Below are 288,358 nucleotides of genomic sequence, written 5' to 3'. Positions count from 1 at the left end.
ACTACAAGATCATACAGACCAAATCTGGTCTCACTTTCAGTAATAAGCCTACTGAAAGCAAATAACTCCTTTAAACCAAGAAGTCCTTTCCTTTTACAGAAAAATGAAATAAGTAACTTACAATCAACCTACGAGTCCTTCTTATGAATGCAAATTAAATGCAATTGGCTTTTGAGATTGTTGAAATACTCAACTCACGAAATCACTGTCTCTCAAAAAAATTTGAGTGAAAAAATGGAGTGAAAATATCAAGTGAGTGAGAAAATAAATACTTGAATGAATAGGAGTGAAAAGCAAAGAATAATTCAATGTAATTCGATTGGATTCTATTCAATTCGATGTTTTTGAGTATGGAATGCACTCATATTTATAGTTGAAAGATTTTATACGTTGAGGGTATGAAAGGGTGTCAAAACAGTCCATTTTGAATGATCAAAATGTTTAAAAAATGAAAAGACACGCCTTTTAAAAGTTACAGAAAAATGGCAAAATTAGTCGACTGGAACAGTAGTTAGTCGACTGAAATCAAATATTAGCAGACTGACAGTTATCGTCGATCGACTAATGTGTTTATCGTAGCCGTTTAAAAATCTGAAGTTTTGAAACTTAGTCGACTAAAGAAAATGTTAGTCGATTGATAATATCATCAGTAGACTGAAAAATCTTTCAGTCGACTGCTGCTAAATTTTCTGAAAATACATGTTCTGTCCGGTCGACTGATAAAATCGTTAGTCGACTACTGCTAAAGTTTTCAGAAAACAGACATTCTGTCTGGTCGACTGATAAAACCTTCGGTCGGCTAATTTTATAAAAATGACATTTTTGCTTAGAAATTTTGGCACGAAAAGATTGGTCGACTAATAAACATGAAAAATTAAGTAAAGAGTTTTCTAAAATGATTTTCATGAAGGGTTCTTTTAGAAAAGTATTTCTAAAGACTTTTTAGGTGAAATGCAATCGAAATATGCACTCTAAGTAAGGCTCTTACAAGAATCTAAGACTTTTAATGAATTTTACATTTGCACACTAGTCTTTATAGATTCTTCATTGAATTCTTCAATTCTTGTCATCTTTCTTCATTGCCTTATCTAAAATGCAGTTGATTCACTTGTTCATCATCAAAACCTTGTACTTGAATTATCGTGTACGACTTCATTGTTGTAACACACTTTTGTTACTCACTTCACTCTATAGTGAATTTCTCAACATTTCACTGAGAATTGTGTCTGTTTTCAATCACATGGCCTAGGAGTCTAGTTGAGATAGTATCTTTTTAGTTCATCTGAGTTCAGAAATCTTATAACCTAGTTCAATCCAGTTCAAACATTACCTTCCAAGTGTCACTCTTTGCCCAACAGGGCAAAATCATTTCTGATCTTGGTCATTTTTAATCAGAGTGGCAATTTAGTCAATTTCTAGTTTGGACTTGGATCAATTCTTTTCCAGAAATTATATCTATATCCAAGATCCAATTCATGTTCTATTGGATATTAGATTCAATGTTGGATCTGATATCCGATATCCATTTTCTATCCTAGACCTGGATCTTTTATTCAATTCATTCTATTATCTAAATCTAGAGTCTAATCAGTTTTCTTAACCCGAATTATTTCATCAGATATTCAGGGTCCATTTATCAATCATTTGTTTTTTAGGATCCGCTCTTCAATTCTCATCTAATATCCAAGATCCATTTCTACCATATCACCTTAATCTAGACCCGCTTCTGCAAGTTCATCATTGTAGGATCCATTTTAAATGTCTTATCTTTGATCCAGAATCCGCCCACCATTTCAAGTATGGATCATGACTCATTGTCTGCGATCCAGATCCATTTGTTATTTGAAACTTTGGATCCAGAATTGAATTCAAAACTTTATTTCAATTTTAAACCTGGGTTCAAAATTGATTCTTACATTTTAATCTAAACCTAGTGTTTTACATTTGATGTTTTGAAATATCTTTTTCAAAAAAATAATGTGTGTCAGATCTGGATTCAGATTGGATTTTGATTTGGATTTTCATTAGGCTCGAATTTCAAAATAGATCTTAGATCCAATCCAAATCCAAAAGACCCACCTAGGTGGCATCACCTTTTGATCGTTTCTTTCTTTTGATTTTTCTTATTCTTATTATTTCAAAAAATTAGTTAGTTTAGGACTTTGTTTTTCAGTTTTTATCTTTTATTTTTGACATTTTAAAATATTTATTTTAATTGTTTTAAAATCAAATGTGGACCCCACTTAGGTGGCACCACATTTGGATTCTTTGTTTAGAGTTTTAATTAGGCTGAAAAAGGAAAAAGTCAAAAAAATAAATTCAAATAGGACTCTGTTATCATCGCAAAATTTTACTTTTACGAGTCAAACTGACATTTTGAAAAAGTTTTAAAAATTACTCATCTCCATTTTATAATATAGGAAAATTCTGAGGAATAGGACTCGTCTGTCGATACGAGGTTCAATCGTTCCTAGCGCTATAATCAAGGGCAATCAAACCAAGGATCAATCATGCGCTTTGCTTTGCTCAGCCATCTAAATCGTTATTCTATTCTTAAATGCACGAAGAATCAAGCATGTGCTATGACTTAAAAATGAAGATTGAAAACATGATGTATGCATCGAAGATTTGAAAACACTTGGAAAAAGGAGACACTTTGAAAATCGTGAGTGAGACTTGAAAAAACATTTTTGAAGAAAAAGGAAAATCGATTTTTGAAAAAAACTTGATGTTTTGAGCAAATCGATTTTTGAAGAAAACTTGAGTAATGTTGAGAAGATTGATTTCTCTGATTTTAAACTCTGAAATTAAGAAATATTGAAGCTTGGAAAATCATGAATCTAGACTTAGAAAATACTTTTGAAAAGGAAAACTATTCTGAGAAAATTGATTTCTGAAGAAAAGGAAATCTTGATGCTTTGGAAAAATCAATTTCTGAAAGAAATCCAAGTGACTTTAAGAAAATCGATTTTGAGCTCTTAAATTAATCAAAAGGATGAGTGTGTGGCTCTATGAAAACTATTCATGATGCAATCTAAACTTAGATGGTGCATGGATGCAATTTGAGAAAATATTTTTTGAGGAATTTTAATAGAAATCAATGATAAAAAGGTTTTTGTGCCTTACAGAATTTAGATGAAATATATTTATCACATATCCCTGACTATGGCCACGAATATGTATTGAATGTGTTTCATTTGATTCTAAAAGAGGAAAAATACTTAGAAAAGTTTTGAAACATACAATGATATCTGAAGATAGCCTAAGAGTGTAGGTCGTTTGTGGCTTAAAAGAAGATGATGAATTTGGGTATTGCTCATATTCTGACTATAGCCACAAATATGAACTCTACCGAGTTTATTAACTTTTAACAAATAAGTGCACGTGACATTTGTGTAGACCATTGTGAATTTGAATATGCATGAATCATTATCCATCACACGATTAATATTATTGAAAATAAACTATATGCAATGCAACCCTAATCTAAGCAGAAAGGTAAATTCTTATTTCAATATTTATATTTATATTTTACATCAATAATTAAAATATAATAAGGAAAATAAAATAAACCCTTAAGCTTTCCTGCAAAATTAGCAAACATGTTAGAAGCAAAAATGTTGGCTTTTCTAGATTTGTCCAATAATATCTGAAATTAAGGGATTTATTCAGATATAAGTCTTTTTCCATGCTTCCTTCAAATAAACACAATAAAAGATGATGAAAAACTAAATAAATAATTAAAATAAACAATTTTGAAATTCAGAATTTGGGAAGAAATGGCTAAAATACTCTTGAAAATTGATATTTATTACAAAATAGGGTTTTTTCAGAAAAGAATTTTGTAAAACGCTTAATCTAGGGATCAAACAGATTCAAAACGAAACCAAATCGGGTGGAGAGCACCCTGATATGATTATAAACATGTTCAAATCCTAAAAATATGAGACTTTTCATGAAAAAATTGAAATAATAGAAAAATATTGATTTTTTCCCGTGTTTCAATTGAATCAGGACTCTACAAACATCATGTTTTTATGAAATAACTAAATAATGTATCAAATGAACTCCAAAATTCATAACAATTGACAGAGACACTTCTAATAACCCTAAAATTAAAATTCAATCGAAAATATATATTTTTGGGATTATTTTAAATATAAAAAGTAAATAAAAAAGATAAAAATATGTGTTTTTACCTGCAGTCACATATCTGTCATAGTGTCAGATCCAAATTGGATATCAAACAACTATAGAAATTTATAAAATTTGACAGAGAAAAACTATACAAATTAATGAAGACAACCCTTTTACATATCTGGAATATGATCTCTGGTTAGGGAGATACGCCTCCGGCAATACATACCTAATTCCAGTCTATGCATAATGATGCAATAATGTCAGATCCAGTTTTAGGCTCAGAGGAATAATATATCAAACGACCATTAAAATTTATAAAAATTTACAGAAACAAACTAGAAATCATAAAGGGAAGAACCCCTTTTACGGATCAGAAATACAATCTTTGATGAGGGAGAAATCGTTCTGGCAAGTTGAACCAAGGTTCGAATCAAGATTGTCACTCAAGAAATATAGGTTTTGATTGCGAGCTTCAAGAAAATAGAAATCAATAGTAAAAATTTATAAAAATCACACCATAAAAAGTAGACATGCAGAAAAATTAGTGGCTTTTTACGGATTGTCAATACAATCTTTGATTAGGGAGAAATCATTCTGACAAGTTGACCCTAGCCCTGAATCGTACCTGTCGATTCAAGAAACACATGTATTGTTGTTGGGTCAAAGAAACAGAAAAATATATCATAGAAATTCATAAAAATGTCACAAATTGAAGTAGACATCATGACAAATATGCTGCTTTTTACGGATCATCGATACAATCTTTGACGAGGGATATATGACCTTGGAAAGATGCTCCTAGATTTCCAGAGCATTTTCCTGACTTAGAAAATAGGTTCCGACTTTGATTTTTGACAACAAGGTTACAAACCTCTAAAATTCAGTTTTTTTTATTGGAAAACGTAGGCATATGCACGATTTCATCATAAAAAATCAGATTTTATTAACTCATGTATACTGGTAAAATAATTACATTAACAAACAACAAAAATTGTAAATATGGATTCTAAAACCCTAGAATGAAACAAAATTTATTAATCATGCTAAAAACATAAAAAAAATATGTAAACAATACATGGATCATGATTTAATGCATGGGTAACTAAAATAAGCATGAGTATGATGAAATAAACAAAAAAAAATCAAGGAAGCATGACTGAGATTTCGATTTAGCCATTAAAAGAGGGATTCAACCTATAGAAAGGTCGAATCTCGATCTTTTTCGAACATTTAACATAATAAATGAATTGCCAATGATTCTTATGGATCAAAAATGTGTATAAACATCATGGATGATCAGTAGATCATCATCTTGGATCGTGAGTCTTGGCCTTGAACAAAAAAAAAAAAAAAAATATGCAACACATAGGAGGTGGCAATGGTGGAAATACGTAAATAAAATAAAATAAAATAAAAAAAGAAAGGAGAAGAGGGAACTCGCCTTGGCTGCACCAATGGAGGAGGAAGGAGGGTTGAGGAAATCAATTCACAATGAGAGAGCGGATGGGCTGGTCGACCCCCCATATGGGGTATTTAAAGATTTTTTTTGGTTAGGTGTTGAAAGTTCGGATCTAGTCGAAACTCTCTTAATTAAAACTAATTAAGAGGGGGTGATTTTTCATGGAAGGATCCTAATTGAAATCAACTTTTTTTACTCTTCGTAATTGAAGTTCTAACCTAAATAAAATTCTAATAAATCAATCCAAATGTGGGGCCACCTAGGTGGGCCCACATTTGGTTTTTAAAACTCTAATTACAAGATTTAAAAACAAAGTTTTAAAATACCAAAATAAAGGTTGAGTTTTAAAATCAACTTTGACTTTTTTAAACTTCTAATTTAAGTAGAACACTAACTAAACCTAAACTAACCTAAACATTTTCAAATGTGGCACCACCTAGTGTGGGTCCCATTTGATTTTTCAAAAAATTGATTTTTAAATAAAAGGGAAAATAAAGGGGTTAATTTTTTTTTTTTTAAACTTCAAAAGACAACTAGACCCACTAATATTTTTGTATTTTTGAAACATGTAAGACATGAAATAAAATGAATTTGAATACAAAATGGAAAAATTAGGGTTTGGTGCCCCTGCAGGGTGGACCCTACTTGAAGAAAGTTGTAAAAATTAGAAATTGAATTGAAAATCAAGTTTAAAACGAATCCAGATCCTTTTTCTAAAGAAAATGCTTTAAAATAAATGAATGTAAAGCCCTGGGGGTTGACCAAATGACAAATATTGATTTAAAACCCAAGCTTTTGAAAATGATTTTGAAATAAGGTTTTAAAATCAAATCTGGACTTGAGATTTTGAAAAACCAGAGTGATGGACCTCGAGAATGACATGTAATGATATGCAATACGATAAAATGATATGAAATAGTATGAAATTGTATAAAATGATATGAAAATGCAAGCTCTGGATGAGGGATTTGAAGTCCTAGACCCCTGGCAAAGACAAAGAATTGAACATTCCTGTTCGAAGGCAAAAATTGATGATTGATCATAAGATCCGATATTGGATCCGATTCAAATGTAAATTGGGTCTCAGATATAACTAAACTTTTCATAAAAAGCATTAATTCAAGCTCAGAATGATATTTGTATCAGCTTAAGAAATGACAAAATGTTGTTTCGAGCAAAATGATTCAAGAAATAATTTTGCCCCTGCAGGGTATAGAGTGACACTGAAAACAATGTTTGAACTGGTCTCGACTTGTTTACACTGAATCCTAAGGTTTCTAAACTCAAAAAAACTAAAATAACACTGATTCAACCAAACTCCTAGACTGAATGATTGAGGAATGACACAATTCTCAAAGAAATGGTAAGAAATGACCACTGGAGTGAAGTGGGTAACAAGATTGCACTGTGTTTGAACTAGAATGAAGATCAGTAATATTGAAATAAACTAAATTTGGAGCTTAAATACAAGCTAGACTGACTAAACTTAGCTTAATTTAAGCTGAAATGAGCTAAAATGGGCTAAAGTAAACTCCTAGGCTGCGGGAAATGGATTTGAATTGGAACTGAGCCAATTAAACTCCTGGTGAGCTCAAGTTAGACTCAGAGAAATAGGATTAATTGGGATTGACAAACTCAGTAATAATTGATTGAGATTCAAGCTAGAAATGAGCTCATTTCTCAAGAAATAAACCAATTTTAGCTGAAATGGTCAGAAATGAATAGAATTTGCTTATTGTGAGCCTAGGTGAGCTAGAAATGACTGACATTCTAACTGTTATGAACTTAAAAATGAGTTTGGTTGACTCTGACTGATAGAGATCTAAAGTTAACAAGGGGTGAAATGGATTTTTTTTGACAAAAGTGGCGAGATGACACCTAAACTAGGACAAACCTAGGGTTAGACTCCTAAGGGGATTGGCATCTGCTGAAAAGAGATGTTTGAGGATGAATGAAAAAAAAACTGGGGTGTTTACAGACTTCTTTGAGAAGATCACCCCTCCCCAATTTTCCCGATTGTGTGTTAATGAAGCTCTCTAGAACCCTTATCCTTTCCAAAATTTTACTATAAATAAAGGCCCTATGGGGGACGTCCAACCCATGCCATCCAACATGCTCTCTTCTTCTTCTTGAATTCTTTCTTTCTTTCATCCTCTTCCCTAGTTGTTGCCCCTCTAGCCCTTATTCATCCTTTTTGTTTTTTTCTTTTTCGCTGCAGCAAGGGAAAAAAGACCAGGTAATCTCTTTTCTTTTTCTCTTTATTTTCTCTTTTTTTATTTCATTTGTTGTGTTTCTTTTGTTTTTACAGCCACAAGAAAGACTTGAACTCGGTTTTTCATAAACCGAGTTCCTCCTTTCAATCGGCAAAGCAAATCCCATGCCTTGCTTTCATTTCTTTGTTTTTTAGTTTATTCATGAGCATCATAGATTTAGGTTTACACTGTTGTTTGCATTCATACAAAATAAAAAAATATTGCATGTCTTTTCTTTTCTTTATGCATGTTAGATTAGGGTTTTTAATCTTGTTTATTAGTTATGCTTAAATCTTGATTCTAGCCTCGTGTTAGCATTATTATTTTATATATTTATTTTTATCGTTTCAAATTATTTTTTTTATGAGAGATATATTCATATGCTTATATGAATCTGGCAAAATTTCATGATTTTTGAGCATATGTTGACCCATTTTTAAAATCAAGAACCGAAACCTATTTTCTGCACTGTCAAAACGTTATGCATGACATGGGTCAACTTGCCAGAATCATATCTCCCCAACCAGATATCGGTTTTTAGATTCGTAAAAAGTGCCTTCTTCATTTGTATGTCTACTTTATTTTGTTTAAATTTAATGGTTTTTGACAGTCATTTATTATTTTATTTTAGCCCAAAATTAGAACCTATTTTTCTGTAATCGTCACACTGTGTTCATAATTTGAGTTAACTTGTTAGAGTCATATCTTCCTAACCGGAGATGATTTTTTAAATCCGTAAAAAGTGACTTATTCGTTTGCATATCTAGTTTATTTATGATAATTTTGGAGATTCTTGGTGACAATCTACTATTTTATTTTAACCTAAAACCAGAACCTACTTTTTCTTACAGCGTTAAGCGTTGTCTAAAATTAAGATTATCTTGTCAGAGTCATATCTTCTTAACCGGAGATGCTTTTTTAAACCGTAAAAAGAAATCTCTTCATTATCATGTCTAGTTTATTTCTGAAAAAAATTATAAATTTTCATGACAGGTTGCTATTCTATTTCAACCCGAAACCGTGATAGGTACCAAATAGTTTGTTATAAAGCTTATTTTCATTTTTTAATTCGATATCTTTTTTCAACTTATTTATTAAATTTATTTTTTGATTGCACGCATTTTTAGACCCCTTCTTGTATAATGCAGAATAGTTGACTCAGTTTTTCTTTTTGTTGGATGATCGGTTAATAGTTAGTTTCAAGTACTCTGTTTCTGAAAGAAAGAGGAAGCCACTGAGATTGACCGGTAGGGTTTGGTGCATAGATTTCGAAAAAAAGGAAGCTGCAGCAAGAAGGTTGTGAACCGTAACTTGCTGAATAGTAATCATGGACTGTGCTAACCGTCCGAGCAAGCAGGTTGAGGTGAGCGGGGTTCTATTATGCACGAGGCGCACCGGCGAGGGGCTTAGTAGATTAGGTGATCTCTCAAATCACTTTAAGTGATTTGGCATCTTCACCGTCATCTCAAAGGACGTTATGGGTTTTTTTGCGTATTGTAGACGGTGCGGATGCCAAATCACTTTACTAAAAGTCATTTGTGAGATCACCTGATATGCTCTAGAGTCAAGGGGAGGCAGTGCACGCACGAGGCTCGCTGGCGCTCCGGTTTGAGATTTACTATTACCAGGTGGTAGCGGTATACCACCCGTGTGCGTGAAAACTCAAGCACGAACAAAAACCAAACCAAACCAAACCAAGAAGCAGGCAGAGGCACAGGGGCCACAGTAGAGGAGGGTGCAAATAGGGAAACACATTACAAGGCCGCAGGCCGCGGTTGGCGTACGATGGACATGGGAAGCAGGTGAAGCACAAATCCTCCAAATTTCCGATCTCTCTCTCTCCGATCGGTCGGATCGGTTAATGGAGGGTTCAGGTGGGAACGATGTGGAGCTGTTGTCTAAGACCCTTCAGGTGGAGCACAAGCTCTTCTACTTCGATCTCAAGGAGAACCCTCGGGGTCGCTACCTTAAAATCTCCGAGAAGACCTCCGCCACCAGGTCTACCATCATCGTCCCCGTCAACGGCATCGTCTACTTTCTAGATCTCTTCAATTACTACGTTAATACCGATGACCAGGACACCTTCAGCAAGGAATTACAACTGGAAACAAAGGTCATCAACCTCCCTTTCTCTCTCTCTCTCACTCTCCCCCAAAGGATCTTCTTCCTTCCTTATTTAGAACCTCCGTCCTTCCTCCTCCTCTTCCAGTTTAATAATTTTTGGGTGGAAGGTGTCAACTTGGATTTGCTAAGGAGAAATGGTGCTGACCTTTCATTGATTTCTTTTAGGTATTCTACTTCGACACGGGGGAGAATAAAAGAGGTCGTTTCCTAAAGGTAAATTACATCTTATTCGGGCGCTTTCCCTCTCTCCGTTCATTTGATTTTTCTGTTTTTGGACATGTTTGGTAGTCCTTGGTGGTCGTATTCCCTTGAATCTCCAGGGGTTTTCTATTCATATTGTTGGCAGTCGGCACCGATCCGCAAGTTGTCCCCTGCTATTTAGTTTGTTCTCGATGTGGACATTGAATATGGGCTATCTTGTGCTCAGATTAGTGATTTTATCTCCTACATTTTTATTTTAAGTGCAACTCTGTGTGATTTCATATGACACACATGATTTTGGCAAAGTTAAGTTTGGCTGTCTTAAGCTAGTTCTAAGAAAAAAAAAAACAGGCACTTGAAAAACTATGGAATCGATCGGACTACTATTCATTTAAGGAATCATTTGAGCTCTGAAAATCCGAATCTTGAAGATAATCTTTTGAATTGTTATCATCAGGTGATGTTTGGGTGCACCCATTGGTCTGAAAAAGTGGGATAAGTTGGGATACTGCATCGTGGATGCAGTGGCAATAACTGTCAGGGTATATATGTTGGCTATTTATGTATTTATGTTTTTTGCTTGCACCCCTCCCTCTGTAATTTCATCATGCGTTTATTTGTTCTTTATTATCTGCTCAGATTAAAAGGCTAAAAAAGGTAAAAGAATCATTTTGAGATTATGAGGATTTCATTATGTGCTATTTTGAAATATATTTGGTTTTATGCCTGGAAGATCAACTATGGAAGCTATACATCTTAGACAACTTATTGAGAGATATAGAGAGGGGAACAAAGATTTGCATATGGTTTTTATTGATTTGGAGAAGGCATACGATAGAGTACCTAGGGATGTTCTCTGGTGGACAATGATGAAGAAGGGTATCTCTCTCAAGTACATTAGTATAATTAAAGATATGTACGAAGGAGTAGTAACCAATGTCCGCACTTGTGGAAGAGTGACAACCAACTTTCCTAGAACGGTTGGGTTACATCAAGGATTTGCATTAAGCTCTTTCATTTTTGCTATAGTGATAAATGAACTTACGAGATCAATTCAAGAAAATGTGCCGTGGTGTATGTTGTTTGCTGATGATATTGTTTTGATTGATGAGTCTAGAGCTGGGGTTAATGCTAAGTTAGAATTATGGAGACAAACTTTGGAAGCAAAAGGTTTTACGTTGAGTAAGAGTAAGACAAAATATATGGAATGTGGTTTAGTAAGCAACGAAGTAGTGGTGAGAGTGTAGTGAAGCTTGGTGAGCAACAAATAGCGGTGGATGACTGTTTCAAATATTTGGGATCTATCATTCAAAAGAATGAAGAAATTGATGGTGATGTAAATCATAGGATTAAGGTTGGGTGGATGAAATGAAAAAGTGCAATTGGAGTGTTGTGCGATCATAGAATGCCATTGCGGTTGAAGGAAAAGTTTTATAGGACGACAATTAGACCCGCTTTACTATATGGTACAGAATGTTGGGCTGCCAAGAGACATCATTTGCAAAAAATGAGTGTAATTGAGATGCGTATGCTTCGATGGATGTGTGGAAATACACTAAAAGATAAGATTCAGAACGAGGAAATACGTAAGAAGGTAGGCGTTGCATCCATTGAAAATAAGCTGAGTGAGAATCGTTTACGATGGTTTGGGCATATTCGGCGAAGGCCTAATGATGCTCCGGTTAGAAGGATGGAGAAATGGGAAAATCTATTAGCTAAAAGAGGTTGGGGTAGGCCTAAGAAGACTTGGATGGAGATGATAAGAAAGGATATGAATGCTTTGAACCTCACCGAGGACATGACATTGGATAGAAATGATTGGAGGAGAAGGATTCATGTGGAGGACCCAAAATGATTTTCTTTTTGGTTCATATCGCCGACCCCAATTGTTTGGGATGAAGGCGTTGTTGTTGTATGTTTTGGCTGTTTACTGTAGTCGGGGGTGCTCGTCACATTGTGTCCCAACTTGCTAGTTTGGCATCAAAGTTTTTTACAAGGTTTTTAGAACACCTCAAAAAGCAGACCAGATTGCAGGTGTGTAGTCCTTTCTGCATCATATATGATATTTGATGTATCACATATTTGGCTTTGGAAAAGCAAAATGACACATTTTTCTGGTATTTTCTTCTGGTCTTACCCTCAAGTTGAAGATGGTACTTGGAGCTTGTGAAGCTTGTGTGTGTTTCAGTACAAAATGAAGGTAGAAGGATATCTGGGGACAGATCCTGTTAGGTATTCTGTTCCATATATTGTAGTATGTTAGAGAGGATTTTAGTGCAAAAGGTTGTAGAAGATATAGATTGATTATTTGGAAGTCTCTGATTGTGCAATATGGACTTATCTGCTAAGTGTGTATGTGTATTCTAGAGGAAGTCCTGCATGCCACTAGATATGGTTTTTGTTTCTATTGGTCTAGGGAACAAGCAGCCAGGTCTCAAAGAACACATCTTAAACTGTCTCCATATATGTTAGAAAGTTTTAGAAGCCGCAATTTTGGGTTGAGAATTGAGATAATGGTGCATAATCTGGAGAACATTTTGCCATTGATGAGCGTCTCATTGGAAGAGGAATGAGGGCTAAGGCAGACCTCTTTAAAGGTTTGGAGGAACTCTAAGCCACCAAACTAATTGGAAAAAAGAAAGGTGTAAATTGGAGGCTGATGCAAATCCTTATCCAGATCATGGTGGAATAAAGAACCAGTATATTACCTTAAATAGGAGCATGCCGAAAATATCTGCTATTGTCATGCCGTGAGACCTAAAGAGGATGAATAATGGCTTGTCTGTTAGCTGACGGAGCCATGCATGAATTGAACAAATACATACTGGATGCTGCTAAAATTTCTTGAAGCAAAATTCAAGCCATGGGTTGCAAGAGGTACCTCCCCTAGAATTTGTTTGAACATAGCACTGGACTTGAAACCACTTTTTACAAGAATAAATTGGTTATATGCTATGTAGAAATTTTGCAATTTGCTGTGGCTCATGGCCTATGTAACATGGGTACTTGAACCAGAACCTTGTACTGGTGGTGTTGTATGAACCCCTACTGGTAATGGGTACTTCTAGGTACAGTTCGATTGGGGTTTGAACTTAAACCAGATCCTGGGGATCCATTTTATTTAACTTAAAATCAAATCAATATGTATTTTACGCTTGACATCAAAAGTGTTCTGTTAACTACATATTCTTGATCATTACTTGTTAGTTAACTATATTTTTGACATGCTTTTAAATTTTTAATTCATAATCGGCAGCCTATAACTTCATATCTATAGCATTTTGTAAAATGTGGCAAAGTTCTCTTTTATGCATGTGTTTGACAGTTTCTGTATGCTTTATATCATAGTTACCAGGAAGTGAAATGGATACGGGATGCAATGCGTGAAGCGGAAATGGCGATGCGAGTGCTAAAAAGTAGTGTGAAGTGGGAAGCGGAATTCATTTTGTAAGCATGCGAGAAGTGAAAAGGGAAAGGTGAAGGAAACAAGGGAGAAACAAGTGGGAAGAGAGGGGGAAGCAAGAAGAATAAATATTAACATGAAAAACACAAAACAAGGGGGAAACATGGGGGAAGTGAAAAAAAAAATAAATATTAACATGAAAAACACAAAAAACAAGGGGGGGGGGGGGGGGGGGGGGGCGAAAGGGAAGCGATTTGAGAAGCGAGTGGGAAGCGTGTTTCCAACAAATGGGAAGCATGCTTCATGTAAATGGAAAGTGAGTTTCAGGAAAGCGTGGTGCTTCCCGCTTCGGAAGTGCTTTCCCCCCTATTATATAACATAGTTACCAGAAGCGCCCCTACAGGAGGGGGAGAGCACTTTCGAAGCGGGAAGTGCCATGCTTTCCTGAAACTCATTTCCCATCTATGTCACAGGGATTCAGCTAGCCGGGTACCACATTCGCATCGACGTCACGCGATGCGGGTGCTGTGCGGCACCCGGTGAGGTCAAACCGACCCTGGGTGCGGTCAACACACCCAGAGTCATAAATGTCCAATTTTTGGACTTAAAAAAAGTGCCCGATGAAATGGGCTGGGAGGGGGATTAGGGCAAAAACTTTTTGCCCTCTCCTCCCGACCCCAATGCTGCGATGCTCTTCTCCGTCTCCCGAACCTGACGTTGTGCCTCTTCGTCTCCAACCCAGATTTCGACAGGTATGTCTCCATTCTTTCTCTCTCTCTCAATCTCTCTCCCCTTGTCTCTCTCTCTCTCTCCCCTCGTCTCTCTCTCTCTCTCTCTCATTCTGGCAGTTCGTGGATGGGTCACACTTTTTTTTCCAGGGCCGTTGATGCCTTAGATGCACGACATCTATGGCTTCCAAAATGAACCACTGAAACACTGAGAGTCTTTTAGAGTTTTCAATATTTGGTTTTAAACCTTCTTTTTCAGTTTTTTTTTTAATTAGATGGGAAATTCATGATGCAACAAGAAGCAAAATCATTAGTGTTACTGTTGTTAACTGTTAAAAACTTAAAAGTTATATATATACCCTCCCGTACCCCTGCACCCAAGTTTTTTTAAATTGCCGCATCCCCGCACCTGCATCCGCATCCGCATCCGCATCCGCATCCGCATCCGCATCCGCATCCGCACCCGCACCCGCACCTGCACCCGCACCCGCACCTGCACCTATGTGACATAGCTTCCCATTTACAGGAAGCATGCTTCCCATTTGTTGGAAACACGCTTTCCACTCGCTTCTCAAATCGCTTCCCTTTTGTTTCCCCCTTGTTTTTTGTGTTTTTCATGTTAATATTTTTTTTTCACTTCCCCCATGCTTCCCCCTTGTTTTTTGTGTTTTTCATGTTAATAGGGTTTCGGGGAAGCGTGGCGCTTCCTGCTTCAGAAGCACTCTTCCCACCCTATAGGGAGTGCTTCTGGTAACTATGCTATATGTATGCACTATGATTGGGAGTAGATACAAACTAGTTATGGACCAATCTGAGTCATTGATTAGAAAAAGAATTGAAATACACCAGTCTTTAGCAGCGGGCAAACTGTTAAAGGCTGTTTTTCTTTTTTCATGTTTTTTGTGTCTGCTCCCAGTTTGTACGTACTCTCTCTCTCTCTCTATATATATACATGTCTGTGAAAATTTATTTTAGTTTTGAATCTCGATCTCATACAATCTATGTCACAAGGTATAGATGCAAGTCTGGGTCGTATGGTATGACAATAGAAGTGTACAGGGTGCGACTATATATATATATATAACACCACACATAGACAGGAATGAAGAAACAAGACTTCCTAAAGCCAACCCCCTATGTCACCTGGGTACAGGTATGGGTGCGGGTACGGAGGTTACAACATTGCAATTTAAAAAAATGTGGGTATGGGGACACATCTATATATATATATTAAGTATCACATAAATTCAAAATAAACTGAATATAATCTAAATATATATGCTATATCTAAAATCTATGTCACATGGGTGCGGGGGTGCGGCACTTTAAAAAAACTTGGGTTATAAACTGAAAATATAATTATAAATTATAAATTGAATACAAACTTGTATGTAGAGAGGGTAAAATGGCGTGTCCGGGTGTCGACGCATGTCGACATGGGGATACACATATCAACACAGATACGGAGGGCAAAACAGAGTGTCCGGGTACCATAGCCGACCCCATCTAGTTGGGATATGGCTTGATGATGATGATACATAACACCACACAGAGAATGAATGAAAAACACCTTTTATGCACCTTAAAAATGGATGAAAATGATCCCACATAATAGGTAAGATCAGTTGTGGACTGTGGCCAGATCCGGAATCATTATACCCATGAAGTACCAGTATGAGTACTCTTGTCGTACCATGTGGGCATGGGTACTGCATACATTTGAAAGTACACATGTTGCATAGCCTATGGTGGTACACACTTATTTTCATGGATCTAGCCACTAAATATCGGATCTAACCATATAGATTTGTTTAGCATTGTGGAAACTTCAATGAGGTGCACAGGAACAGAGAGAGAGAGAGAGAGAGAGAGAGAGAGAGAGAGAGAGAGAGAGAGAGAGAGAGAGAGAGAGACTTATTAGGGCTAATCTCCTCTAAGTTAAATAGAGAGAAGCCTAAATGAAAAATTACATACAAGTCCCTCCTTATATATGAAATATCAAATAACCCTCTTTTAAGAAAAATAAAGCTTAAAACCTCTAAAGGTTAACTAATCTTAACACTCCCCCTCAAGCTGGAGTATAGATATCAATCATGCACAGCTTGCCACAACATTTTGAGAAACTGGGTCTAGCAAGAGGCTTTGTAAAAATATTTGCAACTTGGTCCTCTGACTTTAGATAGTTGGTAGCGATATGACCAGCTTGAACCATATCTCTTACGTAGTGGCAATCAACCTCAATATGTTTTGTCCTCTTAGGAAAAACAGGATTATTCGCTATATATGTAGCTGCCTTGTTATCACACATCATTATCATAGGAGATGAAACTTTCACCTGAAGATCATTTAGTACGGTTCGAACCCACATTAATTCAACAACTGTCTGGGCCATAGCCCTATATTCTGATTCAACACTCGACCTAGCAACCACATTTTGCTTCTTACTTCTCCATGAAATTAGGTTATCTCCCATAAACACACAGAATCCTGTGGTAGATTTTCTATCCATTACAGATCCCGCATAGTCAGCATCAGAGTAAGCCACTATTTCCAGGGTTCCACCTTTCTTGAATAATAACCCTTTTTCAGGAGAAGATTTTAAGTACCTGAGTATCATTATTGCAACATTCCAGTGTACTTCAGTTGGTTTGTCCATAAATTGGCTAACCTTGCTTACTGCTAAAGCAATATCAGGTCTTGTCAGAGTTACATATAGTAGCTTCCCTACCCGTGAGCGATAACTTTTGCTATCAACAGGTTTTGACCCCTGCTGGTTTAGCTCCCAACATTCCAGTCTCTTTTAATAAGTCAAGAACGTACTTTCGTTGAGACAAAACCACCCCTTCACGACTCTTGACAACTTCTATACCCAGAAAATATCCAAGTGAACCAAGGTCTTTTGTAACAAAATGTTTTTGAAGATGAGCCTTTGTTGCTTCAATATCTTTTATATCATCTCCTGTAAGCATGATGTCATCCACATATACCACCATAACAACTAGACCCGAGTTAGTTTTCTTAATAAATAATGTATGGTCTGTCGCCGACCTATTAAAGCCAAAACTTGACATCACTTCAAACAACTTTTGAAACCATGCACGAGGACTTTGTTTCAAACCATATATCGCCTTTCTTAATCTGCACACCTTCTGACACTCTCCCTCAACCTCGAACCCAGGAGGTTGTTGCATGTATACTGTCTCAGACAGATCTCCATATAGAAATGCATTTTTCACATTTAGTTGACACAAACTCCATCCATGGTGAACAACTACGGAGAGAACAAGACGAATGCTACCCATCCGTACGACAGGAGAAAAAGTTTTAAAGAAATCAATACCATATGTCTGAGTATACCCTTTTGCTACTAATTTGGCTTTGTATCTTTCAATTGAACCATCTGATTTGTACTTTATGGTATATACCCATTTGCATCCAACAATGTCAGCATCCACTGGGGAATAAACTAGATCCCATGTATGTTGAGACAATAAGGCATCCATTTCTTCTTGCATAGCCTGCTTCCACCTGTTATCAAGTTCTGCCTGTTGATAGTTCAGAGGAATAGTTTCAGCAGATAAAGCTGAAATAAATGCTTTCATGTCCCTTTCCGTAGAGCGATTGGCCTGTTATCATCAACATAAAGGTCACTGTTGTCAGTAGCACTTACCTTAGGAGAAGAAGAAGATAAAGGCACGGGAGGAGGTGGAGCTCTACGCACATATACCAATGGAGGATTATGAAACCGTGAGGAAGATAGAGTTTGGTCCGATAATTGGGGCACAAATTCCAAAGGAAAAGGAGGTACAGGAAGTAGAAAAGAATCATCTGGATCAACTTGCATCTGAGTACCAGTACTAAAATAATATGGAATGGACTCCAAGAAAGATACATCCGCACTGACATACTCTCGCCGAGAAATCAGATTATAACATCGATACCCCTTTTGATTTTTTGGATAACCTATAAACATACATTTTGTTGCTTGAGCAGTGGTCAGGTCCAAGTTTTTGCACAAAGCAAACACGTGAGAAAAAAAAGTGGAGCATTAGGATTTAGGATATGTAGCAGAATTCGATCTCCTACGGAAGATGAAGGCATGCGGTCGATCAGATAACAAGTAGCGATAACCGCATCACCCCAATATAAAGCAGGAACATTGGATTGAATCATAAGGGTACGTGCTACATCAAGGAGGTGCCTGTGTTTTCGCTGAGCCACACCATTTTGTTGAGAAGAATAGGCACAAGTGGTTTGGGGTTGAATGCCATGGTCTTGATAAAATTGCAACAAGGCTTTGGTTTTGAACTCAAGAGCATTATCAGTGCGAACAATCTTGACAACAGATTGAAACCGAGTTTTTATTTCAAGAATTAATGATTTGATAATACTGGGAACTTCAGATCTTTCTTTTATTAAAAACACCCAAGACAACTTAGAAAAATCATCAACAATAATAAGATAATATCGACACTGAGTCCTGGTAGGAATCTTACTAGGACCCCATACATCTGCATGAAGAAGTTCAAAGACCTTATGATTGGACTGACTCTGACTAGAAGGGAACAAACTTCGATGATGCTTGCCCAACTGACATGCTTCACACTGAAATGACGTAGTAGACGGAATTTGAGGAAAGACATAACGAAGCTTTGACAATGAAGGATGACCAAGACGACAATGCCACTAAACAGGACTGGATGAGTGATCTACTGCAGCATAAACATTGCCCACTGGATGATGTAGGTAGTAGACTCCATTTTCTTCATAGCCTCCACCAATCTTCTTCCCCATCAGCAAATCCTGAAAATGATAACCCACCGGGTAAAATATCACTCTACAGTTTAGTTCTTTGGTAAGACAACTCACAAAGTGTAAACTTTGAGGAAATGAGGGAGCATGAAGAACATTTTTCAACTGCAAGGAAGAAGATATAGAAATATTTTCCTGACCAACAACTGGTGAAGAACTCCCGTCTGCTAATGAGACTCCTCGATGAACAGTAATATCCTTTAGATCTGAAAAGAAAAGTGAATTTTCACACAGATGTCTGGATGCACCAGAGTCAATAATCCACTTACTATCATTTAGAAGAAGATGATCCCCTGTTGAGTAGGCCACACCAGCTACATGAGAAAAGGAGCTTGAAGGACGACGAGCTATCAACTCATCATATTCTGCTCGACTAAGAGTGATACTGTCACTTGCAGAAGAATTATCATTTGCATTTGCTACCTCTAGTGTTGTAACATTAGCTTTTGGAACATTAGGCTTTGATGCAGAAGAGGTTGACCATCCATGCTTATCCCAACAACGATCTTCTAAATGTCTAGAATTTCCACAGAAAGTACATTGAAGTTTGCCTCTGCCTCCCATACCTCTTCCACGACCTCGTCCTCTAATATTCTGAATATTTTCACGTCCATAACCAGATGGGACAGCTAGAGCAGATGAGTGGGACATAGGATGAGATTGTGGAAGAGAAATCACAAGTCTACTCAAACGATTGTATGCATCAACAAGAGTAGGTACATCGGATCCAGTCAACATTTGGACTTTTGCAATAGAGAATTCTAAAGATAAACCTGTGAGAAACCGAGCAATCATAGTCTCTTCTTGATGATTCTTTTGCTTCGAACAACAAAGAGGCCTATGAGCATTGAGTCTTTCAAACACTGCTTTGACGAAGGCATAGTACTGGGCCAAGGTCTGATCTCCCTGCTGCAAATTATATATCTCCTGTTCGACTTGCAGGATACGACTCACATTAGTCTCTTGTGAGTACGTATATCAAAGATTATCCCATATCTGTTTGGCTGTATTATAGTAAATTAGACCATCTGCAATATGAGGTTCGACACTATTCATGATCCATGATATAACAATGTCATTATCTTCGTCCCAAGTAATATATTTTCCCACTTTTTCATTTGGTTCAGCTTCCAACAAAATATGTTTTCTACGATGTCCGGATACCGACATCATAAATGTTCTGGACCACCTGACATAGTTTGTTTCATTCAATCTCACAGAACCATACGAGCAGGGATTTGCAAATGCCTTATATTCCTCAATAGTCTCATTTTTGGAATCAAATTTCGGAGCTTCACCCATAATGAATAATACTAACAAGGTATGAGAGATATTTGATGCTAATACTGCTGCAATAAACCAGAAAAAAAATCAGATTCACTCTCTTAATCACTCAGAATTAGAATCTGGGATGTTCATCAACCACACGCCAGCTGACACAGGAGCAGCGTATTTCATGATCACGCGTCAGCCAATTTCACGACCACACAAGGCTGTTCAACCCACATAAGAAACAAATTCACGTCCACACAAGGCTGTTCAACCCACATCAGAGATAAAATCATGCCAGCAGAGACAAAAATCAGCGTATTTCACGATCACACAACAACCTATTTCACGACTACACAAGGTTATTCAACCCACACCAGAAACAATGATAGATCATATCAGAAAAATAGATCTGAGAAAACCAGAACCGCGTCAAACACGACATCCAAGTTCACCACCAAAGATAAGATCATTTTGTTTATGATCTGATACGAGCACAAAAAAAAAATCCCACGAAACAGAAATCACGACAACTTCATATATAAAAAAAACCAACTGCTCCCCACGACACAGGATTTACGGCAAGACAACAAATTTCGACATCCAGATCTAGATCTGCTACTGATCAATATAGGTTTTCTTCACTTCCACAAAAAAATCCTTTTTTTTTTTGCATCACCCAACTCTGTCGTAGCCCGATCCTGTTGACAAGCTGTCACCGTGACCTTTAGATCTGATTACATATCTGTGTCATGACATTAGTCAGACATCAAATCTATTATCAGATCTATGCAATTAGAAAAAGAACAGAATAAGCACACCTGTTTCTAATTTTTTTCGAGCCTTTTGGTGTAGATCGATCATGTGATCATGCTCCCGAGATCTACTGCTCTGATACCACGTGGAAACTTCAATGAGGTGCACAGGAACCGAGAGAGAGAGAGAGAGAGAGAGAGAGAGAGAGAGAGAGAGAGAGAGAGAGAGAGAGAAACTCGTTAACTAACTTATTAGGGCTAATCTCCTCTAAGTTAAATAGAGAGAAGCCTAAATGAAAAATTACATACAAGTCCCTCCTTATATATGAAATATCAAATAACCCTCTTTTAAGAAAAATAAAGCTTAAAACCTCTAAAGGTCAACTAATCTTAACAAGCATGATTATTTACTATGTTAATAGTTTAATCATCAACATGTCATAATATTCTATTCAAAATGGTGAAAAATCAATGGTTCATAATTCATGAAGATGAGGATGTTTAAAAAACAACCCAAAAACATCATGTTGAAACTAACTTTAACACATAAAAATAGTAAATAGAGCATGCTAAACATGATCCAAAGGTTAGTTTTTGCTTTTGCAGGTTAGATCTATCTAGATCAAGAGTATACCATGGCAAATTATGGTGGTTTGATACCACAATAGAAGCTCTCTCTCTCTCTCTACATACATATATATATATATATATGTTTATATATATATATATTTACCCACTTTATAGAAATTTCTATCATACTCTTCCTACCTTTGCCATACTCCATGCTCAGATCTGTACCAATCTGACAGCTCATGGCTTTGATAGGATTGTGTGCTGAGGCTTTTGGGACGTGCATTTGCAAGAACATTTAAATATATCACAAGTTCCATCTATCCACGTGTCTATGCAAGGATCTGAACAAGATATGTTGAGGCTAATCTCTGAGGATCCTTAACCACTTCATAACAAACAGATCAGGTTGGTATCCCTCTTAGGTGTACAAGAAAATGAGAGAGGGCTTAACTGAATGTTTGAATACCAGAACTCTTAGCTCTCTCTTAAACCAGAGTGCATCACATCATAAAACATGAAGTAGTTGATTGCATTCCGTATTTGGATTGTCAAGTTTGATCTTGAAAAGCACGTGGCTTCTTGGATGGGGCTGAAAAGAAGTGTTTTCCCTTGTTACGGGTCATGGATCTGGAGATCCAGACCCGTGACATTAACTTCTCATTAATGGCATTGTGTAATTTACTTTATTGTAATGAGGGTACTTTAGTACCCTAATCTTTGTAATAGCATGTTAATATAAATGAGTTTACACAGCAGCCGACCCTAAGACAATAGGGTATCGGTTTTTCTCCAGCTTCTCTCTCCCTTTCTCTCTCTCTCTCTGTTTCTCAGCTCTCACGCGTGGAACGACCTGAATATTGAAAAACTAACATGGTATCAGAGCCACGCTTCAGCTGAAACTGGAATCGATCTCAAAGGTACGTCTGAAAGATCTATCTCTTCTCGATTTTCTCTTCTAAGTCCCAATCTCGTCTGATTTTTTTCCCTGTTTATGTCTGACCCAGTCCCTTCTTTTCTTTTCGATCAGATCTGACATTACTCAGATCTGACGATAATCAGATTTGTCTATTTTTTTTCTGTCCCTTGAACTTGATCAGATCTGACGTTAACTCAGAGATGACTGAGTGACTCAGCCAGATTTTCGACCCCAAACCCTTTGTTGAATATACCTTTTCCTTTCATTCTTCATTCTGTCATCAATATACCTTGTTTATCGTTTTGATCACAGCGTGATCTAATCACGCAATCGGGGCCCTATTTTGATCCAGCTGCACCTTTGATCAGATCTGATCAAGCCGATCCAGCTACACCCTCATTTCTACCATTTTATCTCCTTTAGCTTGAAAGCATTGCGTCAATACCGAGTGGGAATTCATATTCACAATTTTTTTTGTGATTTTCATATCCAATATTCAATTTCTTATATAAATCAGAAATCTGATAGATATTCAATTTCTGTTTCAAATCAGAAATCTGATAGCCATTGATCTGAATTAGTTTCTGCAAAAAAAAAAAAAAAGGAAGTAGGTTACAGAACTTGTAGGCAGATTGTGCTGAACACACTCTTAATACTGTGAAACATGGATTCACTTCCTAGCCAGTCGGTTCTTTCTTCAAGTTTCCTCAGTCAACTCGTGTCTGAAAAATTAAACAATGGTAACTTCTTGACTTGGAAGAGGCAAATCATACCTTTCATTAGGAGTCAGGATCTTTCTGGACATCTGGATGGATCTATTCCAGTTCCTTCTGAGTTCATATCATGAGAAGAAAGGGACAACAAAGGGAAATCTACTACAGTATATGTTAGAAATCCTGAATTTGTGGCTTGGATGAAAAGAGACCAAGCGCTAGTTGCTTATATTACATCTACACTGTCACAAGAGGTACTTGTGGCCATTCCAGATGACTGCACTACGATGCAACTTTGGAACAGACTTGTTCAAACATACTCACAGGTTTCTCAGGCCAGGATTATGTTTTTTAAAAGAGAATTTCAAATGTTAAGAAAGGATTCCATGACCATCATGGAATAATTGAACAAAATGAAGGTTATCACAGATCAGCTAGCAGTTGTTGGAAGTACAGTAACTGATAAAGATTTGGTACAGCAAACCCTCAGTGGATTGGGACACGACTATCATATGATTGTTACTTCCCTGTTATGTTTACCTGAGCTGCCCAACTTTGAAGATCTGTGTGCAAAATTGTTACAATATGAGATGAACCTAAAGGGATTTTTTGAAGAATCATCTGTGCATACTGGGGCACAAGAAGTTCTTGCTACATGGGTTACTTATGCACGAGGACGAGGAAGCTATGATATCAAGGGAAAAGGAGCACAAGGGAGAAGTGGTCAAGGAGACCGTGGATTATTGCCTACACCCAACACATATACCAATCCACAAAGACAAAGGCCAATTCCTATATGCTTTCTGTGTAATAAAAAGGGGCATATCAAAGCTAACTGCTGGTTCAATCTCCTAAATAAAGAAAAATCAACACAAACTGAAGCAAAAAGAGGCACATACAGTACAAGGACCAACGGAGAAGTAAAGGAGTTATTGCTGTCAGCTTTAGCAGAATTAAATCTGAAACAAAATGAGCAAGGTACTTGGTATGTGGACTCTGGCGCAGCGACTCACGTTACTGGTGATGCAGGTAAGCTCCTAAAACTTGTTCCTTACATTGGTAGAAGTAGTATAGTTACTGGAGATGGATCACACCACTCTGTCTCTCATATTGGAAACTCCATTATACCCTTGCCCGAATCTTCCATCAACCTTTCAAAAGTTCTTTTTGCTCCTAATATCAAGAAAAACATCGTTTCAGTTTCTAAACTTGTTGATGATATCAAAGCCTCAGTTGATTTTACTCCCTCTTCTGTTCTTGTCAAGGATCTCTGCACGAAGGAGACGTTCGCTAGAGGAAAACGACAAGGCAATATGTATGTCTTTCAAGAAGATTCTTCAGCACATATTCGCTCTGCAGACCCAAACTTGAAGCTCCAATCATCGCTACCTTCTGAAAATCCTACCTGTGTTTTCAGTGTCTCTGAAATCAATAAGCCAAATCTTTGGCATGATCGTCTAGGTCACTGCAGTAGTAGTTTCATTGAAAAGCTTGTTTCAAATAACCTCATTCCCAAGTCAAGTTTATGAATAAATGTCAATGACAACAAATGTTCTAGTTGTCTCTTATGTAAGAGTCATGTCTTACCATTTCATTCTATCAATAAAAGAGCTTCAAGACCTTTTGAGACTATCTGTTCTGATGTTTGGAGGCCTGCTCCAGTTGCTTCCATATCTGGAACTAGATATTATCTTTTATTTATCGACAGTTATTCTCGCTATTCTTGGATATTTTTCATGAAACACAAATCTGAGACTTTCAAGTTGTTCCGAAACTTCCATTCCTTTGTCAAAAACCAATTTTCTGAAAACATCCTAAGTTTCCAATGTGATGGAGGAGGTGAATTTTCTTCCATTGACTTTACTAACTTTCTTCAAAGTAACGGGATAAGGAAAAAGGTGTCTTGCCCACACACACTTCAGCAGAATGAGATTGCTGAAAGGAAGCATCGCCATATTGTTGAGAGTGCGATGAGCATGATGCATGACAGTAGTCTTCCGATCACTTTATGGACAAAGGCTTTTCATTCTGCAGTTCATGTGATAAATCGATTGCCCATGACTATTTTGGAAAACAAGTCTCCTTACTTGTCCCTTTTTGGTGTACATCCCAACTACTATGATTTGCATGTGTTTGGTTGTTTATGCTATGTTCATGTTGACAGTTCAATGAGACATAAGTTTCAGGACAAGGCCCTGAAGTGCAGGTTTGTGGGTTATGCTGATGACTATAAAGGGTACAGGTGCTATGATCCGGTGAGCAAGCACATCAAATTATCAAGAAATGTCATCTTCGATGAATTGAATTTTGATTGTCGATGTACTAGTTCTTCAGAATCAAAACCTAAAGTTGAGGCTTATTATCCTTGGTTGAATTATGAACTTCTCTCAGGAGCTAGTGATGTTTGCTCAAATTGCACTCAAAAGGATAAGAAACCTTTGTCTACTGATGAAATGATTGCCCATGAAAATACAGACCCAACTTTGAATCCAGAAAGGTATAAAGGCCTTGTCTACACTCGATGAGAAAGAGAGCCGCCCACCATAGTTAATTCAGACATGGACGCATCTTCTACATCCAACATCGTTGATACTAGAAGATCTACACGTTCTCGCCATCCAATTGAAAGGTGGGTCAGTTATGAAAATTTCTCATTAGATTTTCAACTCTTTCTAACAGCCTTGAATAAAGAAGATGGACCCACAACGTTCTCTCAAGCATCAAATTCCAGAAGATGGATTGAAGTAATGAATGAGGAGATGAAAGCTCTACATGAATGTGGTACGTGGGATGTCGTATCAAGACCACCTGACAAAAACGTTGTTGGTTCGAAATGGGTGTACAAAATAAAGTATAAACCAGATGGGACTATAGAGCGATACAAGGCGAGACTTGTAGCCAAAGGTTTTACACAAGAGCAAGGATAAGATTATGATGAAACCTTTAGTCCAGTGGTGAGGATGGGGACAATCAGAGTCATACTTTCTTTAGCTATTGAATATCAATGGACTATTAGCCAACTTGATGTGAAGAATGCTTTTCTTCATGGAGATTTGAGAGAAGAAGTATACATGGAACAACCCACTGGTTACGCAGAAGGCAATCCTACAAAATATGTCTGCAGACTAAAAAGGGCGATATATGAATTGAAGCAGGCATCTCGATCTTGGTTCGACAACTTTTCTTTTGAAATACAAAAATATGGTTTTAAGAAATCTCTTCTTGACCACTCCTTATTTATATTTAAGAACCAAGACACAATTACTTGTTGTTGATATATGTAGATGATATCATCATCACTGGTAATTCCAATGAGCACATTGAAGAAGTCAAACATCTCTTGAATCAGAGGTTCAAAATGAAGGACCTTGGCAAACTACGATACTTTCTTGGAGTTGAAGTCGACAGTACTTCTGAAGAGATGACTCTCACTCAACATAAGTATACCATTGATGTTCTCAATAAAGCGGGTATGAAAGACTGCAAGCCCTTGAGCACTTCTAGCGTTCTTCATCAAAATCTTAGCTCTCAAGATGAAGATCCATTTGATAATCCCACACAGTACCGTAGCATAGTGGTTATGTTACAATACCTCACTTTTACTTGCCCTGATATAGTCTACTCGGTGAATCAAGTTTCTCAGTTTATGCATGCACCATGTGAAGGGCACATGGAAGCAGTTAAACAGATACTTCGATATCTGAAGGGAACGGTTGGGGATGGCCTCATATATAAGCGAAAGACAAATGGGCAAAATGCACATGAGATCATGTGATCATCGCAAAAATTTTCCTCTCTCGTTGGTTTCTCTCTCTTCCTTCTCTTTTCTTTTTCTAACCTCTATTTTCCTCCTTTTTGAAGGGAGAAGAATAAAAAGATAGAAAATAGAAAGAGAAGAGAAAAAGAAAGAAAGAGAATAGAGAAGAAGAACTATTTTGCGCGGTCTCACTTGGCCTTGATTTGAAAAGATTTAAAAGATTACTCGCCTCCGTTTTTGAAATATTTGCGGGAAAACTGGGAGACGGGATTCGCTCGTCGGTACGAGGTTCGACCGTTCCTGGCGCCTTTACCAGGGGTAATCAAACCAAGGATCGAATCTATGCCTTTTGCTTTGCCTAAATATAATCTAAGAATTTATTCTAACTCTGAATGCACAAAGAATCATACTTGTGCAGTGCAAAGATATATGCTCTTTTTGAAATTTGATTTAGAAATTTCCAAGTATTCTGAGACGAACTTGGTAAAGGGATGAAGAAATGATTAAATCTAACTTAGAACTTAAAATAGATCAGAGAAGTTCTAAGTTTTTGAAGTAAATCAGAGTTGGAAAAATAAATCTTGGCTTTGAGGAAGAATAATTTGGAGCTTTTGAAATAAAAGAAAAATGAAGTTTCAAAGTCAGAAATGGACCTTGAATTTGATCTTGAATTTAGGAAAGGAAATGAATGCTTGAGATGGAATTGAGTTTAGACTTTGAAGTTTGAAATTGGAATGGATGTGAGAGAATCAAATGGTATTTAAAAATAGAAATGGATTTAAGAGATTCAGATTAGATCCGAAGATGGAATTGAAATCTAGAATTGGAGCTGAATTCCGGATCCTATACAGAATGGGATCCGAGATTTGGAATCTGAGATGGACTTTGGGTTCTGGATCCTGAAATAGAATGGATTTGAAGTCTGAGATCCAAATGTAGAGTTGGACTCTGGATCCTAAGATGGATTTAGATCTGAAGTCTAAGATCCAATGTGGAGTTGGACTCTGGATCCTAAGATGAAACATTGGATCTGAAGTCTAAGATCCGAAGTAAAATTGGTTCTGGATCCTATAAGGAAATTGGATCTGAAGTCTGAGATCCAAAAGTGGAATTGGATCCTGGACCCTAAAATGGAAAATTGGATCTGAAGCCTAAGATCCAAAGTGAAATTGGTTCTGGATCCTATAAGGAAATTGGATCTGAAGTCTGAGATCCAAAAGTGGAATTGGAGTTTGGATCCTAAAGAGGAATTGGATCTGAAGTCTGAGATCCAATATGAGTGTTGAATCCTGGATCCTAAGATGGATTTGGAGTTAAATTCAGAAGATGAATCAAGAACTTCCAAGTTTAATTTAAACTTGGAAAATGAATTTTAGAAATTGAATCTTGAATATACAAACGAATTTCAAAGTTAAATTGGATTTTAAATTTAAGATAGAATTTAGAATTTGAAATACAAGATGATTCTGAAGTTTCAAAGTCAAATGGGACTTTGAAATTGAATTCTTGAATCTTTTTGAGGAATTTGAATTTATGAATAGGTTTTGACCAGAGAAATGAAGGAAAGAATTACTTGGATTTTATGAAAAAGAAACTTTTTTTAAAAAATATGATGCAATTCTATCTTAAATGATGAATGAATTTAATTTTTTTGAAATTGGATTTTTGAAAAGCTATTTCATTCTTTAAATGAATTAAAATAAGATTGAAGATATAATACATCCTTGACTATGGTCATTGAATGTATTATATAATAATCTATATTTAAATTCAAGAGAAGAATAAAATACATTTGGTGCTTTTATAAAATTTAAAATGAAATTAACTCTCAATATACCCTGACTATGGCCATTGGTATATATTTTGAATTAATTTTAAGTTAAATTCTGATAAAAGAAGAAAATATTTAAGGAAAATATGATGAATTTTGAAAACGGATCCAGTGTGGATCCAGTGTTATTTCGTAAAAGATAAAAATCCTAAGTCTTGTTTACATCTCGACTATGGCCGTTGATGTAAATCATCGACTTAGGATCAATTACCTCTTACGAAATGGTGCACGTGCCATTCGTGTTTCACCATTTGTGCAGTTTTGAAAGTAAAAGAGAAAAAAAAATGTCTTGAATCAAGTAATTCTAGAAGATATATACATGCTCATGCATTCTATTCTAAGACAAAGAATGTAAATTTTTCATTGTATCCAGCTATTACAATCATTGAATTTTATTTCAAGATTTACAAAAAGCCTCTAATTTTAGAAAAATGGCAATGTCCATATATCCCTGCAAAACAGAGTTAGTACCGAGCAAAATTGCAAGAATACATAAAGGGGAAAACAAAATCTAAATGCTCTCTTCTCATAAAATGGAAACACCTATGACAATACACTCATTCAAATGGAAACATGATGTTTATCTCAAAACGCACAAATGGTATGCTATAGGTATTGCAAATACACTACATGATATACAAGAGGGTGCTGTGAACTCTTATGATAATATCCCTCTCTGTCATACAAAAAAAAAATGACCATGCATATCCTTTCAAACCATATAACATCCCTATAATAATAATCTTTTTATAAGAGACCTTTCACTTTATGACTGGGCACTATGATAAAGAGCAGCCCCTGGTTGGGTCCGGTTGCTAAGCTAGAGCATGAGTGACTGTCAAACAAATGTACAACTGTTTCTGCAGAATTTATATGCAATATGCCAGCGTATATGTAGCAGCTTGGTGGAGTGCACCAAAATATTTTGGATAAAGCTGTTGGTTATTGTGAGCAGGTGCCAGGTGAAATGAATGAAGTGGAGACATAGCTGAGAGGTGATGTCAGCCATATGTGCCATGGCTGTAGGTGTGAAAAGAAGTATGGTAGTGTTTTTATACTGCTGTAGGCTCAAAGAAGCTACAGGGGTGTTTTTGCATGGTTATAAGTGCAAGGAAAAGCACTTGTTGTAAGTGCAAAGAGTGTAACAATTGTGGCAACAGCTGACACATAGTATGCTGCTGGAAATGAATGCAAACATATGATGACGAACAGTGTGATTTGCAGAAAAGTCTTAACAGCAAATTGTGTTGTGTGATGGTGGAAATAACTATGGAATGAACCATCCCTTTTGCAGGTGGTGCAAAAGAGGGTGAGATGGGCAGTGGAAGAGATGTGTACATTATGGAAAGGAGAGAACCATCATGAAAATTTAATGAAACAGAAGGTAGCTAAATGAAGGAAATACAATAAATCACGAAGTGCAATTAGGGAAGGGATAATCAAATGTGAACATAAAACAATAAATAAAATGTGAGTTAGAAACTTCAATGGTTCACGATACATATATGGGATGATCAAACTGCAGAAACTAAAAGAGTCTAAAATAAGCTATGGACAGAGAAATACAGGGATTAATGAGCATCGATTTGGTCCCTATGATCACCAAAACCAAATTCATTCTCCAAATCATCAACATCATCTTCCTCTTCATCACCTCCCACTCTAGGGCTACCTTTATGTCGTTTGTATCTGGTTCTGCACTGTGGATATGCCTGGGTATCCTCTCTCCTTTCATACTCATAGCAAATTCTACACACTGGGAAAGCACCTTCATTACAAGCCACAAAAAGCCTCTCCATCCACTATTCTCTCAATCCTATCTGAACAAATCTGACATATTTGACCACTCAAAATTTTTTTTTGTCTTCCTTAGGCTGCAAAAAGAACCGATAAAAAAGATAAAAAAAAACTATAGAAATAATACCCTCACCATTCAATGGAAGCTCCAATTTATTATGATATAGAACAAATTGAGTGTTTAGCCCACCAAATTTAAATTTTCAAAGGGGGAAAGTTCACAAAGGAGTTTAGTTTAGTTAAGTTTACGAAAGAAGCAAACAGTACAGATGAAACCATCAATATCTAACAACAAGAATCAGCATGTCTATCTAAGATATCAAGGGGCAAAAAGGAATAGTAGATGAAAAATAAGGTGAATAGATGATCAAGCACCACGGCAAAAAATAAAATAATGGAAATAGAAAAACCTTGATTAATAAGAGAAGAAAATTGAGACAAAGTGTAATAGAGGGAAAAGGGGGGAGAATATAAAAGCAGATTCAAGAACAAAATCGTGGAAAATATCAGAGGAACAGAATACACTAATCAGGAGGGGAAAAAAAAATGAGCTTGGTACCGATTAGAAATCAGAAAACCACGAAAGAAGCTGGAACAGGACGAGCATTCTGACAAGTAATAGATGATTATCAAAGAAAAGATCAGTAAAACGCAAAAAAAAAAAAAACAACTCCAGATCAATTCTAGAGAATGAGCACCAGGAAATACCCAATGGGTATCGATTAGATGACGGGAAGAAACACAAAAAAAAACTTGATTATTATGGAAAATAAGGAAGAAAAACGCAAACAAACCTACAAAACATGCATTATAAGGGGGGCAAAGTCATCAGAACACAAAAAAAAAACAAAAAAAACAAAGGGGGTAACGACTGAAGCTGCAGAAACACAATCAAACCAAGCAAAAAGAGCACATCATAGATCAGAGAGAGAAAGATGGGGATTTCGATGGGCACACCTTGTTTAGCTCCTCGGCATTGATCAAGATGAACTCGTTCCTGTTGTGAGAGCCAGCAATAAGCCGGCCATTGGTAGCCATAAACCCTAGAGAAGAACGGGAATAAGAGAGGCAGAGAGAGGTTCTCTCTTCACCAACACGGCCGGACCCTCTCTCTCTCTCTATGTTGGAATTCCAACACCCTACTTAAAAATGATTGTCTAGAAACCTTAATCCTGAGAGATAATCAACGACCCCAAAAAGATGAACCATTAAAAAATACAGAACTAAATAATAATAAAAAAAATAAAAATAACATAAATTAAAATTTTTTTTTTTGCAATCCTCTCCCATGATATTACACAAGCGTAGGTGTTAACAGGGGAACTCACAATCAATGAAAAACTCTTTCGGCAAATTGGGGTACATCTCAGCCATTATGAGTGAAATCATTCTCAGCAATTGAGGTTTATTGATTTCTCTTTTTTTTTTTTGACTGCTTATGAAGATTTGAGCAAGATCAAATGTAAATTGGCGCAGAGCCATTTGTTCAACAAACCCAGATCACTAACTGCTACCATAGATCACTGGTATTAAATTTCACATTTGAACACGAAGTGGTCTCTTGACGAAAATCAGTGAACCAGGATCAGCAAAAAGGATAATGATAATTGAATACCAAATGGAAGTTGCAATAAGTGCAGCAAGAAAAAAAAATCAACCATAAACCAGAATATAAAGGGGAACGAGTTTGATAGATAAATAAGGGGAGGAACTTATGATAAATCCGAGTGGATCTGGGTGATTGCCCTTTGACTAAAAAAAAAGAAACAAGAAGAAGCTCACCATGGAAAATGAGTATAAAAAAAAACCAAGTAACATCTAGATAAGCCGGATGAAGAGGAGAGATTCCAATGTAAACACGGAACAACAACTAAAAATCAGAGGTGAATCGACTACAAATCGGAATAAAACAACAAAATAAAAAAAAAGAAAAATAAAAAAATATGTTGGAATGTAGAATTCCATTTATTGTGGCACAAAGATGTATTGGGATTACTATAGGTAACCCGATGCCATTCATGGTGCGTCAATGGGTACAAAACAAAAAAAAAAAATCAAAAGAAAAGATCAAAATCAAGGGGAGAAGAAATTCTCACCTGGTTTTGCTTGTATTGCCTGAGCTGAAGACTCTTCGGTTGATCAAAAGATAAATTTGTGGTCTCCCTGCAGGGATGGTCTCCTTGCTTTGGCTAATTCTCAAGAATCAAGAGGGAGGCGGTTGAGAGTCCTGATGTGGGATTTTACGAAGAAGAGGGAGACTGGGCAAAAGAAGCGATCCGATGTAAGAAGGGTGGAGTAACTCAGGGAAAAAAATGTCAGGGAAGAAGAAGAAGGATAGGAGAGGAAGGAAGAAAGCGTGAAGAATGAGATACATGGAGGGGTGAAGGCGATGGGTTGAGGAGAGACCTGCGTGATCTTTTTAAAGGGAGGGAAGGAAGGATCGAGAGGTCCGTTTGTTGAAGATGAGCGGCTGGAGGAGGAGGGTGCCGTTAGGCATCGATGGCGGAGGAAGGGGGGTTCGGAGATGGAGGGCGATGGCGGATGGTCGCACATGGAGGGTTTTGCCATCGAGCCTTTAGGCGAGAGAGGGAGATGAAGGAATGGAGAGAGAGAGAGCCGATGCGAGAAGGAGAGAAGGCCTCCGTAACCCTAAAAACGAATTTTCCATTTAAGGAGGTTCTTTTATCGAAAATTTCGAAGGCCGGTTCTCTTAAAAAGTTTTTTTTTTGCAAAAAACTGGTTTTTGTCAAAAGGCTTATTTTTCAAAAAGAAGTTTTCAAAAACCGATTTTTGTTTCTATATATATTTTTATTTTTTTATTATTTTTTTGCTCTTTTCTTGAAATTTTCTAAAAATTTTTTGTATAAAACTCTAGAACTAGGGAAAATGAGAGATTTTTGAACTTTTTGATAAATATTTACAAAAAAAGAGTTTTCTGAGAGTTCGGATTTTTATTTTTGAAATTTTTCTCAAGAAGGGGTTTGGATCCGATTCGGATTAAAACTGGGTCATAGATGAGACTTTGAGTCTGAATTCTAACGAATTCAAGGAAAGAATAGAATTTTTGGTTAAAAATTGACCCGATTACTCAGAAGACAGAGGTCACGGGTAAAGAAAGAATTTTTGTTTTTTTTTTGTTTTTTGGAAAATTTGGGGTGTTCACAGATCATTGTTTATTCTGATGCGGACTGGGCAGGAGACCCAGATGAACGCAGATCAGTATCCGACTATTGTGTGTTTATTGGGATGAATTTGGTTTCTTGGAGTAGTAAGAAACAAAAGGCTGTTGCCAGATCCAGTACAGAGTCTGAATACAGGTCAATGGCAGCCGCCACTGCTGAGGCTACTTGGATTAGACATTTACTGACAGAAGTAGGAGAATCGATCTCTCGATCACTTCTTTTGTGTGACAACCAGAGTGCCATTAGTATGTCCTTTAATCCAATCCATCACAGTCGTGCCTAACATATTGAAATAGACCAGCATTTTGTGAGACAAAAGGTAGAAGAGAAAAAGATTGAGCCTGAATTTGTACGAACTACAGATCAAGTGGCGGATATATTTAAAAAAGGATTGACAAAAGACAAATTTTGGATGTTAAAAGGCAAGTTGTTCATGGTTCAAGATCATGCACAACTTGAGGGAGGGTGAAAAGAAGTGTTTTCCCTTGTTACGGGTCATGGATCTGGAGATCCAGACCCGTGACATTAACTTCTCATTAATGGCATTGTTTTATTTACTTTATTGTAACGAGGGTATTTTAGTACCCTAATCTTTGTAATAGCATGTTAATATAAATGAGTTTACACAGCAGCCGACCCTAAGACAATAGGGTATCGGTTTTTCTCCAGCTTCTCTCTCTCTCTCTCTCTGTTTCTCAGCTCTCACGCGTGGAACGACCTGAATATTGAAAAACTAACAGGGGCCTCTGAATGTTCACATTGGAAGAGAATGTTTGGGAATTTATTGATGTTTTGAATATAGTACTGCCTATTGATGCCTCAATCTCCATTGCCATGAACGAAGCACAAGATAGGCCCTTCATAATGCAGTAATCTTTGGATCAAGGAATCTAGTTTGTTACTCTTATTTCTTGTTGACATGGATCCCTACCCTTCATTGTTTAGAAGGATTGAGCTAAGATACCTTGATGGGGATGCTATTCTTCAGTTTAGTTCTTCCCTCTTCTATCTAAAGAATGTTTTGGTTTTTGAAAAGGAATCGTCTATTCTAGCTGCGGACAGACACACGGGATACAACATGATAGGTAGTATGAGATAAGTTTTACAAAGCTTCGCCATGGGGACATGGCTATGTGTGTGTGTTTAAAGTTCACTGTCTAAGGTAATGAAAGCTTGAATATCATCTTAAATAGTGCAAATTCGTGAACAGCAGTTCTAGTTAATGAATATGGAATAATGAAGCCAAGTTGAAAATTGAAACAATACATATCCGTTGACATTTTGAAAAGAAAAATAGTAACTACAATTGAAGGAATAAAGTTGGATATAGACACAAATGAAGTTAGGCACATGGCGTTTACCATGTCAATCTCAAGTTTGACTGTCCATGAAATCTCATGGCGTGTCTAGTTTCCCCATCAGGTCATGTGGTGTTGATAGGTGGCCTAGTCATGTGACAAAGCTTCTATTAGCTTTTTGAGATTGGTGCAGTGTGTATGCTCCAGTTTCCAACCAAACACAAGAATGTGTGATAATGATCTTTGCTTGTTCACTATCGAGGAATTGTTGATTGATGAGAGGGCAAGGTTGTTCTCAGTGCATTTCACATGCTTTCACAAAGGACTCCTATAGAGGTGCATTATACAGTTGTAGAGGCTGAAGTATCAATTTCCCAAGAAGAATGTTATCAAGGCATTCCTTGGTTCTCATATATCAACTGCAGCAATTGTATTCCAAAAGCAGTTTGCTGATTTCTGAATATATATAATGTTGCTATTTAGAAAATTAATTTGAAGCTAATAGTGTTTCAATTTATGTTCTTGTCTATTATCTAAATGTTGAGAAGGGCATTAAAGTTTCATATTGAGCATGAGAATATGGGACGGAGAGATGGGAGAAGTATCAACACATCATGGTTTTGCTTTAGTAAGGTGTATACTGTGCAGGAATGCTATATATTGTGTCATCTTTGTGTGTGTTACCCCTCCATATACATTTTATTATTCATATGGGTATTTTGTACTTTTCAACTTTCTGTTGTCAAGTCAAAGTTAGGAAACTATTTTAATCCCTTTTCAGATTGTTTGTTAGTGAGAGGGGTCATTGTCATGTATTGTTGTAACCTCTTCTTTGCATGGTGTCCTTTCTCACCCTCTTTGGTGTATCTTCTTCCTCTTTGCTTGATATATACATGGATTCATATTAAATGGATATATATTTGCTACAGTAGACTGTATGTACAATCAAGTTGGAAATCATAGGTGTGAGTTGTATCCACTCAATCTCACTTCATTGATGTGTTCAACATGATTCTTTTGCTAGTGGTTGCACCTTGGAACATGTTCTTTGACATAAAAATATGATTTTTTTTCACAAAATTTGGCACATTGTGGGTCATTGATTTTTGAAGCCTTAGAAAGACCTGCTTACACATTGCAAACACATGATCCAGAGCCTATTTTCTACTGAACATACCACGTAGATCACATCTGTATAGTTAGGTCCAAAAAGTTTCGAAAAAATGTGAATAAAGTGGCATTTTCTGCTAGATTATATATTTGTATGTACAGTCAACTATAGCAAATATATAAATATCTATTGAGATCAAAAAATACCTTTAGTGCGATAGCTAATGAACAAGAATATGGAAGAAAAAATAATTTAGGAATTTCTTTTTGAGTCCATTGGGAATTGCCCAACTTGAATTATGAGGACAAATGATATTTTTTTCCTTAGGAAGAATGAAAAAGGATGACTCCAATCATAATTTAATTGATGATTTCACGGATCCGTTTGTTATCAATTTATATCCATAAATGTACAAGATTGAAGTGATATTGTGCAAAATTGTAAAACACCAACTCCTATCTTCCTCTTTCACGCTTTCTCCCAAGCGCTCAAATCAGTTGCCACTTCTAGCATTCACCATTATGACTAAATTTGACTTTTTCCTATGAAGCCACACCATGAAGTAGTTGTTTTCAATGAAGATTCAGTGATTAGTAACCGACCCTGGTAGTTCAGTTTCTTGGCCCACTTGCATAAAAAAGGGCAAGAATAAGGAATCAACAAATTTTCTTTGGATTATTTCTTTTGCATGTGATGAAGATGGAGATCTATATGTTATAAGGTTCAAATAGCTCTGGATAAATCTTTTGTGGATTAGTCTTTTGTAGTTTAGGAACAGTTCTCATTCCCCACTAGCTCTGATTCTCTTGTTTCTTGTTCTCTTGTAACTTGTTATTTGAATTGGCTTTAATCTTGTCTGGGCACTCTGTTTTCTTCATTTTCATTAATAAGGTTTGCTTCCAGACTTGGGGAAAAAAATTCTTTTATGAACTAGACCATGGTCAGAATTTCCTTTTCTATGGCAAGGGATGTTTGCAGGGATGATTTATAAAAAGAAAGAAAGAAAAACTGTGTGGGCAAGTTATTCTTAAATTGGTTTGACTCACCGTACTTAAAAAATCTAGCTCTGGGATTCATCTTATAGGAATGCTAATGTTATTATACTTTTGATGTAATGATATTCATGCCCATGACAAAATGTTGAATGCAGCGGAAATTGAAATTTGCCAAAAATTGGTGAAATTCTTTCAAGACCAATTGACTTGCCATTTTGTTGGTTCCTCCCACCCAAGGGTGTGAGGAGGTACGACTTATCTCCTCCTGTTCTTCATGCCTGGGATTTACTAGCTCAAGAGCTGGCCTGCCAGACAAACATTTAGTTTGCCTCCTATTAGTGCTGATTGTATTGGGAGATCAGGTTGGTTCTTTCTGGCTTCCTCAATAAAATGAGCATGATACAGAAGATGTGTGTCCCTTCCAATGTTCTCATTATAGGGAAGTTTCTCTAAACCCGAGTACTGGCTTTTTTTTCCTTTTCTCGATGGAACTGAGTACTGACTTACCTCATGGTTTAACTGTAGCATGCTGCTTTCAAGTATAAGGTACTCTTTGTATGACACCTAAAACTCGATTTAAAACCAGGTTTTGTGCACTTAACCAGGTTTTAGCGCCATTTGGACGATGCCAAAAGCTTGCCAAGTGAAAAAACACCCCTTCCCCACGTTTTCAACTAGGTTTATTGGGGGTGGGGGGTTCTCTAAATTCCAAACCTTCAGAACGTCCCCCCTGACCCCACCTCCCTACCTACCCAACCTGAGTTCGGTCACCAGTTGGGAAGTGGCCAGATTGGTAATGCCTGGCCAGGGCATTACCGTCCGGAAATGGCCGGAACATATCTATTTTTTTTAAAGCCCGCCAGACTTTTTTTTTTAAAATTTTCAACATTCCGGCCATTTTCCAGCCAGCCACCGGCCCAAAAATTGTTGGGATGTTTCACGTGTCCAACCTGAAGCCATTCCATGAAGACGAAGAGGATCCACGGTGGAGCATACCACAACATGCTCCCATTCCACAATGCACCCCTTCAGCAACCAGCACAACGAGCAGAGAACCAAAAGAGATCCTCAATACATTGGCGAATTAAAGAAGTATTTGGTGCAGTGGAAAGGACTACCGGAGAGTAAGGCAACTTGGGAGAAGTCATCCAGCATGTGCTGCCCTTGCCGGGCAACCCCATCTGGCATATGGCTGGCCGGAAAATTGCCAGCCTGATTTTTTTTTTTAGTTTTTAATGCCCAAAATCTAGTTTGGTCATCCAAACAGGTTAAAAACTTGGTTTTCTCATAACCAGGGTTTGCCCCGTCATCCAAACGGGGCCTAAATGAATGCAGCTTTGCAAAGATTATTTTTCTGGTGGCTTGCCAGGATGAGCTTTGAATCACTACTTTAAAGTGCATCTTGTTGCTTAGTATTATCATCCTTCAAAAGGTCTGATACCTCATTTTCCTGATGCTTATGTTCATGGTCACTAGTTAATAAATCGACAACTAATAGTTTGCCATCCATATCACATATCAGCTATATATAACCTATATATCGTGAATTTATAGACTGCCTAGTTATTATTAAAATATACACAAAAATCTGTAAATGTGAGGCACTAAATCAAATTTTTTTAAGGAAGCACTAAATCAATTTCATTAGCTGCAACCATCTGCTAATCTTAAGAAAAAAAATGTAAATGAAGAATGTGCATATATAAACTCATGTGCACTTAAATGAAGACAAGAAACTACAAAAAATATACTTTGTATAAGGCAATTGTCACTGCAGCAAATGTTCAAGTGAAGCAGAAATGAAAAATAAAAACCTCCAAAATATTGGATGCACAAAGGAAAACATAGATTATACCATGAATTGAAGGAATCTTAGCTTAAAGACTTAAACAAAATGGAATTGCATGAGAATTTTTGTTTGAAAAAAAGGTAAATAGACTGCAACCTACAAAGATTTGCACAGAATTAAGAAAACTAGACCCTCCAACCATGTCAAACCCACAAAGTGAAAGGAAAAATAAAAAAGAACAAAAAAAATAAAGATAATTGAGGGGAAATAAAAAATAATTACCTTCTGTAAGAAAGGGTGACAAAATATCAATAGATTGAGGAATTAAAGACTAACCCAAAATGAATACCTTAAAATTTTGCTTTTTCCTAAATCCACATCATTTTGGAAGATAAAATCTGGGAAAAAACAAAAGAAAGAAAAATATCATGGTTTTTTTCAAACTTATTACGCTATATCATAATATGGCTGTTTTTAGGAAAATTTATAGGTTTTAAAGCAAAAGGTGATATATCGCTATATATCGGCTATATATAGCTTATATTGTTACCGTGCTTATGTTACAATTGTAATGAAACAATGGGAAATACAATAATGAAACCACTAAGGGCATACAAGAACAAAGAACAATGTACACAATAACAAGTTCACTAAGGGACAATACACAAGCCAATCAATGTCAAATACAAAAGCTCAAAAGAGCATACAATAGCCATTAAGAGCAATCACAAGAGAACCCAACACAAAAAACAAGTTCTTTATTCACTATTGAATGCTTAAGCAAAGCGTAATACAAGAGGAGATTTAACCCCCTTTATATAGACTTTACAAGACTCCAAAGAGTTGTGATGCTCCCAATGGCAATAATTATAGATGTTGGGGAGGTCCCGACAACTATATTGGATAAAGTTCAATATGCCCTCGTACAAGAGGGAAAAGACAATAAAAAATAAAAGGAAAAAATATACACAAAGACAAATCTGCCCCTAATGGCCAGTACCTATTACCAGGGGTGGAGCTAAGAATTTAAGCTAGGGTGGGCACAAATGCACAGTCAGAACTAAGGTTGTCAGTATCGTGATGTATCATACGATACATATCGTTACTTTTGGGGTTTACGATATGATCTCATATTGCGATATGAGTGTGTATCATACTCGTATCAGGTGTATTGTACGATACACTCGTGTATCAACCCTTATTGCACGATACACCCCATATTGTACGATACGGGTTTGGTGCACTTAAAAAGACCCGAAAGTCTATTTTTTTTAATTTGGGTTTAAGAGGCCTCATGAGGGCCGAGTTCTCCATATGTCTAGAGGTTGTTAGAAGGGAACCCATGCACCCTAGCTTTCGTGAGATCGATTTGGAGGCTGATTCATGTGCAAGGGAGAGGTTTTTTGTGATTTTCTCAAGGGTGCATTTCCACCAATTTTTTCACTCAAGTGAGTTAAGGTAAAAAATCTCTATTCTTTGCTTGTTATTGAGTGTTGTGGTATATAATATGAAAGTATAAGTACTGTGGTATGTTCTTAATTGAAGATATTTAATATTAGATGATGTTTGATGATGTTTTATGGAGCTCATAGAGACATAAATGCTTCATATGTGATTTTATGGTTGTATTATGTGCAATTCATCATTATTTCATGTGATATAGTTTTTTTAGAATTCTTACTGATTTTTCTTTATTTTTTTGGATTTTTTATTAAAAATTTACGATATGGTGTTACTATTGTGCTAACCGATACGGGTAACGCTACACTACTTACAACCTTGGTCGGAACTTCACATGCTAATTGAAAAAAAGAAAACTTAAAATTCTCATTTATACTAATTGAAACAAAAAAAGCCTAAATTTATAAATTCTAACCAAAATCAAGTATTAAATACATAACACCATAAAAGCATAATCCAAAATTCTTGTCATTTAAATAAATACAAAATTGAAACCTTAATTCTTACATCATCAATTATACATTTATGCTATTCAAGCATGTAGAATTATGTTTAATGTTAATTAAAAAACACAAAAATAAATGCTCATGCTATTTAAAAAAAAACTAAATGAAAACTTCAATCCTAGCAAACATAATTCATAGTTTTCATACATAAGTTAATTGAAACAAAAGATAAAAACCCTTAAATTTTTAACTAAAATCAAGCATGTATATAATGTTGACTAAAAAACACAGAAATAGCTAATTAATATTCATCTCATTAAAGACGTAAATGCAAATTAGGAAAAAGCACAAAAAGTTGTAAACCTAATTGTTAATCGAAACCTTAATTCTTACTTTATCAATTATGCATTTATGTTATTCAAGCATCTAGAATGATGTTTAATGTTAATTAAAAAACACAAAAATACCTAAGTTAAATATTAATATTATTTAAAAATAAAATAAAAATCTAAATATTATTTAGAAAAAACATAAAAAATTCTAAAATCTAATTAATTATTCATGCTATTAAAAAGAACTAAATGAAAACCTCAATCCTAACAAACATATAGTTTTCATACATAAGTTAATTGAAACAAAAAATAACAAAACCCCCAAATTTCTAACTAAAATCAAGCATGTAGATCTTTTATAATGTTGATTAAAAAAATACAAAAATAACTAATTAATATTCATCTCATTAAAAACCTAAATGCTAATTAGGGAAAACAACACAAATGACCCTAAACCTAAATACTAATCGAAACCCCAATTCTTAGATCATCAATTATGCATTTATGCCCTAAACACAAGAGAGAGAAAGAGATTGGACCTCATCCTGCGCAGGCAGTGGCAACGTCGTGCATGGTGCATCGGATGATCGGAGGCTACCTTAGTAACTTCGGACGGTGGGCCGATGGCGATGGGCCTGTGGTTGTGGTGATGTGGGGTTCAACCATCAGGGGGAGGCACCATAGAAAGTAGAGAGAGAGGCCAAGACCCAGGAGGGAATTGATGTATATATATATATATATATATATATATATATATATATATATATATATATATATATAGAGAGAGAGAGAGAGAGAGAGAGAGAGAGAGAGAGAGAGAGAGAGAGAGAGGCTGGCTTGCCGATGTGGCCTGTGGGGTTGCGGGTGGGGGCGAAGCCGCAGAGAGGGCGAGAGAGGGGAGGCACAAGTGGGGTCGCGGGGAGGGAAGAGGTAAGGAGGGAATCATGAAAAAATGAGAGAGAGAGAGAGTGGGGCCAGGCTTGCCGACCACTATGGTTTGTGGGGTCGTTGGGGTTAAAAATAAGTGTGTGTGTATATATATATATATATATATATATATATATATATATATATATATATATATATATATATATATATATATATATATATATATATATATATATATATATATATATATATATAGTCATATGTAATATACCTAGATAGTAACTAGGATTAGTTTTTTTTGTTTTTGTCTTTTGGTTTTGAACTAGTCAACATAAGTTGACTAGTCAACATAAGTTAACTAGTCAACATAGGGAGTCATTAGGCTCCCAACGACTCTATTCAAAGACTCTCTATGAGCCTCTTCCTCGTGTATAAATATGGGGCAAAACCCCACTACAATGTATGCTTTTTTGCATAGTGTTGATTCGTAAAATATTATTTTTTATTCTTTGTATTTGCCACTTTAGTGGGTGTTTGTGTGTGAGCCCATTCTATGGCTTGTGTATGCTCTTTTGGTGGAACTCTTTGAGTGTCCACCTTGTTATTTTGGTGAATATATTCGGAGGATCTTGTTTTCTTTCATGGTATCAGAGCTTGGAGATCAAGCCAATTTTTTTGGTGCATTGGGAAACATGCCACTCAAGATTTTGAAGAGATAAAATCTCTTTTGCAAAATTCATTTAAGTGCTTGTGAGATTCATGTGCCCTCTTGGTGGTGGAGTGTGTGTTCGTGTTCTTCCTTGGAGGTGCTCTCTTGGTGGTGGAGTGCTCATGATTCTTTTGATTATCTCTTTTCTTTTTTTTCTCCTCTTTATCTTGAATTCTTTCTTTTAGCCCTTGTAAACATGGATGACAATGATAATGATAATGTCACCCTAAAACCCATCAAGCTCAATGACACAAACTTTGTAACATAGGTTTCAATCATGAAGCATTTCATATAGGGGAAAGGGTTGTGGGGATTAGTGGATGGGTCGTATTTGGAACCCAAACCAACTATTACTAAGATATAAGGATAAAAAAAAGTACCTTATACCAAGGCTATGACCATGAGAAAAAATGAAAAGAATGGAGAATGAGACATGCCAAGATCATGTCATGGCTCATTAGTAGTGTTGATATCAAGAAGTGCTCGAGTTTAAATAAGTTTGAACATGCAAATAAAGCATGAGACTAAAGAGAATGTATTCTCTTAAAGATATTGCGCATATTTGCAACTTGTAAGACAAAGTACACACTATGATTTAAGGAGAAAAAATATTAGAGAATACTTTAGTGAGTTGTCCGACCTTTGGAATGAGTTGGCTCTTCTTGAGCCACAATGGCATTGTCCTGAAGACATTGAACTCCGTCAAAGACAAATTGATGCAGAGCATTTCTATCAATTCATTAATGGTCTAAGACTGAAGTTTGAGTCTACTAAATTGACTCTTCTTCATAGAAGAAAAGCCCTCTATTGAAGATACTATTAAAGAGCTAAGTATGAAAGAAAATAGACTAAAAAAGAAGACATCTAAAGATGATGATGATGATGATGATGATGATGATTCGGTCCTAGCCGTGTATAGGCCGGGAATCCATGTCCATGCTTACAAACCATCATATTATGGGAGACCAAACAATGATAACCATGGAAAACAAGACAATGAGTTTGAAAAGAAAAAAATTATTTGCTATTATTGTCATGATTTGGGGCATGTCAAGACATATATATTGTCCTAAATAAAAAAGACCCTATGAAAACAAGGGACCCTATGAGAATAAGGTAGCCTTTGTTGCTCAAGAGTCAAAAAGCTACACAAGAATCAACCATTGGGAGCATGTGTTTGAATAAACTTGTAGAATCTCTTCAACCTCTACTCAAAGGAGCTTAATCAACCGGAGCCGCAGTCTCTTCTATTGGCATCTCTGATCATGGTATATTTCTTTGGCTTCTTGACTCAGGTGCCTTATTTCATATAACACCAAATGGTGATATTTTATTCGAGTGTCGTAACTCAAGTGGGTCAAACATATTTACTGTTGATGGAACATCCCTTGAGATAAAGGGAATAGGAAATTTCGAAAATATTTCAAAATCGTTTTTTATTCCAAAAATTAGATATATTTTCAAGTTAAATTTAAATATCTTATTTGTTTCTCAATTATCTGATAATGAGTATAATGTTTCCTTCTCTTCTATTGGTTGTCGAATGTAGGATCACCAGTCATGGAAGCTGATTGGGGAAGGCCATAGAGAATGGGGCTTATACTACATGAATTTTTTTGAAATACCTAAAAATACTTTTTGTTATAATGTTCATAAACTGGACTTGGATCTATGGCATAAAAGACTTGGCTATCCTAATGTATCCAAAATCCAACACTTTTCAAATATGAAAAAGTTTTGTAATCTTGAAAATTTTACATGTGAAGACTATATTCTTGGCAAAATAAAACGATTGTCATTCCAAGAAAGAACTTTTGTCTCTACACGATCACTTGAGTTAGTACATTCGGATGTTTGGGGCCCAACACCTGTTATATCTAAAGGTGAGTTTGCATATTATGTAATATTTGTTGATGATTTCACTAGGTACACGTGAATTTATTTTTTTAAACACAAATCTGAAGTTTTTTATACTTTCAAATATTTTGCAATTTGGTCAAAAATAAATTTCAAAAAGATGTTTCTATCTTTCGCACTGGTTCAAGGGAGAGAATTTTTATCAAAATAATTTAAAAACCGCCTAGAATCTAATGGTATTACACATAAAAAATCATGTCCCTACACTCAACAACGAAATGACTTGGCCAAAAGAAAACATAGGCATATCATAGAAACCATAATAACTAGGGGTGACAATCGGGTCGGGTCGGCGAGTCAGAATACCTCAATACGAACATGACCCATTTATTAAACGGGTCGAATATGGCAAACACAAACATGACCCATTTATTAAACGAGTAACTCGACACGACACGGTTAACCCGTTTAATAAACGGGTTGGGTCGACACAACACGATTAAACGGGTCGACCCGATAACATAGACACGATAACCGCACAGGCGCACACCACCACTGGAGAGGAGAGGTCTCGGGCTCTCGGTTGCGGCTGGGTAGGAAGGAGTTAGGTGGGTGACTAAAGTGTAAAGTTAGGAGTTAGGGTTATATATATATATATATATATATATATATATATATAAACGGGTTGACGGGTTCGTGTAAACGGGTTGACCCGCCCGCCTAACCCGTTTATTAAATGGGTCAAATGGGTTGGCGGGTTGGCATACCCCTAACACGAACACGACCCATTTAATAAATGGGTTAGGCGGGTCAACCCGTTTATGACACGAACCCGTTTAAGCCAAACCCTAACCCGCCTAAGAAGCGGGTTGGTGGGTCGGATCAGATTTTGCCACCCCTGATAATAACTTTGCTTATTTCAAATCAAGTACCTACAGAATTTTGGACCGAAGCAACATTAACTATAGTTTATCTTATTAACAGAATGTCATCTGTCTCTTTGAAAAATATATCACCAGTTGAAAAGCTTTTTAAACTTACCCCTGATTATTCTAGATTAAGAGTTTTTGGGTGCAAATGTTTTGTTTTCACTGATAAAAATGATATGCTTTCTCATCGTGTTATTCCTTATGTTTTTTAAGGATATGCAAATAACCAAAAAGGGTATAGATGATTTGACTTTAAAAATAAAAAATTATATGTTTCAAGAAATGTCTTTCTTAGAAAAAGATTTTTTTTTTAATTTGAAAATTCTGAAGGAGTAACTGAGTATTCTTTTCTGTTGGATCTAATTTCAAAGTTTGATGATTATGATGTTGATCTTGATAAGGAAATAAAAAATGATATAGTGAGTTAAGAAGAATCTCATGATATTGAGATGAGTAAAGAACAATCTCGAGATCAAAACTTTATCCAATATTCCAACCGTAGTAATTTTTAACATCCATGTGCCCTTGAAAAATATACTAATAATGAAGATCATGCAAAGATAAAAACTAGAAGGTCATCCAAGCAAGAAAATATCCTGAATGGGTAGAGGCCATGAGAGTAAAATTAGATGTTTTAGAAAAGGCAAATATCTAGATTCTCTAAGATACACTCCTAGGAAAGAAACCCATATGTTGTCAATGTGAATACAAGATAAAAACCAAAAGTGATGGAACTCTTGAAATGTACAAAGCTAGATTAGTTGGCAAGAGATATTCCCAAGAGTATGAAATAGACTATGAGAAAACTTTTGCCCCAGTTGCTAGGATGATCACAGTTAGAACCGTAGTAGTCCTTGCTTCTGTGAATAAATGACTTATATATCAAATGGATGTTAAGAATGTGTTTCTCAATGAAAAATTAGTTGAATAAGTCTATATGGAAGCACTGGCCGATATAGTTATTTCTAAGGAAAAGTTTCTTCGTTTAGATAAGGCCTTGTTTGGCCTTAAACAAGTGCCAATGGCTTTGTATGACAGGTAAGTTATACTTGATGTTGGATTTCTAAGGAAAACTTTGTTTGTTAAGATTTCTGATGTAGGTGTTATTCTTCTCCTTTATGTGGAAGACATGATCATCACGTAAGGTGACAAACATGAAGTTGAAAACGTTAAAGGATTTCTCAAAACACATTTTAAAATGACTGATTTGAGTTTTTTAATATATTTTCTTGATATAGAAGTTACTTATTCCTTTAGAGATTATTTATTGACTCAATCTAAATTTGCTTTAGATATTGTTGCAGGTCAGGTATTTCAGATGATAAGAAGGTTGACACTCCCAAAGTTATAAATGTTAAAATGAATATTGATGATGGAGAATCATTTGAAAATCCAACACCATACAAACAACTTATCAGGGCTTTGTCATATCTCTCAATTACCAAACCTAACATTACGCATGCAGTTCACACACCAAGCCAGTTTCAGCATGCTTCCACCACCAGTTTTGCGTATTATTAGATATATCAAAACTTTTATTTTTTAGGACTTTTCTTATCTGCTTCTTCCTCAGATTTAATTGCTTATGAAATGTGAAACTATCATTTCAGAGTTATCCAGTAGTAGAATTTGGATTGGCACTGGTTGTTGGTCAACTTGTTAAATTTCACAAGTTGTGGGGTGCATGTGTGTGAGTTTTTGTTCTTTCCACCTATTTGATCTTGTCTTTATGGACACCGTTAGCTTGAATTTTAAAATCACAATGTATAATGCTGGATCTCTGCACATACTTCTCTTAGATGAAGTTTAATTTGTCTGTGGTAATTGCTATGCAAGCCTCTTTTATCCAGTCGACCAGTCTAAACCTCAGTCCATAGCATTGGGCTTCAGTGATTGTTATTTTTGGACATTTTAAGGATCATTTGGTAACCTTGCTCTTGGAGTAGGTGCTCTGTTTTTTCTCTTTTATTGTCCTTTTTCTTTTCTTTTTCTAAACAGTTTAACTGGGGGGAATAGCACCCCAATCGCTCTTTCATTCAACCTGAGAGGATTCGCTAAAAGCTGATGCAAAACATGTGCTGACAATCGGTTAATTGGTTTCATTAAATATTATCCCTCTGTTGGACATCATTCACGAGAAAATGAGACTAGTATGTGTTTTCTGCTAGTAACTACAGTATAGCGTCATAGGTTATCATTAAATAAATATTAGTTGTAGGTTGCTGATGGAGTTGAAACGTGAATGATTGCAGGTTTCTGAAGCATCTGTGAGCAGAAACCGTAGCACGATAATTGTTCCTGCTGGAAGCGCTCGTGATGAAGGCTGGGCAGCATTCAGGAACATCTTGGCAGAAATATACGATGCTTCTAGACTTTTTATTCTACCAAACCAGGTGCTTTATTGATGTTTTCCCTTTTTCTGGCCGTTTATCTTTTCTCCATATTTTTCCTGTTCCTAACTGGGTATCTTGTCATTGAAACAGCAAACATGTGAATCATCAGAAAGACTTACAGGGCTTTCAGATGACGTGGGTGCAGGGTTCATACCGGGCCACTGTACTCAGGCAACTTCTGCATCCGAGCTGAATGTTGATAGGTCAGTTGAATTGCCGCCACCAGATGAAATGGGAAGCATGGGACTCTCTAAGGTGATTAGAGCTGACCAAAAGCGTTTCTTCTTTGACCTTGGTAGCAACAACCGTGGCCATTTCCTGAGGATATCTGAGGTATCTCATCTTCTATCATCTCAAGAAGAACAAAGTAAAAAAAAACGAAAAAAAAAGAATGCCGATCTCTTTCATCCCTAGGGCCATACCCTTCACTTTTTTTTGAAGAAAAGCCATTTAACTGTTGAATGTGGGTCTTTGGACGCCCAGATACAGTTACACGGATAATCTAAAGCCACCACGTACATCCATTTCCTTTGGCTTCTCTCGGTTGCACATGCTGTTTTCCTATATATCTCATGCACAAATCTTCCTTCGACAGGTGGCAGGAGCGGATCGATCTTCAATCATTCTTCCTTTATCTGGACTCAAACAATTCCATGACATTGTGGGTCATTTTGTTGAGATCACCAAGGATCAGATTGAATCATTGACGGGTGCAAACATTCGGACTGTGGAGCCTGCTCAGAGATGAATCGGGAGACACTGTTTCTCCTAGTTTGCTTGGAAAAATTAAATTTGTTCTTTAGGTGAGGGTGCGATTTGTGCAGGGTGTGCTCTTTCTTTTCTTTTATGGGGCAGAAAATAATGCTATTTCTCACCAGAGAATTCAGAATTGTTTGCCAAGTATAACCAGCCGTGTGTAGAAATAAATGGGAAACGGACTTTTATATAGTCTTGTAATGCTTGCCAATTGGTGGTATGAAGAGTTTGACCCTTTTCTCGTGATGGTCTTTCAATCGATTTTGGTTTCACTTTGTCTGCCTAGTCTGTTTTTTCCATGCATTACACGGGAAAACACTTGATTCAGAACCATAGTTTAGAAACTTGAGGGCTTTACCCCTACTTACGTGCTGGGCCTAATGGTAAAGGACCGACTCTTCCAAGTCCATGGTCTTTGATTTGCAATTTGTGCTTTGATATGTCATAAAACTTGAGGAAGGTATGGCAAATTTACAATGCCCCCATCTATAAAAAAAAACTGCAATGCACTTGTCTTGGATCGAGCCTTCGGAATGAGGTATGTGTAGTATTGAGTGAAAAAATGCATTGAGTATAGGAGCGTGTGGTATACGTTGGCTTGATCGGTGACATACGATAGACAATGATATCATTGTTGTTGCGATAGTGTGTGGCAGCATAGACGTGGAAGGTTGTTTGGTTAAGCTGTGTCAGCAGATCAGAGGATGTTGCCTTTGAGGATGTGGTTAAAGACTTATCGACTTTTGAACGCATGAGGTGCGTATGAGTTAGGGCTATTTCTTTCAGGAATCACCTTAGGTGGTTTCAACCGAGTATGATGACTCTAGGCTAGGCGAGTGATGACTAGGTGTCAGTGAGCAATCTGGGTAGTGTTGCTTGCTATGATGTAACAACTATCAATTCGCCGAAAGACTGGGCAATCTTGGGATTAATCTTTTCCTGTTCGTTACAGAAGGTCGCATTGCAGCCTTAAAGGTACGACGTTGCCATTTGGATTGGTTGGTTGTTCAGTTGGGTGTGAGCGTCACTCCTTCCTTGAAACTTGGACAATGACCCCTTTGGTTATTCATCGAGCATGATGGCAATGCGCTAAGAAATGATGCGCAAAGTCAGTGGCATGGACTAGATAGAATATACATTTGATCAGCTTCCGCTAGGCAGCAGTGCACGGGGTGATGCGTAGGGCCAATGAAATGATTCGACACACAAAAAAGTGTTGGTGTGCGGTCTTTAGCCGTTAGGCTGGCCAGACTGGGTAGTCGAGTATCGCACTTTTGCAAAAAATTCTATGCTCGTGACAAATTGATAGTAGAGCAGAAAGATTCATGGAGACCTTGTTGTTCGATGAGTGCGACATTGAAGAAGGCAATGATCGTTTGTTCAAGTTGAAAACCTATAAGATATGATTTGTCATGTTTATGCGAATTTGTGCAGCTGAAGTGTGGTTGACTGAGCGCAGAAACAAGTTGTTGGCAGGGTGGTATGGGTCATCTTGTCGATGGTAAGCAGAAGTGTACGATTGTTGTTCAGTTGGCTAAGGAAACATGGATAAACCAAAGATTCTGAATAGTTGTGCATTAGGGTCGCAAGTAGAGCGTGACATTTGTCTTGTGCATACATATAATGCATATTAGATTCAACTGAATGGATTTGCACATTTGAGTTTGAGAGACTCAATTGAACTTCTATGTTCTCTCTAGAGATTGTGGGTTAGCCGAGTGCTCATCTTGAGTAGAATGCTCATTGTTTTGATCTCTTGAGTTTGAGAGTTCCTTTATGGATTGTATATGCGAAAAAAGTCGTTGTTCGTGACTCATCAATTTGATTTCTACGGAACCGTGTTTGCTGGCTTCGGATGAGAGTTCCAGCGTGTTGGCTTTGAATATGAGTTATAATATCGGGCTGTGAGTTACCCCTTTGTGTGGATGTGAACACTCCAATTTTTTCAAAAGTTTGTAAATATTCCCTTTTTGCCCTTTATCTTCATTTTCTGGGTAATTGAGTCACTTTTAAATATAAATCCCATTTTATTTCTCAAAGTTTTCTGAAATTAAATTCATTTTGTATATCTGACTCAATTTTGGATCCGGATCCAGATAAAAGACCCAAACCCATTCTTCTGAAGAAATTTCCCCGAAATGGTCTGAAATTCTCAGAAAAATACAAAAAATAAATGTTTAATCTTTGTTTTTCTCGTAAAATCTTAGGTCTTTATCCCAAAAATACAAAAAAATGAAAAATAACACAAAAACCAAAAAAATGGAAAAAATTATGAGAAAAACAAATGAGTTTGAGTTTTTTTTTTAAAAAAAATCAATGTTTGCTAAAAACCTCATTTTGAAAAACCCTTTTATGAAAATTCTTTTTTTAAAGAGCCCCCGTTATGAGTATTTTTTTTTAGGTTTTCTTTCGCAAAGGGTCGGGTGGCAGACTCTCATCACCTCTTTTCTCTCCAAACCCTCCCTCTCTCCCCTTTTCGACTTCCATTCACAGGCCATCGCACACCCCTTCTCCATTAACCACCCATCCTCCTTCTGCTTCATCGCGACCCTTGATCGCCAACGGCATCGCTAACCACTCTTCTTCCTGAACCTTCCCTTTTCCTCCTTAAAAAGGCACGCAGGATGCCCCATGCCTTCATCCGTTATCACCCTTCCCCATCGCATCTGACCTTCTCCTTCCCCTTTTCCTTTATTTCCCTCTCTCTTTGGTTCTCGTGGGGATCGACTGAAGAACCTCTGCAAGACCGCTTCTCCACCCCCGCATCCCCTTCTTCATACATCTGATCCGTTTCCTACCTCTCCATTGCCATCCATCGCTGGCTCTTCTCAGCCCTTATTCTTCTTTTTCTTTTATTCCCTCTGGGGTCACCTCTTTAAGTGGCTGAAGGTCAACTGCAAATCAAAAAGCTACGTTCGTCATTCACCTTCCAATCGTTTTCCTCCTTCCTTCTTCAGAATTTCCACAAGATTCAGGAACCAGCATATAGAAATCAAGCTATTATCAATTTGCCACATCTGCAAAACAGTTACCAAAATATGGAAATGACTCAGGCAAACATTAGCTACAACAGACGGTTTGAAAAGCAGGAATGTCTTGATATCACTGATCTGTCACTATATAATTTTGATAAAACTAACATGTTTAAATATGATTGAAGGTAATATTGAATTAATTAGCATGCCTTCAGAGGATCGGCCTGAACAAAGCAACATGGTAAGCCTAGTATCCACCATTGATAATCTGAAGGTAGGGTCTCTTCGCCAGCAAGTAATAAATACGTGATAGTGGGTCCTTTGCTTCTTTTTTTAATTTTTTTTCATATTGCACTGTAGGTAACCAATATTGATTCATCAAATCATTCATCTATTACATCTGATTCATGATAGTGTTTTATTCAATGCATTCCTACCATTAGCATACAGGTAATATAGTCCTATCAGTGGCATTACATTTTCAAGATTCGTTGGTTATAGCATTAATGCCTTCCCGATTCAGGTTAGTTTACTTGCATACAATCATTGGGTAGTTGTATGTTTAAATGCACATTCTTTTTTTTCCTTTCCTATTATATGTCTGTTTCTACCATGATTCATTTATATATAACTATGATTCAGCTGAAGATTGCCATAAGTTTGCTTTAATGACCTTTAGCAGGTAATTGTGCACATGCACACAAATGCCTCCTCTCTGCCAAATATTAATTAAATAGTCCTATAAGTAACCCTGGAGCATCATCGATATATTCAGCAGGTCGTGAACATGATAAAGTTGAATCCCAAGATAGCAAATCAACCTGCTAAAATCAGACGTCAGAGCCTGCTCATGTATATATACAAAAGAAGTTTCATTAAAAATTCACATGTATCTTTATTGTAATATGTACTTTACCTTCTGTACAAACTCTGCTTTCCTTCATTCGACAACCCTCACTAAATGACGCTGCCACTGTTTACAACAAGTTCTTGTTTGCCCTTTACCTGTAGTAGCTTACAACCCCTCTTTCCACCACTCACATTCATAACATATCCATTTCACAGCACAACATCATCTACAACATCATCTGTTGTGCATTCACCCAACACTCTTACCCACTCACAGCATGCATCATCTACCATCCTTGTATACCCCCCCTCTACCTCATTGACACCAGGTAGCCTGAGCCCCATATTTGGGGCTTGTTGTGGTGTACTAGTTAAGTACACAGAAGCCCACTGTGTAGAGCCAGACAAAGTATCATCACCAGAGGAATCTTGAGACATTAAAAATTCATATGCATAATTTCAGTCCTGTGCTCCATCAGTACTTCTTCATTATCCTCAATGGCAAACATTCTTATCAAGAAACACATTACCATCATTTGTCTGCTGTACAGGTCCTACATTAGCTCCACCACCTTCATATCACCCACCATATGTATATCTATAAATGGCACTGTTCATTGCCATAGAACCCTCCACAGCATTATCCATTTTTAAAAATATATCTTCATCATCATAGTATGTCACCAAGCCTCTTGTAATAGTCCATCACCTTCCACCTCACCTGATATATTCCCAACATCCGTCTCCCTTGCAGTATCCCTTCATTAACTCCTTTATCACCATATATATATATATATATATGTATATGCATCCATATATGTATATGAGTATATGTATACACATATATATGTATATAAGTACATATCCATTTCATCTTATTCACAATTTAGACATCAAATATCTTTGACATTGAGCATTTTTGCCATTGACATCTATATAATATATGCATTTTTTCTTTCTCATATTAACCCAAGTATTTTGCAGGGAATATGTGGAAAAGGTCATCTTTTTGGAGTTGTAAATTCCATCTCATGTATTTTAATAGTTAGATCTCAAATAGAATTTACATTTCATGTCTTAGATAGAATGAATGAGCATTATAAATATCATGAATTACTTGTTCTCATATTTTCTCATTTATTTTCAAAAATTCACAAATGGGAACACGAATGACACGTGCACCATTTCGTAAGAGGTAATTAAATCCTAAGTTGATAATTTACATCAATGGCCATAGTCAGGATGTAAACAAAACTTAAGATTTTTATCTTTTATAAAATAACACTGGATCCACACTGGATCCTCTTCAAAAATCATCATATTTTCAAATGTTTCCTTCTTTTATTAGAGTTTAACTTAAAATTGGCTCAAAATATATACCAATGGCCATAGTCAGGGTATATTGAGAGTTAATTTCATTTTAAACTCTATAAAAGCACAAAAATATGTTTTATTCTTCACCTGAATTTAAATATAGATCATTATATAATACATTCAATGACCATAGTCAAAGATGTATTATATTTTCAATCTTATTTTAATTCATGTAAAGAATGAAATATGATTTTCAAAATCCAATTTCAAAATTCTTTAAATTCATTCATCACTTAGGATAAAACTGCATCATATTTTCCAAATTCCTTTTTCAAAACTCCAAGTGATGTAAATATCTTCTTCAAATCAATCTTCAATTCTTGTAAAATCCAATTTCAATTCTATTCCATTTTCAATCTCAAAGTCCAATTTAAACTTTGAGATTTCAAGTTTATTTTATATTAAAAAAAAATTCCAATTTAAATAAAAATCAAAATCCAATTTGACTTTGAAATTCATTTATTCTCAAATCAAGCCTGGAATTCCAACTCCAAAGTTAGATCCAAATTACATCTCGGATTCCAGATTTTGGATCCAATTCCCATTTAGGATTCTAGATCCAGAATCCAACTTCACATTAGATCTTAGACTTCAGATCCAAATTCCATTTTAGGATCCAGAACTCAACTTCCATCTTGGATCTCAGACTTCAGATCCAAATCCATTTTAGGATCCAGAATCCAATTTCATCTTGGATCTCAGACTTCAAATTCACTCCATTTTAGGATCCAGAATCCAATTCTACATTGGATCTCAGACTTCAGATCCAAAACCCATCTTAGGATACAAAGTCCAACTCTACATTGGATCTCAGTCTTCAAATTCAAATCCATCTTAGGATTCAGAATCCAATTTCATCTTGGATCTCAGACTTCAGATCCACTTCATTTTATGATCCGGAATTCAACTCTATCTCAGACTTCAGATCCAAATCCATCTTAGGATCCAGAATCCAATTACATTCCCAAGTCTAGATTTCGAATCTAATCCTATCTTCGGACCTCATCTGAATCTCCTAAATCCATTTCTATTTTTAAATGCCATTTGATTTTCTCAGATCCATTCTAAGATTCGAATTCAATATCACTTCAAAATTTCATCTTCTTCTCCTAAATCTATGATTAAATTCAAAGTCCATTTCTGACTTTGAAACTTCATTTCCTTTCATTTCAAAGCTTCAAATCATACTTTCTCAAAATCAAGATTTATGCTGCCAACTCTGATTTACTTCAAAGACTTAGAACTTCTCTAATCTATCTCAAGTTCTAAAGTTAGATTCAATCATTTCTTCACTCCCTTATCAAGTTCATCTCAGAACACTTGAGAATTTTTCAAAACATCTTTCAAAAAGAACATACATCCTTGCGTTGCACAAACATGATTCTTTGTGCATTTAGATCTTTAGGATAAATTCTTAGATGATATTTAGGCAAAGCAAATGACATAAATTCGATCTTTGGTTCAATTACCCCTGGTAAAGGCGTCAGGAACGGTCGAACCTCGTACCGACGAGCGAATCCCGTCTCTCCATTTTCCCGCAAATATTTCAAAACGAAGGCGAGTTAAATTTCTAAATATTTTTCAAATTAAGGTCAAGTGAAACCCCGCAAAAGAGTTCCTCTTCTCTCTTTCTTTCTTTCTTTTCTCTTCTTTTTTTGTCTTTTATTTTTCTCCCTTCAAAAAAGAGAAAAATAGGGGTTAGAAAAGGAAAAAAGAAGGAAGAGAGAGAAACCACAAGAGAGGAAAATTTTTGCGATGATCATAGTGGACGAGTGACTAGGAAGACACTTTGAAGGACTGCTTTGAGGTGATACGCAAGTAGGCGTCTCTCACTTGAAGACTAGTTTAGACCATTGAAAAACTGCATGTTTGTGCATTAAGAGAGTTGATATCCCTACGACACGCGTTGGTGGTCGCTTTTCTTTGTAAGGACCACGAATGAATTGAAATTGTCCTTGCTGGGATCGAAAGGTGCACCAGCCATGAGTGTGAAGATGACAAGTTTGCCGTGCAGGCGAGGATGACCCGTTTATGTATGAGACTACACTACGGTCCTATGAGCAAAGAATGTTGAACGTTGATGGAGTAGAAGATTATTGTCTAAGTGATTTGAGTTGCGTTGCGTTGAGGAATGAGACTTGGCGTGCTAAAGGTTACAACAATGGCGGATGAAAACCAGAACAAGTTGAGTAGGGTAAAGAAAAGAAGACCAAAGATAAGTGTAAAGGGGAAACTCACATATTAGTAAAGGCAGTGTTCTTACCTGCATTGACATTGTCGAGAACAATAATGGTTTGGGTGGAGGAGAATATCCCGGATTGAGCCTTTAGAATGGGGCATGTGCAGTGCAGAGCTCTACTAAGTGAAAAATACATCAAGTGTAAGAACGTGTAGTATGCATTGGCTTGATCGATGATGTGCGGTGGTAGCATGACATGTGATAGGCAACAATATTGTCATTGGTGTGACGGTGTATGACAGCACAGGCGTGAAACATTGTTTGGTTAGGCAGTGCCAGCGGATCACAAGATGTTGGCTATGAGAATTTGGTTAAGGACCTCTTGACTTGAATGAGTTTTCCACGCGTAGCGTTTGGATGCACGAGGGTGTGTGTGGGTTAGGGCTAATTCCTCCAATGATCACCTTAAGTGGTTCCAACTAAGTATGGTGACTCAAGGCTAGGCGAGTGAATGCATAGGCATTGGTGAGCAATCTGGGTAGTGTTGCTTGCTATGACGTAACAACTATCAACTGGTTGAAAGGTTGGGCGATCTTGAGATTAATATTTCTCCATTCATTACAGACCCGCAAGGCCCTCTTGAGTGATGCCATCAGGAGGTCACGTTGTAGCCTTAGAGGTGCGATATTATTGTTTGGATTGGTTGGTTGTTCGATTGGGTGTGAGCATCATCCCATGAAACTTTAATGATGACTCCTTTGGTTATTCATCGAGCACGATGGCGATGCGCGGAGCCAGTGGCATGAACCAGTGGCATGAACCAGGCAAAATACACATTTGGAGATGCGCTTGATTAGCTTCGATTAGGCAGTTGAGTATGGGGTGGTGCACAAGGTCAATAAAATGATTAAACATACGAAAAAGTGTTGGTGCGTAGCCTTTAGCTGTTAGGTTGGCCAGACTGGGCAGTCTGGCACGTCGCAGGTTTGCAAAATTTTTTATGCCCATGACAAATTGACATTAGTGCAAAAAAAATTCACAAAGACTTTGTTGTTCGACAAGTGTGACACTAAGAAGGATATGCTCATTTGTTCAAGTTGAAAACCAATAAGAGATGGTTTGTCCTATTTACGTAAATTTGCGTAGTTGAAGTGTGGTTGACCGAGCGCAAAAACAAGTTATTGGTAGGGTGGTATGGGTCATCTTGTCGATGGTAAGCAGAAATGTACAATTATTGTTCAGTTGGCTAAGGGAACATGGATAAGCCAAAGATTCCTATGTGCATAAAGTTTGCAGGTAGAGCATGATGTTTGTCTTGTGCATGCAGAGAATACACGTTGGATTCAATTGGATGGATTTGTACCTTTGAATACGGGAAACTCAATTGAACTTCTATGTTTTTTCTAGAGAATATGGGCTAGCAAAGTATCAATCTTGAGCAGAATGATCATTGATTTGGTCTCTTGAGTTTGGTAGTTCTTCTGGGGATTGTTGTAAACACCCCAAATTTGCTACCTTCACTCACAAACCCTTTCCTCTTGCCACTGAGACCCACTTTCTAAATCCTTCAGGAAACCAGTGGGTCGACATCTGAGCCAGGGCTATTAAGAGCCCGAATGTTGCCCCAAATTCAAATATTTCAAAATTCAATCTCTATTTTGGCTCAATTTCAATCATCATTTTTTGCCTTCGAACATAAATGTTCAATTCTCTGTCTCTGCCAGGGGTCCGGGACTTCAAATCCCTCATCCATGGTTTGCCTTTTGCATCTCATTTCATATCATCTCATATCATTTCGCATAATTTCGTGTTATTTCATGTTATCTCATCATATTGCATGTCTGTGAACACCCCAAATTTTTCAAAATTTTGTAAATATTCATTTTTTTCCCTGGCCCTCATTTTCTGAGTAAATTGAGACTATTTTGAGCAAAATTCCAGTTTATTCCTCAGATTTTACTGGAATCAAATCCATTTTTCTATATCTGACTCAATTTTGGATCCAGATCCAGTGTCAAAACCCAAATATGAGCCTTATTATCCAATTTTTAACCAGATTTACAAAAATACCAAAAATAATTTCTGAAAGGCTCAGACAGTCCATCCGGTATCCAATTGGATCCACGGTTCTGTATTTCTCGATTCAAGGTTAAAAACTCAAATATTTCCTCAAAACCCGAATCCAAACCCATTTTATGAAGAAACTTTCAAAATTCAAACCTGAATCCTCAGAAAACTCCTCTTTTGTAAATATTTCTAAAAAATACAAAATAGTTTTTAAATCCCTTATTTTTCCTTAGATTTTAGAGTTTTATTTCAAAAACACCCAAAAAAATAGAAAATATAAAAAAAAACAAAAAAATAAAAATAGAAAAGAAAATACGAAAGAATGGGTTTTAAAAACCCTTCTTTTTGAAAATTGTCTTTGTTAAAACCCCTTTCAAAAAGAACCTATTGAGAGGATCCCTATTTTTAAAAAATTGTCGAACTTCAAAGGACCCCTGTTGCAAAATGTGCAACGGCTTCCTCCCGAGAAACGATCATAGGGGGAAAAAGGGTGGCTCAACCTTCGATTCCCAACCGCCACCTTCCCAATTCTTCTTCTCCCTCTATAAAAAACAGGCATCGAGTAGAGGGGAAGACATCGATCTTTTGCACCATTTTCCACTTCATCGAGGCTGCTCTCACTTCAACCATCCAATCCCTAGCCTTCTTCTTCCCTTAAGGTCTCCCTAGAAGAAGGAAAGCCCCTTTTCCACCTTGCAGCACAAAGTAATCCACAGAAAGGTCGGCCATCCCTGCAGAGCTTCGGTAAGTCCCCCGCCCCTCCCCCCGATCCTAATTTTTCTTCTTGATTTCTCGTTTTGTCCCAATAAACACACACCCTGTAAATTCGATTTGTATATAACAAATCGATTGAACAATGCCATAGTAATGGAATATGTATTCCAACATTTCGATCTTCCTTTCCTTTGGTTTTCTGTTTATAATTTCCGTTTTTCCTGTTTTATTTATCTTTTGATTCTGATTTTCTGTTTGACGTTTTCATTTCCTTTTCCTCCCTTTGATGAATAGCTTCTGAATCTCATTTGGTTTTTCACCATTTTGTTGTTTTAGTTTAGCCTCCTTTACTTCTCACCAGTATTTCTGTTATTTGACTAAGCTCCTGTCACTTCGATTGGGGAGCTCTATTTCATTTTATCACATGCGACTCTCGTTTTGCATTAAGTTGCTATTCGGCCATTTCTACTAGGATTTACCACATACAAATTCTCTTACTAAGTTTCATCGGCTAGTCCCATTCATCGGCTCTGATTTCCCTCATCATCATCATCTATCCCATAGATCAGGATGGTTTGGTCGGATGGACCTACATCCTTGGCGTGGGGTCTGAGTGAATTTATTTTCATTTTATCATATGTTAGTGGTACCAGAAATGTTCCGTCTTCATCCTACATATGTCCTCATCATTCGTGCATGATTTGGCATCATAACATCAATCCTGCATCCATTGTGATACACTGGTCATCCCAGATTGAAAGAAGATCTAGATTCGCCAAGGGCGAATAATATCCTAATTCAATTTCCCTGAGATAGGGCGTTGGTTATTCAGTACTTGACTTTGTTGTAAAATCTCAGCATCATTTCTGTCATTGCATAAGGGTGATGCTAAGTCTCAAATTTGAGGATCGTAGTCATATTCATATATTCATTATGCACCATGGCGCCACACTGTGCATTTACACTGTGCACCTCACCACTCTATTCTGCATCCTGTCTAGGTCTCGATCTTAAACTTTGTCTTCATAACAAATTTTTCTTGCACCATCATGGGCTTTAAGGATATTGGTTATATTACAGGGTTCGGCGTCTATGCATTTTCTCAGTTAAATGACATTTTCCCATTATACTCTCCTAAGCAATCCCATGTATCTGCATATCACTAAGCATCAACATCATCTGCTTATCGGTTATGTATATACCTGCCAAATATCGATCGCTGATACATGTGATTGGGGTGTTCATATTTCATTTTTCTGCTGTAATGATTTAACCATGAATCAACTCAGATTCATAAGGAAATTTGTCGTGAACCCCGGAATTTCCCAAAACTTACTGGGTTATTAGATGAATGGAAGTCATTGCCAATGCCCCTTGGAAATATCAAAGGTGGGTATGTCTTGGCGTATGACTGAAAGACTCAGTAAATTTAGATTTAACAGAGAATGATTTTGCAGAGATCCCTACAGTTTTCTAAAGCTTTTAAAGGGTTGAGATCCCTAACTCCAGGCTTTGATTCTTTGAGGGGTCAAGTCCTCCAAGGTTACTCTGCTAGAATCCCAGGATGGATGTCAAGTTGGTCGGTTGAGATCGACCTGTGGTGAGAATGTGAGCTTGGAACCCCAACTTCATTGGGGATTGACTCATAGCAGGGGTTGTTTTGTGTGATTTAACATGGTAAAACTATGCTGTCTATGCATTTTTGTGATTTTGTATGTTTATTAGAGCATTAATTTCTTTTCTTGTATTATAGGTTTGATTCATTCTACTTCACTCTCCCGTCATCTGCAACTACGAAATCCTTCATTCTGTATGTTTTTCCTTACTAATTTGTGACTGTTGATTGGCATCACTGTTTAATTCCCCTGGTTCCTAATATGTACTATCATGCATCCTACCGCGAAAGACCAGCAAGGGCCATAAAAGTGACTTTTTCATAATTTAGAGAGTTATGACACAAAATTTGCTTTCTTCACCCGCAACAGGGTCTATTCTTGATGATTCAAGAATTTCCAACCTGGTCAATGTCATCCAGCAACATATTTCTCAGAATCCTAATTGAGCTGATGACAATGGGTTCAGAAAAAAATCTAGCCTGAGCTTAGGTTATGTAGGAGGATAGCTATATGTGTTCTAAAAAATCTGAATGCAACGAAGAATCTACTATAGAACACCATGTGACCAAGTGTCTATATACTTCCTGCTCTGAAGCAAAGTTCATATGCCCTGCAAACTTATGGATCGGTTGGTAGGTTTAGAAATATTCAAGTTCCCCTCATCACCTTCATTGAAAATTTCTGTTAGATTCAATATCAGGGAATGTGCATGAGTGAAATATTTTCAGAGTGCCAACATCGAAAATTCTTCATGAATATCAATTTGTTTTCACTGTTACATATAGATTGAGGGTGGCCATGATATAGTGTATTGATCATGGTGATAATGTGATTTGGATTTCATAAGGTGGAACCACCCCGTGTTATGTGCTAAACATGGTTTCTGTTTTGATTTTTTTTTTTAAGTTGAAGGGCTTATCTCCAAATCGTGAGGGAGTTTCATTGATCATTGTATATAATAAGTGGTCATGATAGCGTTGCCATACCTGGCCATTAATTGAAATTTGTTTGGATTATATGCTAAACATCCGACCTGTTTTAAAAACATTGCTATTTCCTCTTTATATTGTCGGGTCCAGAAATGGATTTCAGGATTTCTGAATCGGAACAAGTGCCATCATCTTGAGATTGATTTTGCTATTGGCCTTCTAAACATGTATGAAGATTTGTCTTATGGTCCATTCAAACAGACGCTAGTAGGGCCACACTAGCCCTGTGGAATTTAGCATGTAATTGGATGATAGCTGCTACACTTAGTTCCAGGGAAACCCCCCCCCCTCCCTCCATGCACCTATGGCATTCACCCCACTTACCTGCCACATCATAGGCATGCACGACTGGTATGTTAGCAGCCCATACTCACCTGCCCTCCCTATGCATAACATTACCTTGCAGCATCTATACATTCTGTATTCATGGATTTGCGCCTGTGCATAAGTACAACCAACACCTGCACTTCAGTTTCACAATTGGATCCAACCAGGTATTGTCTTCATCAGCTTGCTGTTAAGGGAAGGTCTACTTCTTCCCTATGGTCTTGATTTGCCTTCCCAGTTAGGATATAACTTGAGCATCACCGATAACACGAGATTACACTTTGGTGTTTTGTATGTTAGCATTTGCATGAAGTATGATCACCATCTCTGCACCCATAAACCAGCCCACTTGTACCTTCCATGTAGTGTTTACAGGTTACCTTCACATGTTAGCACATGTTATATTTCACTCACTGCACCCTTGCCATGGGCACACTCCATGTGTTTAGCACCTTTGCAACTCGCTTCAGCAGCACCTTCATCTGTTATAGATCACACACTGCACCTTGCTTGCTTTACGTATATTTTAGCTTACAATGTCTGTGTATCTGCATATCATTCAATATATGTTACCTCATTGCATTAGCAGCATACGTAAATCACTTAAGCATATGCATCTCACCTTTCGCATAAATATTGTATCTTTACATTACAGGTGCATCATTTACTTAGAATAGGTACAATCATGTGCGTTTCAGTGCCAATTTCCCTTCATATGTTGTATTCTTGTGCTAATTCAAATTTTTTTGCAGGAAAATGTTGATTCCTTTTCTTAAATTAGAAATTTCTCATCTTTTCGAATTTCATTCAATGATATAATAGCTAGACTATAATGAAAAGTTTACATTTCAAGCACTAGATTAGAATGTGTGAGCATGCATATCCTCTAGAAGTGCTTGTTTCATGTTATTTTTCCATTTTATTTCAAAAATTTACGAATGGAAACACGAATGACACGTGCACCATTTTAATAAAAGGTGATTAAATCCTAAGTTGACGATTCACATCAATGACCATAGTCAACGTGTGAACAAAACTTATGGTTTTCATCTTTTATAAAATAACATTGGATCCACACCGGATCTCTTTCAAAAATCATCATATTTTTCTAAATATTTTCTTCTTTTATAAGAGTTATAAATTAACTCAAAATATATATCAATGACCATAGTCAGGATATATTGAGAGTTAATTTCATTTTAAACTCTGTAAAGACACCAAAATGTATTTTATTCTTCACTTGAATTTAAATATGATTATTATATAATATACTTTGTGACCACAGTCAGAAATGTATTATATCTTCAATCTTATTTCAATTCACTTAAAGAATGAAATATGTTTTTTCAAAAACCAAATTTCAAATTCTTTTAATTCATTCATCATTTAAGATAAAATTACATCATATTTTCAAAATTCTTTTCATATTATTTAAAAATCCAAGTGATCTTGAGATAATTCTTCAAACACCTTCTTCATTTCTCAAATTAATTCTTATTTATAAATTCAAACTCATCTTCTTAATTCTATCTCATTTCAAAATTCAAAATTCAATTTCAAAATCCAATTTGACTTTGAAATTTCGAATTCACTTCAATTTCCAAATTCAAAGTTCAATTCAAATTTAAAAATTCAAATTCATTTTCATTTTCAGGATTCAATTTTCAATATCCAAAGTTCAATTTAAAACTTTGGAAATTTCCAGATTCATCTCCTGGTTTTGAAATTCAAGTTTAAAATCAAATTTATTCTTCATTTTCCAAAATCTCCAAAGTTCTATCTAAAGATTGAGTCTTGATTCTCAATTCAAATTCAAGGTTTGAGATTGATTCTGAATCTCAAAATCTGATTTTTTCTAAGTTTAAGCCCACTTTTAAATTCAATTTGAATTTCCAAAATCCAGATCCATCTTCAAAAGTCCCATTTGGATTTTCAAAATCCAATTCCATCTTGGATTCTAGATTTAAAACCCAATTCCACCTTGGATTCAAATTTTCAAATCCAATCTCATCTTAGATTCCAGATTGCAAAATCCAATTCATATTGGATTTCAGATTTAAAATCTAATTCCGTCTTGGATTCCAGATTTCAGGATCCAATTCCATCTAGGGCTCTAGATTTCGGATCTGATTCCATCTAGGATTCCAGATTTCAAAACCAATTCCATTTAGGATTCCAGATTTCAGATTCAAATCCATCTTGGATCCCAGACTTCAGATCAAATTCCAGCTAGGATTTCAGATTTCAGATCAAAATTTCATCTAGGATTCTAGATTTCAAATCGAGTTCCATTTCCATTTCCAATTACTATTTTCAAAACCATTTTCAAATCTATTTCTTAAGTCTAAATCCAAATTAAATTCCTCTTTCAAGTTCTGAAAATAAGATTTCCTTTTTCAGAATCGATCCATTCAAATTCAAAGTCCATTTCGACTTTGAAACTCCATTTTTCTCAAAATTCTATCTCAAGTTTCAAAAATCTCCTTTTCTCCTTATTTCTTCAAATCAAAATCCATTTTTTTTAAACTCTGATTATTCCAAAACTTGAAATTTCAAGTCTCTTTTTCCAGATATATTTCAAGTTCTAAGTTAGATTTAAAATCTAACTTTTTCAAATCAATTTCAACTCTTTTGAATCATTTCTTCACTACATTATCAAATTTATTTTAGAATCACTTGGAAAATCTCAAAATTCTTAAACTATCTTCTCAAAAGCATACATCTTTGCATTGCACAAGCATGATTCTTTGTGCATTTTAGACTTAGAATAAATTCTTAGACAATATTTAGGCAAAGCAAAATGCATAAGTTCGATCCTTGGTTCGATTACCCCTGGTAAATGCGCCAGGAACGATCAAACCTTGTACCGAAGAGCAAATCCCGTCTCTCTATTTTTCCATAAAATTTCAAAACGGAGGCGAGCAATTTCAAAACATTTTAAAAATTAAAGTAAAGTGAGACCTTTGCAAAAGAGTTCCTCTCTTCTTTATTTTTTTTTCTCTCTTCGTTTCTATCTTTTATTCCCCTTCAAAAGGAGAATAGAGGCTAGAAAGGCAAAGAGAAGGAAAAGAGAAGGAAAAGAGGAAACAAAATTTTTTTTTGCAATGATCACAATGTTATTGCATATCATTTTCGAGATCCAGCACTCTGGTTTTTCAAAATCTTTCAATCCAGATTCGAATTTTAAAACTTTTCTTTCGAAATCAATTTAAAAAACCTAGGTTTTAGATTGATATTTGCCATTTACCAACCCCCTGGATCTTATATTCCTTTACTTCAAAATATTTTCTTTAAAAAGCGATCTGGATTCGTTTTAAACTCAAATTTTAACTGACCTCAACTCTTAGATGAGACCCATCTAGGTGGTGTCGCTTCTAGATCCCTTCTTTTTATCCAAATTTCTCAAATTTCAGAGTTTTAGTTGATTTATGACTGTCTTTTCACCTTTTTGAACCTTTTTAAAATTCTATTTTGGTTTTGAACCAGAAGAAGCCTTATCACTTGTCCATTTCCTCCATTTTGGCCAAAATCTTAGAGTTTCAGTTGGACTATGACTCTATCACAAAGTTTCAGTCGGATTAAGACTCTAACTTTCACTTCTATTTTTACCCGTTTTTAAGAAAATCTTTCAAAATCTTTCAAAAAAACCCAAAATCTTAGAGTTTCAGTCGGACTAGGACTTTACCACAGATTTTTAATCGGATTAGGACTTTATCTTTCGTTTCTATTTTTACCTGTTTTAAAAAAAATCTTCAAAATCTTTTGAAATAAGTCAAAATTTTAGAGTTTTAGTTAGATGAGGACTCTGTTCCAGAGTTTCAGTTGGATTAGGACTCTAACCCTGACTTCATCTTTGAGAAAATCTTTCAAAAACTTCTTCATTTATCTTTCAAAAAATCAAATTTCAAAATTTCAGGACTTTATTGTAGAGTTTCAAAATTTTAGGACTTTGCCCCAGAGTTTCAGTCGGTCCAGAACTCTACTATGATTTCATCTTTTTACTTTTATTTCACTTGTTTTTTTAAAATAGACGCAATTCTCAGAGTTTTAAAATTTTGAGACTCTATTCCAGAGTCCCAATCGATTAGGACTCTGACCCTGATTTTGTCATTTTGTTCACTTTTATTAATCTCTGAGAAAATCTTTCAAAATCACTTTGTTTGTCCTTAAAAAACCAATTTAAGAGTTTTAAAATTTTAGGACTCTAGTCAAAAGTTTCAGTTGGTTTAGGACTCTAATTTTCTTGAATTTATTCTCTGCTTTTATTCCTATTTGTTTTAACCTTTATTTTAACCTGTTCAAAAACTCAAATGCGGGGCCCACATACCTGGCACTACATTCGAGAGTTTTTTAATTCATCTAAGACTCGAGTTGATTTAGAATTTTGTTTTTTTACCTTTTATTTTAAACCCTTTTTGAAAATCTTGTTTTTAACACCTTTATTTTCAAACTTTAAAAATCATTTTCTGAAAACTCAAATAGGGCCCACAGTAGGTGGCGCCACATTTGAAAGAGGTTAGTTCAAGTTTGGTTAGTATCCTAATTGAATTAGAATTTCAAAAAGATCAAAATTGATTTTAAAACCTAACATTTATTTTCACTTTTTAAAACCTTATTTTTAAATCTTGAAATTAGGGCTTTTAAAATCAAATGTGGGCCCACAGTAGGTGGCTCCACATTTCCAATTTACAGATCTAAAAAATGATCTCTCATTAGGGAGATTCCATCCGATCAAGTTGATCAAAAATCTGTAAAAGCCTGTGAAAGAAAATTCAACAAATTTCTGATTTTTTATCCAAATGACAAATGAAAACTTAATGAAATTTTCTGAAAATTGATATGCATAAACTAGACATTCTAAGAAGAAAACTCTTTCTAACATATCTAAAAAATAATCTCCCATGAGGGAGATATGAATGCAACAAGTTAGTTTTAAATCAGAATAATGCCTGTAATTGCAAATAGACAAGGTTCTGGCTTCAAATGCAAAAAAAATAAAAATATTCTATAGAAATAAATAAAAAATTACATAAAAAAACTAAACATGCAGATAAAGATCCTTTTTACAAATATAAAAAATGATCTCCCATTAGGGAGATATGACTCTAACAAAATGAGTTAAAAACAAACCCCAAAAAGTGACACAATATAACAAGGTTGTGATTTTTTGCCAAAAATAGATATGAAAACACCATAGAAAGTGATAAAAAATCACATGAAAAAACTAGACTCAATGCTAGAGATTCCTCTTTTTACAGATTTGAAAGATCATCTCTGGTTAGAGAGAAATCACTCCAACAAGTTGGTCTAATTTAAGGAAAAATTCGGACGAGGCAAACAGCAGGGTCTGAATCCCGATTTTTTTGAGGAATCAAACCAACTCAGAATGATCTGATTTTTGTTATAGATCCCCAAAACATACTAATAAAGCTGTGGTAAAAAAATCAGATCAAAATAAAACTTAATTACATGCGAAATGATGAAGGAAAAATGGACCAAAATTGAAAAGATCATCTCAACACAATTGAATGGAATAAAATCTCAAAATTGAATTGATCCAATGATCAAAACGTGAGATCTATCATTCTAGATCATTGATGATAATGAAAATGATATAAAAACATAAATAAAAGCATATAAAATGAAATCAAAGCATTAGGGCATAAATTAAAATTGATTTGACCCATAGAATGTAGAATTTGATCTATTGAAGATCAAATCCTAATTCTAAATGGCTAAAATGAAAATACACAATGTAAATAGCAATTTGAATGGATCAAAACATAGGAAATGAAAATTTACATGAAATTAAACTAGATCTGCATTGTTATTACACGAAATTGAAAGGAAATGCAAGAAAGAAGGGAAGAAAGAGGGGGGGGGAGGATTTTTGAGAAATTAAAGAAAATAGAAAGAAAAAAAAATAAGAAAGAAAGGGAGAGAGATGGCCTACCTTGGGCTTCTTCTTCTTCTTTGCTCCAGCCACCAATGAAAAGGAGGAGAGTTTTCTTCTTTAGAAAACTCGTTCACTCCTAAGTGAAAAAAGGAAGAGAGAGACGAGAAGGGAAGAGAAAAATAACTTTTTTTTGTTCTCTCAATTTCTCAAACTCCAACTTGATGAGAAGAGAGACCCCCAAAGAGTCCATTTATAGTTTGAGAATGGGGTTGGATTTTGCAAAACTTTAGATATGTGACTAAAAATCTCAAGAAGGAGAAGCCAAGCCCATGTGGGCATTTTTCTTTTTTGTAAATGGGCATAAATGCCTTTTTCGAAAAGCTTGGACACATGACACCCATCTTGCACATGGGTGCCCATGTGGCAAAGGGGGGCTCACATGGGGTTGGCGCCAACCCCATGTGGGTCTTTTCCAACTTTGTAAATGGGAAAAATAGCCCTTTGTGAAATCAATTGACACATGACACCCTCTTGCAAGGGGGTGCCTATGTGTGTCTTTTTTTAATTTAATAGATAGGCAAAATGGGATTTTCTTAAAAAATTTGACACATGGCATCACCTTGTAGGTGATGCTCATGTGGGTTTTTAAAGACAAGAGGGGTTTTAAAGTTTTGCAAAAAACTATTTTTATCTTGAATTTAAAAAATGCCAAGTGGTGTCCCTCTTTGAAGGTAATTTTCTTGTTTTTTGAAAATAAAGGAAAAGAGGGATGAAATATGCAAGTGAAAAGATGAATTTTTGGAAATAATTGAACTTTAAAATTCAATTTTTGATTTATAAAATCCGAATTGGGCAAAACCGGATCCAGATTGAAATTTTGCAAAACATTGATTTTGGTTTCTGAAATTTCAAGGATTATTTTGAAATTGGGGGAAATTGGGGATACAAATTGGATTTTGATTTCGAATTTGAAATCCCTAAATTGATTTTGAATAAAAAATGGATTTTGAAATTGGATCTGAATCCATTTTAACATTTTGAAATCCAAACTGAATTTTGAACTACATCCAAGGTATTTTTCGAAGGAATTTTGAAATTCAAAGGTTTGTTTTTGGATTTTGAAGTTAATATTCTTGAAGATATTTTCACACCACCGTCATGCTAATGCCATATTTAATAAGCATTCTGATCTAAAATTGATGAATGTTTCCAAAACACATTTTACACCCATTACTGTGATGGTGAAAAGAATCAAGGAAGTCAAGAATGTTTTGACTAACATGGTGACTGATGATAATTGGGCATTCTATCGTGTTGATGATGTTGCCAAGGCCTAAGAAATTAAGAAATGTATTATTGATGATGAATTTTGGGATAGAGTCATGTACTTTCTTGAGTTTACGTAACCTATTTGAGAAATGCTGAGAGAAGTTGACAAGGATTAGCTCATGCTTTACAAAGTTTATGAAATGTGGGATAATATGATTGAAAAAATTCAAGTTGCAGTTTTCAAGTATGAGGAAAAAGATCTTGCACTGGATTATTATGAATTTTTTAATTATATACATTTAATTTTAGTTAAAAGATGGGATAAAGAAACATTCATTTGTATTACATGGCATATTCTCTCAAAATATTATGCAAAGAAGTGGCAGGAAGGTGGTGTTGATTGTGTCCCTCCAAATTTAGACCCAAAGTTATAAGGCATAGAAATATTTGTATGACAAGACTTTATAGAGAACCACATATTATAAAGCAAGCCACATAAGAGTTTGAAACATTTTCCTCTGAAAGGTTATATGAACAAGCATTAATAACAAGAGAGAATGAAGATATAGATCCTATCACATGGTGGTCAACATATGAATCGAAAACACTTCTTCTCTAACATCTTGCATTGAGATTGTTATCTCAGCCTGCTAGATCATCATGTTGTGAAAGAAATTGGAGCACATATGCCCAAATCCACAACATCAAGAGAAACAAACTCACCAACAAGCATGCAAAGGATTTAGTCTTCGTTCATTAAAACCTTTGATAACTTTCACAAACCAATGACAAATATATGCATTATTATTTAATTTTTATTTTAGTTATTTAACTATTTTGTAGTTCCTTCATCTAAATATGTATGTATTTAATATTTTTAAAATTTAATTGTAATACAGACAAAGATTATCCAAATTTTGAGATGTAAACCCAGATGAGTGTGACTTGGAGGGGGAGCATGATTTCAACACCGCAAACATAGACTTAATTGAGTTTCTTCTTCATCCTTATGCTGAAATTGATAAAGAAGAAAATTATTAGGATCATTACCTTATCATCATATACATTGTGTATGATATATTTTTGGCATGCAATTATGCATTGTTTGTTTCTTTTGTTAGTATAATTTATTTTTTTTTACTTGACTCGTTTGATTGGTATGCAATTTGCTTGACTTGACTTATACTTCCTTATTCATAGTTAATTTGATTTATTGCATGTATTTATTCACGATGAATTGATGATATGATAATTGTTTTATGATATGATAATTATTTTTATTTCATTAGTAATGGTAACTTAAAACTGTTACAATATATATATATATACCATCCCTGCACCCCTACACCCAAGTTTTTTTTAAAGTGCTGCATCATCACACCATCATTTGCACCCACACCTATGTGACATAGTTTGCTACCCTACTTTCATTTATAGATCTACTTGGATTTATCAGGTTTGAGTTTATTGTTGATGATATCTCTTGCTGATGTCACTGTTGACATGGGCCTTCAAAATTGATTTGTTCATGGAAACCAAAAGATCGCAGGCTTATTTTGTTTTGTCTAAGTCCACTTTGTTGTTAAATGTGCAAATAGTATTTGGTGAAAGTATTTTCCAATTAAAGGAAACCACCAACTATTTACAACACGGCGGCACACCAATATGAGCTGCGTCACCTTGTTAGCTGAGGATTAATTGCAATGTGTCAACTCTTGGGTTTTTCAAAAATATTCCACTTAATAATGTATCATCTAACCAACTGATGCTAAGTTGTTAGTAAGTTTGTTGAAGCTTTGAGAAAGATTGGCAACTATTACTAGAAGAGTTTGACCAATGCCCACACAAATCCTCAGCTCCACTCCTAACCAAAGCTAAAATGGATGGACCCATACCCTCTCAAGCAAAAAAGTAAGAGTTACGGGATATGAGAGTCAGCCTTCTTTTGGAATGTTGCTTGCATTTGATAATCATAATATAATGGCCTACGGACAATGTTGTTAAAATTGGTTCAATAGGTGAATCGGTTTCTTAAAAAACCCTTTGAATCTAATCAAACCAAATAGTTTGTGAATCGGTATTTTTTCGCCATAAGATGAGTCATTAGAAATAAAAAAATATTTAAGAAAATATTAAAAATTTCTAACCCTCTTAAAAATATTAAGTAAATATTAAAAAATACTAGTTGAATCAACCCTGAATCGGCCACTTATGAATTGACTTTGGACCAATTCAATCTGAATCGACGGATGCGGGTTGATTCTGACAACATTGCCTACTGCTGCTTGTGGACTTGGACACCTAGTTTGATTTGACAATAGGGTTTAAATAGATGTTTGGTCAATTTAATCTTTTTAAAATTTTTGAATTTAGATTGGGAATTGTAAGTAGCGTATTGGTTGGTCCAGTTATCTCCAAGTATGCTCATGATTAAGATTAACGTGCTCAGGCAAGGTTGTAAGTATATTGTTACCCTTATCAATTGGGCCAATAGTAATATTGTATCCTATCTTAAATTTTTAATAAAAAGTTTTAAACAATTCAAAAAAATCAAGAAAATTCAGAATTTTAGTACAAATTCTAAAAAAATCATATCACATAAAATAATGATGAATTGCACAAAATACAACCATAAAATCACATATGAAGCATTTATGTCTCTATGAGCTGCATAAAACATCATCAAACATCAACTATCTCACAAGAACAATGCAAATTGTTAAATATCTTTCAATTAAGAACATGCCATAAGACTCATACTTCCATACTATATAAACAAAAATATTATGGCAATAGTTGCACTCAATTTTTAATCGGTTTTCACTCCTTAATTGAGTGCCCCATTGACATGCCGGATCATCTTAGGAGTGTGGAGCCTGATTTTTACCTTGTTATAAATCTTTAATTTTCGTTTTTTGAAGAGTAGCTTTGTAATTTTACTTGTAATAAAGATTTTGATACCTTAACCCTGTTTTTTAGTGAAAAAAAATAGTGAAAATGCATTTTTTTAATCTTAACCCACTTCTTTGGGTGAAAAAACAGTGGAAATGCACTTCTAATGGCCTCTAGACAAATGAAGAAGTTGGTCCTCAAAAGGTATTTAAAACCCAAAATAAAAAAAATGGCCTTTTTAAAGTGCGCCAAAGGTGTATTGTACGATACAACACGATACATTGTATCGCGATACAAGTGTGTACCGTATCGTATCGTACCGTAAGATACGACACAATACAGACAACCTTGTGCTCAGGTGTTTGACATCTATCCAGAAGATCATAATTAAACTGAGTTTATAGACCAAAATGGTGTTTCAATTAGGTGTCAAGCACATCGATGCACCAAGCAATTTTTTTAGAAAGATGTATCAAGCAATTTATAACATGGTCAGAACCAGCACCCTATGAGTTTTTTATCACCTTGCATACACACTTTAAAAACTTTAAGTTTTATTGGAAAAAATGTTAAATTGTTCTACTGATTATGATCATGAGAATGTCAACAATTACTACTGAGATTATCAGTAGCACAAAACACAACATATAGAGATCTCTAAAAAAGTTGAGGGCTAATCTGAGCTCAAAACTAAGAGCCAGAAGTGAGCCGGTAATTGTTGTTCATGCAATATAATAGCAAACCAAACCACCAGTGTTTAAATGCCAGAGATCTCCGCTTATCGATATATAACATTCTGGATATTAGCTCTGCTGGGTTGGTTGAGACCTCAATCAGCATACCACTTTCCAATGCACCTATTCTCTAAAGGGGCATTTGTTTCATTCCACCAATCAGAAAAGACTCCATGGGAAAGGCAGCCCATGATGAAAAGGTCATTCCATCTGTTAAAAAATGCATACGTAAATCCATTCACAGGGGGTTGGTGTGTATGGATGTACATAGTAAATGCATGGTCAACGTGGAAAGCAACTCATGATGACTGTGGGTCCAACAGGAAAATGGAGTTGGCATGTTTGTTTCACCTGCATACGTAAATGGAGGGTTTCATATGTAAAGCCCCATTTTCATGTGTAAATTGGGTGAAACAAACGACCTCTAACTATGAGTGGACAACACTGTTAAAGTGACTGGAGTTTGGTGAAATCGCCTCCATGCTGACTAGGAATATATGCTAGCACCAGTGATGTCAATCATCTATGGCAGTAAACAGGGTTCTTTGTTGTTGTGTGACTAAAAATAGTTGTATGCATCTCTGATTATGGGCCCATTCAGTACCACCTCCTTGCCTCCTTCCTGGTTAGGAAATACCAAACACCCATGGTCAATAATCAATAATATTTATACTTGTGTTATTGACCATGATGCTATCTATAATCTTGTATGCTTTTACTTGTTCATGCAAAAGCTTAGGATGCATGATTATTGTGATTGGGCTGAGTCACCAAATTTTGAAGTTTTTTTTTCTCTGAACTTTTCTGTCAATTAGAGGTTCCACTAGTGTAAGTGAATCTCTTTTCTTCTTATTTATTATAGGGATATAGTTTCAATGGAAGCAAACAAACACTTTTTGCCTTTATATAGGTTAGTCTGCCCTTTTGAAAGTTGTGGCTTTAGATTAACCAAATACACGTTTTTAAACTTTTGGAATCTACAGATCTCATGCGAGATGTTTGAATTGATTGAATATTATTGACTCTTCGTGGTGTTATATGCACGTTTGCAGACTACCATTAGAAATGTGTTGTATGTGTCTGGTTAGAGGGCATTTGCAGAAATGACACAGTTGGGACTCCTGTGGCAGTGGAGAGGAAAAGGGAGGATAAGCACTGTTTGGAGAGGGGGAGAGAGTCAATGACGAGGGAAGAAGAAAGAGAGACTGAGACAAGGAAAGGAGCACGTGAGGGCTAGGTGTTTCTGTAGGGGCAGCATACCAAGACCTAACATTCACTCTCATACAATGTTGTGAATAGTGTTAAGGCGTAGTGAGGCATAAGACCCGCTCATGAAGCGAGGCGTAAGGCGTAAGCTTCACAAAAAAGCAACAAATCAATGAATTACTAAATCAATATATAATTAATTAATTAATTAATAAGAACAAAGTAATTTCTGATTAACAGGCCTGATTGTTCAAGAGGAACAGGGGAAGAAGAAAAACGAGGAGGGAAGAAGGGGGAAGAAGAAGGAGAAGAAAAGGAAGTAGGAGGGAAGACAATGTATGTTCACCTATACACACCACACATAATTACATATAAAAAATACAATTACACAATACACACAGCCTGCCACTCACAGGCATAAACACTGTATGTTCACCTACACACACATATATATACAACAACACACAGACTCAACTACATTTATATATACACTACGGTAATACACACACAGTCACTCATCCACATACAAATGCACAGACAATGCTAACAAACAAAGCACATATACACACACAGCATGTTCACCTACATACACATCATATGCACTCATCATAAAGCACACATACACATATATGCATGGCATTCATCAGACACAACACAACTACAGAAAAAAAAAGGAAGAAGAAAGATAGAAAAGAAGAAGAAAGAAAGAAAAGAAACAAAAAGAAAAGAAAAAGAAGGGGAAAAAAGAAAAAAAGAAGAAAGAAAGAAAAAGGAAAAGATGGGAAAAAACAGAAGAAGAAGAAGAAGAATGAAATAACATCCTAAAGATAATAAATTCAAACTTCACCCTATATAATCAGGGGCTTTGGGAGGGTCGTGATCACCAAGTATGGAAAGTATTCAACATCCACCAGCTACGGGCAGAGTCTCAGAAGCTTAGTATCCTTAATGAGGCACAACCCAAAGCGGAATTCTCACAAATCATACCATTAGAACTCATATTCCAACAGAAGAAATCCCCAACAGGCTGGTGGAACTAAAGGGTGGTCAAAACAGGTTGAGAATAACGGATAGGAGCTCGTACTTCCAACTAAATCCTTTCAAAATGACAATAAATAAAACATCAAAATGCTACAATAATTCAAAGTAGCCATCCTATCCGGTAAAAATAACCAAAACGCCCGCATCAACACATGAGAAAATTGCTGCCTTAACAAAATCAACGTAAAATATGAAGCTTAAAGATATCATTGTCTCAAGGAGATCCAAGGGTTGTATGTCTTTGCAATGATGAGTAGAAGTCATATTGTTCTATTTTAGTCTTCATATTCTACTATTGGTGGTATGTTGTTGGAGACAATCCAAACTATACTTTTTTTTTCTTATGATGCAATAAGTCCTAATGTTTTGAAACTTGACCTAGACTCCAAACGATGCATCGCAAAGAGTCATATCATGGTACCACAGGTGCTGGTATACAAAATTATAAGATGCATGGCTGGAGGGCTAAAACAAATTTCACATGAATGAATAATGCAAAGCCTACAAATCATGTTCTGAAAAGGGCACAAAAATTACTTACCCCAGGTCAAAGATCAGCATTTGGAAAAGGATGCATAATTAGCGACAAGCAACTCCACTACAAAAACTGCTAACACCTTCGACCATCGCCATGAAATTCCATTCTGTAAATTGTGATGCATCATATAAAGAAACAAATGTTGTCAGAAACTATATATACAATCAGGAGAAGGAGCATCATGCATGAATTGTAAAAGAGAAAAGCAACCTGAAATTTCTGTTTGGCTACAATGACTGTCATCTAGCTTTCTGGTTTCTAGATTGATTAACATATTCACTGATCAGAGACATATAAGCAGCATAATCCGAAACCAATCCCTTTTCGCAACGGAGTTTCATAAAATCATGCGACCGTCCATTCTTGCAGTGCCCTTCCAAAAGAATGTTGTATGTTACGTCATCCGGTACAACACCCAAGTTAAGCATAGCATTCAGCAGCATGTTTGCATTTTCCATCTGTCCCTGCTTGCAAAGTCCATTCATAAGGACATTATACGTCACAACACCTGGCACAAGCCCTTCGTTCTGCATCTCTTTCAGCAGCTTGAAACCTGCCTTCACGTCACCCTTTTTACAATAGCCGTCAATAACCATTGTATAAGTTGCTTCATCTGGAGTCCGTCCAGACCTTAGCATATCAGCCAAAACCGATCGAGCATCAGACATCCACCCTTGCCTACTAAGCCCACAAATAAGAGTCGTATAAGCCACGTTATCCAATTCAATCCCTTCCCGTGTCATTTCCTTCTTAACTTCAATTGCTTGGTGCAAATTTCCTTGTTTACAGCAACCATCGATCAGAGTTGTATATGTTATCTTATCAGGCTTCAATCCCTTCACACGAATTTGGTCCACCAGGAGCCTTGCCTCTATCAGTTCACCGACCAAACACAGTCCATAGATGAGCGAATTATATGTTACGGTATCTGGTTTTATTCCCATGAGTAACATTTCCTGGAAGATCTCCATAGCCACTCGAATCTTCCCTTCTTTGCAATATCCATCAATCAAGGTAGTGAAAGCAATATGATTCAGGACCAACCCCCTTGCAACCATATCAAGGAACAATTTATGAGCTTCCTCCAACCGACTTTGCTTACAGAGGCCGTTGATTAGGACGCTGTAGGTGACAACATCAGGACAAATCCTAACCTCCAACATGGCACTCATCAGCTCAAAACCTGCCTGCAAATCACCCTTCTTGCAGCAGCCATTGATCAGAGTGTTGAAGGAGACCACCGTTGGGATAAGCCCTCGGCGCCGGACCTCCTCAAGCATGGCCCGTGCCTCTTTGATGCTACCCGCCTTGCACAGAGAATGCATCAACACGTTAAAGGTATTTATAGTAGGGGGAAAGCCGCTATCCAGCATCTCCGAGTAAAAGGCCCAGGAAGCAGTGGGAGAGTTAGACTCGACGATAAGTTTGAGGAGACGATTGCAGGGCTGGAGAGGAAGCGGAAACCCGTACATTTTCATCGATCTCATGCACTGAATCGAATCAGGAAAAAAACCCATATCTATGTAAACATCCATCAAAATGTTGAAGATCGCAGGATGCGGTGGCATGCCTGGAAGGCGTGTATCCATGACGGCCTTGAAGACGGAGGAAGCAGAGTCCTTGCCCTTGCGGGAGACGGCGAACCCAAGGAGAGAGAGAGCTTCTTGGTCCATTCTGTGTAGGCAGAGGAAGTGGACCATGGAGCAATAGGACTGAAGGGTATGCCTGAAGCATTTCTCCTGGCCCAGCCATTTGAAGAAGGACAAGAGATAACCGGGGTGAATGAATGGAGCTTTGGTGTGAATGAGCTGGATTATGTGATCGGGCGTGAGGCAAAGAAGGAGCTTCTTTATAGATGATGAGGCATGGAAGGTGTGGGGATTCTTGTTGTGAAGGAGAGCTGTGATGGAGGTAAGGATGTCATCATCCCGTTGTCCCCGTTGCTGTTGTTGTCGTTGTCGACGCCGTCGTATCTCCTCCTTCTGTGGTGAAGAAGAAACGAACGGAGAGACCAAAGCAGATGGGAAGCGGTGGATTGAGAAACAGATGCTCCGGCAGGGATTAAAAAGCATAATGGCCTTCCAGGAAATTTTCATTTGCTACTTTTTTCAGTCTGCTCCCCACACACTCATGCATCCTGCGATGGGAGGAGAGGAAAAAAAAAAGTTCTTTTATACTCCGTTTGGGAACCCGAGATGAGAGGAAAGGGATGATGTCAATGGGTCGGGTTTGACCCGGATCTGACCGTACCAAACCCTATAGGGTTAAGGTTTGGTGATAAATAAGAAGGCGGACCAGAAAAGTCCGATTGATATATGGAGCCGGGTATGGTTTGTAAAATTTTATACCAAATTTGGGCTTGACCCAAGTTCGAATTAAGATCTGCAATTTTCAATGTAAATATGATAAAAAATATTATTTTAGTAGGTATGGTTCATGTAATCTTTACAGAATTTGGGTATGAGTATGGTTTTACCTGACTTTGAACCAAACTCAATCCATTGACACCCTGGAGTGGAGATTATATTTAACAGGATGTACTTAATACTACTTACCCTGCAGGTGTTTCAGAACACTGTTTTCAGATATAAGAATGGTGTTGAAAGTGGAGATAACATCCTGTGATCACGCAAATTTTTTTCCTTTTATTCATTTTTAGGGGAAGAAAGAAAAAAACTCTCGCAAGGTCTCACTTGACCTTTTATAAAGATATTTTGAAATTACTTGTCTCCCTTTTGAAATTTACGAGAAAATGCGGAGACGAGATTCGCTCATTGGTACGAGGTTCAACCGTTCCTGGCGCCTTTACCAGGGATAATTGAACCAAGGATCAAATTTATGCCTTTGACTTGCCTAAATTTGTCTAAAAAATCATTCTAAGTCCTAAATGTACATAGAATCATGCTTGTGCTATGATTTTGAACTTGAAAATATATATGCCTTTAGAAATGCTTTGAAGATGAAAACTTTTTCAAGAGATTTTGAAATGGATTTGAAAATATCCTTTTAGAAATGACTTTGAAGTTCAGAAATCGATTTTGCCTTGAGAAATTGAAATTTGAAATAAATTTAAAAGTTTGAAATTGAAGGTTTTGAAATTGAATTCAAAGTTAAGAAATTTGAAATATGAATTGATGGAAAATCAAATTTGGAGTTGATTTTTGAATTTAGAATTGAATTCAAAATCAAACTTGGAATTTTGAAATTGCTTTCTTAGAATTGAAATTAAAGATCAGAATTAGATTTGAAGTCTAAAATTGAACTTTGAATTTAAAATCGAAGAGTTGAAATCTGAAATTAAAAATGTAATTGAATTTGAAAATTAAGTCGAGAATAAGAAATTGAAATTGAAAAATTGGAATTTAGAATTGGAAATTCAAAATGAATTTTGAATTTTAATTTGACATAAAACTCGAGAATTGAAATGAAATTAAGAATTGAAATTTGAAAAATAGAAAATTTTGAAATTGACATTTGAATTTGAAAATGAAATTCGAATTTTAGGATTTGAAAATAGAAGATTGAAATTGAATTTGAAAATGGAATTCGAAATTTAGAATTGAAAATTTGAAAGAAAATAGAAAATTGAAATTGAAATTCGAAATTTGGGATTTGAAAAATAGAATATTAGAAATAAAAATAAAAAATTGGAAATTAAAGATGAATATTTGAAATAGGATTTGAAATTGAATAAAATAGAAAATAAGAATTGAAAAATAGATTTGAATTTATGAAAATGGAAATAAAAGATGACTTTAAAATTTTAAATGAAAATTATTTTTGAAAATAATTTCGAAAATCACTTAGAATTTGAAAATAACTTAAAATAATTAAAAAAATGACGCAATTCTATCTTAAATGATGAATGTATTTAAAAGAATTCATTTGAAATTGAAATTAAAATCAAACTTCATTCTTTAATAGAATTAAAATAAGATTAAAACTTTAATATATTCATGACTATGGTCACAAACATATTCTAATTTTAATCTTTATCTAAATTTCAATAAAAAATAAAATCAATTTTTGTGCATTTATAGAATTAAAACAAGATTAAATTTTCGTATATTTATGACTATGGCCACGAATATACTTTGATTTAATATTTATTTTAGATTCTAATAGAGGAAGAAAATGTATTTTGAAATATGATGATCTTTTAAAATGAATTGTATTTTATCAAGGAATAAAATTTTTAAGTATTATTCATATCCCGACTATGGCCGTGAATGCGAACTTTACTTAACATTATTTATCCTTTATTAAATGGTACATGTGACATTCGTATTTCCATAGTGTTTTTAAGAAAAAAAAATATGCAACAAACTAAAATGAAGAAAATTAAACTAAGATCCTCATTCATTTTAAACTAAGCATAAAGTAAATTTTCTCATTAATGCATTATTACAACACTTGAATGAATTACATTAATTGAAAAGAAAAGAAAAGAAAATTCTATAAAATGAACAAACATGTTAGAAAGAAATGTAGGCATTTATGAATTTTCTTCAATTATTGAAAAATTGAAGAAAAATCCAAGATTTGCCTATTTATGCCCCCAAAAATAAAAAAAATCCGTAAACATGTCAAAAAAATATGAAATTTATGTGGATAAACTAAAACTAAAATGAAAAAAAACTCTTTTTATGGATTTTGAAAATAATTTTTTATTAAAGGGGACATATCAAAACAAGTTGAAATGAAGCTTGAGAAATGCTTAAAAGGGAAAAATGATAGTGTTTTGACTTTTGATCAGAATCGAATATGAAAACTTTTTAATTTTTTTTTAAAATTTGGAGAGATAAATTATACATATAAAGGAGAAATATTCAATTTACAGATTTAAAAAATGATCTTCCATAAGGGAGATCTCATCTAATCAAGTTGATCAAAAATCTGTAAAAGCCTGTGAAAGAAATTTCAACAGGTTTTTTATTTTTGATCCGAATGACAAATGAAAAGTTAATAAAAAATTATAAAATTTGATATGCATAAACTAAACATTATAAAAAAAAACTCCTTTTTACAGATCTAAAAAATGATCTTTCATTAGGGAGATATGAATGCAACAAGTTGGTTTTAAGTCAAAATAATGCTTGTAATTGCAAACAGGCAAGATTTTGACTTAAAATGTAAAATAAATAAAAATATTTTATAGAAATGGATAACTATTTACATGACAAAACTAGACATACAGATGGAGATGATCCTTTTTACAGATCTGAAAAATGATCTCCCATTAGAGAGATATCATTGAAACAAAATGGGTTAAAAATTAGACCCTAAAAGTGACACAATAATACATAGTTGCGGTTTTTGGCCAAAAACAAATATCACAATACCATAAAAATTGATGAAAATTTACATTAAGAAACTATACTTAATGATGGAGATTTTCCTTTTTACGTATTTGAAAGATCATCTCTAGTTAGGGATAAATCACTCAAACAAGTTGGTCTAATTTCAGAGAAAATCCGAACGAGGCTAAACAACAGGGTCTAAATCTCAATTCTTTTGAGGCATCAAAACACATCATAATGATCTGATTTTTGGTGTGGATCCCGAAAGCATATTTATGATGAAGTGGTAAAAAACGCAGATCAAAATAAAACTTAATTATATGTGAAATGATGAAGGCAAAAATGGACCAAAATTAAAAATATCATCTAAACATCATTGAATGGAATAAAATCTCAAAATGGATTGATCCAATGATCAAAACGTAAGATCTATCATTCTAGATCATTGATGATAATAAAGTGATATAAAAATATAAAAGAAAGTATATAAAATGAAATTAAAAGCATTGAGGCATACATTGAAATTGATTTTGCCCATAGAATATAGAAATTGATTTATTGAAGTTCAAATCCTAACTCTAAATGGCTAAAATGAAAATGCATAAAGTAAATAGCATTTTGAATGAATCAAAGCATAGAAAATATAAAATGTAGGTGGGGGAAATGGGCAGCATATGAGGGATATATCATAAAATAAGGTGTTGTGGAACCAACGGGTGAAGCATATGCCTGGTGGGTGTTAGATGGTGAGTATTGTGAGATACAGTGAAATAAGTATGGATGACAGTGGTAGCATAGGGTGCAGTGTTAATGAGTGGAGATGCAATGGTGAGTGTAAGTAGAATGTTGTGTGCAATAAAATGTTCAAAGATACAGAATGTGCACATACTACTAAACACAAGTGTTGAATGAATAGGTATATTAAAAATGCAATGGTTGATCAATGCAGGGAGGTGATTAGTGAGGTTGCTAACACATAACAGATAATATCATGAACAACCTTATCATGATTTTACTATGATGTTAAATCTGAAACATAGATACAACAGTAAATCATTAACACAGTGGATCCTTAAAACCATGAGGTTATCAAAATAGTGGATAGCAAGAAGTTTAGACAACATTCATCCGTGACATGTTTGTCATATACCTGACGATTTTGCTGCAAAACATATGACAGGTAGTAATACTCCATTGAATGGCCTCAGATGGTGGAGTAATGTGCAAAAGTGTTAATGAAATAAAAACGAAAAGATGCAAAAAGCACAGGAAAATGACGAATGGAATAAGTGTTGGGCATAAACTAAATGCAATGGATGCATGATGTAGTGAGGGCGACATCTGTAGACACTGATGAGGTAAGGTACTATAACACAGATGATGAGGGCTCAATTTATTATTTTTTTTGTGGTGATTTTAGAGACACGACCAGAGGCTTGTTTTTAACACAACTTTTCCCTATATCTGACCAACCATCTGGCTCTCTTCTTGATCTTCAGAAACTTTACCAGGGTCTCAACCCTCCTTGATTCAGCGGAAACTTCTTGAGCACACCTGAAATTATGATCATTAGTTTTCCATTGACATATCGATGCCATTGACTTCATCATTCTGAACTTCTTGGAGCCAACTATCCAATGATTTCACACTACTTAATCGAACAAAACATCTCAGGCAATCGATGTTCTGTGTAACAGATAGAGTGTATGCAACAATGGATTACTATGGTTTGAATGATGAAGTGGTGATGAGAATTGATAGGATTCACGGCTTGATCTTCAGTTCCTCTCCTCCCATGCCTGTCTCCAGGCCAAATATAGCCATAAAAAATTATACAGATCTCCATGTCTTTCCATTTTAAGCCACTCAGTCAAGACAAGATTAATAAGTTATTTACTTGACTGAGATACAAGTGACTTGGTTTGTTACCAGTCCAACCACAATCCTGTCCATGCCATGTACAAGCTGGGTATTTGATCACTAGTTTCTTCATTTTGTTTTTGTAATAAATTATTCATTTATTTATTATAAAATGATGATTTAAGAGACTATCATGGAGGCAACAATACATGCATCAACTCCTACTAATAGAATATAGCTAACATATGAACATATATATAACTTGTTGGTTGATTAGTCCTACTATGGAAGAGGAGTGTCATGTGAATAGAAAGAGAACCTACTCTGTGACAACTTGTATCAGTATCCAACATATACCACAATAAATGCAACATCAATAAGTGGAAGCCCAAAAAATTGTGCTTAAATAAGATGCAACCAACACCTTCAGTGGCAGCAAAAACAACTGTTGAAGCAAAAAAAAATATTGAGAAGCACGTGACCAAAATCATGTCTCACATCACAGAAGCATTTAAGAAGGGAGATTCATGTGTGCAGTTAGTGGTGAAGAAGTTGAAGGAGCTATCAACTGAGTCTTAGGTTGTTTCTAACATCAATACCCGATTAGAGGAAGCAAAAGATGTGGCCATTTACAGTGGCAGTGGTGAGATAGAGAGGGAGAGTTTGGACACTGTGAGCATCGAAAGGGCGAAGGAGATACCTCAACAAGGAGAGGATACCAAGGTTGAGGTGGAGATTTATGTTGATGGTTCTCACGCAAAGGAGGAGAGTGAGGGTCCTTTTGCAGATGAGAATCTTTAGCAAAATGAGGAGGCTAGGATGGACAATGCGCCTGAGGATCCTCAAGGGGCTGATATAGAGAGACCAAAGAAGGATCCTTAGGAATCTAAGGAGGAGAGTTTGGACACTGTGAGTGTGGGAAGGGCGGAGGAGATACCTCAACAAGGAGAGGATGCCAAGGTTGAGGTGGAGATTTATGTTGATGGTTCTCACCCAAAGGAGGAGAGTGAGAGTCCTTTTGCAGATGAGGATCTTTAGCAAAATGAGGAGGCTAGGATGGATGGTGCACAGAAGGATCCTCAAGGAGCTGATGTAGAGAAACCAAAGAAGGATCCTCAGGAGTCTAAGGAGGTGAAAGATCATCCTTTAGAGGAGCAAGTGCATGCTCTGAGGAAGATGTCACAACAACCAACAATGTCCAATGCTTGTGGACATGTACTTTCTTTATTTGTTATTATGTGCAATATGTTTGTAAGATGTTTGCAATTAATTTCATTGTTACATTCAATCATTGATTAAATTGTCATATATATATATATTTGTTTTGATTCTTGCAATTCAATCTTTAAAATATTATATGTGTGTGTGAAGCATGTATGTAAGATAACTATTTTGAATATTATAATTCTTTAATTAATTTGTCAAATATGTGTGAAACATATTTTTAGAATAACTAATTTGAATATAGATATATTTCATTAAATTTTAAAACTAAGTTTGAATTTCAAATTAATTTTTTTGCTTAGATTATAATTTTAATATAAATTTGAATTGTAAGTTTGGATTTGAATTTTAAATTTGCATTTAAAATTGAATTGTGACTTTAAATTTGAATTTTCATTTAGCTTTTAAATTAAGAATTTGAGTTTAAACTTGAGTTTGCATTGATATTATAAGTTTGGATTTAAATTTTAATTGTGAGTTTGGATTTCAAATGAATTTTACACTATGAATTTTAAATTTTAAACAAAATTTGAATTATGAGTTTAGATTTGAATTGTAATTATGAGCATGGTTCAACACTTAAATGATAAATATGAATTTAAAATAATTTTTAAATTTATATTTGTTTTTTAGTTTTTAATTGAATTAATATATTCAATAATTAAATTATGATATTTGATTGATTCAATTCAATTTCTATTGTGATTTTAGGATCCATAACCTAAAAAAAATGATCCAACAAGCCTTATGGATCAATTTTGCTGGTTTCAAGGAAGCAACTATTAGATCATGTATTTTTTGCCAAAAAAACATGATGTTTAAATGTTTGAATATTTATAAAAAATTTGTGTCATTGATTTTCAAGCCTTGAAATTTTTTGCTTATGCATCACTATCAAATGATTCAAGATTCAATCCTTCTAAAACCAAGCATGTAGATCACATCCTTACAGTTAGATTCAAGGAAAAAAGACAGAAAAACAAACTATGAAAATCTTGGTTCACAATCTAGTTCTCATATTTTAGTGATGATATATATATATATATATATGTGTGTGTGTGTGTGTGTGTGTGTGTGTGTGTGTTGATTGGTAAACATGCACCGGTTAAAGTGTGCACTCATCTTGACCAAATCTTTGACAATTTGACCTAATAGATGTGTTCAACATAGCTCGTTTACTATGTTTGCTAAGGATCACACATTGAATAGTGTCCGTTTTGAAATAAAATCAAGATTTTGGGAGAGAGAGAGTGGACCATTAATGTTTTAGGCCCTTAAAAATCCTTAGAAATTTCAATCACATGACATAGAACCCATTTGTTACTAAATACATCATATAGATCATATATGTAGTTTTTTTTGTTTACCGTCTAATCATCTGATTAAACTAGAGTTATCGAAAGCTTATTAGATATGTGGAAAGTGCGCTCTCCAAACTGCTTCAAAAGCGTGATACTCCTCATGTCCGAAACTTGATGAAATTTTTTATTTTCTTACGCTTCTCCTATGCTTGCCACACACTTCACCCATGGTTCTTATATGTTCTATCACACTTGTTTTCATATTTTTTGTGGTTCCTGTCACGCTCGCCACTCACTTTCCATGTGCTTTCTTTAAATGAAAAATGAATGTATTGCACGACAAAAGATGATATGTTTCTCAAAATGACCAATTTTTGAATTCGCTTAATGTTCAAATTCACAAATTTTTGGTTGTAAAAGAACCTTTTTATCCTTTGCACAAGCAAATTTCCTTCAAATATGCAAACTTCCTTCAAATATGCAAACTTCCTCTCAAATATCTAAATATGCAAATTTCCTCTCAAGAATGAAAATTTTCTCCTAAATATGTGTTTTTTCTCACATTTGAGAATGTCCTCCTACCTGTGCCCCTCTTCGATTTTATTAAAAGGAGGCTTGCATACTTTGGGGACATTCACAAACAAGAGTTGCAAAAGTCCTCAAAATGTACACACCTTTTTTTAACTAAGTACTCACACATTTGCAGATGTCCTAACCTTCGCATATGAATGCTCTCTCACATTTGCGAATGTCCTCAGGCTTGTGCCCCTTACGTGATTTTAGTAAAAAAAGTTAATATATTTTGGAGACCTTTGAAACTCATGGTTACAAATGTCATATTGTATTTGCGAATGTCAGGCAAAGGGCCTCGTGCCTGGTATTTGCAAAAGTGTTGCTAAAGGCAAAAACTTTTAGCAGCACTTCAAAAGCACCACTAAATCCTTTAGCGATGCTTCAAAAGTAGGGGTGTCAATGGGCAGGGTTTGGTTCGGACCCAAGTGGAACGAGACATGGCCCCAATTTTCAGGTATGGTATCGGGTCCGAACCTAGGTCTAATCGAACCCACCTTAAAAGAAACATACCCAGACCCGATAAGAACTACATGAACCAGATCCGAGCTATACCCAGTAAAATAATATATATTTTTATCATTTTTACATTGAAAAATTGCAGGTCTTAATCAAAACTTGGGTCAGGCTCGGGTATGGTATAAAATTTCACAAACTATACCCGACTCTATGTATTAATTAGACCTTTGGGTTTGGACCCGGGTCTTCTTATTTATCACCATACCTGAACCAAGGTTTGGTACAGATCGGGTCCTGGTAAATCTAATCCCTCGACACCCCATTCAAAAGTGCCGCTAAAACCTTTAGGAGAAAATTCACATATTTTGAAGGAAAAACACATATTTAGGAGAAAAACCATCTGTTTGGAAAGAAATTCACATATTTGAGAGGAAATGCACATATTTAGGAGGAAATTCTTACAATTAGAAAAAAATCATATACTTATATATTTGGGAGGAAGTTCGCATATGTAGAGAAAATTTCTTTTGTGCAAAGGATAAAAAGGTTATTTTATAGCCAAAAATTTATGAATTTGGATATCGGGCAGATTTTAAAAATTGTAGAGTATTTTGAAAAACACATCATTTTTAGCGTACAGTACCCCGATTTTCTGTTTGTTAAATTGGTAACCATCATTTTTAAATTTTAACAAAAAATTAATTTGTAGACTTAAAAATCATGAAAATTAAAAATAGTTGTTTTTATTTTACTTTTTATTCACTTATTTGATTCACATATCGCTTTAAAGTTGATTTATGGCTTCTTGCTTCCTATAAATTTTAAAATACCTCACTTTTCACTTTCTCTTCCCTAATTAAGGCCCACCTTTACCTCTTACCACAAAGCATACCATTGTATTGAGCATTTCATGCTGATCATGAATTCACTTTAGCTTGTTCCTCCAAAACCCTCCCTCTCCTTTTTACCGATGTTGAACCTACTGCTTGACAAGGTTTAGGACCCCTCCCCTGAACGATCTCCTGCTTTAGCTAGGATTTCAATACAGATGTGGATATCATTGAATCCAACCTAATCGGATATCATGTCACCTGATTCTAATTCAAATAGAGAAAAGTAAACTGAATCTGGATCCAGCCAGCTAATCAGATATTTTTATATGTAACCAGATTGATTATCGGTCAAATTCAGCTTAAGATTCAGATTTGGATGCAAGACTGAACAAAGAATTACAATCCGATCATTAATTAGGCAAAATCTGATTTACCAAATCCAACTAAACAGATTCATGTTAGGTCAGATATTGGAATCGAATCAATCTGCTAACGTCCGTAAACATACTAAAGCTAAGAGTTAAAGTGAATGAAAAAATGGTGAAATTTGTCACAAATTGAGCGCTAGGCGAAAGACCTAAACACAAAAAGGGCACCATGACAAAGCAGCACGCTCATGATCGACCTCATCTCAAGCTTTCTTTCACGCGCATCCACACAGGCATCTTAAGGTCAAAAGTGAATCATGGGAAATCACGTTTAGTCAGGTTATTGCTTCAGCATCTCAAAACATACAAGATGAACCAACAAGCTACACCAAAGAGAAATTAAATTACCATCTCACGGTTTTTGATACATAAATCTCACAAAAGGAGCCCCTTTGACAGGATTAGGAGCTCTTTTGGCCAACAATTTACAATGGAACGGGGGAAAACATGAGAGGGAAATTTACAACACCAATCATTGGAAATTTTCACAGACCTGAAATAAGCAGGTAAACTAAACATACACTATCGATAATTCACATGGGACACAAACATCTTAGTAGCATCAGAGCTCAGAGAGGATAGCTGGTATATAATGTGATAACTCAGCGGTGAGTGTTTGGAACCCATTGACGAGCTGTGTGTGGAAATCTTGATCCTCTTCCCCTATTAACCTGGAGTGGACTCGAATAGCACGCTTGCAGACAGCCATAAATTCAAGTAGAGCTGCAATAAGTTGTTGTAACTCCTGCGACCTGAGCCTAGTTGTTGGTTCACCAGACAAAAATGCCGTACACACACCTAAGACCCCACTATTCACCTGAACACAAGATGAAACATTCATATAAGCAGCAGGCAATTTCAACAGACAAGCAAGTAAACAACAACAATTACAGAAGCGCACCTGAACTGCAACACTGCCTTGGAGTATTCGTTGCAGACTTTGAAGTCGTGGAAGTTGGTCACCATCAGAACTACGGGGCTCTTCAAGCTCATTCCGTAGTGCTGCAGTCCTGGTTTCAATCATTCCAATGGCATTTTCCACTGGAGAAAACTCCAGAGATTCTGACTTCACCACAAGAAGGCGGTTCACTAGAGCAGGGAATGAGCCCTCAGTTTGGAGGACGGTCCGCCTCTTCCACTGATCTTCCAGCCCTCCTTGTGTCTTACCATTTTTGGTAAAGGGTGTGTCAAACAAGAAACGATCAAAAACGCGAGCACGCGCAATTCCAGTAGAAAGAGAAAATATCCTCTCCCTCCTGCTGCCCAGATCTTCATCTTCCATGACTGGGTCCACCGCTGTTATCTGCAGATAGCAAACACCTGGCTGCAGCTCATCTTTATTGACCTGTCTAGAGTCGGGTATTATATGTAAAGTGTGACTGCCATCCATTCTTGATTCATAGATGTGACTAAGTTTTGCCATTATATCACCAAGACGTACATCTCGTGCCTCCCTGTACACATACTCCTTTCTATCCAGCTTCCCAAACCGTTCCCCATAGAATCCAACTCTATAGTAAGTAGCATCCATAAAGGGTATTGGGCTTGATTCCTGCTCAAGAATTGATTCGTAGATATTGGTGAGAGATGTGTGGCATTTTGCTAGTTGTCCAAATGCCCGTCTACTCTTGTAAACCGGAATGATGAGTTCCAAGATGCTTGCACAGAAATGATACAACTCTGCCTGAGAGAAGAGCTTGTTTGCAAGTTGCAAGTATTTTACAGCAGAGTCAACAGTAAGTTTGGATGCACCATATCCTTCCACTTCAGCAGCAGATGCTTCAGCAGAAATCGCATTACTGACCATAGGGCAGATCCTACGTAGAGCAGCTACATGATCCCTACTCCAGACAGCATCATTCCTCCCTACAAGAGCCTACAATAAGCACCCCAGAGATGATAAGTAGACATGAAACATGCCTTTGCAAGTATATACATGATTGGCATTCACCTGCATAATAACACCAGCAACAGCAACAGCACACTGTGCAGCCTCCGCCCAAGACTGCATCTCCTGATGGGCATCACATAAATGCAGTAGCCACATAATGTGAAGATCTGGAACATGGGCATAAGCAACTGCAAGTCTATGGAAGCTTTCTGCTGTTGCATATTTATCCACTGCCATCACAGATGCCTAACAGATAATCGGCAAAACCTGGTGGTTAGCTATTTAAATTATTGAGATCTATCTCACAAAAATTGCTATTTTCAAAGGCCGATACATTCCTGAAAAGATGTGACAATCTCAAAATATCACATATTTTGAGAATATCACATTTTATCCTGATATTAACACGATAAATTGCCGAGATTTTCCATAGAATGCTATTCGTGACATTGAGATAACTGGAAAAAGAAAGGACACTAACTACAGGCACATACCAAAAGAGCATGCTCCAGGCCAGCATCAAGAGCCTGAAGTAAACTATCAGACAGCTGCTTCACCTCCAACCAGGACCAACGGTTCTCCACAAAGCCATCAGGTACTGCCTCAAGAGCATCTTCAAGAAGACCACACTCTCTTAATAGCTCACGAGTCCTATCCTCATTAGCCATTTCCTCCAATGATTTCCTAAGACGCCGTGCTTCCTCACTCTCTTCAAGTGAACCATCAGATTTCATCTGAGTGACTTGAACATCAGACATCAGCTCAGATAAAGTAATTGTCAACATGACCCGGAGACGTGTTGTATGCATAAAATAACAGAACGAACTCTGAAAAAGAAAAAGAAAGACAAATTATGCCAGCCTTCTAGCACAACAAATTGTAACATCAAACTGTGGCAACTAGAGTTACCCTGACAAGAATTTGAAGTCCAACAACTGCCCTTTTCCTTATCGAATCATTTCGAAAAACAGCAAGACGGAGCAGATGGAATGCAACTTGCTTCAGAAATCGGTCATTTTCCCTAGACATCAGTGTTGCTCCATGAAGACTGAAGATATTGTTAAATACAGGTACTAGAGCTTTCCAGAAAGCTAATGGTTGGCTGCGGGAAAACAAACTCATAATCAAAGATGTAATGCAGTCCAACTTCCCATAATCTGTAGCAATGCTGTGAGATGCTGCAGCTACAGAAATTTTTTCGGTTATCTCCAGAACTTGAAGACTAACAGCTGCACTTAAATTTTCCTCCCAGAGTTCCTGAATAAAATGTCCAAAAGTAAAAAGTCAACTTTAAGCACCATTAACAAACATCCTAAAGAGAAATATAAATGAACAATAACGAAAATAACACCAACCAGCTTTTGTCTCAATATTGGATGTAGAGACTCTCTCAATGCTCTAGTAGAAGCTCCAATCCTTGAAGATTGAGCCTGCGCAAGAGCTTCCCTTAGAGAGTAAGGTTGACTTGGTGAACTTAAGTGGGGACTGACTCTCTGCCACAAATAGCCACCCTCTGGTGTAGCCTGAGGCTGTATCACATGATCTAAATATTAGTTTCCAATGAACTGGGAAAAAATCAACAATTCAAGATGATATTCAGACAGACTGGATGTACTTTAATTGTAAGCTCATTGCTGACTCCTATCACTAAAGAATGCTTACTGTGGTAAACCATTAATACAAATTTCTGTCTGGGTGGTGACTCGATACCAATAACTATAATTTCCTTATATGTCTCAACAATCTTTATAGGGATAGGAGTCAGCAAGTCACTCAAGAAAACTGTATATACTGAAAATACATGTCTACATTTTAAAGAAGATAATCAAGAGAAAAATAAAATGATATAAGATGTATGAACGCACAAAGTTCAGAAAGGTTTGGTTTGGATATACAAAAAGAAGAATTTGGCATGACATACACCCTCCAGAAGATTCTGAAAGGTCACAAATTTGAACATGTAAGGGCTCAATAAAAGACACTCCTAGTAGCCATACAGTATTTGCAATTGAATGCAACACATTTTTTTTTCTGTTATTTGTACATTTTTCTATCAGCATCCTGCATTAACTATATTATGTGATATTGTGCCCTTCAAATTCTTTATGTAAAGGCATTGGTCCAGCACTCATGTCCTTGAGTGCCTCATCTGTTGCGACATCTGATCTACCTTGTGTTTAAATATGTATTTCCCACATGCGCGCACACACACACACTATATATAGATATAGATATATAGCATCGAGAAGGGTAAAATTATGTATTCGTAAAGCCTTATATGGGCTTATGCTCCAAAGACTTGGTATGATAGATTCAATGGTGTAATGTTAGATCTTAGTTTTAAATCTTGTTATAATGGCAACTTTTTTGTAAGATCTACAAACTCAGATATTATTATTTTATTACTTTACATAGATGATATGATCATTTCTGACAATGACAAAAAAGGAGTAGAACAAATCAAAACCTATGTCACATGGGTGCGGGTGCGGCGCAATTTTAAAATTTTTGGAAACGGGGACGCGGCTATATATATATATATATATATATTATTTTTTTAAAAAGTGCACAGCTGTGACTGTGTCTGTGGTTGTGCACAATCACAGTTTGTGACTGCAACACAGTCGCACTGTGCACAACACTGTGCAATGTGACTGTGCACTGACTCTTTTTATATTTTTTTTAAATAAAAAATATAAAAAAATCGTTTTTTAGGGACAAATGGACATTTTTGGATTCAGTCAAAGTTGACCGAGTCCAAAATGTGGACGGACTCAGCCTCGACTCGTTGACCGAGTCCGACTCGGCGTTGACCGAGTCTGAAGCCGCACCCGTGTCCGCACCCGTGTCGGGGCATGTCGACTCGGGTGCAGCACCTCCCTAGCCGAGTCCGTGTGACTTAGATCAAAACCATGCTTAAAGAAATTTTTGACATGACTGACCTTGGTTTTTTAATATATTTTTTAGGCATTGAAGTTGCTTACTCTCCAAGGGGTACATTCTATATCAAATGGAGTTTGCAGCATATTGTTGCTCGATCAAGAATCACTGATGATAAAAGAGAAGTTATTAATGCAAAGATGAGAGTCGAAGATGAGATTTTATTGAAAGACACAACTCCATATAAACAACTTATTGGCCCTCTAACTTACTTGTCCATCACTCGACTTGATATTGCTCATGTTGTTTACAACGAAGTTGATTCCAGCATGCGTCAAAGAGAGTCCACAAGAGTGTGGTGTTGAAGATCGTCATATACATAAAGAATACTATTACAAAAAGAGTTTTTCTTGTCCTCATCTTTTTCATTGAATTTGATTGCATATACAGACTCTGATTGGAGAGGAAAATTTGATAACCACCACTCAACTACTAGGTTTTGGGTATTTTTAGGTGATTCTCTTATTTCATGGCGATACAAAAAGCAACAGAAGGTATCTTTGTCTTCCACAAAGGCCGATAATGTATATAAATGGGCATTTCACCCATTATTTGTTATGCTTCTAGTGAGCATTTTATTAATACAAATTATATTTTTTATGTGTTGGCCTTCTTGGTGATTTGTGTTTTGTGCCTTCATGCATTTGTATTAGCCCCTAGTGGCTTGTGCTTGGCCTTAGTGCCTACTTATATTTCTTCTTATTGTTCCATTACACCTTGTACTTTACTAGTGTTAGTGACATCATTCTTCTCTTGTATTCTTGATGAACTTTAGGGCTTCCATCTTTGATAACATGACTAAGGTTGTTTCCAACATTCTAGTACCCATTTTCATCTACAAAAAGCTACTTTTTTTGTCCAATAGGCAAAATGAGGCAACAACCTCCATGGGATTAGAATCCACCCTTGGTTCCGATAGTGCATCCTAACTATACAGCTATCAAATTCGACCCAACATCACAGAAGAGATTGGCTATGACATCTTGAATGACAAGAAGTTAAGATTTCTCCAACCATAGAATACCAGCAAATTTCAATTTGTGATGTACTGAACTTTCTGATACTAAGGTCTTAAATCAATTATGGGATTGGCTTTTCAGTACACCATCCATGCATATCCACACAAAGATATCAACAGAAATAACACCTTTTGGTAAAAGAAAATGACATTAGCAGAAAATGCAAAGTTACAATCATCATAATGCCTACTTTCCACAAAAACACCTGAATTGTCATAAATAAAAACTAGCCCAAAACCAGTGATCTTGGGACAAAAAAATACTTACTCGAACTTCTTGCCGAGAGGCCTCAGCCAAATAGCTGTTGATTGCTGGAGAAAGCCTGTCTGAATACCTTGGGGACAGAGGTCCTTCTCCATCAGGACTTCGAGAACTAGATCCCATAAGCATGCTATCTGCTGCTTTCCTATGCTGATAACACATTATAGGGGGGAAACAGAAGGCATTACACATGGCATCAGACTGCTTTATATAGCAAACAAAGGGCAAAACGGATGGTTTTAACTTTCAAGTTACTCTGATTATGTTAACAAATTGTTACATGCAACCAATGTAGCAGTGCACATAGTAATATATTCCTTATTCAATAACTTTAACCCATCCCAAAGCATATAAATCTTGCTACCTATAGATCAATACACACACGCACCTCAAAAAGGACAAGGCATTCTTCAAGGAGCTTGAAAAATAGTCTGGTTCTAGCAATGCTCTGTTGCCAAGCCTTAAGAAGGGATGCATCATCCAGGTTACGAATAATTTGCAGTATAACAATTAGAACTTCACGCTTTTCAGCTGCACTCAAGTTATAGTACACTGGCATCTCATCTAGTATCTGTGAATGAAGCACAATTAGAACAAAATTAAATTGAAACATGACACATGAAAGTTCTTCACTTCGAGAGTTTGTTAATATCATACACAGAACTTTTCTCTTTTTAATAAGTGAAAAAGATTTAGTTAAATTCTGAAACTTAAATGTTTCTCAGAAACGGGAAAGTCCAACCACACAATATTGAAAAGGGAGCCACAAAAAATATGAAATGGGAATACGCATGAAAGGTACTGAAGATGGAAATACTTTTCCTCATAATGAAATTATATGGAAAGAAATCCAGAGTATGTCAGACAACTGAAGACATCCAACACAAGATCTGCTCCATCATGTCACATTCATGACAATCAAACACCATCCACATTTGGCTGTTCTTGACGGACAGCATCATGATTATGCATACATGTCATGGGAATCTGAATATCTATTGTAATGAAATCAAGAAGCCTCTACATACCTCATACAAAAGGCACAGAGCAAATCCTCAAAGAGGTATAAACACAAAAGCCACTTAAGGGCTAATCAAGAACACTCAAACATAAAAAAATATATTCTTCATTGATGAATAAATGCACACAAAATGCATTGAATACAAAGGACTCAAGGTCCCATATTTATACACAAAAGAGAGTGAGGAGCTCCCAATATAGCTGTCGGGGGCTCCCCAACGGCTAGAAATCTAGTCGTTGGGAGCTCCCAACAGCTATATTGAGGTTATATTGTCAAGGGCATTATATTGTCAATAACAATTGTAGAAGATGCACCAAACCCTAGATAGATAGATATAGAGAGAGAGAGAGAGAGAGAGAGACGGCTGCACAGGAAGAGAGGACTCGATACTTGTTATTAGGGTCTCTCTCTATGTTAAATAGAGAGAGGCTTAAAGAAATAATTACAGCCAAGTCCATAATAAAGGCAAAATTACAAATAGCATTAAATATAAAAGAACGTCACTTAAAACCACCCGTCTTCAACACTCCCCCTCAAGCTGGAGCATAGATATCAATCATGCTCAGCTTGTCACAACATTTTGAGAAATTTGGTCTAGCAAGAGGTTTTGTAAACATATCTGCAACTTGGTCTTCCGACTTTAGATATCTGGCAGTGATATGACCAGCTTGAACCATATCCCTTACATAGTGGCAATCAACCTCAGTGTGCTTTGTTCTCTCATGAAATACAGAATTGTTCGCTATATATGTTGCAGATTTGTTACCGCCATTAGAGTGGCTTCGGCCAAAAAATTTTTGAAACATTTTTTTAAATGAGACTGTCCTAGCGGTTTCAACAATGTGTCAATATTTTCTTTCAGCCAACATATTTTGTTGAGGGGTACAAGGACAAGATTTTTAATGAACTATTCTTTATTGATCAAGGTAATTTTTGAAATCATTAGATAGGAATTCACCACCAGAATCGGTTCTAAAATTTTTAATGGAGGCTTAAATTGATTTTTGACATAGCTATAAAATTTTTGGAAACAACAAAATACTTCGGATTTGAGTCTAGGAAAATAAATCCATGTATGTCTAGTAAAGTTATCCACAAATATCACATAGTAGGATATACCTCCTTTAGACATGATTGGCATCGATCCCCATACATCCAAATGTATCAATTCAAAAGGTTTTTCAAAAATAAAATGGCTAGTTCTAAAAGGTAGTGATTTCATTTTGCCAAGAATACAATCCTCACAAAACAAATCTTTTTCATTACAATTTTTAAGAAATGAAAACAAATACAATTTTGAGATACTGTAATATCATTCTCCTATGTCAATTTTCAATATCATTCTTTTCAACAAAATTACAAAAAGTTTGATTTGATAATCTCCTATGCCAATTTTCAATATCATTCTTTTCAACAAAATTGCAAAAAGTTTGTTTTGACAATTCTAATTTGGCGATGTAGTAGAGATCACCTTTTCTATGGTGCACCCAATTGGCTTCTCGAACCGAATATCCTGTACCAAGCAACCATTAGATAAAAAGGTAATTTTACATCCACGATAAGTTATTTGAGAAACGGATAGGAAATTTAAATTTAGTTTTGGTACAACTCTAATGTTTAGAACAAAGAAATTTTGGCCATTTTCAATGTATCAAAACTTTTGATTTTTAAAGAGGTTCCATCAGCTATTGAGACATAAGAATCTTTCAAATTATTTTGACATTCAGATAATATGGACTCATTAGGAGTCATTGAAACGAAATACTAAAATCAGGAATCCAAGAAGTCTTACTGGGACCCACACAAGTGGAGCCGGTCGTACCAAAAAGGGAAAATGATTGGCTATTGAGTACTGGTGTTAAAACCTCCATAATTTGAGCAAGGGACATGCCTCTAACATTTTTGGAGCTTTGATCAACATACCCTCTCTCGAATGATGACCCTATAGAGGCCACTCTTTTGTCTTCTCTTCTCATTTTAGGACAAAAAGGCTTGATGTGTCACGGTTCATTACAAAAGTGACATATGACTTTCTTTTTGAAATCATAATCATTTGAATTCTTCCGAAAATGTGAAAGTTTGTACATCCTTGCATGCTTTTTGGGCCTTGACATAGCAAGCACAAATTCATCGTCTTTGGAGAAAGAAGATTTCTTTAATATATTTTCTTTAATAGTCAATTCTTCTAGAATTTCAACTATGGTAGAAACACCACTATAAAGGAGAGCCGCTTTGGTACCCTCAAATTCAGGTCTAAGCCCATTAACAAATTGGTAGAAGTGCAACATTTTGAATTAATTTTTACGGAGTTCTTCGTCTTGAGGACAGTGACACTTAGTGATGCAGAGCATCCTGAAGATCCAAACATTGAAGACAAGTTGAATTCAAATCCAACTCACCAGACCCGATCCAGGATGTGATCCATTGCAGATCCAATCGTGCAGGATTATCTGAGTCAATTGAATCTCCGAGAACCCAAATCCGTTTTGAATGTTGTATTTAAATTTCTGAGATATTTTGCATTTATCTGTTAAGAGATTGTTTTTTATTTTTCGATACCATTTTGTCAAATTAAAGAATCATATTAAATATTTTTTTATTATTTTTTAAAGTGCCGAATTCTACGGATCCAGATAGTTCTAGTACCCTATAGGATTTTTTTGTGGTACTAGAGGATGTATGGAGATCCAGGGTAGTTTTATTTTTTTATCGCATGTTTTGTTTGTGGGTCCAGTTCATTGGGTGTTTGGATCTTGCCCAAGATCCAAACCCATTTTGACTCATAGGTGGCGCCACCCTTGTGTGGACTACTTTAGTCCTCAATTTGAATTCTCTTTTGACCATGAAAGTCAAATGTAGTTGTTGAAAGAGAATTCAATATGCAACACAAAAATAGGTGATTCAAACCTTGGAATGGAGGAAGCCTTGGAAAGGCCCTCCCTCCCTTTATGACACTCCTCTTTTGGACTTTAAGAGTCCAAGGGGGTGTGGGTGTGTGTGGGTGTGGGTGGGGGGGGGGGGGCTTTTTTTTTGTTAAAAAAAATGTGAGAAAGAAAGGTTGGGAAAAATCGTGAATGTGAAGTGCTCTTCATGCTTGAAGCAAGTTCAGAGAAAGCAAGAGGAATCATTGCTAGTTCATCTTGGTGGAGTTGCATTTCTTGAGTGATTGGTCGAGCCAGTTGTAATAACCTTAATTTTTTACAATTATTTGTTTAAAATTATTTAAAAATAATGGGTATTTTTCTAAATTTGGGCCTCGGATCCGTTACCGTTATCGAATCCATAAAAGAATCCGTAAATAACCCATGATGGGGTGTTAAATTATACTTATAATATTAATTTTTAATTAAAATAAATAATTAATAGTATTTATAAGAAAATAAATAAACAATTTTGGGTGCATAGGGTCGGACCCACAGTTGGATCCGAACGGATCCAACTGAGGATCCGTCACTCGTAGGCAAACCAGGTCCATTTTAATAATGGACCCAGCGTCGCGGGTCGCGGGTTTGGACCCAAACCCAATTTCAATTATAAAGGGGGGGCGTTAAAACAGGATCGTGCTTAGGGCACGATTCTTGTTTTCAAGAATCCGAAACAAGAAAGGGGCAGGAGGGGGGTTACGCAGGGCGTAACCGACCCCGCGCCTCTCGACAGAGGAGGGGGTTTGGGCCAATAAAGGGGGAGTGGAGAGGGAGGTCTTGCCCTCTCTCTCTCTCTCTCTCTCTCTCTCTCTCTCTCTCTCTCTCTCTCTCTCTCTCTCTCTCTCTCTCGGTGAGCGCACGCCAGAGGGCAAAACGCCACCGTCAAACAACGTGGGCCACCGGCTGCCATTGAAGGCCACAACGAGTAGCCCTGTCACGAGGAGCGTCAGCCACGGCCCTGCCTTCGCTTCTGCAGCCTCCGATCGCCGGAAAAGCTTCAAAAAGGTATTGTTCTTCTCTGAACCTGGGTGAGGAATCGAACAAGGGTTCGATTCCGTGCGATGATTTAAGATGGGTTATTGGGAATCCTTCTTAGGGCTATTCTTTTTCTCAAGAATCATAGGGGTGAACCGTGGATTACTCTCCTTAGATCGATTTCCCCTTTTTAAGAGGGAAAAATTTATGTATGCCAATGAATCCAACTGATTTTCTTTCTTGATTGAAATCTTGGTTTCTATTTGAAATTAAAACTGCTGTCTTAATTTGGGTATCGTATTCTTGGGTTGAATACACGAATTCATGTTCGGTTTATGTTCTGGGTGATTGCAATTGTAATAGTTTAGAAAACAAAATTCATGATATCACACTCTATAATTCAAAACTATCACTTCAAGATTTCGGTAGTAGCCTAGAATTTCCTGACATGTATAGACAAATAAGATGGGTTATCAGAAGGCAAGATTTCATTTAAAAATGATATATAGTATTAAGTCTAGCCAGCTAGCGATCTCAAGGCAGTATCTGGCCTGCGTGGGCATGCTTTCGCTTGGGATGTGTTTACTGGTAGTATTAAGGTTTATATGTGAATAAGAAATCTGAATTGATTGAACCTAAAATGAACCGTATCCAATACTTCACCCATGTGGAACAACGTCCTTGCATACATTTCAGAGATTTTGATCCATTTATCTTTTAGGTGTTTTTTTTCTGTTAATGGTTTGTCTATATGTAAGAAATCTTAAAGGAGTGGTCTTATAGTTCGTAACTTTGTCTGACTGTTTTTGAACTAAAATTAGTGAGTCTAATATTAGCATCCAATACTTCTGTCACCTTAGACAGAATACTCGATATGAATGAGTAGTCTCAGAGCTTAACTATCATCCAACTTGACTGATTCTAAAGTGAATGGCAATTGACATTAAGGCTGGGATTGAACTTGTGTATCTTTTTAGAAACAAAACTATTTTTCCCTTACTGAATAGCCTTAATAAAAATTTTGCTGGGAATGGACTAGTTAGGAACCCACTTATCTTTAGGCTGTATTACTACGACATAGGAATAAAAATTCTGTTGTAAAACTGGGTGTTGTATGGGGGTTGTATGAATGCGGCAATAGGGATATGAATAGCTTGAATGTTTGCTGGTATACATGCATTAGATTAATTATGTTCGAAATGGTCCGCCCTACGTACCATGCAAATTTTATGCTTGATATGCTTGCTTTACCTGCTCATGTCAGAGGGTTATTAATTCTATCCCTGTAGCATATATATATATATACATGTCTTAGTTACTATTGTCCGGGCTGATTTCCATACATTTTCGTAGTCAACTGAATGATGTTAATCGGATTTCCTATTTTCATAAATGGATATACACAATCCTAAACTATTAAAGCATGAGTAGTGTGATATACTTCTGCTAGGTACATGAATTATTAAGGTCCGACAGTATCTTGCATGCATTACCTAATGTGTTGTTGTAGGTTGTCTATTGGTATAAGTTGGTGCTTGAGTGTGGTTTAAGCTCAAAATTTGTAAGATGCAGCGTTGGATCATTGAAACATAACCTGAAATTTGTCAGTTGTTTATAATAGTGTTCATTTTATACTGTTTAAGAAGGATGGACACATAAAACCGAATTTTACACATACTGTGAGTTGCCTTTTGTCTCTAGCTGAACATTATATTCTTGTTCAGAATTCTATGAGTGGGTTAAAGGCTGGTATATTGGTTGTCATGGATGTGTACGATTTAAATTCTGATATGAATAAAGGAAAATCTTGAAACCTACACACACTTATCTATGTGTCAAGAACAGGTTGGAATGTTATTTCTAAGAAGGTTATGTAACTGTTATTGTTATGATTATGGTACTTGTGAGTGTGAGCATGATTCAGTTATTGGTAATTCTTCTTGAACATGTATGCTTGATTTATTATGTGAAATGGTACATGTGCATTCACACACTCAAAGGAAACATGGATTGGTTAATACCCGTATGTGATGTAGGTAACACACACATAGTGAGAATGCATATGATTGATAAATAACATGCATATGATTGGTTTATGATTGCATGGGTGCACATGCTTTTAGTATCATTGGCCTAGTGTTATGAATGAAAGACTAATTTGGTTTATCATGTGATGCACTGATGACCTAAATGGACCATCATCGGCCTAGAGAGCCGTGGGTTTGGTTTCTTATCACATACGTTTTTTACTGCATCACTTAAACCACATAAGATGGTTTGGCACATTACTACACTCTTCTACTGGTTTATACGGGCTGGAGTCCCGAATGGGTCGCAAGGGAGGATGCGGGTTTTCACTTTACTTTTGCATATGGTGTTGCAAATTTAAAGAATTAACTTTAATAAAAATATAATGAATTGGATAGAAATGATTGGAGGAAAAGGATTCATGTGGAAGACCCAAAATGAATTTCTTTTTTGGTTCATATCGCTGACCCCAATTGTTTTGGGATGAAGGCGTAGTTGTTGTTGTTGTTGTTGTTGTTGTTGTTGTAAAAATATAATGAATAAGAACAGTGTAATATCCATTCTGGGATATCTCATCTGGAGTATGAGAATCTTAGAGATCCGGTCTTGGGGAGACTGTGAGGATACAAAAACTCCGTGTGCTGTAATCTTGTCCCTTGAACCCGATATTGAGGTTCTTTCTCCTTGTCACGGTTTTAGGAAGAGTCCGCCACTTTACCCGGGAGTGGTGTGTTTGACACAGCTGTTGTTTATGGTACCAAGGAAGTGACACATGTGGGTGTGGGGTGGCCCTTGTGTCCCCGACATTAGATGTGGAGGTCTAATGTTCCGAAGGTGATTCTGTCGAGGGCTAAGTTAGAACCCAGTAATAAAATACAAATTGTGTGCTAAGCTACCCTGGGAACCTACTTGACCTCGAGGATTGTACCCGTTTGGTGTATCCACGGGCAACAGTAATTAAAAAGAGGAACTTAAAGCTGCGTGAATTTAATAGGGCATGCATATGAAAAGATGAAACTTAAATGAAAGATAACAGAAGAAATCATGCATTGCACATAATCATGCATTTTCCTGTTATGCATTAGACCATGCATGTTTGAATCATTCTCTATATCATGACATGATTTGGTGGTAGCATATGATTTACTTCTTGAAATCATGCTGCAATGTTTGGTTATTTAGTTCTTGATATATGGTTCTGCTTTAATGTTATTGATTGATGAGCATATGTAATTGTTGGTAGGTATGGATATTTGAATGCTGCAAATTTTATATCTGCACTCACTCAAATCATGACATGAAATCTTATCCATGTTCTTTGTCTCACCTGGTTTCTTTAGAAGTAGTTGTGCTCAGAATTTCGGTTCTGACACCCTACTTTGTTGGTTTTTCACAGGACATGGTGAACAGTGAGGCTGGACTGACTACTGGGGATGGATGAGAGTCATACTTGGGCTTGTCAGCTTCAGCAGGGGACATAATGGCTCTATTTTTGCTTTTTTTTGTTCTTTTTAATTTTTGCAGTTGTTACTTCATTTTTTAGTTGTGTATGAGACTCTTATTGGTTCATTAATAAAAGAGTTTTAGTTGGTTGATTATGGATGACAAATGTAAGTTCGTTTGTGGTGTTTGGGCTATCCAATGGAAATTGGAACTGCGAGGACCCCAGATCTCTGGGAAGGTTTCCGCATTGAAAAAAAAAAAATTTATTCCGCATTTCCAAAGGGTATAATTTGGGGTCGTTACACCAGTGGTGCTATCTCCTTCGGTTTGCGTAATCTTATGAGTTCATTGTTTCTTATATTCAAGCTGGATGTGTTACCTGCATTTGTAGCTTTCATGATTGCAAGTTGTCTAAATTGAAATCTTTGTTTAAAGTGCTTATCCTTAAAATAAAATTAGTTTTGCATAGTTGCTTCTTGAACTATCGAGTGAATGTTTATATCTGCAAGTTTGGGTTGAATCAATTCTAACCGGTGTTGGGATTGGAGGAAGGGTCGATTAAAATCGGTGAAAATATCATTAGAAGTGTTTTCTTCTGCAAGTCAAACTTTTAAATACTAATAAAAATCGTACTTAAGAAAATTGTGTTTGTGTGTTTTTCTCGTTCTCGGTATTTTGGTCTGTCAGACACAGTCTCAGTGTTTTGACCGTATCTCTCTAGATACTGGTCCAAATCGAGTGATCTTTGGCTTGTTGGAAAGCTAAGATCTTTCCCTTCAAGTTTGTTGTTTACCATTCTGTCATAATCCGCTTTATAGCACTGCTAAAATTCCTGGCAAATCTCGGTCGTTTGGACAAGACCAGAGTTATGTCTTGTGTTTTGCATTTCTGCTACTGTTACGTGTTTTCATCATATCTCTTTACCTGCATGAAAAAATCCGAGTCTTAGCATGTTGAAAAGCTAACATCCAGATCTCAAACTTTCCTGTTAAACAATTTTTCTAAATCCGCTTCGTCGCTAGGCAAAAAAAACGTCTATCAATCTCTGTTGCGTGAATGCTATAAAATTTGTTGAACTGTCGTGATATACCTCTCACAACATTTAGTGTTTGTGGCATTTATTTATCTGTGCTGATTTGTTGGATGAACAAAATGACATTTCGAAAAGTTAACATCCTGTTTAAGATTTTTCATGTTTTGAGTTCTTGATATTTTGATCGTTTACTGCTCCGTACTGTCTCTTGTTGTCTTCATGCTCCATATCATGTTATGCAATTTATATATTTTAGAACAAAAAACACATCAACATAAATCGGGCATAGAATCCAAATTACTTATCCAAAAGCTACGAAATTTAGTTGCCTGGAAAGATAATAGAGTGCTACATAACTTACATGTTTGGAGTTTTCCCAAACTCCATCGGTAGAGGGATCAAAATCTCTCTCCAAGTAGACGGTCTGGTCACTTGCCGGTTCTGGGTGTTCTGTCCTAACTCTGCCTAAACAGATCCGAATCTGGCATTTTCGGATCCATTGGAAAGGTGTGCGCATCACACAACTTTTCTGTGTTGGCCACCTCAATCGAAACAAAGTGCTCAGGCTTCAAATTACAAATTGTTTGAGTTCTGTTCGGACTCACCTGCTTAACTTAGCTTCAGCACGTGGAGATCCATTTGGATCTCAAATCGTGGATCGGCTTCTGCACCGAGTCCGCCATCACTTAGGCTCTAAAAGAGCCAATTCATCCCAAAGAAGATAAAAAACATTATAATATTCCCTAATGCTAATTTCTCCTTGGGTCATGGTTCTAACTTTATTTTGCAAATTACATACATGAGCTGTCTTTTAGGTGCCATCAACCAAACTCCGTATACTCTTTCCCCATATTTTATGTTTTATTATGGATGCCCATATCACATAGTTTGAAACATTAAGTCTCACAGGAATGGAGATGACAACTTCTCGATCATCCTCCATTTTTACAAAGAAGAGATAGAGAGAGAGAAAAATAGAAAGAGATAAGGTAGAACATAAGCGAAATACCTTTGGACACCACGAGGCCACGATCACACGATTCACGTTCTCACATCCACACGAACAAGTTCCTTAACCGATGGCTTTGATACCATGTAATGAAATCAAGAAGCCTCCACACACCTCAAACAAGAGGCACAAAGAAAATCCTCAAAGAGGTATAAACACAAAAGCCACTTAAGGGCTAATCAAGAATACTCAAACATAAAAAAATATATTCTTTATTGATGAACAAATACACACAAAATGCATTGAATACAAGGGATTCAAGGTCCCATATTTACACACAAAGGAGTGAGGAGCTCCCAATATATCTGTTGGGGGCTCCCCAACGGCTAAAAAACTAGCTGTTGGGAGCTCCCCAACGGCTAAAAAACTAGCTGTTGGGAGCTCCCAAAAGCTATATTGAGGTTATATTGTTAAGGACAATAATGCCCTTGACAATATAATCAAAGGTCAAAATAAAAACAAAAAACAGTTCAGCCCCTAATGGTGATTCCTATTACAAGGGTCAAAAGACCAAAATACCCCTGGAGGGTAAAGAATATTACAGTCACAAAAACAAACCTATATATACATATATGTATATGAACATATATATAGTAATGGGTAGGTGCTAAATGAAATATGCTAAATGATACGTGCTAAATGGGGTTTTCAGGTTTTTTTGTTTTATTTTTAAATTTTGACCATACAAATGTGATCTATGTACTTGATTTTATCGGGATCAGCTCTTTAAGTGTTTGATTCCGACACATGGGTGGGTTTTTATAAGGATCTAAAAATCAACGATCCAAAATCTTTGTAAATTTTCAAGGCTCTAAATATCATTTTTTTCATTGAAAACACATGATCCAGGTGTGGATTCCTCATAAATGGACCATGCCCAACACATTTATGGGGTTGGAACTGCGAAAAAAACATCAGAAGAGTAGAAAACCCCATTTAGCACGTATCATTTGGCCTACCCATTACTCCATATATATATATATATATATATATATAAAGAGAACCCATATTCTAACATCTATGAGATTTCCCTTTTTAGCAGACAACAACACTGAATTTCCAATTTGTTCCAGTTAGTGAAACTATGGATATCTTATAAAAAAAAGGTTCAGAATCTCTGGGAGCTATCGTATACAGTGTTGTGAGAGGTGTACGCCTCAGTACCTGAAGCGTACGCCTCAGAGGCGAAGCGCAACCTCAAAGTACCGAAGCACTGTAGTAAAGAGTTTGCAGACTCGAAGCGCACGCTTCACATGAGTGAAGCGTGTGCCTCGCTTCGAGGCCCGCTTCGATTCGAAGGCGTACGCATCATGTACATCCCACAAATATAAAAGTAAAACACTGAAGAGGAGGGAGGGTGTACGCATCATGTACATCTCGTCTCTCCGAGTGCCTCGCCCGATGTCGGCGAAGACGCGAGCCTGATGAAAGGGATCTGGAACTGCGTAAGACGGTCACGGATTGGGTTACTCCAAAGATCCCCGGCATCGGGGTCGCCGTCGCCGTTACCACAGCCCCTCCTCGAGGTTGCTGCGCTGCCGATCCGGTGGCGCAAGGGGAAGATCATCGAGTGCGGAGCGTATGGCCGTGTCTACATGGGCATGAATCTCGATTCGGGAGAGCTTCTTGCTGTCAAGCAGGTCGGCGTATTTTGCCAATCATTTTTTTCTCTTTAGTATAGGGCTTCTCTTCGTTCCTGATACTGGCTTTTGCGGTTTCTTGAATTTGAGTGTTTCTTCTATATGTTTTTCAGGTTTTGATCGTCGTTAACAATGTGTCCAACGAGAAAGCGCAAGTAAGAAGTTTGTTTGCTCTTGTTCCTGTTTTTTATTAACTTTTGTTCTTTTCACATTTCCGTTTTTTTTTTGTTAATTCTCTTGACGATCATAGCAATTCCAAGCTTTGAATGATCTCCGCACGGAATTCAGTTGTCTTTTTTGTTTACCAAGCAACACGCTTCATCTGTTGTGCAATTCCTGCTTACTCTGCTGATCGAATAGTATAAGCTAATTCTTTTTGGGAATTGCTATGCGAGCCAAATTCATTTTTAATTGGTTTCCTTGCTACGAGAGCAGGGATGATTGCTTTTCTTTGGACCTTGCGATTTCTTTTCCTATTCAATACTGGGATCTTGAAATTCTCTATTTTTCTTTATGGTGGTTTTTGTATTTGGCTTGGGATTCTAGGCTCATATTAGGGAACTTGAAGAAGTTATTCTAGGCACAGCTAGAGAAGAGGAAGCCTTAATTATTCTGTTGGAATTTGTTCCTGGTGGATCCATAGCATCCCTTCTTGGGAAGTTTGGCTCTTTTCCGGAACCTGTAAGTGTTTACTCTTCCCCTTCATTGTTTACTTTCTAAATTCTGGATGTTTAAGCTATTTTTGTGATTGGATGCATCTACAGGTTATACGAATGTATATGAAACAACTGCTTCAAGGACTGGAGTATCTCCCTGGAAAAGGAGTCATCCATAGAGACATCAAGGTTTTGTTGTTTGAAAATGTTTTTGTGATCGAATTTATTTTCTGTTGCCTTTATTTTTTAACTGTTCGACTTTGATTATCGGTCTTTGAAGATGTCTTTGGATTTCAGGGTGCAAATATTCTAGTTGATAATAAAGGTTGCATCAAGCTAGCTGATTTTGGTGCTTCTAAACAAGTAGTTGAACTGGTATTTTCAGATTCTACATTTCCTTTTTGCTTTTGATAAATGTGGGTGTGCGTACTCCTACCCTTTTATGGTTGCTTAACCATTGCCATTATAACCTATGGGCCACTAATTCATTAGCACTTCTGGGTATGATGGGCAACCATATCAGGGGCCAAGTCAATGAAAGGGACCCCCTACTGGATGGCTCCAGAAGTTATTCTTCAGACGGGGCATGGCTTGTAAGACTGCTATGAAATCTCTGTATTTTTCATAGTTTGAGATTTTAGTGGAAACCAAAATGTTTCCTGGGTTAGCTTCGTTTTCTAATGACATCTCACTTCACTTGTGACTTTTATCATTATCAATTTTTGCAGTCTTAACATATTTTAAGGATTGAATGCTATAAAAACAGTTTATTTCATACCAAAAGCTTTTGCTTTTTATGGCCTGCGGATGCAGAAATATCCATATGCTTAATGTGTGTTGATTACCCTAGATTTAATATTCACAATGAAACAAACCAACTTATCCATGTGCAGGTGAATTTAATGTCTTATGCATTTTTCCTGGCATGCTTCCTCAAATAGGCACGTGTATATGTTTTGGCAAACACTGTTACCTTTTAGTCCATGAAGTTTTTCAAACAAACCAGTTGATGATTACAAATAAACTGCAGAAATTTTTCTTATCTTTTTTTTTCAATGCAGTCATGCAATTGAACCCAATATTCCTTTGCAATGTGTTTTTTAAGCAAAACAGTATATTTTGTTAGTATAAATATGGCAGGAGCAGAAAAGCAAAGCTTTCTATTGAGTCTCAATATGTTGATCATGAAGCTTACGCTTCAACGCCTCGAGGCTTACGCCTTGCTTCATAACAAGCTCAACGCCTCGCTTCGCCTCAACGCATTTAACAACCTTGATCGTATATAGATACAGTTCACAATCCCAAAGAAACGATAGATTAGAAAGAACTTGAACTAGAAAAATCATTCAACAATCTTACATACCTGTCCTACAAGTGGAAAATATAGCTGGGCAATATAGAGTTTGTCCTCAGGCTTCTGGTATCGAGCATCAAACTCATGCTTGCACATAAGAACTACCAACATCCGAGCTGCCTAAGAAAGATTTAGAGAAAAGTACATCAATGGTTATTGAGTTGAATAAGTAACATTGAAACAAAAGGAAATGCAAAGCAAAAGCACCAGAAACATGGAATTTATCAAAATGGAAGAAATGCAAACTGAAATCAATATATCATATAAGATAAAGCAACAAACTTGACAATCAAATTGGACTCACCTTGGCACGTTGAGATAAATCTTCGTGATCCCAGGTGAGGAAAAGCTCCTGGATTAGAACTGATGAAAGATAGTTCCTGGTGAAAAACAAAAGTAAAAGAAGCAGTTTGCAAAAGAACACATTAGTATAATAGAAGTGGGTCTAAGAAGGGTGAAAATATCAAAAGGTTTTGACAGCTCAGAAATTCTTAAGGGCACTTTTGGAAGTGGGAAAGATATAGAAAAAGTGACACAAATTGGAAAATCCATACAGTTTTTCCGACCCTTCCAAACAAGAGAAATTTTCTCCCTGAGAGTTTTTATAAAAAGTACACTTTTTGATAGGAAACATTCTTCCATGGGGCGAGGTGGAGGAATGTTTCCTACACCAAAAGAAAATGGTGAGGTCCACTCCTCACTACCCATCTCACCACGACCACCACAACCATCCATCTAACCACCACCCACTACCACTATCACCACCACCCGCCACCATCACCCACCTCTCGAAAAACCACCCTCCCCACGATGATTTTTCACTATCACCATCTATCTCACCACTACCACTAACACCCACCTCTCGAAAAATTGCACCGGAGAAAATCCACCACCACCATCCATCTAACCACCACTATCACCACCACCATTCATCTCACCTCCACCACCACCGACCTCTCGAAAAACCGCCCTCCCCACGATGATTTTGCACTATCCATCATCACCATCTATCTCACCACTACCACTACCATTAGCACCCACCTCTCCAAAAATGGCACTAAAGAAAATCCACCATCACCATCCATCTCAACACCACCCACCTCCCAAAAAACTACCCTCCCCACCATCAATCACCACCATCCATCACTACCCACCATCACCCACATCCAGGAAAACCTCCCTCCCCACCCTTAATCACCACCATTCATCACCCACATCCCAAAAAACGGCGCCAGAGAAACTCCACCACCACCATCTCACGATGATTTTCCACCATCACCATCCATTTCACTACCACCCACCATCACCCCACCTCCTGGGAAACCGCGTCGGAGAAGCTCCACCACTACCCCCTCTTATTTATTCAAGATTTTTATTTTATTTTTCTAATGGTACCCAAACAAGTGAAAATTTTTCATTTTAGAAAAATTATCATAACAAAACTTCACATAGGCAATTTTTTTTTCCTATGAGAGTTTTTCTTGTAATATCTCGTATTTTAGTACTTAGTCATTTTATAATCTTGACGAAAATTTGATCAAGTCTGGGAGAAAAATCATTTGAGGCTCGATTTTTAGACTGAAGCCTTTGAGTCTGGGCTTAACCCATATCTCATCGACAAGGTCAAGGCGAGCCAAACGAAGCGTGAGAAAGAGTTTTAATTTCAACCTTTAAATTCAAGCAAAATTTGGGTTATTTTCGAGCAAAATTCGGATTTTGGTACTCGTGTAATATATCATTGGATGCGTCTCGAAATTCTGAGCGCAATGATATTTTACTTTTCTAAATTCGAGTTCCGGTTGCCCCGAAAATCACGTTTTTTCTAAAAATTGAGCAGTTTGTCGAATTGGGTCCGGAGTTGGATCAGATTGGATCTAAGGCCTAGGATCCGAATTTTTATGGATTTGGGTTCTATTTAGGTCCAACGTAAATCTGGACTTGATCCGGGTCTTACTCCAATTTTTGTTTTGAGTATTGGTTTAGATCTTGGATCTGGATCCAAATCCAAGCCCAATGTTTTTGTAGCTTTAAATTGAATATCAAGCTTTATTTTGGGGTTAAATAAGGTTAGGGAGCTTCCTGGATTAATTTGGTAATCTTTAGATATTTTTAATTAATTAATAATTAATTAATTAATATTTAATAATTAAATAAATAATATTAATTCCAAATTTTGGTTTAGGGTTGAGTGAGACTTCTTAAGAGAGGGCCCTCATACCTACTTAATAGAGTCTTAAAAGCTTTAAAAAATTAGAAAACTACCAAATGTGGAAAAAGTCAACATTTGGTAGTTTCTTTTCTAAAAATTAGGAAACTAGAGGGAGAGTTCCACCCCTTGAGAGAGAGAGAGATGGAGAAAAGAGGGGGGCGTCACCCCCTCTCCCACTCTTTGTTGAGAGAAAGAGAGAGAGAGAGAGAGAGAGAGAAAGAAAAAAAAAGAGAAGAAAGAGGGAAAAGAGGAGAGAGAGAGAGAGAGGGAAGAAAAGAGGAAGAAGAGGATCTTCTTTTACAGCCCATTCAAGCCCTTCCCACCATTGATTATTCTCGATTTTTCGTTTTCTATCAAAGGTACGGGTTCTTCTTTTGACTTAAGTGAAAAATCGAATACCGATTTGATTCCCATGCTACACCATGATAAAAAATCATGGTGAAAGAGTTGATCTATGTGATCACTCTATGATATTCGAAATAGGATCTATGGATCCCTTTTCATGCATGTGTTTTTTACTTTTTCACCCTTCAAAAACTAAATTTCTGTGTATACTTATTTCTATGTTAAAAACATAATTTTTCAATGGTGTATATGCACCTGTTTAATGCCTAGTTGTTGTGAAAAATCGATTTCTATGGGTGAATCATGCCATGGACTGAATAAAGGCATCAAACCATACGTTGAAAATATATAGCATGCATGTATTGAACGAGTATCTTCGATAAAGCATGTTCTTGTGATCCTTTTTTTATGTATATTCAAGCCACTATGCACAACCCTCACACAGCTACAACAACTACGCCTTCATCCCAAAACAATTGGGGTCGGCGATATGAACCAAAAAAGAAAATCAATCTGGGTCTTCCACATGAATCCTTCTCCTCCAATCATTTTTATCCAATGTCATGTCCTCGGTGAGGTTCAAAGAATTCATATCCTTTCCTATCATCTCCATCCAAGTCTTCTTAGGCCTACCCTGACCTCTTTTAACTAATATATTTTCCCATTTTTCCATCCTTCTAACTGGAGCATCATTAGGCCTTCGCTGAATATGTCCAAACCACCGTAAACGATTCTCTCTCATCTTATTTTCAATGGATGCAACGCCTAGCTTCTTTACGTATCTCTTCGTTTCGAATCTTATCTTTTATTGTATTTCCACACATCCATTTAAGCATACACATCTCAGCTACACTCATTTTTTGAATATGATGTCTCTTGACAGCCCAACATTTCGTACCATATAGTAAAGCGGGAATAATTGTCGTCCTATAAAACTTTTCCTTCAACCACAATGGCATTCTACGATCGCACAACACTCCAGTTGCACTTTTCGATTTCATCCACCCAACCTTTATCCTATGATTTACATCTCCATCAATTTCTTCATACTTGTGAATGATAGATCCCAAATATTTGAAACAGTCATCCACCGGTATTTCTTGCTCACCAAGCTTCACTATACTCTCATCACTACTTCGTTGCTTACTAAACCGACATTCCATATATTTTGTCTTACTCTTACTCAACTTAAAACCTCTTGCTTCCAATGTCTGTTTCCATAATTCTAACTTAACATTAACCCCAGCTCTAGACTCATCAATCAAAACAATATCATCAGCAAACAACATACACCACGGCACATTTTCTTGAATTGATCTCGTAAGCTCATCCATCACTATAGCAAATAGGAAAGGGCTTAATGCAGATCCATGATATAACCCAACCGTTATAGGAAAATTGGTTGTCACCCTTCCACAAGTGCGGACATTGGTTACTACTCCTTCGTACATATCTTTAATTATACTAATGTACTTGAGAGAAACACCTTTCTTCATCATTGTCCACCGTACATATCTTTAATTATACGAATGTACTTGAGAGAAACACCTTTCTTCATCATTGTCCACCAGAGAACATCCCTAGGTACTCTATCGTATGCCTTCTGCAAATCAATAAAAACCATATGCAAATCTTTGTTCCTCTCTCTATATCTCTCAATAAGTTGTCTAAAAAGATGTATAGCTTCCATAGTTGATCTTCCAAGCATAAAACCAAATTGATTCCAACTCACAGCGACAGAGGCCAATTCCTACTTGTTTCCTGTGTAATAAAAATGGACACATCAAAGCCAAATGTTGGTTTGATCCCCAAAATAAAGGAAAATCAACACAGACTGAAGCAAAGAGAGGAACAAATAGCACAAAGGCCAATGAAGAAGTAAAAGAGTTATTATTGTCAGCCTTAGCAAGATTAAATCTGAAACAGAATGAGCAAGACACTTGGTATGTGGACTCTGGGGCAGCAACTCAGGTTATTGGTGATGCTGGTAAGCTCCTAAATCGTGTTCCTTATATTGGTAGAAATAGTATAGTTACTGGGGATGAATCCCACCATTTTATCTCTCATATTGAAAATTTTGTTATACCTGTCAAAGTCCTCTCTCAGTCTTTCAAAGGTTCTTTATGCTTCTAACATCAAGAAAAACATTATTTTTGTTACTAAACTTGTTGATATCAATGCTTCAGTTGAATTTACTCCCTCTTTTGTTACTGTCAAGGATCTCTGCATGAGGGAGACATTCGCTAAAGGACAATGACAAGGCAATATGTATGTTTTTCAAGAAGATCCTTTTGCTCATGTTCACACTCTTGACCCAAACTTGAAGCTCTCCTCATCGTCGTCCCTTGTGATTCCTACATGTGTTTTTAGTGTTTCTGAGTCAAGTAAGTCAAATCTTTGGCATGGTCGTTTAGGTCATTGCAGTAGTAGTTTCATTGAGAACTTGTCTCAAATAACCTCATTCTCAAGTCTAGTTTAGGAATAAATGTCAATGACAACAAATGATTTAGTTGTCTCTTATGTAAGAGTCATGTTTTACCTTTCATTCTATCAATAAAAGAGCTTCAAAACCTTTTGAGATTATCTGTTCTGATGTTTGGGGGTCTGCCCCAGTTGCTTCTATATCTGGAACTAGATATTATCTTATATTTGTTGACAGTTATTCTCGTTATACTTGGATTTTCTTCATGAAACACAAGTCTGAGACTTTCAAGTTGTTCCAAAATTTTCACTCTTTTGTCAAGAATCAATTTTCTGAAAACATTCTTTGTTTTCAATGTGAAGGAGGAGGTGAATTCTCTTCGATTGAGTTTACTAACTTTCTTCAAAGTAATGGAATAAGGAGAAGGGTGTCTTGCCCTCATACACCTCAGCAGAATGGGATTGCTGAAAGGAAGCATCACCATATTGTTGAGAGTGCAAAGAGTATGATGCATGATAATAATCTTCTGATTACTTTATGGACAGAAGCCTTTCATTCAACAGTCCATGTGATAAATCGATTGCCCATGACCTAAGTCACAGGGACTCGGTAAAGCAGGTGCCGCACCCGCATCGACGCGGGTGCGGCACCGGGTGAGGTCAACACAACCCTGGGTGCAGTCAACACACCCAGGGTCATTTTTGTCCATGTTTCGGACGTTTAAAAAAAAACGATGAAAAGGAAGATTATGGCAAAAAAAATTTTTTGCCCTAATCTCTCCTCTCCTCTCCCGCGCAGCTCAGCTCGAGCTCTCTCCTCCCAACGCCCCGACGCCACCTCCTAGGCTCCTCCTCTCCCTCGTCGCAAGTACATACCCTATGGCTCCCTCTCGCTCTCTTCTTGTGTCAACAATGGAGGGGTCGAGCCTGTTAGAAAGTGAGTTGGAATACATTGGGTTCAATAATGAACCCATACATATGCACGTGAAGTGCAAATATACCCATTAAAGGGAAACAACACAAGCACATAATGTGCTAACCCATAAAACCCATAAAAAGGGAAAAATATAACATAAAGTCATAAGTTGCATATCATTGAAGAAACAATGGACAAGGGGTAAAAACCCCATTACAATGGAGCATAAGCTCCCTCAAGAAGTAAGAAAATACAAAGGGGAGAGCCCCTATTTATAAGCAAGAAAAGGAGCCACAAAGGGGGCTCCCAAGAGAGTCGTTGGGAGCCCCCAACGGTCACATATGTGACCGTTGGAGGCTCCCCAACGACTCTTTGAGGAGCCTCCCTATGTGGCACAAAAGCCGAAAATTAAAAAGGGAAAAAAGAAGAAAAATAAAAAATAAAAAATAAAAATGAAAAATGAAAAATTACAAGCAATATTCCAAAGTGGAATATGCGCAAAACAGGAATTTACAGAAATACCCTTTTGGGTGAATAAAGAATATATATTTATATTCATATAGATATAGATATACATATACATATACATATACATATATATATATATATGTATATGTATCTATATATATATGAATATAAATATATACGAGATTACAAATGACGATAATACACATTTTAACATCCCCCCTCAAACTTTGCGGGGAAAAAACCCGAAAGTTTGGAAAATCAAAGGGAAGTCTTGAGACGAAGTCCAATTCTTCAAAAGTCTTTAAAAAAAACTCCATCTTCATGACAGTTTGAGCTAGGTCTTCAAGTCCAATTCCCCATCGATCGAATCCATGATGCATCTAATGTTCCACATCTTTAGCGATCCTGTAGAGAATCAACAAAGAAACAAGTAAAACATATCTTTGCACTTTTACTCAAATGGACCATTTCTAACTAGCATAATTATGGATGACCTATGTTAGAAATTATGCAAATTATGCAGAAATGATACTTAAAGTTTCAAAATCATACATCATGTTAAAACAAACTGAGCGGAAGCAAATTATGCAAAAATAAATTGTAAGAATGCATAATGCATTCATAAGGTCCAACATTGGACAAATATAACCCCATAATGGGGAATAACAAAATGATCCACAAAGGGATACCACAAGAAGCCTACGAAGAGGCATAAAATACCTATGCTTTATTGAATGAGAGCCCAAAAAAGGCCATAAAGAGCATAGCATAATTGTGCATATGTATGTACTTATCATTAAATGAATTAATACTCAAAGAACTCATTAATGATCATGCTTAAAACATGTAATGAAGTCCCAAACAAGAGAAACGAAGTCTCCAAGCATACTTTAGGTAAAATAAACCCAAGAGTTCACAAGGTCTTAAAATCATTTATGAAAGTCATACTTAATTGACAAAATCCACATTTTGCATATAAGAGAAGGGTGTAAAAACCCATAAGCACTTAATATATAGATTAAATGCTAAGAAATCAACTTGATATCCATATCAAAAAATATGAGTTACTTGAAAAACATAAGTCATGAATGAAATTTTGCAAATTTCAACAATAGTTTATCCATTACAAACAACTTCCTCATTAGTCCTCCAAAACCCATAAATCAAGTGTATAAGCTACTAGATCAAGAATATAAAGCCATTAAAGGCCAAAGACACACACAAAGGTGTGTAAAAAAAACCTCATGTCTACATATAATAATACTTGAAATAAGTGCATCTACGACAAGAATAAGAGAATACATGCCAACATGGACTAAAAAGTATCTCTTGTCTACGTAAAAAATACACTTAAAACCAAGTATGTTTAGCTACTAGAACAAGAGTAATAAGCCAACCATGGGCTAAAACACAATGCATATCTTGTCTACATAAGATGGCACTTGAAATGAGTGAAATAAGCCAACCATGGGCATACATCTAAGCGACTAGAACAAGGACACAAACGCCAACATAGGCTAAAAATCACACACCATGGTGTGAATCAACGTGCCTTGTCTACATATAAAAACACTCAAGTCAAGTGTGTTCAGCTACTAGACCAAGAGAGCAAAAGCCAACAAAGGGCTAAAAACACACAAAGGTGTAATAAAATTCTTATCTACATATGATGACACTTAGATAATGGGCATAAAAGGAAAAGACTTTTGAGGCAATAAACTTGTAATGAAAATAAACCTCGAATGAAACAATATTCCTTTTTTAAAAAAAGAATACTCATAATAACATTTTGGAATAAATGCAAGTAAAACGTATCTTCAACAAGATACTACAACCGATAAAATAATATTCTTTAGAACAAATGTGTGAACATACACACCAAGAACACTTGTGAAAAAACACAAGAACACATGTGCATAACGAGCATAACATACAGAATCACAAATGTGCAAATGCACTCATAAGATTCATAAACAAATAAAAGGTTGGGCTACAATCCCAAAACATCTTGATTTTAAAAGGTTGGGCTATAATCCCAAAACATCTTGATTTTAAATGTACCTTAAAACATTTAAGGTTTCAAATACCATATGTCCATCACATTTACATAGAAGCATCCATAATATCAATGGCACAAGAGAAAAAATGAGTGTCACACTCATAATTAGAGATCAAATAACAAATCATTTTAGAGTCCCAAGGTGCCCATAACTCACCTTAACAACCATCTATAATATGAAAGGTGAACAATCTAAAAATGATACAACACGAGGTGCCCATAACTCACCTCGACAAACATCTCTAATATAACAATACTAAGGCCAAATAAATGATGCATTAAATAACATGTGATGGACAAACATAAATGCCACAAAAGGGCAATAAACACATAAGGAATCATTTTCCAAATAAAAGTTTTTACAAAGAGGACCGATTAACCAATTGAATCAAAGGTCCAATATAATCCATCAAAACAATTTTGCATAAACACGAATTATGCTTAATCTTCAAAAGAAGTCTTGTACACCAAAAAAAAAAGGCTTACTATGCAACATAACATGAAATATTAAACAACATCATGTGTATGAACCGATTTGGAACAAACAAGCCTTAACTATGAAAGACATAAGGTGCAATTAAACAATGAAGTTGGTGAAGTTCAAAAATAACAAACTTAGGCCAATATAGGCATTCATAAAGATGGTGAATTTCGAAAAACTTATGAAATCTACTATTGCAACTTAAAAATGATAAACAATCATGAAATCTTCATAAAAGAGTATATACTCACAAGAAGATTATAAGGACCGAAAGGCTCCTTAAGGAGAGTTTGAACAAAAAACATATACAACTCCCAAAGAAGGAGAAAACTCCATTAAAGTGGAAGAAATCCCAACAAAATAGATTCATTAACAAAACCTTATGATAAATAAGATTGTACTATGGCTTAAATAAAAAGTAAACATTTATTGAGGAAAAATTTAACATTCTTAAGTTTTATCAAAAAACATGACTTAATAGATTATTACCTACTCCTAATGAAATAAGTACACAATAAACATTAGTGAAGACCATAACTTTTGTAATGAAATATGCGGAAAAGCAAAAGAGTGCATTAAGCACTTACAACATTCACTAATGAACAAACAAAAGGACAAACACCAAAACCCACAAGAGAATCACAACATAGAAATATAAATGTCTCTTATTGAAAAGAGAGAGAACTCTCTAAATGTTGAAAACATCCTTAAGAGTGTAAAGATGGAAAGAAAATCACCATATTCCATAAGACCATTTTAAAACTTAATTCAACCGGTATTAAAAAAAAAACTTTCTTAATTAAATGTTGCTCATATAAAACGGACACATAATATGGAATTTTTCATATATGCCAAACATTTTTCACAAGCATTTTAATCTTAACATACCTTTCTTTAAAGACTAAACATTCATATAAAGGTATTTTCATAAACAAGGTTAGGTTTAAAATGTAAATTCAAAGTTCCAACGGTCATAAATTTTTACCGACCCATTAAAGCAAGTTTTGAGCAATCATATATCTAATTTTTCGCCAAACAAGTTATCATTTTTTTTTCAAAGAAAAACATACGAAAATGATTCAATGGAGTAGCAAGAAACTCAAAAAAGACATAATGACAAAAAAACACACATAAAGAAAAGAACATATTACATTCTTCATACAATACTCAAAGAAATAGAATGCATACCGAATAACTATAAGAAAGACAATAGAGAGAAATCAATACTTCACCATTTTTCTTTAACAAATTCTTGAATACCACGCTTCCCGATGCACCAAAGAGCAACTCGATCTCAACCTTGCTCTGATACCATGTTAGAAAGTGAGTTGGAATACATTGGGTTCAATAATGAACCCATACATATGCACGTGAAGTGCAAATATACCCATTAAAGGGAAACAACACAAGCACATAATGTGCTAACCCATAAAACCCATAAAAAGGGAAAAATATGACATAAAGTCATAAGTTGCATATCATTGAAGAAACAATGGACAAGGGGTAAAAACCCCATTACAATGGAGCATAAGCTCCCTCAAGAAGTAAGAAAATACAAAGGAGAGAGCCCCTATTTATAAGCAAGAAAAGGAGCCACAAAGGGGGCTCCCAAGAGAGTCGTTGGGAGCCCCCAACGGTCACATATGTGACCGTTGGAGGCTCCCCAACGACTCTTTGGGGAGCCTCCCTATGTGGCACAAAAGCCGAAAATTAAAAAGGGAAAAAAGAAGAAAAATAAAAAATAAAAATGAAAAATTACAAGCAATATTCCAAAGTGGAATATGCGCAAAACAGGAATTTACAGAAATACCCTTTTGGGTGAATAAAGAATATATATTTATATTCATATATATATATATATATATATAGATATACATATACATATATATATATATATATGTATATGTATATGTATCTATATATATATGAATATAAATATATATGAGATTACAAATGACGATAATACACATATTTTAACAGAGCCCCCTGCTCCCTCTCGCTCTCTTGTTGGGTCGGCAGGGGAGGGGTCGAGTCCCCCCTGCTCCCTCTGATTTTGGTAGGGGAGGGGTCGAGCCCCCACTCTCGCTCTCTTGTTGGGTCGGCAGGGGAGGGGCTGAGGCCCCCCTCTCTCGCTCTCTTGTTGGGTCGGCAGGGTGGGTTGAGCCCCCCGCTCCCGCTGTTTTCGGCAAGGGAAGGGTCGATCCCCCCCTCTCGCTCTCTTGTTGGGTCGGCAGGGGAGGGGCTGAGCCCCCCCTACTCCCTCTGTTTTCAATAGAGGAGGGGGTCGAGCCCCCATCAATCTTATTTCAGGGGAGAGGTTGAGTCCCTCCCTATTTTTGGCATTTGAAATTTAGAATGTATTTTTTTTGTGTTTTCAAGATAAAAATGATGGATAAAGGGAAAGGACTTATGTCATCCTCATTCCAACATGTGAGTTATGGTGCTAGTTTTGATGATAGTTGTAGTGGGATTGATTATGTGGGGCCACTATTGGTACACGTAGATAAACTTGCAAAAATTGGAGAAGGAGGTGGTGGAAAAAAGAGATTTTGTCGCAAGCTCTGCGAAAGAGATTTTGTTGGGTCTTACACAAGAGTGAAGGCTCATTTGTTGAAGATACCAAAACATGGCATTTCAGGATGCAGAAAAGTTGATGAGGCAATGCGAAAACAATACAAGAAAATTCAAGAATATGAGAAGAGAAAAACAATGGCCGATTCTTATGCAGTTAGTGTGCCATTTGCAAGCCACCAAGAAGATGCTGAAAAAAAAAATAAAAGCCAATGTAGGAGGTAGAGAAATGATACAAGCAGCATTCAATACATATGGAAGAGAAGAATTGGATAGAAAAGTTGGGAGGTATTTTTATTCTAGTTCACTCCCATTTAATGCGGCTAGAAATCCTTATTGGAAGGATTTAGTAACATCCTTGGCAAATTGTAATTTGAGTTGCTATGTGCCTCTAAGTTCAGAAAAAATATGAACCACACTTCTTGCAGAAGAGAGGGCAAATGTGGAGAGGTTGCTGGATATTAAAAAATATTCATGAGAGCAAAATGGAGTTTCTATTGTATCTGATGGATGACCAAATATTCAAATGCATCCACTGATCAATTTCATTGCTTGTTCGCTTAGTGGCCCAATATTTTTTAAAGTAGTTGATGCATCTGTGGAATATAAAAATGCAGAGTATTTGAAGGAATTGTTTATACAAGTCATAAAAGAAGTGGGTGATCAAAAAGTGGTACAAATCATTACAGACAACGTTTCAGTTTATAAAAGTGCAGTGTTGAGTTTGGAGAGTAAGTACCCTCATATTTTTTAGACTCCCTGTGTAGCACAGGGCTTAAATCTAGCATATGACTTTAAAGAGCATCTGCAACCCCCAGAGAAGAAGAAAATTCACAAGCATATGTTTTATATTCATGTATTGAACATTTAGAAAGAAATGTCAAAAGCATTAGGAATTTTGTTGTTAACCACCATTGTGTTAATGCTATATTTAATAGGCATTCTGACCTGAAATTATTGAAGGTCGCTGAAACACGATTTGTGTCCATCATTGTGATGGTAAAGAGGATTAAAAGAGTGAAGAATGCTTTGATTAACATGGTGACTCATGAAAATTGGACATTCTATCATGTTGATGATGATATCAAGGATCAAGAAATTAAAAAAAATTGTTCTTGATGATGAGTTTTGGGACAGAGTGGTATACTTCCTTCAATTTACCCAACCTATTTGGGAAATGTTGAGAGAAGTTGATAAGGATGAGCCCATGCTTCAAAGAGTTTATGAAATGTGGGATAATATGATTGAAAAAATACAAGCCATAGTTTTCAAGCATGAAGAAAAAAATCCTGCATTGGATGATTCAGAATTTTTTAATCATATTCATTCAATTTTAGTCAGAAGATTGGATAAGAGCAACACCCCTTTGCATTGCATGGCACATTCCCTTAATCCAAAATATTATGCAAATAAGTGACGGTGGTATTGGTCGTGTCCCTCCAAATTTAGACCCAGAGCTATCAAGACATAAAAATATGTGTATGACAAGACTTTTTTCAGAAGCATATCAAATCACACAAGAATTTGAAAAATTTTCATCTTCGAGATTATATGGACCGACATTATTCGCGAGAGAAGAGAATAATATAGATCATATCACATGGTGGTCAACATTTGGATCAGAAACACCCATTCTCCAACGTCTTGCATTAAGATTGCTATCGTAGCCTGCTAGTTCATCTTGTAGTGAAAAAAATTGGAGCGCATATTCTCAAATCCACAACATGAAGAGAAACAAACTCACCAGCAAGCGTGCAGAGGATTTAGTATATGTTTATTCAAATCTTCGATTACTTTCGCAAACCAACGATGAATACAAGCACTATTTTGCTCTCTTAGTTATTTGATTATTTCTTAGTTTTTCATTTAAATATACTTGTATTGTATTTAACATTTTCAAATTAGGTTTGTAACGCAGACAAGGAACATCCAAATTTTGGGATGTAAACCCAGAAGAGTGTGACTTCGAGAGAGAGCATGATTTCAACATAACAAACAAGGATTTAGCTGAGCCCAGTATTCCTTCTAATAATGCATTTGATGATGAAGAAGAAAATTATTAAGATCCATTACTTCATCAGGATATACTTTGGTATGTAATTTAGTTCTTTTCTGCTTTACTTATTTGATTGATATTTAGGTTGATTTATGTAATTACTTTACTTATTTGATTGATATTTAGGTTGATATATTGCATGTATGATGAATGATATTATGACAATGTTAACGGTTAAAATTTCAAAATTATGTATATAATTTTATATATGTATATATTTTTTATATTTTTGCCCTGCCGCACCCCCGCACCCAAGGTTTTTGAAAGTGCCGCACCCCCGCACCCATATGACATAGCCCATGACTATTTTGCAGAACAAGTCTCCTTACTTTTCCTTGTTTGAAGTTCATCCCAACTATCATGATTTGAGCGTGTTTGGTAGTGTATGTTATGTTCATATTGACAGTTCAATGAGACATAGGTTTCAAGATAAGGCCTTGAAGTGCAGGTTGTAATGAAGTGCCAAATGAAAAGGGCAAAGTCTCCAAGCGAAAGCACGGAAGCACGCACATACACAAGAGGCCACAAAAGGGCAAAATAAACCACAAAAGTGGTCAAGCACAAAAAGAGGTAAAAAAATATATTTCACTTCATAGAATGCTTCACAAGAAGCTTAAGAAATACATGGGGTTGTGCCCCTTATTTATATACACAGCAAGGGACCCAAGGAGGGGCTCCCATAGAGTCGTTGGAGCCCCTCCAACGGTCATATTTATGACCGTTGGAGGGGTCCAACGACTCTATGTGGACCCCTCCCAAATGAATAAAAAAGAAAAACTAAAAAACAAAAAAAGGAAAAAGAATAAAGGAAAAAGAAAGAAAAGAAAGCATATCAAAGATATGCGTGTACATGTGAAATGACAGAAATACCCCTATCGGGTTTTACAAAATAAATATATATATATATATTTATATATATAGATAGACACATAGACATACGTATATATTATATATATGTGTATGTGTCGTAATCTATATATATATAGATATATATATATATAAATATACATCATATTTTAACACAGGTTTGTAGGCTATGCAGATGACTATAAAGGATACAGGTGCTATGATCTCATGAGCAAGCGCATCAAAATATCAAGAAATGTTATCTTTGATGAATTGAATTTTGATCATCGACGCATTACTTCTTCTGATTCAAATTCCAAAGTTGAGGTCTATCATCCTTGGTTGAATTCTGAACTTTTCTTCGGTAGTAATGATGTTTGTCCTTCAGATTGTGATCAAAGGAATAAAGAATCTATGTTTGTTGATGAGTTGATTGCACATGAGAGTACAAAGCCATCTTTGGACCCAAAAAGGTATAAAGATTTTGTTTATGCACGACGAGGAAGAGAGGTGCCCACTATTGTTAATCAGGAAATTGATACATCCTCTACATCTACTTCTACCTTTGATGTTAGAAGATCGACCCGCTCTCGTCATCCGATAGAAAGATGGGTCAGTTATGAAAAAATTTCACTGGACTTTCAACTTTTTCTAACTGCTTTGAGCAAGAAGATGAGCCCACGACATTTACTCAAGCATCAAATTCTAAAAAATGGATTGAAGCAATGAATGAAGAAATGGAGGCTCTACATGAATGTGGTACCTGGGATGTTGTTCTGAGACCACCTGACAAAAATGTAGTTGGGTCGAAATCAGTGTACAAAATAAAGTACAAACTGGATGGGACTATAGAACAGTACAAGGCGAGACTTGTAGCCAAAGGATTTACACAAGAACAAGGACAGGACTGACGAGACTTTTAGTCTAGTTGTGAAAATGGGGACAATCAGAGTCATACTATCTTTAGCTATTGAACATCAGTGGACAATTAGTCAACTTGATGTAAAAAATGATTTTCTTCATGGAAATTTGAAGAAGTATACATGGAACAACCCACGGGCTATGCAGAAGGTAATCCTACAAAATACGTATGCAAATTAAAAAGGGCGATATACGGATTGAAGCAGGCGTCTCGTTCTTGGTTTGATAGTTTCTCTCTTGAAATACAAAAGTATGGTTTTAGGCGATCTCTTCTTGACCATTCCTTTTTTATATTCAAGAACCAAGGCATAGTTACTCTGTTGTTGATATATGTAGATGATATTATCATTAAAGGTAACTCCAAAATTCATATTGAGGAGGTCAAACAGCTCTTGAATCAGAGATTCAAAATGAAGGATCTTGGGAAACTATGATACTTCCTTGGAATTGAAGTTGATAGTACTTCTGAAGAAATGACTCTCACACAACATAAGTACACTATTGATGTTCTCAATAAGGCAGGTATGAAAGATTGCAAACCCTTGGGTACTCCTAATGTCCTTCACCAGAAACTCAGTTCTCAAGATGGACATCTATATGAGAATCCTTCAAAATATTGTAGCATAGTAGGCATAGTGCAATACCTTACTTTGACTCGACCTGATATTGTTTATAAAATAAATCAGGTATCTCAGTTCATGCATGAGCCGTGTGAAGGGCATATGGAAGCAATTAAACAGATACTTAGGTAATTGAAGGGAATTGTTGGGGATGGTCTTCTGTATAGGAACAAGACAAATGAGCAAAATGCACATGAAATTACTGTCTATATTGATGCAGACTCGGCGAGAGATCCAGATGAACGTAGATCAGTATTCGGCTATTGTGTGTTTGTTGGGATGAATTTGGTTTCATAGAGTAGTAAGAAACAACAAGTTGTTACTAAATGAAGTACAGAAGCCGAATATAGGTCAATGGCAGCCGCTACTGCTGAAGCTACCTGGGTTAGGCGCTTACTGACAGAAGTGGGAGAATCGATCTCTCGTTCTCTTCTTTTATATGATAATCAAAGTGCAATCAATATGTCCTTTAATCCCATTTATCACAGTCGTGCCAAACACAGCGAAATAGATCAACATTTTGTGAGGCAAAAGGTAGAAGAGAAGGAGATTGAGCCTGAATTTGTAGGAACTACAGATCAAGTGGCTGATATATTCACAAAAGGATTGACCAAAGACAGATTTTGGATGTTAAAAGGCAAGTTGTTCATGGTTCAAAACCATGCACAACTTGAGGGAGGGTGAAAAGACGTGTTTTCCTTGTATCGGGTCAAAGGGTTCAGACTTGTAATCGTGCCCTTTCATTAATGGTACATATGTAATTATGTCTTGTTGTAAAAGGGTATTTTAGTACCCTAAGATTTTGTATTAGATATAGCATATAATGTAAAGATGGACAACCGACTCCTGTAGTAGGGAAATCGGGTTTTCTCTGCAACTCCTCTCTCTCTGTTCCTCACCCTTCACGTACGGTAAAACCCTGGATTTATAAATCTAATAAAATATTCTTCACGAACAAAATGACAATCCATCTATATATGCTTGGTTCTTTCAAGAAACGTATGATTTCGAGCAATGTATATGGAGCTCTTGTTGTCACAGCATAATCTTGTAGGATTCTGAAGATGAGTCCCCATATCTGAAATTAGTTGTTGAAGCCACACGATTTCCATGGTAGTAGTTGTCATTGCTCTATATTCAGCTTTTGTAGATGATAGTGACACCTTTTGTTGTTTCTTGCACCTCTATGAAATCAAAGATTCACTTAGAAACACAAAAACCAGTTGTTGAGTGTCTATTATTTGGATCTCATCCCCAATCAGCATCAAAATATGCAATAAGATTTAAGGAGGAAGAAGAGGATAGAAAAACTCTCTTATTTATTGTGCTTCTAATGTATTTGATAATTCTCATCACTGCACTCATATGAGCTTATGTTGGAGCGTGTTGAAATTGACTGGCTATATGTACAGCATGAGCTATGTCTAGTCCTGTAATATTCAAATACATAAGAGATCCCACGAGCTGTCTAAAGGGAGTTGAATTGTCTAAAGGAACTCCATCATCGGCTCGCATCTTCATTCCAATAGTCTCTAGGGTGTCAACAACTTTATCATCCGATAGTCCTGACCTGTCAATAATATCTGAAGCAAACTTTGTTTGTGACAATATATACCCTCTATCAGAGTAGGATACTTCTATACCAAGAAAGTATGTTAGAAACCCAAGATCTGTCATTTCAAAAGAATATTTTAAAAACTATTTTACTTTCTTGATTCCTTATTTGTCACTCTCTGTAATCAACATATCATCAACATATAAAAGTAAAATTATAATACCTGCAGAAGAATTCTTGATAAATAAGTTGTATCAGTATAGCATGGTTTAAAACTATATCTTGCAATAACATTATTAAAAGTATCAAACCAAACTTTAGGTGTTTGTTGGAGACCATACAGTGCTTTTTTAAATTTAAGTATTTTACCTGAAGGAATTATCAATCCGTGTGGAACATCCATGTATACTTCCTCATTAAGATTCCCATTTTAAAAAGCATTTTTAACATCCATTTAAAATATATTAAAATTTTTAATAGCTAAAATAGATACAAGCATTCAAAAAGTGGTCATCCTGGCAACAGGAGCAAAAGTTTCTTCGTAATCGACTCCATATTTTTGAGAATATCCTTTGGCAACTAGCCTGGCTTTATGCCTTTCCAATGATCCATCACTTTTGATTTTTACTTTAAAAACCCATCCACATCCTATGGTCTTTTTTCCAATGGGTAAATTTATAATTTTCCAAGTGTTGGCTTCTTAAAGAGCGTTTAATCTTATATGCATAGCTTTTATCCATTCAAGTAAATTTTTTACTTCATTGTAACATAAGGGCTCGAAATATGAATGAATAGCTATAAGACATGCTCTATGTCTAGGAGAAAATGAGTCATAAGACACAAATTTATTTGAAATTCTTGAGGTTCGTTCAGATCTACGAATTGTGGTTTGTTCTAAAGGAATTTCTACTGTTTCATTGTTACTTTGATTTATACTTTCATTGGTTGCATTTTGATTTCTTCTAGTGTATACTATTGGTTCAACTGTTGTTCTATCTTCAATAGAAGATTCTACATAACTATTTTCATCATTAGACAACAGTTTAAACAAGAAAGAATAATCAAAATTTATGTCTTGTGACGTGTTTCCTTCAAATCCACTTTCATTTTCAACAAAATTAACATTTCTTGAGACAAGAAGTTTATCATTTTTTATACTGTAGCATTAAATCCTTTTTGTGTTTCAGAGTAACCAAACGCACAGGGGATAGCCTTAGAGGATAGTTTATCTCCTTTATCATTTAAAACATAACATTTACAACCAAAGATTCTCAGTCTTTGATAGTCAGGTTGATATTTGAATAATTTTACAAAAGAAATCTCATTTGACAGTTTTTGAAGACATTTTGTTTATGAGATATACTGCAGTTAATGCAGCTTCAGCCCAAAGATTTTTAGAAACATTTCTAGCAATAAGAAGGGTTCTTGTAGTTTCCATAACATGTATGTATTTTCTTTCTGAAATTCCATTTTGTTGTGGGGTTCTAGGACATGATTTTTGATGTAAAATTCCTTCATTTTCTAAAAATTGTTTAAACTCATTTGACAAATATTCGCCTCCACAGTCAGTTCTGAGAATTTTGATCTTTACTTTCAAATTCATTTTTAATCATATTATGGAATGTTTTAAAGGTTGTAAATACATCTTATTTAAACTTAAGTAAATCCAGCAATATCTAGTGAAGTCATCGATAAACACAACATAGTAGGAGAATCCTCCTTTTGATGGTGCAGCGACAACACGTTTTTCTTGAGGCCTAATATGACCAGGTTCATTATAGTTATGGCAAATGATTTTTTATTCTCCTTTATTCTTGTTAAAATGAGGAGGTTTATATGACTTGATATGATGCCCTGATTTTGATGCGGCAAGTGCTCAATCCTCTTTTTGGCCATTAGTAGAAGTAGCAAGCACACTAACATTTTTACTCATATTTAGTCTAGTTTCTTCTCCACTAAGTTTAGTAAGAATCTCATGAATAGGAGGAGATGAAGATGATAGCAAGGAGGCCCTTGTTTGTTCAAATTTGGGTCTCAAACCATAGAGAAAAGCGAAGAGTCTATCTTCTTCAACTTGAACTCTTCGCATTTCTATACACTTACCTTCTCATTTGGGTTCAAATTGGGCAAGTTGGGTCCATATGGAAGATAACTCCATAAAGTAATGTAACGCCCGAAATTTTAACCCAAATTTTTGAGGATTTTTTTTATAACAACGGAAATAAGTAATATTATGGGGTTAAGCATTCTGGAATATTACAGTGAAGAGGAAGCCAAAACGTTTATTTCATTTCACTATCAATGAATAATGACATCAATCTTAAAAACATAAAATGAACTTAAATTATCCCTGGAACAATAAATCCAAAATCTCGATCCGATGCCTAATCTCAGAGCCACTCATAAACTCTATTCATCACCTGAAAAATGGTAAACTTACAGAAATTAGACTACAACTGTCTAAGTAGGAATTACTGTAATTTTTTTGTAAGTATATATGTGTCAAGTATGTGATGTGGGTGCCGTGTGATTTTCAACATATACAAGAATAAATAACGATCTATGCTATGACAGTCAATAATTTATCAGAAACTAACAGACAGGTAACATCATACACAGCATTTGAATATCTCATTTCACACGTAATTATTTATGGGTGCAATTGTAAATCTGTCACTACCTACTCAGATGTGATACCTAAGATATGATATAATTAGTGTGTAACTTTTCTTATCCCGTGGGTACACACGGGCCGAATCACCCGTAACGGAAGAGAACATTCGGGGGTTTATTATTCATGGATGTTTTATTAACCCGAACGTTCTAACCGAAACTGTAAATCCTAAGGGAGCGGTCAGTGACCGAGAGAACCTCCCAAAAGCCAAAACCAAAACAGGATGCATCCCTAACTTCTGCAGAAGAACAAAGATCTACAACCTAGGACACATTGGTAGTCCGGGTCCCCCCCCCCAACTCCGAGGACTGGGGACCAACAAGTCACTTTAGCTCGAAACAGTTAAACACAGGTCCCCAGAGGTTTGTATCACCTACCCTCTCCAAGGTAAGCCCGAATCTGAGTGGGTTAATCTTTTCATTTATTTAAATTACCCAAAGTACAAGAGCATTTCCCCAAACTATCTCCTACTATCATAGTAGTAGGTCCCCAACCTTAGTCATTTTACCAAGGCATACACATCCCAATTTTTTTTTCATATTGATTGCACAAACCCACTCAGAGTGCTCTGGTGCCTTTAAACTAGTCAAGCACGAATGCCCTGGTGCATTTAAACCAATTGGGCAACAATAATATATTCTCATTTTCATGTGAATTCACATCATAACTTCGATGGTATATGCATGACCCTCAACACACTGGCTTGACACTCATATGTCCACAACAAACTGACCCATAGGTTCGGTTACCCGATCATCATTCATCATCATTATTATTATTTATTTATTCTTCAATAACAAATTGCCACAACATACCATTAGGTTTTGACTTGTGGCATCCCAACACATTTGCATTTGAACATTCAAAAGATATACACTTAATGGGCATTTTGAACATTTTAAGAAATATGCATTTGAACATACTAAATTATGCAGCTTAGTATATAAAATTGAATATCATTTTACCATGCAGCTAAATATGCATTTGAGCATTAGTTTAATATACAACTTTATGGAACAGTGAATAACAACCTAATATGCAGTTAAGTATGCATTGAATATCAGCTTGATATGCAGCTTTGTATGAAGTTGAACATACACTTACTATGTAGTTACATAGGCATGGAGCATCTAACTGATATGCAGCTTCATATGGAACCAAACATCCACCTATAGGGCATCTAAATAGGAATTTGCATATCAACTGAATATGCAGGTAAATGTTAACTTGAATTTCAACTTAATATGAATCCAACTAGATTCTCATTTATACATGCTTCCAAGATTTTTCCCACAACAGATTACGCATAACAAAAATTTCTAATACCTGAGAATATTCCCTACGCACGCACACAGATCAGAAAGTCTCAACCAGGTATGTATATTCAGAAATAGCAAATGTTTCAATCCATTTCCAAATAATTTTAAGGATCCCACAAAATAAGCATGGTGAGTCCTAATCCTAACACATGCTATTATGAACCTATAGATTTCATTTAACAGAGATCACTGATATCACATATAGGGCTAATTAAACTAAATTTCCAGAATCCTATGATGAAACAACAAAATAGATTAACATTGATCCTCCTTTGAGGTCCAATAATATTATAGCTAGTATGAACATTTTACAGGAATCAACAATTAAGAGAAGTCGACATTTTTAGAGACACACTTAGCACGCATATATCAAAGAACTTATTGTTGCTTAATTACACAGAAAAATCAACAAAATTTTAGGCTATCATCACATTTAAATAGAAATATTGCACCACTATGGTTCATCTGAATTGCAGGCTCCGCTATGATCCACTTTTGTTTACCTTGTTATTCTTGATCCTAAAAAAAGCAATATTTTCGATTCTGATGAACGAATCAAGCATGTGATAGTTAAACTTTAAATTCAATATGTTTAACACATCATGTTCAATGCAATACAGATGACTCCACTGGGATTTCGCAAGATTGAAACAGTGGTCAGCAGACCCACGAGTGTCATTGCTTAGTGGGACATCAAACATAACCAACCATTAGATGGGGTTCAATGATAAATTAACAATTAGAACATTAACGCAGGAGGTTGATAATAGATTTAAATGATTCAATGTTATTTACTGAATAGTGCTTTTGAATAGTGCATACATAACATTCATTCAAGACGTGTAACCAATGACTAATTTGCAACATTGATGACAATAAACAAAACAATTTTTTTGTTCAATCCCATCAGAGGAAACACTGATGACACATGATTGCCAAATAGATTTTCCATTGATCGATAATCTAAACTTATTTATATACTGTGAATCAAATTCAGACACTTAGAGAAAACAAATACAGATGATTCCAATATTCAGTCACTTAGAGAAAACAAATACAGATGATTCAAGTACCGAAATGTGAAACCCTATAGCAGGAATCAAAAACCTCTCCCCTTTTTACAAAAATGTGAAACCTATAACCCCCTTTACAATAACAGTCTGAAACCCCCAAATCGTAGATTTGGGGTTTTCGGTTTAGGGTTGACAGAAACCCCCAATTTCGGGATTTTCCTTTTGGTTGCCCACGCATACACCGGAGCACATTCAATAACCCAAAAAAAAAGTCACAGCATCCTACCTTTGCTGGATCTTTCCCCCCTTTTCACCGAGTTTCCTATCGTTGCGCTCTCGATCAGCCATGACTCCGCGGAGTCCCCTTGAATCATGAACGAAAGAGAGAGAGACGGAAAGCTTGTCGGCGTGGGGTCTCCTCTGACGAGCCAAGGAGGTCAAGGGAGCACGCGAGGGAAGGAGGAACGGCAGCGGCGCTGCCGGCGGCCGAAAAGGAAACGGCAGAGGGAGCGAGGCTGCAGTGAAAAGAGAAGGGAAGAAGTTGGGGAAACAGAGAGGGGAAGAGAGAGCATGAGAGGAAGAGGGTGAGAGGGAGAGAGATAGCGAGAGTGGGAGGAAGAGGGGTTTGGGACCCCTTTTGTAGTAGGGTAGCCTCCCAAAAAGGGAAGAAACCTCCCCAGCGGCTGTGCAGTGCCCTTCCCTCCTTCCATTTCTCGGGCGTGTGTTAGGGTAACACGCCTTCTTATCGGGCAGCCCTTATCGGTCCTTACTTTTACACATTTTTTTTACGGGGCGCGGCCCGAGTCTGGACCCGAAGCCCGGAAGCCCTTTGAGTTGGATCCGTGCCACCCCCCTATGATGTGGATTCACAAATTGGATCCAATTGCGGATCCTTGAGTTCGTTGTATATATATATGTATATATATATATATGTCATGCATGTTTATGTTTGGATCCTTTATGGATCCTGGATCCGAAATGCAGATTTCAGCCGCCAAACTCAGAAACTTACGTATAAATTCAAATAATTAATTAAAATTTAAGGTTATTACATATTTAAATTTTTAAATATAAACCCTAACTAGATTTCTTTGGACCCAAATACACTATCATGGATCTCAACCACTTATTATGGGTCTAAGATCCATCGTACTCATAAAACCCTCTTAAGAAATACGGATCTAAGGATCTGAAATTTTCTTCACGCTATGGATCCGGATTACCAACTCCGCCTGTGTATAACCGTTTAGTTATACACTCTTGGTCCCAAGCCTAGATAAAGGAGGAGGGTTGCGGTAGGCCAGTGACAGCAAGCATAAAAACTTAGTCATACCCTATGAATATGAACCAATATGAGAATTTCGTTGGGGCGTTCCCTACTGAGCGATGTGTTGTACTCTATCGGCCCGGAAGCAGTAATAAATGGGCAAGGGTTGCTAGGTCGTCGTCTGAAAGCGACGCATCATACCGGCGCCCGGGTGTGGTGTCAAATAGGCAAGGGTTCCCTCACTTTGTTGGACAGGTGGGGGTAAAGAAGTTAGGTTAGCCACTTGGAACATAGAGTCTTTAACTGGTAAGTTGGTAGAGTTAGTAGATGTTATGTGTAGGAGAAAGATTGATATTTTATGTCTACAAGAGACCAAATGGGTAGGTGAGAAGGCAAAAGTGATAGAACCTTGGGGATATAAGATTTAGTATACAAGAATAAATAGAAATAGGAATGGAGTAGGGATTGTTATGAGTCGTGAGTTTATAGATAATGTAGTTGAGGTCCGTAGGAAGGGTGATATGATTTTACTTATTAAATTAGTATTAGGTACGGATATTATTAATATTATTAGTGTTTATACACCTCAAGTAGGTTTAGATAATTCCAATAAGCGTCAATTTTGGGAAGATTTAGATGGAGTAGTACAAGGGATATCTTATGGTGAAAAGCTTTTCATCGGCGGTGACCTTAATGGACATGTAGGCATTAGTAGGGATGGATTTGAGAGTATCCATGGAGGTTATGGTATAGGAGAAAGAAACGAAACTGGAGAAAGGATTTTAGAATTTTGTTTGTCCTATGATATGATCTTAGCAAACACTTGGTTTAGGAAGAGGGAGTCTCACCTAGTAACATTTAAAAGTGGGGTTAATACGAGTCAGATAGATTTTTTCCTACTTAGAAAAAGAGATAGGGGTTGTTGCATCGATTGTAAGGTTATACTGGGAGAAAGTGTAGCTACACAACATAGAGTCTAAATTTTAGATCTTAGAATTAGACAATGCCGCAAAAGGGACAGACAAAGGATAGATCCTAGAATTAAGTGGTGGGCACTGAAAGGAGTTAAACAAAAAATATTTGTAGAGCAGGTAGTTAAGGAAGTTGATTGGTGTCTCGAGGAGGATTCAGAATCAATGTGGAATAAGATAGCGGGTGACATGAGAAAGCTGGCTAAGGAGGTATTGGGTGAGTCTAAAGGTGGTACACCGCTAGGTAAGGATACATCATGGTGGAACGAAGATGTCAAATTAGCTATTAAGGTTAAAAGAGAGTGTTATAGAAATCTAAGAGTCGTGATAATGAGAATTTGGAGAAGTATATGATAGCAAAGAAGGAAGCTAAAAAAGTAGTTCGAAACGCGAGGGATAAGGTATACAAGGAGGTTTATGACAAGTTGGATACCAAAGAGGGCAAGAAGGATATTTATAGGCTTACAAAGATTAGGAAATCGAGGGATCTGGGTATGATTAGATGTATCAAAGATGAAACACAAAGGGTATTAGTCAAAGATCAAGAGATTAAGGAGAGATGGAAAATTTATTTTGATAAGCTATTTAATGAAAGTCATGCTCAGGATCTTGGAGACTTTTCCATTCCTTTTCAAGAGATGAATCATGACTTCATGTGCAAGATTCAAAAGAAAGAAATTGCAGAGGCTTTGAAGAAAATGAAATCAAGAAGGGCAGTTAGCCTAGATGGTATACCTATCGAGGCTGGGAAATGCTTGGGAGAGAAAGGTTTAGAATGATTGACAAATCTTTTTAACAAGATTTGACAGACAAATAAGATGCCTAATGAGTGGAGGAAGAGTACTTTGGTGCCTCTATATAAGAATAAGGGTGATATACAAGATTGCACAAACTATCGGGGTATAAAACTCATGAGTCATACTATGAAACTTTGGGCGAGAGTGATTGAGTATAAGTTCAAGAAGGTTGTCATGATATCGGATAATCAATTTGGTTTTATGCCTGAAAGATCAACTATGGAAGCTATACATCTTCTTAGACAACTTATTGAGAGATATAGAGAGAGGAACAAAGTTTTGCATATGGTTTTTATTGATTTGGAGAAGGCATACGATAGAGTACCTAGGGATGTTCTCTGGTGGACAATGATGAAGAAAGGTGTTTCTCTCAAGTACATTAGTATAATTAAAGATATGTACGAAGGAGTAGTAACCAATGTCCGCACTTGTGGAGGGGTGACAATCAATTTTCCAATAACGGTTGGGTTACATCAAGGATCTGCATTAAGCCCTTTCCTATTTGCTATAATGATGGATGAGCTTACGAGATCAATTCAAGAAAATGTGTTGTGGTGTATGTTGTTTGCTGATGATATTGTTTTGATTGATGAGTCTAGAGTTGGGGTTAATGCTAAGTTAGAATTATGGAAACAAACATTGGAAGCAAGAGGTTTTAAGTTGAGTAAGAGTAAGACATAATATATGGAATGTCGGTTTAGTAAGCAACAAAGCAGTGATGGAAGTGTAGTGAAGCTTGGTGAGCAAGAAATATCGGTGGATGACTGTTTCAAATATTCGGGATCTATCATTCAAAAGAATGGAGAAATTGATGGTGATGTAAATCATAGGATAAAGGTTGGGTGGATGAAATCGAAAAGTGCAACTGGAGTGTTGTGCGATCGTAAAATGTCATTGCGGTTGAAGGAAAAGTTTTATAGGACGACAATTATTCCCGCTTTACTATATGGTACGAAATGTTGGGCTGTCAAGAGACATCATATTCAAAAAATGAGTGTAGCTGAGATGCGTATGCTTAAATGGATGTGTGGAAATACAATAAAAGATAAGATTCGAAACGAAGAGATACGTAAGAATGTAGGCGTTGCACCCATTGAAAATAAAATGAGAGAGAATCGTTTACGGTGGTTTGGACATATTCGGCGAAGGCCTAATGATGCTCCAGTTAGAAGGATGGAGAAATGGGAAAATATATTAGTTAAAAGAGGTCAGGGTAGGCCTAGGAAGACTTGGATGGAGATGATAGGAAAGGATATGAAGGCTTTAATGTGGAAGACCTAGAATGATTTTCTTTGTTGGTTCATATCGCCGACCCCAATTGTTTTGGGATGAAGGCATAGTTGTTGTTGTTGTTGTTGTTGTTGTTGTTGTTGTTGTTTGTTGTTGTATGGATCCAAATTACCATAAATGGGTCTAGACCACTATTATGGATCCAAACATAAAATTCTAATTGGACCATTGTCATGTTTAAATCTTCGATGTCCAGGATCCAAATGCAATATTGTGAATCCGAACGTCGCATAGACTATTACGAATCCCCATCAAGTGTTATAGGTCCGCTATAGAAGTTTTCTTATTAAGAATCTGATTCAAACTTCGTTGATCCGATATTGAAGATCCAAACAAAATATCTGATATCTGAATACAAATAACACATATAATAATAAAAATATCCTTGTAACAACCTAAGGACGTAAATTTTAAGTTTATTTATCTGATACAATTTACGGGTATTACAAGTAATCTCTTACATTTTTATCTCCTTGTTTGATATTTCTAACTTTTTCTTGAAGATAATACTTGTGGGTCATATCTTCTTCGGTAAACATGCCTAAGATATTCTCATGCTTCATTTGTCTTTTTGTAGCATAATAGGTTTGAGGCAATTTTTGTCTCAACTCCACTTAGCATCCATGAAAGAATTTTTGAGTTTTTCATTTCCTATTCATCCAATTTCTTGTAATATTCTTTCATGGCTTTGTTTCTTTCGTCAAGACTAGTCTCAATCCCATTTTCACCTAAAGTAGTTTTGAGAGTAGGTTCAAGAATAGTACTTCTTACGAATCCCCACAAACCTTGACCCTTGATAAATGTCTCCAAGTGTCCCGCCCAAATGTTATAGTTGCTTCCTTCAAGTTTGAATGGCGGAATAAAGTTGGAGTTGCTTGTATTGTGTGGAAAAAATTCACCCATAGTAAATTAGAAGAGAAACACTAATCACCACCACGAAGGAGAATAAGCATGCTTTTCGAGGCAACCCACCAATGCACGGTTGATCACTGATACCATGTGAAAAGTCTTACACACAATCAAGTTTCCAAATAACTTGATATTCAAAATATATGCCAACACAAAATAGCATAAAAAAGCTTCACACCACAAGAGAGAACAAGTGCTTCAAATGCACTGTGTTATTGCAATGAGGGGATAAAACCCTTTCATTAATTCACTATTACAATGGGCTCATTGCCCTTATTTATAATACATTACACTTTGAAAGAGTAGTTGGGCTATTCCCATAGAGCTGTTGGGAATCATCCCAACAGCTCTTATTTGACAGACTGTGTACACAGTCAGTGGCTGGAAAGGGAACAAAAAGTGAAAAAGAAAAATAAATAAAATGAGAAATTACAGAAATAAGAAAATAAAAATTACAAGAATATACATATATACTTTAAATATGTATTGATATACATATACATATTCTTGTATTACAAAGAGTATGTATATATATATATTCAAGTAACACTCTGTTTTCTTCATTAAGTTGTTGATAACACCTATATGTTTCTCAAGGAATAAAACCACAACAGGGCAACCAGGTCTTGAAAGCTACAATGCCACCTAAACCTCCAGAGGCAGTGCCCAGTGACCAGTGTTGGAGCACCTAGAGTCATGTGCTGGTCTCAGGCACACACCACCCTACTGGTTCCTGCCTCAGTGCGCACATGTGCGGGCGTGCATCTTTTCTGTTTTTGGTAAGTAAGCTGGGGCCCCTGACATGAACATATAGAACTACTCTTTGTGCTAACAATCCACCTCAAGTTATGCATGGTCATTAAACATGCACTACTCGTCCTTCAACATGGTATGCTTCATTCTAGATAGGCCATATTTTGTTCCTAAGTCCTATATTAACTTTCACGTCAACAAAGTGATAATCTGAAAATGTTTTATTTGGTCATGCAGAATCAGATGTACTCTTATCCTCAACGTACTTGTATGATCATTTATCTACATAATTTCAACTATCATGCCTACAAGAGCTCCATGTTTGGGCCTATGCATTTGAACTTGTTATACTCCTTTTCTTCTAGCCTTTTCTAAGAAGCTAAATTTCTCCCAAGGAACACAAGATATCTTGAAACTGATCTCTTTTAAACTTAATATATCTTCATCAGAAAATCCAATTATATATCAAACTGACAAACCTATATGATCATTTTCCAATAAACAAAACATTTATAACATATGCCATCACACATTTAATTGCCTCTATATGAGGGATGGTGGAAAAATGCATAAATTGAAATATCTGGTTCACTACATGTGAATATATGTCCTCATTATAGTTAAATATTGCAATGCTCCCAACATGCATCTTAAACCTTCCTAGTTGATGGTAGAGATTTCCTTCCTCTTTAGATATCTTATTATTAATTACTGAAAGCATTTCAATAAGCTTCCAATTATGGATGTTGTATTTCCTTGAAATGTAATACACATGTTTTTGTTGTGATGTTTTGATTTTAACCTTAATTTTGTCACTCTATGGCCAAAAAACACCTCAACATTCACAAGTTCTACATTTGAATCTTTCTTGGAGGAAGTTCTTAGTTTCTTCTAGTAAGGTCATTGAGCTTCTTCTGATAATCATATCATTAATATACATAATTAGAAGTCAAAATCCCGCCTAGGCCACCTAGTCTATTTGGCCATAAGCTCACTGGCTAAGAGCGCCTAGGTGCCTAGACATGTGTGGGTGTCGGGGGGGCAAGGTTGGTAATTTTATATTTGTTTTATTAAAATGTTTAAACCATTATAATCATGTTTTGGTTGTGTATTTTGAAATATTTAGGTTTTCCCAGTTTTTGTTTTTATATATTTTTACTTTGAATGATTGTATTATTTAGTGGGTTTCTAAGCAACTGCAACTAAATAAATATTTGTTTAGATGGAATTAAGTGTTAGAAATATTAAGTTTTAATTGTCAAGCTTTGTTCTTACGTGTTTTTTTAAATTATAGTTGTTTAGCTTCATAAATTGTGTTTAATACGTATTTTTTATTATTTTAAGAATTAGTTATAACTTTTTTCTTTTTTAGTTCTGACTAGGCTAACTAGTCCTACCTACGCACCGACTAGGACTTTTAGGGACCTGATTCTAGAGTCTAGATCCTGACTAGCGTTTTTAACTACTTGCATACAGAGTCATAATGATTATATCTTGACCTTCATATGATATAGGTGTTAAGTTGTACAAGTAATATATATTTTTGGTTCATATTGTACATATATACATATATATTCATATATATATATATATATATATATATATATATATATATATATATGTATTATTTATAATGATGCAATAGGTAAATACCCATTAGGATATTTTGGTCATTTCAGTTATTATAATAGGCTATGCATATTAGGGGCACATTAGTACTTTTACTTTATTATTTTCTTTTTGTCCTTTTCTATTTTTATAAGGACTATTTGGTCAAATACCAAATAGAGCTATTGGGTTCCTTTTTTACTAGTCAACATAGAGTTGACTAGTCAATAGAGCTGTTGGAATAGACAGTCCAACAGCTCTATTGAGGTCTCCCTCTCTCTTGTATGTGTATGAATAGGGGCTTTTATCCCCTTTCATTTCTTAATGTTTCTCTTAAGCATTCATGCTCAATAAGATGAATATTTTTTATGTTTTGTGTTCTTTTCTTTAGTTCTTTAATGTCTTGAATGCACTTAGTACTTGTATTTGATATTTTGGAGGCCCTTGAATTTGTGTCCTGCACACAAGAGAAACATCCATTTGTTTATATTAGAAAACATATCATTATTTACAAACATGCCCTTAATGAATAAAATACAAAACTGAACCAAAATGCCCTTAAGTTACAAACATATATATGATCCAACACCCCCCTCAGACTGTACATGGGTCCTTAACAATCATGGACAATTTGAACTTTAGAAACCAATGTCTCATGATAGGTAAAGGCTTGGTTAACAAATCTGCAACTTGATCTTCTCCACGGACAAAAATTGGTTGTAGTTCTTGACTTTCAACCTTTTCTCTCAAAAAATGTTAATCTATCTCAACATGTTTCATCTTACCATGTTGTACGGGATTAGTAGCAATGGATACTACACTACGATTGTTACAGACTAGAAGTGACTGGGATACTTTCTGATGAAGAGTAGTTAATAGATGTCTCATCCAGAGAATCACTGCTGTAGATCTCGCCAGTCTTTTGCTTTCGACTTGACCATGATACTAAGTGTGAACCCAAGAAAACAACATATCCTGTTACTGATCACCTGGTTGATATATCACTTGCCCAATCTGCATTTGAATATGCAAGAACCACCAATTCCATGTTCACATATTTACCTGGTTCATGTTTTTATACACAAGGCCATCTACAATGGTACCTTTTAATATATCTGAGCACTCTTTTGGCTGCCTCCATGTGGCTAACTTTAGGAGCATGCATATATGATTCACAACAAAGATCAAATCGGGTCTAGTGAATGTAAAATACTGTAAAGCTCCAACTAGACTTCTAAACTTTTCAGGTTCCGACGGTAAGTCATCCCCATCGATATCATGAGATAGCTTTACATTTATTGCAGCAAGTGTTTGAACTGGTTTGCAATTAATCATGCCAAAACGAGTAAGCAAGTCAAAGGCATACTTACGTTGTGTGAGGACTAAACGATCAGGTGGTTGATCAACCTCAACGTCGAGAAAATACCTTAGAGTGCCCAAATTTTTCATGAAGAATTTTTGTGTAAGCATGTTCTTCAATTTCAGTATCATTGATGGGTCACTTCCTGTGATAACAATATCATCTACATAGACTAGAACAATGGTGATATGCAAACCATCATGATGAGTAAAAAGTGAATAATCACACTGACTTTTGACAAAGCCCATAGAGCAAATTTCATTGCTAAAAGTTTCAAACCATGCGTGTGATGCTTGCTTTAAACCATAAATGGCTTTCTTTAACCAAAGAACCGTGCTTTGGACATCTAATTCTGGATACCCTGGTGGATGCTCCATATACATTTCCTCTTGCAAATGCCCATGAAGAAATGCATTCTTTACATCAATTTGGATAAGACTCCATCCTTATGTTGCTGCCAATGATAACACAACTCGTATAGTACCCATTCTGACAAAGGGACTAAAAGTTTTATCAAAGTCCATTTCATGCTCTTGAGTGTAGCTTTTTGCCACCAACCTGGTTTTATATCTTTTGATGCTCTCATCTGCTTTATACTTAACTTTGTATACCCAACGATACTCCCACAACATTTTTATCCTTGGGCCTTGAGACAACTTCCCAAGTATCACATTCATGTATTGCAGAGATTTCTCCATTCATGGCTTCAACCCATTTAATGTTTGTACTAGCTTCACTATAGAATTTGGGTTCTCGATTGGCATCCATGGAAGAGGCAAAAATTTGAAAATCAGATGAAAAGGTCTCATAACTAAGCCATCTCTGAATAGGATGTCGAATTCTGGTCAATCTTCTAACTTCACCTGATTGGGTTGTTTCTGTAACTCCAGCAATGTCATTTCTGGACTGCACTATGGGTACTGTTGAGATGGCTTGTTGACTATTTTCTTGATATGTTGGTTGTACCTCTAGTTGCTTGTGCCTAAGATAAACCGATCATAGTATTGGAAAGCTTGAAGATTTTGCTGGAATCTCCATCTGTCCTTCATTATTCACGACATCTTCATCAAAAGTGTTCTGCATTTGCCTGATGAGTTGTTTAATTCATAACATATTGGTCACATTGTAACAGTGATACCATTTGTATTTATCATCATAGCCAACAAATTTACAAACATGCACCTTTGGAGAGAACTTGTTACGAAGGGAACTATCGATATGAACAAAACACCTACCGCCAAAGGTCCATAGAATAGAATACTCAGGATGTTATCTATAAAGCATAAAATATGGTATGTTTCCTCCAAGGGAAGAGGCATACAATTTATTAAAAACACTGTCGTGTGATATGCTTTTGTCCACATATCCAATCTAATCTTGGACTCAGTAATCAGAGTGAGTTGTCTTTGATATATGCATGTGCTTTCTCTCAGCAACACCATTTTGTTGAGATGTTCTAGGGCAAGAAAGCTCACATTTTATTCTGTTCTCACTAAGGTAATTAGAAAGTCACAGAGACATACTCACCACCACCATCACTACTGAAATGAAGAATTTTTCAAGAAAATTGATTTTCAACAAGAACTTTGAATTTCTGGAAAGTAGACAACACCTGGTCTTTAGATTTTAGGAAATAGATCCAAGTGTACCTTGTGAAATCATCAACAAAAATAATATAATACTTTGATTTAGACAAGGATAAAATTGGGTCCCACACATCAAAATGAATCAATTACAAAGGAAATAAAGCTCTTTTATTAGAATTTCTAAAAAGAAGTTCATGAGTCTTACAAACTTGACATTAAGAACAAGACATAGACATAACTAGGGTCTTATCATTTATGGTAATAAGACTTTTATTACATACAATTTCAAGAAACTTTGAATTGCAATGACTAAGACATTTATGCCAGAATTTAGAATCCTTATTAACATAGACGACTGACAAGAGCTTCATCTACGACATATAATCAACGCTTCCCTTCAGCGAAGCTCTGCTTCGAGGGAATATCCTTCACAGAAACGAACGAAGAAGAGAAAGAAACGTGAGAATTAGTTTGATCAACAAGTTGAGAAACTGAAATAAGATTACGCTTAATGCTAGGAACAAAAATGGTGTTAGGAAGAGAAATGGATCCACAAGATATAGGAATGATGACAGTGTCTACGCGAGTAATGGAGTGAGTTTTCCCATCTCCTGTGACTATTCTGCCATTACAGTGATAAGGAATAAGGTTTGTGAGGTTACCCAAATTGCCTGTGACATGATGTGCAACACCAAAATCAATAAACCATGTATTGTTGGAGGAAGAAGATTGAGGAGTAGACACCATCCATGATTGCTGATTGAAATTTATAGGCCATTGCGGACTAGTAGGAACACCTCCATGTGTGTGGGTGTTTTGCTACACCCCTATTTGACTAAAAGAAGTACCCATGGCATCCACACCCTGATTTTGATGTTGTATGGCAAAAGCAGACGATCCAACTGAAGTAGGGTATCCTGGATGAAAACCTGCAATGAATGCACCAGGACAAGGAGCTTAGGGATTTCCAACATTGCCGCCTGGGGAAGCAAACTGCATAAAATCCGCTGGATAAGTTAGCGTAGGTCGTCGATAAGTAGGAACAAACCTCCAATAACAATTGGAACTGATGTGTCCACGCTTTCAACATATCTGGCAGTTAACATTTTGTCCCCGACCTCCATTAGGCTCATTCAGGTTAGGCAGAATACCAGCTCCCCCAGGGTCAAAGGAACTACGGCTACGGCCACATCCACGACCACGTGACGAATTAGTTGAGGAGATGAATATTCCTTTTTGGAGAAAATATTGAAGGTAAACTCAAATTCAAGTAGTTTGGTTCTCAATTGGTCAAAAGTCACCTTTTTTCTCTCTGTCGATGTAATTTGCAATGAAAAGATTATATTCCTCTCCTAAACCTCGAAGAGTCTAAGTAATCACATCATCTTCTGGTAGAGGACTTCCAATTATAGCTAACTGATCAGCAATGTGATTCACTTTATCAAGAAAATCTACAACGTTCCCATTTCCTCTTTTCAAAGCACCAAATTCTGATTTAAGATAGTAGATCTTAGGAAGTGATATATGTTCATAACCCATATGTTGTTACACCAGTGGGAGTGTGAAGAAGAACATGCTTAGATTAGGTTGCCATAATGAACGCAACAACTAATTGATCATTGTTGAACCATGGAGTGTACTCTGGATTTCTTGTAAAATCGCGTATTTTAGTACTTAGTCGTTTTATAAGTCTGAGAGAAAAATCGTTGAGGCTCGATTTTTAGACTGAAGTTTTTGGGTCTGGGCATGACCCAGATCTCATCGACAAGGTCGAGGCGAGCCAAACGAAACGTGAGAAAGAATTTTAATTTTGACATTTAAATTCAAGCAAAATTCGACCGAAATTCGAGTGATTTTTGGGCGAAATTTGAATTTCGTTATTCGTGTAATATATCATTGGATGCGTCTCAAAATTCTGAGCGCGATGATATTTTACTTTTCTAAATCCGAGTCCCAGTTACCCGAAAATCCTGTTTTTCTAAAAAATGAGCAGTTTGCCGAAATGGATTCGGAGTTGGATTGGATTGGATCCAAGGCCTAGAATCCAAATTTTTATGGATTTGGGTTCTATTTAGGTCCTACTTAAATCCGGATTGGATCCAAGACTTAATCCATTTTTTGTTTTGGGTATGGGTTTGGATCTTGGATCCAAGTCCGGATCCAAATCCAAGCCCAACGTTTTTTCAGCTTTAAATTCAGTATAAAGCCTTAATTTGGGTTTTATTATAGTTAAGAAGCCTTTAGGGTTAATTTGGTCATTTTTTGAAGTTTTTAGATATTTTAAATTAATTAATATTAATTCTGAGTTTCTGTTACTGGTTAAGAAAAAGTTTTATAAACTTAGAAAAACTATCAAATGTGGAAAAGTCAACATTTGGTAGAGTTTAAAAAAACTAAGAAACACAGGAGGGAGGAAGTTCCACTTTTTGGGAACTCTGAGAGAGAGAGACAGACAGAGAAAAAAAAAAGGGGGGGGGGGGGTCACCACCTCTCCCACCCATTACTTTAAAAAAAAGGAGAGAGAGAGAGAAAGAAAAAAAGAGAAAGAGGGAAAAAAAGGAGAGAGAGAGAGAAAGAGGGTCCCTCTTCTCTAACAACCCTTGTTCCACCATCATTCTTCTCTATTTTTCGATTTTTATCAAAGGTATGGGTTTCTTCTTGTGATTTAAGTGAGAAATCGAATACTGATTCGATTCTCATGCTTTACCATGATCTAAAATCATGGTAAAAACGTAGATCCATGTGATCCCTCGAAAATACATGGAAGAGGATCCATGGATGCGTTTTTTATTCTTTAAACCCTTTGAAACTTTATTTTCTGTGCATATTCATTTTTAGAACTAAATCAGAATTTATTTCATGTAGGATTTCGTTGGGGCGTTCCCTACTGAGCGACGCGCTACTCTCTAGGCCCGGAGGCAGTGATAAATGTGCAAGGGTTGCTAGGTCGTCGCCCAGAAGCGACGCGTCACACCGGCGCCCGGGTGTAGTGTCAAATAGGCAAGGGTTCCCTCACTTTGTTGGACGGGTGGGGGTAAAGAAGTTAGTCCAAGACCATAAAATTAGGTTAGCCACTTGGAACATAGGGTCTTTAACTGGTAAGTTGGTAGAGTTAGTAGATGTTATGTGTAGGAGAAAGATTGATATTTTATGTCTTCAAGAGACCAAATGGGTAGGTGAGAAAGCTAAAGTGATAGAACCTTGGGGATATAAGATTTGGTATTCAGGAATAAATAGGAATAGGAATGGAGTAGGGATTGTTATGAGTCGTCAGTTTATAGATAATGTAGTTGAGGTCCGTAGGAAGGGTGATAGAATTTTACTTATTAAATTAGTATTAGGTACGGATATTATTAATATTATTAGTGTTTATGCACCTCAAGTAGGTTTAGATGAGTCCATTAAGCATCAATTTTGGGAAGATTTAGATGGAGTAGTACAAGAGACATCTTATGGAGAAAAGCTTTTCATCGGCGGTGACCTTAATGGACATGTAGGCATTAGTAGGGATGGATTTGAGAATATCCATGGAGGCTATGGTATAGGAGAAAGAAATGAAAGTGGAGAAAGGATTTTAGATTTTTGTTTGTCCTATGATATGATCTTAGCAAACACTTGGTTTAGGAAGAGGGAGTCTCACCTAGTAACATTTAAAAGTGGGGTTAATACGAGTCAGATAGATTTTTTCCTACTTAGAAAAAGAGATAGGGGTTGTTGCATCGATTGTAAGGTTATACCGGGAGAAAGTGTAGCTACACAACATAGAGTCTTAATTTTAGATCTTAGAATTAGACAATGCCGCAAAAGGGATAGACATAGGATAGATCCTAGAATTAAGTGGTGGGCACTGAAAGGAGCTAAACAAGGAATGTTTGTAGAGCAGGTAGTTAAGGAAGTTGATTGGTGTCTCGAGGAGGATTCAGAATCAATGTGGAATAAGATAGCGGGTGGTATGAGAAAAGTAGCTAAGGAGGTATTGGGTGAGTCTAAAGGCGGTGCACCACTAGGTAAGGATACATCATGGTGGAACGAGTATGTCAAATTAGCTATTAAGGTTAAAAGAGAGTGTTATAGAAATCAAAGTAAGAGTCGTGATAATGAGAATTTGGAGAAGTATATGATAGCAAAGAAGGAAGCTAAAAAAGTTGTTCGAAACGCGAGGGCTAAGGTATATAAGGAGGTTTATGACAAGTTGGATACCAAAGAAGGCGAGAAGGATATTTATAGGCTTGCAAAGATGAGAGATAGGAAATCGAAGGATTTGGGTATGGTTAGATGTATCAAAGATGAAACACAAAGGGTTTTAGTCAAAGATGAGGAGATTAAGGAGAGATGGAAAGATTATTTTGATAAGCTATTTAATGATAGTCATGCTCAAGATCTTGGAGACTTCCCCATTCCTTTTCATGAGATAAATCGTGACTTCATGCGCAAGATTCAAAAGAAAGAAATTGCAGAGGCTTTGAAGAAAATGAAATCAAGAAGGGCAGTTGGCCCAGATGGTATACCTATCGAGGCTTGGAAATGCTTGGGAGAGAAAGGTTTAGAATGGTTGACAAATCTTTTTAACTTGATTTGGCGAACAAATAAGATGCCTAATGAGTGGAGGAAGAGTACTTTGGTGCCTCTATATAAGAATAAGGGTGATATACAAGATTGCACAAACTATCGTAGTATAAAACTCATGAGTCATACTATGAAACTTTGGGAGAGGGTGATTGAGTCTAGGTTGAGGAAGGTTGTCATGATATCGGAGAATCAATTTGGTTTTATGCCTGGAAGATCAACTATGGAAGCTATACATCTTCTTAGACAACTTATTGAAAGATATAGAGAGAGGAACAAAGATTTGCATATGGTTTTTATTGATTTAGAGAAGGCATACGATAGAGTACCTAGGGACGTTCTCTGGTGGACAATGATGAAGAAAGGTGTTTCTCTCAAGTACATTAGTATAATTAAAGATATGTATGAAGGAGTAGTAACCAATGTCCGCACTTGTGGAGGGGTGACAACCAATTTTCCGATAACGGTTGGGTTACATCAAGGATCTGCTTTAAGCCCTTTCCTATTTGCGATAGTGATGGATGAGCTTACGAGATCAATTCAAGAAAATGTACCGTGGTGTATGTTGTTTGCTGATGATATTGTTTTGATTGATGAGTCTAGAGCTAGGGTTAATGCTAAGTTAGAATTATGGAAACAAACATTGGAAGCAAGAGGTTTTAAGTTGAGTAAGAGTAAGACTGAATATATGGAATGTCGGTTTAGTAAGCAACGAAGTAGTGATGAGAGTGTAGTGAAGCTTGGTGAGCAAGATATACCGGTGAATGATTATTTCAAATATTTGGGATCCATCATTCAAAAGTATGGAGAAATTGATGGAGATGTAAATCATAGGATAAAGGTTGGGTGGATGAAATGGAAAAGTGCTACTGGACTGCTGTGCGATCGTAGAATGCCATTGCGGTTGAAGGGAAAGTTTTATAGGACGACTATTAGACCCGCTTTACTATATGGTACGGAATGTTGGGCTGCCAAGAGACATCATATTCAAAAAATGAGTGTAGCTGAGATGCGGATGCTTAGATGGATGTGTGGAAATACAATAAAAGATAAGATTCGGAACGAAGAGATACGTAAGAAGGTAGGTGTTGCACCCATTGAAAATAAGATGCGAGAGAATCGTTTACGGTGGTTTGGACATATTCGGCGAAGGCCTAATGATGCTCCAGTTAGAAGGTTGGAGAAATGGGAAAATATATTAGTTAAAAGAGGTCGGGGTAGGCCTAGGAAGACTTGGATGGAGATGATAGGAAAGGATATGAATGCTTTGAACCTCACCGAGGACATGGCGTTGGATAGAAATGATTGGAGGAAAAGGATTCATGTGGAAGACCCAAAATGAATTTCTTTTTTGGTTCATATCGCTGACCCCAATTGTTTTGGGATGAAGGCGTAGTTGTTGTTGTTGTTTGTTGTTGTAGGATTCGTTGCTTTTTGTGTTTACAACTTTACATGTTAATACAGTTAATGCATAAAAAAGCATGTGAAATCCAAGGTGTAAGCATGCATAACTGTGTTATAAATGTGATTTCATGCTTGAGATGATGTAATTAAATCTTGATAAGTATTTTGGACTCATACGGGTATGTTTAACATAGTTTTAAACAATAAAAAATTGTATATTTCTGTTTTGGGTGACAGCTGGGCCAGCCGACCTGTAGTCGACTGAGTCCCTGGAGCAGTCAGTTCAGCCGACTGGGTCAACTGGGCTGGGTGGTTTGGCTGCAGGCTATGTCACACGGACTCGGATAAGGAGGTGCCGCACCCGAGTCGACACGCCCCGACACCGGTGCGGACTCGGGTGCGGCTTCGGACTCAGCCCGGACTCGGTCAATGCCGAGTCGGACTCGGTCAACGAGTCCAGGCCGAGTCCGTCCACATTTTGGACTCGGTCAACTTTGACCGAGTCCAAAAATGTCCCTAAAAAACCAATTTTTTATATTTTTTATTTAAAAATATATATATAAAAAGAGTAACAGTGCTGCAGTCACAGACTGTGACTGTGCTGCAGTCACAGCACAGTGCACAGTCTGTGCAGTGTGCACAGTGCACAGTCTGTGACTGTGTGCACAGTCACAGTGCTGTGGACTGTGCACAGTCACAGTCTTTGACTGTGCACAGTCACATGGACTGTGCTGTGGCATTTTAAAAATAAAATAAAATTATATATATATATATATATATATTTTTTTTTTTTTTTTTGCCGAGTCCCCGTGTCCAAAAATTTTAAAATTGTGCCGCACCCGCACCCATGTGACATAGGCTGCAGGCCAGACCCAGCGGCTAGGTCACGGTAACAATATAAAAAAAAAAACCTGTTTTAATGCTGTTGGGCTCCAGCCGACCTAGGGTCGGCCGAGTCCTGTTGGGCTGCATGTAGGTGGGTTTGGTTGTATGCCAGACCCAGCCGACGGGGTCGGCTGGGTCACGTCTCTATTAAAAAAAAGGGTTTGTAATAAATTTTTTTTTTTTTGTGGCTGTTCAGCCCTGACAGCACACAGACCCGAACTGGGCCTGTGCATGTGCTGTCAGGCCCAGCCAACAGCCTGTGGCTGACCAGACCGACCCAGCTGACTAAGGTCAGCCGGGCCTGTTTGGGTGTGTTCAGGCCTGGGTTCAGTCCAGACAAACCCAGCCGACCAGGGTCGGCTGGGCATGTTTGGAACCCCAGCCGGCTTGGTCGGCTGGGTGTAAACCCTCTTAAAAAAAAGGTTATATATATATGAACCTAACACAGTGTGTGTGTGTGTGTGTGTTTTAAGTATGAATCAAACAGGTATACATTCTTTCTTTTTTTGAGTGTATGCATTTGATGGGCATAATATATTGAATCACACGTGTACACAGATTTTTCCTTGAACCCTATTATGAAAGCATGCACTTTGATTTTGATCTGATGGATGAGCATAACCTTTCATGTGCCATGCCTATTTATAATGTTGAATAGGAAGCTTACGCATGGTGAATGAGTATAAACGAGATTTATATGGTCATACGTGTATGCAGTTGCGTAAATGTGCACACATGTGAATAACAAGTGGAAACATGCATTGTCATTGATGTGTACACTCAAAGAAAAAGGGTATTGACATGAATATGTACATGATGAAAATATGCAATGGACATGATCATGCATAATGAATGGGAACATGGAATTGACTCGAAAGTGTGCATTAAATGAATGTGTGCACTTGTCACTATCACATGAATTGACTGTAAACATGCTTCTAAATATTTTTGTTTCATACAAAGCTGAAAACTGCATTTGTGAATGTGCATTTAGAAAGCATGTGAATTGTAGCATGTTGTTATGGTTTTTGCTTAGGGTGCATCGATGATTGTAATGAGTCATCGTGGGCTTGGTAGGCCATGAGCTTTGGGTTGTTCTTTCTTTAATTATCTCAAATGCATCGCAAAAATTATATTTATTTTTATTGCATTATGTTCACACTGTTCTATGCTCTTCCGCGGGCGGTAGTCCCGTGATGGTTCTCGCATGGGTAGATGCGAGCTTTTGCCTTTGCTCTTGCATGTTGAATTGCAAAACTCAATAATTGACTTTTAATAAAAAGATAATGAATAAGAACAGTGTAATATACGTTCTAAGATCTCCCATCGAAAGAATGTAAATCTTAGAAATTCGGTTTTGGGGGACCACAAGGATACAAAAACTCTGTGTGCACTTATGTTTACCCCTAAACTCGATATTGAGGTTCTTTCTCCTAACCACGGTTTTAGAGATAGTCTGGCACTTTACCTTTAAGTAGTATGTTCGACACAGTTGTTATTTTGGTATACCAAGAAAGTTACACTATTGGATGTATAAGCCCTTAGTGTCCCGACATTAGATGTGGAGGTCTAATGTTTCGAAGGTGATTCGGTCGAGAGCTAAGTTTGGAACCCAGTAATACAATACAACTTGTAGGCTAAGCTACCCTAAAAACCTAACTTGACCTCGAAAATTTGTACACGTTTGGTGTATCCGCAAGCAACGGTAATTAAAAAGAGAAACTTAAATGATATGCGTTTAATAGAGCATGCATATGGAAAGGAAAACTTTAATGAAAGATAATAAAATGTTCATGCATTGCACATAAATCATGCATATTCATGCTATGCATTAAAACATCATATTTTACATGTTTACTTAATTGTTACATGTTGGTGGATGCATGATGTTTAATTTTTAATGCATGTTAAATGTCTTGCTTACTTAAATTGTGATTCTTGTTATTGATCAATGTTCTTTCATGCTTAATAAATACTCCTTGTTGCATGAATGCTTAATTGAATTATGTAAATGTTATAATTGTATTTCTCTGAACTATTGCATGAAATCTTATATGTATTCTTTAGCTCACTTGTTTCATTAGAAGTACTTGTTCTCAGGATTTCGGTTCTGACACCCTACTTCTACGGCTTTTCGCAGCTGCAGGTGATCAGTGAAGCGACTAGCTTCTGGGAGAGTTACGGGTGTCACGCACTTGCTAGACAGATCACAGATGGACAACGTGGCTCAATTTCTTTTATTTCCTTTTCGTTTCATTTAGTTGATATTGTGCTCTGAACATTTCCTTTATGCACTTGTCTCAAGACTTACTACTCATTATTTCAATAAAGGCTTGGTTTGGTTTGGTATAAATGATAATTGTAAGCTCTATTATGGTTGGTTGTTTTATCTAATTGGGAGTGGAATTGTAAAGGCCCCAGGTTTCTGGAAAGATTTTCGCAATAGTTTAAAAAAAAATCGCATTTGCAAGGGGTATGAGTTGGGGTTGTTACATTAATCATTGCATCTTCCACATTCCCTGTCTTTTCCTTCTATATCCCCTTGTGATTTAGGCACAAATTCTGGCGGTGCTAGTTTGGATCCATCCAGATGACCCATAGGAATAATATGTTTTTCCATGTGATAAAGTTGGTTTCATCCAACTTTTCAGTTACAAGTTGTGGAAGAAAAGAAGAGGAAATAGGAGCAAAGAGATTCATGATGAAGAAGAATAGAACACAAAGATAGATAAATGGAAGAACAAAATTAATGAAGTAAAGCAATCAGATCAGAATAAAAAACTGCTAGTTGATATCCCTGACATCATCCAATAACGTGAGCATGCACCTCGAAATACGTGCACGTTTTTTTCTTTTTTCTTTTTCTTTTTTTTTGGTGGGTGGGGGGGTGCTGATAAGCTAAACGTTAGCAGGGAGTAGGCAGATCTGATCTAACAAGTCAGAATGCACAAACAATTGAAGGATTAGAAAAAACTTGGATATTTAGAGAGAAGAAGAGAGTATTTATGAAAAAAATAAGAAAGAATCTACAAAACAGGGGGCAGAATATTGAATATAGACCTTGACATAGACTTTGGGAACGACCCAACAAATCTGGTCTGTGCAAACTGATAGAATAGATCCTCTTATGGCCAGGAAAAGGAATTTGATTGAAATAGAATAAGTTAAAGAACAAAAGGAATGTAAAATAATGTGGATTTAAAGAAATCACATTTCTAGATTGATTTCTGTGTGAAACAGCAGATCTGACTGGGTCGATCTGCTGTTTAGAGCTGATCAGATCAGACCCAAAATAGATCTGATGCAGAGAGAGAATGGACTCAATCGATGAAAGAATAAAGAAAAAAATCACAGAAGAAAGGCAAAAACTGATTTGAATATAGAAAGAGACGAGAGAAAGAATATGCAGTTTGATCTACGGGACTTACCGATGAACCCGCTCTGATACCATGATATTTTGGAGGCCCTTGAATTTGTTGTTTGTCTGCTCTGATACCATGATATTTTGGAGGCTTTGTTGTGCCTTTGTGCTCTTGTATTGTCCCTTAGTTGGACTTATGTATGAGCATGTGCACTTTGTGTTTATGATCTTGTAAGCCCTTACAGGCCCTCATTTTGTATTTCCACATATTTCGTTACAATAGGATAATAAGAAAAAAATTGAAAATGAAGATCGAGACAATTTAGTTTTAGTGAAGACCAAGCAGCAGATCTATTTACTAAAGCTTTGCCCACATAGATATTGGTTCCTGCTTTGTGACATAGGATAATCAGAAAAAAAATTGAAGATTAAGAGCTTGAGACAATTTATTTTTAGTGAAGGCCAAGTAGCAGATCTATTTAACAAAATTTTACCCACATAGACACTGGCTCCTGAAAACCAAGCTATCCATGATGGCAAATTGTAGTCATAGATATCACCAACAGAATGAAAATATTGGCTTCATAATCTTTTGATGGACAAGTGGCATTTTCAGTTATTTTTACAATTTTATGTCTTTTCTATACCTTAAATATGGGATTTTATATTTTTACTTATTTCTTTTGTTATATTTTACATGTATTTTATTATCTGAAAATTAGTTTTTACTTATTTCTGCTACTTTTATACTTTTAAGTTTTTAAGTGTCGAAACTTCTCAAGGTTTATCAAATAAACCTATATTATCACAGTATTTGCCTTGTTGAGATATAGCCTAGATGAATATTTGTGACTATATGGCAAAACAGACATAGCTTGAGGAGTATTTGAAATCATATGTCATGCCCAGCTATTTTATGTTGGCTAATTGGCAATATTGTTGAATGGTGGGTTAATCTGACTGGGTCGATCTGCTGTTTAGAGCTGATCAGATCAGACCCAAAATAGATCTGATGCAGAGAGAGAATGGACTCAATCGATGAAAGAATAAAGAAAAAAATCACAGAAGAAAGGCAAAAACTGATTTGAATATAGAAAGAGACGAGAGAAAGAATATGCAGTTTGATCTACGGGACTTACCGATGAACCCGCTCTGATACCATGATATTTTGGAGGCCCTTGAATTTGTTGTTTGTCTGCTCTGATACCATGATATTTTGGAGGCTTTGTTGTGCCTTTGTGCTCTTGTATTGTCCCTTAGTTGGACTTATGTATGAGCATGTGCACTTTGTGTTTATGATCTTGTAAGCCCTTACAGGCCCTCATTTTGTATTTCCACATATTTCGTTACAATAGGATAATAAGAAAAAAATTGAAAATGAAGATCGAGACAATTTAGTTTTAGTGAAGACCAAGCAGCAGATCTATTTACTAAAGCTTTGCCCACATAGATATTGGTTCCTGCTTTGTGACATAGGATAATCAGAAAAAAAATTGAAGATTAAGAGCTTGAGACAATTTATTTTTAGTGAAGGCCAAGTAGCAGATCTATTTAACAAAGTTTTACCCACATAGACACTGGCTCCTGAAAACCAAGCTATCCATGATGGCAAATTGTAGTCATAGATATCACCAACAGAATGAAAATATTGGCTTCATAATCTTTTGATGGACAAGTGGCATTTTCAGTTATTTTTACAATTTTATGTCTTTTCTATACCTTAAATATGGGATTTTATATTTTTACTTATTTCTTTTGTTATATTTTACATGTATTTTATTATCTGAAAATTAGTTTTTACTTATTTCTGCTACTTTTATACTTTTAAGTTTTTAAGTGTCGAAACTTCTCAAGGTTTATCAAATAAACCTATATTATCACAGTATTTGCCTTGTTGAGATATAGCCTAGATGAATATTTGTGACTATATGGCAAAACAGACATAGCTTGAGGAGTATTTGAAATCATATGTCATGCCCAGCTATTTTATGTTGGCTAATTGGCAATATTGTTGAATGGTGGGTTAATCTGACTGGGTCGATCTGCTGTTTAGAGCTGATCAGATCAGACCCAAAATAGATCTGATGCAGAGAGAGAATGGACTCAATCGATGAAAGAATAAAGAAAAAAATCACAGAAGAAAGGCAAAAACTGATTTGAATATAGAAAGAGACGAGAGAAAGAATATGCAGTTTGATCTACGGGACTTACCGATGAACCCGCTCTGATACCATGATATTTTGGAGGCCCTTGAATTTGTTGTTTGTCTGCTCTGATACCATGATATTTTGGAGGCTTTGTTGTGCCTTTGTGCTCTTGTATTGTCCCTTAGTTGGACTTATGTATGAGCATGTGCACTTTGTGTTTATGATCTTGTAAGCCCTTACAGGCCCTCATTTTGTATTTCCACATATTTCGTTACAATAGGATAATAAGAAAAAAATTGAAAATGAAGATCGAGACAATTTAGTTTTAGTGAAGACCAAGCAGCAGATCTATTTACTAAAGCTTTGCCCACATAGATATTGGTTCCTGCTTTGTGACATAGGATAATCAGAAAAAAAATTGAAGATTAAGAGCTTGAGACAATTTATTTTTAGTGAAGGCCAAGTAGCAGATCTATTTAACAAAGTTTTACCCACATAGACACTGGCTCCTGAAAACCAAGCTATCCATGATGGCAAATTGTAGTCATAGATATCACCAACAGAATGAAAATATTGGCTTCATAATCTTTTGATGGACAAGTGGCATTTTCAGTTATTTTTACAATTTTATGTCTTTTCTATACCTTAAATATGGGATTTTATATTTTTACTTATTTCTTTTGTTATATTTTACATGTATTTTATTATCTGAAAATTAGTTTTTACTTATTTCTGCTACTTTTATACTTTTAAGTTTTTAAGTGTCGAAACTTCTCAAGGTTTATCAAATAAACCTATATTATCACAGTATTTGCCTTGTTGAGATATAGCCTAGATGAATATTTGTGACTATATGGCAAAACAGACATAGCTTGAGGAGTATTTGAAATCATATGTCATGCCCAGCTATTTTATGTTGGCTAATTGGCAATATTGTTGAATGGTGGGTTAATTTGAGAATTGGACTAAAACCCCCATGTATAGAATATAACATCCCAATGAGGAGAACTGACGTATCTTATTGGACTCTCTCAACAATTGCACCTCTCCTTTTCTGCTCTCTCCCCTTTCCTCAAGACCTCAGACTTTCACAAAAACATCATATCAAGGAATGGTAAAAGGCAAAGAATAGTGGCAAGTCTTGCAGAAAAGCAAAGTGTTGACCTCTGGCCTCTCTTACTAAAGAGGAAGGCATGGATTTTTTATTTTTTTAATTATTTAAAATAAAGTATTAAGAAATGTGTGTAACTGAGGACTAAAATGCTACCGATATTGCACTCAACGCTTAATACTTTCATCATGGCAAGACAAATCATATTCAAATAGAACACCACTTTATAAGAGAAAAGATAGAAGACAGATTTAAGCATGGTTCATTGGAATAGAACACTAGGATGTAGATATATTCACTAAAAAGCTCACAAAGGCTCCACATCAATTTCTCAAAAAAAAGTTGTCCATGATAAGAGATCATGTACAAGGGAGGCTGTTAGGAAATGACATCAGAGGCATTCTTAAATATTTACAAATGTTGTAATACATTATAATGAGTGAGGATGTTTTTTTCATTGTATATAACAAGACTTAGAATAAATAATTCACAGCATATAAGGCTGACCAAATCTAGAAACACCCAGAACTGCTTTTTTGCCTCTAACGTGCTCACCTCTAGCCTTCTTCCTTATCCACTTTCTTAGAATTTTCGAGCTCCTCCTTTGTTTTTCCTTTTATTTTTTAATTTTTGTACCGTGTGCATGTGTGTACGAGAGAGAGGGCTCAAAAGCATATCAATTACCTGTCAGATGGATCTCTGCCAGGCATTTCCACAAAAAGATCATGATCGCACAAAATCTGCAAGAATGTAAGCTTGCAATCATGCAGAACAGGTTGGCAAACACCAGTAAATTTGTCCATGTATAACGCAACCTGCAAAAGAATGCAACCATGTAAAACTTTTACAATCTGCCTCATGAATAACTTTTCTATCCAGTAATACCTTCCAACCAGGAAGCAACTTTTCTTGTAAGTGGAACTTACAGGGAAAGAGAAAACTATCTTCACCGAATACTCATGACAAAAAGCATCACTCAGGTAATCACCAATCGATTAGATGTAAAACCCGTGTTTTTGAAAAGAAAAAAAATTAAAAAGAATGCTCAGACCCGGGTCGGACCCGACCCAGATCCGTAACCCAGTAGGGTTTTAAAAAGAAACGAAAAAAAAAAATCCTGTAACCGTCGACTGTGGTGCAAGACTTCTTGGGTGTTGGAAGGGAGTTCATTTAGCATGGGATCCAGGGAGAACCGGGGATCGAACCAGAAAGCTATATTAGAACCCTCTCCAACATCCCACTGGACATGGGGTAAGATCCCAACCACCCCTTGCTTGATCCCCTTCCATCTGTATGATCCTCTGTTGGGATGTAGAGGCAACCAGATAGACTCTACATGAAAGTATTTTGATATGATTAGGTAGACCCAATGGGACACAGAGATTGGATACTTTCCAAGCCATTTTTAACAGACTCCATGAGTTAATATCTGTTAATTTCTGGATGCCCAGGCCCCCTTTTCTGGACAATTTACAGACTTTGTCCCAACACATTAAGCAGAGGTGTTGTTGATTTAAGGAGTCATCCCCACAGAAAGTTACGCACCAGCCATCGGCACCAGGGCCGTTACTAAGCTCAACTTCAGACACTACTGTTTTTTATTTCCTCCAAAGTGACTTCTTTTCTCAGCATCTTGTTATCATCTTTACTCTCTAATCCAACCGAATAGCTTTTGACTTGATCTCTTCAATGAAATTTATGGAAGAACCATCATCCCAAATGAGGGGGCCTATACAGTTTCTCATAATGTTTTTGTTGTAGAGGGAGTGAAAGTATTTAGTGTTGCGGTCCTCGTTCAACCAACAACATTTGGATTTCTGTTTTCGCATTGATTCTTCCATGTCCTGAAGGACACTTTCTATGTTCGAGTGATAGCCTTATAGCTCTGAGTAGATGGATTTAATCTCATCAAGAATGTATCCCACAGAGGACTTGAGCCATTTGGTAAGGTTCTTGAATGAATCTAATCAAGAGATGAGGACAAACAACGCTCTTTTTTCTTTACTCCCTTTTATGTGAGCCTCCATATTCCCGGCGAAAACATGATAGTTGGAGTCATTTAGTTTAAAACCAAGAGCAAAGGAGGACTCTTTTTCGCCCATTAGAGAGTAAAGATGGAAGAAGAAATACGTACCAAGAGGAAATCTTTAGGTCTTACTTGCACAGGATTCTTCTAAAATATTGGAGAAGCAAGATTCACCACTTCAATCTTCAAAAACACCTTTTCAAGGCACTCGAAAAACGAAGAATCCCACAATCCTCTATCACCAACCTTGCTTTGATACCATGTAAAAGTGTCTACAAAGAGACAATATGCATACAAGCACAAATACCTTACAAAAGATGTGCACGAAGGCACTCACAACACTTTAACAAAATACGCAAAAATAGCAAACATGCACTAAGGCATGTATTTTATAGAAAAAAACAAATGCTTGAGACTCTCAAGCTTGAACAAACAAAAGGGGGAACACCCCTATTTATACAAATGCAAGAGGCCACATGGGGGGGCTCCCAAAGGAGTCGTTGGGGAGCCCCCAACGGTCACATTTGTGACCGTTGGGGGTCCCCAACGACTCTATTGGGGGGACCCCCAATGTGACCCATTATAAAAAAAAGAATAAAAAATAAAAATAATGGAAAAAGAAAGAAAAGAAAAAAAAAAGATTACAACATATTCCAAGTGGAATATGCGTAAGATGTGAAATTACAATAATACCCTTTTCGGGTAAAATAATAAAAAGATATATATATATATATAGAAATATGTATACATATATGATATATATATATATATATGTATTTGTATCTCTATGTATATAAGTATATATATATATATATATACCATTGGTTTTGGAGATATATTTTAACAGTCGGCAGGGAGCCAACGGCCCCCTGCTGCGACTCTCCCCCCTCTCTGTCTTTGCGTTCGCCGGAAGGACGATAGGAGGCCTGTGCCGTGTCTCCCCCTTTTTCTTTCCTCTTTTTGGGGCTTGCCGAGGGTCGGCAGGTGGCGTCCTTGCCACCCTTGCCCCCCCCCCCCTTGTGCCCGTCAGGGAATCGGAAGGTGGCCGGCGGCGCCTCTGCCGCCCTTGCCACCTCTACCGTGGGGCTCTACCGAGGGTCGGCAGGGGGGCCAGAAGCCCTTGTCGCCCCCTTTCTCCCTTGTTCTAGCCAACAGGCAAATGCATCTCCCTTGTTCTGACCAACAGGCAGGGGCGATGCCCCTGCCTGATCCCTTCTTTTGGGGAGACCAACGGGGATCCGCGTGGTTGGTAGGAGCGGTCAGTGCAAGTCTCCTTGTAGTGGGATGTTGCAGGTTCAAAACCCAAAGAAAGGGTTGGCATAGTGAGGTTGGATCTTGGCTGCTAGGCAAGGCAGTCAATGTTCGATCCCCATGGGTGTCGCCCCTCTGTGCAAGCCGATGTGTAGCATAGGCCCAAAGGGATTTGGCGTAGTAGGATGGGGTTTACGCTGCTAGGGTCTAGGTTCAAATCTCATGGGCACCCCCTTAGACCGAAGTGTGGGGACGCCTTAGGGCAAGGGGATAAGCCTGCGTCCGTTGTGAAGACAACGACCTTAGGCACGGGCAGCGAACATAGGTCCATGTTCTGGGAAGTTGTTCTCTTTTCCTTTCGTTTAAATCTTCTCCCTGCTGTGACATCTTGCCTATGTTCGGCAGACACTCCAACGACGCCTGATTGAGCCATTCCTCGCCATCGGCATCCCTGTGCTTTTCTTTCAAGCGTCGGTTCTAAGGTATGGGTACTTTCTTTTGATTCGGATGAGGAATCGACTATGGATGGGTTCCCATGCATGATTTGATGGGAATCCATAGGTAAAAGAGGGGAGTTTCATGCCTACTCTAGTGTATATCAAGGGGCTGTACGGATTTCCCCTTCCATGGTTTTATTCCGATTAGTATTCACCGTTTTATAAGAGTAAATTTTCTGTGCATAGTCGCTTTTATGAAGAAACAGAATTTATTTTCATGATAGGAACATAGTTGCTAGATAACATGGTATTCTTATTGTTAGGAGGATTTTCTGTGTACAGTTGGCTGGACATGGGTTGGGTGTTGTCCACAGCAAAAAAAAAGGTGTATATGTAGCACATAATGAAAATAAAATTTTGTATGCCATAGTGAACACTGTTGTTTCAATGTGAAGTATTTTTCAGTGTGGTGCATTGGAGCATTAATTGGAAGGGTGTGTTTGAGAAGTTGTAACTACATGTATTGCAATAGAAGCATATGCAAACTACACAACATTAATGTTATTACACATGCACTTGAAATTGTGATTCCATGCGTGTTGATCCGGTATGTATGAATGGGTGTTAGCATGTGTGTGAGTTAGTGCATGTGTGGCGTATTGCTATGATGGTTGCCCAGGATGTATCAATGATCCCAGTGAATCATCATAGGCTTGGAGAGCCTTGGGCATGAGAGACTCTTCATTTATATGAATAAATGCATAGCATGAATCACATTGGTTGGTTTGCACACTACTACACTATTCTTGTTTGTCCTCACGGGCTGGAGTCTCGTAAGGGTCCTCGCAGGGGTGGATGCGAGCTTTTACTTTGTTTTCGCATACATTATTGCAAAACTTCAAGAATTAACTTTTAATAAAAAGGTAATAATTAAGAACATTGTAATTTACGTTCTGGGATTTCCAATCGAAAGAATGGAGATCTTAAAGTTCCGGTCTTAGAGAAACTGTGAGGATATAAAAATTTTGTGTGCTTTATTTTGTCCCCTGAACCCGATATTGAGGTTCCTCCTCTTGGCCACGGTTTTAGGGAGAGTCTGCCACTTGACCTGGGGGTGATGTGTTTTGACACAATTGTTGCTTTGGTACAATGTAAGTGGTGTCCCCGACATTAGATGTGGAGGTCTAATGTTCCGATGGATGGTGCTAATTTTTTATATCGGTCGAGGGCTAAGTTTTGAATCTATTAATAAAATACAAATTGTAAGCTAACTTACCCTTGAAAGCTAACTTGACTTCAGGGATTGTACCTGTTTGGTGTATCTACGGGTAACGGTAATTAAAAAGAGTAACTTAAAGTTGTATGCATTTAATAGGGCATGCATATGGAAAAACGAAACTTAAATGAAAGATAATAAAAGGTTTCATGCATTACACATAAATCATGCATTTTCCTGAAATACATTAGATCATGCATATTTTAATTGTTTCATCAATCATTACATGATAGTGAGTGTGTGATGTTTACTTCTTATTGCATGTTAAAGGTTTGTTATTTGCTACTGCTTTAATGGTTTTGCATACTTAGCACTTATAACCGTTATATGAAAAATCTCATAAATGTTATAAATGGTCATATCTGCATTCCCTCAAATTAATGCATGAAATCTTATCTATATTCTTTTTCTCAACTGTATCACTAGAGGTAGTTGTGCTCAGAATTTCGGTTCTGACACCCTACTTTTATGGTTTTTCGCAGATACAAGTGATCGGTAAAGTCGACTAGCTCCAGGGAGGGCACAAGGGTCACGCTTGATTTTAGACTGCTTCACCTATGGACAGAATGGCACTTCTTTTTATTTTTTTCAATTCTTTTGTTTCAGTTAACTCAGTCTGTGTATAATTGTTTAGTTATACACTACCGGTCCCAAGCCAGGAAAAAGGAGGAGGGTTGCAGTAGGTCAGTGACAGCCAGCATAAAAACTTAGTCACACCCTATGAATATGAACCAATATGAGAATTTCGTTGGGGCGTTCCCTACTGAGTGACGTGTTGTACTCTATAGGCCCAAAGGCAGTGATAAATGGGCAAGGGTTGCTAGGTCATCGCCCAGAAGCGACGCGTCACACCGGCGCCCGGGTGTGGTGTCAAATAGGCAAGGGTTCCCTCACTTTGTTGGACAGGTGGGGGTAAAGAAGATAGTTCAAGACCATAAAATTAGGTTAGCCACTTGGAACATAGGGTCTTTAACTGGTAAGTTAGTAGAGTTAGTAGATGTTATGTGTAGGAGAAATATGGATATTTTATGTCTACAAGAGACCAAATGGGTAGGTGAGAAAGCAAAAGTGATAGAACCTTGGGGATATAAGATTTGGTATACATGAATAAATAGGAATAGGAATGGAGTAGGGATTGTTATGAGTCGTGAGTTTATAGAGAATGTAGTTGAGGTCCGTAGGAAGGGTGATAGGATTTTGCTTATTAAATTAGTATTAGGTACAGATATTATTAATATTATTAGTGCTTATACACCTCAAGTAGGTTTAGATGATTCCATTAAGTGTCACTTTTGGGAAGATTTACATGGGGTACTACAAGGGATATCTTATGGAGAAAAGTTTTTCATCGGCGGTGACCATAATGGACATGTAGGCATTAGTATGAATGGATTTGAGAGTTGGTATAGGAGAAAGAAACAAAAGTGGAGAAAGAATTTTAGATTTTGGTTTGTCCTATGATATGATCTTAGCAAACACTTGGTTTAGGAAGAGGGAGTCTCACCTAGTAACATTTAAAAGTGGGGTTAATACGAGTCAGATAGATTTTTTCCTACTTAGAAAAAGAGATAGGGGTTGTTGCATCGATTGTAAGGTTATACTGGGAGAAAGTGTAGCTACACAACATAGAGTCTAAATTTTAGATCTTAGAATTAGACAATGCCGCAAAAGGGACAGACAAAGGATAGATCCTAGAATTAAGTGGTGGGCAATGAAAGGAGTTAAACAAAAAATATTTGTAGAGCAGGTAGTTAAGGAAGTTGATTGGTGTCTCGAGGAGGATTCAGAATCAATGTGGAATAAGATAGCGGGTGACATGAGAAAGCTGGCTAAGGAGGTATTGGGTGAGTCTAAAGGCGGTGCATCGCTAGGTAAAGATACATCATGGTGGAACGACGATGTCCAATTAGCTATTAAAGTTAAAAGACAAAATTATAGAAATCTAAGAGTCGTGATAAAGAGAATTTGGAGAAGTATATGATAGCAAAGAAGGAAGCTAAACAAGTAATTTGAAACGCGAGGGATAAGGTATATAAGAAGGTTTATGACAATTTAGATACCAAAGAGGGCGAGAAAGATATTTATAGGCTCGCAAAGATGAGAGATAAGAAATCGAGGGATCTGGGTATGGTGAGATGTATCAAAGATGAAACGCAAAGGGTTTTAGTCAAAGATGAGGAGATTAAGGAAAGATGAAAAGATTATTTTGATAAGCTATTTAATGGAAGTCATGCTCAGGATCTTGGAGACTTTTCAATTCGTTTTCATGAGATGAATTGTGACTTCATGCGCAAGATTCAAAAGAAAGAAATTGCAGAGGCTTTGAAGAAAATGAAATCAAGAAGGACAGTTGACCCAGATGGTATACCTATCGAGGCTTGGAAATGCTTGGGCAAGAAAGGTTTAGAATGGTTGACAAATCTTTTTAACAAGATTTGGCGGACAAATAAGATGCCTAATGAGTGGAGGAAGAGTACTTTGGTGCCTCTATATAAGAATAAGGGTGATATACAAGATTGCACAAACTATCGTGGTATAAAACTCATGAGTCATACTATGAAACTTTGAGCGAGAGTGATTGAGTATAGGTTGAGGAAGGTTGTCATGATATCGAAGAATCAATTTGGTTTTATGCCTGAAAGATCAACTATGGAAGCTATACATCTTCTTAGACAACTTATTGAGAGATAGAGAGAGGAATAAATATTTGCGTATGGTTTTTATTGATTTGGAGAAGGCATACGATAGAGTACCTAGGAATGTTCTCTGGTGGACAATGATAAAGAAAGGCGTTTCTCTCAAGTACATTAGTATAATTAAAGGTATGTACGAAGGAGTAGTAACCAATGTCCGCACTTGTGGAGGGGTGACAATCAATTTTCCTATAACGGTTGGGTTACATCAAGGATCTGCATTAAGCCCTTTCCTATTTGCTATAATGATGGATGAGCTTACGAGATCAATTCAAGAAAATGTGTCGTGGTGTATGTTGTTTGCTGATAATATTGTTTTGATTGATGAGTCTAGAGCTGGGGTAAATGCTAAGTTAGAATTATGGAAAAGAGACATTGGAAGCAAGAGGTTTTAAGTTGAGTAAGAGTAAGACAGAACATATGGAATGTCGGTTTAGTAAGCAACGAAATAGTGATGGGAGTGTAGTGAAGCTTGGTGAGCAAGAAATACCGGCGGATGACTGTTTCAAATATTCGGGATCTATCATTCAAAAGTATGGAGAAATTGATGGAGATGTAAATCATAGGCTAAAGGTTGGGTGGATGCTATGTCACATGGGTGCGGGTGCGAGGATTCGGCACTTTCAAAAAACCCGGGTGCAGGGATGCGGTAGGGGCAAAAATGTAAATATATATATATATATAGAAGGGGGTCGGGGGTGAAGACTTGTTACCCACTTTCTGCTTCTTGTGTACTTTAGCTCAACGGGACAAAATTGATGAACCGAAAGGATTGAGAATCTGATCGACCCAGTCTGCTCCGTTCTGCTGACTGTCATGATTCAATCATGTCTGAAACTCCCTGGTCTTCACGAAAAAAAATATAAGCGAAAGGTTTGACGTGGTTTGTTGGAGAGAGAATCTTCACGAGGCCTACGACGTCAGTGCCACGCCACTGCCTAGGGTTCTTCAAATTTCATTTTATATAAAGTTGCACACAGATGACAGCTAAAAGAAATTTATTAGATTTGACATGTGGAAAAGAGAGGTCTACACAAGGCTACGGCTAGAGCACCTCGTCAGGAGAAAAGTGAATACTAATAGCCACCAAGGCTCTACTCTACCACCATCATTATCATTTATTATCATTTATTATGGAGAGAGAAAATCCTTGACGAAAAAGGATTTGGTTGATTGAAGCATAAAGACTTCAAAAGGCTCTTGAATTTTGGTTTTAATTTTTGAGCAAGATGGATCATCATTTCCAAGTTAACAGTATGTTTTCCAACGCTGTGAATTAATTGTTTGGAGGCAGGAATAGCATGGGATGCCAACAAAGCTTGTCAGATGTTGTGGACACAAGTGCCCCTTTATAAAACAAGAGCAGCAGCAGCAAGCAGCTGTCCAGAATTTTTTTTTTTAAATTCTGCAGCCCATTTCGTAGGGTAAATTTTTTTTTTTAAAAAAAATCCAAACAAAAATGGACCGAAATGATCTTGGGTGCGGTCAACGCACCCAGGATCGGGTTGACCGCACCCGATGCCGCACCCGCGTCGACGTGCGGCACCCTGCTAGCCGAATCCCTGTGACATAGGGTGGATGAAATGGAAAAGTGCAACTGGAGTGTTGTGCGATCGTAGAATGTCATTGCGGTTGAAGGAAAAGTTTTATAGGACAACAATTAGGCTCGCTTTACTATATGGTACGGAATGTTGGGCTGCCAAGAGACATCACATTCAAAAAATGAGTGTAGCTGAGATTCGTATGCTTAGATGGATGTGTGGAAATACAATAAAAGATAAAATTCGAAACGAGGAGATACGTAAGAAGGTAGGTGTTGCATCCATTGAAAACAAGATGAGAGAGAATCGTTTACGGTGGTTTGGATATATTCGGTGAAGGCCTAATGATGCTCCAGTTAGAAGGATGGAGAAACGGGAAAATATAATAGTTAAAAGAGGTCAAGGTAGGCCTAAGAAGACTTGGATGGAGATGATAGGAAAGGATATGAATGCTTTGAACCTCACCGAGGACATGGCATTGGATAGAAATGATTGGAGGAGAAGGATTCATGTAGAAGACCCAGAATGATTTTCTTTTTTGGTTCATATTGCCGACCCCAATTGTTTTAGGATGAAGGCGTAGTAGTTGTTGTTGTAGTTCTTTTGTTTCAGTTAGTTGCTATTTTACTTTCAGTTGAGTGTGAGAATGACATTGATACAGGAATAAAAAGGTTTGGTTTAGTTCTTTGTGGATGATAAATGTAAGTCCCTTTGTGGTGTTTGGTTATCCAATTGGAATTGAAACTGTGAGGACTCAGGGTCTCTGGAATGTTTTTCGCATATATAAAAAAAAAATCTGCATTTTCAAAGGGTATGAGTTGGGGTCATTAAAGAGTAGTTCAGAGAAACAAAACAGTAATATCTCTGACTTGAGAAGGAAAAAAGATGCACTATGTTTTATTGCAAAGATTCTTTCGAATCCACAACATGAGTAGGATGACCTGGTCCATTTTAAGATTTTATCACATGAAAAATGTATTGGTCATCACAATCCTCGAAACATCTGCAATAATTCTGATAACTTGTAAAAGGGGGGAGGACCATTTCCGTATATGCAAGGTTGACCATAGGTCAATGGTGGCTGAGTGCTATAAACATCAGCTCTTATGTAGTGGAAACTGGGAATTTTTATCATTTTTTTAAGCTTATATAAGACTAATGTGAATAGGACATTCTGCCCTTAATGTAGTTCATGATAGTTTTAATCACCTCTCCCTTCTTTTTTTTCCCCTCTCTTAAGGGGCGCATTTGATAGCACGAATAAAATGTCTGCAGGGACACTTTGTATTATTGAAAGAGTTTAAAAAATGCATGGTTTAAGATTTGTCGTAGCATCATGACTGATACTGATAATAAGGAAAGAAATTTGTTCAATTTTTCTTGTGACTAGCCTGTGTAGCCAAAAGCAGTAGTCGGACCCTAGTTGGTAGACCCCTAAAAAGACTAGCCGGCACCCCAATTAAAAAAAATGAAAAATATAAAATTTACAAATGAACTGATAAAATTAACAGCAAACATGCATACATAAAATTAAAGTTTAACATGTCATTACTCGTCAAGCACAGTAAAACTGTTATATTACATAACCTACTAAAAAATCAAGAACAATTCAATAAACAAAGCATACAACTGCCAATATGAACAAATGCTAAACAATTTAAACATAATCTAAAGTCTCAACAATATTAAAATAACATCCAAGTCTTTTAGTGAATAGATATTTTCATCACAAGTACACAATCACACATGCTTTCACAAAATATACATTCAGTATAATAAAACAAATGCTTTCCTTTCACAGAAAATTGATATTAACGCATGCACCCTAGTTAGCACCTAGTCAGCAAAATTGTTACCCCATCAAGGGGGCACCTAGGAACTCAGCCGCCTAGAATTTTTCTGGCAACTAGCCAGACTAGGCGCCTAGTCGGTGCTTTTGACTACATAGCGACTAGCTCATCAAAAACGATGTTTTGAAGCTATTGATATCAGCAATATGAAGCAGACTGCTGACAATCTTTATGATCTTATTTAAAAAAAAAGATTCTTGAAGTTGGTAAAGAGAATATGGTGCAATTCATCAGACAATGCACCAAGTTATGTGGTCGGAAGGAAGTTAGAGATGCTTGAAGACATTGGCAAAATAAAAGCTTTAAAAAAACAATAGAAAAAGCAAAAAGGATCACATGATACATATATAGCACGCGTGAATGTCAAGCACGATGAGAAAATACACAAACATAAACGAACTTCTCTCAGCCTTTACTCATTGTCACATAAATGATGCATGTGGCGATAGCATAAGGAATAGTATATGCAGATGAACAATACGGGGCGATTGGTAGAGCAATGGAAGAAATTGACTCCATTATTGAAAACGTTGAAAGAAGAGACAACTACATTTGGGACATGATTAATGAAAAATGGAATGCACAACTCCATCAACCTTGGAATGCAATAGGATATTATTTAAACCCTTATTTTCATTATATTTTTTATTATTCTATAACTTCAATGCAAATAAAGAGATGGGTTTTATGACTGTGCCAAAAAATTGGTCTTGGATAGCAAGGTTCCATTGGTGATTCTGAAGCCAAACAATGTATCTAGAAAACCAATTGGGTCGTTTGGAAGAGAAGAGGTGATCGTTGGGACAAGAAAAATAAAAAATTAAAACAAAATCTTGATAAGTTTGCAATTATGTTCTTAATATTACGAACCTTTTATGCTTTTTTCATAATAACACAATTCATATGATTCTTTTCAATTTTTCATGCTTTATTTGAATGAAGCTGATTGATGGAGAGCTTATTTGGGCATGAGACTCCTCAATTGAAGAATGATGATAATTGAATTTAAGTTTGACACGCAATGCATTGGAATGTTAGTGTAATTGGAACACTTTTTAGCTGCTATCTATTTTGTTTTTAAAAGATATATTTATAATTTTGAATTATATTATTGCATGTGCATTCAAAACATTGAAATAGACTAGAACAAAAAAAGATGAACAGACTGGTTTTTGTTACATACAATATAAAGCTAAAGGATATCAAGATGAAGAGGATTGCTATAAATGTAATATCTGCGAATTTTTTAAGATTTTTAAATAAATGGAAAGTGAATTTCAGGAATAATGTGGCCATTATTATATTATAATTAGCATTAAGTGTAGATTATATTTTTAATTTACCATTTCTTGCTAATTATGGTTTAATTGGCATTTATGAGTTAACTGGTATATAATTGTTAATTTTAATTAATTCATAATTATTAGTTATATTTAATTAGGCATTTAATTATTCATTTGATTTAATTGACATTTAGTGCTAACTATATTGTTATACCTATCGAGGCTTGGAAATGCTTGGGAGAGAAAGGTTTAGAATGGTTGACAAATCTTTTTAACTTGATTTGGCGAACAAATAAGATGCCTAATGAGTGGAGGAAGAGTACTTTGGTGCCTTTATATAAGAATAAGGGTGATATACAAGATTGCGCAAACTATCGTGGTATAAAACTCATGAGTCATACTATGAAACTTTGGGAGAGGGTGATTGAGTCTAGGTTGAGGAAGGTTGTCATGATATCGGAGAATCAATTTGGTTTTATGCCTGGAAGATCAACTATGGAAGCTATACATCTTCTTAGACAACTTATTGAAAGATATAGAGAGAGGAACAAAGATTTGCATATGGTTTTTATTGATTTAGAGAAGGCATACGATAGAGTACCTAGGGACGTTCTCTGGTGGACAATGATGAAGAAAGGTGTTTCTCTCAAGTACATTAGTATAATTAAAGATATGTATGAAGGAGTAGTAACCAATGTCTGCACTTGTGGAGGGGTGACAACCAATTTTCCGATAACGGTTGGGTTACATCAAGGATTTGCTTTAAGCCCTTTCCTATTTGCGATAGTGATGGATGAGCTTACGAGATCAATTCAAGAAAATGTACCGTGGTGTATGTTGTTTGCTGATGATATTGTTTTGATTGATGAGTCTAGAGCTGGGGTTAATGCTAAGTTAGAATTATGGAGACAGACATTGGAAGCTAGAGGTTTTAAGTTGAGTAAGAGTAAGACTGAATATATGGAATGTCGGTTTAGTAAGCAACGAAGTAGTGATGGGAGTGTAGTGAAGCTTGGTGAGCAAGATATACCGGTGAATGATTATTTCAAATATTTGGGATCCATCATTCAAAAGTATGGAGAAATTGATGGAGATGTAAATCATAGGATAAAGGTTGGGTGGATGAAATGGAAAAGTGCTACTGGAGTGCTGTGCGATCGTAGAATGCCATTGCGGTTGAAGGGAAAGTTTTATAGGACGACTATTAGACCCGCTTTACTATATGGTACGGAATGTTGGGCTGCCAAGCGACATCATATTCAAAAAATGAGTGTAGCTGAGATGCGGATGCTTAAATGGATGTGTGGAAATACAATAAAAGATAAGATTCGGAACGAAGAGATACGTAAGAAGGTAGGTGTTGCACCCATTGAAAATAAGATGCGAGAGAATCGTTTACGGTGGTTTGGACATATTCGGCGAAGGCCTAATGATGCTCCAGTTAGAAGGTTGGAGAAATGGGAAAATATATTAGTTAAAAGAGGTCGGGGTAGGCCTAGGAAGACTTGGATGGAGATGATAGGAAAGGATATGAATGCTTTGAACCTCACCGAGGACATGGCGTTGGATAGAAATGATTGGAGGAAAAGGATTCATGTGGAAGACCCAAAATGAATTTCTTTTTTGGTTCATATCGCTGACCCCAATTGTTTTGGGATGAAGGCGTAGTTGTTGTTGTTGTTGTTGTTGTAGTGCTAACTATATTGTTAAGTATCTTTAATTATGCAATTAATTAAGATAGAAATTTAAATATAATTAGAAATTAATTAGCAATTTGTATAATTTAAATTGGGTTTAAAATTTGCCCAAATTGGAATTTGTTGGACCCATGTGGGATTGGATCCATTGGAGTTGGATCTCGTTTTGGACTCACTTTGACTTGGACCACTTAAAATAGGTCCAAGTGGGAGAACTTTCTAGAAAAGGAATCAAGAGGTGGGAAACATGGTAGTGGGGGAATATGGAATATTCCCTCCACTACCCCCACTATCCCACCCCCTTGGGTCGACACTCTTGGAAGGGAGCTTCTAGAAAACCCTAGAAGATTCCCTCCTCCCCCCAAGTAGGCTATAAATAGCCTCACTCTCCCTCTCTTCACTCTCATTTTGCTCATTTTGCTCTCTCTCTCTCTCACTCTCTTGATGCCAATTTTCAGGGAGTAAAAGAGCTATTTTCATGATTTTGGGAGTGGCCTTTAATTAGGCTCTTCCTAAATCTGCGAATTTGAGATAGCTCTCAAGTGTGGGGATTTACCATTAAAGGAGTTGTCATTGTTGGGTTTTCGTAAGCTTCAAACAAGGTAGGGGATCCTATACTCCATAATAGTTGTAGGGACTCAAAGCATGCTAGTATGTTTATGTTGATATGCATATTGATTTTGGCATAGTATGTTTTTAAAAATGTTTATATGCATATTGCCCACGTCGATTTTGGCTTAGTATAAAAATGCCTATATGCATATTGCCCATGTCGATTTTGGCTTAGTATGTTGATTTTAATGTTTATATGCATATTGCTCATGTCGATCTTGACTTAACATGTTTATATGCATATTTCCATGTCGATAGTATTTTTTAAAATGCCTATATGAATAGGCCTATGTCTATTTTTGGCTTTGAGTATGGTTGTGTTGATTTTAAAATGACTATATACATGCTTATGTATATGGCTTGAATATGATTGTGTTGATTTTAAAATGCCTATATACATGCTTATGTATATGGTTTTGAATATGATTGAGATGATTTTAAAATGCTTAAATACATGCTTATGTATACATCGATTTTTGGGCTTAGAGTATGAGTTAAAATGCTTAAATGCATGCTTATGTATGTGTTGATTTTAAAATACCTACATGCAAGCTTGTGTATGTTGATTTTAAAAATGCCTAGATGCATATTATGCCCATGTCAATTATGGCTTAAGGTATGATCATGATGACTTTTAAGAATGCCTATATGCATATTATGCCCATGTCAATTATGGCTTAGGGTATGATTATTTTGATTTTAAAAATGCCTATATGCATATTATGCCCATGTCGATTATGGCTTAGGGTATGATTATGTTGATTTTATTAATGCATATATCGATTTTTGGCTTTGAGAATGGTTGTGTTGATTTAAAATGCCTATATGCATATATCGATTTTTGTCTTTGAGAATGGTTGTGTTGATTTAAAATGCCTATATACCTATGTCACATGGGTGCGGGTGCGGGTGCGGGTGCGGGTGCGGGTGTAGGTGCGGGTACGGGTGTGACACGGGCGCAGCTCAATTTCAAAAAATTTGGACACAGGTATGTATATATATATATATATATCTAAAGACTGTGTTGTTGCACAGTCTTTAGCGCTAAAGACTGTGCTCTGCACAGTCTGGGTAAAGACTGTGCTCTGCACAGTCTGGCTAAAGACTGCTCTGCTAAAGACTGTGCAACATAGTCTGGGTAAAGACGGTGCTCTGCACAGTCTTGCTAAAGACTGCAGCTGCACAATCTTTCTCTGCTAAAGACAAGTATATATATTTTTAAAAAAATATATAAAAGATATTTTTTTTAGTTTTTATACATTTTTTGTCCTAAAAAATGGACAAAAATATACTCGATCAAAGTTGACTGAGTCCAAAATGTGGACGGACTCGGTCCAGGTGCATTGACCAAGTCTGACACCCGTTGACTGAGTCTGCCCCGTGTCCGAAGCCGCACCCGTGTCTGGGCGTGTCGACGCAGGTGCGTCGCCTCCCAAGCCAAGTCTGTGTGACATAGCTATATACATATATTGATTTTTGGCTTTGAGAATTGTGTAGATTTTAAAATACATATATGCATTTATCGATTTTGGGCTTGAGCATGATTGTGTTGATTTTAAAATGGCTATTTACATGCTTAAGTATATGTCTATTTTGGCTTAGAGTATGATTTTAAAATGCCTATATGTGTGCTTATGTATATATAGTATGATTGTGTTGATTTTAAAATGCCTATATGTATGATCATAGATTATGCACATGATTGTTGAGTATTAAAATGACTATATACATGCTTATGTATCATGATTATGTACATATTGATTTTGGCCTAAAAGAATGATTGTGTTGATATACATGTTTATGTATCTTGATTATGCACCTATCGATTTTGGCCTAAAAGAATATGCATATTGATTATGCACATATCGATTTTTGGCCTAAAGAATGACGGTGTTAGCATGCATGCTTATGAATATTGATTATGCACATGTCGATTTTGGCTTATAACATGATTGTGTTGATGTTGAAATGCATATGTTTATGATCTTTCTATTGGAAACAATTATATGCATGCTTATGATTTGGGAAAGATCTAGAACCACCTATATGCTCTTTCAAGACTATAGATTTGTAAAATCTAGAAATACCTATGTTTATGATTTTGCAAATATGAAATGATCATACACATAATTTGAAAACAATTTGGAAAGACCACGTGTATGATGGAATGTCTAACATGAATAAAGACTATAGGTGGATTTGAAACTAAATCATATCTATGATAATTGAGCATGATCTTATATGCTATCATAATACGTTCAAATACCGCATGATGATATTACTTATGAATTCATGGTGTTATAACAGAGTTACGGGACGCACCAAGGAGTAAGGAGAAGCGCGCTTCCCCGATACGCGCTTCGGAAGCGCGAAACATCGCGCTTCCAAAATGCGTGGGGAAGCGTCCCCTTTTATGGGAAGCGTGTTTCCCTTTTATGGGAAACGCGCTTCCCATTTATGGGAAGCGCGCTTCCCCATTTTTTCATTTTTTTGCTTCCCCCTCGCTTCCTAGGTCGCTTTCGAGACGGTTCATAATTTTCTTCTAAGTGGTCCCACGCTTCCCCGCTTCCTAAATTTTTGAAAGTGCCTCGCTTCTTGCTCCCGCTTTCCGTATCGCTTCCCGCTCCCGCTTCCTCGACTGGTAACTCTATGTTATAAGGCACGAAATGTATGCCTACAGTATTGACTACTCCTATTGGAGCTTGTGTAGTGCCTTAATGTTATACGAATGTGTGACATGTGGCTTAATTATACATCCTGCTCATGAATGAGCTAGGGTTGACAAGAACCGAAGAGGTGTGGATAATGCACCATTCGTAATAATACATGAACATATAAAATTAATGAATTCACCTTCATGGGTGAAATGCTTGAATGGTTAGAAGGCACCAGAGCACACTAAATGGGTTAGGAACATATCAAATTAATGGACAATGTATCTACCTATAAAGAGTGGTACACGTGTAGCCTATTGGGATGCACAATGGGTGAAATATAAACCCTGGAATAAAGAAATCCTAGTAATCCATTCAAATCTACGATCTACCATGGAGAGGACCATATTGTTAAAATGTTAAGTGAGAGTATTTATGAATCGCAACTCAATTGGTCTCTAGTCCTCAGGAGGTAGGAGGCATGGAACTACCGAATTTTGTCTTAGGTGATAAATTCTCATGGCTACGGCAGTTAGTATAAGATGCATCATAGTTTGTATGATACCTATGCGAGGATTCTGACCGGTCACTGACTGCCCACATTTGGTTTTCGATTCAGTTAGACACTCGAAAAAGATAAAATACATAACATAATAAACACCTGATGTGTGTCTCTTCAGTCTCAAGTGGTCCCACGCGTACCCTATGGGACAGTTTATAAAGAGAAACAAAGACCTTATAAAAAGATCAGTTTTCTTTCTGCTAAACTGAAAACATGCCCTAATAATGCAATCATTTTAGATTTGTTATTTGCTCATCTTGAGAATGTAATGAGATATTGCGGAAATATAAAGAGTGCATACAAGCACATACAACAATGAATAAAAGAGAAAATATCACAAGTCCACGAAGGGACAATACAAGCACAAGCCTTTAAGAAGGCAACAATATACAAAGCCTCTTATTGAAAAGAGAGAGGAGCTCTCCAAGATAAAAATACACAAGGGGATCACCCCTATTTATACAAGAGAAGGAGGAGGAAAAAGGAGGGCCAAAGGGCCTCAAAAGGAGAGCCAAAAGGGGGCTCCCATAGAGTCGTTGGGAGCCCCCAACGGTCACATTTGTGACCGTTGGGGGCTACAACGACTTCTATGTTGGAGCCCCTTTTGGTCCTCAAAAATAATAAAAAGAAAAATAATAAAAATTACATTTGGTCAAAAAGGAAAAAATAGTTGTTTTCTAAAACAACTGTGAAATTACAAAAATACCCCTATCGGGTATTGATGTAATAAACAGAATATATATATATATATATGTATATATATATATAATAGGTACATTTTAACAGAGAATACCACATGTTATTAATATTTTGTCTATGATTGTGTCGCATATGTGAATGTTATGTAGCATAAACATGCATCTGTTATGATAAGATGGTGCTATGTATGTTTTGGTTGTCTGCAAACATTGTGGGGTTTGGTTAATTTACCAGACTTGATGAGTCTGACCCCTTCTATCTTAACATTTTTAGGAGATTACTAGAGGTTGCAGGCGATGGCGGGATGGTGTGACAGAATCTGGGAACCACATTTTGTCTTCTTTGTTATGTTTTGATGTTCTGAAAATGTTAACTTTTGATGTTGAACAATTTCACTTCAATTATAGTTTGAATTTGGTTTGAAATGAATCATATTTGGGTTCAAAATTCACTGTGAGACTGTGTGTGTGTGGATTGGACCCAAGTCCAATAAGTTTGGGATCCAACAGTTCCAGTTGTATGGTTGCCTGTAACCTGCCCAGGATTGGCTAATTTAGATCACTCAAATACTTTTGGATGTGCTATTGATTTGAAATAAAAGATCATTTATCATTTAAAAAAGAACTTTTTTCCAAGTTTTCGAGTTAGAAATTTTAGGGCGTTACAATAAAAGACCTCATGAATCCAGAGAACATTGTCTCAAATAATGAATGGATAGTTGAGAAGGAAGATCCAATGTTGCATGTAGATCCTAATTGTTAAAGAATTCTTGGTTGGACCCAAACTTCAATATAAGTGCAATTGAGCATATACCTATTGGAAAAATTATAGCATACGCTTCACAAGTGGGTCTAGGAAACACAACAATTCATGATCATCAAAAGTTCAAAGTAAACCTATATCACCTTTTTACCTTGTTATACATACAAACTTATTTTTTTATTTGTATATAATAAGAATTTAATGTATGATTTTTTTTATGAAAGAAAAAGGAAGCAGGTGGCTGACATTAAGAAGGGAGATCAACAAACCGGATTTTATCCAATACCTGACCGAATCTGAATGGAGTCAGATTTGGCAAGCTAAAACCATATCTGATTATAATCAGACTCAGATATGGTTTTGAATTTTTGTACCAAATATGACAGATATCCAGATTTGATGGATATCCATATCTGATTATGCGGATATTGTATGAGTTTTTTCCCATCCAAATGTGAATTTGACTCCAACTCTGATTCTCCAATGTCTGATTATTCAGATATGGTATCAGCCATATCTGACCAAAATCCAAACCATTTACAGGAGAACCAGTTTATATGATGAAAAGCACACCAATTAAAGAGGATAGTGCAGATGATGATGTTAAAAAAGAAAATATCTTTTCAGTTTGGGTAGCAGTATGTAATTAGTGAAAAGTAGATGGATTCTGTGTTACCTATTATTAACTAATTCCTTTAAGAAGGGATTATGGTCTAATGCAAAGTTAACGATTTCTTCCTCTCTCTCTCGTTTTCTGTTTTGCTATAAACCCCAGCCGACTTCAACATGGTATCAGAGCCACTCACCCTGGGAGACAACAATCGCCGACGACGATGCTGCTGCAGCCGCCGCCGCGAGACGTCGCTGAGTAAAGACGCCTCTGCAGCCGCCACCGCAGTCGCCTCCGTGCGCAGGCATCACCGTTGCTGCAACAGTCGTCGCTGCTGTTGCAACTGCGACGCTGATGCAACTGCTGTGAAAGTCGTTGCCGCTGTCACGGCTGCGACAAGGGTTGTTGTTTCTGGTGTCGTTTCCGTCGCTGCTACCGCTGGGGTCGTCGTTGCGTCTGCCGTCACTGAACCATCGTGTGGAAGACAGATCAGATGTGTGTCGTGATCACTGTCCAGATCTGAATGCAACAGGTCGACCGGTAGTAATGCAGCCAGTTCTGAATATGGCTGAAGGTATAATCGATGGAGCAGGTCTGCAGTCTCCATCATGATGCAATCGAGATGATCGTGGCGTGTGGATCGTGGAGAAGACCAAATCAAGTGGAGATCTGATGCAGAGAAGTCGTGGAATCAGATCTGTTTTTTTTATGTGTCAGACGCTAATCTGGAATCAGATCTGATGTCAGATCTGGTTGTGGAATTATCATGGTGGAGCCTGGCCTATATCAGATCCGACGAGACCCTAAGTCAGATCTGACGTGCTTTCTTGTTTCTTTCGTGTCGCAGATCAGATCTGGACTAATCCGATCTAGGTCAGGTCTGGTGGCTGTGTGAGACTAAGTCAAGATGGCTGACCTACTGTCTAAAGATGGAGATCTAAAAAGGGAGCTGATTGGAGAATATAAAGCCTTTGCGAATCCTTTTTCGTATGGGTCCTCTGTCAAGCTAGATGACTCTAAGTTTCTAACTATGCGAGGTGGTCTCGGACTTTTATGATGTTCGTTTCTAATCATCAGAAAAAACATATTCTTTTAGAACCGGAACCACCCGATAAAACCGGGAAATACAACACATGGGATGAAGATAACGACATCGTTATGTCGTGGATGATGAATAGCATATTGCCTCATATCGTTGATGGACTTATTTACTACATCACTGCTAAAGAGATGTGAGACAACCTTCGAGATATGTACTCTCACGAGACCAATGTAAGCTGCATCTTACAAGTCGAGCAGGAGATTTATCAACTGTAACAAGGAGATCAGACGTTGGCCCAATATTACGCTTCTGTCAAATCTGCATTTGAAAGGCTGAATGCACACAGGCCCCTATGTTGTACCATGCAAAAGTCCCATCAGGAGCAAACCATGGTTGCAAGATTCCTGACAATAGTATCATCTGAATTTGCAGTTGCAGGATCGGATGTCCCAACTCTTGTCGAAGCCTAGAGTAGATTGGCTATCACTCTTCCACAAACTCACTCTGATTCACAAACATCGGCTCTCGTAGTCACCCCAGGTCGGAGAAGAGGAAAATTCCTAAATTCGCGTGGTAGAGGTTGAAGCAAAGGTACAGGAGGAAGAGGTAGATTTCAGTGTACCTACTGTGGCGAATTGGGACATCTTGAGGACAGATGTTGGGATAAAAATGGTAGACCCCCTACTTCTTCTCAAACATCAAATGTGTCCAAGGTTCAAATTGCAAAGCTTGACATGGAGATTCCCACTGGTTCCTCCAATGATTCGATCACTCTTAGTCGTAAAGCGTATGAAGAATTAATGTTTCACCGCCCTTTTAGTTCGAACGCAGTTACTCCCATTGCTAATGTTGCTTACTCCGCAGGTGAAGGATTAAATCATCAAGGTAGTAGATGGATTATTGATTCAGGTGCCTCTAAACACCTATGTGGGTCTTCAACTAAAAATTCTAAGCTAGACCCCATGTGCGATCATCACAAGGTTGTTCTTGCCGATGAGAGTTCATCCCCCATTGTGGGACAAGGAAATGTTTTCATCTCTCTGTTACTTCAGCTAACAGATGTGCTTCATGCTCCATCCTTTCCTCAAAATTTATTATCAGTTAGTCGAATTGCAAAAGAGCACAATTGTAGAGTGATTTTTTATCATTTGTGTTGTATGTTTCAGGATTTGCTGACGGGGAAGAGGATTGGTGAAGGCTATGAAGAAGGAGGTGTCTACTATCTTCATCAACCACTAGGAGTCGTGCATACCGTGTATAAGTCATCCACCAGTTCTTATCAATGTCACATTCGTCTTGGTCATGTGCCGTTGCCAAAACTTCGTAGAGTTCTTCCTCAAATTTCACCTTCTGCCTCATTCCAGTGTAAAGCATGTCAGTTGAGTAAAAACCACAAGAGTTTGTTTCCTTCTAGTCAGAGTCCATCGAGTCAAAGATTATTTGAGCTTCTTCACGTTGATGTATGAGGACCTAGTAGAGTTCCCAGTAGGTCCCAATGTCGCTATTATTTAGTCATTGTCGATGATTTTTCTAGATTATCATGGGTATTTTTAATAAAAGACAAATCGAAAGTTACTTCAATCCTTATGTCTCTCATTATTGAAATAAAAACTCAGTTTGGTTCTCTTGTCAAGATCATTCGCACTGACAATGCTCTCGAGTTTAAAACCAATGAGTTACTACTGTTTTATAAGATTCGTGGCATTCGACCTAAACTACTTGTCCCCATACCTCCCAACAAAATAGGGTAGCTGAAAGGAAGCATAGACATCTTCTAGATGTTGCTCGCAGCCTTATGCTACAATCATGTATGCCTCCTTCATATTGGGGAGATGTCATTCTTACAGCTTACTACCTTATCAATCGCATGTTGTCATCCTCATTGGGAGAACAAATTCCTATGGAAATCCTATATCCCAATGCACCTCTTTTCTCGATCTCTCCCAAGGTGTTTGGGTGTGTTTGTTTTGTTCATAAACTAGGGCCTCATCGAGACAAACTATCGGCTCAATCCATAAAGTGTATCTTTGTGGGCTATCCAAGAAATCAAAAGGGGTACCGGCTATGTCACATGGGTGTAGGTGCGGGTGCGGCGCAATTTCAAAAAATTTGGACACGGAGACACGGCTATATATATATATATATAATATCCAGTGTGAGGATATATGTGGATATTGTCCTATAAAGTTTGGCACCAGCATGACTGTTTTTACAAACTTTGCAAAATGTACTTTTGCCCTAGCAGAAAGGGGGGTCCAGGGGCTCCCCCTGGCGCGGGTCCCGCTGAATTTTTTTTCTGGGGCTTATGTTTGAGACTCATGCTATATATATATAATACATATAAAAGATCATTTTTTTGCCCTAAAAATTGACATTTTTGGACTCGATCAACGTTGACCGAGTCCAAAACGAGGATGGACTCGGCCTCGATTCTTTGACCAAGTCCGACTGGTCGTTGACCGAATCTGGGCCGTGTCCTAAGCCGCACCTGTGTCGGGGCGTGTCGACTCAGGTGCGACACCTCCCTAGCCGAGTCCGTGTGACTTAGGGTACCGGTGTTATGATCCCATCGCTCGTAGGGAGTATGTCAGTGCAGATGTATCTTTCTTTGAGTCCATTCTTTTTTTTTCAGTACCTCCTTCAGATTATTATGTGATCAGGGTGATGCTAGGCCATTACCTATCCCCCCCTCTTCCTTTGGAGTCAATTCCTACAAGTTTTCCTACCTCTCACACTCAGTCACGGTATCATGATCCTCCTCTGGTATACGCTCGTAGATCTCCTTTAAAATCAGAACCTACAGTACCTCCTTCCTCAAAAGTAAGTCCTCCAGCCACGACTGAAGCCTCTATTGTGGATGATAATTTGCCAATCGCTATCAGGAAAAGTAAAAGGCAATGCACCTTACATCCCATTTCTAAGTTTGTTACAGATGCGAGACTTGGGAGTCACATGAAGAAGTTCATCATAGCTCTATCTGCTGAATCTCTACCACTGAATCACCATCAGGCAGTCTTAGTCTCCAAATGGAAAGTTGCTATGCAAGATGAGATGGATGCCTTAGTTTCTCGAAATACCTGGGAGTTGGTTACTCCACCTGTTGATGCTAATATTGCTGGGTGTAAATGGGTCTACACCATCAAGTACAATTCGGATGGCTCAATTGAACGGTACAAAGCCAGGTTGGTGGCAAAAGGGTGCACACAGACGTATGGGGTAGACTTCTTTGAAACATTTTCTCCTGTGGCACGCCTTTGCACTATTCGGATGGTCATATCAGTGGTTGTCCATAATGGATGTAGCTTATGCCAGTTGGATGTGAAGAACGCATTTTTGTATGGTGATTTGTCTGAGACTGTGTATATGCAGCAACCTCCGGGGTTCGAAGTTCAGGGAGAGTGTTACCAGGTGTGCAAGTTAAAGAAAGCAATATATGGTCTAAAGCAAAGTCCACGTGTGTGGTTTCAGAAGTTGTTTGAGAGTGTGTATGCATTTGGTTTTAACAGGTCAGCATCAGACCACTCATTGTTTGTTAAGAAAACTCCCACGGGTGTTGTGGTTATGGTTGTGTACGTGGATGATATTATACTCACAAGAAGCAATAAAAAGGACATCTCAGATACCAAAGCTCATCTGCAGAAGCACTTTGTTACCAAAGATCTTGGTCCTCTTAGATATTTCTTGGGTATAGAGGTGGCTCGAAACCGTGAAGGGTTAGTTCTATCACAGAAGAAGTATGTACTTGATTTGTTACAGGAAACAGAAATGTTAGCAGCCAAACCTGCTAACATTCCGATGGATCTTAAACTTCACATGTTTGAAGAAGCAGAACTTGTTGACAGTAGAAGTTACAAGTCTCTAGTTGGTAAACTCTTGTACGTTATAGTGACAAGACCAGATATTTCCCTAGCCGTGAGCAAGATTAGCCAATTCATGAATAAACGAACCCAAGTACAATGGTAGGCAAAAATGATGATTCTCAGGTACTTGAAGTCTTCTCCAAGGACTACTATACAAATCAAGCTCCTCTCTTGATATAATTGCCTATTCGGATGCTGACTATGCAGGAGACATTAGTGATAGAAAGTCCACTACGGGGTTTTGTGTGTTTATAGGCAAAAAGACCACTACGGGGTTTTGTGTGTTTATAGGCAAAAATTTAATACTCTGGAGAAGTAAAAAGCAAACCGCAGTAGCCCGATCAAGTGTTGAGTTAGAATATAGAGCCATGGCTCAAACTACAGCCGAAATGATATGGGTTAGATCAGTTCTCAGAGATCTACATGTACAGACCTCAACGCCGATGGTGATGAGATGTGATAACCAAGCAACCACCTATATTGCAAATAATCCAGTGTTTCACGAGAGGACGCAACACATTGAAATTGATTGCCACTACATATGAGATCTAGTACAGATAGGACAAATCTCTACTTGTCATGTTGCTTCAGAGGATCAAGCCGCTGATGTGTTTACTAAACCTCTTGCTAGTGGGGGCTTTCTTAGATGTTGTGACAAGTTAAGCATGATAGATATATATGCTCCAGCTCGAGGGGGAGTGTTAAAAAAGAAAATATCTTTTCAGTTTGGGTAGCAGTATGTAATTAGTGAAAAAGTATGTAATTAGTGAAAAGTAGATGGATTCTTTGTGTTACCTATTATTAACTAATTCCTTTAAGGGATTAGGGTTTAATGCTAAGTTATCGATTTCTTCCTCTCTCTCTCATTTTCTGTTTTGCTAGAAACCCCAGCCGACTTCAACAGATGAAAAGACAGAAATGAAGATGCAGGAGAACCAGTTTATATGAAGGACTCCAATGACGATATTGATGGATTGGAAATTGATGATGATGAGACAAAGGATGAACCTAATATAGCCTAGTTTATGCCATAGGGCCATGGGCAATTGTCATCTGGGTTTTTGGTTTTTCATTTTTGTTACCATAATTGATGTTGAGTATATAACTTTAGTCAATTTGAACTTGTGAAGTTTGTGATACTATCAATTTGGACAAGCACACCAATTATTATGCCTAATGACTTTAGTTTGTTGACTCTGTATAGCATAAACAATGCATTTATTTCTATTTTTTTCTGAAGTGCTTTTAACTTTTGCTAAGTTTTTTAATATTTATTTGTGAAGCTTATACCTTACACATCGCATCATAGGTGGATTAAAGTGCCTTGCCATGCCTCTGCTTTTCAAACAAGGGTGAAGATTCATTTTCATCCACTTACTGGTTGACCATCTGTGAATAGGTTAACTGGGTGTTGCAGACATGCTAGCTCTCTCCTTTTTGTAGCTGATGATATAAGATTAATGTGAACAGTGGAAAAGAGTATTGTGTCCTAATGCTCTTTCCCATTTCTACCCTAACATTTTCCTGCCTAAAACTTAAAAAAGAACATAACTGAAGTTCAACTGAAAGCACGGAACTTTGAATATTGTCACAATCATTTTGTTTGCAATCATACAGAAACATTCCCCACAAATGCTCGAATAACACAGCATCCATTCTATATCTCAAAATAATGAAGCAGCAAGAGTATTCTTACCAGTTCAAAAACTTGGCGAGGCTCTATTATAGATAAAAGGTCGTAACAGAAGAATGCCAAACTGCTATTCAAACGTTTTGCTAAGCTCAGACCCTTCTTGCTGCGCTCATGAACTTCCGTAAGAAGACAATCATACAACTGCATAATGCATCTGAATACGCCATCTTTCAATTGCAATGGTGGAATATCATCACCTAAAGCCAAAAGAAAAAAAAGACTGTCATACCAGAGATTCACTAGTTATTTCCTAGATGCTAAAACCTATACATGGCAGAAAAGAACTTGCAAAGTCACAATGTAGATGAAATCAACTCTCTCAAGGACACCTACCACTTGTCCACAAGCTAAACAATGTAATGTTTCCTGTCAGAAAATAGAATAACATGCCTTAAGCAGATTCCACATCCCACAGTTATATGCCTAGATGCTTGCAACTATTGTTCCAAGTTCCAACTCTAGCTTTTCTTCCCTTTAGGTAGGCAAAAGCCTATAGAGCTTAAAGCAACATCTTGAATTTCGAGAATTAATTGACAATCATATAGACAGCACAATTTTTTTGGCACTGATCATCAAGATTGTCACTTGACATCATATATGCCTGCATTGTCAACTAGTCAAAAGAAGCCACTACTACCATATTTTATAGTGTGTTTCCTCAAACACTGTTCATCCCACGGCTATGTGTCTACTTGCATGCAACTACTGTTTGAGCAGAGCATGCAAATGACAGAATCAACTACCTTTCAGGTCGGCGTAAACCTCTAGAGCTTAAAGCAATATCTTGGAATTTTGAGAATTACTCAACGATCCTATTGCCAGCACAAAATCTTTTGGCACTGATTTAGAAGACTGTCACTTGACATTACATATAGCTACATTGCCAACCACTCAAAAGAAGCCATTACTATCATCTTTTATAATAGTGTGCTTCCTCAAGCACTGTTCATCCAGTTGATAGCCTCTACCAAAATGAGAGATGATGCTAACTCATTCAAGGCCAGCAGTTACAATCAGGAAGATGCCATGCTAGCTAGCCTAGGTTTCCCATTCGAAGAGATATTAATGACCAACAATAAAACTCACAAATCAGATTCTACCATGTCATCTTGCAAAGTCTACCTGCGTGTCGCCAACATGACCCAAGCAAGATTATTTTCCAACATCATAAATGTTAACAAAGGGAAATCGCACAAACTCTAGAACATGCAGCTGCATCTTTCATTTTTATTTTTATTATGTGTGTGTGTGTGTGTGTGGATAGGTGTTTATAAGAACAAAAGTAGAACACCTGATGGAATACTGTTGTAGAAAAGTCGAGATTGCTCTAACGCCATTGACTTTACAACGAGCTCCAAAAAGAACCATGCCATTGCCAAAACATCATCGTATACAGGTCCAACCCGATAACCTTTAGCCTGAAAAAGTAGTACAATGTCACTTTGCTTTGTGCCAAGGAAGGTGGGACAGGATCCAAATCTCATCCAATTATGACAAAATGTCATTCATAGCATTATATGGAGAAACTAATGAACCTGGAGCTTCCCTTAGTACATGCAAAAATGATACTTGGTAACACATTCATCATTGAATACATCTGATAAGCAAAAGATGTCCATGATTCAGAAACATTATATCAACAAGAAATCCAGTAACCAAGTTGGTTAATGCTTTAATGGGCAGTGTTTATCACAGCTGTCTGGAATTATCAATCAATAATACTATAGAGAATCATCTCACAGCCATTCCACAAAGAACCTCAAATGGACCCTAATGTTAATTGCTAAAGAAGTCCAGGACAGTCAGGATCAACGCTTTGTCTCATAGACTCCGAATATATTTGTCAAAAAAGTATTTTAAGTACAGGAGTCAAGGCCAGCATATTCCCATCATCCTCGGGAGGCCACAGTTTGGTTCTAAGTCAGCATGTTATTAAGAGTAGGCAGCCAATTTTCAAGGTGGACACAGGTACTAATGTTAGTGTTAGATACAACAGGCTTTGAAAAAATAGATACATGGCCACCTCTCTCTCTCTCTCTCTCTCTCTCTCTCTCTCTCTCTCTCTCTCTCTCTCTCTCTCTCTCTATATATATATATATATATATATATATATATATATATATATATATATATAGAGAGAGAGAGAGAGAGAGAGAGAGAGAGAGATGTGTGTGTGTGTGTATGAAAGTAATGTATAGCTGTGTGTGTGTGTGTGTGAAAGTAATGTGTAGCTGCCTACACTGATCTGTGCCTACAGCTATCATACAGGGCATTTAGGGGTATTTTTTATTTTTTCTCAAATCTGACTATGTGTGTTATATGTGTTTGATTTTATAGGAATTGACTCTTGGATCATCCAATTCCAACACATGGGTAGGTTTTTATAAGGTTTGAAAATCAGCGGTTTAAAATATTCACAAATATTCAAGGATTAAAAGATCATATTTCTTATCGAAAAAGCTATTAACATGGTCCCAAATTTGTCCCAGCAATTGAGAGCAGAAGAGAGAGAGAGAGAGAGAGGCATGCTGGTTAGCCGTCAAGATTCTGATTCTTGGTGTAGGGCAACACCTCAATGCTTTCATTATATATGTTAGCCCTAATTGGGCTGGTTATAGAAGAGTACAATAAAACAAATCTGCCCTATATAGGATGTTACATAAAAGAATACATAAGATACCAAATATTACAATCATACCCACCACAGGACGTCACCATCAGAAATGACAACTTTACCCTTCCCTTATTCTAACCAAAACATGATCCACTGAACACATCTGCAGGGTCAGATTTGCCAGACGTACCCCAAAAAACCCTGTTTGCTCACTGTAGGTACCTAACTTTTGTTAGAACCTACTCTAAATCTATGTCACATGGGTACGGATGCGGACGCGGGTGCGGGTGCGGATGCGGGCGCAGGTGCGGGTGCGGGTGCGGGGATTCGGCACTTCCGAAAAACCCGGGTGCGGGGGTGCGGCAGGGGCAAAAATGTAAAATATATATATAGGGGGTTGGGGGAACACGCGGGTTTTTTCAAATTTCGCAGCTGTCAGCTTAATGTTTTTAAAAAAATCGCAGCCCATTTGGGCAAATTTTAAAAAAAAAAAATCCAAAAAAAAATGGATCTAAATGATCCTGGGTGCGGTCAACGCACCCAAGATCGGGTTGACCGCACCCGCGTTGAGTCGCGTCGACGCGGGTGCGGCACCCTGCTAGCCTAATCCCTGTGACATAGCTCTCAATCATATATATATATATATATATATATATATATATATATATATATATATATATAGAGAGAGAGAGAGAGAGAGAAGGTAATTAAGTAAATAATAAAAAGAACTATTAAAGTGAAGAAAAAGAGAGAGGAAGATAGTACACATTAAAACTGTGAAAGGGAGGGGGGTCAGCTCTAATCGTGTAAAACCCACGTTTTTCATAAAAAAAATTATCGGACCCGGGCCGGGTCGGGTCCGGACCCGACCCGAGCCCGCCTGCGATAGGGTTTTAAGATAACCCGACGTAGGAAGAGGATTTTAAATCCTCTTCCCGAGCGCCGCCCCCCCCCCATTGCGCCTTCTGCCCGATAGGGAAACCCATCGGGGTTTCCCCTTTTGTCGCCCTCCCCGAGCTCTTTAAGAGCATTGCGGGAGGGGAGGAACGATGCCCCGCCCCCCTTCTCGTTCCTTGCAGGCGGCAACCACGACCGACGCCTCCTCCTTCCCTGCGCACGTCGGCGATCGCCAGCCACCTCGCCTCCCAGGTACGCCACTTCTCCTCCTCCCTCTTCTCTTCCTCACCCCCCCTCTCTCTGTCACCTCGTCGGGAGGCCGACAGGCGGCTCACAGCCCTGCCGCGGCCTCCCACCTTCCCTGTGCCCATCGGGGGCCCGATAGGTGGCCTATGGGCCCCTGTCGTCCCCTCATCCCTCTGGGGGTGCGCCGGAGTGCCGGCAGGGGACCAATGGCCCCTGCGACACCCCCTCACCCCTATGGGTGATAGGGAAACCGACGGAAGGTCGGTTGCCCTCCCTGTCACCCCCGCCCCGGTCCCTCTTCTTCTGGCAGGGGTCAGTCCCTCTGCCACCCCTAGATCACCTGTAGGCAGGGGCAATGCCCCTGTCGCTTCATGTTTCCCGGCAGGCAGGGGCTCGCCCTGCTGCCTCTGGGGTTTTGGCGCACAGGGGTAGTGCCCCTGTCGCTTTCCTATCTCGGCTGGCAGGGGTAATGCCCCTGTCGCCCTTTGTTTTGTGGGGCTGGCAGGGACTCACCCCCCTGCCGCCTCTAGGCTTCTGGGAGGGCAGGGGATAACCCCCCCTGCTGCCCCTTGATTCTCTGCACGCAGGGGGCTTGTCCCCCTGTCCCCCCCCCCCGTCCCGAGCTCTCTCTCTCTCTGTCGGCAGGGGCTGGGCCCTGCCTCCTTGTTGCTGTCGGCAGGGGCTAGCCCTGCCGTCTCGTGGCTGTCGACAGGGGCTGCCTCCCCTGCCGCATCGATGCTGTCGGCAGGGGCTGGTCCCCTGTCGTCTCGTGTTGTCGGCAGGGGCTGGCCCCCCTGCCGTTTCATGGCTGTCGGCAGGGGCTCAGCCCCTGCTGTTTTGTTGCGGTCGGCAGGGGCTCAGCCCCTGCCGCTTCGCTGCTGTCGGCAGGGGTAGGCCCCTGCCGCCTCGTTGTTGTCGGCAGGGGCTGACCCCCTGCCGCCTTGCTGTTTTTGACAGTGGCTCATTCCCTGTCGCCCCGTTGTCGTCGGTGCCGCCATCGCCTAATTCTACCCTTGCCCCGTTGCACCATTAATTATATTAGCAAAAATTGAATATTTAACACTCTTGCCTATTTACGCAACAGGTCCCGATCGTGTTCCACGGCTCAACCCTCGTATTATCCTCTCGCGTAGGCGTACGCAGCTGCACGACATCCCAAGGTAGGGTAAAGTCGCACAAGGGGCAATAAGATCTAATTAAGTTGAAATAATTAAAATGTCTATGCTAGTTGTACTTAGATTTATACTGCTGTTGCGTGACTTATTGTTCTTGTCTCCATGTTTATTAGTCGAGGTACGGTTTTACTCTTCGATTATTAAATTGTGTATTTGCTTACGTGTTGAAGGTGGTTTCGCACTTTTTGCAATACTTATGCCTTAAGTTGCTCGCATGTTTGCTTGCATCCATTTTTGCCTGCACGTTTCCTTTGAGTGAGGTACGACCTTGTATCTCGTGTATTACTTATGACCTTATGTGTTTGCCTGTCTAAGTGGTCCATGTATGGTGTTGGTACCTCATGTATTACTTATGTGCTTTTCCCTCGATGTGCGGCATCGCAAGTCGAGAGTTGTTTGTTGACATGTTATAACCTGCATATGCTCACACTCATGGTAGATATGTACTTACATAACTGTAGTCTTGTGCATATCCTGTTATCACCTGTTTTCAAAACACCAGAAGTTGCACTTGTGCACTATAGTTCTTTTAAAGAGGATTTCCTTCTGCAAACCCAGGGCTCTTCAAAATGCACAACTTTTGCAAAGTATGATTAAGTCTTGCAGGATTGCGAAGTCACATTTGGCCCCTCCCAAGTCCACACACTTGGGAGAAATGTTTTATAACCTTGACTCAAGTTGCGGCTCATTTTGAATAACCCCGATCAGGGGCATGAGCATACGAATGAGTGGGGTTCTTTTGAAGGACCCATTCTTTATGTATCAATCTAGTGTAACATGTCGATACTAAGATAAATTTTGGATGTAAGATTGATAGTGTTGTGTCTTGTGTGAATGACTTAATGTGGCATTATGGCTTTTAAGGATGAATCGTGCCAAATGAGCACTCTTATATTCTTTGAGTTGTTATGAAGTTGTGTGTTGGGTATTCCTTTCGAGAAGCCCACAGACCTCCCTGGTTCAGTAAAGCGTACTTTTAGACATGCACAACATGTTAAGTACTTTGTTGATCGGACGAGAGATCCGAGATGACCTTGCATTATGAAGTATGAAAAATGTTGTTGAAGTGAATTCAAGATTTATCTTGCCAGGCTGTGTTGTATTAATTCTTTTTGCAGATAACATCTGTTGGGGTTTCTTTTGTGGAACCTTATTCCTTTCATCGTAGTCGTACTTATGACATGTACGACCGTACTTTTTGACAAGTACGTCCTCTTACGTTGCGATGATTGGATGAGTAGGTTGTGGCAACCTCGATGAGCGCAAATAACAAAATGTTGTGATCACCTAAATAAGTGATGTTTTCGCCTTCACCGGCAAGATACTCGAGTGGGTCGAAAGACTAGAGTATGTAGAATGAGTCTTCAGTTAACTACCCCTGATGTACTCATTCGAATCGCTGACTCCTGTCCGGAGAGAGGACAGGAAGGTACAAAACTTCGATGGACAGGCCATTAATGGCAGTTACGAGCAAAAGACTCGGCTTCCCCAGTCATCGGAGTTAGGGGAATGGGACTACCATAATTATCCTAGGTGGTAGCTCTCCATGTTTGGGATGCATCCATTGTTTATGCTGCTTTGGGGATTTCTCTCTTGGTCACCGACCGTCCCCTTAGGCGCGGACTCAGTCAGCTATCCGGGTTATCATAAAATACATAGCATAATAAACCCCCGGATCAGTCTAGGCTGTTTCTAGAGTCGTGCCTTGTGCGTACCCGCTTGGCCAGTTAATATCGAAACATAATTTAAATCCGATCACACAATGTGTTTAGTTATGCACGCATGAAAGTTATAGGGTACAACATGTTCAATACTTATGGAATTGTGTGTGTGGTTGATGAAGCATTGAATTTTGCTAGTTAACTTTCTTGTGCAGTGTTTTGCTTGTAATAGTTAGCCTACTTGTGCCAGTAAAATGCTTGTAATAATTTTTGCATTGTGCTAATGATAGTTGCTCTGTGAATCTGTTGAAATTAAGTTGCTATATAATTGTCTGTCTACTTGACATATTAAATTATTCTGCCTAATTATGTTCAATATTGTCATGCCGGTGCACCTACCAGTTTTTAGCGAAACTGACCCATTTTATGGGCAGGTTTTGGATAGCTAATACAGTCTGCGATGGCACGATGGCGTGATGAGGTCAAGATAGAGCTCTTTCCCTAACGTTTCGCTCCTGAGGACATGTTGGTAAATTTGGCTTAAAGTGTGTTTGAAAATTTCTCTTTTATTAAACCGTGAGTTAATAAAACTGTTTTGGTAAGCTTCTTTTTGGTTTCAACAAACGAATTCTCAATTATTGAAACTCCATTTCGAAACCATTTGATTTCAATGATTGTGCGGGATTTGACAAAAGGAAAGGTTACGCTGTAATGTGCTCAAGGTCCATTGACTTGTGGTTTTAAAAATATCATTTTCTGCTGAAGTATTATTTAAACTCTGATTATTGTATGCTTTCTAAACTTTTCTAAAAAGTTACAAGTCCTGGATTTTTGGGGCGTTACAAATCGGGTGCCAACTATGGTAATAGTGAGAGGAAGAAATTCCTTACACCGATTGGCTTCGGGCCTCCCTTCTTGAGTAGCAATAGAGAGAGAGAGAGGGGTCTATGTCGGAAGGGGGGTTGGACCCAGTAAAACAAAGAGAGAGAGAGAGGGGGGAAGAGGAGGGTTTCGCAGACCGAATCCCTTCCTTTTCGTGGAGTTGGAACCTAGTAAAACAAAGAGGAGGAGGGGTCTGCAGGCCAAGCCCCTTCATAAATTGCACAGGAAGGGGGTCGACGACCTACCAATTCCACAAGGCAGAGAGAGAGACCTAACAAAAGAAGAATAAGAAGAAGAAATATATGTAATTGGTTCTAGAGAGTTATCTACAAGGGGTGAGATTTCCTAACCAGATTCTCTTTGACACCTCCAAAAATGAAATGAGAGAAAACAAGATATAAAATAAGGTAGAAACTAAGTGTCCAATACCGGACACTGTCTATGACACTCAAAAGTGTCAAGACACACGATACCAAGTGTCCATTTTCTTTGGACCCTTCTATGTTAAATGATGAAGTGTCTCTGTCTATGCTTAGGAGTGTCGGTGTCGGTGTCGGTATCCGATGTCCAAAAGTGTCAAACACTAACACCTTGGCTCTCCAAAAGTGTCAAGGTAACATAAAAATACACACCATCACAAAGGCAACATGGATAATCATGCTCATGCTAGAAACCACCATGGAAATTATTGCTAGGAAAACAAACACGTGTTAGAAGTTAAAAATTTAATGTGCAAACAGAAGCGAATACAATGCACCAGTAAATATGGGAATTGAATCAATTAAAGCACTTGCAAATTAAAAAAAGTTAGCACCAGCTCACCCATTAGAACAAATTTGCAACCATAAGAAGGTGGCTGCCTAACAAAGGGCATGTGTCCTTGGTCATAGTTGGCAAACCCGGTGAGTCGACTCGGGAATCGCCCGAGTTTACCAGGATCGGACCCCAACTGGTCACCGATTCAGGACTGTCATCTGCATGCCTCTTGTGTGTGTTTTCATGCATTTTGTGATTTTAATGCATGATTCCCATAAAAGAATACTTGTTATAACGAATTGTGTTTTTAAATCATAAATAATATTAACAATTATGTATAGTTGAATACTTATATAGCTTAGTCAGTGATGTCATGTGCTAAATTTAGTGATTATACAATATGAATTTTGATTTTTTCCATCTCTTAACACTAAAATATGCATAGTCCTAACTCGACCGAGTTACCGAGTCGAACCGCTGACTCACGAGTCAAGGGTTGGGTGATCCGACTCTGAGTCACGAGTTTGCCAACTATGTCCTTGGCCGATATACACACAAGACCCAGAAGATATTGTCAAAACATAATGCCTCGGTGCATTTGGATGCTCACAATTCATTACATAATTCAGCAAAACTTATATTCAGTTAGTTAGTAATGCTTAGTATCAGTGTTTTAAAACTCGCCGAGTCAACTCGTTGACTCGGCTTGGCTCGCCCCTCCAGCGAGTCAACCCGGCAAGGCAAACTCGGTTTGCCAAAACTCGGGCTTGACTCGGGCTTGACTCGGCCTGACTCGGCTTGACTCGGCCTGACTCGGGCGAGTTTTGGGATGTTTGAAATTTGTTTTTTGAGTTTCAAATTACAGTTTTGAAATATATAAGTACATATATTTTAACAAGGGTTACCCCCAGATTTTGTATAAAAAACGAAAATAAAAATCATTTAAAGATAAAAAAGCATTTAAATCCATAGAATAAAATCACCATGTTGTTCGAACTACTGTTCACCCTGTGTTATCAACTTATTCTAGCAAAATATTTTAAAGAAATGATTCTCACTATATATGGCGGGTCAACTGTGCCTATGGGAAGTCAGCTTTCAGATTCAATCCAGATGAGGTATATCCTATTCCTTATCACAATTCTTGAATATCATGCACATCAATCATAGGACTCTGATCTTATTTTTCCAACATAAACAATAACAAGTTTATGTATTTCATAACAAAGCCAACATCAACTTGCATGTCATTCTATTGACTCTTGGAGAATTAGATTTAAAACCACTGAGGATGGAAAGAGTACAGAGGAACTGGCTCTCTAGTGATGACAACCATCTGGCTAACAAGTATAATTATTTATAACATCTACAGGCTCTATGGATAGCCTCAGACACATCTAGATTCAGCTGTCAAAGAATAGCACAAAACTAATCTCACAATAATGGCAAGAGCAAGTGTTCCTAAAGCAAAAATTAGAGCACTAAAGATCACAAGTAGGAACAACACATCAGAGGAATTAATACCCATATGTAGCAAAGACAACAAGTGGAAGTAAGACCAATAAACATAACAGCTAACTATTCTATGAAAACTTAGCAATTTCACGAGAAAACAGATCAATAATTGTCTAAACTAATGTTGTTCGTAAGCCGGCCTCTCATCGCACAGTAATCTTTTCAACATTTTTTTATTTTTCAAAATCCCATTAAAAAACTGCATTAAAAGCATTCATCAACAGGAAATATAAACCCTGATTTCAATTCAAATTGTCTAAAATTACCTTGCTTCGAGCCAAACTTCCCCAGACGGTTGACAAACCTGGATAAACAGGTGGTTGTCGTCCTCCAAAATCATCAAAAGCATAGTCCACATACGTTACAAGAAAATGATTTCTCTCTGTACCATCAGAAGAATCTTGCTGGACCCTGAAAAATTTTAGTGCTGAGGTGAAAATGCTCAAGAATGAAATATGAAAAATTTTAACTCAAAAAATTAAAAACATTGGACAAAATATAAGAGGAGAAAGACACAAAAATTAATGACACAATTAGCTGATGCATGACCAGTGAAAGGAACAACAATCAGAAATCCTGAAACAGGACACAGAGCAGACCCACAAGATAACTACTAGAAACCGGACACAGATGGGATGGGTGTTAATGCCATTAAGTGCTGTAGCCCACGCTCTCTACATCCAAGTCGGATATGTATTTGCGTAATCAGGTTACCCGAGCTTGAATTCAACACTTTCGGCGGGACATCCACCACACGTTCGGATCCCGAAGCCTCACAAACGTGCATGGGAGGCTGGTTCAACAGTGGGGAAGGTCTCAACGCGTGTGTGGAGACCTCTGGATGTCACCCACAGTGGAGGGACCAGCAGCAAGGAGGGAACGAACTTTCAGTACGTTCAACGCACACGGTGAAACCCCAAGAGGCTTACTGATTCCCCCAGTAGAGTGTTGAGACCACCAACGACCCAAGCAAGCCCTTCGGGGGTTGCTAGGCTTTCAGATCTTCCCTTGGATGTCTGCTACGAGGTGTGGAAGGCTCCCACACATTGCTGGTACAGATCTGGACTTTCGAAACGTAAACAAGGGCTGCGGTGGCCAAGGGCCGGCTACAACGCGCACGACAGATCCTCCGAAGACTTATGGCAGCCTTGGATGGGCACCACAACCTACACGCCTCCCCTGGGGATGCTGCAACCAGAAGAAGAGAGAGAGAGAGAGAGAGAGAGAGAGAGATTCACGCCAAGCAAGGGGCGCCCAAGGCAAGGAGTGCCCTTGGGAAGAGAAAAGGAAATAAAGGGGGAGATGGAAGGAAAGAAAGGAAGAGAAGAGAATAGAGAGAGAGAGGAAAAGAGGGGGCGTCCCAAGGGGGAGAGAAGAAAAGATAGGGGGGCGAGAGAATTTCTAAAAAAGTACCTCAAATCATCATTCATAGGTTGGGCTCCCTCATAAAGAATATTTATAGAGAGAGTTGCCCAAAAATGGATCTGGGTCTCCACAAATTGGCCATTGGATCTTATTCAAACCAATCCAAATCCATAATGAAATAAATTGAAAACACAATAAAGCCAAAAGTTAGGCCTATTGGCCTTGGGCACCCAAATCCAGCCTGGTGAGGGTGTGTTCATGCCTGGGGTGTGGGCTGCATCATCAAGTGTGTGTAATACCCGAGAATTTTTAAATATATAAAATTCAGGATTTTTACGTAAGATTACGTAAAATTGGATCTGGGAGCAACCCAAACCCGATGGTTTTGGAACGAACCAGACCTAAGATATCCAGTCTGAACCCGTTAAAGGTAAGCGAGACTTCGGAGAATCGATCCAAACTGGATTCGAATCTACCGGGACCCCAAAACCCGTTAAAGGTAAGTGGGTCAAGTACGTAGTGGGTTTGATCGATATCTGATAACACAGACCCATTCCAAGAGCATCTGACAACTCTTGAAATCGGGCATAGAAAGCTTGAACCAACTCATTTCTTTGCCTCAAACTTTTCAATTCTTGCTCAAGTTGCTATCTTCTTGCCCAGTTAGATACTTGCTTAAGGTAGGCCCATGCATCTTTTGTAGCCGCGAACTTCATAATGTTCAAAGATATTTTGGTCAACCAAGGTTGTCAGACTATGAAGCAGAAGCGGGAAACGATACGGGTGTTAAAATATGTGTACTCGTACACATATATGTATATATATATATATAAATATATACATATATGTGTGCAATACCCGATAGGCGCATTTATATCTTTTTGCATTTGCTATATAGTTGTTTTTAGAAAACAACTATTCATTTTTTAGAATTAGTTTATATTTTATTTTTTATATTTTTTTTGTTTTTTTATTTCACGCAAGTGGGGGGCCCACATAGATTCGTTGGGGCCTCCAACGGTCACAAATGTGACCATTGGGGGCTCCCAACGTCTCTATGGGGAGCCCCTTTTCGCCTCTCCTTTTCCTCTCTTCTTTGTGCATAAATAGGGGCTTTCCCTTTTGTATTTACTACTTCTTGGAGGAGTTTTTGCTCCATTGTAATGAGTGTTACACCCTTTTCTCTTCAATAATGTTAACTTATGCCTTATAGGCATTTTTGCCCCTTTCATGGGTTTATGTGTTAGCACATTATGTGCTTGTGTTTTCCCCTTTAGTGGGTATATCTGCACTTCATGTGCATGTGTATTAGTTCATTATTGAACCTAATGTATTCAAAGTCGTTTCTTTACATGGTATCAGAGCAAGGTTTGGATCGAGTTGCTCTTTGTTGCATCGAGAAGCGTGCTATTCAAGAAAGTTTAAAGAAAAATGGTGAAGTCCTCATTTCGCTCTTTTGTTTCTTAAAATTATTCGGTATGCATTATATTTCTTTAAATACTGTGCATTATGTTTTTTGGGTTCTTAACATTTCACTGAACTTTCTTAAAGATATGTTTTGCATATGTGTTCTCTTTGTCATTATGATTTTGGGTTCTTAACATTTCATTGAACTTTTTTTCGTAAATTATTCTTTTTCGTATGTCTTTTCTTGAAAATCTTTTATTGATAAATTCTAAAACCGGTGAACTTGTTTTTCGAATAATTAAATGTGTGATTGCTCAAAACATGGTCTAATGGGTCGATAATTTTTTAAATTTTTGACCATTGGATTTTTTGAATTTATACCTAATTTTGGTTGTAAGAATATCGTTTATATGAAAAATAAGTCTTTTAAAAAGAAAAGTGTTTGTGAGATATGTAACATTGTTCACATACTCTCGTCATAATTGTTGGTTCATATTAAAGGTATGTGCTTATCTTCTAAAAATGTTCTATATGAGGCTTTTCATAATATCGTGTGATTGACATATATTAACTATGAAAAATTCCTTATTAATGTTTTATTTTCTTACCTAATGAGTTCTTTTCATATAAGCAATATTTGATTAAGAAGGCATTTTATAATACCGGTTGAATTAAGTTTTAAAACGATCTCATGAAATATGGTTATTTTCTTTACATTCTTCAATTCAATTTCAAAAATGTGTTTTATTATAAAATTTATGGTCTTCATCAATGTTTGTTGCATACTTATTACATTAGAAGTTGGTTATAATATATTAAGTCATATATTTTTAATAATATTATGAATTTTTGTCATAACGCAATCCTATTATTCCTTTTTTATTTGGAATTTTCTCCACTTTAATGAAGTTTTTCCCTCTTCCTTTCATATGTACCTTCTTTTGAGGATTTGTTTTTGTTGGATCTCTCTTTGAGAGACCTTTTTATCCTTGTAAATCTTCTTATGAGTATATGTTCTTTGAGAAGATTTCATGATTGTTATAAGCTTCTTTTTAAAATAACAATATTGGTTTTTTATGAGACTTTTTAAATATCACCATCTTTATGAATGTTTGAGAGCTCTCTCTCTCTCTTTTCAATAAGAATTGTTTATATTGCCTTCTTTAGGGCTTGTGTTTGTCCCTTAGTGGACTTGTAAGATTGTTTCTTTTATCATTGTAAGTGCTTCCGCAATATCTTGTTACATGTCGTCCTAAATTTGCTCATTTAAGATTATTGTCATTTTACATCTTGGTATGCATATAATTGCAAATTATAAAGGCTTGATTTCATCATTGGATTATTTCAACCCCATTCTCACACATGACATTGCTTAAATATTTCATGTTGTGTTTATTAAGTCTTTTGATAATGACTTCCTTTTAAGGAACTAATCATGATTGAACATAATTTCGTGTTTATGCAGAGTTATTGTTATAAGGCATATTGTTGTGATTAATTGTGTTGGACCTTTGAATCGGCCCTCTTTGTAAAATCACATATTTGGAAAATGATTTCCCTAAGTGTTCATTGCCTTTTTATGGCATTTATTTTTATCCATCACAAGTTATATGATGCATCAAAACTTTTTTGTATGGCCTTATTGTTATATTAGAGATGGTTGTTGAGGTGAGTTATGGGCACCTTGTGTTATATCATTTTAGATTGTTCACTTACAATATTAAAGATGGTTGTTGAGGTGAGTTATGGGCACCTTGGGACTCTAAAATGATTTGTTATATGATCTCTAATTATGAGTGTGTCACTCGTTTTTCCTTTTTTGGCCATTGATATCATGGATGCTCTTATTTATATATAAATGTGATGGATATATGGTGTTTGAAACCTTAAATGTTTTAAGGTATATTTAAATCAAGGTTTTGGGATTATACCCATCTTCTTTTATTGTTTATATAACTTATGGGTGCATTTGCACACTTGTAAGGTTGTGTCTTGTGTTTTTTGTGCACAAGTATTCCAAAATGTTATTGTTGTGGGTATTCGTTTGAAGAATATTGTTCTATTAATTCAAGGCTTTATTTATATGTTTGTCATTACAAGTTTTATTGCCTCAAAAGTCTTCTCCTTTTATAACTTTTATCTAAGTGTCATCATATGTAGACAAGAATTTTATTACACCTTTGTGTGTTGGTAGCCCTTTGTTGGTTTTGTTCTCTTGGTCTAGTAACTGAACACACTTGTCTTGAGTGTTATTATATGTAGACAAGGCATGTTGATTCACACCATGGTGTGTGATTTTATTCCATGTTGGCATTTGTGTCCTTGTTCTAGTCGCTGAGATGTATGCTCATGGTTGGCTTCTTTCACTCATTTCAAGTGTCATTTTATGTAGACAAAAGATGTATTGTGTTTTAGCCCATGGTTGGCTTAATACTCTTGTTATAATGTGAACACCCCAAATTTTTCAAAGTTTTGTAAAAATGTCCTTTTTGCTCCTGGTTCCATTTTCTGAGAAAACCAAAGCTAAATTTCAATCATTCTTCAGATTTTCTGGATTGAATTCCACATTAATATATTCAAATTCAATTTCAGAACCGCACCCGATATTTAAGGTTCAAATTTGAGCCTCGTTACTCAATTTACAAATCGAAATTATAAAACACCAAAAACATTGTCTGAATAGCTCAAACAGCTCATTCAGCACCCATTCGGATCCACTATTTTATATTTTCTCGATTCGAGGTCCAAACCTCGAATATCACCTCAAATTCCGGGTCCAAATTCACTTTTTAAAGAAATTTTCAAAGAAATAGCTTTGAATTCTCAGAAAAACTCTCTTCTGTAAATATTTTGCAAAAATACAAAAAAATATTTTTAATCTTTGTTTTCTCATAAAACTTTAGGATTTTTATTCTAAAAATACAAAAAAATGAAAAAAATACCATAAAAAACCAAAAAATTGAAAAAACTACAAGAAAAACAAATGATTCTCAAGCTTTTAAAGCTATTTTGCCGAAAACCTCATCTTGAACCATTTTAAAAAAATTTCTAAAAAGGGGACCTCTTTTTCGAAAAAAAGAAAAATTACAACAGTCGACTCATGCGGGCTCGCTCTCCACCCTTCGATCACTGGTTTCTCCCCTCCGCCCTCAATCTTCAATGAACTTCCTCTTCTCGAACCATCCATCTCCCTTTAAGAGGAGACCCCCCCCATCCGTTCTCTGGCATCCACTGTCGCCATTCATTTTCCACCCCACTTGGTGGGTTTTCCTCCTTTTCGACCCATCATCCGCCATTTTTGGTCCATTGTAATCAAGCATCCAACCATCCTCTGCAAGTGGCCGCCAGCAATACCCTCATCACAGAACCTCCTCTACAGGTAAGCGATCACCCTCTTCTATTCCCCCTTTTTTTTATTTACGCACTTCCTTCCCTTCGTTTCCAGCATCCCTCTGTTCTGGCTCTCATTTCTTTTCTTTTAGTACAAAGCAAATGGTGGAACCAACCTGCAATACATGCAGGATTGCTCAAACCATTGCAACATTAACGGAGTCCATCGACTCCAACATGTAACTTCCTGGGTTTTTTTTGTTTTTTTATCTTTCGCATTTAATCTTTCACTTAAAAACATCGGATGGCATTTTATTCATGCTAGTTTGTTGCATTTCTTTTTATTAATTGCCATATATCAGTTTATTTCCGAGCATCCGATCACATATATGCTGCGATTCTTTTTACGGGTCGTTGTTAAATCTTTTAGATTCGTTCAAAACCTCATGCTTACATCGTGAGTTCTAGTGATTCTGTATTGTATGAACCTTTCTTGCTTCGTGGAATTTCGTCATCTACAGATATTTTGACTCATGTTTGCTGCATACATCATGTTCTGGAGCATTTGCATCAACATATTTTATCTCATATCATATTCCTATCGTGTCCCTTATCAATCCACTCTTTTTTTTTTTCTCTTTTCCTTGGATTTGCCGGTTATATGCCTCACGTAACCTTGTTTGAGTGGTTTGATTATTTCATTCCCTCTTATCTTATTTTTTTTTCATTTCAGTTTGATGCAACCGTTGGCATAAAAAAAAATGGTTCAATCGGCAGTCTCTGCATTTGGCCTTTATGGCCTACCGTGTGAGGGTCACAGTAATGCCATCACAGTCCTTCATTTCCCTATTTTCATTCCCCCCCCCCTTCTGTGCGATCCACGCCTTCTGCAACTTTTTTTTACCGCACCTTCATTTTTTTTAATGCTTTGATGATTTCATTAACAGATGTTTTACTGTTTCTGAAATTATATTGTTAGTCATATGGGCATCCCCATTTCCTATTCTTAAGCAATATATAATGTTGATTCTGTACATCTGAATATCTTGATTGTATGGTCACTCAAAGTAATGATGAGATTCAAATCTCCCAATAAAAAAAACAAAAGAAGCTGCAAGCACGTTAAATATTTGACGTGTTCACCAAGGAGGGAAGGATATCAAATTTCAATTCTCTCTGATGTTTTGCTCTCAGGAGAAGCTATGTCCATCTCGATTGAAGCTCTTATTGAGCTTATCTATCAGACATCAGCTGGTAAATGTATTTGTGAATTTGTTATATCTCATATTTGCTTTTAGAATTACTTATGCAGGTTATGATATACCTGTATTTTATTTACACTTTGATGTAATATACCTCTTGCCCTAAATTTATTCAAAATCTTTTATTTCCATTCTAACTCTGAGTTTCCAAGCAAAGGTTCAGTACGTGAACCTGAGTTTAAGTATGATTGATGGAAGATCAACCAGTGATCTTTCTTTGACCATCACAGACAGTGAAACAGAGAATATTACCACGGTAGACATATTTCAAGTTTCCTGACCATTCTCCAAGTACAAGATTTGCGGATGACCTTGGCCCTCCCCCTTTGTCAACTATCCACCGTTGCTCACTCTTCAAATCTGGAGTGTATTGTGGTAAATAAGAAAAGCTTAAAAGAGGTCTTCTATTCTTGTTCACTTCAGCAAAGGCCTGAGGGAAATTTTAAGATAGATCCAGAAGTAGGAAATTCTTCTGCTAATATTGTTGCTAACCAAATGAGTCATCACATAAAGTCTTGGATTTCAAAAGAATGAGGTTGTCTATACAAACCTCTTCAATAGGCCTTGTATGTAGCTTTTCTCCTTTTATTAATGGTGGGAAAACCATATAATAGTAGAGAGCTGTCACTAACGCCTGTGGATTCATCCGATACTGATTGATGTGCCCAAGAGGCAACTTCCTAAAGTAGTGAAAAAGGGGGCTTAAGCCAGTGCCATCCGCAGGGTATGTCACTTGAAGGATGTTGTTCAGATTGAGTGGCTGAAACAACGCAGCTGAGTTGTTTAGTTCAGCAAGGTAGTATGAGCTACTTCTCCATTACAGCATGCATGATTATTTTCCTGTTAATCTGTTATATGATATCATTTCCACATTGGTCTGTCACACCCCCACAGCTCACCTTCACAGCCATATTCACAGCATCTATACCTGTCGCCCTCCACACCAACCTCTACAAGCACAGTCCATGAGATTTTTCTGTTATACAGCAGTAGCCTCTAGCCACCCCTACACCTTACATCATGTCATTTCTATTCAGCACCCTCCATCATCTACTCACAGCCTTAACCCCACCTTTAGCACAAGCGCAGGGCACCAGCTCCTCGCGCAGGTACTAAATACATCCCTATCATATCTGTGGTCCTCAGTCCAGCATTTGCAGAAAATCCACGTATGTAGCCTCTCGGTTGACCACAATTCTTTTTCCTCATATGTTACTCCCATTGTTATCTATCCCATGTACACAGTCTCCACCTTCACATCCCAGCCAGTATTGTTCACCATCACAGACTCCCTGCTACTGTAAAACCCACGTTTTGTCAAAAAAAAATTGTATTTTATCGGACCCGGGCCGGGTCGGGTCCGGACCCGACCCGGGCCCGCCTGCGATAGGGTTTTAATAACCCGACTCAGGTCCCGAGCGCCGCCCCCCTTCCACCTTCGTTTTCGGAAGATTAGGGGAAACCCATCGGGGTTTCCCCATTCGTCGCACCCCCTGAGGCTTTTAAAAGCACTGCAGGGGGCGGGGGAAGGCACACAGCCCTTCGGCCCCCCTGTGCGCCTCCTCCTTCCCTGCGCATGCCGTCGATCGCCAGCCACCTCGCCTCCTAGGTCCCGATCGTGCTCCACGGCTCAACCCTCGTATTATCCTCTCGCGTAGGCGTACGCAGCTGCACGACATCCCAAGGTAGGGTAAAGTCGCACAAGGGGCAATAATATCTAATTAAGTTGAAATAAATAAAAATGTCTATGCTAGTTGTACTTAGATTTATACAGTTGTTGCGTGACTTATTGTTCTTGTCTCCATGTTTATGAGTCGAGGTACGGTTTTACTCTTCGAGTATTAATTTGTGTATTTGCTTACGTGTTGAAGGTGGTTTCGCACTTTTTGCAATACTTATGCCCTAAATTGCTTGCATGTATACTTGCCTGTACGTTCCTATGGCTTGATGTATATTTTATGCTTCTTCGTAGGCTTCTTGTGGTATCCCTTCGTGGATCTTTTTGTTATTCCTCATTTTGGGGTTATATTTGTCCAATGCTGGACCTTTTAAATGCATTATGCATTCTTGCAATTTATTTTTGCATAATGTGCTTCCGCTCATGTTTTGTTTTAACATAATGTATGATTTAGAAACTTTCGTTTTCTAAATTTTTCGTTTCATGCTAAAGTAATTATCATATTATACATAAATTTTGCACCTTGTTAGGAATGTTCTTTTTTAAGTAAAGTGCAAAGGTATTTTTTATTTGTTCTTTGTTGGTTTCTTTTCTCAGGATCTTGTAGATAAGAGAAAAGTCCCTTGGATAGAAGGTGCTCATCGATAAAGACATTGGAGGAAGATATTTACAATGGCATTCGTTATGAAGGCTCTTGAAGCTTTGAGATTCTTCTTCTTGCCGTCTTCAACCTTTTCGTTCCCCCACGCAAAGCTTGAGGGGGGGTGTTAAAATGTATCATTCAACATTTGTAATATTATATATATTTTATATATATAAAGTATAATACATATTCATATATGGTATATATGCATATGTATTATCCTAATTATATATATAAAATATATATTTCTCTATTTATAGGCATAGGGGTAGTTTAGACATTTCCAGTTTTACGCATATTCCATTTGGAATATGTTTGTAATTTTATCTTTTATTTTATTTTTTATTTTTTTCCTTTTTCGTGGTTTGCGCAACCTAGGGTGGCTCCCCAAAGGAGTCGTTGGGAAGCCCCCAACGGTCACAAATATGACCGTTGGGGGCTCCCAACGACTCCTTTGGGAGCCCCCTAAGTGGCTCCTTTCTTGTGTTATAAATAGGGGTCTCCCCCTTTGTATTTTCCACTTCTTGAGGGAGCTTATGCTCCGTTGTAATGGGGTTTTTACCCCTTGTCCATTATTTCTTCAATAATATGCAACTTATGACTTTATGTCATATTTTTCCCTTTTTATGGGTTTTATGGGTTAGCACATTATGTGCTTGTGTTGTTTCCCTTTAATGGGTATATTTGCACTTCACGTGCATAAGTATGGGTTCATTATTGAACCCAATGTATTCCAACTCACTTTCTAACACATCCAACATTGCTGATAATAGAAGATCCACCCGTACTCGTCATCCAATTGAAAGATGGGTCAGTGACTCAGTTATGAAAATTTCTTATTAGATTTTCAACTCTTTCTAACAGCCTTGAATAAAGAAGATGAACCCACAACGTTCTCTCAAGCATCAAATTCCAGAAGATGGATTGAAGCAATGAATGAGGAGATGGAAGCTCTAAATGAATGTGGTACGTGGGATGTCGTATCCAAACCACCTGACAGAAATGTTGTTGGTTCGAAATGGGTGTACAAAATAAAGTATAAACCAGATGGGTCTATAGAGCGATACAAGGCGAGACTTGTAGCCAAAGGTTTTACACAAGAGCAAGGACAGGACTATGATGAAACCTTTAGTCCAGTGGTGAAGATGGGAACAATCCGGATTAAACTTTCTTTAGCTATTGAACATCAATGGACTATTAGCCAACTTGATGTGAAGAATGTCTTTCTTTATGGAAATTTGAGAGAAGAAGTATACAAGGAACAACCCACTGGCTACACAGTGATCCTACAAAATATGTATGCAAAGTAAAAAGGGTGATATATGGATTGAAGCAGGCATCTCGATCTTGGTTCGACAGTTTCTCTGTTGAAATTCAAAAATATGGTTTTAAGAAATCTCTTCTTGACCACTCCTTATTTATCTTTAAGAACCAAGACACAATTACTCTGTTGTTGATATATGTAGATGATATCATCATCACTGGTAATTCCAATGAGCACATTAAAGAAGTGAAACATCTCTTGAATCAAAGGTTCAAAATGAAGGATCTTGGCAAGCTACGATACTTTCTTGGAGTTGAAGTCGACAGTACTTCTGAAGAGATGACTCTCACCCAACATAAGTATACCATTGATGTTCTAAATAAAGCGGGTATGAAAGACTACAAGCCCTTGGGCACTCCTAGTGTCCTTCATCAAAAGCTTAGGTCTCAAGATAGGGATCCATTTGATAATCCCACACAGTATCGCAGCATAGTAGGTATGCTACAATATCTCACCTTTACTCGTCCAAATATAGTCTACTCGGTGAATCAAGTCTCTCAGTTTATGCATGCACCATGTGAAGGGCATATGGAAGCAGTTAAACGGATACTTCGATACCTAAAGGGAACTGTTGGGGATGGCCTCATATATCAGAGAAAGACAAATGGGCAAAATGCACATGAGATCACTGCTTATTCTGATGCGGACTGGGCAGGAGATCCAGATGAACGCAGATCGGTATATGGCTATTGTGTGTTTGTTGGGATGAATTTAGTTTCTTGGAGTAGTAAGAAACAAAAGGTTGTTGCCAGATCCAGTACAGAGGCTAAATACAGGTCAATGGCAGCTGCCACTGCTGAAGCTACTTGGATTAGACATTTACTGACAGAAGTAGGGGAATCGATCTCTCGATCACTTCTTTTGTGTGACAACCAGAGTGCCATTAGAATGTCTTTTAATCCAATCCATCACAATCGTGCCCAACATATTGAAATAGATCAACATTTTGTGAGACAAAACGTAGAAGAGAAAGAGATTGAGCCTGAATTTGTACAAACCACAGATCAGGTGGCAGATATATTTACAAAAGGATTGACGAAAGACAGATTTTGGATGTTAAAAGGCAAGTTGTTTATGATCCAAGATCATGCACAACTTGAGGGAGGGTGAAAAGAAGTGTATTCTCCTGTTACGAGTCACGGGTCTGGAGATCCATACCCGTGATCATTAATGTGTCATTAATGGCACTGTGTGTAATTTATACTCTTGTAAAAAGGGTACTTTTGTACCCTAGTCTTATACTTTGTATGTTATTATAAATGAGATCATACAGCAGCCGACCCTGTGTATTGGGGTTATTGGCTTCTTTTCATTCTCTGCTATCTCTCTCTCTCTCTCTTTTCCTGTCTCTCAGCTCTCACGAGTGGATTAAAACCTAACAGTTACTATCGTGTTTAAAAGCACTCTTGGTTGTCAATATATTATTGTTGCAATTCTTGGGTTAGAATATTTATTTTTCTTGTATACTTTGAGTCTTCTCTTGGTTTGTTTTTTTCTCTACAGGATCGCTAAGATGTGGTACCGTAGATACATCATGGATTCGATCAATGGAGGTACTATGGGGATGATTGCCAATAAAGACATTTGTTTTTGAAGACTTACATGTGAAAGCATATGTTGAAGATTTCATGAAGATGGAGTTTTCCCTTGAAGACTTTTGAAGAATTGGACTCATTTTCAAGACTTTCTTTTGTTTTTTCAAACTTTCGGGTTTTTCCCCGCAAAGTTTGAGGGGGGGTGTTAAAATATGTGTACTCATACACATATATGTATATAAATATATAAATATATACATATATGTGTGCAATACCCGATAGGGGTATTTCTGTCTTTTTGCATTTGCTATATAGTTGTTTTTAGAAAACAACTATTTATTTTTTAAAATTAGTTTATATTTTATTTTTCATATTTTTTTGTTTTTTTATTTCACGCAAGTTGGGGGCCCACATAGACTCGTTGGGGCCTCCAACGGTCACTATGGGGAGCCCCTTTTGGCCTCTCCTTTTCCTCTCTTCTTTGTGCATAAATAGGGGGTTTCCCTTTTGTATTTACTACTTCTTGGAGGAGTTTTTGCTCCATTGTAATGGGTGTTACACCCTTCTTCTCTTCAATAATGTTAACTTATGCCTTATAGGCATTTTTGCCCCTTTCATGGGTTTATGTGTTAGCACATTATGTGCTTGTGTTTTCCCCTTTAGTGGGTATATTCGCACTTCATGTGCATGTGTATTGGTTCATTATTGAACCTAATGTATTCAAAGTCGTTCCTTTACAACGGGAAGCGGAAGCGAGAAGCGAGGAATAAAAAAAAGAAAAATAAGAATTGAATGGGAATCGAAATAGAACACAAATAAAAACTAAAATAAAAGTGACTATTCTTAAATTTCATGATTTTTTACTGTGAAAATTAAAATTTTAACAAAATCTAAAAATGATGATTGCCAATTTAGAGAAAGCACATGCAAGAGTGAGAAGCGTGAGAGGAAATACATAAAAAAACATGAAAAGTAACGTGAGAAAACATATAAGAAGAATAGATGATGCGTGTGAAAAGCATAAGAAAAGCATGGGAGAATCGAGATTTCCATCAAGTTTCGGAAGCGAGGAGTATCGCGCTTTCGAAGCGAGTTTCACTTTGGCATTGTTTTTCTTCCATTCCAAGATCATCATGTCATAATTGGCATCACCCTTTTTGGGTTTGGACTTAGTACCAACAAGGTACCCAATGTAAGCAAAGCCTCTGACAATTGTTTGCATAAACGCAGCCCAATAGGCAAAGTTAGTGGCATCAAACTTGACGGCAATAATATGTATTGATTCCTTCTCCATATCCACCCAACACTTCACAAAGATGTTGTAAAGCCTGTAAAAAAAAATTTTATGTCGAACACGTGTTGAGGTTGGTCCGACGTGTCGGGTCCGGGTCCGACCCGAACCCGAGCCTGACCCGGGCTCTCGAATGTTCGAGAGTGTGCGTCTTTAAAAGACGCAGGTTGTGAGACAAGGGGCAAAACCCTCGCTCCTTTTCTCTCCTCTACTCCGCCGCCCGTCTCTGCCCTCTTCCTTGCAGACGTCGGAGACCCACTGTCCCCGACGCCTCTCTCTCTCTCTCTCTCTCTCTCTCTCTCTCTCTCTCTCTCTCTCTCTCTCTCTCTCTCTCTCTCTCTCTCCGAGCAGCTGCCAGCAACCTTCGCTCCCCTCTCTCTGTATCCGCCAACATCCACCTCAGCGACCCCCTGTTCCCGGCGCCCTCTTCCTCCTTGTGGTCGGCAAATCTTCTTCTCGCAACATCAACCGTCTCCAAAAAGTCGGTTCTAAGGTACGGGTCTCCTCTTTTGAAAAAAGATGAGAAATCAAACACTGGCATGATTTTATGCTTTTTTAGATGAAATCCATGAAAAAAAATAATATGTGATACTGGCAGCCAGCTGAGTGATACTCAACTGACTGCCAGAAGCAGGTGATGCGCGGGCTCAGCCTGCGCTCTGTTGTGCCTTGACAGGCCCGGTCGACTCAGTCGGCTGGATTGGGTCAGAGCCCAGCCAGTCGGCTGGGTGCTGGTAGTGCCTTAAAAAAAAAGGGTAATTCTATATATTACTTGATGTTATTTAAATCTGAAATTTTACACTTTGTATGCATGTTAAATTCGAGATCAGTGTTTTGGGTGTTGAATTGATGAGATGTGCTGAATTAAAGTAATGTATAGTTGACCCATATACATGTGCCTAATTGAATAAATGTGTTGTGCATGAGTGTAGCTACGTGGAAAATTTGTGAGCATGTGCACACCTGAAAATTTAGATTTTTGCTGCATGTGTACAGATGCATAAGTACACGTATGTTTTATGTGCATATGTTTGTTTTAGAGTGAAACAGTGCATTGAGGGTTGTATATGCACTTGATAAAAATGTACTCGTGATGTTTATTTTTAAATGAAACTCGTGCATTGACATTAACATGTACATACAAAAATTATGCATTTGACATGATCATGTGTGATGATTAGAAGTATGAATTTGTTTGAATGTTTGCATCAAAGGAAAGCATGCGATAAATATAAAGTTGTAAATTCATACTTATGCATATTATCGTTTAAGCACATCTTTACATGGCATTAATGTGTGTGCATTGAGAAGCATTTAGAAATAATGCATTATGGTATAATTCTTGCTTGTGGTGCATCGATGGTCCAAGTGAATCATCGCAGGCCTGGAGAGCCTCGAGCGTGGGTGCTCCTTCTTTACTTTTAAATGCATCGTAAAGATTATATTTATTTCTATTGCATTGCGTTTACACTGTTCTATGTTTTCTGCAGGCAATGTTCCTGTGATGACTCTCGCAGGGGTAGGTGCGAGTTTTTGCTTTTGTTGTAGCATGCTGAAGTGCAAAAGTTAACAATTAGCATTAATAAAAAGATAATGAAAAGGAACAGTATAAGGAATGGACTGAGATCTCCCATCGAAAGAATGGGCATCTCAGAGGTTCGGTTTTGGGAGACCACGAGGATACAAAAACTCTGTTTGCTTTACTTTAACCCTTGAACCCGATATTTAGCTTCTTTTTCCTGGCAACGATTTTAGAGAGAGCTCGTCACTCTACCTGAGGGTGGTGTGTTCGACACCGCTGTTGTTTTGGTATACCAAGGAAGTGGCACGTGTGGACGTGAATTATCCCCGACATTAGATGTGGGGGTCTAATGTTCCGAAGGTAATCCGATCGAGGGCTAAGTTTGAAAACCGAGAAATAAAATACAATTTGTGTTAAGCTACTCTGGGAACCTAACTTGACCTCGAGGATTTAACCCGTGTGGTGTATCTGTGGGCAACGATAATTAAAAAGAGCAACTTAAATTGTATTCATTTAATAGGGCATGCATATGAAAAAAAAAAAACTTTAATGATAGATAATAAAGTATGCGTGCAATTGCACATAAATCATGCATATTCCTGTTATACATTAAAACATGAATATGTTATTTGTTCCCTTATTTGTTATATGTTGGTGGATTTATGATGTTTAATTTTAAATATTCTAAATTGTAATTTCTGCTGTTGGTTGATGTTCTTTCATGCTTAATAAATGTTGAATGAATGCTTAATTTGAATTATGTAATTTTCATAATTACACTCCTCTGAATTATTGCATGAAATTGTATCTGTGTTTTTTATGCTTATTTATTTCATTAGAGATATCTGTACGCAGAATTCTTCGGATTTCTGACCCCCTCTTTCTGTGGTTTTTTGTCACCGCAGGTGATCAGCCATGTCACATGGGTGCGGGTGCGGGTGCGGGTGCAGGGGTGTGGCACTTTCAAAAACCTAGGATGCGGGGGTGCGGCACTTTCAAAAACCTAGGGTGCTAGGGAGCAGCAGGGGCAAAAATGTAAAAAAAAAAATTATATATATATATATATATATATATATAATTTTGAAGTTTTAACAGTTAACATTGTCATAATATCATTCTTCAATCATCATTCATGCAATATATCAACCTAAATATCAATCAAATAAGTAAAGCAATTACATAAATCAACCTAAATATCAATCAAATAAGTAAAGCAAAAAAGAACTAAATTATGTATCAAAGTATATTCTGATGAAGTAATGGGTCTTAATAATTTTCTTCTTAATCATCAAATGCATCATTAGAAGGAATACTGGACTCAGCTAAATCCATGTTTGTTATGTTGAAATCATGCTCTCCCTCAAAGTCACACTCTTCTGGGTTTACATCCCAAAATTTGGATATTCCTTGTCTGCTACAAACCCAAATTGAAAATGTTAAATACAATACAAGTATATTTAAATGAAAAACTAAGAAATAATCAAATAACTAAGAGAGCAAATTAGTACATGTATTCATCATTGGTTCGCGAAAGTAAATCCTCTGCACGCTTGCTGGTGAGTTTGTTTCTCTTCATGTTGTGGATTTGAGAATATGCGCTCCAATTTCTTTCACTACAAGATGAACCAGCAAGCTACGATAGCAATCTTAATGCAAGACGTTGGAGAATGGGTGTTTCTGATCCAAATGTTGACCACCATTGATAGGATCTATATTATTCTCTTCTCTCGCGAATAATGTTGGTCCATATAATCTTGAAGATGAAAATTTTTCAAATTCTTGTGTGACTTGATGTAGAAGATATGCTTCTGAAAAAAATCTTGTCATACACATTTCTATGTCTTGATAGCCCTGGGTCTAAATTTGGAGGGACACGACCAATACCACCAGCCCGCCACTTATTTGCATAATATTTTGGATTAAGAGAATGTGTCATGCTATGCAAAGAAGTGTTGCTCTTATCCCATCTTCTGACTAAAATTGAATGAATATGATTCAAAAATTCTGAATCATCCAATGCAGGATTTTTTTCTTCATGCTTGAAAACTATAGCTTGTATTTTTTCAATCATATTATCGCACATTTCATAAACTCTGTGAAGCATGGGCTCATCCTTATCACCTTCTCTTAATATTTCCCAAATAAGTTGCGTAAATTGAAGGAAGTATACCACTCTATCCCAAAACATATCATCAAGAATGAATTTTTTAATTTCTTGAGCCTTGATATCATCAGCAGCATGATAGAATGTCTAATTTTCATCAGTCACCATGTTAATCAAAGCATTCTTCACTCTTTTAATCCTCTTCACCATCACAATGATGGACACAAAACGTGTTTCAGCAACCTTCAACAATTTCAGGTCAGAATGCCTATTAAATATTGCATTAGCACGATGATGGTTAACAACAAAATTCTTAATGCTTTTGACATTTCTTTCTAAATCTTCAATCCATGAACATAAAGCATATGCTTGTAAATTTTCTTCGTCTTTGGGGTTGCAAATGCTCTTTAGGGCCATATTTAAGTTGTGTGCAGGGAGTCCAACAAATATGAGGGTACTTACTCTCAAAACTCAACGCTGCACTTTTACAAACTAGAGCGTTGTCTGTAATGATTTGTACCACTTTTGGATCACCTACTTCTTTTATGACTTCTATAAACAATCACTTCAAATACTCTGCATTTTTATATTCCCCAGATGCATCAACTACTTTCAAGAAAATTGGGCCACTAAGCGAACAAGTAATGAAATTGATCAGTGGAGGCCTTTGAATAACTATTCATTCGTTCTTCTACCTTCTACATTGACTTTTTTTTCAGCATCTTCCTGGTGGCTTGCAAACGGCACACTAACTGCACAATAACCGGTCATTGTATTTCTCTTCTCATATTCTTCTTGTATTTTCTTGTATTGTCTTTGCATTGCCTCATCAACTTTTTTGCATCCTGAAATGCCATGTCCTGGTACCTTCAACAAATGAGCCTTCACTCTTGTGTAAGACCCAACAAAATCTCTTTCGCAGAGCTTGCAACAAAATCTCTTGTTTCCACCAACTCCTTCTCTAGTTTTTGCAAGTTTATCTACATGTACCCATAGTGGCCCCACGTCATCAATCTCACTACAACTATCAGCAAAACTAGCAGCAGAACTCACATGTTGGGATGAGGATGACGCAAGTCCTTTTCCTTTATCCGTCATTTTTATCCTGAAAACACAAAAAAAAAAATACATTCAAAATTTTAAATCAATTATACAGACATTATCTTGATAAATATATATATATATATATATAATCAGGAGCAAGGAGGGGGGATCTGCCCCTCCCCTGCCAAAAACAGGGCCCTCCCGTGAAATAAGACGGAGCAGGGACGGGGCTATACCCCCTCCCCTGCCGAAAACAGAGGGAGCAGGGGGGGCTCAGCCCCTCCCCTACCGACCCAACAAGAGAGCCAGAGGGGGAAAGGGCTCCCCTGTCGACCCAACAAGAGAGCGAGAGGGGGGGCTCGGCCCCTCCGCTAAAATCAAAGGGAGTAGGGTGGGGGGCTCGGCCGCTCCCCTGCCAAAAACAAGGAGGGGCTCAGCCCCTCCCTGCCGACCCAACAAGAGAGCGAGAGGGGGGCTCGGCCCCTCCCCTGCCTACCCAACAATAGAGCGAGAGGGAGGGGGGGAGGGCTCGGCCCCTCCCCTGTCGACACAAGAAGAGAGCGAGAGAGGGTACGTACCTGCGAAAGGAGAGGAGGAGCCTAGGAGGTGGCGTTGAGGCGTCGGGGCGTTGGTAGGAGAGAGCTCGAGCTAAGCGAGAGAGAAGAGAAGAGATTACGGCAAAAAAAATTGCCCTAATCCTCCTTTTCATCGGGGATTTTTTTTTAATGCCGAAAAGTGGACAAAAATGACCTTGGGTGTGTTGACCGCACCCGACGCCACACCCGCGTCGCGTCGACGCGGGTGCGGCACCTGTTTTGCCTAGTACCTGTGACTTAGGTGATCAGTGAAGCGACCGGCTTCGGGAAAGGTTACGAGTGTCAAACTTGCTATACAGATCACAAATGGACAGTGTGGCTGAGTCTACTTTTATTTTCGTTTTGTTTCATTTAGTTGTTATTGCACTCTGAGTTTTTTCTTTATGCAATTGTCTCGAGACTTATTACTCATTATTCCAATAAAGGTTTGGTTTGGGTATTGATGATAATTGTAAGCTCTAGTCTGGTTGGTTGGTTGTCTAATTGAGACTGAAACTGTAAAGGCCTCGGGTTTCTGGGAAGATTTCAATAATGGTTAAAAAAATCCGCATTTTCAAGGGATATGAGTTGGGGTCGTTACAGGTTTGGTATCAGAGCTTGTTTGAAAGACTTTCCTTTGTTTAAACCTTGAATTATTAAAACTGTTACCAAAACTCTGTTTCCTCTTTTCAATAAATATATTTGAATTGCAAATTAGTTTGTAAAGGAAAGTTTGCGCTGTAATGCGCCCAAGGTCTAGGGACTTGCTATTTCAAACATGATTTTTCGCTGAACTCCTGTTTCAAACTCTGATAAATAATCGATTTCAAAGCTTTCAACCTTTTTCATAAAAGGTTTTAAGTCCAAGATTTTGGGGAGTTACAAATGCTGCACAATAAGAAGCAAATACAGCAAACAAGGGGGATAGCATACAATACTACCAATAGCACATCAAAGTTCAAAGTAACTGCAGAAGATGATTCAATCGAGACTTTGAGCAAAAACACCTCAAGAATGCACACAACAGGCCAATAAATGGCCAAAAACAAGGTACCGCATGATAGAGTCCAGAAACTCAACCCAATTCACAAACTACAGCAAATGCACAAAAAAGGTTCCAGATTACTTCTAACTAAGAAACCATACTAATAGAAGTAATATGGCCCTCTTTTAGTCACCAATAAGCATGCAGTCAACAGCTTCCCCAAATCTTCCCACAAATGCATATAACTCAGAAAATCTTGATACAATTGCAGAAAATCAAATACCGAACCAAATAGAGTGCTGATTGACTTGATAGACTACTGAAATAAGTGCCTAGCAAATCCCCAACTCAAAACTTTGAAATCTCAAACTTGGTTCCAGACGACCTCTCAAGGGAGGATGTCACCCAGCACAGAAAACAATGCCAGATGAATGAAGCCTCTGCAACCTTCTTCCTTAACAAATCAAACTACTAAACTCTCTCCATGATTTTAATGTGGCTTTAAAATCAAGAACGAAGCATGGAAGAGAGAGTGAGAAGAGAAGAGGAATACTTGAGAGAAAACTTCATTAGCAAGAAAACTCTAGAGAATTATAACATATAAGGGACGATCCCCTTAGTTACACTACACGACAAAATTAGTTGACCTCTAACTTCATGAGAAAATACAAAAGTTCCCCTTATAAATAATCTTATGTGCACTTGAGTAAGGGTAGCACCAAAGATAGAAATACATAGTATACATTAATATTACATTCTTTACCCCCCCCCCGAGCCTAATCATGCAGGACGTGCCTAATGGTGGTGCCAATAATAATGCTCATTGTGGCTTCAACTGTTAAAATATATACTTAAATATATATATATACATTCGTATATATATATATATATATATATATATATATATATATATTATAAGTATATATGTTGTTTAACCAAAATTCCCGATAGGGGTATTTTGGTAATTTCAATGTACTTTTCATTTTAGGTTCTTTTTTTACTTTTTTTTTATTTTCTTTTTTCTTTATTGTATTTTGACCACATGGGGGGGGGGGTCTTTCTAGTCATTGGGGCCCCCAAACGGTCATAAATATGACCGTTTGGGGCTCCCAACGGCTAGAAGGGAGCCCCTCTATGTGGTCCCTTGGGTCCTCCCTCCTCTATAAATTGAGGGTTCCTCCCTCCTACTTATGGCTTTTAGCCTCTCCTTTTCTCCCTCTCAATAAAGTTGTTTTTGCCTTTGTAGGCTTTTCCTCATGGCTTTTAGCCTCTCCTTTTCTCCCTCTCAATAAAGTTGTTTTTGCCTTTGTAGGCTTTTCCTCCTTATGGCTTGTATTGTGCTTGTGTTCTCTTTTGCACATTGTGTGTTTGTGTGGTTGGCTTCCTTTCTTCTCCTCTATTCGCATGTTGGTGCTTCCGCGTCTTTCATTACATCAACAACCAATATGCTGGCCATAATCAGCTTCCAGCTCTAGGTATCAACATCTGTCGATGTTGTGGTTCTACACATGAGAATACGAGCAACCAACATGCTTCTTACAATCTTCCTGTCAAGGATCACAGCAAGGAGGCATCAGTAATAGGATGAATATGGCATCTTTGACTTCATCTTTTAATGATATGTCCATTACATCACTTTCAGAGGCTAGAATATAGATCATGCTATGTTGATAGCAAAGCGGCCAACCACATCACTAGAGATCTAAGCAAGCTCTTATCCCTTGTCATCACTAGACATCATCTTATTTCTCATATTGAATGTATTATTGTCAATCCTTCTAATGGTCCCATTGCCTTGAAAAATGTATTTCACCCCTAATTTTAAGAGACTTGATCCCAGTCACATAATTAGTTGATGATTAATACATTGATCGCCTCCTTACATCTGACCATACTTTTTTAACAGATCGTTTCTCAGAGACAATGTATGTTATAGGCCACTGCTCTAAGGAATTATATATGGCTCATGGTCTCTCAAAAGGAGATGAAATTATATGCTCGGTATCTAGCCCAAGCTCCACTCAGAATCAAGCATGTTCAGCAACAAAAGTAAAATGAAAACAGGCCTATTGATCTCTTAATGAGCCTAAGCTCAAGCTCGAGCTCAGCTCCTTCAATGTAACAAACCTCATGTGTTCAGGCTCAGTCGATATGAACAAGCTCAAGCTAAGCATTTAGCAAGACAAGTTTGAGCTTCTTGTGAGCTCTTCACTCTCCCCTAAATAAACATCACAATTAGAAAATAAAAACATACCTAGTTAAGATATTGACCATAGCTCGAAAGGCAGCAACCTGAAAAAGCATACTTCAAGATAAAGGACAAGATGTAAAGAACAATGAATCAAGTGTAGAAAGAATAAATTCCAAATTCCAGCTGAAAAATGAAAGAACATTGTGACAATCTGAAATCGCGTTAAACACTGACAGTATAGTAACCATATCATGTCTAATAAAATGCTGATATCAGTAGCAAGTGTAGATGTAGATAGATGGACATTGAAAAACAAAAACTTAGAAATGTATGAGTAAACATAAACCTGAAGGGTTTCACCACCATCACCAATAAGATGGAGAAGCATATTAAGAATTGGCTGCAAAAACTGCAACAGTGCAGTTGAATCAACATTCTTTAAGCTGTTAATAGCCTGCACAAGTTAAGAGACAAAAGAAATGAAATGAAATTTTTAACAATATTTAAGTCAATGCAAGGATATACAATGCATCCAACAAAATTAAATAAAAGTGAAAATTAAATAAAAGTGATAAGGAAGACAGGCAAACATGTAGTCCAGCCAAACGAACAGTCTAGGCCATTATCCATAAAATGTATTATTTTGATATGACAAGGAAAGTGTACGCCTTACGCATCTATTTTCAGCATTATACATGGTAATTCAGTTAAAGAAGGCATACATCACATGAACAGGAATAGTTACATGAACATGAACACAAGCAAGCTGAATGATATATATCACTGTCACCGATATTGGTGATATTTTGAAAATATTGTGAGAAATAGCGATATTTTAAGGTAGCAAATATTAAAGGTAATATCTCACGATATTTTCAAAATATCGCCAGAAGACAAAATATCTCGTGCGATATTTTTGGGGAAAACTCTTTTTTATTTATTTTAAGTTTGCATTTCCTATTTTTTTGTTTCTTTTATATTTTAAAACCTTTAAAACATGTTTCTTTATATTTCAGGAAGAAAAATAATGCAAAACTTATTCTTTTCTTAGCTTTTTGTTGTTATTTATATTTTTTCCAATTTTTTAAACTCCCGAGATATTCCCGAGATTTATCATCTTTTGAAAATCTCTCTGAGAAATACCCCTGCTGAGGAATTACCTTTAACGATACAGGTGACTATGATATATATATAGAGAGAGAGAGAGTGATGAAAGCATAATAAATGGATTTTTCGGTTTTTGCGGTTTTTGCGGTGCTTTTTCCCGCAATTCTGGCAGCATATTGTGAGCATGCCATTAAATGAGATCATCCAGGCTAAAGCTCTAGGGTGGGGGTCTCATCCATGTTATCCAGAACCTCATTTGTAGGAACCTTTAATTTCTGTAGGCATCATTATCATCATCAAGCCTTGTCTCACCTACATGAGGTCGGCTTTGCAAGTCCTATTTTTTCATTCTTGTCTATCTAGAGTTACAACTTCAGTCACTTTACAATCCTTCACATTGCCTATGACTGCTTCCTTCCAAGTCTTCAGTGGTCTTCCTCTTTTCCTAGTTCCCTCTACTTGTATTATCTCAACCTTTCTCATAGGAGCCATAATAGGTCTTAGTATAACATGTCAAAACCATCTTAAAGAACATTCACTTATTTTATCTTTTATTGGTCAGACTCCTAGGCACAGTTTGATATATTCATTTTTATAAGCATTAATGAGAAAATGACAACTTGGACTTACCATTGCATGAACACAACAAGAATAGTCTATCTGCCCCCTCCCTTGGTTGTTTGTCTTTGAGAAACTCCATCAAAGTTGGTCGCTCCCTAAATTTTTGCACATTAGGCTGCCTCTTCAGTAAATATCTCCCAGCTGCCCGTGTTAATCTAGCATTCCAAAACATTTTGGTGCCTAAATCATGCAATTATGTATGATTTTATTGCTTATTAGGCTGCCTCCTCAGTAATATTTCCCAGCCATATGTAGTAGTCTAGTATTATGGAACTTTTTGGTGCCTCAACCTCACAATTATGTATAATCTAGGGAGTTCACATAATGGCCTTGTTGATCCATGTCATTCGAGATGGAGACCATGGTGATTTACCTTGAATATGACCAAATTAGGATCTTTTTTCAACCATGGGCAGTTGCGCCAAAAATAGTTTTTTTATGTAGTACCTCTCACACTACTAACCTTACTTAAGCTCTGAGGAACCTCTCAATTTCCAAGTAGTTCAGTGAACCCTCCAAGAGGCAGTTCACTAGGAATTTTAACAATATGATGGTAAATTCTCCCTCTAACAACAAGATATTTCCTTTTACAAAAAGCTCACCCCATTGCCATAAAAAATAGGCCAAGGGAGGATGGCCTGGCATGTCAATTCCAGTATGTAGGGTTCTAGGCTCGTGGGAACCTATATATATATATATATATATATATATATATATATATATATATATATATATATATATATATATATATATATATATAGGATAAGTCTTTGACGTCTTACACTCTGCACCCATGTCCAACATTGACACTCGTATCAGTGCCTTAGTAACATAGAAGTAATGAGAAACCAACTCTGTTTGGTAACAAACACTAACAAGACAAACGATTTCAAGTGCACCATGCATAACCTAGATAATGGGCCTTCCACATGCCAGCATCATCTAGATGAAATCTTAGGTCATTCTAATTAAATTATGAGCATATTAAGTACAAAATTCATTTATAGAGAACTACAATAAGGAAGAGAAAATGCCCTTTCACTACCTGAAAAGGCTAATTACATGGTTGAAATTTTATTTGTTTTTCATATTTTGGTGAGTGAATGCATACAGGTGTGCACACACAGAAGGGTGAAAGAAAGAGATTTGTTTACAGTTATATACAAGGGAAACCCAAGACCAAAACCTAGTTAATAGTTGTAATCAATGTTGTAAGTTACGTACTGTATCGTACGATATGTATCGTTATTATGGGCAAAAGTGACATGTACACACTTTAAAATGGGCCGAAACATGTTTTAAATTTTTGGGGTTTTAAAGACCTCTTGAGGGCCGACTTCATCATTTGTATAGAGGGCATTAGAGAGGTATCCACACACCCTAGAAGTCGTGAGAGCGATTTGGGGGTCGATCCGTGCGCAAGGGAGAGGAATTTTGTGGTTTGCTCAAGTGCATTTCCATGATTTTTTCACTAAAGGAAGTGGGTTAAGGTAAAAAATCACTATTTTTGGATTCTTATTGAGTTTTTTGGGGGAAGATGGCATCAGATGATCCAGCAGGACAATGGGCACTCAAGTAATGAGTGAAGACCGATTAAAAATCGAGTGCAACTATTGATATAATATTTTTTCGAGTGGTATCTCTCAGTTAAAGCATCATTTAGTCGGAACACATCTCAATGTTGTGACATGCATGTCAAGGAATTTGTCGGATGCCATGAAATGGAAATGCCAGGTCTCAGAGAAAAAAACAAGAAAAAGATATGAGGCAGAAATGGGCTATGTGTAGCCATGGGAGGATGTGTAGGATAAAGATGAACTCCCTACTTCTGATCCTACAACCCCTAGCATATCATCAGAAGTAGGAAGTTCTGCAGCAAAGGAGAAAAGTGTCGTAGATGCTAGTAGTAGTGTCACAGGCACAAAAAGAAAAGGAGTAAGAAAAAAAGAGGATGAGGAAGTTCTTCGAGAAGAGGTAGAGCTAGAGGCTCTATTATGAGTTTTTTATTTTTTAAGACTGCCCTTGGGGTGCAACCCGACATTTGTACTGCTACTACTATTCAACATTTAGTTGAGCAAGTGAATGTTGCGGTTGAGAGAAGGTTCTATAATGCTTGTATTTTTTCAATGCGGCAAATTCGTTTCGTTTTTAGGAGATGGTAAATGTCATAACCAGTATCGGGCCTGGATATAAAATGCTTTCATATCATGCTTTGAGAGGAAAAACTTTAGATGCTAACGTGAATAAAGAAAGAATATTGTCATGAGATGAGGCAATCATAGAGAGAAACTAGGTGTAGCATTATGTCGGATGGGTGGACAGACACAAAGTCAAGGACCTTGATAAATTTCCTTATTTGCAAACCTCTTAATAGGTAAAGCTTTGGTGAAGGCGTCAACACATTGGTCTTAAGACATTATATGTTTCACCATGAGTTGTTTCTTAGCCACTCGATCTCGTACAAAATGTATATCAATTTCAATGTGTTTACTTTTCTAATGAAAAACAAGATGAGCTGCTATATTGGTTGCACTAACATTCTTTTAACAAATACTGAACCCACATCAGTTCAATAGCAGCAGTAGCCACTGCACGATATTTTGCTTCAATACTCAAACGAAGTTCTATAATTTGCTTTTTGAATCTCCTGGATAATATATTCGGACCAAAATACACAACATAACCACTTGTAGATTTGTGATCGTCTGGGTAGCCTGCCCAATCTGCATCAAAATAAGCTAACAAGACAAATTGTGATATTAGTCTAACTTGAATTTCATCGTAAATAGTGTGTTTGATGTGGCGAAGGATGAACTTAACTATTGTTCAATGGTCCGTAATGGGTGCTTGCATAAACTGACACACCTTGTTTACAGGATAAGAGATCTTTGGCCTAGTGAAAGTGAGATGCTAAAGTGCCCTCACAATGCTCTGGTACAAAGTAGGATCATTAAACTTTAGTGAGTCTGACCCCGTTTTATGAAGGACAGATAATGCAGGTAAAGTATGATGAGTAGTTGGAGCGAAGGGTTGGTCGAGCTGCATCCTCGAGGGTCCACTCTTACCTTGCGATCTTGGTATTCATGATCTTTTCGTTTTAAGTACTTGATCATGTAGAGACTGAAGTATTTTTTCATACTCTGATTTGAAATGAAATTAAAACTCTTCATATTTCAGTCTTATATTGTACGTGGTTTGAAATGTGTATATCACGTACATTTTTATTTGATTGTTATCTTTAGTGTAACCGCGCTCAAAGTCTTAACCGTTTTTAAAAATCGTTTTTGTATTATAAGATCTGATTTACTTATACTTATAAAAAAATGGTTTCGAAATTTCAATATTCGAACTATAATAAGGTTAAAATTTTTGAGGTGTTACACGCCAACCCCTCCACATGTGAGCCTCTTGCCACCTCAGCCCAAAGGGCTTAAAAATATCCTAAATCTCTTTGCCTAAAATACCCCAATTTTGCATTATAAATAGCCCACATGGGGGGCGTGTTTTCCAAGAAGAAAACTCTCTCCTCCCTTGCATTTTGATCCAAGTTTTTGTGGTTGAAGTGAAGAAAGAAGAAGCCCCTCCTCCAGCTCAAGGTAGGCCCTCTCTCTCTTTTTTTCTAATTCTTCTTTTCCTTTTATTTCTTTTTTTCAATTTCTCTAAAAATCGCCCCCAGCTTCTCTTCCTTTTCTTGCAATTTCCTTTTAATGCCATGAAATAACAATGTAGATTTACATTATCTTCTGTATTGATCTTGCTTTTATGCCTTTTGATCCATTCAAATTGCTATTTACTTTATGCATTTTTATTGTAGCCATCTAGAATTGAGATTTGGTTTTCAATAAATCAAATCTCATATTCAATGGGCTAAAATCAATTTCAATTTATGCCCCAATGCTTTTAAATTCATTTTAGATGCTTTAATTATGTTTTTGCATCATTTTCATCATCATCCATGGTTTGAAATGATAGATCTCATGTTTGATCATTGAATCAATTCATTAATGAGGTTTTATTCCATTCAATCATGTTTAGACGATATTTTCCATTCTGGTCTGATTTTAATTCCATCAATTCGCATATAATTAGGCATTATTTTGATTTGATTTTTTAATGTGTTTTTGCGATCTCCACAAAAAATCAGATCATTCTGAGTTGATTTGGTTCACCAAAAAAATCGGGATTCGGATTCTGCCATTTGGTCTCCTCCGGATTTGACCCAAAATTGGACCAACTTGTTGGAGTGATTTCTCCCTAACCAGAGATGATCTCTCCAATCTGTAAAAAGGATGTCTCCGACATTGAATTTAGTTTGTCCATGCCAATTTTGATCAATTTCAATGGTGTTTTCACGCCCGATTTTGGTTGAAAACCGCAACCCTGTTATACTGTGCCACTTTTATAGTCTGGTTTTTAGCCTATTTTGTCAGCGTCATATCTCCCTAATCGGATAGCATTTTTGAGATCTGTAAAAAGGTTTTTCATCATCTGAATGTCTATTTCATCTCTTTGAATTATCATCAATTTCTATAAAGGATTTATATTTTTTTTGCATTTTAAGTCGAAACCCTGTCTGTTTACAATCTCAGACATTGCTCAGACCCAGGATCAACTTGTTGCATTCATATCTCCCTAATGGAAGATCATTTTTCAAATATGTAAAAAGGAAATTGTTCCTTAGAATATTTAATTTATGCATGTCAATTTTCATAAATTTTTATCTCCTTTTCATTGGTCATTTAGATCAAAAACCAGAACCTTGTCAATTTTCTTTCACAGGTTTTGAACCAACTTGTTTGGATTGGATCTGCCGAATGGAAAATCATTTTTTAGATCTGTAAATTGGATCTTTCTCCTTTGCAAATTTTCAACAACTTCTATGGATTTTTCACATTGGATTCTGATCGAAAATCAGAACCCTGTCATTTAGCTTCATTAAGTATTTATTAAATTTTATCTCAACTTATTTAGATGTGTCCTCACTAATGAAAACTCATTTTCGAAATCTGTAAAAAGGGTTTTCTTCCATTTTGTATCTAGTTTATCAATGTCAAATTTCATAAACTTTTATGTTGTTTTGATATTTCAATTCTGTCAAAAATCAGGACTGATTACATAACTTCAAATCCTGTAATGGGTCTATTTCCTGTTTGGAAACAGTGATTTCCCGAAGTCACCATTTCTAAACCAGGATTGATTTTACAATTCTGTAAATTGAAGTTGTTTCATGGTTGAATTGAGCAACTTCTCCCACAAATTTGAGAGAAATTGAATCAGTTTAGCTTCTTAAAATCCAAAATTGCATAAACTTGTCTGTTAAAAATCAAATTCTCTGTTTCTAAAAACTAGGTTATGTTGTTTCAATCATAACTCGAGTTTTAAAAATGATTTTCAAGATCTGTAAAAGGGAAATGTTTTCCTAATGAGTTAGGAACCCATGGATTCATTTTTAGCTCTATTTGAGTTGTTTTAAGCATTCATTCATTTGAAATACTCTGACAGGGTCTCTTTGTATATCTTGGTTTTGAAAAATCTTGTTTTGACTGGATAAAAAACCCAAATTCGGGTTTTTCTCCGATCTTTTTCTGCATTTTTCGATTCTAGAACATTTTTAAGGTTATTAGGAACCTTCACATCAACTTTTATAAATTTCTAACATGTTTTTGGATTTTCCTCATTTTCGGAGCATAAAAAGGCTAAATTATGGATTTTCTTCAATTTTTCAATAATCAAAGATCCATAAATGCCTACATTCTAACATGTTTGCTCATTTTGCAGAATTTTCTTTTCTCTTTCTTTCTTTTCAATTATTGTAATTTATTCAAGGGTTGTAATAATTACATTAATCAGAATTTTTTATTTTACGCTTAGTTTATAATGAATGAGCATATAGATTAATTCCATAATTGATTTGCTGCATTTTATTTTTCGTTATTTTTAATACACTATGAAAAACACCAAGGGCACGTGCACCATCTAATAAAGAATAAATAAAACTAAGTAAAGTTCGTATTTCCGGCCTTAGTCGAAATACGAATAATACTTAGAGTTATTATTCTTTATTAAATAAAAATTTAAGGTATACTTTTAGGTCGTTTTCGTAAATCATCATTTCTTTCAAAATTAATTCTCTTTTCGTTCTTTATTTAAATTAAAATAAAGATTAATCCAATATATATTTATGGCCCTAGTGATAAATATATTAAAAATTAATTTTGTTTTAGTTCTATAAAGGCACAAAATCTTTTTTTATTAAAATTTTAAATAAAGATTAATTTAAAGTATATTTGTGACCCTAGTCATGAATGCATGAAAATTAATCTTGTTATAATTCTATAAAGTATAAAATTTTCCATAAAATTCAAATAATTTTTCAAAAATAAGCATATTCATCATTTAAGATAGAATTGCATCATTTTTTTGTAATTATTCAAGTTATTTTCAAATTTTCAAGTGATTTTCGAAATGATTTTCAAAAGCAATTTTCATTTCAAAATTCAACAATATTTTCGATTTCTATTCACAAATTCAAAGTTATTTTCCAAATTCATTTTCGAAATTCAAAACCATTTACAAATTCAAAGTATTGTCAAAATCATTCTCAAGTTCCAAGTATTTTCAAATATTTTTCAATTTACTTTTCAAAACATTTTACCAAAGGAAAAGTAAATTTCAATTCTTAAAATTCTATTCCAATTCCAAATTTCAAATTTCAAATTTCAAAATTCAAATTTCAAATTTCAAATTTCAAAATTCAAATTTCAAATTTCAAATTTCAAATTTCAAATTTCAAATTTCAAATTTCAAATTTCAAATTTTTCTAACTTTCCATTTTCGAATTTCGAATTTTATTTTTATTTCAAATTCAAATATCGATTTCAAATTTTTCATTTTCAAATTTCAATTCTTAATTTTGAATTTCATTTCAATTCTCGATTTTTATTCCAAATTGAATTTTAAAATTTCTAATTCTAAATTCCAATTTCATTTCCAAAATTTCAATTTCAATTTCAATTTTGATTTTTAGTTTTCAATGTAGTTTTCAAATTCAATTACATTTTCAATTTCAAATTTCAATTTCAAATCAAAGTTCAATTTCAAATCTAATTCTGATCTTCAATTTCAATTCTAAAATTCCAAAAACGATTTCAAAATCCCAAATTTGATTTTCTAAATTCAAAAATCAATTCCAATTTCGAATTTCAATTTCAATCAATTCAGATTTCAAATTTCGAAACTTAATTTTAAATTCAATTTCAAACCTTCAATTTCATTTTGTCATTTTCAAACTCTAATTTCCAATTCAAAATTATATTTCAAAATCGGATTCAATTTCCAAACTCAAATTTCAATTTCAACTTCAAGTTTTTAATTCAAACCTGAAATCAATTCAACTTCAAGTTTTCAATTCAAACTTCAAATCCAACTTCAAGTTTTCAATTCGAACTCAATTTCAATTTTTCAATTTAAGTTCAAATTCTTCCATTTCCTAAAGGATATTTTCAAATTCATTTCAAAATCACTTGAAAAAGTCAGATCTCTGAAATCTTTCCAAAAGGATACATATTTTTCAAGTTCAAAACCATAGCACAAGCATGATTTTATGTGCATTTTAGGACTTAGAATAATCTCTTAGGTGAATTTGAGCAAGTCAAAGGCATAACATTCGATCATTGGTTCAATTACCCCTGGTAAAGGCGCCAAGAATGGTTGAACCTCATACCGACGAGCGAGCCTCGTCTCCCCATTTTCCCGCATTTTCTAAAAACGGAAGTGAGTTATTTTTCAAAATCTTTTCAAAAGGTCAAGTGGACCTTGCAAAAGCTTTTCTTTCCCTAAAAAGAAATAAAAAATTTTGCAACGATCACAAAGTGATGAAACACTCCTTTACTTTTTGTAAGAACAAGGTCATAACACACCTTTACATAAGAGGCATGAAAATCGAGGTGAAAGTTTTTCAAGATCTAAGAGTTTCGTAACTCTAATACCATGTAATGAAATGGTAGGCTCCACGAATGCACTTGAATCTACTCAAAAAGAAGTATCTAAAAGATACTTTAGACAAGACCCATAAAAGGGTATAAATGAAAAGGCATAAAAATAAATAACACTTTATTTATGAGAGCAAAATGCTTAAAAAGCATTTAGAGGAATGAATTACACAAGGGGATGCACCCCTATTTATACAAGATTATTAAGGAGAGCTCATAAGGAGCTCTCCCTTTCTAGTTGTTGGAACTAGTTCCAACCGCTAGAAAGTTGGTCAAGTTTCAACCGAAACTTGACCAAACAAGATGTATTTAGTTCTAATAAAACTAGATAACAAAAACAAAAAGAAAAATTACAAAAAAATAAAAAGTACAAATACAAAAATATATAATAATATTATTATAATAATATTATTATTATATGTGTTGTTTACATTTTAACAATTATTACATTGCCTCATGTTACATCAGAATATCAGTTGGTTGACTTCTTCACCAAAGCACTTTCAACACCTCATTTTTTGTTTCTTCTTAGCAAACTTTTGATTCTGTCCTCATAAAGTTTGAGGAGGGGTGTTAATATATATATATATATATATATATATATATATATATATATATATATATATTATTGTGCATTTATACCAAAATACTTGATAGGGGTATTTTGGTTATTTCACTATGTACTTTTTATCTTTTAGGTTTTTCTTTTTCTTATTTTTGTTTTTCATTTTTTTTTTATTATTTAACTCATGTAAGGGACCATTGGGGCCCCACACAATGGGGCGTTGGGGCTCCCCAACGTCAATTGTGGGAGCCTCAATGTGCCCCCTCTATTAAAGTGTTCCCACTTGTATATAAAGGGGTCTCCACCCTCAATTTGTGCATGAGTTCTCTCACATTCTCTCCTTAATAATATTCATTTTTGCCTTTTGGCATTCACCCCGTAGTGGGTTTGTGTATTTTGCACATTAAGTGCTTGTGTTATTTGGTTCATTAATGAGCTCTTTGTATTTTCGCATCTCATTACAAAAGAGTCGGGGAAAAACCAAATGAAGGGAAGTGAAAAGTATCACGTTCAATCCTAACAAGATGTGAATATACATAGTATATCAAGAAAAATAAAAAATAAATTAAGGAAAAAATAAAGAGAAAAAAAAAACCAAATGAATACCTCAAGCAGTTCAGAACCCCAAGGAGGGCTAGTACGAAGAATATGCCTATCAAATTCAAGAAAGAAATCTCTGATTCGCTCGTTGATTGGGTACAAAGAAGAGCACAATCTTAACCGCAACTTAAAAACAAGTTTTCCATCTTCCAGGTAATCCAGCCGTTCCTACAGAAAAGAGAGAATTCAAATCAATTGGCATTCAAATACCAACAAGATTAGAAGGGACAGAAGAAAATAAGTGAAGATACAAATTTAATAGCCTGTAATAACAACCAGTATTTACCTTCATGCTGTCCTGGAGATAGTGTGGTACCAACTCTCTCATGATTGGCAATGCTATGTCAGTCCGAAGCCTGAAATATCACCAAAAGAAACCAAAATGGCCATTTAAAACAATAGGCTCTTGAAAGTGAACAGCTCCATTATTACTGTCATATACCAAGACATAAAAGAACTTCAATCACAACATAATCTGTTAACTTTATATATATATATATATATATATATATATATATATATATGTGTGTGTGTGTGTGTGTGTGTGTGTTGATATTAGGGGTGTCAATGGATCCGGTTTGACCCGGATCCGACCCCTACCCAACCCCATAGGGTCGGAGTTTGGTGATACATAAGAAGGTTTGAATAGAAACTTGGTTCCGATTAATATATGGATCCGGGTATGACTTGTGTACTTTTCATACCAGATCTGTGCCCGACCCAAGCTCCGACTAAGATCCGCAATATTCCAATGTAAAAAGGATAAAAAGTACAAATTTACTGGTCCAGGTCTGGTTCATGTAATCCTTATAAGATCCAGGTATGGTTTCTCTTAGGTGGGTCTGATTGGACCCGGATCCCGACCTGGTACTAGCATCTCAAATCAGGTCTGGGTCTAGTTCCACCTGGATCCGAACCAAACCCGACCCGTTGACACCCCTAGTTTATATATATATATATATATAGATATATATATATACCAGTTTTTCCTGGCTCAGAAAAATATGTTTTTTCATCGAAAAAGATGATCCAAGAGTCGATTCCCACTAAATCAAGCATGCTAAACATATCTAACGGTTCAGATCTATCATAAAACACTTAAAACCTATGGGGCAGAACGGGGCAGAACGAGAAATGGGGCCTAATATGTTCAGTTCTCATATATATGTATGTGTGTATAGATATATAGATATAGATATATATATATTTCTTAGGGTTCCTATGTATTTTCTTTTTCTTTGTATTTGTAATAGATCATGCCCACTAGGGCATTTTTGTATTTTTAGTTTTTATTTTTTAATCTTTTCTAGCCCTCTTGCTCCCTCTATTCTCTATATATATGGGATCTCTCCCATATATTTAAGCATTTTATAGTAAATAAAATATTAATTGTTACATTGTTTGTGCTCTTTTGTGTGCCACTGTGAGCTAATGTGAGTGTGCCCTAGTGGCCTTGTATTTGCCCATTGGTGGTGGCTAGTGTATTGCCTTTGTGGCCATGTGCTTGAGCACTTTTCTATATGCTCTTAGTAGCATTGTGAGTATTTTTGTTTAAGATTTCATTATATAATCATGACCACAACTAGAAATTATATAAACAAGAAATACAGAACACACAATATTAATCAGTTGAATGACATGTTGAGCAAGGGAAACTAAAGAATGCATATTTGTATAAAAAAGGTTGTGCAGGAGCAGTCACCACATTCTTACAATAACATGTTGGTCCAATATATGCGTACATGTTTTAGTAGATAACTTTATGGCACTGGGTAAAATAATGAATGCAATTCAATGGTACCATTCATCCAGGGGTGTTCGACCTATACAAATAATAAAAAGATGAAAAGACCCAAAGATCAGCATAAAGATTATTTTAGACCTTCAATGTCTTACAACCACAATTTTTTCCAGTGCAACAGCCAAGCACCATATGAATGGCAATGCATAGTTTGATGAAATTATAGACATGAGGCTCCAGTTACTTATTCATGCATGAACAAGCATCTTATTTGACAAGGCAAAAGCTTTGATCTTCAGCAGCTAGTTTCAAAAAGGAATTAACAATTCTTCTATATCGTCTGTCATTCTTCCATTCAACAGAACAATGAACCCTCCTGGATGCATGAATAGGCGGGTGTGTGTGCATACATGTGCATGGGTGTGTGCATGTTACACTTCTGTATAAAAGGGTATAAAGCCAATGATGAGCACTAGTGCCATTTTAGTCAGACTCAGTTCTATCACCTTTCCGAATGTTTGCAGCATCACCTCAGTTTTCACCCATAGAAGCATGAACATGCATAAGGAGAGCCAACATACACAGAGGAAACCAAACGCCCATGCACACACACACACACACATACACACAGGCACACACACGCAAGGAGGAAACCAAATGCATGCGTGCACGCACGCACGCACACACACACACACACACACACACACACACACACACACACACACACACACACACACACACACAAACACAAACACAACAAATTAGCTATCCCACTTCATAAGGGCTACCTGGAGATTGAGTGCATCAAGATTCTGATGTGGTGGGAAGCAACCACATGTGGAGATTTATGGCTCCGAAGAAATGACGGTGAAGCATGCTATAAGTTTCTAATGATAGGGATATACAGCCTGAGTCCGCAGAGACTAAAGCTATGACCTATGACCAATCACATGCTCTAAAGATCCTGTTAGCTAAAGCATGATACATCCTCTTTGCACTAGGTACAAAAAAACAGATTGAAATTCATCACATATAAAAATACGAAGACATACAATTTCAACAGAAAATGAGTGTACATCTGGAGATTTATGCAGAATCAAGAGGAATGACTTTTTTCCCTAAATTGTCAAACACAGAAGATGATCAAGAAGATCATGACCAATGCAACGTGGATTTTATCATTAACTTGATGACTTAGGGCATGTTTGATAACTGCTCATGAGATTCAGAATCTCATGCAAAGGAGGGAATGAATCTCATTTGCACAACTAACCAAACATCAGAAAATGATAAACATGCCCTTGATTTTAACATATAGGACTTTCCTATTATAAGAGGTTGTTCAAAAGGATTTCTCCTGTTCTTCCATGAAATATTCTGCTCTTTCTAGGATACTCGGGTTCGAATACCCACGCATTTGCTGTTTGCTTACTAGCTTCATATAATTCAGAAAACACTAGTTTTCACGAAGCTCGTTGCTCATTTATTTATGTTACTACATTAACTATATTACCACTGAGATCTATTATTGTAATTCATGTGTCCCTGAAAAGTCAGACTAGATTCCCCCAATTTATGACGCATGTGAATTTACAAAGACTTGGAATAGGGAGTAAAAACGAGATATTGAAGTAGTTCCGATGGTTCAATAACATCAAATATCATCACTTCAAATCAGGTTTGGAGTTCTTAGTTTAGTTGCATGGATCTTAGTGATAGAATATGAACTAATAAGTAGCTAATTAATATATAACATTGATTAAGTAATAACTTAACATAACTCAGAAGAGTATGCAATTGATTCATACACAGCATCTCTCTTTTATCAAAGGTTACAATTATATGATTCCCCAAATAATTGAAATTCAATTGCTTGATCTGTATCCTCAATTTTTGGAAATTGATGAAGTTCTTCCATCAAGAACTGACCAATGAACCTACAAAATCCCTCAAATTGGACTGAGTAATTTGCAGGTATTGTAAACATTCTCTTGTCTCCACCATCCCAGAGCATCTTAAGTTTCCAGATTTTCGAAAAAATCCCATTACTGACTCACTCTTTATTGAACCAATGCCATATACAATACTTGAAAAAGCTAGGTAGATGCTACATAGTTGGTTCTCATCCTTCAGAGTATATGAGTGCAATAGGAGCATTCATTGACAAAAACATCACCTTAAGATGAGCATTTCATGGCTACTAAGAATGAATGAACCAAGATGGTTCTATTTCTCAATCTTTCTGACTTGCTCCTACATAACCAAGGTTGAAACAATTGAGATAGCCTATCATTCACAACCTCTAATGAAGGACTCCTCAAAGTTGAGCATTAGTAACCCTTTTTAGAAATCAAATGGATTTGGTCTTATACTTACGTGAGGGAGGTAATAAAAAAAGAAATAAGATGAGTGCTTCTTTCTTTTATCACACACACAGACTTCTACACACCCATGCGTGCATGCACACCCGCACGCATGCACAGACATGACACACCCGCACTCACGCACACCCACAAATGCACGCATGCACACACATACACGCGCATGGGCGCGGGCACACACACAAATACCCACGTGGGCATGCACACATATGCAAGAAAAAAATACTAGTTGAAACATTTCAACATGCTCAATGGAAAAATATAAGTATGAATGTCCATCGTAGAAAAAGCGTACTGTGCATGAGTTGACAAAGGGAGAGCAGCATATCCTATAACAACCTGCATATGCAAAAGTACAAAGCAATTAATTGAATTTTTTAGGGATTTTTGTTTAAAGGATAAAGTACTTAATGTCATTAAAAAGAGAGACAAAAAGACAATGGCCTAATTTAATTCATTCGCATTTGTATCTTCACTCTTTCCTTAAAATGGCCGAGAATTCTTAGTAGCTTTTGAAAATCAGATAAAAACTTGCAAACTTTTCCTTTAAACCTTAATACAGGTGAAATAAAATCTAACAGTGACTGCAATAAGTCAAAGTCATATTGCTTTACTTCGGATTTAAGACCATTTTGGGATAAAACTTTAGAACCTGAAAATTAAATGGTTTTGTGAAAATAACAATATTAAATTATTACCCCTTTTTATGGCACGCACTAAAAATATTTTCTGGTCCATGGTATCATATGAGAAAAACAGGTACAATCACAATTAACTCAAAGGAATGCTGATAGAAACCAAACTAAAAGTTGCCTTGACTAAAGATGGGAATGCTGCTTATGTTTCTATTTTATACCATAGCTGCATTTGTGGCAAAGGTTATATGGACAAAATCTTTTTAGAATAACTAGAGGCTTAAGCTATCCATGTTACAGAGTGCTGCCCACCCACTCACTCACGCATGCATGCAGAACACATAAATATGATATGATAGGGACGAACCGGCTTAGGAGCTTCAAGTTTTGTCTGAAGATCTACATGAAGGAAAGTAAATAGAAGATGGTGTTGAGGTGAAAATATAGCTGGCGGACATATTTTGATCTCATCATGATAGCAGGCAATCCTAGCACCAACTGCTACTTGTGTGTGAGCCCATTTCTGAAGTGAAGCACCCGGTTCTCTTGGATATATTACCTAAACAAAAGAGGATTGTGTCAATGGTACATCAACATGCAATTATTTAGATAAACATATAGATTCCATCACCTCAAGTGGCTGCCTACGAAAATCAACATCATCCTTTCTTAGTTCCACCCTAATGAACAAATTCCTTTTCCGGCTCAAACTCACGGTCAATGGATAGAGATACAGACAATGCAGAAGCTGTGAAAATGGTTCACTTTTTGTGGTTGCACGGAAGTCAAAAGCATGGAACTGCAAAGGCACAGTTTGTATTCCACCTCAAAAAGAATATATGACTATTATAGAGAGTAAAAGAATAGGAAAAAATGCTATTGATAGATTATTGGGATCAACAGTAAGTGAACTAATGCAGATAAATCTCCATATATGTCCTCCAAATTGGATGAATCTTATGCAAACCTAAACAGTAGAACTTTTAACGAGAAGATGAATAACCGGATAATGGTACTTACATCTCCATTCCCAAATTCAAAACTACTTCCTTGAATGATGTCTGAACCATTTTTATGTGCTTCTTTTCCATCCACATTCCACTTGAGATGAACATTTTGAGGCCCACCGGAACCATTGCCTGGGAATTTACTAAAAGTGGAATCTACAAATTGATCCACAGTATCAGCCAAGTCATTGTTTACACTTCCGTTTTCGGAAACTGTGCCTATATCATTGTGCCCTGCCTGAAGCTTTTCTACTTCCAAACGCAGGGAACCCTTTACTGGTTTGTGAACCTTTCTTTTAGGATCCTGAACATATATATATAGAGAGAGAGAGGGCATAATGGCATATTATTGAAGCATAGCATGACATTGCAGCAATACATGAAATACCTAAAAGAAACATATTGCAGCACTATGCTATATCCGACAGGATAATTAAAAAAATTGTAAAAGAAACACAATCAGAAATCAATCAAGCCACAAACTTACAGCAGGAATAGACAGTTCATAATTATAGAGCACAGAACCAAAACATAATATCAGGAACCGACAAAACCAAGACAACAATTTTTGCCTGCTTTCTACATGTTATACGCAGCAGGCTATTCATTCTTCCACATAAAGAAAATGATAATTAAAGTGGCAAAGGTTCTTTTTCATTTTCTAAGAAACATAAAATAGCAATGACCAAAAAAACACAGCAATAAGAAAAATGATGGACTGAACAAGCATTGTCAGACTTTCTGAGGAAACATCAGGAAGCAGAATAGCAACAAACAAGCACAACTGCATTCAAGGAATAACAGTGTTCCAAACAAAAGAAGTATCCACGATTCATTATATCAGGAACAAGAGATTCATTCTGTACAAATGCAGCAAGGACTTCAAATGAATAAAGTAGCCCCAGGTAGGGATGCACAACGAGCGAGCCAGCTCGGGCTTGGCTCGTTTAAACCCAGCTCAAACTCGTTCGAATAAGTAAATGAGCCAAGTTTGAAAAGGTCAGGCTCGTTAAATATAAACGAGCCAAGCTTGATCAAGCATTTGAGCTCGATTAAGATCAATTAGCTCGATTAAGCTCAGGTAATACAGTTATATAATGGCTAGTTTTAGAATATGTAAAAATTTTGGTAAGTAAAAAGCACAAAAAAGGGTTTTACCCAGAGTTACCGGAAGCGCCTATGCTTGAAAGGAAGCGTGCCTCCCCGATACGCGCTTCGGAAGCGCGAAACGCGACGCTTCCGAAATGCACGGGGAAGCGCACTTAAGTATTAGGAAGCGCGTACCCCTTTAAAGGAGTACGAGTTACCTTTATTACTATTTTGCCTTTTTTTTTTAAAAGAAAGAGTTTTTTTATTAAGGGCAAAACTGAAATTTTAAAAAACTCGCAAAAAAAACATAAAAGAGAGGCTTTAGGGGGTTTTTTCACGCCTCTTCCGAGTCTCTCTCTTCCTCTCTCTCTCTCAGGATTTTGGCCACCGACCGACGACCTTCAGAACTTCCGGCGACCTTTTCCGACGTCCGGTGACCGCAACCGATTGACGATGGGAATATTCAGGTACGCGTATCCATTTCCCCTCCATCTCTTCTCTCCATTTCCCACGACTCCGATTTTTCCCCTTCCCCCCTTATGTTCAGGTACGCTCTCCTCTCACTCTCTCCATCTCTTCTCTCACGCTCATCGCACGACTGCAACCCCTTCACAAGCCAAGCATGGCGACTCTCGCTCAGACTCTTCAGAGTTTTTTTTTCATTTGTTTTTTTAAGGCAAGTTGGGGTTAGGGAGTCGCAGACCCTAACCATCTCTTAAGCCCCACGAGGCAGAAGGATTCCAAGCTTTCAGCTTGGCACGAGACTCGCTTACCACATGGGATATGATATGGGATTAAGTTAGAGTATCCCTGTGACATGTTTTACACTCTTTGTCGGTTCTGCAGAATTGCTTATTCATGTGCATGTTGTTGGAAACAATTTATTCTATCTATGTTTATCATTATTTATTGGGTTGCTTATAGCTTACTGTTGCCTTGTCACCGTAACCTTGATCTTTTGAAAACGAAAAGCTTATCAGTTTTATTTTCTGAAAGTTTTGGTCCTTGGAGATCTGATTCTCTACCTAGGGTTTGGGACATCATTGCCTAACTTAATTTTATTTTGGTTCACTTTTTGGAAATCTGAGATTTGTGTGGCTACTGAGAGGGTGTTAAGGTTGGAAAATAAGGTCATTTAATGAGTTTAGACTTGTTTCGACCCATCCAAATTGTTTCCCCCAAATGGCGGGCCCATATTTTGCGTTAATGAAGAGTTTTCGAGTGATATAGGGCTGGTGTCTGACCTGTGTGGTGTGAGGTTCAGCTCGTGAGTAGAGGTTTGATTCCTTCATTCTCTCTAAAAAGTACATTTAGGGAACAGGGGATTGTTAGAGACTATTTGTTTCATTTTCCTGTTACAATAACACGATGGTCTTTATCTTTTTGTGTTATCAATATGATGATCATTTATATTCTTATTTGAGTCCCATGAATGAACAGTATATTGGTTGAGAAACATTTCACATTTTGTGGTTTAACTGAGTTTATTTGGTCGTCTTTTTTAGGAATAAGGGTTAATGCAGTATTTTTTTATCATTCTTGTAGGTTTTAACTTTTAAGTCATTTTGACGATTGCTTGAATCCTGATCAGATTGACTGCATCACTTTTATTATTCTTTTACTGTTGGATATATATGGATTATTGATTTATTGTTTTCAATTTCAAAGTCAATTAAAAACATGTTCTGCCTCCACAAGTTGTCTTATGGTTTCATTATGGTGTTTGATCTTGCAGACTTCCATTCTCTCCTTGATCTCTTGAAGTGACTTTGCTTTATGTGAATTCTGAACTTACATGTTGATCAAGTGAACCAAGCATGATAAAAGAAACAAAACAAAAGAGATACTTATAAGTATAAATTAATATATAAAAAATATATTATAGGAAAATCCTTGAATTCATATTATAAAAACATATTATACAAAATGTATACCAAGCTTGATTAAGCTTATCATCCCTATTAAGTATGAATTCTTTGATATACCGAGCGTGGGCACACCCAGGCTCGGCTCATTTACTCTATCAGAAGAGTGGGGCAACTAGTATGTTGCAGCTAGTTGTTTAAAATTTTAAACAAATATCATTATTGCTAGTAACAATCGGCCGATATGAATTTTGTTTTTCTTCGTTGTTATGTTATCTTTCTTTAGCATTTTTTCATAAATGCAAACTTTTGAAAGAACTTCCTTTTTTTTAAAATTTTGTTTGTTTTATCATAGTATATTATAGAATCATAGATCTTTCACCTCCTTAAATGATGTTTATTTATTTGTTTTAGTAATTGGTAAAGTATGAGTAATGATTTGTGTTCTTCACTCTCCATCCTTTATTGTTAATAATAGCTTTTTTAAAGTGTTTTAGGTTGATTCTTATACTTTTATGATGCAGATATATTTGCATGTTCTTTGCTTCATTAATGACCATCCCAAGCTATGATCACGATAATTCTGATGACGATGACGATTCTTTGTACAATTTGGAGCATGAATCATCTAGTGGTGTTGGGAAGGGCAAGAAGAGGTCTTCTGCTTGTCCATATCAGTTTGAGGACAGAAACGAAAATTGTTTTGATAAGGAAGATGAAGAAGAATATGACTTGAATGACTACTATTCTGAAGATGACCAAGATGATGAACCACCTAGCATGCATAAAACAACAGTGTTATGGCGCCATGTATTGAAACAAAAGAAGAGTGGGCAAGGAAAGCAAGGTGGGACCCAAGTTTTTATGTGCAGGCACTGCAAAAATATTTATCATGGGTCATATACTCGAGTTTTTGCACATCTCATGGGATCTCCAAAGGGACAAAGTTTTGGGATTGCCTTTTGCCCTGTAGTTGCAAAAAATGCAGAATTGGCAAAAAAAATTAAGAGGCAAGTTCGTCGATTGGAGGTTTCATCAAGTGCATTTGAGTTGAGGAGATCAAGAATTGATACTCCGAAGAAGCTTATTAGTATGACTACATCATCTAGTGGAAGCCGAAAAAAAGTTGATATTCGTGATACCTTTAAAAAGGTAGAAAGAGATGATGTAAATCACAAAATTATCAGATTTTTGTGTGCAAATGGCATACCTTTCAATGTGTTTCGATCACCATATTGGGAAGAGATGATATCTACAGTTAGTAAAGTGCCTGGATATAAACCCACATCATATGAAAAAGCGCGAACAACGTTGCTTGACGGTGAGAAAGAGTGTGTTCAAAGGGAGTTAAATGAATTTCGAGAAAAGTTTGAGGAGTTTGGAGTTTTCATTATCTCAGACGGTTGGACAAATATCAAGAACAAACACTTGATAAATATATTTGCCTCAAACTATTTTGGCTCGATGTTTTTATATGCAAGCGATTTTTTTAATGTGCAACAGTTAGCTACAAACATTGCCGAGTTTTTTAAGACGGTATTTAAACTTGTGGGGCCTTCTAATGTAATGCAAGTGATTACGGACAATGCAGCAAATTGCAAGTTAGCAGGTAAAAAATTAAAACAAACGTACAAGTATATTTTTTGGTCACCTTGTGTTGTGCACACACTTAATTTGATCTTCAAGGATTTGGCACATGAGTTTTATTGGTTGAGAGAAACATATTTGCAGAGTAAAGAAATTGTGAAGTATATCACAAATCATTCAAAAGCACTAGCAATCTTTAGAAGCAATGAAAAATTAGAATTAATAAAGATTGCAAAAACAAGGTTTGCTTCACATTATACTACTTTGAAACGCTTGCTTGATATAAGGGAGAGCTTAAGGCTCACAGTAATTTCAGATAGATGGAGCGATTGGAAGCAATCATGCACGAATGAAACTACGAAAAAAAGGCTTGTTACAACAGAAACAATTGTTCTTGATGAAGAATATTGGGATTTTGTATGTTTAGCATTATTGATTATAAAACTCATCTATAAGTTAATTAAATTTTGTGATCAGGAAGGCCCTATAATTGGTAAAGTGTATGAAGGTATGGACAACATGTTGGGAGAAATCAAAGACAATCTAAAAGGACAAGGAGATTTATATGAAAAGATTCATAAAATTGTCTCAAATAGATGGGATAGAATGAATGTGCCTCTCCATAGTCTAGCCCACATGCTTACTCCAAAATATTACGAGTAGGAGTATCTCAAAATCCCAGCAGCAGGAGGGGTCAAACGAGATTTTCCTGGTAAAAATTTTATTCTATCTATTTAATAAAGTTTAAAGTTTAATGATTTAATTATTTTATTATTTCATTTGCATTTTCTTGTTATAGTTACTAAACATTTTTTTTGTAGAAAAGGATAATGATATCTTAGACGGTGCAATGCTCGCGTTTGAAATCATATCTTCTGGAAATGAAGAGTTATCTACACTTTATAGGTCACAACTTGTGGCTTTTGCATGAAAAAGTGAAAGATTTAGCCGAAATACAGCAAAAATAGATGCACTGAATCCTACAATGTCAGTGCTTAATTGGTGGCGTTTTTATGGTGGTGATACACCTGAGTTGAGAGCATTAGCCATTAAGGTTTTATCTCAAACTATTATCACATCTTCTGCAGAAAGAGTGTGGAGCACCTATAGTTACATTCACAATGTTAAAAGAAATAAGCTCAATGAAGATCGTGTTGATACCTTAGTGTATATTCATTCCAATCTTCGATTGATTGATAGGTATAATTAACTGTGTTGTACTTTTGTTTTTTTGTTTTTTTTCTCTTTTTCTATCATTGATTGTTTATTAGCATTCATATTTTATATTCTTGTTATAAAAGGTGCAACAATCGCTACAAAGAAAGGCCTAGTCGAAAATGAGATATCAATCCAAAACTTCCTATTGTAGAAGAAAATACGTTGAGATTAGAGGATATGCGATGGAGAGATTTGGATAATAGTGCACAACAATCAAGCACTATTTCCAAATCCAAACATAAAGATGCACAACCAAGAGCTCCATTACCTCCAATAATCATACGTACAAATGAAGTTGAAGAGGATACAAATCAATCCAACAGAGCTAGTAGAACTGCAGATATACAAGAGCGACTATCAGTTCCTCAAGGTCAGATTGATCGTTTCTTTAGCAGGAGACCTAGGCAAGGTATGTTGATATTGTGTTTTTTATATTTTAAATTATGGTTTTTGAACATTTTAATTTTTTAACGTATTTATTATAAGAAATGAAGAAAGGAGCAGAAGACATCGTCGTGGAGGACAAGAAGAACGTGATGATGCAGAAAATTCGCGATCTATTGCTGACTTAGGGGAAGAGAAAGATGACAGATTAATGAACTCTTGAATTATTAATTGTTTTTTTGATGATGTAGTTGGAGCAGTCCAACTTAAAAACTTTTATGTTACTTTTTTGTCATGGTCTTGTAATATTTTTTTAGTATACTTTTATTTTGAATTTTGCATGATGAAGTGAAGTAGTAGATTATGTTAATTTTAAGGTTAGAGTTTAAAACTTTGTAGCTTATAATTTACAATTTAGAAATTTATACCTTAAAAATTTAACCATATCTCTATGTAATCTTTGAGTTTATTGATTTCTCATTTTCTATGTTGCAGAGATGACAAGATTTACAACAATCAAAACATCAAATAAAAAGTCATTTGATTCTTTCTTTGAAAAAAGGTACGCTTTTAATCAAATTTATTTGTTTTCTTAATGCATTATTTAGTGCTTGCATGCATTTGTTAAATGGTTGCAACACGAATGTGAATTATGATCTTCTCTTGATGTATAATTTTTTAAATGCTTGACAGTTGCAATATGATGCATTTGTTAGATAATTATAATTTATATTATTTATTGTCCTAGATACATGTTTTCTTTTGTCAATGATGACATAAATCTTATTTTTTGATAAAATAAAAATATATAATTATATTTTTGCTTCCCTTTCGATTTTTTTCGTTTCCCTTTCGCTTCTCACTCGAATCCTATGTCGCTTTCTTCTTCGCTTCTTAGGTCGCTTTCGAGACGCTTCTTAGGTCGCTTCCGGTTCACTTCTTAGGTCGCTTCCGAGACGCTTCCTAAGTCGCTTCCGAGACGCTTCCCGGTTCGCTCCTAAGTTGTCCCGCGAGCGAGAAGCGATGCATTTTAAAATGTATAGAAAGCAGGAAGCGAGGAATAAAAAAAAGCAATATCAAAATTGAATGGGAATAAAAATGGAACGCAAATAAAAACTAAAATAAAAGTGACTTCTTAAATTTCATGACTTTTTAGTGTAAAAACTATATTTTTAATCTAAAAATATTGACTGCCAATTTAGAGAAAGCACATGGAAGTGAGACAAGTATGAGAGGAAACACATAAAAACATGAAAAGTAGAGTGAGAGAACATATAAGAAAAATAGATGAAGCGTTTGGAAAGCATAGGAGAAGCGTGAGATAATTGAGTTTCTCATAAAGTTTTGGAAGCAAGGAGTATTGCGCTTCCGAAGCGAGTTTCTGAGAAGCGGGCTTCCCACCTATCTAAATAACTCTGGTTTAAAAGAGTGGTGGTAGGTTCAAATCCCACCATCTTCACGTTCAGCCTTTTTTACTTTTTTACTGAATTCAATTCAGCTCGAGCCTAGCCGAGCTGGGCTTGTGCTTGACTCAAGCCGAGTTTGTACAAAAGGTATTCAAGCTCGGCTTGAGCACAGCTTTTTGAGCCTAAGCTAAGCTCAATCCCGGCTCGTGTGCAGGCCTAGCCCAAGGAGCTTCACAGGAGAAGACAATCAGTCAAAGGACGCATTATATAATGGGCACAATGTATGACAACAGGCAAAGATGAAAAATAAAAGATATCCTTAAACTGAGCAGTGCGTGCAGTTCATACTAAATGGTCCAAAGCAGAATTAAAGTTTCCAAAATGAGCCAAATTTCAGTAAGTGAAGCATGCAGCTGCATTGAACACAACCCTACTACGCTCTGCATGGGAGAACTAAGACACGTAAAAAAAAGTATAACATAATGGCGACAATGTATAGCAATAAACATTACAAGCAACAGAATAGTTCTCATCCCCATGAACCTACGAACTTCATACACAATTATCTTAAAATAATTGTAGCAAAGCAACAAAGTCCAAACGAAATGAGCCATAAGTAACAGATAATGAAAGCACTAACTTTATCACATGTTATAAACAACTCATGAACCATACTGTAAAAGAAAAAAGCATAAAAGAGATCAATTGGATCAACAAACCTGAAGTGAGTCTTCTGTATAACTTTCTTTGACTTTATTCAGATTTGATATTTCAACAATCACAGAGCTGCCACTTGAATATTGAGCCAGCTTACCATCTGAAGAAGTTTTAGCAACAGGTTCAATCATACTTTCTTGGGAACTGGAACCAGATACACTGGGAGCCAGTGGACTGCTAGGAGAAGCAGTTCCACCAACGACAACAATATTATTGCTTTCAAAAAGTGGAACAATTGCCCAAGCAAATGATTCCCGATAGGGCATGATCCTGGACCAGACTTGAAGCTTTTGCTTTTCTCTCTCAGTCAAATGAACCTACCACATGGAAGAAACAATAGATTGTAGAATGGACAACAAAATTAAAAGTTCACAAATGAAAATTTACTAAGTATTAGTTGCAGGTTTCAGTTCTTAAAAGAACGATTCTAAATGGCTTGGCCTGCTCAAGTCAAACTACCACCGGGTGGCTGTTTGGAAACTGGTAGCTGGGATGAGAGTTAATGAATTTGGGATGGGAAATCGCATTGTATTTACACTTAAGAATGGAATTGACAGCTACCACCTCTAGGAACTGGCAGCTGCCACTTCCTGAAATGCCACTTCCTGAAATGCCACTTCCCATCCTAGCTACTAGTTTCCAAACAGGGCCTAAGATCAAGTTGGCATGGATAAAAAGATCCCTTCCTAGCTCTATTTCTGTTAGAGGAGCCCTCTTTACTATTTTGCATGAATCTGGTATAGGGGCACCTCTAATCACTATTTTGCATAACCAATTTCTATTAGAGGAGCCCTCTTTACTATTCATATAGATCTGGTATAGGAGCACCTCTAATCACTATTCACCCATTAGTCATCAATTCTGAGTTCGTCAGTGCAAGGTAGAGCAGTTTGGTAGCTCGCAAGACTTCAAATCTTGACTCCTCAACTTCTTTTGTTTGTAAAAAATTTATATCTATTTATTTTTAAGTCTGATTCTTTCACCTGATAATTAATGAACTTTTTGGATTTGAGAGCCCAAGTAAAAGAAGAGGTATATCAACTATGCCAGATCATTTATCACATTACATCACCATGGGCAGACAGCAGAAATCCAACCCGCATCTTCATGGAGAATAATATGGGATCCGTAGCAGACAAGAAAATCACCCTCTTGATCGAGTATGCTACTGATAGATCACTCCCAGTTATTATGGTGTGTGCTTCTAGAGAAGCGTGTATGCTAGAAGGAAGTTTGAGCTTGTAACAAATGGCTAAAACATCTTCAGTTTTATATAATTATTAATCAAATAAAAAGTTATTCTATGTTTCAATCCTTACATCCCCTAAAACTGGTAGAACAACTGCCAGTTTTCGTATGTTGGGAGATATCATTATTGTTGAACAAACATTGAAGAAGAAAATACTTGCGACAACATTTTTTACTCAAAAAACATAGCATACATGGACCTTCACACAGACCACTGCATTAGACTACACTAGAGGCAAAATCTTACGAGCAATACTCATAAAAATTCAGATCTTTCTTGGGTTCATTCCTTGCAGGAAAAGGAGACCTGGATGGCCCAGAAACTAATTCGAATGTTAAATGTTGTAAATCCCAATACAGATCCAGCACTGTTAATTGTTACCAAGAGCTCATCTAGGCAACTAGGAGATTCAATTGAATCCTTGTCAAAAAAAATCCTAAACAACTAGAACCCTAGATAAAAGTTTCAAATGCACCATTTAAGAATCTTGGTGGAGAGCCATACATGTAATTATTGTCCAGCTGAACGCTTGAACCCTTTCAAACAAGTTTGTTCATTAAATGGATGAAAGGTTATCAGCATGCCTACTGAAATAAAAATTAGTCTTTAAAGCATTGTTCTGACTTATCACAACAAACTATAGACAATTTATACTTCCCCCGTACTGAAAGAGTAAATTTAATAGTTTTGGAATCTGCCTGGAGTCTTCATTCATTCACTTCTCAAGTACATGTGCACATATTCTGTTTCAATTTTGTGCTAACAACTTCATTTTTTCTACCACCAATGCAGATTTCATCCTTTCTTATTTGCCTAAGAGTTCAAAACATAAAATGCCTTAGCAAATGCACATATGCATGCATTCTTTACTTTTCTTTTTGTTCTCTAACGTGAAATTAAGCATCAGCCTAGAAGATGCCAAATTGTCAATCAATGACTTGCACTTGAATCTACAATTGCATCCCTCTCATGTTTACAAATTATCTTTAGTATGCCAAAAATGAAAAGGCAGTTTACATAACAAAACTGATGAGCCTCGACTTACAGGTTCCTTGCGTGAGTAAACAGATGGTGTGACCCCACCATCTTCTGTTGCAGGCTTCCCCAGCTGAATAAGAAGGCAAACAGATGCTGATGGAGAATCTAAGGAAAAAATACCATGTTGCTCGGATTGCATTGGACCCTAAATATGAACAAATAAATTAGTAATTTATATTGTCAGTTGCACTTGATAATGCAGCACGGAGAAACGAATCCCAAATCGCAGAAAAATCAAATAGATAAACACAGCACATATGTTTGTCCAATATTAATTTGGATCATACATCCTGCATCTCTGTTGGCAGCACACGAAAATAAAAATCCTCCGACAGTTTCTCTCTCCGCTCTCTATTGTACAAGCAAATCGTACCATAGAAAGGCTCTGCAAGATGTAGAAAGTTTGAATAAGAGCATATACAGATTCTCTGAATTTCCAATTTTCAACAGATGGAATGGACAATAAGAAAATCACACAGATAATCTTTGCTATTATATTCTATCCGCATTGTACACTGTTCCTGTAAAGAAACTCCAAAAAAGTTGCTGAATCTGGTATGATATAAACAAAACAATATAATTTAAGCACCATAAAGGGTTCTCTATTTTATCAAGATGAGAAAAAAGTGGCGCCTAGAAAGCTAGAAAAGAACAGTAGTTAGTTACCTCAACTAGCATGCACCCTGTCAATGGAGATAAAATGACAAAATTTGTCCATGCCTGGCTACTGCACCCACAGTAATTTTTCCTTCTCCAGGTCGGAAGGATTATTTCAACATATCTTTGCCCCTTATAAGTTCACAATGGGCTGACTCACTTTGACCATGAAATCCTCTTTTTTCTTAAAACTTATGTGGACGTCTCATCCCCTTGACATATAAGGTCATCATGTACAAACAATCTATTCATTTTTCACATGATATGATCTGATATTCGTCTTCTTATTTACATCTTTACATCACGTGAACATGAAAATGTATTTTAATTAATATACGATGGAACATTAACTGCAAACATGTTTTGTTTCTGGTATTTTCCTTCATTCTGCTTTATGTCCCATTTTAGCTTTTATTATGTTAATAACGTTAACATTTTTTGTCACATTCTGTTATTTTTTAAACTATTTTGTACAGATATATATATACACATATATATATTATTTACTTACTTATTCATTTATATTTATATTTATATTTATATTTATATTTATATTTATATTTATATTTATATTTATATTTATATTTATATGTATATTAATATAACACATAAAAGATATTTAGTTAATCAAATTAATAATCACTAAAATTAAAATGTTTTGATCCCATGCATCAGCCACCTGTTGATTGGATCATAAATTGGATAAAATGGGTCCCTCAGATCTGAAGTCCAGTTGACCTGTACCCAAGAATACCGAATACCAGTAACCATGGTGTACCATATCAAAATGGTACAAGGGGCCTGATAGAAGTACCCATGTTAAATAGTCAACCAAGCTTGCTCAGTGCCTTCTTAGCATAGATCTGTATGCCAAAACACATAACCAAACAACAAAACCAGAGAAATAGAGGAAGAAAAAGGAAAAGGAGAAGCTCACCAACAAATCCAGCTTGAAAGGACAATGACAGAACCTTGACAGAGATTTTCAGTCCACTGAAAGAAAATGACATAGGTAAACTCAGACAACAGAACAAAAATAAATTAACTGGTTCTTAGGATGCAAGGAGATAAACATATATCTCATAACATTAGGCAATAAATGCTCCTGGCACCAAAAAAGAGTAGCTTCACCTGCTAAAAAATGTTGGAAGGGGTTCTGGAGTTCGTTGTCCAAAGATAACCAACCGTTCATTCTCCCAGTCAAAAACTGGCTCATAAGCAGGCAAGGGAGATGCACCAAAATGCTGCTGAAGTAATTTGATAACAAAACCAAAAGTTGTGGGTTATATTATAACAATGGACAAAGAAGGCCAAAGTGTCATAGTGCACATTTATTGCTGACTCTCAACATAAAGTTGAGTGTTTATAGAGGCAGTGGAGCCATTTAAATTCACAATATTGAAAATGTATCAAGAATATACAATAAAAGCAGGACAAGAAAAGTAACCCCACTCAAGATCATGCACAAGAAATGACTGGTAATGGCTGACCTGTTGCGCACACACATGCATGTGTGCATGCCCACACGTGCACAGACACACACAATGCGCCCCCCTCCACACACAGACGCCCACCCACCCAACCACAGACGTTTGATAAAAATAAATTTGTATGACTATTATTCATAGTGACAATAACAGCATGCTTCTAAATCAACAAAATTGACACAAGAAATAGCTAACCAAGCTGGGACAGTTCCAGGTCCATATTTCTCAGACCCCAGATAAATAAAAACAAATTTGTATGTTATTTATAGTGACAATAATAGCATGCTTCTAAAGAAGCAAAATTGACACAAGACATGGTTACCAAAGCTGGGATGGACCCAGGTCCATATTTCTTAGACCCGACTAGTTTTTGCCTGACCAGATTCCTACGGCCATCAGGCTGATACTCGCTGAAGAATATCCTGACTCACCTCACTCAATGCCAACTCTAATAGATCAAGCTCTTATCACTTTATTTATATTTCACGCCTTTTAAACACTCAATGCAGTTGCAAGTAGCCCATAATATCTATATGGATTTATTATCAGCACTTACAATGAAAGCTCTGTAGCATATTTTCCATAATGAACATCAGAAAAAATAAAAGTACTATTTCTCTGATATGATGACCCCAGAAAACAAGCTTTGAGTAGAATATGATTCTAGTAGAGATTACACTAAACCCCATTTGGATGCCTTTATAAATAGCTCCTTGCTATTTATACTTATTTTAAATAGCAAGTTTTGGTGTTTGGTTATTTTCCCTTTTTGACAAATTTTCGTAAATATAATGAGAAATCACGCTTTTTTCAAAAAACAAGGGGGGACCTACTTTTTTTTCTTATTACTACTAATTTTCTCCCATTCCACCACCATCATTGCCACCACTACTTATCCCCTCCTACATGCTACTTACCTCCCTTTTTTCTTCATTCTAGGTTTCAATAGTTTGTAATCCAAACGTTAGCTTCATTATCAATAAAGGTTCTCTGAATAATGTGCTTTTACTTATGTTTGTGAACAATGAATAACAACACATCTAAACAGGGACTAAGTGAAAATTAAAAAAGAAAGTGAACATATAAAAACAGAATATGAACTTTTCGAAATAGAGAAAGATTCCTCCTAATAACACCTTCTGGAGATTTTTTGAATATGTTACATCAGAAGAGCTAGTTTCTGACAGCTGCTGCCCTGAGGTGCTAGGAATATCATCATCAGTTGCATCATCATTCCTGAAATGCCGCACATTAGCCAAACGCATTTCTGCAATGAGATCAATGCAAAGTAAGTAGACCACAGATGAAATTATCATTGCTAATAAGATCAAGCCATCCAAATAAAAGGAGAATATTTAAGACAGGCTATAGGAGAACAAGCCATCACCAGTTTCAATATCAGTATCAGGCCCTTCAAAAATCTGATTCTGAAACGATATACTCCCAACACTTTCATAATGCCCATACTTGCTCATGTCTTTCACCCAGTCAGCCTTGTAGCAATGAGCCAGCTCATTAAGATGAGGCCACTGTTCCAAGTTTTCATTAAGCTGAAAACAGAAAACTAAGGATTATCAAGAGCAAAATCCAGATCAAAATCTCACACTTATCTAGCAATTGTGAACTCATCCACTATTGACAGAAGCTCTCTAAAACTACAAAACAGCTTCTACCAAGAAAAAGGAAAAAAGAGAATTCGAAAAAAGGACGAGAAATTGACACAATAGAATCCTTGAATTAGTTCTATAACCAGTCAAATATTTTCATGCAGTTCACTTGCTATGAAGAGGCATAAAATAATCTTATCAGAAAATATAAATCACACCATAAATGCCTCAAACATGGCAAGCCACGAGTAACATCAAAACTTGACCAGCATATACTGCATCTCATGATAGTAATTATTGATTTGAAAGGCTAATAGAAGAATACAGTGAGCAAATGCACAACAAATTACAACTGAGCATAAAGTTTCATTTGATGGACCAAACATAATAGAATATGTAGTTCCATTGATAAAGAACCAAAAGATGGACACACCAATGGATCCCGCTCCAGATCTGCAGCAAAGGACTGATGTGGAAGTCTTTTGAAGCGCTCCCCATTCAATAATTCTTCCATTTCCTAATCCAGGTGATAAAGAGAAGGTTGTTTCAATTACAGCTAATGAAAAAAATGCAAGAAATACATAAAAAGACATTTTTTGAGGCAGGTAATAAGAGAAGATAGAATATTATATTCATCGCAATATGTTGTTTCTGGCTTATCGTAATGGAAACACTTTTATAGGCTATAAAGGCATGGAACAAAATAATGACTACAAAGGACAAAATGTACAGTATAGCAACAAACATAATTCTTTAATTTAAGAAAAACTTCATCTGGAATCAAGAAAAATTCATGTTACATAATTAAAGTTGTTTCCTAGAATAAACATAGAAGGTGATCAGGGCATTCTTACTATCATGAGTTAACAAAACCAAGTTTGTAAGTATTATATCGTTATCCGTATCGGTCCAGCCCAAAATAAGATATGTATTGTATCGTAAAAAATCATAATTTTTTAATATAAAATTTTTAAAAATTCCAAAAAAATAGAATAAAACAGTAAAAAAATAAAAAAAAAAAATCATAACACATGAAACAAACCATGCAACTGATGACTGAAAATGTAAATAAAAGGCAACTACATAATTTAAACACAATTAAAGCTTTAATAATATTAAATTCACATTCAAGTTATACTAAAATGTCATAAGTCATAATTAAACTATTGAAAGTTTATGGTAACTAAAAACATAAGATGTAACCAATGTCTTATCTGCTAATCTTCATCTCTAAAGTCTAAATTATAAAGATCCTATTTTTTTATAGGCAAAGAATTAGGACAGAAAATCCTCATTGTTGCATCCGATTGCCGAGCCACCACCTCTTCATATTCACATTCTTTTTTGGCAATTGGATCATCATCATCATCTTCAGAATCTAGAACAATGGTTGGATGTATTTCTTCTTTGCATTTTTGCAACCTTCTTATTTTAATTGCCTCTAGTTCAGCAATAACATCAACACAAAAAGTGACAGGAATAGATGAAGATCCACATGGACGTACTTTTTGACGAAGACTTGCAATATGATGCTTAAATCTATGCAACCCACCTCTAATAATAGCACCACAAAACAAACATCTCAATGATGACCCTGGTCATGGTACATCATCCATGCTTCTGCAGTATCGCCATACATGATCATCTCTATGACATGAACGTGAAGACGATATCGAAAGATCTAAAATAAAACATAACCAATTAACCACCAAATAAAAATATAAGCATACATATAAATATTCAACAACAAGTTTACACACACATAACAAACTTAAGTACTAGCAGTACGAATGTCAACAACCGCGCCATTCACCTGCTCGATTAAATGACTAAATGTTGAGGAGTCATAACAGTACGAATGTCGGGTTATGCCCCAGGGGCAGTCATAAAAGAAAAAAAGCTCTTAATAGAGCTTCTAACTTTATCTCCTCTCGAAGAACTCCCTCCTCCTCTTTTTTTGTGTTTGCGGCGACACTACTACTAGCACCAGCCACACCTTTCTCCAAAAAAACCTCAATAAGAAGCAAAGAATAGGGATTTTTTACCTTAACCCACTTTCTTGAGTGAAAAAATGGTAGAAATACACTCTTGAGAAAATCGCAAAAACCCTCTCCCTTGAGCAAGAATCGGCCCCCAAATCGCTCTCACGACTCTTAGGGTGTGTGGGTTCCCAGCTAATGACTTCTACACAAATGAGAGAGTCAGCACTCAAGAGGTCTTTAAAACTCAAAACTGCATTGAGCCCGTATCATACGATACAAGTCGTATCGTGTCGTTTTTCTTCATAGTAACGATATGTATTTTACTATATCGTATGATACGGATAACCTTGATCAACATTGTTGCACATGTGCAAGCAGTGTTGCATCATCATGGAAATGTAATCACAAAACATGTGCAAGCAGTGTTGCATCATCATGGAAATGTAATCACAAAAAGCATATCGATGATACCTTTTTTGGATGTAAATGATACCAAGTCATAAGAACATGTTTAGACAAAGACATGGATAAACCTAGTGTTAGAAGATCCATGAGAATATCCAAAGCACCTAATAGATCTGTGTCATATGAATCCTTTGAACCTAAGTATAGAGCATGTCTTATGGTTATTCAATCATGCGTAGAACCATCCTCCTATAATGATGGCTAAAAAGCACCAAGAATGGATTGAAGCTATAAACATTGAATTAGAAGCTCTAAAAAAGGCAAAAACTTGAGAAATTCAATCTTTAACTATTGAAAAGGAAACCATAGGGTACAGATGGGTTTACAAAATTAAGACCAAAAGTGAAGGGACATTAGAAAGATACAAAGCTAGGTTAGTGGCTAAAGGCTATAGTCAAGAATATTGAACAGACTATGAGGAAACATTTGCCTAGGTAGCTAGGATGACTATTATTAGAACACTTATTGTTGTACCATCTATTAGAAAATAGCTTATTTATCAAATAAATGTAAAAAATATTTTTCTCAATGGGAATCTTAACGAAGAAGTTTATATGGAACCTCCCTCAAGATTAAAGGACACATGGAAAGGTCCTTCACTTTTGCAAGGCCTTGTATGGCCTGAAGCAGGCTCCTCAAGCTTGGTATGATCACTTTATTAGTGTGATAGTTCAATTGGGTTTTAAATCTTGTTATATTGACATTGTGTTGTTTGTTAAGCTTTTTCATGCAACTATAATAATTCTACTTCTTTATGTGGATGACATGATTATGAGAGGAAGTGATAGGCAAGGAATTAGTCATATCAAAGATATCCTTAAGGCTAACTTTGATATGACAAATCTTGATTTTTTTTGTTATTTTCTTAGTATTGAAGTAGCAAATTCACCTCGTGGTTATTTCATGTCACAGACTAAGTATGCAGCTGAAATAATAGCAAAATCGAAAATTGTTGATGAAAAGCAAGTTGATACTCTAAAGGTCATCAATGCAAAGATAAAGAGATGATGGAGAACCTCTGAAGGATCCAACTTCATACAAACAAATGATTGAAGCATTGACTTATCTTTTTATTATTTGACCTGACATTGCGCATGTTATTCATTCTGCAAGTCAATTTTAACATTCTCACTATAGTACATATGAGATGTAATGAGGATTGTTAGATATATTAGAAATATTATTAATCAAGGTTTATTTTTATCAACTTTTTCCACATTAGAAGTAATTGCATATTCAGGCTATGATTGTGAAGAAGTTAATGATTGACGCTCAACTACAGGTTTTTGTGTCCTTATAAGTGACCCTGTAATATCGTGAAAGTGTAAGAAACAATAAAATGTATCCTATAAAAAAGTATAATATCAGGACATGACTACTACTTCTCAGTTGATGTGGTTGAGACAACTGCCAAAAGACTTGGGAGTTCAAGTAGCAGAACCCACTTCTGAGTTGATGTGGTTGAGACAACTGCTAGAAGACTTGGGAGTTCAAGTAGCAGAACCCTCAAGATGATGTGATAACAAAAGCACAGTCTATACTACAGGCAATCACGTGTTCCATAAGAGAACCAAACACATAGAAATAGATTGTCACTACGTTAGAGAAGAGTTCTTGAAGAAGACTATCACATTACCATATGTGTTGTCTAAGTATCAATTGGTGAACTTCTTTACCAAGGCACTTTCATCTCCGAGATTTCACTTCCTTGGCAAACTCTCAATCGCGACACTGTGAGTTTGAGGGGAGTGTTAAAATATAGTTTTGTGTATATAGTGTGTATGTATGTGTGTGTGTGTATATATATACATATATATATGTCGTGTAATAGGGAATACCCTCTAAGGAGTATTTTGGTAATTATACTCATGTAATAGGTTCTGCCTCTTAGGGGCAGAATTGACTTTTTTTATTTTTTCTGTATTTTTTACTTGTCTTTTTGCATTTAGTTGAGGCCCTTGAGGGCAATATGGTCAAAAGACCATATAGTCGTTGGGGACTCCCCAACAGCTAATGGGCCCTTCTTTGCACTCTTGTGTGTATAAATAGGGACCTCTTGTCCCTTTGTAAGCAATGAACTCTTTATGTATTTTATTGTTAATAAATTTATTATTTTTAAAAGTGTTTCTTTGGCCCTTAGTGGCTCGTGTTTGAACCCATTTTGTGTTTTGCCTCGTGTGAGGTGTGAGAGAGCTCTTTTATTTCATAACACCACCATTACCACCATCATCATTACCATCACTACCATCACCATCACCACCAAAACTACCATTAACATCATCACCATTACCACTGCCACCATCACCATTGTCATCACCACCACCACCATCTACTATCACCATCATCACTACTACTAACTAATATTCTTTTCTTCTTCATTATAATTTAGATAGTGGTGATCCAAATATTCACTTAATTAAAAGTAAAGGCAATATTCTTCCTTATAAAATGAGCTTAAATTTATATGTAAGCATTAAGCAATAAATAAAAATAGATCCAAAAAAGAACCTTAGTTTATGGCAATGGTGTTCTAATATTTGGCTCAATATCAAATGAATGACTCCTAGAAGAATTCTTTCTTCTAAGGTAGACATGAAAGATTTGGCCATCATTGCCATGATTCTATGGCTTTTTTTAGAAAAAAGAAAATTTTATTAAAGGAAATTAGAAGACTGGAAAGACAAGTATATAGAAGTGATAAGAAATCACCCAAAACCAAAGGCATAATGCCAACATTTATACTATTAGACTATTGTTGGTTGAAGACCAATCCTAAGTAACCCATTTGACTTAAATTATGCCCTTTCCAGTAGTTATTGCCACAATTCCAACAGACCTTCAATCATAATTACTGAATGGGTCAAAGGACATGGCTTTAAAGACACGAATTCCCCTCCTTCAACATGAACCTCAAAGCCAATCCCAACCACCAGTTTCACACTAGGCACAATTTACCACTAAGCTCCCATCTTCTAAGGAAACTTCAAAATGAGGAAGCATGACTCTATAAACTACCTTTTGTTTTCACGAGCATCAATTTTATAATGAACAATAATGACCTTTTGAGTTTTATTTTCTAAAAGAGTCTAACAACCTTTCATCTAAACTTTAAACATTTACAATTTACTTATTTCTTCATTTTTTTATCATGCAGCATTTTTTCTCTTTAGAATTTCAACATCTCTCTCTCTCTCTCTCTCTCTCTCTCTCTCTCTCTCTCTCTCTCTCTCGAATTGCAATATAAAGAGATGATGAAAGTGGGGATACTATTTAGTACGCTTCTCATAGGGGTGATACACCTAGCTAGATATAGGAATGACTGACCAAGATTGAATTCTCCACCCAATGAGACAACTCAAATACCAAGATATTTGAGCAAAGAGGTCCCCATTCACAGAAAAGAACATTGAACCTACTAGTCAAATAATTTCATCCGCATTGACAAGGCTGCTTTCTTTTTACCATTAATCATCAAGGCAAAGCAAGAGTAAAGGTTTTCTATTATAAGCCAGAATCTTCACGTTTGTTCTAAAGATGCTATTTTGAAAATAAAAATTGTCTACATACTAAATATGCAGACAACTTTGTCAGCCTAAATTGAGACGTGTCTTCAATTATGGACTCTTTTGGGATCAAAATGAGATCAAACTATTGAGTTCTCTCAAAAAATGTCCATTACAACGAAATTCCTGGAGGCTTTCCATAATATCCCTCTTAAAGTCTTTTCCCATATTAGTTCAAAAAATTCTACTAAAAGTCCATTCAACCTTGATACTTTGTTGTTGGACAAACTTCTAAAAAGTGGACTTCAACCCTTTTGGTGTGAAAGCATTAGAAAACATAGGGTTCATCTGCTGGTGTGAAAGCATTAGAAAGAAAGGGCCTCCCCGCCAATAGTCAACCATAGGAGATATAGCAACATGATCCTTGAAATATGAAGATACTATATCCTAAGGGTTATGTTCTTCAACCCACTATAATGACTTTTAAAAGCCAATACATGATTAATTTGTGCTTGCTAGAAGCCATGATATGAAAGTAGCATGTCTTCAAGTCTCCATATATCATCCAATTAATTCAAGCATTTTTTCTCCACTTTTTCACTCCATATTCTCCATTCATGATGACAACAACTGGTGTCCTCAAACCCTCTACTGACAATATTTTTTGCATGGCTAAGGCAAGGGAAAACTCGATTCTCGTTAACTACCTCCAAGACGGATGCAAACCCAGCCGGTCCTAGTGTAGAACTCCACCAACAAATGTTAGTCAACATTTCATCTTCAAGATTAGATTGGACACTCTGGAGCTCAACTTCCAGTTCACTCAACTGCTTAGTTAGGACCCTTCATTTGTTAACCTAGTATCTTCCCTCAATGTAAGGTTGGTTTCCTCCTTGATTTATAAGTGCCCATTTGCCTCTTTATAGGTTTGCCACTAATACTTAAGATTATCAAGGAAGGCAAGAACTTTGGTAGACCAAAGTCAAATCTAAAAAGGGGCCAGCATCTCCATTCCAATCTCATCGAACCCCTTAAATCATTATCACATAATTACCAAATGAAGATCTAAGGGAGGTCCTATCACTCAAATCATGGAGACATTGTAGAACTTCATGTGACACCAGTAAAATAATCAGCTTGTTTAGACAAGAAGACTAGTGTTCAACAAAATGAAGCAATTACCAACCAAATGAATGTTGCAATTCTCCGTCAATCCAGAAAAGCATTGAATCCCCTAATGTTGGGAGCACTTATCACTAGATTATCGTAATCTTCAAATGTTGTGTAATCAATATGTTTTTGGTAGTTAAAGGAACTATAGAAATCTATATTGATTACACAACTTATCTAACTCCACCCTGAAATCTTGAAGACTTCTGCCACGAAAGAGGATTGTGATAAGAAGTCTTCAATTTTTCACTCTTGCCAAGGCCGAACCTCTTTGGATAATTCGTCTAATCCAAGAATAACTATAATGTCCTACAATTCTTTGTAATGTTGTAAATTTTGTGCAATTTAGTAATGTTCTTTGCCAACAATCTGAGGTTGGGGCTTAGTCAACATTGAATCAAAAGGATCTACTGCTTGATAGATACCTTTGGCAGTGCATCCTCTCGACAGTAAGATAGTAGCATCTAAATGTAAAAATAACTCCTTCCAAAACAATTACAAGCGAAAAGTTCCCCCATGAATGCACCTTGTTTTCCATTTATTGTCCCATTTTATCACAATATCGCCTTCTATGCTAGTTGAACCTTTATTAACGAGTTAGCAGCCATACCATATCTTGTTAATTAAGGAAACATCATATAATTTCAATTCTGAAACACAAAATACATTAAACTTATGTTGTTTGATAAAGCTCCCTGGGTGCAACTGATAGGTGCCTCGACTGAGGGTCCCCACATTCCAACCACATATAATCATTTCCTAGTACACATCTATTTACCCTTGGGTATGAACAGATTCAATACACAAACAGGTCATCCATGATTTCATGTTTTAGAGATTGAGGGCTTCTACTAGATGCTTTACCCTTGGAATCTCATGCATTACTCATCCCATTCATGACAAGATTGCATGCCTCTTGAGAAGATTCAAGCCCCACCACACTTGAAAACCCGCTTAATCCAATTGCCAAGAAGGTAAACACTATAACCTCTATATCCTAATCTCCTCTATTACATTCTTTTTTATGAGTGGATGCTTAGTTGTCAAAAACGCTAGGCGGGGCCTAGGCGGTGAGCCCTTAAAAAGACTAGCTGAAGCCTAGGAGGCGGACTAAGTGGTACCCCGAATAAAAAAAATTAAAAAAACATACAAAATATGTAAACAAACATGTATATAATATAAAATCAATCAACAATAAGCAATAGACAAATAATAGCATATCATAGAACACTCTAAAGCAATTATATTACATAACCTGCTCAAACAAATTAAGAATAAATCAACAACTGAATAAACAAACCATACAACTAACAATGTGAATGATCAATATACCAAAAATAAAATCATGTATACAAAAAAATTAACAACAACAATAGACATAATGCAAGCAATAGACAAATAAGAAGAAGAAATGAATAATTAAACAAACAAACCATGATGCAACTGATAACCTGCTAAAAAAATTAAGAATAAATGAGCAATTGAATAGCCAAACCATACAACTAACAATGTGAATAAACAATATACAAAATAAAATCATGTATACAAAAAAATTAACAGATAAGAAGAAGAATGCAACTGATAACTTGCTCATTGCAAATAAAAGGCAAGTAGGCAACTACATAATTTAAACACAATTAAAGCATTAACAATATTAAATTCACATCCAAGTCATACTAAAATCTCATAAGTCAATAACTTAAGTATTGAGAGTCCATGACAACTATATGAAATGAAATGGGGATCTTCGAAACACGAGCTTTGATTAACAAGAGCAAGTGTCAAGAATGACACTAAAGCATAACCCTTAAAAAGGGTATAACTGGAAACAAAATAAAAATAAAAATGTATTCTTTATTGATATGAAAAACCAATTGCTTAAGAAGCATTGGAGTGAAATACAAGAGGGGCTGCACCCCTTTATATACACAGCTGAAAGAGGACTCAATAGAGCTGTTGGGCACAGTCCAACAGCTCTATTTAGAGCTGTTGGAATGTGTCAGTCCAACAGCTCTATTAAGAGCTGTTGGACTGTGTCAGTCCAACAGCTCTATTGCTAGTCAAGTCTGGACAGGACTTGACTAGCAACAGTCATTCTAGTTCAAACTAAACTAGATGACATAAAGACAAAAAATAAAAATAAAGGAAAAAAAATACAGAAAAGAAAGAAATTAAAAATGTATTTATATATATATATATAATAATATAATATTATTATATATACATATATGTACAGTTTTACATTTTAACACTATATATATATATATACACAACAACAACAACAACAACTACACCTTCATCCCAAAACAATTGGGGTCGGCGATATGAACCAACAAAGAAAATCAACTATATATATATATATGTGCACAACTGCACATCAGCATCTGCGTGTGTGAACTGTCGGTGCATGTGAAGTGCGATTTCTGAAAAAGAACTGTAAAACAGATCATATATATAACTCAGAAATATAACTCACAAAGACACAAACATAACTCAAAAACATCAACCATAAACAGATTATATTAAATTACAAAATAAATGCAGTATATAATATATAATATGCTGAAATACAGTATTAATAATACTGTCTTCCAGCATATAATATTGTATTATATATGCTGAAATACAGTAATATATAATATATCTGAAATACAGTACAATTAATATGGGTCTTAAAAAGGTCAATGTAAAAAAAAGGACCAACCTAGGCTTAAGCCTAGGCGGTCCAAGCCTAGGTGCCGCCTAGGCGAGCTAGGCAGCGCTTAGGCACTAAAATAGGGCCCCACCGCCCAGACCTGGTCGCCCAGGCAGTGGGGCTGCGCCTAGCTCGGTCTTACAACCTTCCTTGTTGAAGGCACAATAGCAAGATTGTGACATAATTTGGTCTTACAATCATCCTTGTTGAAGGCACAATAGCAAGATTCGACATAATCGGCATATGACGTGTAAACATGGCTACCAAAAGCTTCTTTCTACATGAAAAAACTCACTTCCCTAGAAGTGTGCTTTGGAAGCAAGAAATTCTTCACTTCTCCAAAACAAGGTGCAGATATGGGAGACTGCCTTCCAAATATGGGAAGCCCACTTCCTTTCCCACTTTCCAAATCTATTTCTCCTTCGCTTTCTTAGTGTTTCCCCCTTGCTTTCTGTCGTTTTTCACTTGCTTTTCCCATCATTTCTTATGTTTTTCATATTAAAAAATAATATTTTTCTATAACAAGCTTACATGTTGATTTTATATCGCTTTCTACTCATTTTCATATTGTTTCATATTCGCTTTCTCTCACACTTCATATCGCTTCCCATGTGTTTCTTTTTTTTTGTTTCTCATACACTTCCATAATCATGTAATTGTATCTTGCCTCCCACTTCACACTACCTTTTAACACTTCTATCCCTCCTGCTTTGTGTATCGCTTCTTGTAACCATTTCGTTTAAAATTGACAAACTTGCCATATTCTCATAATATTGCCTATGTTTAAATATCATGATTTGAATGTGATATTAACACTTTTTTAAATCTTTCATGTTTTTGCATTTTCTTTACATAGTTTGCATCTTCCTATGTTTTTAAATTTTATATATGTTAATATCTTCTTGGCATTATTCCCAAGACAAACACATTTTTCATATAATGAGATTTTCCCTCACCAAGAAAATCTTGATAATGATATTCTTGCACACCTCACTTTAGATGTACCTTTAAGCCTTGAAGCTGACCTCAAAACCAGTTGTGCATGTGATCACCACTGAATCACCATCTCAATCTAAGATCTAATAAGATAGTCCACCAAAATTGTCAACTTATACTTCAAGGCCCCGATCTGACCTAAGACCATGTTTGACACTTCTATAATGATGACTAGAAATGGAAATAAGTACAAGACAATTCTATTCCATGGGAACCACAAGAGAATTTGCATTTTTTTTTACATTTTCTATTGGGAAATAAACTATTTCAGAAAGATAACAGGTGCTCAAATAAAAATAGGAAGTCCCAAAATGCCTACAAACCACCACATATATTGGTCTTGGAACATAGGTACTACTTCTACCACGTCCCCTTGCCCATGTCACACCATATCAACATGGGAACTAGTACTGGGTACTCTTGGCTATAGATCAACTAGGTTTTGGACCTAGACCCACCAATCTTGTCCATTTTATGATCCAATCCAAGGTTGTTAAATGCGATGAGGCGAAGCGAGGCGTTGAACATGTTATGAAGCGAGGCGTAAGCCTCGAGGCGTTGAAGCGTAAGCTTCATGATCAAGAGAGTAGGTCTCAATTCCTGTCGCGGAGAGAAGAAGTCCCCCCGCCCCTCGCCAGAAACCTCGTCAGAGGGTATCAGCTCTACTTCCCGACGGGTCTGTGACTCTGTGCAGGTTACGGCAACGGTCGGTAGAACTCAGTCCGTTAAACTCGTTGGAAGCTTTTGCTTTTTTCCCGACGAGTAAATCCAATTTCAGGCCACGAAGAGAAGAAATTCCACCGTAAATCTCGTCGGAATATCCTCCTTTGCTCATTGTGTAATTGTTTTCGGTTTTAGCCACAGATCGGAGGAGGCATCGACGCTTCAGGTACTGAGCGTGCGCCTCGCCTGTGAGGCGTACGCTTCAAGTACTGAGGCGTACGCCTCTCACAACACTGATCCAATCAACCTGTGGTCAATGTGTGGCATCAAAAGTGTTCAATGTTAACTATATATTTTTGTAGATTATTAATTGCTTATTAACTATATATTTTGCCATGTTTTAGACATTTATATGATTGACAATCTATAACTTTATATGTAGAGGATTTTGTAAATCATAGCATAATTTTGATTTTTTGTGTTTGCATGTGCTTATATTATATTATAATATTATATATATATATATATAGAGAGAGAGAGAGAGAGAAATGTGTAGCCTCCAAACTACTTATCTCCCAGACGATCCCAGACCTCTTCAAAAAACATGTTTGCATGAGGTTTTTGCATAATCCAAACCAGTAGATGTGTTTATCATTGCTTATTTACTAAAAAACATGCTTTGGATTGAATCAATTTAACAATAATTTTTTACTTTTAGTTAATCAAGTTTTTGGTGCAATATATACTATTGATTTTTTTGTGATGCTAAAAATGCATCTAAACATGAAAAATGTTTAAACTAATATATGTTTTCTACGAAATAAAGCATAGAGATCACATCTATGGGTTTAGATTAAACAAAAAACATATTCAACTATGTTTTCTAAAGGGGTCTGAGACAGTCTGGGAGATAAATGGTTTGAAAGCTACAAGTCTCTCTCTCTCTCTCTCTCTCTCTCTCTCTCTCTCTCTCTCTCTCTCTCTCTCTCTCTCAAGAAAGAGAGAGAGAGAGAGGCTAAAATATGTACATTGGGTAAATATGTAAACTATTGTGAACCAATAGGAACCGTCCAATCTCCATATCGACTATTCTTGTATTCACCCTCTTTACCCTTCCTTTCTTTCCCTTCTTTCCCCTCCCACCACCTCCACCACCGCCCCTTCACCTCCACCACTGCCTCCCTATCGGATGGCCTTCATAAGTGCACTGGGTGAAGCACAAAAATGAGAGGGAGAAAGAGTGTTCGTCTAGGCCTGGGTGGAGTGCAGTTAAGAGAGAGAGAGAGAGAGCAGCAGCAGCAGCAGCATGCAAAGAGGGAGAGGGGGCAGCGAGGAGGTCGTCCAGCAGTAGGGAGGTAAGGGAAGGAGAGGCATCCTCTGGCTGGGGCTGGGTGAAGCACAGAAACGAGAGGGAGGAGGGGGCGATGGGGAGGTTGTCCGACAGTGGTGGAGGCTGGGGATGGCAGTGGGGAGGCCCGGGATGGTGGTGGTGGAGGAGGCCGGAGAAGGGGCGGCAGGGAGAGGTGTTCTCTGGCTGGGGCTGGGTGAAGCGCAGAAACTAGAGGGAGGCGGGGGCAGTGGGGAGACTGTCCGGCGGGAAAGGGACGGCGGTGTGGAGGCCAGTGGTGGCCTAACGAAACCATTGCATACTTTGGTTGACAAAGGGTAGTTTCCCTCTGTCATTCATCTTTGATTTCAACTTATACCCAGCCAAATTCATGTCTGATTTGTCAGCTCTTCCCCTCCCAAACACCCCACACCCCGGAAAAAAAAACTCCACAATCTCACGATTGTTGACCAAGTATAAAGCTTGGATTGCTCTTTAGAAAATCAAAATTAGACAACGTATGCTTCCTTTGAATTGCTATCTACATGTTAGGTGGCAAGGGCAACCAGTTTCTCATCTAGAACCAATGCAACCTATCCAAAAGGGGTGCACAGTTCTTCATTACTTTTTTGAAGTATGCATGTCTACGTGAATGGCGATGTTTATGGGAGAATAGCTGGTCCAACAATTATACATAGAGATGCCGGGCAGTTTCTATGTTTGATCTATCTGAGTAACTTTTTAGTTGGGAAACATATAAATGTTAAGTCCAGATACAAACAATAGTCGTTGAAACACGAAATTTTCTTATTGCAAGACCGAGACCGTATGGAAGAGGAAAAAGAGAAAAAGCTGTTTGGCCAGAGATAAAAACAAATGGTGTCTGTTCTTCAACATGTATAGATGGCTGCCAAGTATGATAAGAGTGGAATACAAAACATATCGATAATCCATTTGTCCTCCACCCTCCTTCCCGATTTGTTCTACATGGATCACAGACCCAAAGATCTATACGAGGACACATCCACGTCCTAATCACTAGCAAGTTCGATACTGCATTGCATCACGCTCTAATCATTCATCCTTGGATATCGAGTCGGGTGCCACCTGATTTACTCTCGTTGCAGAACAAAGGGAACATAAAAAAACAAAATGAAAAGAAAAGATAACATCAAGCAGAACAGAGGCAAAGAAATCCATTACGATCTTCGACCTCTTCCCTGACCAGATCTACGTCAGAAAAGCAAAATTTGTGAGAGAGATCAGAAGGAACATCAGGGCCCCTTCCTTCGAGGAGGAAACGGTGCCAATGCCATCATCTATCCAAACGCACTTTAAAGATTCACCGTGCACACAAAAGTGGAAGAAGAAGAAGAAGAAGAAGAGGGATGGCGTACTTTGTCAGTGTCAAGCGGACATACAGAGGGGCGGGGTATGCGGGTGTGCGTCCTTCCTTTCTCTATAGCTCCTTGGTTCGCAAGATCCGTGGCCCCCCAAGGACGGAGGCCATCCCTCCTGCTAATCCTCTCAGACAAGACCTCCTCCTGCGCGCGACGAGCAGATAAACGAAAACGAAAATGGGAAGGTACGGTTGCGTCTGCACTGAACAGAGAAGAAGATGGAAAAAGCAATAGAAGAAAATAAAATAAATAAAAAAGTAGGGCAAGACGGCCGAGAACTTGGGTGTTGATTCTTCAGTGAAGAAAACAGGAAGATCCGGGGCCGATGAGGGGGAATGTGTGAGAGAGAAAAGGAAAAAAAAACTAAAAAGGTAGGGCTTTTACAGATGTATCATCGCCCATGCCACCCATACTGGTGGATTAAGCAAGAGGATCAAGTAAATGTGTGAGGACCAGCTCATCAAAAAATTATTTTAAAAGAAGGATCAGGAAAGAAGATAAAAGGATGAGTCGGCCTGCAATCTCTTAAGAATCACCGCACCCATCGACCGGGAAAGGAGGGAAGCGAAAAGAGACGGAGAGGCGCCACGCGAATAGGGGGGAGGGATGAAAAAAAAGAAAACGGCGGATCGAACCAATAATGTGCGTGGTGGTATGATGACCGAAAATGAAATACGCTGCAAAAATCTCACAGCAAGGGACGGCTTGGAAACTCGAACCTAGAGAGAGAGAGAGACTGGGGAGTGCAACCAACACACCACGAAACGGGAAACGGGTGTCAGTTTTGGACAGTCCCCTCGGGGCCCGCCGGTCACTTCACGGGCTGTTCCCTCGGTACCACCCCGTCAGGTCGGTTTGCCCCTGCAACCCCCGGAATTCTCCAAATTGTCACTGTGCTTTTGGTTTCTATTTTTTCTCATTTTTAGACTGATTGACGAGTTTAAAACTCTAAAATGCCTTATTACCCCGTTTGACTCCGCATTCCACTACCATTAACAAAAAAAATCCACCTCGATCTGATTTGACGGTCCTTAGTGAGAATTAGTTTATCAAGTTTCAAAGGTTTGTTGACATCTTTAAGACGTATGTAAGCACGTGAGGCACGTTTCTCTGTGTTTGTCTGCATCACTTAGCATCGAGCATTTGCAAAGACTTAAGTATCCTTTTTCGCCATTAGCGTCATGAAATGATGTTTCGAGTAATATATCAAAATCTCTTCGAGCCAAAAAATGGAGGATAACCTTTTTTTTTGCCCTAAGCAGTAAACACATCTGCTTAAAGAGTCTCAACCTCAAAATATGTCCCCCTCTCCATTCTGGATCACCTTTACACCTCCGGAGGAGCACCTTTTGTTGTCATTTGTTGTTGCGGGAGCATTCTTTGTCATCATCTGCTGTCGGAACACTTTTTACCATCGTATGCTGTCGGACCACCTTTTATCGTTGTTTGTTGTCGAACCACCCTTTGTCGTGCAACTGAGGATCTATCAAATATTAAATCAATAAGAGCATATGCAAAAGTATACTCTGCAACTGGTAGCTCAATATTCTTCTACAGAAGTTCTGACAACAACTATGTATCAGGGGTCAGATCCCACATATCCTTTGCAAGCAAATGAGTTCATTCGTAATGGCAGCCCACTGCACCATTCAAATCGATACAATTTCTCAAATGTTTGTTATGTTCAATATTGTTTCAATTGGTGGTTGTATATACTCATCGAAGATAAATAATTGAAGATATTTACAAAGAATGGGTTGACCCTGCCAAAGAAAAGGTGATTGAGTTATTTGTAATGATCTTTGAGTTATTATTTACCATACCAATAAAAGTAATGATTTATAATATTAGCAAGTTTTGACGTGATTCATACGATAAATATCATAATAATTGACACTAACAAACACATAATATCTATTTACAATGGTTCATACTTCAAATAATGTGTAGCAATTTTAATATAAATCGCTAAAAGAACAATGATTTGAACACACAAATCGATGTACATATCGCATAATATACTACAAATCGATACGACAATTCAACATAATCGTTTATTCATATTACAAATCGATACGATAAACGTAAGTACGATTATGCCTCACAAACCCTGGACAACAACAATTGTGGTAACTTCATAAATATAAATCGCGGAGCCTGATCCATCAGATATTGAAGTAGAAAAGTAAACGAAGAAAGATGAGGAAGGAATAAAGATGAAGAAAAAGAAGAAGGATGATGAAGAGAAGGAAAAGCAAAGGAAGAAGAAGGAGGAGAATGAAAACTTGATATACATATCACATAATATATTACAAATCGATACAGAAATTCAACATAGTAGCTTACAAATCGATATTAACAAAAAAAACAATATCTCTCAAATCGATAGTATATTACTACAACTGTGATTTGCGTTATATTATTCCAATGTTTTTTATACAAAAGCAAATTGTTGTGGCCGACATAGACGTCATTGCATAAATCTCATAAATCGTCAATCAGAATACAGGTCTCACAAGGCATATCAATTTTTGACAATGAGCGGAATGTGAAACGATATTTCTTTTATAAATGAATGACACATATTTTGGTAACAAAGTCAAATCAACACGATTTATGATTTATGAGTTATCATTTATACATTTAAAGCAGCAACGATTTATACATTTAACGCGGTAGCGATTTATGATATATAAAGTTACCAAGATTTGTACTCAAATTTGTTAAACCGTACAACGAGGTTTACTGTTGAAGCCTAAATGTTACAACGGTATGTACTTATGAAGGGTGTGATTTATACATCGATTTGTAAGTTTGAAACAGTGATTTGTATGTTTAAATCATGAATGATTTATACGTTTGATGCAATAGCGATTTATAATTGTTGATGATAGTGATTCACGTGATAGCTATTTAATTATGGGTACAATGCTTTGATATGAAAAAAAAAACATTCTCAGTTTCATAAAAGCAAGTAATGAAAAAATATTGATGAAAGAATTTCGCATAAGAAAAGATGATTTCTGACAATTTTGGCAGTTTGATATATGGGGGTTTTCCCATGATGATTTTTTTCACTCTTTTTGAGACATTGATGAGGAGTTTATTACATCATCCTTCATTTTGGAGATGTTCTCACTTTTCTTTCTTTTTTTTGAAGGGTACGTCACAAACTCCTTCAACTTGGAGATGCTTTGATCCTTCTTTGTCTCAAGAATTATACTGTTGATATTGGCTCATTGATAAAAAATCTCTTGATGGTAGCAGAAATCAAATATCTTTTAGGGTTTGTCGGGAGGTTCATCGCATTCGCCTTCAACTTGGCGGTGATATGAACTTTTCCAAGAATGATCTATCACAAACTCCTTCATCTTAGAGATGATCTAAATCTTCTTTGACCTCGGGGGGTCTAACTCATCCACCAATCTTCAACTTAATGATGATTGATAGATCCCTTTTGTAGATATTTAATTGCGGCTTAAATGACTGAGGAGGCATGGATTGAGTGAATTCTTTTTATAGCTCAAGATATTTCCACTACCTGATTGCCAGAAAATCGTCTTTAAACATGCGTTATAACTACGATCAATATCAATTCACTTATGGCTTTTCAACATCATTGAATATTTCTTTCGCTTATCATATCAAGGATATTTCTTACATCCGTTTGGTTGATCAACAAGGAAAAGATTTAAATTTTGTCCTTTTTTCGCAAAAAGCATCACCCTTTTGAAAAGAATACTAAAGGTAATTTGAGGTAATTCTTTTATGCAATAAAATTTTGGAATCAACATATATTTTTAGCAAATTGGCAAAGTTTTTGAGAATCCTTTGAGAAATAATCACTCGATATAGATTTTGATAGGACCTTGAGTTGAAATTTTGATTTTGGAAATCTCGACCAGTAAGAGAAACTGGATTTTGCAAGCCTCACCAACGAACGCTGGAACCTTTGATGGGAAGTTTGACCAGTATAAAATTGGATTTAGGAAGTTCGACCAGCTCGAAAGCAAAATTTTGGAGGTTCGACCAGTGTGAGACTGAATTTAGGAGGTTCGACCAGCTCGAAAGTAGGATTTGGGAGGTTCGACCAGTGTGAGACTCGATTTAGGAGGTTCGACCAGCTCAAAAGCAAGATTTGGGAGGTTTGACTAGTGTAAAACTGGATTTAGGAGGTTCGACCAGCTCAAAAGCAAGATTTTGGAAATTCGACCAGTGTTAAACTGGATTTAGGAAATGTACGAGCACAAGCGTCGGATTTTGAAAATGTACTAATACGAGCACCGAATTTTTTTAAGTGAATCAGTACAAGCACTTGATTTTTTTGAAAGATGCACCAGTACGAGCACTGTATTTTTGAAAATATACCAGTACGAGCATTGGATTTTGAAAATATACCAGTACGAGCACTGGATTTTTGAAAATGTACCAGTAAGAGCACTGGATTTTGAAAATATACCAATACGAGCATTGGATTTTGAAAATATACCAGTACGAGCACTGGATTTTTGAAAATGTAACAACACGAGCATTGGATCTTCCAACGAGAGTTAAAAAAGAGCGACATTCTAAGACATTCGAAAATCGAAGTGGGAATGATTGTCAGGGTTTCTGAATTAGCCCTTATCCTAAAGGGGAAAAGAAATACCTTGGAGAAAGAGGTTCAGGTTTATCTCTTAACCTGAGAGAGAGTGAAAACTCGAGTCAGAACTCGGATCTTCAAAATAAAAGATGAAAGGAAAATCCGAGTTTGAAAACTCGAATTTTCAATGCAACGATTGGTCCAACAGGAGAATTGGATCCAAAAGGAAGTCCGAGTTAGAATTCGAAACTTCAAAAATAGAAAAAAAGGGAAAACCTGAGTCGAAACCCGAATCTTCAAAATAAAAGATAAAAATAAAATTTGAGTTTGAAAACTCAAATTTTCAACGCAATGATTAATCCAATACGAGCATTGGATCCAAAAGGAAGTCCGAGTCAAAACTCAAAACTTCAAAAATGAAAGAATAAAAGTGGAAAACCCGTGTCAGAACCTGGATCTTCAAAATAAAAGATAAAAGAAAAATTCGAGTTTGAAAACTCAAATTTTCAATACAATGATTGGTCTAATACGAGCATTGGATCCAAAAGGAAGCCCGAGTCAGAACTCGAAACTTCAAAAATGGAAGAATAAAAGCAGAAGACCTCAGTCGGAACCTGGATCTTCAAAATTAAAGATAAAAGGAAAATCTGAGTTTGAAAACTCAAATTTTCTACGCAATGGTTGGTCCAATACGAGCATTGGATTTAAAAGGAAGCCTGAGCCGGAACTCAAAACTTCAAAAATGAAAGAATAAAAGAGAAAAACCTGAGTCGAAACCCGGATCTTCAAAATAAAAGCTAAAAGGAAAATCCAAGTTTAAAAACTCGAATTTTCAATGCAATAATTGGTCCAATACGGGCATTGGATCTAAAAAGAAAGCCGAGTCGAAACTCAAAACTTTAAAAATAGAAGAATAAAAGAGGAAAACCCGAGTGAGAACCCGGATCTTCAAAATAAAAGATAAAAGAAAAACTCAAATTTTCAACGCAACGATTGGTCCAATACGAGCATTGGATCTAAAAAGAAATTCGAGTCGAAACTTGAAACTTCAAAAATATAAGATAAAATGAGACCCGAGTTGGAACCTGGATCTTTAAAAATGAATAAGAAGGGAAAACTCGAGTTTAGCATTCGAATTTTCAAAGTAACGATCGGTTTAACACGAGCATCAGATCTGAAAGAAAGTCCGAGTCGAAACTCGAAACTCCAAAAATAGAAGATAAAAATGAGACCCAAGTCGGAACCCAGATCTTTAAAAAGAAAATAAAAAGGGAATACCCGAGTTTAGCACTCGAATTTTCGAAGTAACGATCGGTCCAACACTAGCATCAGATCTGAAAAGAAGTCTGAGTCGAAACTCGAAACTTAAAAAATAGAAAATAAAATGAGACTCGAGTCAGAACCCGGAACTTTAAAAAAAAAATAAACAGAGAAAACTTAAGTTTAGCACTCAAATTTTCAAAGTAACGATCTGTCCAACACGAGCATCGGATCCGAAAGAAAGTCCAAGTCGGAACTCAAAACTCCAAAAATAGAAGATAAAATGAGAGCACTATTAAAACCTGACATGGATCATCTTGACGTCACACTCTTTTTTTTTAGCATCATTTTTCCTAATCTGACATGGATCATCTTGACGTATAACATAGACCCCAAACAACTGGATCGTCAGTCCATTAAGCGACTCCAGGCCTTATTATTGTTTGGACAAATTGTCAGCACTATGTAAAACCTGCCTTCGGTAGGGCATCAAGAATCGAGGGTTACCCTATCGAATTCTTCTGATTTGCATGGGAGTTTTGCCGGCTTGATCTAAAGGATATGGACTAAATTGCTATTATAGGCCTCTGAAACTTCATGATCTTAAATCGTGTGGACAATTGTGAAAAATGGGATAAACTAATGATATGACAGCGATGAATGAGCTAGCAATTGATAGGCTAATGGTGTATTACAGGAACACAGGCGATTAATGCAGAGATCGTCGCTGAAATATGATGCTACAATGGAATGATAATGCGACAAGGATAAAAATTTAAAATGAATGGATGTTGTAATGGATGCAGAGGTGATAAAAATGAATGTGATTCCTGTGACAGAATGCAACAAGACGAGAGTAGGCTGCTATGTTATGATGAACAGGGACCCATGTTATGCAAGAAATGGAAAATGCCATGGCAGATAACTTTAACGCATATTTGAAGCTAGAAAGCTTGCAGATCTGTTGTTTAATCAACTGATAATGCTGATTAAATAAACTTGAAGCAATAAACGATATTAAGTAGGCAATCAAATGGCAGAGATTGCATGCCAACAACAACAAAAAGAATGCAATGACTCGTAATCAAGCGTTAAGCATAGTGATTATAGTGTAAACAGGAAATCGCAATGTTAACGAAGATCAAAACGCAATGACCAACGAGAGCAGAAAATCACATTCCGAGAACATGGGTAATAATACACATAAGAAATTGAAAAATTCTCAGAAAGATTGAAATAAAAGCAAAGATCGAGAATCAACCAATTAAATTGGATGAGATCCAGATGAAACACACAAGACGATTGAACTTGAATGCATAATCTGGACCAAAATAAAATCGTGAATCAACAAAACAATCAAAGCACAAAACTGTTGGAACAGGATCATTCCTTTTTGCTATAGCACATGGATGGGTTGATGTTGCACAAGCAACTCAACACCACCAGAAGTGCGTCAGTGGGGCCAGAATTGAAAATCAAGAGAAAAGCCATAGAAATGAAAGGGAGAAAGAAAGAAAACAGAGAAAAGAGGGGCGGACTCACCGTAATTCTGCATAAATTCTGAAGGATGGAATAAACCTTCCCTTTGTTCTACGGTGGGGATTTCCCACTGTCGAAGACAAGGAGGGGACCTGGAGGGGGAAGAAGGATCCTGAAGAAGAAGGAGGCTAAGAGGGAACTCGGAGGAAGGAGGGCGAGAGTGGATAGGCAAAAGCTGGATGATTTGGTCTCGACCCCTGCGACTTCTTTTATAATGAGAAGCCGTTAGGGGTCTTACCAAGTGGGGCCAAGTATTTTTGAGAGTTTTTCAAAATGGTGGTCTTTTCAAAAAAGTTTTTCTCAAAAGAGTTTTTTAGCAAAATATGCTTTCAAAAGGGGGGGTTCTAAATTATTTTGGTATTTTTCTTTTCTATTTTGATTTTTTTGTTCTTTTCTTTACATTTTCTATATTTTTTTGTGTTTTTTAAATAAAACTTTAAAATTATGAGAAAATAAAGTATTTTTCCAAAATTTTAAAAATAATTACAAAAGAAGGGTTTTCTGAGAATTCAGGGTTATTCTTTGATTTTTTTTTCCAGAAAATGGGTTTGGTTCTGGGTTTTTAGGCAATATTTGAGTTTTGAACCTCGAATCGAGAAATATAGAGCAGTGGATCGAAACGGATACCGGATGGACTGTTTGAGCCATTCAAAAATTATTTCTGGTATTTTTATAATTTTGTTTGAAAATTGGATAATGAGGCTCAGATTTGGATTTTGATACTGGATCCAGATCCAAAATTGAGTCAGATATAGAAAATGAATTTGATTCCAGTAAATTTGAGAAATAAACTAAAATTTTGATCAGAATTGACTCAATTATCCAGAAAATGAGGGCCAAGGGCAAAAAGAGAATTTTTGCAAAATTTTGAAAATTTTGGGGTGTTCACAAATGGGGGAGAGGATTTTTGTTGGAGTTCCAACCTAACTAAACTCTAATTAGCCAACCCTAATTAAGACTCCTAATTAGTTTAAAACAATCTCAAATGTGGAACAACCTATGCGGACCAACATTTGGTTTTTAAAGCTCTAATTTCAAGTTTTATAAACAAAGTTTTGATAGGTACAAATAAAGGTTATGTTTTAAAATCAATTTTGATCTTTTCGAACTCCTACTTCAATTAGGACACTAACTAACTTGAACTAACCTAGACTCTTTCAAATATGACGCCATCTACTATGGGCTCCATTTGAGTTCTTAAAACGATTTTGAAATTAACAAATAAAGAAGTTAGAACAAGGTTTTCGAAAGAGGTTTAAAACAAAAGTTAAAAAAAAAACAAAATTCTAAATCAACTAGAATCCGAGATGAATTAAAACTCTCTCAAATGTGGTGCTAGGTATGTGGGCCCCACATTTGAGTTTTTGAAAATGTTAGAATAAAGGTTAAAAAGAGTTTTTAAAATAGATGAAAATAAAAACAAAGAATAAATTCAAGAAAATTAGAGTCTTAAACCAACTGAAACTCCTTACTAAAGTCCTAAAATTTTGAAACACTCAAATTTGGGTTTTAAAAGACAAGTGATGAGGTTTTGAAAGATATTTAGTAAAAACAAACAAAAAGACAAAATCAGAGTTAGAGTCCTAATCAACTGGAACTCTGGAATAAAGTTCTAAAATTTTGAAACTCTGAGAATTGGATATGTTTTCAAAAAATAAGTAAAATAAGAGTAAAGAAATGAAATCAAAGTAGAGTTCTGAACCGACTGAAACTTTGGGGTAGAGTCCTAAAATTTTAAAACTCTAAAATAAAGTCCTAGAATTTTGAAATTTGATTTTTTGAAAGATAAATAAAGAAGTTTTTCAAAGATTTTTTCGAAAAATGAAGTTAGAATTAAAGTCCTAATCCAACTGAAACTCTGAAACAGAGTCCTAATCTGACTAAAATTCTAAATTTTGAATTTCTTTTGAAGGATTTTCTTGAAAACAGGTAAAAATATAAATGAAAGATAGAGACCTAATCCGACAGAAACTTCAGAATCGAGTTCTAATGTGACTGAAACTCTAAGATTTTGGTTAAAGTGAAAGAAATTGATGATGGATAAGACTACCTCTGATTTAAAATCAAAATAAAATTTTGAAAGGGGTCTTAAAAAGGTAAAAAGATAGAGTATGAATCTGACTAAAACTCTGAAATTTGAGAAATTTGGATGAAAGAAGGGTTCTAGAAGCGACACCACCTAAATAAGTCTCATCTGAGAATTGAGATCTGTTAAAAATTGAGTTTAAAATGAATCTATGTCGCTTTCTTTGAAAAATATTTTGAAATAATAAAATATAAGATCCTCGGAGGTGATAAATGACAAATATCGTTCTAAAACCCAGCTTTTTTGAAATTGATTTTGAAAGAAAAGTTTTAAAATTGAATATGTATTTGATATTGAAAAATCAGAGTGCTGAATCTCGATAATGACATACAATGTCATAAAATGCAATGAAATGAGATGACATGCAAAATGCAGACCCAGGATGAGGGATTTGAATTCTTGGACCCCTGGCAGAGACAAAGAACTAAACATTCCTGTTTGAGGATGAAAATTGACAACTGAAATTAAGCCGAAATGAAGATTGTATTTTGAAATATTTGAATTTGGGGCAAAATTCTGGCTCTGAATAGCCTTGGCTCAGATGTTGATCAACTGGTTCCCAGAAGGATTTAGAGAGCGGGTCTCAGTGGCAAGAGGAAAGTGTTTGTGAGTGAAGGTGGAAAATTTGGGGTGTTTACAACAAACATGATTCTAGGTGCATTTAGGACTTAGAATAATTTCTTAAACAAATTTGAGCAAAATAAAGGCATAAATTCGATCATTGGTTCAATTACCCCTGGTAAATGTGCGAGGAACGGTTGAACCTCGTATCGACGAGCGAGCCTCGTCTTTCCATTTTCCCACATTTTAAAAAACGAAGGTGAGTTATTTTCAAAAATCGTTTTCAAAGGTCAAGTGAACCTTGCGAAGGTTCTCTTCCTAAAAAAAGAACATTTTTGCAATGATCACAATTTTGGCGACCGTGATGGTATTCGTCTTCATCTGATCGAATTAGTGCCTTTGCCTTGTTTTAATTTGTCTATGTCATTATCCTTTAAAATGTTAGCTTCGTTTTTTTTACAAACTTAGGAGCAAGAGCTTGACCCAGCTAACATTTGATGCATATGGGCTTAGGCATGGTTTGGTAGGACCAAATTGAGGAGATTTATTCATGCTCACTTAGACTTAGGTCTAAATACAACCCTTCTCAATCTAGGCTTGAATGCAAACACTGTATGCAAATGTATGCTTCTTATACATGTTCAAAAATTTATCTCTTTATGACTTTGCATTAGAGCCATCTGATTTTCTGCATGTTTGATTATTTTTTCAAAACATCCCTCACCTATATTGTCTCAGTCTTCACGTTGCTGGGCTTTCTCACTGAACTAGAGTTTAGGACAAAGCCTCACAACTGGGTCACTTATTTGGGCTACTAACCCCCTACCACGTACCAAGAGTCATAGTCCAAAGTATATCAACAGGCTCTCAAGGATGTTGGAAAATCATTACCTTAGAACCAAAGAAATTATTTTTATGTCACGTACTTCGAGCTTTGTCTTGAGTATATGGGCATATCTAGATTGGACTGAGATAATCTAAACCTTAGAGTTAGGATTAGGGTCCTAGAAGCTCTTTCAAAATTTGCATGATAGAGTCAACATTTAGGGAGTGCTATTTGCACATCCTTGTTTGTACAACTTTATGATTCTGCAATTCTTATTTCTCTGTTTTCTATATTTTCTTGCAGTTTCATAATAATTTTCTCAAAACCCTTGATAGCCTTTCCAAAATTTTCCTTTATTTTTGAAAATCTAGGTGTAGATTTTCTTCATTCCTTATTTTTCAACATATCTTCTTCAGAATGATTTTTTAAAACCCAGGAAATATTTTTCTAAATTCTCCTCTATTTTTCCAGAACTCCAGGCGTATCCTTTTTTTTTCTCGTCATTCTAGATCTTGATTTCTTCAATTTCCTCGGGTCCCGCCTATTATTTTCTTCTTCAAAAATCGGCTATTGTTGCTTTCCCTTTTCCTGGATTTCGATTTTAATCCTTCCATCTATTATTTTCAAGCCTTTTTAAACTTTATCACCTTCTTTACTTAATTTTCCTCATATTTTCCAGTAAATCTTTTGGTCCTTGCAGTGGGAAATTGCCTGCCCACCTTTCTTTTGTCCATGGATTGTTTTGTCAAGAGACATCCTTCTCCAAAAATAATATTTTCTCCATAGTTGACAACCATGTCTAGGTAACAAGGTTCATTTTAGTTGTTTACTTCTTTTTCAAGAGTAACAATGCAATTGTCACAACTCTTATGGCAACCTCATCCTTGGTAATGAGATATCCTTTCCAAATTGTCAACCTGATTATCAATGTTTCCTTTATCATCTTTTCTCATCAAAACTTTCTCTCAAAAATTTCTGACAATCTAACAATCCCTTTGGTTCATGCAAAAAACCTTGGCATTTGTCAAATGGTTCAAACAAGATAAGGGAAAAGGACCATTCCACCTCACTACAACAAAAGCAACAGTGAAGAAATGGATTCTCCAAGGTCGGCCAAAGGACAAGACCAAACGAGCTGTGATGATGTTGATCCGACCATGTACAAGTTGTTTCAGAAAATGATGACCAAGATGCTATCTGAACAAGCTGGGGCAAACTCTGAAAAAGTGCCCTCTAAGAAGAAAGTTAAGGGCAAGCTTATAAAGAAACATGTCAAGATTGTCAAGAAAAGGGTCCAGCACAATAGCTCTTCGGAAGGTGAGGATTGAGTGGAAGAAATATCAAAAGAGGAACATGAAGTGTTTCTATAAACTCCTCCCCCGTTTAAAAAGATTGTTCAAATTCAAGAGCCCAAATCCATCAATCGGTTGAAGATTCAGACCCCAACAATCGATGATCCAATTCAGCAGCAACTCAAGGAAATGACTTGTATGGTCAAAGACCTACAGACTCAGGATAAAGGCAAGAACGTTTACACCAGCAAAGATTTCTATGATGGCCTAGAAGGGGATAACAACCTAAAGGATCTTCCCCCAAAATTCATCAAGTTTGATGGGATTGCCAATCCCAAGGCTCATTTGATTGTGTTCTTTACAAAATGCAACAGGTTTAAGAGGGATAACACGACCTTGTTTATATGTTTTCTGCGTACTCTGCAAGGTGCGGCGACAAAATGGTACGTGGAGCATATTAACCCCATTGAGCTACATGATTTTGATAAAGTTGTCAATTTGTTCATTGAGAGATTCATGTTCAATACTGAGGCTCCACCAACTCTGAATTACCTTTGCAATCTCAAGCAGAAAGATGACGAAAAGGCTAGAGACTTCATTCGCAGGTGACGAAGCACCCACAACAAAATAAGGAGCTCAATCTTAAAGGAGCACGCATTCCAGATTATCCTGAACAACTTCTCGTAGCCTCTAAGAAGCCTTATTTCTACTTCGCCTTCCAAGCCTTTCATTGAGCTCACTGAACGAGCCGAGTGGCTTGAGATAGAGATAGGAAAGGGAGTCTACGAAGGCATCACCCTCATAAAAAACAGTCAAGATTCGAAGAAGAAGACAAATTTTACCTTCTCCGCCAACTCCGACAGCAATGACAACAAAAGTAGCAAGAACAACCATGCACATCAGAAGAAGTTCTTCAAGCAGAATGATAAGTTTGTTCAGTCCAAAGAAAATATGAAGCATGATGGTTGGGGTAACGATCACAAGTTCACACCCCTACATCAGCCGCTCAAAGAAGTCCTTGAATACATGCTAACAAAGGGATTAGTAAAGCTCACAAGAGCCACAAACCCTCCCACCATCATAGGAAGATTCATGAATCAGTTATGCAAATTCCATCGAGCAGTAGGACATGACACCAACCACTGTTTCATCTTAAAGAATATCGTTCAAGACTGCATTGACAAAAATCTCCTTGTTGAAGAAGATGATCAGTCGGTCGTCCTGACTGAATCTTTCCCTAATCATTCAAGAAACTGACAATGCCACTGCTTTCTTATTTTGCTTTTGTCGATTTAAAGGAACGATGTAATCTCATTTTTTTCCTTGATTTTTCAATCTTTCTTCAGTGCATTAGTAAAATTTTTAATTTTCCGCATAGCTTGACGACATCTTCTTTGCTTCTCCTTCTTTTTGCAAAATATCTTTTTGCGAGGAATGACCTCTTTCAGAGTGCCTACCGAATCAATCGAGAAGTTTGTTGTCTTGTTACCTTCAGAGAGCATTCGTCAATATCAATTATCCTTCTTTTTCTTCCCCTGTTACACTGGAGCATCTTTTGAAAATTTATCTTTACTCCAAAACGTTTTATACGCAGGCAAGATCAAAATCTTTCATCATCAATTTGTATCAATCTCCATCAATTTTCATCAATTTCTACATATTCAGGATAGGTCTTTAGGAGTGTCTTAGATGGGTTTTATGGAACGATTATCTAAATTGGATCCTAATTTTGTTTCACATACTTGGGTTTAGGTAGAAGTTTTGGTTTCACTTGGGTTTGGGTAGAAGTTTTAGGATCAAAAGGGTGTTGCTTTCCAAACCTGACTCACATCAATTGTTTCATCTTGCTATAATCTTGGATCCGCTCAAGTCCCTGGTTCTCATGGTTTGTTTGTGCAACTGATCCCACCACACATGGGCCCAACTCCTCAATCGTGATGAAACCATCAGTGTCTTCCGATGCTCTGGCACGTGATGTAGCTTGAAAGATGACTCCATCGAGTAGATCCAACTGAAAAGAAGCGTTGGATCAAATCTGCGCATGAACTCAGATACGCCCAACTCAAATGTTCGAACTGATCCAAATTTGGTGTTTGGGACAAAATAGGTAGGCTTAGGTGGGTTATGATGGGGTAAAGGTGAGATAGGGTCTATGTAGGACTACTCTGGGTTAAGGTGGGGTTTTAATCATAGTTTAGGCTTGGGTTTGGGTTTGGGTTTGGATAATTGTGGGTTTGGTGAAAATCCGGTTGGATCACAATCGGATTGGACATCAAATTAGTCATAGGGCTCAGATAAGGATGGGTTGGACCCTAAATTGGATCTTAGGGTACATGGGCCTGGTTTAGACCCAATCTAGATCCATAATGTATATGGGTCTAGTCTTGACCTAGCCCAAAACCTGATTGAAGCTAGGTCTGGATCCAATAAGGTTTGGCTTAGTTTGGGTTTAATATACTAGGACCAAAATAGTCGGGTTGAGGAGAATCCTGACTGAAAATCAGATTAGACCCTGCAAAAGAAGGTAGGTTTCAGGCCATAACTAGGTCTCAAACCGTGTAAAACAGTTCTGGATCCTCAAAATCGGACTGATCCACTATCAATTGAATGAGCTTATTTAGATTCGAACCGGTTGGCTCACCCGAACCGCTGACTTCAAAGTGTCGGGGGTGCCCTGCCTCTAGGGCACCCGACGACAGGTGGGGGGTGAACCCCAACTGAGCTCTGTGAGTCACCGGCGGCAGGCCAACCATTGGGAGCGGGAAGCCCCCTCTTGCCAACCTCTGTTGGCAGGTTCTCGTCGATGGACAGGAGGTAGCAACCTGTCGGAGCACCTGATGTTGGGTGCAGTGGCGGAGCCAGGGGTGGGCAGTCGCCCACCCCAGAATCTGAAACCGAAAAAAAAAATATTGTGCCTCCAGCGATATTTCCTAAAGAAACAAAGAATCTGATTTTAACTCTTGTATGCTAATGCCTACCGCTATGTGTGTTTTAATTTGTCTGGTGTGTGACAAACAGAAAATAAGTGTATGTTTACTTTTAATCCAACAATCTGTTCTGGATATTATCGTCCATGGTGTGTTGTCATTTAGATGCAATTTGTTTTAGGTGGCGAGCACTCGCCCAAGACAACAATCAGCAAGTGGTGCTGACACGTTTATGTCTTCACGTGACAGCGGTATCACATACACCCTAAGCTTCCACCTAATCTGGACCCGTGTTTGTCACTTCTCGAGTTCGAATTTGCATTCAACCAGATTCTGGATTGTGCGGTTTTAAGCTTTAGAAGCTGCTTTCGGAAAGCAGCGTAATGTTCTGGTTCCTTGCTGTTTATTTGAGCTGAATGTATGCAAGACTGATCTCAAATAATTTGAGTATATTGTGATAAATATTGTTGTTTTTTTTTATATTGATAACCAATAGATTTCAATATAATCCAAAGACTTATTTAAGTTTTATCTCTTCACCAACCAATTTTTTTTGCCCCTCCATTGATCCGAATAAATGGATCGAATCCCCGAGACCCGAGGTCTGCCCACCCAAGGAAAAACTCCTGGCTCCGCCACTGGTTGGGTGGGAGCGAGTCCCACCCGCGCCATAGGCGCTGCCATTGGGTGGCCATTTGCAGGGAGCGAAGGAGCTTCCCCAACCGACCTTTGCTGGTAGGGTATTGTCGGCGAAAGGGCGACAAAGACTGATCCCTGGTTCGGCGAGGATGGTGAGGTTCAAAAACCCACCTGCGCCATGTTTATCATCGTCGGGGGGCCAGCCACAGGGAACAGGGAGGCCCCTCCGGCCAACCTCCACCAGTAAGTTGTCATTGACAGACGGCCAACAGGGACCACCCGCGATCTGGCGGAGCCTTGTCTGTTGGGAGACTTCCCTGATCGTGGCAGGTTTTCGTCGAGAGTCCATCCATAAGGGGGAAGAAGCCGACGTTCGTCAGGGCCAGCCGACGGAGGTTCGTTGGCGGGCCGACGGTAGGGACCCCCTGGTCCGGTGCTCCAGCTATACGTTGTAAAAAAGGGCCCGATGCTCCGGCTGTAAGGAGTTGAGAGTAGAAGCCTGGCTCTCCGACAGTGTCGTTTTGGGAAAAGAATCCCGATGCTCCGACGACCACGTTGGTTGGCGACGGTGCTGTTGACGCAATGAAAGAAGAGGTTGCAGGAGAGGTGTCGCGGAAGCCTGCTGCTGATAGTGGTGGGCAATGAGTCAGGCAGCCAAATAGGCCAAGCCGACCCGGCCCGCCGTGGGCTGGGTTTGGGCCATGATTTTAGGCTCAGGCCCGTTAGGTACCGGCCCGAAACCCGGCCCGTTATATATGTGGGCCGGTCCGCGGGCTATCGGGTCGGCCCGGTGAACTCGAGTTATTTATTAATTTTTTAATAATAATTTTTTTTTAAAAAAAGTAACTATTGCATATTTACTTGGTAACTATTACTGTTTACCTAATTAATCATGGGCCGGTTCAGACCCGGCCCGCTTCACATTGGCCAGTTCGGCCAATGGGCCGGGCCATAGGCTGCTCTTCAAACCCGAGCCTGTTAAGAACTGGGCCAAAACCCAACCCGTTAATCAACGGGCCAAGCCATCTCCGGGCCGGGCCAAGCTCTAAACGGGCCCGATGCCCACCCCTAGTTGCTGATGGAGGAACCGTCGAAGGCAAGGAATAAAGGAGGAAGAAGGGGAGTGGGGCAGCGTTGATGTGTTAGTTGCGGTGACAGCTATGGGTGGATGTTGTGATTGATCATGCAACCATGCAACATCACTTTTCGACTTTGTCATTGATTTGTGTAACTATAAGACATGTAATTGATCAATGATGTCGCTCTTCGGGTTGAATCTTTGGATGAATATAAAATTTGGTGGGATTGTTTCCTCAAATCGCTCTTTCTAACGAATCAAGGTGAACTGTCCCCTTTTACTTTGATAGGATCCTCCCTCGAACTTCGCAATTAAGCGGTGAACTAGGTGAATGAACCTATGACTCTAATAGGAGGGTCTCTTCTGAGCTTCGCAGGATTCGATACTGAACTACGCTAATCAACTATGAAAATAAAAGAACAACTAGGAAAATGTTGTGAAATAACTAGAAAGCAAGAAAATACTAAATTCAATATCTCAAATCAAATTCATTTTTTACTATCCATCTAGAGAGGTCCCCTCATCTATAAATAGATGAGATTTTCCTTAATTCTAATCCAAATAAACTTTATAATATGATAACCTTATAAAAAATAAAACTTATCCTAATACAATAAAATCTGGATATTGAATCTAATACATAATCCAATATTTATTACAAATGAACCAAATACTAAAATAATCCAAAATGATAAAAAAATCTAAAATACAAATTAGATCAAAATGGTTCCTTATGGACTCAGGACTTTTGCTCTACTCTTGCATCACATTCCCTCTCATATCTTGATTGGAGGCGGCTTTGGCAGCAGCAACGACCTCAACAACAAAATGTTGAGCTGAGGGAAGGGCAACAATGACCTTGGTGATTGTAGGTTGAGCACAGGCAGGGAGCAGAGGGGATCGTGGCAACAGTGGGTTCCTGTCAGATCAACGAAAAAAACACTCAAATTTTGAAATTTTGAAAATTTGAAGCTTACTATCATTACTATATATATATATATATAGGCATCATGGTGAAAGGTCCCAAACTACTATGGTCACAAGCAATGTTAGTGAAACTACTACCATGAATCTCATATTATTAATAATGATATTTCTCAAGTTTGTTGCTCTAACAAAATATTTTTTCTTCCTATCGTTCATTTCTTTGTTCAGCCTAACTCGATTTAGGAAGCAATTAGTTATCTGGAATGGAGCAAAAAAAAGCCATAGTTGCAAAACTTGATGTGCTAAAGAAAGCAAGAACTTGGGAGATGCAAACTCTTCTATTGAGAAAAGAAAGCTATTGGGTTCAGATGAATTTCTAAAGTTAAAACTAAAAGGAGTGAAACCCTTGAAAGGTAAAAAGCAAGATAGTAGCAAAATGATATGCACAAAATATAGGATTGATTAGGAAGAAACTTTTGCCGTAGTTACTTGAATGAATATTGATGGAAATGCTTTTTCCGTTGCATCAATCCAAAAATATCCATTATACCAAGTGAATATCAAAATTGTTCTTAATGGTGATCTGCAAGAAGTGCATATGGATTTGCCACTAGGTTTAAAACTTACAAATGGATCTGTTATTCAACTATATAAGGCTCTCCATAGCCTTAAGCAGGCAAATCAAGCATGGTTTGAGAATTTTAATAGAACTATGATAAAAACTGATTTTAGAGCATGTTATACTCATACTGCCTTGTTTACTAAGTAGTCTTTTGCAACTATTGTTATCCTTCTACTCTCCATTGGTGATACGATCATACCAAGAAATGACAAAAAAGACATTGAATGCATTAAGAGGTAACTCTGAAGTGACTGACTTAGTCTTTGTGTGGTATTTTTTGCTATAAATGTTTCCTTCTCATCACAAGAGTATTTTCTTTCACAAATGAAGTTCATAGCAAAAACAATCACTGATAGTAAGAAATTGGACACTCCAAAAGTTTTAAATGCAAATATGTAGGCCATAGACAGTGTTCAACTTTGTAACCCAACTTCATATTGTCAGTTACTGGGCGAATTACTTACTTGATCATTAGACGACTAGATATCTCATGCTGTCCATGTTATCAAGCCAGTTGTAACATGCCTTTACCATAGTTCACATGAATGCTGCTCATTTTCTATTGTTTCTTGTATCATCACATAATACAGAGCAATGACAACTACTGCAACTGAATTAGTTTGGTTGAGACATTTGCTTATAGACATAGGAATTGCTCAACTATACCTTTAGTGAACAAAACATATTGAATGGATTGCCACTATGTACGAAATTAATATGTTCAAGGTATTATCTCTTTACTGTACACTTTCTCAAAATGTCAACTTGTAGATTTCTTTACTAAATATTTTTCGTTCATAAGGTTTCATTTCCTTTTTAACAAACTTTAGGTTATTCAACCTTGAGTTTGAGGGGAAGAGTTAAATTGTATTTATTTTACATATTGCAGTCATATAAAGGTATTTTAGCCATTTTTTTTTCTATCATAGGTATTATTCTTTTTATTTTTATTGTCTGTCTTTTGTACTTTACTTAATGACCGTTGCATATGGTCAGGATCTTTTTTTATCTTATTCTGTTTTTAAGTGTTGTAATGGATCTTATAAGTATGACCTGATCGTTCTATAAATGAATGAAATAGAGCCTCGTACTTTTCCCCATTTTGCCTTGCTATTCTGTAATTTGTGCCAGCAAAGCAAGGCAATAAAGATTGCAGATTATGCATCAAGCTAGCGTTAAACTGCATGCTAGATCCCTCGTTGCTCAGGCTGTAACAGGAGATCCTAATAGAGTGACACAAGGGAAAAGAAACTTATACAACGTTGACAGATCATATGGTGCAGAACGAACTACCCCTAAAGACATTCAACGTAATGATCGTTATGGCAGAAATGCAGTTAATATCGGATGCCAAATTTTGGAAGCTAATACGGTAAGTCGGACCTTAAAATGGGAGGCTGACTGGCCTAAAGGGTTCTGTTTTCTAATCTGAACGGATTTTCACCATCCCAGTTCTGACTGGCCTGTTGTTCCAGCTGCTAGTGAAACTACAGGCGGGTGCCTATGGACAAAGCCCTTGTTTTCCTGCTGAATCATGACTGGGCATTGGGATTCATGTTGTACAAAAGGAACAAGACAGGTTATGTGGATCAGATGGCACCTCTGAATGAGAAGGGTTGCTTGATAAAGTTTGAGCAGGAATGAGCAGATGCACTCTCGTGGCTCCATGGTTTGTGGGGGCTGCACGAGCGTGTTGGGTCAATTTTCCTAAGTTGTTGATGGTGGGCCATCTACAGGCTGACTCTGCTGAACACTGGTTGTTGCGGCTCGATTGCTTCCTATTTTTCTTGTTGAGTATGTGAAGAGGGTCCATGCTGGGGTCATTAACCTACATCATCCCACTGGCCAGAGTAGACCACCTCGAGATATGTTGCTGCCCAAGCACCTGGACCATGTTTAACTTGGCATCACACGATCCAAATGCCAGAAGAATTCCATTAGAGCAGCATCCCATTGCTGGGAAATAGTGCAGTGATAGCTCAGACTATCAAAACGTCAGGCATTAGTTGTCTGACTGCTATTCCAGCTCATTGGAAACAACATGATCAAGTCAGCATAAGCATTGCCTCCTTTGCAAAGTTTGAGTGCTATTTGCATATTCTTCTTGATTTTAGGAGCAACTTTGAATTCTCCTTGATGCTACTGTTGAGTCTTGAGGGCTAGATCCATTTGTTGCAGTCAGATGAAATTTGTTCTTAAGTGGCCCTCCTGGCTTTTGCTGGCCAATATGCAGGATATATGAACTTTAAGATTATCATTTTGTTTCCTATGTGCCCTCTTATCCTTTGTGCATGCTGTCGTTACAATTTTGCCTTTTTATTCATTTGCTTTGTCATCTTTGTAACTGTATTTATCTTCCTCTATAAAAATCATTTGTAACCATAGTTCCTTTCACTTGGGTGGGAGGGTGGCGTGTGTTCTCCCCCGAAGACGGCCGTTAGCCACAGTGCGTGTTCGGGGATCCCAATGAGCGCCATGTATGTAAGCACATGAGGCGTGTATTCTTGTGTGTGTCGACATCACTTAGCATCGGAGTCTGGTGCAATTGCAAAGACTTAAGTACCATTTTCTGCTATTCTCGCCATGAAACGATAGTTCGAGAAAATGACAAAAATGTCTTTCATTCAAAAAAAGAAAACGACGGTTCGAGAAAAGGACAAAAATGTCCTCTATCTAGAAAGTCGAGGATGATGTTAACTCTTCAAAGTCCAAACGTTCTATTTTCGCCCTAAGCAGTAAACTTTTGCACCATCTGCTGTAACAGGAGCTCCCTTTGATGACACAAACTTTGCCACCGAAGTAACAACCTTTGTCATCATCTCGAGTCGAGGTTCCCGCCTTATTTTTTAGCTTGTTTTACAACACATTGCCATCTTCTAGTTCCTGCCTTGCGTTACAAAACATTCTCGGGTTCGCGATCAATTGGTTCGATCATTGGTGGGTGTCATAGGGCATTTGTCGGCCATCTTTTTTTAGAGTCGTCTCTTCTTTTTCATTGTTGTTAGGCATTATGAAAGAAAACAATGATGCACAAACATTCCAACAAGTGCCATTAAGGCATCGTGAGAACCTTTTCATGTCATCATGCTATCGTTGAAGAACATATGTCATCGTGAGTGTCATTAAAGCATTGTTTTGTTATTGCAGGTGGATCTTGTTCTTTCAATGGTTGGAAACTTAACGATATTTGTAAGACATTGTAAACACCCAAATTTTTTTAAAATTTCAAATTTTCTCTTTTTTGCCCCTAAAACTCCCCTTCTGAGTCATTCAGAAGGGCAATTGGGTCAATTTCTAATCATTTTTCGGATTCACTTCCAATTTTATTTTCTATACTAGACCCAACCTCGAATCCAGATCAGACATCCAAATCCAATTTTGAGCCCAAAACTTCTATTTTCAATCCAAATCTAAAAAAAATCTAAAATCAATTTTCTGTATGGCTCAGGTATTTCATTCAGATCCAATCTTCATTTGGATCCGTTCTTCTCATTTTTCCTTGGTTCGAGATCCAAACTCGATCTTTACTCAAAACCTCGAATCTAGATCTATTTTTAAAATTTAATTTGTTTAAATTTGATTTCAAAAGCTCTCCTTTGCAAAATCCTCGAATTTCAAAGTCAATATGTTGTAAAATCTTTTAAAACTCCATCTGGATCTCATCTCTTAATTTCCTCGTATTTTTCTTATATTTTAGGTTTTCTTTCAAAAAATATAAAAGGGGCAAAATTTTAGAAAATAACTTTAGGCCTTTTTTTTGAAAATCTTTGTAACTAAAACCTTCTCTTTGAAAATTTTGAAAAACTGGAAGGACTATTTTTGAAAATTTTGTAACCGTTCTTTCCTTTATAAGCATATGCAAAGGAGAGGAGAGGAGAGGAGAGGATATCAAGTTTTCCTTTGGAGGGTGGTCTGGAAGAGGGAGAAGAGAACGAGTTTCTCTACCACCCTTTTCGATCTTTCTTCCTCCTTCCCCCTCTTGCCTTTCTCTCCCTCCTCTCTTCCTCCCTTCTTCTTCTTCTTCTCTTTCCTTTTTTTTTCTTCTTATCTTTGCATTTCTCTTTTTCACGGCTGAAGAAAATCAACCAGCAAGAGCATAAGGAAGAAGAGCTCCCTCTCTTCTCCTCTCGATTTAATCGAAGTTGAACTCAGTAAGTTTTCTTCACCTTATCTTCCTCTTATCCATTCCCATCTTGTTTCACATTTTTTATTTTTGCTTATTGTGTCTGCAACTTTCTTTTGATTTTCTTTAATCTATTGATTATGCTGCATCACTTCATCATTTCATCTATTCTTTTGCTAATTTGCATTTGATTATTTCGTTTGCACTAATGCATCATCCACATATCTCATCTGAGTCGATCTAGAGTCAATGTCTGCATTCATTGGCATATGGTTTGATCTGCAGTACTTTCCCTGTATACGATGTAAATCGATGTTTGTTGCATTTCATTCATTAGTCATCGACCAAAATTTCTTTTCATTACCTGCGCTTTTAATACTTTCAATCTGATTTCCACATCGCATATCATTGTATTTCATTCTTCGTGTTTTCATAAGCAGTTAATCTGTTGAATCTGATCACGACATCATCATTACTTCCACTTCACTTGATATCACTTGAGTTGCATTCATCGTGCCTATGCATCCATCAGTCGTAGATATCGTTAGCAGCAATCCAACACCATCTAATTTCCTCTGCCATACCTCATTTATCACCATCTTTTGTATATATCACATCATCCACAACAAATTCTAATTAGTATTTTCTGCATCATTTTCATTTCATTGAAGCAATAGGCACTCTGCATCCAACTGCATCATAGCATTCATCATGCTTTTGATCCATCATTGGTGGGCATTGGTTCATGGATGCTCTACAAAGGATCATCCTACATCGTTTACAATTTTCTTTACTTTATCAATTGCGTGTTCTGATCATCTAGTCATCACCATCATTTCGTGCATCTTTATTACATTTTAGTTAATCACATATCCTTTGTTGCCTTGCATTGTTGCATATCATCTTGTTTTGCATTTCATTCATTGTCTATACATTTCATTAACATCCGTATCGATTTTGTTCTTGCAATCTCATTTGAGCATAATTATTGTCTATTATCATTTTCGTTTGTGACTTTTGCTTATTTCTCTGCATTTCACGCCCATTTTAGTTGAATGACATTAAGCCTCTTACATTGAGTTACTATACAATGTTACTTGTGTAATATAACTCGATAATTCATCCATTGCATTACCTGCATTTTTTTTTCATCTCACTGCATTCATCATTACACTTCACCCATTCTCAGCGGCATCAGATGTTAGTTCACATCTATCTGGTCTCAGACTTATCTGCATCCATCTACAACATATCCCCTTCACACCATCTTGTCTGCTACCTGATTACCACTACATCATCAGTGGTATTCACAGCATCATCACCATCTGATCTAGTAGCATATGAGCATCTATTGAGTTTTACTTTTTCTGATCCCGCAATATGTTTGCATCGGCATTACATTTTACTTTCTAGCATTCATTGTATCATTATCTTTGACATTTCGTTGCAGAAGCATTCTCCTGTGCATTGCATTTTCTTCATTCCTTAATTGTTGCATCGATTTCTTGTTTCAGCATAGTAATTGCATTGATATTCCATAATTTGTTTTGATTTTTTTGTTCTATGCATCGAATTCAATCCACATCTTCTGCACAAAAAAATTTCGCCATCTGCACCGCACGTTCGAGTTGATCATTTTGCATCGCCTATGCAATTGGACTGGATACAATCCAATAACTGTTGAGCATCGGCAGTTCACTTTTTTTTGCATTTGTCGTGAAGCATATCTCTGTTGTATCATGAATACTTCTTTGGATTTTCTTGTAAAAGCTCAAATCAGTGTCTATTATCGATTTGGAATTCAATTTTGCATTTGCTGTGAAGTATGCTTCTGCTGTACCGCGAAGGCTTCTCTGGATTTACATGCAAAAGTTTAAATCATCATCCCCTGTTGATTTGAAGTTGAATTTGCATACAATTCATTGTGAAATCCTCTGGTTTCATTGTGAAATCTTTCTATGCATTTGATTTTATCGTAAACTTTTTTTTTGCATTTGATTTTACTATGAAAATCTGAGTTACATTTGCTGTAAAGAAAATTTATTATAATTTACCGTGAATATGCTTTATTTTTCTGTAAAAGTAGGTTGGTGTTTGTTGTGAGATCTGCTCATAATTGATCCATTCAATGAGTTTCATGGCGTCTGAATTTCGCGCCATTTTATTCCCACAACCTCTGTTTCACAACATCATATGCTTCACATTATCTTCATTGTTACCTCATTTTATTCATTACTTTTCTGTTTCACTTGCATTGCATTTTCTTTGCGTCTGGTAGGCATTGTGTTTCACTCAACACCTTCATCTGATCCCCGTTTCGTTTCATTTTATTTTACTTTATTTCACTTCATATACTGTTCATCACTTGTAATATCTGTGTATTCATAACAACTGTGTTCATATGCATATGCATTCCAGCATATGCTGTGAATCAAATTTCAAATGTATTCCAGCATATGCTGTGAATCACATTTCAGCCTTCGTTACATAACTTTATTGAGCTCAAACTCCACTCTTCTGAATTGGAAATACTTAACTTGCTAAATGAGATGTTCTATTTATGCATTCTACAGTGATATTAGTTCCTCTGAGAACAAGAAATATAATGATTACTGCCTTTACTGTGACATTCACTTTACTGGATCAATTTATGAAGTGAAAGATGGTTTTGAATGGATAGAAAAGAAAGGACCGTGGGGTCCTTATAATAAGAAAGTATCTCCTTCTCCCTATGGAGTTGTCCTGAAAGCTCTTATTCAAGCTGCTATACGCATGGGGCTTTACTTGTATTTGGTACCTTATTTCTCATTATCCCAGTTTTCTGGAAGCAGCTGGGTTACCAATCCCTGTCTGGGTTTACAACTCTTTGGAAATATTTACTTTATAGGGTCCATTTCATAGGCATCCATCAGTCTCAAATTTTGTGGCTAGATAGATACTGTCCTTTTCAGACCACGATGGGATCGAGCAGTTAGCGTATGGTTGTGCTACTATGTCTATGAAAGACTCATCCAGAAAGGGAAGAAACCAAGCTTCCTATAGTTGTTGGCGACACAGACAGTTAATGCACAACATGAGTATATGTATTTCCACTTTATCATTGGCATATACATATCTTCTTAGCACATGCATTGCATTTAGGCATATGCATATGCATATGCATTTACTCTTAGCACATGCATTGCATTTAGGCATATGCATAGGCATTTCCACTTAGCACATGCATTGCATTTAGGCATATGCATGTGCATTTTCTCATAGCACATGCATTGCATTTAGGCATATGTATAGGCATTTCCCCTTAGCATAAGCATTGCATTTGCATAAGCATATGCATTTCAACTTTATCATGCACATTACATTTGCATAAGCATATGCATTTCAGCGTATGCATTTTCATCTTCATTTCAACATATGTATTTTCATCCTTATTTCAGCACATGCATTTTCATTTCATTTCACATATGCATTTTCATTTAGTATAAGCATATGCATTTCCATTCAAGCATACACATATGTCATAAGCATAAGCATTTCAGTTTAGCATAATTGTATGTATTTCAGTTTTAGCATAATATTTATAATTTCTTTTGGATTTCGTATTTTTGCTGTTTTGTATTGTTTCTTGTTTTGCAGGAAAGCGCGGAAGACCCTGGTCTCTCTTCTAGATTAGGAAATTTCAATATTCAATTTCAATTTCAATTTGGGGTTGTAATAATTTCATATTAATGAGAATTTTTATTTTTCCTGTTTAGATTAGAATGGATGAACATGTTGTTATATTTTAATTTTCATAATTGACTGTAGCATGTCATTTTTATTTTATTTCAAAAGAGCACTATGGTGAAACACGAATGACACGTGCATCATTCTAATAAGAGGTAAATAACTCTAAGTAAATGATTCACATTTATGGTCATAGTCGAAATGCGAACAATACTTGGGATTTTTATCTGTTATGAAATAAAATTTGACCTACACTTCAGGTCCTTTTCGAAAAACATCACATTTTCTAAAAAATAATTTCTTTTTCTTCCTCTATCAAAATTTAAAATATAAATTAGTTTGATATATATTTGTAGCCATAGTCATCAACAAACAACAACAACTACGCCTTCATCCCAAAACAATTGGGGTCGACGATATGAACCAACAAAGAAAATCATTCTGGGTCTTCCACATGAATCCTTCTCCTCCATTCATTTCTATCCAATGCCATGTCCTCGGTGAGGTTCAAAGCATTCATAACCTTTCCTATCACCTCCATCCATGTAGCCATAGTCATGAATATATAAAAAATTAATTTTGTTTTAAGTTGTATAAAGGCACAAAATTTATTTCATTTTTTATTAGAACTCAAATAAAGATTAGATTAGAATATATTTGTACCCATAGTCATGAATGTATTAAATTTAATCTTATTTTAATTCTATTAAAGAATAAAATTTGTTTTTTATTTCAATTTCAAACAAAACCTTTTTTAGAATTACATCATTATTTTCCATCTTTGTCAAGTTATTTCAAATTATTTTCAAAATTCCAAGTGATTTTTGAAATAAATCTTCAAAAATAATTTTTTATTTCTAAATTCAAAGTTATTTTTTATTTCCATCTATAAATTCAGGTTTATCTCCATTTTTTAATTTTATTTTCAATTTCCTTCAGTTTTAAATCTCGTTTCAAATCCCAATTTTTGATTCTTTCATATTTTTAATTTTCACATTTTAACTTGGAATTTTATTTTAATTTTAGATATTAAGTTCAAATTCTTTATTCCTTTTCAAAATTCCTATCTTCGAATTCTATTTTCACTTTAAGTTCAATTTCAAAAATTTTGAATTTTATTTCAATTTTCCATTTAATTCTAAACCAAATTTTGAAATTTACTTCAAATTTCTAATTCAATTCTGATTTCAAACATCAATTCAAATTTCAAAATCAATTCAAAATTTCAATTTCAATTTCTGATTTCCATTTCAAAAGTCTGATTTCAAGTTCCATTTCAGAAACAAACTCAATTTTCAAATTCCAACTTATCAATTTCAAACTCCAAATTCAGTCTTTTATTTTCCTATTTCACTCTCCTCCAATTCCATTTTCGATTTTAAATCTTGTTTCAATTCAAATTTCAAATTCCAAATTCCAAATTTTAAACTCTTAATCTCAAAATCCTATTTCAACTTTTTTATTTCAGTTGCAATTTTAACTCTTGATTTTCAATTTCATAATTTCATTTTTCAATCTCAAATTCACTTCAATTGCAAACTCAAAATTTAGATTCGAATTCCAAATCAAGTTCAATTTATAAATAACTTTCTAAAGGATATTTTTCAAATCCATTTCAGAATCTCTTGGAAAAATCTAAATTTCTGAAACATTTCTAAGGATCATACACATTCTTCAAAATCATAGCACAAGCCTGATTCAATGTGCATTTAGGATCTTAGAATAATTACTTACACAAATTTAGGTAAAAGCAAAGGCATGAATTCGATCCTTGGTCCAATTACCCCTGATAAAGACGCTAGAAATGGTTGAACCTCGTACCGATGAGCGAATCTTGTCTCTCCATTTTCTCGCAAAATTATAAAAATGGGGGCGAGTAATTTCAAAATCAAAACATCTTTTTCAAAAGGTCAAGTGGACCTTGCAAAGAGTTTTCCTCTCTTTTTCCCCTAAAAAAGGAAAAGAAAGGAAATTTTTTTGGAATGATCACAGCTACGTGCTATCGCGATTTGATTTTATGGGCTATGTCTATGTCAACGATATTTCCTAATCTCTTTTACGGGTGATTGGGGTTGAGGGTTTAAGGATTTTGGGTTTTACTTCAACGATAAAAAATGAGTTAAATTTTTAAATACAAATCAATTTCATTCGTAAACAAAGATATATCATTCTCGCCGTAACTTCGTAACTATAAATCCACATGATTTACATTATTTATAACCACATTCATATACAAAAAATATTAGTATTTAGTTACAATATCTATGGGAGAACATTTCTGTCAAACACATATCTATCTTTTAGAGACTCTCATTTTTAGAAAAGAGATCACCAAAACATCTGTATCGTTCATCATCGAGTCCTTCTATGCTGCAAAGCGATTCTATGTGCAGTTGAGGATACATCTTCTCTAAGAAAACAAGCTCATTAGTAATGACAACGCACTGCACCATTTTTCTCGGACTGAGGCCGATTCTTAAAGACTCTAGCATTGGTGCTCTCTTAACAATAAACTTCACAACTTAAGCTCAGGCATTGTCCCCTTGAAGGAGCTGAGGGGCTACATGATAAATCGCTTTTACGTATTTGTCAAGAAGTATATCGAAGATTAGACATATATTTTTCCAACTGTGAAGTATGGTTTGCGAACAATGGAGGGACCAACAGTAGGAATGGATTAAATAGATGGATATTAGCATCACCCCCTGTCTATCATGCACATAACCACTATAATCATCATCGAAGATTATACAAATATTTTCTCACGACGTGAAACAACTATGTTATCAACATCAAACCCCATCTATCAAGCATAGGTAGAAGGAACACATAAGAACAAAGAAGAAAGAAAAATACACGAAAGAAGAAGAAGAAAGCGAAGAAGAAGCAAAAGACAAAGGTGGAGGAGAAAAAAAAAGGAAAAAAAGAAGAAAAAAAAGGAGTTGCACTGCCGCAGAAAAGAAAGAGGAAGAGAGGTTAAAGGAGGGTCCGATGGTAGCAGACGATGGCAAAGGATGCCAAAGGAAGCTCTTGTTACAGCAGATGGTGCAAAAGTTTATAGATTAGGACGAAAACAGAATGTTTGGACTTTGAAGAGTTAACATCATCCTCGACTTTCTGGATGCAGGACATTTTTATCCTTTTCTCGAACCATCGTTTCCCTTTTTTTAATGGAGGACATTTTTGTTCTTTTCTCGAACCATTGTTTCATGGTGAGAATAGCAAGAAATGATACTTAAGTCTTTGCAACCACACCGGACTCCGATGCTAAGTGATGCCGACACATATGAGAATACGCGCCCCACATGCTTATATACGTGGTGCTCATTCAAACCCCCAAACCGTGCATTTTCGGGGGAAAACACACAACACCCTCTCGGAAAAAGGAGACCAGTTTCGTTCTTGTGTGGTAAAAAGAGAAAGAGGAAGAAGGCCTGCCAATCGGGATAAAGTTGGGTCCATGTTGATTTTGGTACGAAGCTGATGAAGGCGCCATACTTCATCCCCTAACTGTGGTCATGCTGATGATGGCTGGCCAAAATAGAATGGGTCGGGCCAGATTAACTCCTTCTCTTTGGTTTGTTGTGATGGCGAAAACGGTGATCACCATTGTCATCCTGTTTTTACTTCATCTTCTAGTTTAGGAGAATGGGAACAATTTCAACTTTTACCACGTATTTACAAATGCTCGGTTTTTACAATTAAATTTCTTTGGAAAGCTCCTTAAGAATCTCTAGCAACCATAACCTAAAGCAAACTCTATCCCATAATTTTTAGTGTGCATCTATATGACGATCATTTATTTATTGGGTATGCACCAAATTCTGTTTAGGAGTCTGTCCTACCGGAGAATCGCAGCAGTTTGAAGAGATGGCCTTCATCCGATGTTTCCTTGTAGGGATGGCAGTGGACGGAGGAAAATGGGGCTCCGCCCGACCTCGCCCGGTTTGGACCGGGGATGGAAGACATGAAATGAGGATGGAGGTTAAAATCAAAACTGGTCCGGGGATGGAGGGCAGAATCTTGTGATGGGACGAGGGTGGAGATCTCGGCCCCTATCCACTGCCATCCCTATTTTCCTGAAGATGGCTACTTTGAAATTGTGAATCTGAATCATTAAGGTTGGGTTCCATTATGTAAAGTGTTTATTTTGCTTTTAAGTGAATCACATAATTTATCTATTTTTATTCTACTTAAACTAGGTGTTTTTCAGTTGTTTATACGATGATGATCTCTCTCCGTGTATCATTATGTTTTTAATTATTTT

The 288,358-nt window shown here is 36.8% G+C and overlaps 3 protein-coding genes across 5 annotated transcripts; 1 reads left to right on the top strand and 2 right to left on the bottom strand.

Moving 5' to 3' along the window:
- Positions 1-9,585: 9,585 nt before the first annotated feature.
- Positions 9,586-49,120, top strand: LOC149819559 (transcription factor Pur-alpha 1-like). Its single transcript, XM_089982733.1, has 5 exons — positions 9,586-9,964; positions 10,141-10,188; positions 47,980-48,120; positions 48,211-48,453; positions 48,716-49,120. Exons 1-5 carry the CDS (start codon positions 9,713-9,715, stop codon positions 48,866-48,868), a joined length of 837 nt encoding a protein of 278 aa, XP_089838859.1. The 5' UTR covers positions 9,586-9,712; the 3' UTR covers positions 48,869-49,120.
- Positions 49,121-75,298: 26,178 nt separating this feature from the next.
- LOC149819558 (Pentatricopeptide repeat (PPR) superfamily protein) lies at positions 75,299-77,632 on the bottom strand. Its single transcript, XM_089983520.1, has 2 exons — positions 75,753-77,632; positions 75,299-75,648 (listed from the first exon to the last, which is right to left on the bottom strand). Exon 1 carries the CDS (start codon positions 77,612-77,614, stop codon positions 75,782-75,784), a length of 1,833 nt encoding a protein of 610 aa, XP_089839646.1. The 5' UTR covers positions 77,615-77,632; the 3' UTR covers positions 75,299-75,648; positions 75,753-75,781.
- Positions 77,633-87,841: 10,209 nt separating this feature from the next.
- LOC149819557 (guanine nucleotide exchange factor SPIKE 1-like) lies at positions 87,842-258,579 on the bottom strand. 3 transcript variants are annotated; one of them, XM_089982730.1, is made up of 31 exons: positions 257,901-258,579; positions 244,136-244,219; positions 243,483-243,645; positions 243,232-243,362; positions 241,740-241,855; positions 241,546-241,601; positions 240,239-240,336; positions 239,959-240,096; positions 237,667-237,981; positions 229,412-229,702; positions 229,023-229,190; positions 228,759-228,950; positions 228,052-228,095; positions 223,921-223,990; positions 223,641-223,802; positions 213,097-213,204; positions 212,814-212,851; positions 190,761-190,905; positions 182,040-182,166; positions 180,752-180,945; positions 154,885-155,015; positions 108,016-108,091; positions 107,721-107,831; positions 94,017-94,199; positions 93,635-93,778; positions 90,764-90,937; positions 90,318-90,665; positions 89,903-90,235; positions 89,469-89,654; positions 88,419-89,393; positions 87,842-88,334 (listed from the first exon to the last, which is right to left on the bottom strand). In XM_089982730.1, the coding sequence occupies exons 2-31, from the start codon at positions 244,214-244,216 to the stop codon at positions 88,080-88,082; spliced, it is 5,553 nt and encodes a 1,850-aa protein (XP_089838856.1). In that variant the 5' UTR covers positions 244,217-244,219; positions 257,901-258,579; the 3' UTR covers positions 87,842-88,079. The 3 variants fall into 3 exon arrangements, with proteins under 3 accessions (XP_089838856.1, XP_089838858.1, XP_089838857.1); XM_089982732.1 differs by having other exon boundaries at positions 241,740-241,852; positions 257,901-258,030; XM_089982731.1 differs by having other exon boundaries at positions 257,925-258,023.
- Positions 258,580-288,358: the final 29,779 nt, after the last annotated feature.

This window comes from Nuphar pumila, chromosome 12 (assembly GCF_984573655.1).
Source record: "Nuphar pumila chromosome 12, dmNupPumi1.hap1.1, whole genome shotgun sequence".
Classification (NCBI taxonomy): domain Eukaryota; kingdom Viridiplantae; phylum Streptophyta; class Magnoliopsida; order Nymphaeales; family Nymphaeaceae; genus Nuphar; species Nuphar pumila.
The sequence above is the reverse complement of the archived record's forward strand: the minus strand, read 5'-3'. Positions and strand labels throughout refer to the sequence as shown.

Excerpts from the sequence above, each read along its gene's own strand:
- LOC149819557 (XM_089982730.1), bottom strand. The coding sequence starts at position 244,216 with ATGGAAGAATTATTGAATGGGGAGCGCTTCAAAAGACTTCCACATCAG. Across the intron at positions 213,205-223,640 it reads GGGGTTCTGAACTGCTTGAG|GCTATTAACAGCTTAAAGAA; the intron begins GTATTCATTTGG and ends TAACTTGTGCAG. Across the intron at positions 90,666-90,763 it reads CAATATTGAGACAAAAGCTG|GAACTCTGGGAGGAAAATTT; the intron begins GTTGGTGTTATT and ends CATTTTATTCAG.
- LOC149819558 (XM_089983520.1), bottom strand. The coding sequence starts at position 77,614 with ATGCTTTTTAATCCCTGCCGGAGCATCTGTTTCTCAATCCACCGCTTC.
- LOC149819559 (XM_089982733.1), top strand. The coding sequence starts at position 9,713 with ATGGAGGGTTCAGGTGGGAACGATGTGGAGCTGTTGTCTAAGACCCTT. Across the intron at positions 48,121-48,210 it reads TTTTTATTCTACCAAACCAG|CAAACATGTGAATCATCAGA; the intron begins GTGCTTTATTGA and ends TCATTGAAACAG. Across the intron at positions 48,454-48,715 it reads ATTTCCTGAGGATATCTGAG|GTGGCAGGAGCGGATCGATC; the intron begins GTATCTCATCTT and ends TTCCTTCGACAG.